Here is a 224,140-nt window from a genome sequence, read left to right as displayed (position 1 = left end):
ATTTTAGTTACCATTTAGTAGAGAGCTGTTACTCTCCATCTGGCCTTCCATTATAGCAGCAGAGGTTTCTTTGTGGTTCTTTAAAAAGATGGTTAGCATCCTATTCTAAAAGCCTCTTCACTGCATACTATGAAATGTGTTCTCCCTGCGAAGACACTGGATGTTCTGAAGTTTACCAGTTGATTGACATCATTCACTGTCTCTTAAACAACTACTTCTTCACCAGCTTCCTTTCAACACAACTGAATTTCCTCTCTGCCTAAGCACATTCACTTCTCATTCATTCATTCTTTGGGCTTTCCTGTGTTACCCACTAAAATGTATATATTGCTAACGAGTGAGTCAGGGCCTAGCACCAGTGCCTATTATATACCAATTAAATAAATAACCAGACTTGGTATTGTTTAATATATCTATTATATTATTCAGTCCTCAAAGCATCTATGTATGATAATTACTAATATTTGAAACTAACAGATGAGGCAGAAATGTCAAAGAGGTTAATTTTTCAAAATAATATCACATGAAAATATGTTTGGTTTGAGTTGCAGCATTATCTAAAACCAAAGCTGGGATATACTATGCTTATATTAAGAAAATCTATTACACAATGGTATAAATGAATAACATCTATAGTTAGAAAAATTCAGGTCGAGGAGAGTACTTCTCCTTTCCAAGGATTTATTAAAGGTTATTTTATAACTTAAAGATTATTTTGAATAATATGTATGCTTCTATTTTATTTAGGAAGTCTTTTCCCAAGAAAACGAAATTGTGCTCTACACTAAGTACATATTTGAAAATTATATCCTACCATTTAAAACATCACTTTTAAAGGAGATAATTTCAGAAGTTAGCAAGATGGCTCAGTTGGTAAAGGTACTTGCTAACAAGCCTGATGACCTGAGTTTAATCCCTGGGATCCACATAATGGAAGAAGACAACAGACTCCCACAGGTTGTCCTGTAATGCCCATGCATGCTCTGTGTCATGCATGCACCCATGCAATGCATATGTGCAAACATAAATAAATGTGATGGAAATTTTGCAACCTCTTTTAGATCTATTTAAGATCTAAATCTATTTTGGAATAGACTTCTCTCTGGAAATATAAAGATATTGCATATATAAGCAGATAGGATTATTAAAGTATATGTCTAAAAATGAACTAGTAGGACAGGTGATAGAAGATGAACAGATAAATGATAGAAAGATGAGTAAGGTAGAAAAATAGAGTGGTATGGACTCTGTGAAGAGAGGCAGAACTGGAGACTCCACAAAGTGAGGACCAAGCTAATGTGGGTGGCCTATGCTGCCACCAGAGGCCATGGTGATATCCATGTCTGTACGGCCCATGTCTAGGTCCAGGATCCTACTGCAGCCAGGGTCTGTGCTAATGTCCATGGCCGTATTGATGCCAAAAGCCAGCAGAAGTCCATGACCTTTGCTGCTGCCTGAAGCCATGTAGAAGTCTTTGGCCCAGGCTGCCTCCAAGGGCCTTGCCAGGGGCCGTGTTCATAGTCTGTGCTGTCACCAGAAATCATATGGGAGCCCATTATCCATGCTCCCATTGTCTATAAATAGCAAGGAAGCAACTTTTGCAGTGATTTCGATGATTACAGACACACAGTTGAAAAAGAGGGACATGGAGGGCTTCTGTGACAACCCCTACCTCATCAACCCTCTTCCCAATAAAAAAGTAACAGCCTAACAGGAAGCCATCATCAAAGAGAACTCTTAAAACATGTGATAAGGATGCTGAGTTTGGCTCTCCACAATTGACGGCTTCTGGTGGCGGTGAGGGAGAGGAAAAACTCAGTTCTGTTTAAGGGACGGGCCACGGAGAGTTTGACCATGCTCCAGTGAGTATATAGATAACACAAATTGGACTTGGATTTTTTTCTCTTTTTAAATTTTTATTCTTACTTTTTATGTGTGGGGAGGACATAGAAGACTGGGAACTGAGGGTGATAGGGTGCAAGATGAAATTCCCAAGGAATCAACAAAAATGTTAAAATACTTATTAGGAGTAGAGAAATTAGTAGTTATTTTTAAAATCATTTTTGTGTTTGGATTTCCTTAGAACCAAAAAGAAAACATCTAAAATTGAGTCCTAGATCTCTTCGTTATCTTAAGGATCAAACTGAGGTGAGTTTAATTTGCATATTTGTGACTACTTAAAAGAAATTTACACTAGTTCAAATAACTTTGTTTCTACATATCACAACTTAAGCGAAGTTTAGAATTCAAAAGTATAAGAATGTAAAGCAATTTCATCTGATGTGATATAAAGTCTTGCATGTGAAGACAACACAAAAATTATGTATAAGCAGGCAAATCTCTGTGAGTTGGAGGCCAGCCTAGTCTGCTCTCGTCGAATCTTCTCTCAAGAAGTAGAACGTGAACACGAAGCCTCCACTTCCTTCAGTGAAGCCCAAACGCCTGAAGGTCCACAGACCTCCTCCCAAACAACACCAGCAGCTGGGCTGTTACAGTGAGCATGCACAAATACTTCCTATTCAAACCACAACAGCTTGGCATGACAATTTTACTTCAAACAATTCTATTTTGTGCTCAGTGGACCATGACTTAAACTCAAACATACAAGTATGGGTCCTCACAGAGTTCAGAAGAGGCTGTCCTCTGGAGATGGATTACATACAGGCAGTTGTAACTCACCAACTATGGGTCTGGGAACTGAGGTCCCCTATAAGAACAGTAAGCATTCTTAATCACTGAGCCATCTCTCTATCCCCTGGAGGGCCTTTAATGTGGTTCAGTGTGGTGCTTAGAATGATAATTCCTTTGTATTTATTGTTTAGATAAATAATGGCATTGCTGAATAAAATTATGTTGATTTTGATTATTATATTTTCATTGTCATTCACATTGAAAAGACCATTTTATTTTACCCTAAGATTTCTTCATTGAGGTGTATTGTAGAATTTCCACATATTTAAAATTTTTCCAGATATATAGCAAAGGTTTGGGGGGGTTGTTTTGTTTTGTTTTTCGAGACAGGGTTCCTCTGTATTGCTTTGGAGCCTGTCCTGGAACTAGATCTGTAAACCAGGCTGGCCTCAAACTCACAGAGATCCACCTGTCTCTGCCTCCCAAGTGCTGGGATTAAAGGTATGTGCCACCAGTGCCCAGCAGCAGTGTCTGATAACTAATTTAATTCTACTTTTAATCAGAGAACATATTGTGTGGCATTTTAAACCTAAACTTCCATTAAGACTTGTTGAGGTTGTCTATTTAAGAATACTTAGATGTTTATAAAATTCAACTTCGTATAAATACTAAATATCTGAGGCTTTTCACATGTACATGGTACTTTCAATGTCAAACTATATATTAAGACTTTCAACAAGTTCCTACCCAGTATGATTTCCTGCCCTGCCTTGCCCCAGTGACAGCTGGACTGTGCTATGGAACTGTAAGCTGAAATATACCCTTTCTTCCCCAGGAGACTTTTGGTCATGGTGTTTTCAGAGAGAAATAAAAACCCTAACTGAGACAGAATTGCTTTTATTTACCTAATAGTTGCTTTTAGTTAGAATGATTCATTTACTAAAATTTAATGTAATTGTTGTAACAGGTAGTGGTTTAGCCTATTGTTTTATTTTGTAGTTAGTGGTCTCCTGATTGGTTACATTTCTTGTTTCCGAAAGAAGCAAAGTTAGGAAAAAAGATTGGTTTGAGTTTGTGGTTTAAGAGGATGTGGGCCACCACTACAAGGAAGGCTCAGATCTGGGCAAACCAGACGTCAGAGCCAGGGCTGGAAGCAGGGTCAGCCTCGGGACCTCATCCCACAATGACTCGGTTCTTTCAGCCAGGCCTCACCTCTTAAGCCAATGGTTTTCACTCTTTGGTGAGGGTCACATACCATATATACTGCATATCAGATATTTACATTACTACTCAACAGTAGCAAAATTACAATCATGAAGTAGCATTTGTGAAAGGGCCGCAGCATTAGGAAGGTTGAGAACTGTCTTGAGGGTTCCACAACCTCCCAAAGGAGCATCACCAGCTAGGGACCAAATTTTGAAACAAATGAACCTGCAGAGAACATTTTAAATCTAAACCATAAAAGTCCACTGCATTTGATCTAGCCTCAACTGTCCCCAGAGTTTTACAGTTCTAACGCTGCCCAAAAGTCTACAGTTTCTTCTGAGACTCAAAGTAATTCTTTAAATGTGGACCCTTGCTCACATCATACAATGGCATAGAGTAAAAACTTCTCATCCCAAATGCAACAGGAGGATGCAAAAAGTAACTGGATCAAAGTAATGACAGTTGAATGAACGCCAAACCTTATAGCTCTACATCTTCTATCTGGAGCTCTTCTAGTCTCCAGCATGCTTTTGGGGTAGCCTTGCCTTCAGCTCTATTGCCTGTGAACACATGTGGCCTCTCTCTTGGGCTACTCAGTGCCTGCAGATTTCCTCAGGAAATAGCTTGTGTGCCTGGTTTCTCCATTATTCCAGGGATATGACCAGCACACTTAGGAGCTCCATGAAGGGAATCCAACTCTGCTATGTATTACCTAGCCTCAGTGACTCTTTGGAGCCTTTGTGCAAGCTTCCATGATCACCCTACCATGCCACTCTTGCTTCCTTCATGACTGGAAAAACAGTGTCACATGGATGACATCATTTTCTGCTGCTCACTAAAGATGACTTCTTGCCTCTGTTTAAGGTTGCAGTGGCCTTTGAGTATATGCTTGGCTGAACTTGAGAAAATATTTTCCTAATAGGCTCTGCTGGAGTAGCATTCCTAACAATCTCTCTTGGTGTAGGTACTCTGATTTCAAGTGAAATAATTTCAAATGTGTCTGTTGCTACATATTGGAACTTTTGAGGACTTGAGTCTTATTCTTAAAACACTTACCCATTGTCTCTATGCAAAATGGGAATTTTATCCTTAATTGTGCTAATCTTTATTTAAAATTACAAATTTTAATTGGGTAATGATGGCAAATGCCTTTTAATCCCAGCACTGGGGAGGCAGAGGCAGGCGAATCTCTGTGGGTTCAAGGCCAGCCTGGTCTACAGATTGAGTTCCAGGACAGCCATGGCTACACAATGAAAGCCTGTCTTGAAAAACCTCCCAGAAAATTCAAACACTTGGTTTGTACACACTTTGTCCACAATATTTACAATGCCTATGTTCCATTCCTTATCAAATTAAATACTGTTCATATATATCTGCTATGGTTTTTATTTTGTGCAAATTTTATTCATATATGATATATACCCACACATTCACCCCCTCCAACTCTTCCCAGTTACCCCCAACATCTTTCCTTCCAACTTCATGTCCTCTTCTATTTCTTAAACCACTGAATCCAATTAGTTCTGCCCAGTTGTGCATGCTGCAGGGTCACTGACAAAAGTATGTGAAAGCAATAGTGGCCACAACCCCACAAAAGAATAATTCTCCTCCTGCCCCATACACACAACTATAAACTGCCAATAGCTCCTTGGTTAGCAGTAGAACCTTTTGTTCTGTGAATCTGTGAGTGTGATAGCCATGCCGTGTCCAGAAGCCAGCATTTCATAGCTCTCCTCTACATCCGACAGCCCTTACATTCTTTCCATCCTATCTCCCATGATTCACTGAACCTTGGTGGAAGAACTGATACAGATCCCTCATTTGGGCTCAGCACTCTGTCATTTATTCTCAGTTATGCATCTCTGCATTTGGCTGCTACACACTATAAAGAGAAACATCTCTGACCAAGGCTGAAAGCAGAATGGATCTATGAATATAATTATAAATATTTAGAGGGCTCTTTTACATGATTATTTAATTTCTGCTGTACTCTATTCTTTGAATATTCTTTCTAACCCTTAATAAGTGCAGTGAGCCGTAACTATGCCACATTTTAAATGCTATGGGATTTTGGAATCTGTTGTACAAAATAATGTAGTCCACTATTTTTTTTTTTAAAGTAGCTGTCCTAGTTAGCTTTCACTGTCAACTTGACCCAGGCTAGAGTCACTTAGAAGTCTCAATTGCATGTCTATAGGACATTCTCTTGATTGCTAGCTGATATAGAAGAGTCCACCCATTGTGGGTAGTACCATTCCTTGGGCAGACGGTTCTGTGCTATGTTTGAAAGCTATCTTAGTATGTCTGTGAGCTATCCAGCAAACAGCATTCATCTGTGCTATTCTGCTTTAAGTTCCTACTTGAATTCCTGCTTTGACTTTCCTCAATGATGTGCTAAGACCTATAAATTGAAATAAGCCTTTTCTTCCCCTAAGTTTTAGTTATCGTTATCTCAGTAATAGAATTCAAACTAGACAAATAGTTCCATTTGGCTGTTTAGTACAATGGGCAGGATAGAGCCAAATTAGTTGTCAGAATATAACATGAATTTCTTCTGTCCCAATTCCTAATGGAGTCTTTGTTCAATCCAGACTATACTGTCCATACTTCTATCAAGTTAATATTCATAGCTTTCAACATTCCCACCAGAATCAACAACTAAGCTTTTTTATTGTTATTATTCTCCAGTCTGAAGCTCCATACTTTCCCTTGTTCCTCCTATAAACCAATCCTCAATGCCTAAAAACTGTATAGTCAGGTTTAGTTTTGCAAAGACCCCAGCTCTCTGAACCAATTTTATGTTTTCATTCTTTTCTTGTTACTGTGACAGATTTCCTATCAAAAACAACTGTAGGGAGGAAAGACTTACTTGGGTCACAGTTTAAAAGGTACAATCCATTGTGGTAGGGATAGTGACAGCAACGTGGTGACAGCAGTATGCTTACCTCCTCATACCTCAGCAGAACAGGAAGCATAATGAGTACTGAAAATAGGGCCAAGCTGTGTAACCCTCAAGGCTTATCTGCCAGGAACCTGCATTCTCCACCTATGTCCCGTTTCCAAGACAACCACACATGCAAACACATGAGCCCGTGAAGAACGCTTCACACTCAGACCTAATATTCCTGCTGCTTATTGTTCCTCTGTTCCCTTTTTCCTGCCACCTTTGAGATTTTTTAAATCTATATTGTCTTAGTTGCTTTTCTATTGTTGTGAAGAGACACCATGGCCAAGGCAATGTACAAAAGCAAAGTATTTAATTGGGACTTGCTTACAGTTTCAGAGGGTTTGTCCATGACCACAGTGTGGGATCAGTAGCTGAGTTTACATCTGATCCACGAGAGAGAGAGAGAGAGAGAGAGAGAGAGAGAGAGAGAGAGAGAGAGAGTAGATAGAGGGGACAGAGAGGATAGAGAATGGAAAGAGAATGAGAGAGACAGAGAGAGGAGAGGGGACAGAAAAGACAGAGGATAGAGAGAAGGGGAGAGAGGGAGCTAGTCAGCAATGGCATAAGTTTTTGGGGTTTTTTGTTTTTGTATCTCAAAGACTGTTCCACTGACACAGCTTCTCAAACAAGGCCACACTTCCTAATCCTTCCCCAAACTGTCCATCAATTAGGGGGTCAAGCATTCAAATATATAAGCCTATGGGCGGGCATCCTCATTCAAAGCACCACATATATTAAAATTTTACCTTAATTTTTTATTTTATTTGCACATAGAACTTATTTGGGGGTTGGGTACTTTCTATGAATGTTAAAACACACATCACTAAACAGAGTGTGGCAGCGCATGTCTTTAATTCTAGCACTCAGGAAGCTGAAACAGGCATATCTTCATGAGTTCAAGGCCAGCCTGGTCTACAGAGTAAGTTCCAGGACAGCCAGGGATATACGGAGAAACCCTGCCTTGAAAAACAAAACCCAAAACAACAACAACAAAAAACCTCACATCACCATTTCCTCATTCATATTTGAATGATACAGGTCTCATCATTGCCCTGTCATTTGTGCTGTTACATATAGCCATATATTCCTTATAGGAAGGCAGTAGGGGTTTTTCTTATAGGAAAATATTGTATTTTCTGCCTTCGATGTTCTTTATATAACAAAGAAATGATCCTATATGTAAAAAGTAACTGAATACTTACCAGATATGATTTTTTTCTATCATCCCTATAATTTCTGATATTTTCTTTTTGCTTAGTGAATTTCTTTCAGAATACTTTGGAGTAAGGGTTTGAAGTCACCAAGTCCTTAAATATTTTTCTGTAGGAAATTCTCAGTTGACATAAAACTCTGTCTTAATAATACGTACATGCTATTATTTTTCCTTTTCCTGTGTTAATGTGCCAGCCAGTGTTCTTTGGCTCACGGTTTCTGACTCCCATGTTCTCTGCTGAGTAGTCACAGGGTTTGAGTTGTTGGTCCTGTATCTTATTTCTCAGGTTGCTTTCACGATCTGATCTTGCTGCCTGCCTGACTTTGGGCCTACTCATGGTCTTTTTCTCTTGATTTTTCATAGCATTGACCAAGGTTCTGCAACCCACTAATTATGTATTTTACCAAATTAAAGAAATATCTCAGCCTTATTTCTTCAAATATTTTCCTAGTCCATTCTCCCTCTTCTCTTCTTCTGTTAACTCAGTTATGTGTGTAGTTATTGTTCCAAGGCTCTCTGAGTCCTAGTTTTTGTTTATATGCATAAATGCTCCATTTTTTTAAATCTGTAAGTTCCTGGCATTTCCCTTTGATATCTCTGTTTAAGTTAGCCAGATGTTTTTTAATTTTTTTTGAAGATTTATTTATTTATTGTATATACAGTATTCTGTGTGTAAGCAGAAGGCACAAGATCTCATTATAGATGGTTGTGAGCCACCATGTGGTTACTGGGAATTGAACTCAGGACCACTGGAAGAACAGTCAGTACCTCTGAGCCATATCTCTAGCCCCCCAGAGATGTTTTTTAAATTAAAGTATTAGATTTTTTAGCTCTATAATTTCCATTTTTAAAAGATTTGGGTGAAGAGGATTAATGAAAGGGGAGAGATAAAGGCAAGGCAGGGTAACAGAGATATGAACCAATCAAAATACAATGTTATATAATACATTGTTATATATATACATATATAATATATACGATGTTATATACATATCAAAGTGTTGACATGAAACTCATTATTTTACACACAAGAAAAATAATTTTAAAAACCTATTTGACCATCTGGGTAACTTTAGGGCTGTATTCACTTGGTTGGGTTTTTTTGTTTTGTTTTGTTTTGTTTTTTTCTATTGAGACTTCATTTTCTTAGTCGTCTGTACGTCAACTTAGATTTACTTTGGATGTCATGACTGTTCTACTCATCCTTCAAAAAAGCATTGTCCTAGCAGTCCACTTGATGCACAAAACACAAAATTTGTCTTGGAGAATAGCTCATACTTTAGCTTAGCTGTGTCCATCTTAGCTGGCCACTTACAATCTTCCCTAAATTGCACAGATCTAGGGTCAACCAGAGATTTGACCAAAAAGCCTCCTGTTGGCACCTTTCTTCCGAGCCCTTTCTCCCTCGGCTGCCTGCAGCTCTGAACTTTGTCCTCTGTTGTGTTCTGGCCAGTGGCTTTATTCTGTTTTTTATGCCCCTGCAATGCCAGCCGCAGCCTGCAGTCAAGTTAAACCTCATATAAATAGCAACTTCACCCCCTGCAAATCAGCTATTCCAAATTTCAGTGGTTTCTCTTTGTCACTGATTTCTCTTACTCTGCTGGCCCTTTAAGTGTGTGTGTGTGTGTGTGTGTGTGTGTGTGTGTGTGTGTGTGTGTTATCTGAGGCAAGGTAGTTCTGATAAGAGACTGCTTACTCATGGTGAATCAGGATTGTCCAAATGTATTTTTGGTTTTTTTATTTCTTGTGGTGTGTGTGTGTGTGTGTGTGTGTGTGTGTGTGTTTACAGGTTTCATCATTACTCCTAGTTCATTACTCTGTGCTTCCTAAAAATTCAGGAATAATGGTGATGATTGTTGTTGTTTTTCCTTTTTTATTTCTTTTCTTTCTCTTTTCTTGGGGGTTAGGAATTAGATTTATGACCTTGCACATGCTAGACAGTGCCCTAACATTGGTCTACATATCCCCCAGGCCTTTTTTACTTTCTGTTTTGAGGCAAGGAAAATAAGTAAATTGCTGCACAAAGGTAGCTTCAAAGTTGTGATCCTCCAGCCTCAGTCTCTCAAGGAGCTGGTAGTACAGGTCTGTGCCATTAGCCCCAGCAAAGTGTCAGTCACTCTTACTAGTTCATAGACTAATGGACTGATTACCTTAGCTATGATTTTAGTTGTTGGTTTTATAGTTGTAAACTTTAAAATTATGCTGAAATAGCTATATTGTCTGGATTTATTATGATTTTATTCATCATAGCTGCTACACTCATCAATCTATTTATGCTATTGTTGCTATTAAGGCAACCGCTTTGGACCTGGCATGGTGGTACATGCCTGTCATCTTAGCACCAAAAAACAAAGAGGCAAGAAGATTGCAACATCAAGGCCAGCAAGGGCCACATAGGAAGACCCTTTCTCAAACATGCAAGCAAGAGCACACTGAAACAGTTACAAAAAAGGTTACATTGTATTCTGTCCATTTTAGCTCACTGGGGGATAAATTATAATAACATATTTCTTGGAGACCTTGCATTTCTAATACTTCATTTGAAGTACTAATTTGTTTAGTGCTAATTGGCATCTTATTTAGCATTTATATATAACATATTTATAAAAAAAAATCTTAACAGCCTGAGATTATCTAGAAGGCTCTTTTCGGGTTTTGATGTTAAGACTATGCCAGATGATTCAAACAGCTAAAAAAGTGTTTTTTTTTTTTTAATTGACATGAGTTCTTTTGAGATTTTGTTTTGTTTTTACTGCATGTAAGTTTGAAAGAACTTACCCATCTATCTATTTGGGCCTGGTTCTTTGAAAAAGTCTTAACTGGAACATAATAACTGCATCCAGTTATGCATGTATATTTTGATATACATATGTAATGCGTAATTATAAAACCAGGATAGTGAGTATATACATCATCTGAAACATTAACTTCTCTGTGTTGAGAAACCTTCCAAATGCTCTGGACTAGTTATTTTGAAATGTAGTCATCTCACTGTGTTGTAGAACAGAGCTTAAACCTTCCTTTTTGTGTATGCTGGGCACCTGGGCCTGGCTTCTGCTAAGTAGGCCTTCTATATGGACTTGTGCTACAGCTTTCATTTTCTTTAAAGACAAAAGCTCTTTGGGCAGCCCAGTCTAGGCTGAAGGTACTCCTATGTCAACCCCCAAAGTTGCTGCATTGCACATATGCTGACATAACATGCTTGGTGATATGTTTTGGACTTGGGTGTTTTACTTTATCCAGTCTTTTCTCTTCCTTTAGGAATCTTTGGGCCATTTGGAGCTTTGGTGATTCCATAAAATTTTGGGGTTTTTATATATAGCTATGGAGGACATGACTAGAAGCTAAATAAAGTGAATCTGTAGATTTTTCTGAACAAGATGTACAGTTTAACATTAGTAATTCTTCCAAACCATGTACATAGAATGCTTTCCCTTCCAGGGACATGTATGTGCATTCTTTACCTTCTTTTATTTCCTTGATTAAATTGCTAGGACATAGGTAAATAGATAGATAACATAAATACAATGGCTTTCTTGATTTCGCTCTCATCTTTATTGACTAATTTTTGTATGCATATTTTGCATCATCCACTTTATTGAATTTGTTAATCAGATATAATGGGTTTTTTATTTTATATTTTTCTATAAATGAGGTCTTGCTCTATATATACAGAAACAACCTGACTACCTCCCTTCCAGTTTGGATACTCTTTATTTCTTTCCATTGCCTGATAGCTCTGGCCTAGGATTTCTAGTTCTGTGCTGACTAAAACTGTTGAAAGTGGACATTAATGATCTTCTTAATGATCTTGAGAGAAAGTCTTCAACCATTCCCTACTGAATAGAATACAATGTTGGTTATGGGCTTGTCACATTCCATGTATCCCATCATTCTCTGTAATTTTATATATATTTTTTTCTTATAGTCTTCTGTGCTGGCCATTCTTATGTCAAACTGACACTAGCTAGAGTTATCTGATAGGACACTTAGTTGAGAAAATGCCTCCATAAGATCCTGTCCTAGGGCATTTTTGTAATTAGTGATTGACGAGGGAGGGCCCAGCACATGGCAGGTGTTTTCATCCCTGGGCTGGTGGTCCTGAGTTGTATTAGAAAGCAGACTGAGCAAGCCATGAAGAGCAAGCCAGTAAGCAGCACCACTGCATGCCTTCTGCATCAGCTCCTGCCTCCAGGTTCCTGCCCTGTTTGCGATTCTGCCTTGACTGTTTTCAATGATGAACAGCTATATGGAAGTACAAGCCAAATAAATCCTTTCCTCCCCAACTTGCTTTTTGGTCATGGTGTTCCATCATAGCAATAGTAACCCTAACTAAGACACATTCCCACCTTAAGATCTCTTCCTTTCTTCTCCTGGTCCTCTCAACTTTTATGATCCCCCCTTTGCCCAAACCCTTTGTGTGTGTATGTGTGTGTGTGTGAGTGTGTGTGTGTGTACACACAAACATGCACAACTTAAACCTAGAGTCTGAATGTGAGAAACACCATTAGCATTTTTTGTGAATCTTGCTTAGTTTGCTTAATATAAGCATTTCCTATTGCATTCATTTCCTGCAAATATCATGGCTTCCTTTTTCTTTGTGGATGAACAAAATTCCATTATGCTTATATAACACATTTTCTTTCTTCATTAATTTGTTGATGAGTATCTTGAATGATTCTGATTCATAGCTATTGTAAATGGTGTAGCAATAAGCATGGCTGTTCTAGTACCTCTGTGTGCCATGCTTAGCATCATTTGAGTCTATGCCAAGGAGTGGAAGAGCTCAGTCACACAGTCATTCTATTTTTAGTTTTTGGAGGAACCTCCACATTAATGTCCATCATGCCTGTAATAATTTACAATGCCACCAACAGTGTATAAGTGTTCCACTTTCCCCACATCATCAGCAGCAGTAGCATTTGTTAAAATATGTTTTATTGGTAGTTGATATTCTGACTACAGCAAGATGGAATCTCCCCCTACTCCCAAAAACTATAATCTATAAGCAAGAGATAAGAGACATTAAAAAAAAAAAGGCCAGACAAAGCATTATCAGACCAAAAAAAAAAAAAATCTCCCAAAATACCATTGAGTTTATTTTGAATTGGCCGTCTACTGCTGGACATGGGGTATGCTCTTAATGCGGTTTGGATGCCCAGTGAGACCCCATTGGAGTCAATTACCGTTTCCATTGTAAAGAGTTGTCCCTTGGATATAGCTTCTTGGTCAGGGATGGGTGGATGATCATGTTCACTTCTCCCCGTCTCAGCACTGGGTCACCATCATCTGGCTTGTACTTGTGCAGGTCCTGTGTATGCTCTATGGGTTCATGTGAGTGTCAGTCCTGTTGTGTCTGGAAGACATGGTTTCCTTGGAGTTCTCCATAGCCACTGGATCTTACACTCTTTCCACATCCTCTATGGCAAAGTCCCTTGAGCCCTGAGGGGAGGGATTTGATGGAGATAGACCATTTACGATTGGGTGTTCTAAAGTCTCTCAGTCTGTACATTGCCCAGTTGTGGATCTCTGTATTTGTTCTCACTTACTGCAGAAGGAAGCTTCTTTGATGGTGGTTGAGCAAGGTGCTGATCTATGAGTTTAGCAGTATGCCATTGAGAGTCATTTTATCACTACTTTTCTTTCTTTTTTTTTTAGTATTCTTTTTTTATTTATTTATTTTTCTTAATTTGCCTATCAATCCCAGGCCCCTCTCCCTCCTTCCCTCCTTCCCTCCCTCTCTTCCACCCTCACATGTGCCCCGGGTACCCTCCCATTCCACCCCCCTCTACAGGGAGGGTGATGCCTTCCAGGAGGGGTCAACAAAATCTGTCAAGTCATTTGGAGTAGGAACTAGGACCTCCCTCCTGCCTCTAGGTTAAGGGAGTATCCCTTCATGGGGAATGTGCTCCCATGTTGAACACAAGGGATACATCAGAGGTCCCTTAGACTGCCCAGGCCTTCTAACTGAGACCCATGTTCAGGAGTTCTGAGTCGGACCAATGCTGGTTTCCCAGCTATCAGTCTGAGGGCCCATTGGCGCCTCCTTGTTCAGGTGAGCTGTCTCTGTGGGTTTCTGTAGGTCTTGTCCTCCCTCTCTGTATCTGGATTCCAATTCAACTCAGTGTTTAGCTGCGGGTTTCTGCTTCTGTTTCCATCAGCTACTAGATGAGGGCTCTATGATGGTGGATAAGTTAGTCATCAATCTCATTATCAGGGAAGGCATTTATGGTAGCCTTTCCACTATTGCTCAAATTGTTAGTTGGGGTCAGTCTTGTAGGTCTCTGGACATTTCTGTAGTCAGTTTTCTCTTCAAACCTATAATGGCTCCCTCTTTTATGGTATAGAGCAAAGGATCACCAGCCTATAATTTACACCACCAGATAAACTAGGATACAAGGAAGAATCTAAGAGATTCATACAAGGTCCCTCACAGAAGGGGAAAGGAACAAGATCTCCTGAGCATATTGGGAGGTAGGGGGGCCAGTGAGTGGAGAGGGAGCTAGGAGAAAGAGAAAGGAAGGAGAGGAAAGCACGTGGGACTAGGAAGTTTGAGTCAGGGGAGGAAAAAAAAAGAGAGAGAGAGATCAATACTTTTCTTTAGCAGAATAGTAGTATTTGGCTTTCCCCTGGGTCCTCCTGGGTTATCTGATCTCAGGTTCTTGGCCACCCAAATGGCATTGGGTATGGATTCCATCTCATGGTATAGGCCTAAAATCCAATCAGATATTGGTTGGTTACTTCCACAACTTTTGTGTCACCATTGCACCAGTGTATCATGTAGGATATTACGAGCAGTTTGCCACCAGCCTGGTTCCTCAGCCGCATCAGCCCCAAATAACACACAGGGATGCTGTATTAGATATAAAACTGTTGGCCTGTCATTAGCATTTCCTATAGGGTAGCTTTGTCTTAAATAATAACCCATATCTATTAATCTAAGTGTTTCCATGTGGTCTTGGTTTACTGGAGAAAGGGTGTGGACCTCTTCTCCCAAGTCCCTACATCTTGACTCTCCTCTCCTACATCCTCCTTGTCTCATAGTCCCACCTCTCTTGCCTTCCTATTCGCCAATAGTACTTCATTCATTAACCAATAAGGGAAACATATTTACAGAATGACATCTCCCATCAGTAGGCAGGTCACTATTAAGGAGATGGAAGGATTTATAGCAAGGTAGTGTTTATGTTTCTCCTCTGAAAGCATGCAGAACAGCTTCCAGTATCATGAACATTATTCAATGGGGATGAAGGCTCTGGTTAGGTCCCAGCTCAACTTCTCCATGTTTAATGAAATATGTATGTTAAGTTCTATCTTTAGCAATAGGACTTTATCAGCAAGATGGAATATTAAAGAGATTTTAATTTTATTTAATTGATGGCTAAGGATATTGGATAATTTTTCAAGTGTTTATTAGTCATATGTATTTCTTCTTTTGAAAATTATTTAATTCATTCACCTATTTACTATTTGTGTGGTCTGTTTTCTTGGTTTTTATTACAGTTATTTATGAACTTTATACATTAATTCCCTGTCTGATATATGGTTAGCAAATATTCTTTTCATTCTGAAGATCACCTCTTCACTCTGAACAGTTTGCTGTGCATAAGCAAACTACCTCAGGCTGAAAGGGCTGATCCCGCTGCCTCTCCTCAGCATGGCTGGAGAATCCTGAGACTGAATGTCTTCCCATCCTCAATGTGGCTGGAGAATGAATGCCTGATACTGAGACCCTGCTCCTGTCTTATATATCTCATATATATCCCTAATGCTGGGCGCAATCCTGGGTGCTGAGATCATCTTTGGTTTTTGTTTTGGTTTTTGTTTGTTTGTTTTGGTTTTTTGAGACAGGGTTTCTCTGTGGCTGTGCTGGAACTAGCTCTTGTAGACCAGGCTGGCCTTGAACTCACAGAGATCCACCTGCCTCTGCCTCATGAGTGCTGGAACTAAAGGCGTGCGCCACTACCACCTGACTATTTTGTTTGTTTTGTTTTGTTTTTCTGAGATCATCTTCATATGAGTTGTTTCTCTTTAGAACTGGACCAATCTTGTGTATATCTGGGTGGGCTTAAACTCACAGAAATTCATCTACTGCTTAATCCTGAGTCCTAGATTTAAAGGTGTGTACCAATACCTCCTAGTTTCTGGATGCTTGGATTAAAGGTGAGTATCACCACTGCCTGATCTCTATAGCTTGAGTCTGACTTTGCTGTTCTGAATCCTCAGGCAAGCTCTAATAAATCATAAATAATATATCACTACAAAAGACACAATTTCTAAGAGGACTCCATTTTTCCTGTTGTTTAGGCAATATATGCAAATTCCTTGCATTTGCTACAGTCTCAGCCTAGAAACCAGTGTAAAAGATCACCAGAATCGCCAATCCTACATCCTACACCACCTGGACAAACCAATGCTAGTAAGAAGAAAGTCTCTACTCCATTTATAGGTACACAATTACATGTTTATACCAAAAAAGCTAAAAAGTAACAGCATGTAATTTACAGTATAAATGTTAAAAAAAAATAAGACCAAGGAATAGCACTGTTTAGTTGTATATACATATGTCATTATTTTGTAATGTCTATTACTATTATAAAAATGGTAAAGTCTGGATTCCTTAGTCCTCCGCTTATTTCAAATGCATTTACAAGTTATTTTATTAGGTCCAGTCTGGTGCTACTGGGATCCAACCAGGACAGAACCAAAGACTTCTGCTTCTGGCCAAAAACAAGAATTAAAACTGTTTGCTTTTAGGGTACTTGCTCCCAATATGCCTAATCTGTTTCTATTTCCTGTCTTCATCCCTGCTTGGAAATTAAAGTTTACAAAAGACTTGTCAGGCAAAATTCTCCCTAAGGAGCACAAAGATAGTATAAACTTAATTAAGCATTTTAATTACGCTTATACTGTGTGCTGGTTATATGCTTTTATGAATGTCCATGCAGAGTTTGGAGTTTGCCCTACTGGGTTTCGGTCTAGCTTTGGTCCAGTATTTTCTCACTATGCTCCCTTCCCTCCCTTTTGGAATGGTAATGTGTATTCTGTGCCATTGTATGTTGAAAGTACAACAGCTACTTGTTTTTGTTTTGTTTTGTTTTTCGAGACAGGGTTCCTCTGTATAGCTTTGGAACCTGTCCTGGTACTTACTCTGTGGACCAGGCTGGCTTCAAACTCACAGAGACCCACCTGCCTCTGCTTCCCAAGTGCTGGGACTAAAGGCATGTGCCACCAATACCTGTATCATGAGCTGCTTTTGTAATTTTACAGGAGGTTACAGTTAAGAGACTGCCATAAATCTCAAAGAGACTTTGGACTTTAAAGCAGTCTTGAGACTGAAAGAGCACAGGGGCTTTTGAAGTTGGACTGAATGCAGTTTACATTATGATATGGCCACAAGCCAGTGGGGGCCAGGGAGTGGAGTGTGGTGGTTTCATTGAGAATGGCCCAACAGGCTAATGTATTTGCATCCTTAGTCCGCAATTCAGGAACTGTTTGGAATAGATTAGGAGGCATGACTTTGTTGGAGTTGATGTGTCACTGAGGGTAGTGTTTGAAGTTTCAAAAGCCTATACCAGCACCAACCAGTACCACTGTCTTTGCCTGGTGCCTGCCAATCAGGATGTGAAGCTCTCAGCTTCAGCTACAGCACTATGCCTGTCTGCTTCCTGCCTTCATTATGGACTAAGCCTCTGAAACTGTAAGCAACCCTCCCCCACATGCTTTCTTTTATGAGCTGTCTTGGTCATGGTGTGTCTTCACAGCAGTAGAGCTGCTACTCAGACAGTATGTGTCTAGGATCATTTAAAAGAGCAATAAAATTCTGGAGTGGCCACTAGGTATACCTGGAAGAATTCAGCCTTGAAGACTTCTTCATGCCATCTGGTAAGATCTATTTGCTATCTGCTAAGTGACTTCTCTCCACACCAACATTTTTGACTATCCCAGGCTTCCTAATGGTTATGTGACTATATATAGTAGAAATCCTTAAAACACCCTTTTCTGGGCTGGAGACACGCTCACTTAGTAAAGCATTTGCCTAGCCTAGGTGAAGTCCTGGATTCCCCTGCACTGCATAAAACCAGGTATGCCAGTGCATGTCAGCGATCTCGTACTTGGGAAGTAGAGGCAAAACTATCAGAAGGAAGCTCAAGTCCATCCTCAACTACATAGTGAATTTAGGACCAACCTTGGCAACATGAGACCCTATATCAAAAACATAAAAACAACAAAAAACAAAAAACAAAAACAACTCTTTTCTTCATAAAAAACTCTCTCAAGACTACTTCTATGTTTACACTGTCTTAGCTGAACACTGAAGTATAGATCTGTCTTTTCTTTTATCTTGTCCACTCAAGAATTGTGGGTGGCACAAGAACTCAGTGGTAAGAGCACTTACTGATTTGATTTTGATTGCCAGCACCCACATCATGCAATTCACAGTTACCTGTATCTCCAGCTCCAAGGGGATCTAGTATTGCTGGCCTCCATGGTCACTAACATAACACACACACACACACACACACACACACATAAGGGTCAACAAGCTACTACAGATTTGCCACTACACTAAAAGTTTCTATGTTATTTTAAACAATAAGATACTTCATACAGACAATTTCTAGGTAACATAACACTTACGCACCTTTTACGAAAATCTGTAATTTCAGATCAAAATGAAAAGAGAGCTAAGAAGTCCATGTATTCTACAGACCACTCAGCAGATTCTATTGAAAAAGGGTAATTTATTTTTAAAATGTTAATATCTTTACACTGTTCAGTGATGACTCTAGTAGAACAAATTTTGCTTTGTGTAACACAGAAGAATGATTTTTTTTTTCCTGGCTTATTATTAACACTTATTCTCACAGTACCATCAATGGAGGAGTCCCAGGCTGGTCAGCTAATGGGCATCCCATCTAGACCAGGGCACAGTCAAGTGAAATCAGAGAAAATAACTGTTTTTTGCAGTGGGCACCAATTTAGTTATGCTTGCACATGGAGGTGAAAGAGTGATTTCTTTATTTTTTTGTATGACGTCTACATTCTTATCATCATCATCTGCGTAATGGACAGAAGTTCTACCTGCAACTTTGGAGCAATGATGGATGGGCTCTTTGGGCTTGACTCACCCTTCTGTTTCTTTCCAAGACAGTATCTGCTGAGTATGCATGAGTGAGACCCTTGATGAACTTTGGGAGAAGGAAATCAAGGTACTGGACCAGGATCAGAGCCAGATCTCTCATACTGCTGATTATCTGTGGCTCTTGAACTCATGATCAGTTCTCCATGAAGTTGGTCAGGGTCCACTCTGAGGTCTCACAGATAGGACAGGCATTCTGAGGCTCTGCCATCTCTTTCATCCCTGCCCTCTTGGAATAAGGCTATCTACCTCATCTTGGCCAGATCTGTGGTATGGGTTACCTCAAAAGCCTTAAATGGCAAGCCCGCTTCCCACATAAATCAAAGGACATCAGAGAGGAAAACTCTTTTGCTCTTTGTGCCTGTGCACCCTGTTGTTTCCTCTTAACTAACTTGTTAAAAAGCCAGGCCAGGCCTTTAATCCCAGCAATGGGGAGGCAGAGGCAGGCTGATCTCTGTGAGTTCAAGGTCAGCCTTTTCTACAAAGCTACACAGAGAAACCCTGTCTCGAAAAACAAAAACAAAACAAAAAACAACCAAAGGCTCTGTTAGATGCCTCTCTTCCCATAGTGCTCTACTCAGCCCACACAGCAAGCTCCCCACTCAAAATCCAGGCACCCAGACAACTGTTGGGCTTCCTCTGCTTCTGCTGTTTCTCCCATAAACCAGGCAGGGAGGAGGTGGCCTTTTGGGGTTGATTGATGTCTACTGGATCAGTGGGGCTGTTGGCTGTAACTTCTAGAGTGAGAGAACTGATTAGCTAAAATCACCCCCTATAAACTGATGCCTAAATTATATTCATTTTCAGAAAGAAACATCATCCATTGGTAAATGATTTGATTACAAAAGAAAATGAGTCAGCCAGCGATAACCAAGCAAGAACATCTTGTCCAGTAAAACAGAATGCCTTACTTCCCTTGCACTTTGAGGATGTACTGAAAAATCCCACAGTCAAGATAATTGACCTTGCTCCAAAAGAGACAGTGCTTTGTTTTATGGTAATATCTACTACTAAATCCCACAAGCCTCTGGGAAGGCTAGAGACATTGGGACTCGAAATCTATCTTTCAGGAGTCATCCAAATACAACCCACTCTTCTTTACTGAGTCTATGCTACAGTCACAGATTATAGCTAACAACTTTGATGCTGGAGAGAAGGAACACTTTTTAAGATCTCTATAGCTTTTGCAATCACAAACAGACTAGTTTCTACCCACAATCTCTACCTAGCTTTTCATGGTAACTCCTTCTAAAGTGTATAGGTGATCTGATTAGCAGAGCTTAAGTCCCATACTCTAATTCCAAGAAGGCTGAAGAAAATAGTTTCTATCTGACAATGTATGGATTTACAGCAGCGGTTCTCAAACTGTGGGTTTTGACTACTTTGGGGTCACTTGTCAGATATGCTGCATAACATATATTTACACTATCATTTATAACAATAAATGTTATGAAGCAGCAACAAAATAATTTTATGGTCATGAGTCATCACAACATGAGGAATGGTATTAAAGAGTTGCAAAGCATTCAGGAGGTTGAAAATTACTGACATATGGTGGGAATTGCCTACAGTGTTGAATAAACTGAAATGAATGCAAAGGCCACTATCGTGGCTAAGTTGGCATTTTTTTTTTTTTATCATCAAAGTATAGTAAAACTGGTTCTCTAGGCATCTTTTCAGGCAGCCATTGGGATACATTTCATGCTAAGAACACTTGTATACCATCAATCTAATTTTGAATTTTGTCCTGGGAAAGACCACCCCTGCCTCACGGCCTTTGGTTCCTGCTCTGCTCCTGTCTTAATTTAGTCTACAAAGAGACTTCCCAGCTGTAGCTAACACAAGACACCGACCTGCCCAATGTCTAGGGGACCTCAGGCTGAGGAACCAGACAGGCTCCACTCATTCAACTGAATGGAGCTGTAGGCCCAAGGCAGCAAATGTCAGAGTTTACTGTGGAAGAGAAAAGCTCTGTCTCAGTTGAGAGGTCCCTTACCAGTCCATCTCCCAGTCCAGACATCCTGTAATAGTGCCTAACCAACCCTTTGTGCCAGCTTCAACCACCCTGACTTCTTGTCCTAAGTCTTCCCCAGTAAGCACAGCCCCCTTTTTCAGTGGCCAGGAAGAGAGGCATAATGTTCCATCCCAGATATGGTTGCTGGGGTTTAAGTCCTAGTGAAATAAATAGTCATAAGAAAAGAGGCTTTTATGAGGTGATTACAGCATCTCTCAGGAAAAGGTCCACATGCTTACAAAGGACTCCAGGGAGCTGACTGGGCTGTTTTTGCCTTTATATTTCCTGTGCAAGGATATGGAGAAGTGCCAACTATAAAGTACAGACCAGACACCAAACCCATTCCATCTTTGAGTCTGAACTTCCTGGCCTTCAAAGCTGTGAGAAATAAGTCTCTATTTTTTATTTACTTATTTATTTTTTATGTAGAAATTATTGACTTGAGATTTGCAAAGCAAATACTGGCAATATGCCTATTTTACTAATTTCCATGGAATTGATTTTTTTAACCCCAAGAAAGAAGTATGGATTGGGAAAATTAATTATGCCAATGTGGGAGTAGTAATTAAAAATACTTTTATAGATTTTGCTATTACTATAGCAAGGCAAGTTCTATCATTATATCTATATCTATTACTTTGCCCACTTTATTCAAATATATATTAAACACTTTTACCAAGTATTGTAGTTAAGTCCTAAAGTACAATTCTAAACATCCCAATAATAGACATAATTCAAATTTTTAAAATTGGAACAGCCATACATGATCATTTGGGCTTATACTCATTATATCTCTTAGGATCTTTGACTCAACCCATTTTAGGGTTATGTTTCTTTTATTCCTAGAGTATGGGCATTTAATAAATTCCCACAGTGTTCCTTCTTACTAACCCTCTTCTCTCAATTCCTAATGCCCCACAAAATTAAGTACTCACTTCTGCGTACCTCACCTTATTTCAGAAAGGATATAAGAAGGCTAAGGCTTCAAATTTTGAAAAGGAAACGTGTCACAGAAAAGCACCTGCTTTTAATGTATTTGAATGTTATTCTTGTTGCTATCATGTACCTCTATATTTAAGATATTTTACAAATTTATTTTCATGCTTAAAATATATATATATATACACATATATATATCTTTGCCTCAACAAGCTTATGACTCAGTGTCCTTTGTCTTTTTTTTTTTTTAACTATATAGGAAGAAAGCCATACAAATCCGATAATTTTCCATGACACAGCATACATAGAAATGTTGTTCCTGGCAAAGAGGTTCACTCCCTATGTTATGACATATACAAGAAAGAACCTTGTCCTAGAAAAAAACTGGGAAATGTTGAAAGGTTTATTTTATGATCAACCCAGTATTGTTTCTAAACCTCAAAGACCTAAGCCTGTAGTGCAGTACAAGGAATTGACCTTGTTCTCTACTCAACGGGTGCAAAAGAGTATAAAGGAGAAACGGAAGAAGAAACACGACAGTCTGGCTTCCAAAAACACACCTCCGGACACATTTTATAATTTATCCCGAACTATTTCCAACATCACCAAAAGATTTGTGGGTTACTTTGAAATAGATGCTACTCAAGAAAAGAGTGCTATAACAGATGAATTTGAAAGGATATTTTCCAAAACAAAACCACCACCCACACGCAAATTCACTACCTTACCCATCAAGTATGAGTCAAAGCCTCTGAAAAATACAGTTGAAATACGTAAACTAAACAACATAACCCCACTAGATAATCTGCTAAGCTGGAAAGTCAATAACTGATAAAGACTCGTTTATGCAGCAATATTCAAAAACAAGAAGAACCAAATTCCAAGATCATAGATGACGATGGATGAAGTACACAGCCAGGAGTTGTCTGTTTAAGATCAACCAACGTTCTTAGTTAGCTTAAGGATGGAATTAGGGAATTAACAACGAGAGAGATTAATTTATGACTTAGTTTTGGTCGTGAGCCTAGCTTTTAATGGTTGAGCCATCTCTCTAGCCCATTCATGGCTTATCTCACTTAGAGTTATCAGACATCCCTGTTGGCTACAAGACATTCTCATTCAGTACCAGCTATGGTATACACTGATGAAAAAGTTGCTGTCAGAAAACATCAATAAATGATTGAATATCAAGACAGATGTACCATTGATTCACTGAATAATGAGTCAATAGTAGTCAGCATTTTAAAGGCTCTTGGGAAAACGGTGCCATGCAAGCAATGTATGTGATTAAAAAGGCTTCATAAAACCTATTAGAACTGTGTGCAACTTCATGACTGTATTGTGTTTTCCAGGCATTCTTTCTGGGTTGTAGAATAACTTAAATGAGTAAAGTCTGCAAGTGAGATGCTATCAACTGTGGAGTATTCTAAAATACATTGTTTCACATTACTTTTACCCTTTCTTGTTGACTCAAACAGTATGAAGACAGAACTCTCTTATGAACACCGTTAAGTTACTCCCAAGTTCATTTGGAATACACTTCTTTGAGGCCCCACATATTTTTCGCTTAAAAACCGTCTTTGAAGGCAAGTGGCTAGGCTCTCGACCTGCAACACATTTCTTGAATGCACGAAATCCTTGGTCCAATTCTCAGCATGCCAAAAGTAAATAAATAAATAAAAGCTGGTGGTGATAAATTCCAAGATTAACTCACAAACCCACAAAAGACTGTTTAACTTATAATTTTAGCACATAGAATTTAATGTGAAAATAAGTAATGGTTTATTAGTTCCAATAACTAAAAGGAAGCACTAGGTAAGAGAAGGGTCTTCCAGAGTTGACTAGGACTTGATGACAACCAGGTTGGATTAGAGGTACCCAGGTAATAGAAGTTGGAGGCCAGTGGCTCAGCTGCGACCAGGCGGGGCAGGAATCTATGGAGGTGACTGTGCTACAGCAGCCAAGACACTCAAGTCACCTTTCTCACACCCCACCCCCCAGTCTTTTCTCACTGTCTCCATTTTGCCCATTTTCTTTGTTTTCTGTTGGCTATAGAGCACAATACCCCCCCCCCCCCACCACCAACTCCCATACTAGGTCTGAAGCGAAAACAGACTCTTTGGAAGTGTCATCAAGAAAACCAAGAAATGGAACATACTTAGTAAGAGAACAAGGGGCAGGGATATGATTCCCATAATCAGCATTAAAAAAAAAAGAAAAAAAGATGTGTGGGTCTTAGAGAAGACAGGAATGAGTGTGTGAAAGCACCAAAGTCTCAGTTTACTGTATCCCCACTCAAGGTGGGGTTTAAGACAAGATTGCTTCAAGATTAAGTAAAGCATTATCTAGTATTTTGAGCATTATAGCATTAAATAAAATGTTCTTTCTATCCCACTCCCCCTTATGCTTGCTCATGATAGGACTTTTTCTCTGGAGATGGGATCTGAAGCAGAGACCATGGAGGAACAGGGCTTGTTCCTAATGGCCTGTTCAGCCTTCTTTTTTACACAACCCAGGACCACCTGCCCAGGAATGTCACCATTCACCATTGGCTGGGCCCTCCCATATCAATCATTAATAAAAAAAAATATGCCCCCACAGACTTGTCTATGGGCCAATCTAAGGGAGGCATTTCCTCAATTGAAGTTCCTCTTGCCCAGTGATGCTAGCTTGCGTATGGTTGACAAACATATCTAGCCATGACAATAACCATGGGCAAGTCATGGAAAAGTCTATTTGGGCTTATGACTCCAGAGAGAGAAGAGTCTTCATGGCAGGAAGCTATGACAGCAAGTGGCAGGCATAGAAAGCTAAAAACTCGGATCTTTAACCACCACAAGCTTGAAGCTGAGAGAGCACATTAAAAACAGGCAAGGCTCTTTACTGTCAAAGCCTACCTCAAGTGGCATATTTCCTCCAACAATGCCACAGCATCTAAGCCTCCTCAATCAGAGGCATTGACTTGGGACCAAGTGTTCAAATACCCAGGACCAAGGGAGGCACTTCTCATTCAAGTCACTATATATATAGTGAGTAGAAGGCCAGTCCAGAATACATCAGAAGAGCCTATCTTAACATCCATGCCCTACAAAGGAAAAAGGCTTTAAATATAAAAATGACATTTTTGCATGTGTGTGGATGAACTCCTTTAATCCTAGTCCTTGGCAGACTAAGGCAGTATGATCATGAGTTCAAGACTGGCTTGAGTTACAGAGTAAGATCAGAGCTCAAAAACTGTTGCAGAATATTTGTAAGATGTGTCTCTGCCTAGGGAACCTTTTGATTGATTTAAATAAAGAGATAAATGGCCAACAGCTAAGCAGGAAAGAATATGCTGGACTTTGGGCAGAGGGAGAGAAACTGGGAGGAGGAATCGATTTCCCCAACAGACTTGGAGCAAATTGGGTGTGCCATTCTAAGAGGCACCTGAGCCACATGGCAGAACGTAGATTGATTATATAGAGAGCTTGTTCCAAGACAGGCTCCAAAGCTACACAGAGAAACCCTGCCTTGAAAACAACAGCAACAACAAAAAACAAACCAAACAAACAAAAATGGGTTAATTAAATTACAAGAGCTAGCTGGGGAAAAGCCTAAGATAAGGTCAAGCTTTCATAATAAGTCTCTGGTCATTATTTGTGGGCTGGTGGTCCAAAGATAGTCCAACAAGAAAGCTTGCTACAAAAAAAAAAAAACAAACAAACAAACAAAAAAGCAAACATATTTGCTCAGGGACTCAGTTAAATCAGCTTCCTAGCACTGGGTACTGAGAAGGTAGAATGTAACTTCTACACCATTCTCTTTTGCTTCCATTTGAAACTTATCATCATTTAAATCGACAGCTGCAGGGGCTGTCAGTCAACACAGTCAAAGCCAGACTTGGCTTTTATTCTCATTCTAAGATCTGAGCATGGCCTGTAAGGGCAGCCTGCATTAAAGGTGATGGTATGGTCCATGCTGGTGAATGAGCCAACTGGTGGTGTGCTCTGTGAATCACTCCATTGGGAAGCTGCATTCTTTCTATAGAAATAATCCTGATCTCACTGTGTCCCAGGAGGACTTAAATGGAACACTAAACCTGTAAGAAAAATGTCCTTCAGATACCTCATCAATGAACTTCTTTTCTTTATTTTAAATTTATTACTATTATTATTATGTTTGTGTGTGTGTGTATGTGTGTGTGTGTGTGTGTGTACATGAGTGCCTGTGTGGTATATACATCCTGTGGAGCATGTATAGTGATCTCTTTCTACTTGAACTTGTGTTCTGGAGGTCAGTTGCAGATCAGTAGGCTTCTGTGACTAGTACTTTTACCTGCTCAACCATCTCACAAGTCCCTGCTTATTTCTTTTGATTAAACAAGCAAGAGACTGTTAGCCTCAGGCTCTCTTCATACTTTTAGTTCTACCTAATAAATGATAGGTTAGTTTAGTATATAAATAGATCACAGACTAATTGGGGGATATAATGTCGAATTTCAGCCAATCATAAGCAGCCAGGTTTAAGGAATCACATGTACACAACTTATGACATCATACCCAAATCAGACATAACACCATGGCCCCCAAAGTCAGATGCCTTGCTGTAGCCAACCATGTGGGTTCTCTACTCCACGACTGGTTTCATCCTATGAAAATCCCCTGCTTAACAGTGCCATGTAAAACTATCTGAGCCTTTTCTGAGTCTGGGTACTGCCAAATTAATGAGTTACCATATGGTCAAAGAAATCATGTTAAATCCAATTTCTCCACACTTTTTCTAACATTTCTATAGCACCAGCTAGCAGTAGACATGACTTACTTCACCTTATCCACCTATGGGTCTGTGGCCACTAAGGACCATGACAAGGAGATCTAGGTTCCCCTAAACCACCCAAGAAAAGAATACCCCATCTTGACACATCATGATCTTGGGTTAGTTTAAGTAAAATAATGACGAGGCTATGTTTTGAGTCTTCTGGATGCAAAATTTATACAGTCAACATAGCCTAGAAAAATGCAAAAGACAGAACTGACACAATCTCTTAAAGGTGGGAGGGGACTTTCCAGAGGACAGCCCTGACTAGCCATGTATTAATTAATTTGGCACAGCTGTGACAAAAATATCTGAGAGAACAGTTTGAAGAGGGGGAATTGATTTCTGCTCGTGGCCTCAGAGGACTCACTTTGTTCATGGTCACTTGGCCTCATGCTGTTAAGCAGGAGTGTGTGGCAAAGGAACCAGAAGTAGGAGCTTTGGATTAGATAAAACCCCAAGGACCCACCCCCATGGTCTAATTTCCCCAAGTAGGCTTCAACTCATAAAGTTTCTACAGCCTCCTTTCCAAGATAGTGACACCAGTTAGGGACCAAGTCTTTAAAACATTAACCTATTGGGGACATTTTATATTCAAACTGTAAGACAACATAAGCAAGTACAAAGGGTAATGAAATTTCCTCATTTCTTATTTGCCTGTGGAGACACTCTGTTGTTGCATCCGTGGTCTCCTTCCTGACCCAGACTTTTCTCTACTGAAGTGTAAAAGGTTGGAGATTGTAGCAAATAACTCCCTTTTCCCTTCCTTCCTTCCTTCCTTCCTTCCTTCCTTCCTTCCTTCCTTCCTTCCTTCTTCCTCCCCCACCCATCGTTTTCTTTCACCACAGTCTCATGTAGCTCAGGGTAGTCTGACACTTGCTGTGCAACTGAGGATAACCTTGAACTCTCTATCCTCCTGCATCCCACTTCTCAAGTGCTGAGATTACAGATATTTACCACCATGCCTTGCTTTAGCCTACATTTCCTGATTGGATGAAACTAATCTCATAGAAAATTAAAAGCAGAATCAGTTTGTGGTGGTGCACATGTCTGTAATCCCAGCACTTAGAGGTAGAGGCAAGGAGGATCAGGAGACTGAGGCAGCCTAGTTTCTAAAACAGGTTCAAATCCATCTTGGGATATGAGACCTGTCTCAGAAACAAACAAATCAAATCAAATCAAAAGACATTTAGAAGACAATAAGCATTAGGAAACATTCTTTTCTTTGTCCCTATTCAAAGGAAGCAGAACCAGTGCATTCTTTAGATTCAACTGTTCTGCAGATGTACAATCCAACATTTGGAAACATAGTGGCAGAACATACCCATTTCCCTCCCAAACCTACCTATGCCATGCTGCCCAAACAGCTCAAACTATTATCACTATCACCAATCTATTTCCTTCATCTTATTCTCTAGCCCCTTCAGGCTTCAAACTAGGGTCCTTGGGCAACAGTCAGTAGAATGTGTATAGTTATTAGGGAATGTATTAGCCAGTTTACATTATGAGAGCCTGAAGATCCCCAGTGACCACCCCCAACCTAGAGAGGTAAGAAATTTGGTGGCTGCTCATTCCAAGAAGCTGAAAGCCTCAAAAGAGAGACCAATAATGCAGTGCCAGCTTGAGGCCAAAGGCTCTATACCAGAGGCCCATTGGTACAGTTTTGTGTTAAAAGGCTGAAGAACCTGGTTTATGATGTCCCTATCATTAATAGCAACAACATAAATTATTCCTGCTCAAATAGAGTACCAAGTGTATGCACAAATGAACTTCTCTCTTCCATGTATTCATTCTGAGTTCCCAGAATTTTGAATGGTGATACCCATGCTCAGGGTGGGTTTTCCCACTCATCCTACTGATCCATGTGCCTATCAAATAGACACATCAGGAGGATATTTCACCAGCTTTCCAGTCATCATTACATTCAGTCAACAACCAGTATTAACTAACAATCATCACAAAGTGTAACACACAGCTTCTGATACATCTTCTTCAAAGGCGGCTTTTCAAAGGTTCTGACTCGTCCACATGACATTTAGATTTAAATGGTCATTCAGATACAGGGGGCTCTGGGTCGGAGGCTATTACCTCACTCAATTACCATGTTGGTAATGTCCTATTGCATAATACCAATGTGGTTTGGGGGTATTGGGCAAGTTGTTGAGCGGAACCCCCATGGCTGTAGAACTGCAGGAAATGCTCATTGTGTAGCGTGGAAGTCCCACGAGAGCAGACACAAGCCTTCGGTCTTTTCCCACCTTTTGAGCCCCACTCCCATGTAGCTCAGATCCCCTTATCACATGCCAGCCTTATCTATTTCTAAATCTACCCCAGTTACTAAAACACCAGAGCTGAGCCTGGATCCTCCTTGTTCCAGGATGGGTACTGGAAACTTAGCATGGGTAACTAGCCATAAAGAATGCCTTTCTTGAAAATATCACGTAGTAACACCTGAGGTGACATTTCACCATGTTTATTATGCTGCAAGCAAGAGACCTGGAAACATTTCTGCCAGTTGCATAGAGACCCTTAGCATTCGCAAAGTAAGTCTCCACTTGGACTTAATTTGTTCTTTTTCTTGGAGTCCATAATCATGCAGGTACATTGGTTTTTGTTAATATTTTTATGTATGTGTTTTGCTTGCAAACATGTATATATGTTCATCACATATGGAGATCAGAAGAGAGCAGTGACTGGCCTAGAAATGGAGTTATGGATGGCTGTGAACCACCCGGTGGGTGCTAGAAACTAAACCTGGGTCCTCTGCAAGAACAAGAGTGCTCTTCATCACCGAACTGTCTCTCCAGCCCAAGCAGGCACATTTTTCTAAAAAAGCAGTTTTATTGATTCTGACACATTTTATCTCAGCACACTATTCTAACATGGACATTCTTTCCAGTTAGCATTAACAACCTCCCTTCACTAAAAAAAGGAAGGCAATGCATTTCTCTCTCCTGATTTTTCTTTTTTCTCAACTCTCTCACTCCTTCACATACACATGTCCACACACTTGTGGACAGTGTAGCTTTTTGTGGAACTACATGGCCTCTGTATTTAGAAATAACGGTCAATCCAGCTTTTTCATGGAGTGGAGAGAACTGTACAGTGTGATTCATCCAGAAGAGACTTGAGCACATCTGGAATAGTGCAGCCACTGTGTTCAAAGCATCCTACTCTCACTTCCAAGGCCTTGCTTGTGTATCCGTTAGATACTTGACAGGAAACCGATAGTACAATCAGAGTGTCACTGGAGGCTACTGTACAGAGAAACTACATGGGAAAATATGCCCCAGAGCGTGCAACCAGGCCACCATAACAGACATACGGGACTGAAAGGAAGGGGACTTTGGGAAGAGCAAATGTAGATGAGCTTGTCGTGCCAGTCCATAGATATATAACAAGAAGGAAGCTAGGCTAGCAAGCAGCTGAGTCTCACTTTCCTCTTGCCTCTCTGACCCTATAGTGTTCTCCCAGTGACTGATGTCAGCTATCAATAGCAAGGTCAGAAGCAGTGCTGGGACTGCAGTTTGGCTAGAGCACCTCTGCACACAGTCTGAAGTGGGAGTTATTGTCAGGTCTGTCCATCTGTAGGATCAACCCTGGGAGAGGGAGAGAAGCCAAAGGGGGAGCAGAGAATCTTCCTCTTAAAAATGTATCTCGTGTGTGTGTGTGTGTGTGTGTGTGTGTGTGTGTGTGTGTGTGTGTGTGAGCGCGCGCTCAAAAGCCAAAAAAGGGAGTCAGATCCCCTGACGCTGGAGTTACAGGTAGTTGTGAACCACCAGATGTGGGTGCTGGGAATTGAACTGAGGTCTTCAGCAAGAGCAAGAAATGTTCTAACACTCTGGGCTATCTCTCCAGGAAAGGGGTAGAGGAAGGGAAAGGACAAGAGAAGGAGAAAGGAGAGAGAGGTCTTGAATTTTGTTTGGTGGGTGTCTATCTGTCTTCAAAGAAATCTCACTCCTGGGTTAAGAGGATTTGTGTGATCCAAGTAAATCCAGCTCCAGGGCACAGAACAGGCTCCTGTAGGGTTTAGATGTTCAGCACATACTTGGGAAGTTCCTCATTATCACATGGTAAAATTATCTCTCCCTCTAATCCTACTTGTTCCTCTGCAATTGTTCCAGAAAGCAAAACTTGACCAAGTTAGAGTTCTTCTAAGTACAGTGTTCACAAATCGTTAAACATGATTCTCTGGGGACTGAACTAGGCCCTATGAATGTGGGCGACAATTATGTGGCTTGATCTGTTGGGAGAGAGGGAGCTGGCATGTGGCACCAGGACTTATCCCAGGTGCGTAACTCGGCTTTTTTGAGCCCATTCCCTATGGTGGGATACCTTGCTCAGTCTTGATATAGGAGGGAGGGGCTTGGTCCTGCCTCATCTTGATATGCTAGACTTAATGTTGACTCCCCAAAGAAAGCCTTACCCCCTCTGAGGAGTGGGAGTGGGGGAGGTGGTGGGGGGACTGGGGTTTGTATACAAAATGAAAAATATTTTTTAATAAAACATAATTTTAAAAAACCATGATTCTCCAGGAAGCAGGTAGGCGATCTTCAGACCCTCACTCTCCCTCCTCTCCTCCAGATCCAATCCCCCAGTCTTATCCCCAGCTTTGCAGCAGAACACCTGATTCTGAATCCCCATTCTCTGGAGTCTCCAGATCTTCTACAGCCTTTCTCACCACCCCAGCCCTTTGTCTAAGACACCAACTCCCCAGTTATTCCCTGGAAACTCCCTGGCCAAGACAGTCAAGGAAGCAGGTAGGTGATCTTCAGATTTTTCCCTCTCCTCCCTCTCCTCCAAACCCAAAGCCCCAGTCTCACGCCCAGCTCTGTAGCAGATCACCTGCTGTAGCCTCTCTTCCCTTTGTACCCCCGTTTCTAGGCCACCAAGCAGATCCTGTAAGAGACCACAAATGCCAGCCCAGCCTAATATACCCATACTCATCAAGGGAAATATCCACCAAGAGGATATTACAGTTCCAAACATCTATATACCAAACACAAGGGCACCCAAGTTCATAAAAGAAACACTACTACAGCTAAAATCACATATTAACTCTCACACACTGATAGCAGAAGAGTTCAATACCCCATTCTTGTCAATAGACTGGCCACCAAGACAAAACACTAAACAGAGAAATGTGTTTTAAAAAAAACTTTAAGACATTGACAAGAGAAACTGAAGAAGACCAGACAATGGAAAGATCTCCTGTGTTCATGGGATTAATATAAAAATGGCCATCCTACCTGTGGTGGATTGAAAGAAAATGGCTCCCAAAGGGAGTGGCACTATTAGGAAGTATGGCATTGTTCAAGTAGGAATGGTCTTACTGGAGGAAGTGTGTCATTGTGGAGGCAGGTGCTGAGGTCTAATATATGCTCAAGATATCGCCCAGTATTTCAGTCCACTTCCTGTTGTCTTCCGATCAGGACATAGCCAGCACCATGTCTGCCTATACATCACTATGCTCCTTCCATAGTAACAGAGTAGACCTCTGAAACTAGGCTGATACCTCAGTTAAATGTTCCTTTGTAAGAGTTGTTGTGGCAGCTGACCTGAACAAGGGGAAGCTCATGGATCCCAGTCTGATAGCTGGAAAAATAGGATAGGACTGACCCAGACCCCCTGAACGTGGTTGCTAGTTAGGAGAACTGGGTAATCTATGTGGTCTCTAGTAGTGGATCAGTATTTATCCCTGGTATATGAATGGACTTTGGGAGCCCATTCCACATAGAGGGATACTCTCTCAGCCTAGACACATGGGGAAGGGCCTAGGCCCTGCTCCAAATGATATGATAGATTTTGAAGATTCCCCCATGGAAGAGTCACCCTCCCTGGGGAGCAGAAAGGGGGTGGGATGGGGGTTGGGAGGGAGACAGGGAAGGAGAGGAGGATAAGGGAACTGGGATTGACATGTAAAACAAGCTAGTTTCAAATTTAAATTATTATCATTAAAAAAAAGAAAAGAAAGTTGTCATGATCATAGTGTTTTTTCACAGCAATAGAAACCCTAAGACACTACCCAAAGTAATCTATAGATTCAATGCAATTCCTATCAAAATTCCAACATAATTCTTCACAGATCTTGAAAGAATAATTGTCAGCTTCATATGGAAATAGAAAAAAAAAAACAGAAAACAAACAAATAACCCCCCCAAAAAAAAACCAGGTTAGCTAAAACCATCCTGAATAATAAAAGAATTGCTAGAGCTATAATCATCCCCCATCTCAAATTGTACTACAAAGCTATAGTATAAAAAACAGCATGGTATTGTCACAAAAACAGACTAGCAAGTCAATGAAATAGAATTAAAGTCCTAGACATTAGTCTGCATACATATGGACACCTGACTTTTTTATAAAGAAGCCAGAAATGCACCCTGAAAAAAAGACAGCATCTTCAACAAATGGTGCTGGCCAAACTAAATGTCTGCTTGTAGAAGAATGCCAATACGTGCATATTTATCACCCTGTAGAAAACTCAACTCCAAAGGATCACAGAACTCACAGAAGTTCACATACACTGAATCTGAAGAAAAGAAATTGGGGGATATTCTTGAACTCACTGGGAAAGAATTTTTACCAAGTACTCATCTGATAAAGGGCTAATACCCAAAATATATAAAGTACAAAAATGGGACATCAAGAAAACGACCCAATTAAAATATGGGTACAGATCTAAACAAAAACCTCAAAAGAGGAAACTCAAATGACTAAGAAGCACTCAAAGAAATGTTCAACATCCTTAGTCATCAGGGAAATGCAAATCAAAACTGCTTTGAGATTTCATTTACACTAGTCTGAATGGGCAAGATCAGTGAAACAAATGACAGCTCATTCTGGCAAGAATATGGAGTAAGGGGAATAGTCATCCATTTCTGTGGGGCAGTACAAACTTAAACAGTCACTGGAAACCAGTGTGACAGTTCCTCAGGAAAACAGGAATGGATCTATCTCTCAAGAGCTAGTTATAACACTCTTGAGCATATACCCAAAGGAAGCTTATTCAACAACAGAAGACACTTGCTCAACTGTGTTTATTGCTGCTCAATTCATAGTAGCCAAAAAATGGAAACAACCTAAATGTCTGTCAACAGATGAATTGATAAAGAAAATGTGGTACATTTACACAATGGAATATTAGCTGTTTAAGAATGAATTCATGAAATTTGTAGGTAAATGGATGGAACTATATATATATATATATATATATATATATATATATATATATATATGTACACACACACACACACACACATATATATATCCTGAGTGAAGTAACCTAGACCCAGAAAGACAAATATGATAGGTATTTGCTTATGTGTGGATATTAGGTGTTAAGTCATTGACAAGCAATCTACAATTCTCATAACCACAAAGGTTAGGTATACAGCAAGGGACTAGAGAGGAGGGATAGAGTGCCTTAAGAAGGGGAAATAGAATAGATAGTTACTGATAGTTACTGATGGATGGAGGTGGGAGACTGGAATGGAGGATCAAATGGGTAGGGAATAGGGGGTTGAAGGAGGAAATATAGAGAGGGACAGCTAAAACTAAGGGTTATTTGAGGGAGTGTATGGAAATGTAATACAGTAGAAGCTTCCTAGGGTGTGTGTGTGTGTGTGTGTGTGTGTGTGTGTGTGTGTGTGATCCAGATGAAATTGTCAAATAATGGGGAATACAGAGCCCTCAACTGGACATCTCTCATCACTAAATGAAGCTTCTTCCTGTACCAGGAATAGGTACATCTAATAAAATTGTTGGCTAAAGGGTCCCATGGCAACCCCCAAACAACCCACGCCGATGCCAGGGATATTGGCATCTTATAGTACACTAATTTATAGTAAAGTCTTATTGCTGAAGACAACATCTATACAACTCACTAAACACAAAGATGTCACACTGGTGCCTAGCTTGAGCCTTCACCCCTGGAAGGTACTCTGCTGGCTACCAAAGGAGAAAAATAAACACTAACCCAACTACAAACCCGTCTATTTACAATGGTGACCTGCTTTCAAGATACGCAGGTGTAATAGTGGCACAGAGCTTATAGGAGTAACCAACATCTAATTTTACTTAAGGCTCATTCCATGAGATGGAACCCATTCCTAGTTCTGCTTGGGTGGCCAAGAACCTGAGACTAGATAGTTCACGAACCTAGGAGAAAACCTTTGCTGTTCTGCTGAGGGAATACATCAATAAAATTATTCCTAAGGACATTCTGCTATACTCAGATGAATGCCTTGCTCAGCCATCACCATGTAAGATTCTTCATGAAGCAAATGGGAACAAATAAAGAGTCCCACAGCCAGAAAATAAGAGGCATTGGAATACTGTGCCCTAAATAAAATGTATACATCAAATCTGTCCCCTTGGGGCTCAGGGGATTCTTCAGAAGAGGAGGATGAAAGTATAAGAGCCAGGAAGGATGGAGGACACCAAGGAAGCAAGGCCTTCTAAACATATATAAACAGAGACTGGTAGCATGCACAAGGCCTATAAGGATCTGCACCAGATAGGGTTTTAGAGTTGAAAAAGTGGACACACATTTCCAACCTATAAGCTATCTTCAATTGACTCCTACTTGCAAATGAAAAATTAGTTTTTTTCCAATGGAGTTTCACTTGGGAAACAAACCACTCTTAAGGGCAGGCTGCATGCCCAGAAGTAGATGGTCAACAGAAAACGCATTCAGTGGCATCTTTAGAAGTTCTTGTCTCATAATGTTGAATCCGGGCTTTTTCTTTCTTTCTTTCTTTCTTTCTTTCTTTTTTTTTTTTTTTTTTTTTTTTTTGTAAACTTTATAGGTCCTTTTTATTTATATTACGGCTTCTGGTTTTAGGGTTTTATGGGAATCTTGGTGTGTAAACATGTGTCTCTGCATCTATATGTGTTTCTTGTGCTTTTTCTTTGACTTTTCCTTTTGTTGGTTTGTTTTGTTTTATCTTATTTTATTATTATCCCTTAGGCGCCTATTTGTTTTCTAAGGCAAGACAGGATGGGCAAGGAGGTGGGGAGGAACTTGGTGGAGTGGGGGAAGGAGAAATTGCAATCAGAATATATTACATTTTTAAAAAAAAATCTATTTTCAATAAAAGAAAAAACATGATTCTTTTAGTTATATATTTTAAAAAAAATACTGTTTTGTCTAACCCACCATTGAATAAAGAGTAAAATGCCAGAATTAGTTTGAAAGAAAATATGAAGCCTGACTTATATACACAGTTCAAAGAACACTGAACTGAATATGCCAACATTCAGTTCATCAAGCTGATGAAGACTCTGGGTGAGACTCTGACGTTATGTTTTCTACACAGATAAATCAGTATCTCTATGTGAATTTTTTTTTTTTTTTTATGATTACTAGTTCTCTACAAGTTGAACTCTAAATGCCCCAGGGTGCACACATCTGCACTGGCTTAATATGTCAAGCCTTCATCTGGTAGTCAGTTACTCCATGGAAAGGACATACACTAATCATCTCTTGTTTCTTAGCCTTGGGAAAGTTTCATTTTTCTTTGTTATGTTTTTAACATCTCCCTTCTGCCTGGAGGCCCTTCAGATATTTAAAGTCTAGAGACAACTCATTTTTCTCTTGGAGTCAGGTGCCCAGATTGGCTGCAGGTGTGCTAGGAGCAGAAGGGTATTTTATTTCAGTAACAAAAGGGAGAATTAAGCTTGGGGATCCTTAAAGCCTGGAAGGGGGGGGGGCAATATTTACTGTAAATCCTATTTGCTGCCTATGTTACTCTGAAGAAAACCTTTATTGTGGATTTTCTCTGCTCAGAATAAAAGGTGAGGAGATATATATGGCTAGAGTGGAAAAAAAAAAAAAAAAAAAAAAAAAGGACTGTTCAGACAAGCAGTATGCAAGGGTAGGTTCTGATGCAGTACTGTGTCAACATTACTTTAGAGACAGCAAGTTCATTTGGCCCAAATATTACACTTTTTCATGATCATTATATTTATAATCAGAGTATGGGTAGAGATATTTCAGGCAGGAGCTCTATGCCTTTAGTGGCTCTAATTGGTATCTGGTGACTGCAGCCAGTCCTGCTTTGTTACCAGTACTGCTCAGCATATGAGCTCAAAGTATATGCTGGACAGACCTGGGCCAAACATCTGCACAGTTCCATCAGGCTCGGGAACCCAGGGCCCTCTTCAGTGCATGCTCTCCTGTCGATAGGAGGTTTTACCCTGCCTAATTCCAGGCCCCCATCAGAAGCCATTATGTTCAGTCCTTGCAGCCTAACTAGACAAGCACAAAGCACTGCACACAGAAGGGCCACACCTTTCCTATGCTCCGCAGTGCTCCGAATTCTAAAAGCATTGTCCAAATAGCAAATCTACACAAAGTTTGTCTCCTGACTCTAAGGCAGGCTGGCTGTTCGAGCAGGTCATTAAAGTGGGCTCATAGCAAAACAAGAAACTGGGATCATGAAAAAAGGCCCCAAAAGGGACTGGAGAGATGCCTCGGAGGCTTAGGAGCACTTGGTGCTCCTCTAGAAGATTTGAGTTTGAGTTCACAACCATCTGTAATTCCAGTCCCAGGAGATCCAGTGCCCTTTTCTGGTCTTCCGTGGCACTAGGCATGCACATGGTATACAGGCATACATGCAGTCAAAGACACTCACACATATAAGAAGACGAATACATTCTTTACAAAAGAGGTCTAAAGATAGGACGAACCAAGGAAAGGAGGAAGTGTGGGGGAAACAACTGAGTTACACTTATAAAAAATATGGAATTGGTTTTCTCTGATGGAAAAACAGCATGGCCCACAGCAATGTTCTCACTTTAAAAAGTGATTTAACTACCTAGATCTGGGGCTGGGGAGATGGCCCATCTGTTCAGAACACTTGTTGCTTCTACAGAGGATTAGATTTTGGTTTCCAGGATGCACATCAGAGAGTTCACAACTACTTGTAACTCCAACTCCATGGGTGCCTGCATACACAGGCTCATACACAAAAACACATGCATAAACATGAATAGAAATACATTTTAAATAACAATAGTTACAGAATTTTTTTTTTCTGGCAGTAATTCAACCCAGGAAGGTATAAACTTATCAATCCACAAACTGAGCTTTCAAAATGGAGCAGATTCATGACTCAATGAAAGTACTCAATGTAACCTTTACTATCCTAAATCCTAACATATTTCAGCGCTGAGCAATTACAGTATCAGATAATATACAAGTCCCCACACGTAATTCTGAGGTTAAGAAACAGGTCCGAGTACTTAAAAGATCCCAAATTACCCACATTCTAATTACACATGCTATAGGAGAGAAAGCTTCCCTGACTATGGCCACATTTTGTCTCCCTGACTAGCAAGTGAGATTGTCTCACCCCTTGGACAGTAGTGAAAAGACCCAGGTCAGACCTTGGGCTGTGAGAGGCCTTTGTAAATATTTTACAACTTTTGTAAGTATGATTAGGCAGAGAAAAACACTACTGTCTAGCTCCATACTTTTAGATTTATGTTCAAGTTGGGTAACGTAGTATATGGAAACAACTGCCAGTATGACTGAATCAGGAAGTCTGGCCTTCAGGATGATTAGTCATGAAGGTTCCATTCTCAGGAATGTGGCAATGCCATAGACAACGGCCTTCACTCGGTGTTCACTCCTCTTTGTCCTCTGTCTCCTGGGACAGAGTTCTTCACCTCATAAGGACAGTGATGTAAACACTGTCTTAGAATCAGAGAGGTCAGCTGACAGATCAGTGCTTTGATTTTAGATTTCTTATGCTCCAAACCTGTCAGGACTGTTTGTTCTCTATAAATGGCCCAGTCATGGGTAATATGTTATGGTAGCATGGACAGTGTAAGACAATCTTTAAAAACAATGTATGGGATGGGGAGGGCACAGAGGGAGAGGAAGGACATGAAGGGACCTTTGGAGACAGGCTACCCAGAAAACAGGTAACATGTTGCCCCAATAGAGAAGGAAAAGTATTTCAAGAGACAAGGGAGGGGCATTTAAAAATGGAAGTAAAGAAAGAGAAGGATGAACCACATGGTTGATTTGGTAGCAACTCAGGAAAGGGAAAAAGCTGGGCCTCTGGAGGTGTGGGCAGAAACTGTTGCCAACAGTTAAGAACACCATACCACCGGCTGCCAGCATTTCAGTCCCAGTGTGGATGCACCTTGAATGTATTATGTAACTGGCACGAGCCAGTCATGAAAGAGAAAAATACTGTGTCATTGCGCATCTATCAGTTACATAAACAGTCAAATTCATAGAGACAGAGAGCAGTACACAGGTTACATGGTTTTGCTGGGGAGGGTGGAGAATGGGAAATGATTATTTAAGTTTCCAAATGAGTTTCCATCTAAGGTGATGAATATTCCAGGGAGGGTGCCTGGTGATGGTTGCACACCCAAGGGTTAAAACAATAAACTGTTGTTTTTTAACACAGTTTAAAAAAGAAAGGAACTTAAAATGATAGAGAATTTGGAGAGATCATTCAAAAACTTTTCTTTCTATTCACTAAAGGAATGTAATTTCCTTGCTTAAACTGGTGTTCTTTGGTTCTGTGATGGCACTCTTCGATGAAAACAGTAAGGACTGACAGAACAGAAGCAGTGAGAGGAAGATGCAGAGAGATCATTGGTCATCTAATATGTGTAAAAGCACAGGGAATATGTTTCAAAGTGTCCTGGAACTGGAACAAATTTTTTAGGCTACAATCACCCTGCACTTTTTTTCTTTTAAGCCAGTTCACTATTGGCTTATTGAGATACTTTCCTTTTTACCCACCCACCCTCCCTTACCTCTTCTGGATATACCAACTCAAACAACAAAAAAGAATTCCCTCCTCTATCTGCCAAGAAGGGTTGTGGGAGAAGTCTCAGGTTTTGCAGAATGTGTCAGATGTGTGAGAAGTCTCAGGTTTTGCAGAATGAAATCTTTGTTTACTGTTGATCCACATTTGATATTTTTTGGTGAACTTTGACCCCCTGCAAGAGAAACCAAGAGGAGCATTCAAAATAACTGAGGATGCTACAGGGCATCACTTCACAAGACAGAGAGCAGAGAGGGCCTTCTGGGTTTGCAGCCAAGGCTCCCGCAAAGCCTCTAGCTCCCCGCGGGGGGGGGGGGGGGGGGGGGGGACCCAGCGCACAATCGTGCGCAGGCGCAGCCCTGTGCTCAGCCGCCCCGGCTCAGTGGTCCCCGGCTACTCCCGGAACCCCTGCCCGGTCCCCAGCTCCTCTCCAGCACCAGCCTGGCCAAGCCAAGCGCGGCCTTTCCCTGACCCCAGGAGGCAACATGCCAGGGCAAAGTCCCCGAGGGTGTGAACCCCAATGTCCCAACCCCTGGGCGGGGACGGGCTGCGGCAGTGCGGGGAGCGGTGGCCAGCACAACCCGCGCAGCCCTGCCGCGAGCCGCCGAGTCCCCCGGGAGCCTCCGCCGCCACGCTAGGTCCGCAGCGAGGAGCCCCCGCGCTCAGGGTCCGCGTCGCGCCCCGCCAGCCCCGCTCCCGCAGCCCGCGCTCCTCCGAGGCCCGCGCCCCGCACCGCCACGCCCGCGCGCGCGCCCCGCATCTCCAGGCCCGCGTCCTTCCGCGGCCCGCACCGCCAGGTCCAGACCCCCGCCGTCCAGCCGGCCCGGGAGCTGCTCGCAGGCCCGCGCCACCGCCGCTGCCGCCGCCACCCGCCGCCGCCGCCATGGCGGAAGTCCACAGACGTCAGCATGCTCCGGTTAAAGGAGAAGCCCCCGCGAAATCCTCCACACACAGAGATGAGGAGGAGCTGGGGATGGCGCCGGCCGAAACGCTGACGGTGTTCCTGAAGCTGCTGGCCGCCGGCTTCTACGGCGTGAGCTCCTTCCTCATCGTGGTGGTCAACAAGAGCGTGCTCACCAACTACAGGTGGCCGGGCTGGCGGGAGGCGGCTGGGGCGCGGCGGGCGGGGACCGGGGTTCGAGCCCACCCGGGGATGCTCTCGGCCGCGCTCCCCGCCGCGGCGGCGGGCGCGGGGAACGCAACGGGGCCCGTGTCCAGGGACTGGCGACCCGCGCGGCTGACAGCCTGGGACCAGCGCTGCCGCACACCCACGCGCCCGCCGTCCCCACTGTTACTGGGACTCTGGGGCAGAAGTTTGCGTGTGTGCGTGCGTGCGTGCGGGTGTGTGTGTGTGTGTGTGTGTGTGTGTGTGTGTGTGTTTCTCCCCCCCAGATTAAGTTAAGAGATTTAAAATCGGTGATGAGAAGTTCGTGTGTGTGTGAGCGCGCGCGTGTGCTTGTGTGTGTGTGTGTGTGTGTGTGTGTGTGTGTGTGTGTTTCTCCCCCAGATTAATTTAAGAGATTTAAAATCAGTGATGAGATCTCTGCCTTAACTTTCTGGGAAAATCCGTTGCATGAAGCCAAGGGAAATTATAAAACGGGACAAGATGAGACAAGTAGCCGCCCCAGGCTACAGAAAAAATTTTTTTTTCCTTTCTTTTTTTCTTTTTTTAATTTGGATGAGGGGCAGGCATTGGTGTGGATTGAATTAAAATGCATTTTAAGGTTGTCGGTGTGCAAGTTGAATTCACTGTACCTGGAGGGCTTTCTGGCTGTTTTTAACCCCGTTCCTTTTCTTTACCCTTTTTGTAGATTTCCATCCTCCCTATGTGTTGGACTTGGCCAGGTTAGTTGGAATCTTGGGCATTCCGTGGTCTGTGTTGTCAGAACTTCTGTGTGTATCTTTATATGCAGAACAGTGCATCTGTGTGTGTTCTCTGTTTGCAGATGGTGGCCACGGTAGCAGTTCTCTGGGTGGGAAAGGCACTCAGGGTAGTGAAGTTTCCTGACTTTGACAGAAATGTACCTCGAAAGGTAAAAGTGAGAAAGAAGGAATACTTTATTTTATATAAAAAAGGAGCCATTCTGTGGCTTAAGAAAAAAAAAAATCAGCGCCTTGCATATTTAAAACAGCAGTCTAGCCCCAACCCCAGTGCATATAGCAAACAGGTAACAGTACAAAATGAAGATAGAAAAGTCCTTGTGTTTTGATTAAGGAGTTTCTGGTAACAGATCTATCCACGTTAGCCATGATGCTCTTTATTATTCCCCCCCCCTTTTTTTTTTCTTTTGGAGGAGGGGTGTTTTCATATGGCTCTCTACACTTCTGTGAGACTCCCTGTGAAAACTAAATGCTTTCTTTCCTTCTGTGGAGTCTCAGACTCATGTGGTATCATGTTTTCAAGCAAGTGGTGCTTCTGCCTCGTGTGGTTGATCATGGTCATACTTCTATGTCCTTTCTTCCTGCCAGCCCCCTCCCCCATTTTGTCAGCAGTGTTATCTATCAAAGGATCGCTAATGTAATGTTTGTGTGTTCCGTGGGGGTCAATACTGTTTATGAGAACTAATCTTATGTTTCAAGTGGAAAGAATTTGACTGTATAAACAGAGCTGTTTCTTTCTGCAAGGACTTTGTTGCCAGCGCCTTTATTACTGAGATTGGTTACCCTTTTCACTTTTCCAGACCTTTCCACTACCTCTACTGTATTTTGGGAACCAAATCACCGGACTGTTCAGCACAAAGAAACTGAAGTATGGATAACTTTATTTTTCTATTGGGGTTGAAATAATGTAATCTTAAAGTTAAACACCAATGTCATATCAATATGTCGTGATTGGTGGGGGTTGGGGGTTTGACAACAACAATAACAACAATAAAAACACCAGGAACCCGAAATTTTGATTTCAATTTTGTTTTTTTGAAGCTAAGGTATGAGTTTTGTATTGTTCCCTTTCTTACTTTTATGCTAGAAATGTTCAGATATTGTCAGTGGTGCAGTAGATTTTCTTATTTTTTGCAGTATTGGAGAAAGATTTATGCCAGGCTGACTAATCTTGCCCTAGCCCCCAGAATGCTGCCCTCATGTGTGGTCTAGGATTTTACTTCTGTAATATAGTTCATAAACACTGTGTATTTTAGGTGTATTCCACATAGCAAATTAGATGATGGACATAAGAATTTCCACAGGTTTCCTTTCAACACGAAGTGGCTAAAGTCAGATGGAATCTTGACATAAACATGATTACTAAGTCAACCATAACTTTGTAACTGTAGAGCCATTCACTTTTAGAAAGAAGTAATAGCTCTACTCCCTGGCAAGGCTACATATTACCCTCTTCCCTCCTGTTTCTTGGCTTCTGACTTTGCGGTGGTGGGTGTGTGTAGAAAACACACAGGGAAAATATTTTAGCAGAAACCTACTTGAACTAAATGAAGCCCTGACATAGTAAATGATTATAAACAGTATGGAGGGGGCAGGACAGATGGATCAGTGGTTAGGAACACTGGCTGCTCCTCTAGAGGACCCAGCTTCAGTTCCCAGCATCCACACCAGGCAGCCCAATTGAGATCTGACACTCTTCTAGCCTTTTTGGACACTTTCATCGGCATCCACATATGCACACATATGTATGTCAAATTAGGAATAAAATCTTAACACAAAAACAGTATGGAGATCTATGAGGATTGGAGACAAAGACGTTTTTGTATTCTCCGTTTTGATTCTTTTAAAATCAAGAACCCTGAGAGGATGACCAGAATATCTCTGGGGAAAGTTCCTAGGAAGTCAGATTTGTCATGGAGAGGGAATCCTTTTCCATCTCATTACCCACTTGGAAGGAAATACAGGCCTACAGCAGAGTGTTGCTTATATAAAATTTGCTTTTTTTTTTTTTTTTTTTTTTTAAATCCATTGCCATGCATTCACGTTCTGCCTTTGATTGGCAGATAAGTAGAAAGTACTTTAGAGGGAGATATATTCAGAAATTCTTACATTATTGCAAGCAAACTGCTCTAAGAATTTAGAGGAACTTGTTTCATGGGTAAGATTTTCATAGACATTTTTGTAGTGGTCTAGAAAGTAAGAAGGGAAGTTAGGCCAGTGAAGAAGAAAGAAATGTTAAAGACTAATATGGCTGGAGTCAGGCTATTTGCATAATTATCAGTCTTTGATAATAGATGCATGGTTTTACCATTTTGTAATTAATGTTTTAAAGGCTTTTAAAGAAAACATTTCTCCAGACAAATAAAGTTAATCAGCACGAGACTTGCATATAGTCAGAAAGAAAATAGCGTTGTGGTTGTGTAAAATTACCGATTTTTAGAATTATGGTTTATGGTTGCACACTTTTAAGCTTTGTTTTATCTGCTTGTGTTTCTTTTGCAGCTTGCCCATGTTTACAGTTCTGAGAAGGTTCTCCATTCTGTTTACAATGTTTGCTGAAGGAGCTCTACTCAAGTGAGCTTTATTTGTAATACACTGTCCTTGTTTATAAGGCTAATAACATTGTTTGTGTGCTTGTGTTTGTGTGGACGTTTGCCTGTGTGTGGTTGTCTGAGGCCAGATGTAAGTGTTGAGTTCCCCCATAGCTGAAGTTATAGGCAGTTGTGAGCAGCCTAATGTGGGTGATAGGAATTTTGACTCATGAGCCATTGCTCCAGCCCCATATATTTATTCTTCAAATACTTTTAAACACATTGAAAAGATATCAAGCCTATATAAGATACTAAATTATCTGTCTCACTTCTACTTTAGGCTTTGAAAGCTTAAACAGGCTGATTATCTTGCTATCAGAATTAATGTAGTTGGGAAGGGAAGGTTACAGATCACAGAATACTACCCCAACATGGGATGTGCCGGTTGCTGCCATTGGGGCAAAGCCAGGTCAGAATCATAGGTATAGGTTTTAAATAGCGTTCATGTCTTGTCTACTTTTACTGCAAATGTGTGTGACCCTTTTCTACTTAAAGAAACTTTGACAAGAAAATTCCAACTCAAGAATAATAAACAAATGGTAAGAGAGAGCTGGTTATAGTTATTTCTATAGCAAAAAGAATTTATACACCACCTTTTAGATACCTAGTTCCTTGGAAATATTCAGAATGTGATTGTATTTACCTTTTTTGAAAAAAAAAAAAAAGCATTCCCTTTGTTTTGTCATTGATATAAAATGAGTCTACATGGATAAAGTCACATGTATGTATATTTTACATTATTTTGTAGGAAGACTTTCTCTTGGGGTATTAAGATGACTGTATTTGCAATGATTATTGGAGCCTTTGTAGCTGCCAGGTAAGATGTGGTCCTATGCAACCTGTATGTTAATTATCAATACTTATTAACATTATATCTTGAGCATCTTTGAAAACTACTCAGAAGATTTCCAGTTTTAAATCTTTTGGGCTATATTAGATCAAAGCTAGAGAAATGGAGATTTGGGGGATTCCTAAAGTCAATTTATGTAATTTAGGATTTGATACTGTCCTCTGCTTGCTAAGCACACACCACACGCCACACAGAATATTCAGCACTGACACATTTATGAATTCTTTTCAATCCCAACAGATAAGACTTTTCTGTTTTATAGTTGAAGGAACTCTTCTGTAACTCAAGGGTTACAGCTAGTAAGCAGCATGGCTAGAGACCAAGTCTGTCTGAAATCAAGTCTGCAATTTTATACCATGCTAATCCTTTCACTGTGCATGCTGTTAAAGGAAGTAGTACCTGCCCTTCTGTGAGATGAGGCGAAGGACGATGAATCTTTTCCCCTTGTGGAAAAGGAATAGAAGCATTGCTTCATTTGGCCAAGGACATATCACAAATGTCATGACGTGGATATTCTATTAAATTGTGAAGCTTTTTTCATTTTTTTTAAGTTTTAATTTTAGAATATGTGTAGGAAGACACAAAGCAATGATTTACATTTAAGGTGAGAAAAATATGATTGACCACCATTTGGTTATTGCAGACAGGCAGGAGGGAAGGCAGGCAGGCATGGTGAAAATACACACATACATACCCAAAGAGGGAAAATTGGAAGGGTGTCTGGGAGCCTTCTACATTTGGTACCAGACTTGGGATGTGTAGGTAGATTTGCTAGTGCTGCAAACTTGTTTTCCTTTGGGAGCCAACTGTGCTTCCTCAGCTTGTTATATTTTTCTCATATGCCTGTGGTGTAAGTATATGTAGTAGGGGTGTAGACATCAAACTATATTTTGCATTAAATCTCCAAACGCAATTCCACTCATTTTTAAAAAAAAAAAAAATACGCTTTTTTAATTGCATTTATTTATTTTGTGTGTGTGCACGTGTGCCACAGGGTACATATATTGAGGTCAGAGGACAACTTGTAGCAGTGTCTTCTTTCACCCTGTGGGTCCTGGTAATAGGACTCAGATTATCAGGGTTGGTGGCAAGTGCCTGTACCAGATGAGACATCTTGGGGCTCCTGACTTCCCATTCTTAGGAAAAATAAAAAATAAAAATAAATAAAAGGGCAGCATCATTGGTTACTAGAATTTGGAGCTGACTCCTTCCCCCCCTATGTTGCCTAGGCTCCTATGACAAAAGTTCAGTAATAACTTCTTAGAGGTGCCATACTAAAGTATGTACTAAAGATTTTCCCCAATGCCAGTGAGAGCCAGAATTGTACTAAACAGCAGGACCTCCTTGCATCTCCCTTTGGCCTGATGTTGCAGTGGCCTAGAGGGTTCCCTTTACCAGACCAGCCATAGTATGTATGTAGTGTCTTTACAGAGCCATAGAACTTGAGGGTATTAGAATACACTGCTGGTAGCCTCTGTCAAACTTTCACTTATGGTTTATATTTCCTGAGTTCTTATGATAACCACTCCACTAAATGGTAGGAACTTTGGTCTCTTGATCTCCTTAGTTATGCCTTCTCAATTCATTGAGCAATTATTTACACACTTAAGCTCTTAGAACTTGCTTATACGCTCTTGTGGCTTGATATCAGAACTGTCATCCATGTTTCAGAAATTCCACCCACTGACAACTTAGTCCTGTCTTTTATGTGAATCTTTGATAGAAAAAAAAAAAAAAAGACTTGTTCACAGCTCCAACCTTTGACTTCCCGTCTTCAAAACGAATGCCTTCTGCTTTTACAGATTAGGTAATAATGTTTGGTTGTTTGTTGGCTGCCTTTAAAGCAGTATACAATGAACCAAAATGATTACTACTTGTGTGGGTGTGAGGTTGATTTTTTTTTCTGAGGTAGGGTCTTAACTGTGTAGTGTAGGTTGTCCTGGAGCTTGATCTATAGCACACACTGGCCCTAGTTCACCATCCTTCTGCTGCAACCTTCTAAGTGCTGGTATGACAGATGTGTGCCACAATGGCTGGCTCCATGATTGACTCTTGGTGGTGATGTGTGTAAGCACGGATGCTTCTCATAAAATTGCCAAAAGCGGCCAGGTCTTAGGAAATGCTGGTAGCTGATAAGATGCATAGTGGTCTGTGTAGACAAGAACATGTTTTTGCAAGTACTGTAGCCCAGGCCTGTGTAAAATTAACTACACAGTTTTAAAGGTGATCTCAAAGTGTTGCTTATGTTCTGCAGCTCTGACTTGGCATTTGACCTGGAAGGATACGTTTTTATTTTGATCAATGATGTCCTGACAGCAGCAAATGGTGCATATGTGAAGCAGAAGTTAGACTCAAAAGTAAGTAGCACTCTATGACTTCTTCATCAGATGCTCAGGGAGAGACAAGTGTGGAGTAACGAAACGTACTGAGGAGGGTTGGGGAAGGACGCAGGAACTCTCTGAAGGTAACGTGTATACATGTTCATGTTAATATATTAAATTCATGTTTGCCAGGTGCTGTGGCACATGCCTGTAATCTCAGCATCCAGGAAACTGAGGCAGGTGGATAGCCCCATGTTCGGAGCCTGCCTAGGCTGCATAATGAGGCCTAGCCTGGGCTACAGAGCAAAACTATCTCAAAAAAGAAAAAAAAAAAAAAAAAAAGACGAAATCTCTTTAAATTAAATTAGGTTGTAATGCTGACTTTTCTAGAAGGGAGTGTGTGATTATTGATTTAGAATGAGGTAGGAGAAATAAGAAATGTCCATAGAGAAAAGTGTCTTCATGATTGTGGTTGTATTCTGGAAGAGTTAGTGAGGGGCCTGAAACAGGTACAGGAAAGTTTGGGCAGTTATGAAGGAAGTGAGTGCTGGAAAAGACTGTGGAACAAGGATGCTCGGGAGCTCTGGGCCTGCTCTCAGAGACCACTGCATCCCTGGGCCCAGACCGAGGGTGTCCTCAGCTTTTTGTCTTCCATTGGTAGTGTGCACACAGGGGCTTTCCGAAATACCATGTGCTTGGTCACTGTCTACTTTACATATAGACACATTCAGTTGTGATTTTACATGAACCCAGACCCTCAGAAAGCCAAGTATTTGGGCTCTATTTTGTGTGCCGCATTTCAGGGTTAGGTTACTGTAAGAAAACAGTTATCTGGGTTTCAGTCTTCTTTGTCTTACTGCTCTTAGTGAATGGGTTGTTCTTAATTTCCTAATGGGCCTTGTGAGGACTCACATCGATATTCATCTCAGATGTCACCCTCCCTTTTCCTGAGCAGCTGATTCGTGTTTATCTCCTAACGGAATCTTGTAACTTATGTGTGTTCCTGCTCATGTTTTATCTTAGTAAGATGGCCTCATGCACTTGCTTTCTTGTGTGCTCTCTTCTATATATAGTATTTCTGAAAATTACTTCAAGTACTTTTTGGAGCTCAGATGACAAACAAAAACAAATGTCCCACTCGATAATGGTGATCCCAGTGGATTCCTGGTAGTTCTGGTTTTGAGGTGGTTTCCCATTGGCCAGGATCTTGCCTCTGTGGATGCATGGCTGTCCCTGCAGGCTGTTCATGCAGGTTGAGTTGGTTTTTTCTCCTTCACTAAAAACACTACAGATTTGTGGCTAACACTTTCTTTAAAATACTTGCTTTTCATCCTCCACTTACCCACTTTGATGTCTGTATGTCTATGTGGTTGCAGTTTAGATAGTTACTAATAACAACTTTTCATCCTTTTTGAAAAGAGGAAAGAGAATCGCAGTTAGGCCTTACCCTGGTTCTACTGGTAGCTCATTTGCTGGTTTACAAAGAAGACACCAAAGCAATACTGCAGTGAGCCTACAACTTCAGCTCTCTGAAGCCACGCTGCCCAACAGTCTTCTGTGGTGATAGAAATCGTCTCTGTTCTCATTACAGACATGGCTTCTGAGAATGTGAAAAGTGGCTGGTATGGCTGAGAAATTAAATTGGTGGTTTTGTGTAATTATTAAATTAGCTACATATTGCTAGTGATTACTGTTTTGGACAGCATAATCTAGAACACATCCCAGGATATAGGAGAAAATAAAGGTTTCAAAGTATTTTTGTTCTAGAAGAAAGCGATTCATTTCTACATTTAGAAATAGCTTATAGCTTACTTTTATTAAAACTCCAAAGCTGCAAGGTGGTGGTGGTGATGTACACCTTTAATCCTAGCTCTTGGGAGGCAGAAGCAGGTAGATCTCTACAAAGTGAGTTCCAGGATAGTCAGGGATACAGAAAAACCATTTCTCAAAAAACAAAAAAAAACAACCCCCCCCCCCAAAAAAAAACCAACAGAAAACCCAAACAAACCACAAAACCAATCCAAAACAAAAAGAACTTCTGTGGGTCTGGGATATAACTAAGTTGATTTCTATAGAGATGTGTTTTTTAATTACTTAAGTCTAAGACATGGTCTCACTCTGTAACCATGGTTTTCTGGAACTTGGTGGTTTTGAACTCACAGAGATCTGCTGCCTTGACCTCCTGCATGCTGGAATTAGAGGTGTGTGCTATCATACCCCCTGTAGCTTTGTTGATGTATTGTTTGCATAATATGCATGAAACCCTTGGTTTAATCCCACATGAGCCAGGTGAGCCTCCTCTAGAACTGGAGGCAAAAGGATCAGATGTTCTATTTCATCCTTAGCTGTAAAGTGAGTTTGAAGCTTGAAGTGTTTATCTAATTATTCTTTATCAGTAAAAACTCGGAGTCAGATAACAGGGTAAGAAACTGAATGATAAGAGAAGTGGTGAGAATCTACTAATGACTTTCTCTCTCTCCTTCCTCAATCCAAAAGAACCAAGACCTTTCTAAGCCCCACCCTGTTACTTCCTGTGCCTCTATATATGTCCTCAGTCCTCCAAAACCTCTATGGCTAGTTTTGGTCAGCTAGTAGCTAGCTCTACCCTCTGATTCAAACTACATTTTATTGGCAGTCTCAGGAGTGTCGGAATGCGATCAAAATATCCTACAACAGAAACCAACCTGAGACATATGAGACTGTTTCAAACAAAGCAAAACCTTATGGAATCTGGGTGTGCTAGCAGCATTGTAGTCTGAGCACTCAGGAGGCTGATCCAAGACACTTGTGAGTTCAAGGCCAGCCTGTACTATGTAGTGCCATCTGATACACCTGCAGCGTCATAAGGAAGAATGACATTCAAAATCATTAGATTGTGAGGGGAACCATAAAGAGTATGGCGTTCGTGTTTGTCGCCTGTCAGTTATGTGTTTGGTGTATCCGTGTTTGTGCATCCTGCACACCCTCTGCTCCAGGCTGGTTCATGTTCTGGGTCATGGGCACCTGTTGTATAAGGTTGTGTAGTGTCACTGTTGATCTTTTCGTGGTATTACACAAAGAGGCACAGCTTTCCAATGATGCTTACAGTTATAACTTACCCATTATTTGGTTTAACCTAGGGCCAGTATGGTCACACTGGTTTTAGTAAATCAGAATTGTAACTTCAGGGCCGCCTATAATCATGGACCAGGCAGCCTGAGTCCTATGTCAGAAGGACCTGGGCCTGCATTTCAGACTTGAATGTGATTATTCAAATTAAGACACTTTTTAACTTTAAAAACCATCCAACATAATATCTATATGTAATTGGAATTGTAATCTATGTATGTTTAAATATACCTATCTGCTACAACCAACTGAAATAACTAATTGTTTACTATCTAGGAGCTGGGAAAGTATGGCCTGCTCTATTACAATGCACTGTTCATGATCCTTCCCACCCTGGCCATTGCTTATTTCACAGGAGATGCACAAAAGGTAGGATTCATAATTATGGGTTATTTACTTACTGTCTATGATCAAAAGATACACTTTTGGGTTTAGAAAGAGATGTGCTTATTAAGTGACCACAAACTGAGAATTTATCCTTTAGATCTTTAATCGGCTGATGTCATGCTAATCTGCCTTCTTGGCATAAACAATTTAAATATTAAAAAGGCTCAGAATAGGTCTCTGTGTCAGGACAGAAAAAGAAGAGTTTACATTAAAAACATTGTTGATTATTAATTTCTACATGTATAATGTGTTTTGATCCTATATACCTTCCTGTTACCCTCTATTAACTGCCTCCCACTCCTGCCTAATCCCTTCTTTTGACCAAGATCCCTTCCTGCATGTGCGTGCGTGCGTGTGTGTGCTTGTGTTTGTGTGTGTGTTCATGCTGCATTGAAAATGATTAGGTGTGCTGCAGGAGCATGGGTTAGGGGTTATTTATTGGGTAATCACCCTATAGCTGCACTTCTAAAGGAAATATGTCCTTCCTGTAGCTGTTAACTGCTAGTGGGTACTCAGGAAGAGGTGAGGCCTTTCAAACCCTTCCCGAGTCTGTGATGGACTGTTGAAGGGCCGATTATGTGCAGATTTGTATAGGTAACTACAGCTGCTGTGTGTTAGTGATCACAGTGGGCTATATATCTAGAAGTGCTCACTGCATTCCTCCACACCCTCTGGCTCTTAGACTGTATCCACCCCTCTTTCATGATATTCTCTGAGGCTTGAAGGGAGGAAATTTTACATTTTTATTAATCTGTAAAATAGGAATGGAAGCAGACTATCCCTGAAAAGTAAAAAATTCTGAAACTCTTTGAGCCTCAAGAGTTCTGTTTCTTTGTCAGATGTTTCCTTGCTAAAATCCCACCTTGGTTCCCCATCACCATCAGGACTTACTTGGTATTGCATGGTGCCTTGTCCAGATAAATAGCAACTCATATAGTAGTTTACCAATTGTATGCAAAATTTTACTTAAGTAAATCCAGAATAGAATAGAAAAATCAATCCTAGAGAATTTTTCCATAAAATAGCTCCATATTTATAGAAAAACTGGTATTATATTGTTAGAAATCACAAAATTTTGCAAACTCAATGGAAATGCAAAATTCTGCCAATGATATGTGTCCCAAGATTCTGTCTCTTGGTTAAATATCTTGGTTATGCTTTCTTAGGGCAGCAGACCATGTATTAGTGGGAACTTGAACAGAAGATTTTGAAACTAGACTACTCATAAATTCTTGAGGCTGAAACATAATTTTGGCAACTTATGAAGCTTTTTGTTCTGCTCAATTTTTTAGGACCAATCTTTTAAAGAGTTATCCCAGATTATTTTCAATGTATGAATAGATGTTTTAGTGAACTGTGCCTGGCTACCAGCAAGCCTAAATATGGCTCCAAACTAGAAACTGCTATTGCTCTTTGACTAATGGTGTTAAATAACTATTCTGTGGCTTTGAAGAAAATGGGATGAGAAAGTAACATTTCCTGAGTACTCAATATGCACTAGTCACTTATATGAAATATAATCTCTCTTTCTCAGTAGCTGTGGGAAGCTTGCATTATCCCTATTTTATTAATGTGGAAAGAGGTTCAAGTCATTAAATTTCATTTTGCCTAAGGTCATACTGTTGGGAGATAAAACTCCTTCCAAAAGCCATGGTCTGTAAAGGTCTGCTTCCTTCTAGGAGGCTCTGGCTGAAGAAACTTTTACTCTTGAGATTTAGAACAAAGGTATGATGGATGATAATCTGCCCCTCAGGACAGAACAGTGGCTCCAAGTCTCAAGGCCAGTGTGTGCTTGAGACAGTGTAAGAATTAACATGTTTGTATACTTTAAGGCCTTGGCAAAATGCTATTTCCATTCAGGTGTTGGCAAGTATTTTGTAGCTACTTGGAACTTTTAGCCAAAGGGGGTATGTCTTCATTTCAAAATGATGACAGTTTGTATAGAAGTTATAACATAATTTGTGCATATTTTGAAGTTCAGTAGCACTTTATTCCTGAAGGCTCAGGAAGCAGAGGCAGGCAAATCTCTGAGTTCGAGGCCAGCCTGGTCTATAGAGCCAGATCCAGGACAGCCAGTGCTATACAGAGAAACCCTGTTTCAAAAAGAAGAAGGAAAAAAAAAAAAAAAAAAGTCAAGAGAATATTTTTTTTAGAACAGTGCTTTTGATGAGTATCAGTTCACTTAAAGATTTTCAAATTGGGATGATGAAGTTGAGTATAAAAGTGGAACTCATGCCTCGTTGTGTTTTGCATGCCACATGTTTGTTTAGTATCATTCTTATTATTAATTAATACATGAATAAATGAAAAATTTATTGGGTACAAATAGACACTGACCATGCTCTCACCACTACTTGCCAGCCACATAATATAGGGATGTCCACATTTCCTTCAGCTATTTAAATAAAGAAACTCTGGAGAAATAGAAACCAATAAAGTAGCCAGAAACTTTCAATGCATGTGTGTGAGACCAGGGTAAGTATATTTTTTTCCTATTGTGGAACCATGTAAAAGAACTTAAAAACTATACCTTATAAATTGAACGGTAAGAAAAAGAAAGTATTCTGTAATACATCTTAAATTTAAAAATAACTGGGACAGGTGAAACAAACTAATTTATTCTTATTACTCAATAATAAGGGCCAGGAAGTAAACTGAAGCAATGTCTGATTTTCTCACTAAGAATCTAGGGAGAGGGCTCTGAAAAGTCAATTCCCAGAGAGTTGGGAGTGGACACAGCCGAATTTAAGTAGGAATTGAAGGCACAGACACCCTAAAGGTCCCTATAATTTACAAGACAAAATCTAACTGAAAGCTCATCCCAGGGTGTATATAGTGCAAGGGCTAAAATCAGGCCCCTTTGTGTGTGGCTCTGTTCCTCCTCTCCCTTCCTCTCTTATTCTCTCTTATTTGCAGAATCTGGGGACTACTAGGAAAAGAAAGGACCAATACACTTAGCACTTAGTTTTAGAAGAGATGCATCTTACAAAATATTCTTTAAAAAAAACAAAACAATAGCAACAAAAAGCAAAGTATAGCTGACTTGGTTTATACCTGTAATCTCAAAATTTGGGAGGCTAAGGCAGGAGGATGAGTCTGAGTTTAAGGCCAGCCTGGCCAACAGTGTAAGACTGTCTCAAAACCAGCTGGCCAACCAACCAACCAAATTCCCCAAAGACTAGCTACTGTGGAACCAGCAGGACCAGGAGTTCAAGACCGTCCTTGGCCACATACTGAATTTGAGACTAGCCTGGACTATATGAGACCCTGTGTGTTATACAGAAATCGTCTTCCCTTTATTAAAAAAGAAATCTAATAACATTAGTGGTTTTCTAAAGGGTCAGGATAGATGCTCTGAGCTGCTGCCTCCAAAAGGGAACGCTGCAGCACAAAGCCAGCATTCAGAGTGGCAAGTGTTGGGCTTGGCTTCCTGGCAGCATTTTCAGCTGGGTGTTCTCAGGTACCTATTGGAGAACAGACCCCTGCTGTGGACCTCACAAGGCCTCTGTTGCAACCTGGTACATTGTATGGTGGCTGGGTGCATTGATGGTGTCTCCTGCTGTAGCCGGGTGCATTGTTTATGCTGTCTTTATTATGTTGCTGCTTGAGTGGCCTAGCCCAGAGGAGTTCAAGGAAAAGTTACTGTCTAGGTCTAAGTAATTACTGACCATTACTTCATTACTAGGTAATGAAGCCTTTTAGGCTCCTCACTTATCCTGTTTGAGTTACTGAGTTTTTTCAGGATCTCTCTGTGGACCACACAGGTTGACTTTTTTGAAATCCTGTAGTTTTTCCTCCTCATACAGACAAATCTCTTATTTCTAGACTTTGGTGGTCTCCTTGTAATACACCTGTGTTGGATTAGAAATCCTTTATATCCATATGAGGGGGGTCTTTCTCAGCTTGCATGTTTGTTTGGTTGGTTGGTTATTCTTCTCTTTGAGGCCGTGCTTTTTAGAAATAGGAGCAGTGACTCAGTAGGTGAGGTGGGCCGCGTTTTGCTACCACACATAAGTGTATATAGGTGTTAGAGCCTGAGGGCAAAGAGGAAGTAGTGAACCAATTTGGGCTCTAATTTCCCATGTAAGCCAGGAGCAGGAGCAGAGGGAGAGAGGTTGTGGTAGGTGGGTAACCCTGGGCACTGCCCTTGGCCTAACTTTCCAGAGGTAGGGAGAGAACTGTGGAGGTGTTTGTACTGCCATTATCCTCATGTCTTGGCAAGTTTCCTGGCAGTTTACCTCTGGGTAAGGATTCAAGTCCTTTTATCTCAGGAACTTTCAATATTTGCTTAAATATATAATGCTTATTTATATATTTTATTTACTCTATGAGAGCTTTATAATGTATACAATGTATGTTGATCATATCTATCTCCTCCTCCCGCTCTCACTTCCCGTGGACACTCTCCTTAGCATGTGCCCTTTCCACTGCCCAAGTCCCCACCTCCCCTGCCCCCACCACGGTACACTCCAGCCTGACCCGCTTTAGGCTTGTTGATCTAGTAAGAGTTGCTGTATAGAGGCCTAAAAGGGAAGAAAAGGATATGTTGTTTTCTCAGTGGTATATGTTAGTACAGTGTGTGGGGGTAGTCAGCCCAACAAGTGGTCTGAGAAATTTCACCATTAGGGGCCTCCATTTAGGTAAAGACTGTGTAAACAAAAAAAAAAAAAAAAAAAAGAGAGAGAGAGAGAGAGAGAGAGAGAAAGGAAAAACGAATTTCAGAATGAGGATGGAGCAAAGTTAGCATTTGTTCCATACTGTCTGGAGAATATTATAGTAGTGCATTTAGTTTTGAATGAGTGAACTTATAAGGTATAGCAAGCAAAGGGAAAAGGATAAATAATGAGTAGCAAATAGAAGAGGCAACAGAAAGCAAAACATTGAATCAGATGCTTGAAATGTCCAGCAGAAAGGGTTGGAGCAGCCTCATTGGGTTCAGCCGAAACTGACTGGGGAAGTTAAGGCAGGCAGCTGGGACCCTGATTGAGCTTTTCTCCTGGGATGTGGTACTGACTAGGGGTCTTGGTCGTGTTCATTTTCTCTGCCAGCTGAAGAGTTAAAAGGCAGAAAAAACTCAAGTGTAGCAAGCAGCAGCAGTAGGAGAAATGTCAGCTTCAGCAGACAGCATCAGTGGGTGAAAGAAGGCTTTGTTAGAGGTGAGGAAACACACAGCAAAGCTCACAGAGAAAGACAAACCAAGGGAAGACTTGGACCCAGAAATCCAGTCTTTCTAGAGATGGAGTTTTAAGCTTTGAGTTTAGGGTTGGTCAGTTTGAACAAAGACAGGGTGGCTGGTAGGCTCATAGCTTTGTTGGAAGCATGGTCTGATCTAGACTTGAATGGTTCAATAGTCCATCACCAGAGGGCCAGCCTGGCGGGAAAAACAACCACACGGGGCTTTATGCTGCCAGGTCTGCCATCTTGGAGAGGAAAAAGCCAGCCATCTTGGGAGTTCACCACATTTATTACCTAATTAAGGCCCCTCTCCCCGTTGTCTTCATGTCAGGGACTCTGTCTAATAGCGCACTTTCTCCATGGTTGAGTTTCCCATTCCAATTGTAGATGTTTTGATATCAAGGGATAAACAATAGTGACCTCTGTGTGGGAAATGGCTCACCTCTTAGCTGTTCACAAGGACACAGTGTTTTTACTTTTTGGCTCGTTTGCTGTTCTCTCTCCCAGTTACAGAGCCAGAGGCCCAGCCTGCCTATCTCTGGACAGGAGACCACAGAGGACACTTGAAGTAAACATGCTTGAGCTGTTCTCAACCTTCCTAATGCTGTGACTTTTTAATACAGTTCCTCATGTTGTGGTGACCACCAACTATAAAATTATTTTAATTACTACTCCATAACTGTAACTTTGCTACTCTTACGAATCATAAATATCTGTGTTTTCTGATGGTCTTAGGCAACCCCTGTGAAGGGGTTATTCAACCTCCAAAGGGGTTGCAACTTACAGATTGAAAATTACCATGCTAGAGTCTGGACTGGGAGAGCCTCCCAGGCTTCCAGAGTCTACTTTTAATAAGCGAACACACACAGCACATGACAATTTAGCAGTATAATGTGCATTACAGTAAGTGGGTTTATGAAAAGAACTCAGGTGGGGGAGATAATAGCTACTAACAGCAGGCATCTATGTCATTTTGTGGCTCTTGAAGTTATATTTCTCAAAGGATGTAGTTTACCAGGTTAGATGATTGTTGGTACAAAAACAAGCTCTCACCTTAATGAGAATAAAAGGAACTTTATTCTAGAGCCAAATGTCAGTGACCTTGACCCAAACACACACACACACACACACACACACACACACACACACACACACACACACTACCCCAAATATAATGTTCCTTGTAGAAGCAGTGTCGTGAAGTTTTATGGTTTTATGGAATAAAGGAAACCATACATCAAGGCAAGTTTAAGGTATATTGATGGGTATTTCAGGGAGGCAGTTACAACAAGATGGACGAAGCTTGTCTGTAGTCCTCACGTTCTATCTGATAATACTCTTAGCTTTTGGGTTGGTAGACACTGGTGATCTGCTACATGAAATAGATTCCAAAATGTTTTTACTTAGTAGTCATGTAATGTTAGTTCCGACACAGAAGTGGACAAGGAATGGCTGGCTGATCAGGAACCTAAAGATAGCCTGAGAGAAGGCAATTAATAAGCCTCAGGACCTGCAACATTTCAGCCTCCCATGTCACTGCACTTTTAATCAGTGCATCAGACTTTGCAGCTTTCTTCCCTCCCCCAAGAATTTCCCTTGACACAATTAAGCAGTGTGTACAAATTACCACTGAGAGTGGTGGCACATGCCCTCTATCCCAACACTTAGGAAGCAGGGAAAAGCGGATCTCTGTGAGTTCTAGACCAGCCTAGTCTACATATCGTTCTGGGCCAACCAGGGTCTGGCAAGACCCTGTCGGCAAAAAGAAAAGAAAAGGAAAGAAAAATATATGAGCTGGCTTGCTTCTCTTAAAGAATCCTCTTTTGTGAAAAAAGTGTAAAGTGTTTTGGAGGGGCCGGGGCCTTGTTCAGGTTTGCTTGAGGGAAGAAAGCTGATATGGGCAAAGCCAATGTATTCTGGTCCAGAGCAAGCATGATCTACTTGGTGTGTTTACAACCTGTGTTTGAGATGAAAGGATTTTATCATCTTAGGTGTTGTGCTGAAAGCTTTGACTCCAAAACCAGCAGGAAATGAAGAGTAGACCTTCAGGGCTTCTCTCCCTTCCAGTCTCTTGTTCCCTGGCATGTGTTCTTGCTCCGCCTAGATGGGGTGACCAGGCTGTAGGGCAGCAGGAGGTTGTGTGCTTGACATTTCTGAGTTTGGTACATACTTAAGACACATAATAAGGGGTAGCTTTAATTGCTTTTCTTTTTTTAATGCCCTCTTGTGGCACAGGAGCAGACCCATGTATGTTGTAGGGACTGGTTGGGTCATATTTATCCTGCAGCTGTGTTTTCAAGTGGCTGCTGCTTGTGTAGTTACAGCCAAAGATCTATTCCTGGGCTAAAGCCAGAATACAGCAGGCTGACTAACTTTCTCCAGAGGCAAGGCAAATGGTGAGGGGAGGGGGCAGGGATCCCATGAGAATTATTTGTCTCCTTCTGAATATTCATTACTGGAATAAAATCTAGTGTTCCATATAAAGAGAGCCTTAAGGCTTAGCCTATTGCAAATTCAGACTTATATATTAGCTCTCTGACCTGCTGTTAGTCAAGTGTTGTCTTCTGGAGATAACAAGACCATGACTTTCCATCTCACACAGTTGTGGGAGCCAAATAGCTTGATTTGTGCAGAACCACTCCCCTCCCCCAATAAATACCAGGTGGTACTTTGACTGTTTTGGTTTGCTCTCATCAATGGAAAACATGAATAAACCATCCTTAACACAGTACCTCAAGGTGTCAGAACTGCACACCCACGTTACTAAAGAGAAGGAACTCAAAGGCATAATTCTAATTACTTTTCACTCACAGGTGGCTTGTGCTCCTATGTGTGTATAATTAAGGATATTTACTAAGAACATGCCTAAAATCCTGTAGAACTCAGTCACTGGAAGACAAGATTTTGGAGGGGTCAAAGAGATGGCTTAGAGGGTCAAGCCCAATGACCTGAGTTGGATCTTTGGAACCCACATGGTGGGAAAGTAGGGAACCAACTTTCCTAAATTTTCCCAACACATGGTATGTGTATTCTCTTCCCCCAAAATAAATAAATGTAACTTTTGGAAAAGTTGGGGAGATGGCTCAGTGGGTAAGAGTTCTTGTTCTGCAAGCATAAGAACCTGAGATTGGATTCCAAACATCCAGATTAAACAAAAGAAAAATCAAAGTTAAAAAAAGTATATATACAATAACCCCAACATTAGGGGGTGGATACAGGTGGAACTCACCGGGTAGGCAGCCCAACCAAAATAGTTCAGTGAGAGACCCCATCTCAAAGCAATAAGACAGGCTCCAATACAATACAGAGAAACCCTGTCTCAAAAAAAAAAAAAAAAAAAAAAAAAAAGCAATAAGATGGAGGGGATCTGATGTCTTGCTCTGGCCTCTGCATGGCAGCAAGCACACATACAGGCTTGTGCAGCTATACACTCAGGTAGGTATGCGTCTCTCACACACAGAGCAAACTATTTGGGCAGATGTTTCATAAAAGAAGAAATACTAATATTAAGTAAGCTCATTAAAGAAGTACTCACTTGTTAGTCAATAGAGTAATACAAGTTAAAATTACAGGAGACCACTTACTGTTTGGTAGACTGGCCCAAAACATTTCTAAGTGAGCCAGAGTGCAGAGCAACAAGAATCCTAAACAGTGCTGGTGAGAACCTAAAGTTGTGTCACTAATGTGGAAAATAATTTGGCAGTTTCTTGTAAAGATGAGTTCACTAAAAGAGCGGTCAGTCTCACAGACCAGGTTTTACAAAAGATAAATGAAAATGTGGCCACAGATGTTTCCCACAGATTCATTGCATCTTTATTTTTAAGAATAAATTATGTGGGAACCACACAAATGAAGTCCACCGAGTAGTGATTCAGCATAGTGTGGTGTATTCTCAGGGTGGAGTGCTGTTAGAATTGATGGTACAAGTTAGTGTATGGCAATGTCTGCAGGACCGGATGAATCAGTGTCAGGAAAGAGCAAAGAGGAAGACTCCGAAGAGTTTGCGCTATGTACTCGCTCTACCTGAAGTTGTTGGACAACAAAGCTGTCCTAGTCGTACTGAACTCCAGCCCGAAGATCACTGGGTCCTGGGGACTGGAGTTACAGATGGTTGTGAGCTGCCTTGTGGGTGCTGGGAATCGGACCCAGCATGAGATTCTTGGGGAAATTTACACTTCTTTGGGGCCCACTGTTTCAATGGTCTGATAGTCAGATTGAGAGACACATGTGTGTCTTTAGTATCTTCATCTCTGACAGGCCTGTTCTACGGCCAAAAGTACTTTAGAGGTGTCCAGGGCTAGAATAAGGGAGATATTTGATTGACTGAGCAGGCGATGTTTGGGTTGTGTGCAGTATCTTGCCTGTAATAATGATTATGCACTTAAAATTTGTCAATCATTGTTTTTATTATTACTTCAAATTGGTGGGTTTTTTAAATTTTGATATGATATACCTCAAAAAGAAAAAATCATGAACAAGCTGAATAACCACTATGCTAGAAATATGATTAGGTAAAAAGTGGGTCTTCCCATGGAGCTCACAGTCTGTGGGCATGGTGGAGAAAGACAGTTGAGAGGTAAGAGTCGTGGAGGAAAGTACTGAGGCACCACGGAAGGGTTTCATCAGCTGCTGCCCCATGAAGGAGCCTTGAGTTTAGCCTGATGGGTGAACAGGAGTGAGTCATTATGGACAGGGAGGGCTCTGTGAGCCAGGCCGAGGCTCACAGAGATGAAACTTCATCTCGTGTTTTGTGAACAGGAAGAGTATGATATCATAGGAACCATACACTGGGATTTAGGTAGATGCAGGAAGAGTTGCAGCTGGACAGGTTGGCACAGAGATACAAGGTGAAATGTTTTTCACATTTACTTCTCCATCCTCTGATGGAAGATGACCCTGTCTTCTTTTGGGGTTCTTTACATTTTGTCGTAAAAACAAACAAGCACCAAAAACAACAGGATAACAGCTTCCAAGGAGAAGACAATGTTTTGACTAATTTTCTCCAGATGGCTTCTGGTACACATGTAACTTAAGGCTGCACTTGGGCATCTGTGTACTACAGGAGGGTCAGAAAAGCCCTTGATTGATAGCCACCTGCAAAAATGGTGCACTTAGGCAGGTGTGACTTGGACCCATAGCGAGTTTCTTAATACCAAGTTGGGGAGGTTCAGTCTCCTCTACATTTCAGTTTTGAAAGTGCATACTGAAAACTGGTTCAAGTACACATATCTGCAGTTCTTTTTCATAATACGATATCTTAACTGGTTCTTTGAGAATTTCATATATATGTATATATATATATACATATATGATTTATTTTGATTATATTCATCCCATGCTTCCCCTAATTTTGTTTTAAATTTATTTAGTTCTACTTTGGGTATGTATGTGTGTTACATGTGTGGGGTGCTTACAGTGGCCAGAAGAGAGTGTGAGATTTCCTGCAGGGGTATTGGGAATTGAACTCCGGTCCTTAAGTGTTCTTAACCATTAAACCACCTCTCCAATCTACCTTCCAGCGTCATATTCCTTGCCCTTTTTAAAAATAACTGACCAAGTCCGGTTTGTCTTGCTCATGTACACATGGGAGTGGGACCATCTACCAGGGCCACACGCTTTAGAAAGAAAGTGCCTCTCCTTCCTCCAATATTTGAAACTCTTGAGTATCACACTTAGTCCTTGTACTGATGTAGCAGGGAAGTGACAGATGAACTAAAGGACTCCAGTTAGTGACAGAGCTGTCAGGACAGCCTGCTCAATAACCAGTGTTTTATTGTCTTTTGCAGGTGATGGAGTTTGAGGGCTGGACAGACACCCTGTTCCTTCTGCAGTTCACCCTCTCCTGTGTGATGGGGTAAGCCTTTATACATTCCTAGCCATTCATTTCCTAGAGAAGCAGGTTTCAGAAAGTTGTTTTAGAGTTTTTCTTCCTTGTTTCTGAATGTCTTGTTCAGTTTCCTGAATGTGTCACCTCCTGGTAGTTTCACATTCCCTGGGAATATGCTGAACTGATCCCAAGCCACACATAGATGGATGGAGAAATGAAATGTATATTTATCCACCATCCCAATGTCTGATATTAGCTATTATATTTCCATTTGCATTGTTTCATTTTCCTCAACATTGACATCTAGTGTATGTCATTGTTTCTCACTTATAAGAAAGAAGGGTCAGAGCTTAACTCATTAAGCTTGCATGGTTAGTGGTTGGCAGTAGTGGCATTTCAATTTGGGACTACTTGACCTCTGTGTAGGAGGGGAGAGGGTCTCTGCATTTCCCAGGTGTGTTTTCCTTATCTGGCCAATTTGGTTGTAGCTCATGACTGGACATGCACATAGTGAGACAGTGCTCAGAAGCCTCAGTGATCTGGGCATTACAGATGCTGTTGGGTAGCTGTTAAGTAGATCTTGAGTTCTCATTTGGTTTTCTTCCTTTATTGAGAATCTATCTTGCCTTCATCCTGGCCCTAGGGTTACTTTATCCTAATGGCAAGTGCCAAGATGACAGAGGCCTGTGAGCCTGTGCATCCTGTCTGGCTTGCATGAGTTAGCAGGAAGTATGTTTTCTAAGGAATCCTCATCCTTAGGAACGTCTCATTCACAAGGATAGTACCCAGTTAGAAAACAGACACGCGTTTCTCTCAAGTGCAGTTTCAAGGATATGAAGCTGTGGAGAGACACGGAGAGCTCTCAGTTGCTCCGGCCTGCATGGCTAGCACTGGTTGTTTCTCTTGGTGAAGGATTGTGGGAAAGCAAGCGCTAGCCTATAACGTACCCTTTCCTTCTGTGCCCTAGGTTTATCTTGATGTATGCCACAGTGCTGTGCACTCAGTATAATTCTGCTCTCACCACAACAATAGTTGGCTGCATTAAGGTGAGTTGAAATAACAATACTGTTTCCTTTTGGAATCCACTTAATTTAGAAAATGTTACTCTAACTTAAAAACATGGGGTCAGTGATGCTTGCTGCTGAGTCTGCCAACCTGAGTATAATGTCTAGAACCCACATGCTGGAAGGCAAGACTTGGACTCTTGCAATTGTCCTCTAACCTCTGTTTACATACTGTGGGAACCCACATGGTACTAGGTGAGAACTAACTCTTGCAAGTCGTCCTCTGACCTCCACTTATGCACCGTGGGATGAGTGCTTCCCAAAATCAATAAGTAAAAACTGTTTAAATGTTTTTAAAGATGGCTCAGCAGGTAAAAGCACTTTCTGTGTAAGCCTGATGACCTGAGTTTGACTCTTAGAATTCATGTCAGAGTGGAAGGAGAGACCTGACTCCACAAAACTTTTGTCCTCTAGCCAACTGCACGTGCAACCCTCTCCTATTATAGACACAATAATAATGAGACAATAAAATAGAATGTAAAAGAATCCGTCAGTAACCTTCAGTCGCATAGCCTTACTCCTGTGTGCCAGCTTACCAGCTTGGCACGTTGTGGTGGTAATTTCTAAACTAGCTTATAAGAACTTAGGAAGGACACAGCCTCTGCTCGAAGGTGGCTTAGCTCAGGAGAGTGGGAAAAAGTCCGACATGTTAGTTACTGTAGAGGAAGAAACAGAGGAGACTGCTTCCTGACAGTGATAGACCCATCCCTGCAGCCCCCAGTGAGAGTGCTTGTGCTTCGAGCACTGCCCTTTCTTTGGGAGGTGAAGCCTGCCAGAAGCTAATCAAGGGGAGTTTCCTAGGTCTGAGCCAACCCTCAAATGGCCTGCTTTTCAAAGCTGCACTTGGCATTTCCAGTGATGTCTTTCTTCCTGTCCCATTTTATTTAAGGAAGAATCATTCGTCTTCAGGCAGAAAAGCCAAGCTAACATGAGTACCAAGCTAATGCTCATCAAAACCTGAGACTTCTGTTATCTGACTTAGCAATCCTAGTTCTTCAGTTTTAAGACAGACCCAGATGCTCTATCCCTCAGCAATCAGCAAGGTGGGCTTGCTTTCTGAAAGAGCCCAGACCAAGATCTATGATCATGTTGGAAAAGGAAGGCAGTTGCCAGTCAGTGCCTTCGTTAGTCAGCAGTGAGGGAAGGGAATGCAGAAGGAAGGTCTTAACTATCTTTAGATTCTTCTCTGCAGCCCCAGAGGAATGGGCATTGACCTTATGATAAACTGCAGTGGGTCAAAACTCCTGGACGTCTGTAGCTTCCCATCATGAAATCAGAGTTTGACATGGTTAGTTCTGAATGCCCCCACCCCAAGGACATTTCATTATAAAGACAATTTTAAAGTTTGGCTCAGTGTGTTTTATGCCCACCCCATGCTGGGGATCAAACCCCAGGGGTCTGCACATGCCAGGGAAACGCTCTCCCATTAAGCTACACCACCCCACTCCCCCCATACCCTCCCATCCCCCCACCCCTGGTCCTAGCCTTGAACACACAGCCTCAATTTTTGACTCACAGGCATATCTTGGAGAATCCAGGTACTAAGAATGTGACATTCACAGCTCATGGCAGTTTACTAGCCAAGAAGGGGAGGAGGTGGAGTGGTAGGGATTGACTTACTACATGAAGGGAAGGAGAGTAATTAGGGAGGCATCAAATAATAGTTTAAGCTTTAGAAAGCTGTAGTCTGCTTTTGTACTCTGAGGATAATTAAAGACCCAAAATATATTTGTACTTGTGAATAAGAGAAGGGATCTCTTTTAATTGCCTTTTTATTTTTAAATTTATTTTTAATAGTTTTTAAATGAAAGTATGTCTCCCACCTTCTTTTCTTCTCTAGGTCCCTTCCTTCCACCTTGCACCCTCTCAAGCTAATAGACTACTTACAGTTTTATGTTTTGTTTTGCTTTGCTTTTTTGTTTTGTTTTGTTTTGAGACAGGGTTTCTCTGTGGCTTTGGAGGTTGTCCTGGAACTAGCTCTTGTAGACCAGGCTGGTCTCGGAACTCACAGAGATCCACCTGCCTCTGCCTCCCGAGTGCTGAGATTAAAGGTGTGCACCACCAATGCCTGGCTGGCCCTACTTCTTATTTATTTATTCATTTATTTACTTAAGATATCAAGGAAAAGTCCACAAAAGACATTCAGTGTTGGTCTAGTCTCCATCTCCCTTTTCATTTTTAAAAGAAGGAAAATGGTTGCAATTAAGCAACCTTCTTTTCTCTCCCCTCACAAGCCAACAGTTAGCCTAATGGGAGGAAAAAATCATGTTGGCCACACCAGGAGGCAGAGAAAGTGTGATGATATATAGTAGTCTTCATGTAGGTGAGTATTTATTCTTAGGAGAATCAGACCTGGGAAAGGTTCATGTCAGAGATCCCTTATTCCTGTTCTTGCTTTTGCTACACACAGATAGTAGACCTATGCTGGTACTGTGAGCTTATACATTTTGTACTTAAATCACGTGTATACTGCAAAAGCTTGGGTGGACTTAGGTAACAAAGTATCAATATTTTTCCTTTTAGAATATATTAATAACTTATATTGGAATGGTCTTTGGTGGAGACTATATTTTCACATGGACAAATTTTATTGGCCTAAATATCAGGTAAGTAAAAATATTGAATTAAATATAAGTACAGTGACAAGTGGGCAAGTAGTGTCAAATCTTGGGATTGGGCTGTTCATTCAGTTGTAAATATGTTCACTTATAAAATAAACTTACAGAGTATCAGCAATGTGGTAAGTATATTTTAATGTCTCTAGCTAACATTTTAAAGATACAGAAGGAAATGGTTCCATATTCAACGTGCAAGATTTGGAGTTGAACTTTCTTCCCTGAATAGTAATTTGCTTATTAAACTTGATCAGGTAATGCTCTCAAGAAATTCTATTACAGTTATGATTTCTGACTGTAGGTATGTCACTATTTTAAAATATTAATTTTGTGGGACTGAGGAGATAGCTCAGAAGTTCTGAGCACTGGCTACTCTTCTATAGGATCCAGGTTCAATTTCCAGCACCCACATGGCAGCTCATACCATCTATAACTTTACTTCCTGGGGATCTGCTGTCCTCTGCTGGACTCCACAGGCACCAGACAACTACATGATATATAAACGCAGGCAAAACATTTACACACATAAATAATAAAAGTGTTTTAAAACTGATTTTATTGTTTGACAATTCCATACACAAATACAATATATTCTGATTTCTCTGTGCTCATTTCCTCTCTTGTTAACTCCCTTTCCTATCAGTTCCCCCTTACCACTGCCATTCCTTTTCCCTGACTTCCCTTTAGTTTTGTGACCTCTTTAATTTAACCAGTGCCATTTCCATGTCACAGAAATGGAGCTATCCATAGGAGCCTGGTGGGTTGTCAACAGGTCCACAGGTGAAGGCAGTGGTTACCCGATCCCTGAGTCTATCAGTAGCAAATAGTTCAGCAGTAAAGGGTGGGGGCCCCTGAACTTCATCCTTGTTTGGTTATTGATGGGGCCCATTTGTTTGTTTTTAGAGACAGGGTTTCCTGTGTAGCTATAGAGCCTGTCCTGGAACTTTGTAGACCAGGCTGACCTGCCTCTGCCTCCCAAGTGCTGGGATTAAAGTCGTGCATCACCACCACCCTTCGGGCACCTTCATTTCAATGGATGTACCGACGAAAAGAAAAACGTGGGCCAGGTTTCTCCTTCTAGGACTGTGGAAGCTACTGAGCAGAGAGGAGTCTTCCTGCTTGGTTCCTGCTAGATTTATATGTGTATCTTGCATCCAGGGTATCTGGTGTCTTCAGCAACAGGATTTTATCACTTAGTTCTGGTGGACAACTAAGAGGGATAGGAAGGGCTTTTGCTGTTTTGGGGGCCTCTGGAGTCCCCATGTCCAACTGTTTTAAGGAGGTATCCCCTATCTAGCAGTAGGGTTTTTGTTTAATAACTCTTAGCTTTTTCCAGTCATGCAGAAAATCTTCCTTCAAACTCTCTCTTTCCATAAACATGTTTTTAAATTTGGCTACAAGATAGGAAGTTTCCATATAGCTTTTTTATACCCTTCATCTTGGTTTTTCCCACTCCCTCCCTGTTTAACTTTTTCCATATCCACGATTCCCACTCTCTATGATCACATTTCCTGTTGTCTAAACCCCTCACTGAAGGCACCTCCCTCCCAGCGGCCTCTTTCTACACATGCTCCATGTTGAACACAGAATTAAATTCAAAACTAAAACCCACATGTGAAAAAGAATGTTTTTTTTTTTTTTTGCCTGCCTAGTTCTATCACTTAATATATTTTTTTTTCATTTTCATCCATTTAGCTGCACATTTCATAGCATCACTCTTCTTTACAGCGGAATAAACTCCATTTCTGTTATTCCTTCATCAGCGGATAGACATCTAAGATGATTCCAGGCCCTAGCCATTGTGAATAGAGCAGCAATGAACATGAGTGAACAAGTATCTCTGTAATAGGATGTAGAGTCCTTCCAGTATTTGCCTTAAAAAGGCTGAGTCATGTGGTGGCTCCAGCTGTAGGTTGTGGAGAAATGTGCACACTGATTTCTGTAGCGGCTGCCTCAATTAGCTCTCTACCAACACCGACAGCTTTCTTTAACCTTTGTTTGCCACCATCAGTGAAGGGTTGATTGACACTGTCACAGCCTTCTTTCAGTTCCAGGGTTTGACTTTGTGGTCTTAAGTATTATTTATATGCCTATAAGTTACCCAGCTTATTTTTGGGGCTGACCTCTGCCCTGATGTTAGTCTTCTGTCCCTAGTAACCTACTTGCCACCTCTACCTGACTTATTCCAAACCCAGTTCCTTTCATTTTCTCCTAATCAACTCTACCTACAGTCCCGGCCATCTTAATTGCTGGAAACACTACCCTTCCAGGGGAAAAACCAGGCTCCATTGTGTGTAGGAATTATTTTAGAAGTTATTTTTACTTTTATTTATTTGTAAGTGCACGTATCCGTGAGTGTATGTGTGTACATCCTGATGCCCAGTCCTCTCTTTTCCATGGGTCTGGGGCTAGCTCTCTTACTGGCTGAGCCATCTCACCAGCCCCTCATCTTATTAGTTATCAGAAAGTGACATAACTTTCCTAACCTTTCACTTCAAGTGTAAAAAACAAATGACAGTACATATTTACCTTATTAATAAATATGAGATTAATAATAGTAATAGCTTCGTAATGTCCTTTGTCATTCTCCTAATGCCTATTGCCATCTACTTGGGGTGGAGTTGGCAGGGGGAATTGGTGAAGGATGTGTGTCTTAGTCACTGTTCGGTTGCTGTGAAGAGACACCCCTTAACCGGGGGGGGGGCTTGTTTAAAGTTTCACAGGTTTAATCCATTAACCGGGGATCCTGAAGGCATGCAGGCAGGCATGGTGCTGGAGAAGTAGCTGACAGCTTTACATTCTGATCCACAGGCAGGTGGGGTAGGATGGGGGTTGGGGGTAGACAGACAGACGCTCTGGACCTGGCATGGGCTTTGAAACCTCAAAACCTAACCCCAGTAACTTGCCTTCAATAACAAGGACACACCTATTCCAAGGAGAGCACATCTCCTAATCCTTCCCAGCAGTTCGCCAGCTAGGAACCAAGCATTCAAATTTCTGAATCTGTGGGGGCCATTTTCTCAAAGCAACACTATGTGGTTTCAGGAAGTTGCCTCTTGAAGGGGTGTGGAGTTGGGGGGGGGGTGATGGCTATTGTTTGTCTTTACTGATGCTTCTGCTGAGTTCCAGTGTTGTTATATGTTAGGGATGAAACTCTTACTGTTGAGTTAGAATGACAGAATCCAATAGCACTGAAATCCAGGCAGCCCAATTCCTGTTCCAGTGTTATTTTCATTATAGCTTTTGGCAAGGAAAGTATATTATTTAGTTTTTTCACTTCTTCTTTAAAACTGAAATTGCCTTTATAATTTCTAGGACTGTATTTTGGTTTCTGATCTCTTTGATTAATTAGTATGCAAAGATTAGCTTTTGAATGTAAAAGCCAAACTACAGGGACCATTGAATAGATTTCACTTGTTTAGAAATGATTCCAATTCCTATTAACAGTCTTCATGTTGAAAGAAACCACATTCTTGAAGAATATATGATTAAGCCTGAACAAGTCTGGCTTCTTTGTTGTATTAGGAAGGGCTGGCTTGAGAGTCAGTTGTGATGGCTCACATCTGTAATCTCAGCAATTTGGCAGTGGAGGCAGGAGGAATAAGCATTCATCCTCCGCTACATAGCAAATCGCCACCAGCCTTAGCCACAAGAGACCTATCTCAAATACCAACCCAAAAGAAAAGTTGAATGTCCCTCACTCTGGCCTGGCTCAAGTGCAGGGAGCATGGGTCATGCTTAGTAGTCTTCCAGGTGCCACTCAGCTTTAATTCTATGATTCAATGAGGCATTAATGTTTTCATTAGAGTACAGTTGAGAGCCTGTCTGAATCTTCCCTAAATGCTTTTTTCCAGTGTCCAATTCCTCAGTGTTTAGCCAAGGGCCCCTCCCCAAAAAGAAGCCACAGGAAGGGTAGGGAATGAATAGTGAAGACAGAACTTGCCTCTGTGCATCCATCCATCAGTCTGGGTTGTCGCCTGTGACTCAGGCCTGAAGAATGCTCTTCCTGAATAATGACACTGTAATCTTATAGCCAGGCAGGCTGCAATTCCTCAGCTCTCTGGAAGCCATCTTTTTCTGTCGTTAAAAAATGAACACATGATTAAATAATTAAATGTAATAATTTATTCTTCCCAGTGTAGAGTGCGATCAGTTTTGACAAGTGCATTTAGTCTCTGTTACCCTTTTGTGTGTGATCGCTTCTATTCCCTCAGATCCTGACAGAGCTTCCAGGATGTTACATGGATGATATGTGTTATGTTTCACTTTCAAGTCTGGCTCTTTCATATGTTTTCCAGCTGTTTTTGCATGTATGGATGTCTCATACACTTTTATTGCTGAGCACACTATGGGATGGATATGTTACATCTTTCAGCATTTGAAAGCAGTTGGGCCATTTTCAGTTTAAAGCTATAATGCCATTATGTATTATTGTCCATAAAAAATTGCTTAGAAGTTTGCATATGAGCATAAGTTTTCATTGCAGTGGGATAAATACTTAGAAGTAGATTTCCTGGGTTGTATAGTAACACATTTAATAAGAAATTGCAGGCTAGGGTGTCAATTGGTGCTAGAGTGCCAGGTATGGGAGGCCCCGGATTGGATTTCCTGGAGAGAGGGAGGGAAGGGGTGGGGGAGAGATTGAGAGAGAGAGAAGAAGTTGCCAGCCTGTTTTTTCCTTCCAAAATGTCGGGACCACTTTGCATGGACACCAGCAGTGTGTGAAGTTCTGGTGCTCTGCACCCTGGCCTTGGGAGCTGCCTGTCTCACTTTGCTTTTAACTCCTCTCCCAGCTCTGTCATGCAGTCTCACTGTGACCTTGTTTCTCCCAGGGTTAATTATGTGAGCATCTTTTCAATGCTGACATGCCATCAGCATATTTTCTTTAGTGAAGTGGTAAGTCAGGTATTTGCCCATCTGAAACACTAGGGTCATTTCTCCTCAATCTTTTAGAGTTTTGAAAGTATAGTGTATTCTGTTTTGGGGCTTGTGTTTTTATTAACATTGTGTTTTAGAGAAGAAAAATTTTAGATTCTGATAAAGAACAAGTTATCGATGTTTTCTTGTGTGTGTGGTGCTTTCATTATATCTGAGAAGTCTTTGCCTGACCCAAGTCCAGAAAGGTTTTCACTTGTGTCCAGATGTTTTTGTTTCAGGCTTCACAACTGTTCACAAAGCCTGTTTTCAATTCATTTTTATTTATAAGGAAGTGTAGATTAAGGTGCTTTTGAATATGTTATATAAACATACATGTTCAGTTGCTTTCATGCTTTTAATTAAAAATAAAGTCCTTTCTATCATTTGCCTACATTCTCATAACACTATTTTATATGTGGTTTGTTTGTTTGTTTGGTTGGTTTTTTCTTCTTTATTTCAGCTCTATAAAGGAGGCTGAGAACTAGAGAAAGGAACATGAATGCATTTTGAAGATAGGCACAGACCCTGTTTCTCTATGCCAGGAATTCTACTGTCTCACAGTGGGTCCCCTCATAGAAGAGGGGTCTAGAGTGAGCCAGTGTCACCCAAGTCATGGCTGGGGGACTCTAATCCAGAGGGCTAGATCTCAGAGTCTAAGGTACATGTTCTATAAGTGAGTGAATAAGTTAGTGTTCATAGCCTCTTAGATGACCAGCTTTTGAAGGCACAAAATTGCTTATCTTAATTATGCCAGTATGTATTGTTCCTCCCATGAGAGGCATCTAGCCATAGTGATAACAGCACAGTATTCCCAATGTTTTCATGCTTGATTTATGAAGTTGTGCAAGGAGCCATCCTTTGTAATGGCTTCTGCGAATATCCCATTTCACAGAGAGACTAAGGCACTTGCCCTAGTTGTCTAGCTGCTGAGTGGCTGATTCGCAGTTCATCTTCCATATCTGTATTCTTCTTCTTTTTTTAAGATTTATTTATATATTATGCATACAGTGTGCTGCCTGCATATACCCCTGCCGGCCAGAAGAGGACACCAGATCTCATTACAGATGGTTGTGAGTTACCATGTGGTTGCTGGGAATTGAACTCAGGACCTCTGGAAGGGCAGTCAGTGCTCTTAGCCACTGAGCTATCTCTCCAGGCTCCCATATCTATATTCTTAACATCAGTATTGTTTACTTAGTAGTAGTCAATAGATAAATATTAACTCTATTTCCATAGCTTTTCATAATATATGTCCTGGTAATGTAAGCCTGGAACCATTTTGGGGGGTAATAAAAAGCCATTTTACTGTGACCTGTGTGTGGCCAGATCAGACCATGATGTGGTGTGGTCCAGCTGTAGAATTGCTTCCTAGAACATTCCATCAACCTTGACCAGCACTTGGACCTGTCACACTCTCATTTGGATACTCTGCTTCTTTCCTTAAAATTGTATGTGGTGTTTTTAGTGCCAGGGTGTCTCTCCTCGGTGTTTCCCTTCTTAGAGACCCTTCTGGTCCAGTGCTCTGAAGTAGAAGCCTGAGCTTTTTTTTTTTTATTTGGTGGTTCTCATTTGGAGAAAGAGAAGGACATATTTGTATTCCTTTAGTGACTGCTGTGGTCACATCTGCCAGGCTGTTTATGGTTACATAATGGCTTCTCATTAGAGTAGCTTGGACTTTTGGACAAGCTGTAGGGAAGCCAGCTAGCTCTTTGATAATGTCTCTGTGGGAAGAGGAGAGACCTGAAATATAGCAAAATCCTATGTTCTGCTGCTGCCGCTGCCAGCTACCTACTGTTCCTTCTTCATGACCTTATCTTCTCATTTTTAAAATTGGGGGATTTCACTTCAAGTTGCCTGTCCTGTGCTTGCTTCTGCTCCTCAGTGGCTTGAATCAGCCTAGAGAGTCCAGTGACTGCGGTTACTTTATAGGAGACTTGGAGATTTGAAGAAATTTCATGAAGATGTGGAAAGCTCATAAAGTGTGCTTGCTCTCCTAGTTCTAGTGGGAATCTACTCATATTTAAATCTTCTTGAGGAGAGAAGAAAGGAGAGGTGAGTCAGATACAAGAGAGGAAGTGGCAGGGTGCTTTAGTCCTAAGCATCAAAGATGCTTAAGCAAACAACAGAACCGAACACTACTCCTCAGTGCCTTAGAAACCTCTTCCTGGGCAATAGTCAGGAGTGGTGGGAGGAGATGCCAAAGGCATTTAAGCTGGCCTCCTTTTTCCCTTAACTGTTCTCTTGAAAACCCACAGATGCACATGGGACCTCACCAGAATTCTGATCTGGAGCAGGCATTTGTCTGGCATTTTAATAAAGCAAGTGATACCCTTGTCAAGGCTATGGGTGCCACAAACATCTCAACAGGGTTTGGGAATCTTGTAGGTTTTTGTTCTTGTCTTTTTTTTTTTTTTTTTTTTCCTTCTAAATTTATTCCTGGGCAGTCTCCCAAAACTCCTAGGCAGCTGGAATGGTTCGTAGCCTGGCCAGACTTCTGTGACTAATACACTTCTATTTTTGAAGTGTGTGCAAAGACCAATACTTATTTTGGTATAGGTAGGGCATAAACAGATACCTGGGAGGCAGCAGCTCGCTTTGCATTCTGGTCTCTTTGCTTGCCTTCTGTCTTATTACTGTTTTGTCCTTGTTCTTCTAGCTCCCTTGGTAGGTGAAATAGAATCGGCCAGTGAATCCATTTGATCCTTAGACTAAAGCAAGTATCTACTTGAACAAGGCCAAACCAGAGAGGAATCTCCTCTTCAGGGGTTTCTAATCTGGCCAGGAAGACAGTCTATTTATAAACAAGTGTGTGCTCAGAGCCTGGCTGAGGCAGGTGAGGCAGTGCTTCTGGAATGAACCGGAAGCCTTTCTTTCTGGAGTTTTCCTTATTGCATAGATGCTTGCTCTGCTGGCTGGAGAGAAAGCCATAGAGAAACAAGGTGGAGAAAAGCTGGCTAGGAAGGGTTGTGGGCTGCAGTTCATGTTCAGACCAGGAATAGAGGGAGTGAGTCCCTTATTTCAGAGAGAAGATCAAGTGAATAGCTAGTGAATCTGGAATTTTCCAGAGCAGGGCCTGCATGGCAGGGTTGATCAGTGAAAGGAGATGCCATTCAGCTAGTCAGAGGAGTAGATTAAGGGGAAGCTTTATGGTCATTTCAAAATTTTTGTGGGGGAGAGGGAAGGATGTTGGCAGAGTTTGAGTGTAGTGTCATGTGACTTAGTTTTAGCAGGACCGTTTAGCCACTGTGTTGAGATTAGCCTGAAGGAAGGTGGTGTTATTGGCAGCCCTTCATGTGGAGATCCTTGTGCAGTTCAGGGGTGGCAGTGTGGAACACTTTAGTGGTATCCACAGCAATGACTAGGCACCTGTAGACCTTCCTGGGAAGAGTTTGCAGGATTGCTGTTGTGAAGAAACTGCCCAATTGGTCAGGAATGCAGGTGCTGTTCCCAGAAAACAAACCCTGCCAGGGTTTGTGTGGGAGGCTTCACAGAAGGGTATTTGAAAGGCCTCAGCATTTGACTTTTACTCCTACTAGTTGGCTACTGCATACTCTTAACCTTTTGAAATGGTTTTATTACCATTTCAATAAGCGTATAATTTATTGCATGGTTCTAAGGAACTAATTCCTTCACATGATTCTATAGCTTAATTCTGACTGTAGGAGTGGAGCCCTAGTTTCTGCTGCACAGACGAGGGAGCTAAAGTAAGGTGCTCTCTGTCACAGAGCTCACAGCTTTGTAGCTGCTGGAGTCCACGGTGGCCCTGTGGGGATAATGGCAATGCAGCTGTTTGTTTGACTGATGAAGCAAGGTGGGAAGGCGCTCTGCAGTGGCTTGCTCTGGGACAGTTGAGAGTAGCCGGCCTTACCTCTGGGAAGACTGCACCTGAAATCAATTATTTGGCGGGTATTATACCTGTTTGGAAATAGCAGATATCAAACGGTTGATTCATAGGTTTTAAGTAGATTGGCATGTTTGGCTTATAGAATGCAGAGCTGTCTGCCAAACTCACACACACTAACATGTCAGTGGCAAATAACATGGCAAATAGCAGGGGCTGTAGGATTCTTGTTCTCTGCCATGGGCTTGCTACACTGATGGATTTTATAGGCTGAGTATTTAATTATTGGAAGTTAGTGAACATGGCCATGACTGTGGGCCTTGGAGGTAACTTTTATTTTTAAAAAGTATGTATTATTTCTATGTGTGTATGTCTATGTCTGAGTGGATGTGTGTGCAGGAGCCTGTGAATGTCAGAAGAGGGCATTGGATCCCCTAGAATTGGAGTTGTAGGCAGTTATGAGCCACCATGTGGGTACTGGAAACAGAACTCAGCTCTTCAACAAGAGGAGTAAGTGCCCTTAACCACTGAAGCATCTCTCCAGCCCCCTTTGTTCTGTGACATTATGTATCTACCATCCATGTTAGAGTGCTCTGGGGATCAAGTCCTGTGACTCTGCTATGCTAGGCTGGCTGTCTACCCACTGAGCTCCACTCCCAGCATGCTGTGAATCTAGAAACCACAGGCTATCTGATCAGAGGTGGTATAGTTTCTGTAGAATTCATAGATTCAGACTTAGAAGAGGTGGGTGGTGCAATTTCAGGCTAGACTGTAGTAATCTAACTAGATTCCCCTGACCCTCCTTCTCTTCCTCCTCTTCCTCCTGCTCCTCCCTCATCCCCAGTGCCATTTTTATCCTCCAACTGTGTCTACCTCAGCAGGTCTCTGAATTAGTAATACTTGGGTCTCTAAGATTTATGCTCAAGTTTTTAGAAAGGCTTGTATGGTGATTAGTTCTCAGTTTTAACGTGCCTATACATGTAATTGGCTGGATACTCAGTTCTCACCAGGTGATTCATGAAATGGCATCTCTGTAAATGCTGTACTTGATGATAGTCAGGTCCAGGGGAAAGACCTGAAGTATTGGCTGCAGCTCTTCCCTTCATCCCTTGCTGTGGACTGAATGCTGTGTTGCTCCGATTGTGGTGCTCCCGTTCTGACTCCCAGGGTCAGAGTTTTAGGGAAAAAGCCCTGGGAAGGGGAATGGCATCAGGAGTTGAAGATTGGTGTCCTTAGCAAAGCAGGGAACCCTGCCCCCTCCTTCATTCAAGGGTCCAGTGAGAAGGCTCCCTATCACATGCACGCTCCACCTTCACTCTGCACTGCCCAGCCCCAGAACCAGGAGAAGCAGAAATCTGCTGTCCATGTGCTGTCTGGTGTGCAGTGTTTTATAGTGTCATGACTAGCTGTGCTGATGCTTCCCCTCTCCTCTGTATCGGGGTCAACAGGGAAAGGAGAATAGAAGAGGTATCCCCTCTTCACCACTGTGCTATAGTGCGCTTTCTCTCTCTCTCTCTCTCTCTCCCTTTCTCTCTCTCTCTCTCTCTCTCTCTGTGTGTGTGTGTGTGTGTGTGTGTGTGTGCGTGCATGAGCAAGCTCTCGTGCATTAACATGGGCTTTATTTTTATTCTTATTTTTGTAGTGGGATCAAACACAAACCCTTGCTTATGCTGGACAAGCACTCTGACACTGAGCTACAATCCTAGCCCACAGTTATATTCTCAGTGCATATAATCTCATTTAATCTAACAGATAAACCTAAATGCACAGTGGCTGACTCTTCCTTCTTATTTTTCTTTCTTTTCCTTTTTTTTTTTTTTTTTTTTTTTTTTTTTTTTTTTTTTTTTTGGAGGGGGGTGGTTCAAGACAGGGTTTCTCTCTGTTCTCTTGCTGTCCTGGAACTCACGGAGATCTGCCGCCTCTGCCTCCTGAGTGCTGGGACTAAAGGCGTGTACCAGCTGGGGCAGGGGTGGAGGGTAATGGTGGTGTACGCCTTTAATCCCAGCACTCAGGGGGCAGAGTCCAAGGCCAGCCTGGTCGCCAGAGTGAGTTCCAGGACAGCCAGGGCTACACAGAGAAGCCATCCCCTGTTCACAGTGGCATTCTTACTCAGTACAGAGATAATGCTTCAGAAAGATTAATTTTCCTATTTTAGAGCTAGTAGTACATTCAGGGTTTGAACCAAGACCCAACGCTGGTCCAGAATTATTTTATTACACCAGGGTAGAATAGCCTCTGGGGACATGCCTAAGCCCTGCCCTACTCTAAGCCTGTACTTCCTGGTGTTCCTGTCCAGGTGAAGGAACTCAGTGACAGGAAGAGTAAGTGTTGTTTTTAGGTCGTCATGGGGATGGAACAACCTAGAGGAAAATGGAACGACAGAAAGAAGGGGCAGTCCTTCTCCACTGTCCTGGGTTAGGGTAGGTTTGGAGGAAAGGGAGCTCTGTGATGGGGAGATGTGCACCTGGTCCTCAGGGAGTTTGTAACTTTAGCACAAAGGCTTGGTCCTAGCCAGCCTAGCAGGGAACTCGTGTGCCAGGACTAACACGCTGGAGGCAGATCAGATTCTACAGCAGCAGGATGGAAGAGCTGCCAGCTGAAGGCAAGGGGCAGCAAGAGCCCCTGGCTCGGAGTCAGTGATACAGGGCAGTGGACGGCGTTGTTATTCATTACTGCAGAGTGCAAGCGCCTTGCAGGGGACTTCAGCTGAAAGAATAAGACTCGGGGGGCTAGAGAGGTGGCTCAGCGGTTAAGAGCACTGGCTGCTCTTCCCAAGGAACAGACTTCACTTCCAGAGGACCAGGGTTCAATTCCCAGCACCCTGTCTGTAACTGACTCAGGGGATCCAGTGTCTGGTTTTCTTAGACACCAGGAATGCACATAGTGTGCACTCATGCGTGCAAAACACCTCCACACATAAAGTTAAATAAGTTTAAGAATAAGACTTGGCAAGTTCACAGGTTGATGACAGTGAAGGGCAGGGAGCTGCAGACTCAAGTACAGTGGGATCTGAGGGGAGGCAGTTGCTGCCGCAAGACAGCCTGGCCTGGAACCCCGATGCTGAGCAAGTTCCTTTATTGTTTTTGTGTATGAGTATTTTGCATGCATGTATATGTGCACCACATGTGTACTTGGTGCCATGGGTCCCCTAAAACTGGAATACAGACAGCTGTGAGCTGCCGTGTGGGTGCTAGGAATTGAATCCAGGTCCTCTAGAGGAACAGCCAGTGCTCTTAACCACTGAGCCATTTCTCAGAGCAAGTTTCCTACAGGTTGAGGACTCCCTTTCTTCTTCTGTAAAATGGGCAGCTTGCAGGGATGTAGCCACTTGGAGGGGTATTGAAGTGGCAGGAATGCATGAAAATGCAAACATACCATGCACGTCAACAAATGAGTCTGCGGAAATGGTGTCAGGAAGGTTAGAGTAAAGGAAGCTTTGTGTAGCATGGGCGGAGGGCGCAGAGAGTGGGTAGTGGTATAATAGCTCCTCGTTTCAGTCGCTTCCTCATGGGAGCCTGAGGTTGGCAGCTTTCACTCTTCCACAGCTGGCCCGGGGCTGGGTCATCAAAGCCCAGAGGAAAACAGAATGAGTTTTAAATCATGTGGATGAAGCTTGTGGCCAGGCCGAAGATGGGGCCTAGATCCAGGGCAGGACAATTTTTAAGGTCTCAGCTGGCTGGAGACCCAGTGGGATGGGTACTGGCAGTCTCAAGTGAAGAGTCGGACAGGGGTGCTGTTTCTGTGAACCCTTCCAGCTTCCAGCTCAGTTTGAGAGGCGGGAAGGTTTGAAGTCCCCCCCCCCAGAGAACAAACAGAGACCATTGTCTGCATGGATGCACTGTGGTGTGCAGTATAGGAACAGGTGAGGCATGCTGATAACCAGCTGCATAGGCCAAGAGCTCAGGGGAATGTTCACCGAGCTTACTTCTAACTGGAGAGGAACCACATGGCATCTTAGCAGCCAGCTGCACCCACAGCGCATTCTTGGTCTTGGTTTTGGTGTGTGCTCCAGATCTGTCTCTCTTCTAGTCCAAACTGAAGCACGTATTCATGTCTATGTGATTTATACAGAAGTGACCAACATTTAATGTTTTGTGTGGTTATTTTCTCATTTAAGATATCATTGCTTGTATCATTTATAGAATTTTAAATGGATGTATTAATTTATATAGTAATTTCCCACGAGGGGGGGCACTTAACTTTTATCAGGCTCTTCCCCATTACAAATGTCACAAGTCCTTCCTTCTTTTCCCTCCCTCACGGTGGCTTCCTGTCTTGCAGTATCGCTGGAAGCCTGGTGTATTCTTACATCACTTTCACTGAAGAGCAGCTGAGCAAACAGTCAGAGGCCAATAACAAGCTGGACACTAAGGGGAAAGGAGCGGTATGACCTGCTGGCCGCCGCTTGTGTGCCCTGAAGACACTGAAGGGTGCGGACTCGGGGAGTAATATTCCTTTGCAGTTGTATGACCCTAGGACTGATTGTTGCCTTTGAAAATTTATTGACTGTATGTTAACTATGTTTGAATTAATTTATGTCAGACTGGAAAATGTACTGGGTGGGTTTTAATTTATTTTTCTTCTCTATGACAGTGAAACTTCAGTGTTTTGAAATCTTCTACCCTGTAGCATGCTACCCAGGTGTTCCTGGTAGTATATACAATGTGTTCCAGCTGGAGCTGCCTTCTAGCGGGCTGTGTCCGGAGACGATTTAGCTGGAAACACAGTCTAGGATCTGAACTTTCTGTTCTAATTGCATTATCTTCATAGTATCACTACATTTGCCAAAGGTGACAACTTCGGCAATGAAAACCCCACGAGGCTCTGAAGTGTCCTGCTTCCCTGGATTGTGTGGGGCCAGCTGAGTGTGCCTTGGAAGGTCTGGTCCCTATTTTTTTCAGTAGGAGATAAGCAAAGGGTGGAGGAAGCTGGCCATTACTTTGTTAGTCACTCAACAGTAATGCATGGAACATACCTGTTGGACATTGTGCTGAGTGCGGGGGATGCAGAGATGAGCTGATGGTGGTTACAAAAGCTCCTTCCTGCCACAGACTGAATGTAAGATGGAGAATTTGGTTCTCTGTACAGCACAAGAACTGGGACTGTGTGCTGGTCCCTTCAGCCCTCTAGAACTGCAGGCCTGTGAGGTTAGAAGCACCTGGCCTGCCTACCGCTCTGAGAGTTCAGAGCCCACAGTGAGACCCTGGGGATCTGTGGTCTCCAGTACAGCACTCGGTGGCTCGGTGTCATGCTTCTTCTAGAGAGGCAGATAGTTGAGGTGGCTGCCATCTCCCTCCCCATGCCTTCGTTATGGGGGTGCAATTGCTACTCTTTATATTCCTGTCTGCAAGTCTCATGACAAGACCAGGGCTGGTGCTTGTGAACTGGTTGGTGGGAGGGAAGAGCTAACTGAGTGTCTTTGTACTGTTGGGACTTGATCTCTTCCTGGCAGGATCAAAGTCACCCCTTCAGGGCACACCCACCTGTACCCTCAGTCCTGGGATGCAACTGATGAGCATCTCAGGATGGTTTTCCCCATTCTGAGAGAGAGCTGCTGGGAGTAGACGGGCGTAATGGCCCCAGGGAGGAGCATTTGCCAGAGCTGGGTGGCATGGCACAGAGACCTCAGCTGCTGTGGAGGAGGGTGTGTTTGCTTGGGCCTCTGCTGCCTTTGTGGGCAGCAGGCTGGATGCTGCAGGCCTAAACAGTGTGAATTTTTATGTTTCATTGGGGAACAGGAGAGCTTTGATTTTTTTTTTTCCCCTATATTTTAAAATTTCATCTGTAGGCTCCATCTTGAATATAAATTATATATACATATATATGTATATATTATATATATAAGTTTTCTGCAATCTTATATCAGGAATCTGGAAAGTTTTGGTCAGTAAATCTGAGGCAGATTCTGCACAGAGTATTAGTGTCCCTTGGTCGGTTCACAGGCACACTGAGGGCTTTAGGCCTGGGCACCTTTGCTTTCATTATTAGGGCTCTTCTAGTGAGAGAAGACTTACTGACCTGCATGTGGACAAGTAAGTAGGGCATATTCTGGCATAGTGTACAATTGTTCAACCAGAGATCTGACTTTAGTTGGAAGGACACAAATGGAAGAACTCGGTGATTTTTAAATAAGGCCTGCCTGCAGTTTCAGCTGACACCGGTCTTAGGCCCACCCCAAAGAACAGTGTTTCCATTTCAGAGGACTTGGTCCTCAGATCATATTCTAGCTCAGACGAGCCGTGCTGCTCTCAGAACTGCCCGTCCTGAGCCCTCCCCTGACCTGGATGCTTTCTTCCCACATCTGTGTGATGCTGGTTTCTCCCATGAACAGACTGTACTGGAGTTTTCCTTCCCTGGGGAGAAATACTGAGAGTGAGTGAAGTTACATTACATAGGGCTCACATCAGGTGTGGGTCTGGCCTCCTTCCCTGGTTTGTTCAGCGCCATCGGTTTAGGGCAGCTTGTTTCCCGAGAAGCTCAAGCTTGTGCCTCCTTGCCTCCAGATACTTAGGCGACAGTCTCTGTCCTCTAACCCTTTGAAAGCACAAAACAAAAATACTGTCTGTATAATTATAGCCACTGTGATTCCGCTTTTTAAGAGGGAAATTATTTTCATATTATGATAGCAAATTTGAAAAAGTGAAAGCTATTTTCTGTCTCAGTGGGAGACAGTTGTGTTTCAGAATGGAGGTTCAGTGAAGACTTAGCTGTCACCCTAAGGTCGTTTCCAGGCCTTCCTCCCTCACCTCAGAACTCTACACACTGGACTGGCCTCCTCAACGTCTGGGCAGCTCTCTATAGTCAACGATGCCATCACTTTTCCAAGCCTGCCATCTCCTCCTTCTGTTCACCTTTCACCTTGTGGAATGATGAGAGCCGCTAGTGTTTTGTTTTTTGAAACTTCCTTTTGAAAGTATTTTTTAAAAAAGAAATCTACTGGTTAGATTTTAATTGTCTCACAGAAATGTTTTTAGAGATTATTTTGTTCACAGATGTTCCTTTCTCGGGCTAAGGACTGACTTTCCCACAGTTGTCCGCCTCTCATAATGTCTTCAAAATAGATTTTATTTACCAATTTACTTAGTGTTTTTACAAGGTACTGAGCATTGAGGTATGTAAATCAGGTGACATAAACATGAAAAAATCATGTGCCTAAATATTTTTTTAATGATGTCAAATAAATACTTTTTCTGGAAAATGAGTGTTAGAATTTCTTCCTGCATCGAGAGCAGTTGAGAGCTAGGGTTCTGCTCACACTTAAGAGGGTGGCATGTAGATGCATTCAATCCAGAGATGGGTACACGATTCAGTGTTAATGTTTTGCAAAAACAGTACCTGTGACTGCATAGTCAGTGTCTTTGATGTGCCTAAAATGACCTGGAAGGAGAAAAGTGCCAAGCTTTTTTCAGGATATTTGACCTGCTTGATGGGGTTTCTTAGTGTTGAGTATCTTTACTAGGTACTGAGTGAAATGCACACAGCAGGACAGCCACTTGGTACAGTACTCTCAATGGAGACAGAAGTACATTATAGTATGTAAAGGTAGGAGTGCATTGAGGTGTTTTTTAAGAAGTTACCTTCATGACTTACTGAAGGCCACAGAGCATGTCCACCTTGCCATGCTGTTGTCTCCAGGCCCCTTCACCAAAGCTATGGGCAGTGGACATTCGCCATTTCCCCTCCTCTAGTTGCTGATGGCCCCTGTCCTTTCTGTTTCTCCATGTTTGACTAGTCTACTACAAGTGGGATTGTGCAGTAGTTGTCTTTTGGGGACTGGTGTGTTTCACATGCTGTATCCTCTAGGTTCCTCTCTGCATCACACATCAGGCTTTCCTTGAAGGCTGTTGCTGTCCCCAGTGTGTATACAAGCACAGCCCATTGGTTGTCGTGTGGATGGGGTCCTTGGGAGCCATGCTACTGTGATTGTGGCTCTTCATGTGTCTTGTCAAGGTTCTGCTTCCCGTCCTGTTTGAATATTGTCCTAGTCGGCTTGCTACAGCTGAGAGTCACCTGAGGAAAGCCTTGATTGAGGGATTATCAGCATGTTTCAGGGTTCCCAAAGGTGGGACTCACTCCATCGATCCATCCATCCTCGATCTATGAAGCCATATCATCTTTTACAAAGTGTGGAAAGGTCTGTTTGCCTAGTACAGGACACATTCCAACTCTGGTACCTAAGGTCAGCATGAACCATGGTGAGTGCTGTCTGACCTAGAACTCCTTTGGTGGCCTGGATATTTGTAAGTGTCAACACTTACTCAATGAACCATGCTCTGCTGGTATAGGTGGTAGGAATTAAAACCAGGCTGAGTTGAAGGGGGTCTCAACAAGACTGAGTCTGAAACAAATTTATTGCAATCAGACTTTTTATACTCATATAATGGCAGTTGTCAGGATTGATACAATGGTAGTTGCTAGGATACAGTGTCGGCTGCAAGCTAGATAGGGTACACAGGATTAAGGTTTAAGACCAATTTTCCTGTCAAACTCCTATATACTTCGCTGACTTCTAGGAAACAGAGATACACAGGCGGCCTGAATACTTCCCTGCCTGAGGGAGTGCCTCTGTCTCTCAGAACTGAAAGGCACACAGTGCCCCAGAAGCCATGGACTCTAACCTGAAAAACCAAGACCCAGGCCTCTCAAGGTGGCTGGGCCTGGCCAAGGATTCCGAATGGCAGGTGGTATCATGCTCATCACCACTGTGTCTTGTCAAATGCTGTTTTTTGTTTGTTTGTTTCTTAAATCAGTGTTCATGTTCCACAGATTTAAAGCTGAAGACTAAACTAGTGGTGGTTTGGATTAGAGGTGACCAAAAAGTTTGCTAAGATGAAAAGGCAGTGTGGGCTGAGGGCTGACTATGTTCTTTTGCTGACTTAGCTCTAAAATATGCCTTTTGGTTGGTATTTGGTCAGTACTTATTTTCCTAGTGGACAAATGACTTACGCAAGGCTAAGGGACTTGTCCTGTTTCCATCAGCAGGGATGTTTAAATCAGGACTCTGATTCCAATTAAAACCCTTGTCTTTGCAGGGAATGCCTTGCAGGTTACACTGGACATTAAGAGGGTACAACATGAAGGTGAGGTGCCTCATGTCTCCTGCTCAGGTGTGTTTCAATGGTGACTAATGGGGACAGTGACAAAGGGTGACACACAAGTGTGTTGAAAAATCTTAAATGTATTTGGGCAAAGGAATTTTCTCTGGAGGAGGGCTCCTGTCCTAGCTTGCTTGCTAGTGCCGTGCTAACACCACAACCACAATCGGCTTGGGGAGAAGGTGTTTATTTCATCTCCCTCTTTTTAGTCTTCCATGGAGGGAAGTCAGTCTGGAAGCTGGAGGCAGGAACTGAAGCAGAGGCTATGGAAGAGCACTGCTGCCTGGCTTGTCGCCCAGGGCTTGCTCAGCCAGCTTCCTTACAGGACCCAGCACCATCTGCCAAAGGGTGGCACTACACACAGTGGGCTGGGCCCTCCCACATCAATCATTAATCAAGAAAGAGTTGCACAGACTGCCCAACAGGCCAATATGTTCAACCTATTTTCTCACTTGAGGGTCCCTGTTTCCAGAAGAGGTTAGTGTACGTCAAGTTGGCAAATAAATAGTTGTCGAATGAATGGTTCTTGATAGTGATCACTTTCACTTTTAACTTTCAGTTTAAAACAAATTAACTTTCAGTGCATGTTTTGGAAAGGCAACATCAGCTGTAGTGTTTATATCAGCTACAGGTATCAGTGTTTATATCAGCTACAGGTATCAGGGGACAAATTCCAGAGTCGTGAGAGGAAATGGTGGATGTAGTCACCCTGGTGGTGGCACTGTGCTCACCTGCTAACAGGCATCAAAATGGAAAAGCCATCTGCTAGTCAGACACAGCCCGATGTGACTAAGCTGGCCAAGCTACCCGAGGGCAGCTAGGCTGCAGCTTACTAGGATGGTAGACCTGTGTGGGGGCAGACGGACTTCAGAGGACAAGTTGAGAACTGACAGGATGAAGCCAGCGTGAGGCACCCAAGAGAGAAAAGGTAGGTTTTGGTGATTTCACAAGGTAGAATTAATAGGTGATGATGAAGTCTGCTTTAAAAAATATTGTGAAGTTATGGTAAAGGGGCCTCAAACAAATCATAACGTGCAATGTTTATGTAAATAAGATCCAGGGAATTTCCCTGTAGGAAATCACATCCTTTTTCTATTGCTCAGCTCTGAGTAACTGTGGAGAGTATTCTGGAAGACACAGCATCCGATTCTACATTCCAGCCTGGCTAATTGTGGTCAGGAGACAGAGGCAAATGGATCTCTGTGAGTTCAAGGACACCCTGGGCTACATGGAATCAGTCTAAAAGAGAAACAGAGCTCACACCTTTGATCCCAGCACTTGGAATGACATGCCTTTAATCCTGGCACTAGAGAGGAATACGAGGCAGGAGCTCAGGGCAGTCTGAGATCATTGCAGTCTGCAGTCACTGTGCTACAGCAAATAGTTTTACTACTTACATCCCACCACACGGTGTCCTGTCTTCTTTTATCCCAGATGGCCATTCCTGTTTTGCTAGATCAAGGTTTATATTCCTGCTACACCCAGAACCCACTGGCTTCCATTTTGGTTTTCCAGTTTGAGGGAATTTCTCTTTAAAAAAATTACTTAGAGATGGAGATAGATGGTCTGTAGACATCTATCCTATAATGCTTGTCTTCCTTGAAAACAAAGGTGTACCTTAGGAAACAAGTGACCAGAAAGAAAAGATTTAACAGCTCAAGGTGTCTGTTTCCCCATTTTGCAAACTGGAGGGAGATGTGAAACCTGGTTTATAGTAAGCAAGGCAGAATGGCCCTGGAAGCCATGGCTCAGAATGGCCAGGGTTATCTGCAGTAGACTTGTCTATTGGTGATTATTGCCTTGATAAGCATTATTTCTTTGGGTGAATGACACTCTTGTAAGCTAAAGGACTCAGAAGGAAGCCACCATCCTATGAAGATTAGCCTGTATATCCAGAACTGCAACTGGCCAAATGGTAGCCAACAGAAACCTGAGACTCTAGCCTTGGAGGTTTCTTAGCTCTCTCATGAGCTCATATAAACTGTTCAATGTTCTGAAGGAAAGAACAGAGGGCTCTGGTTCTAAGCCGTTTGATGTAAGGTCCTGTTTTTACATGGTGGGCTTTACATTTTCCCGTCCATAAAAGGATGGGGCCACAGATAAGGCTCTAGGACAGCAGTTCTCAACCTGTGGGTTGCAATTCCTTTGGGGTAGCATATCAGATATCCTGCATATCAGATATTTATTACTATTCATAACTAAAAAATTAGTTATGGAGTAGCAATGAAATAATTTTATGGTTGGGGTCACCAAAGGAGAAGTTATTAAAGGGTCATAGCATTAGGAAGGTTGAGAACTACTGATCTAGGGCATCTCATCTGGACCATGGCGAGCTCTCCTCACCCAGCACTTACATTTTGGCTTCCTGCTCACTATGGGAGGGTCAGAGAGTGCATGTCAAAGTCACTAGCTGTTTTCCTTTGCCTTTCTTAGAAAACATGGACAGTTAGGACCAATTGCCAGGTGAATGCTAACAATTTGGAATTAACTACAAAGTCTTAAATCTGAAATCCACAGGGCTCTAAAACTCCCAATTTTTTTTTTTTTTTTTTTGTTGCCAAACTGATTTGGTAACAAAATCTTTGGGTACATTTAAAAGTGAACCTAAGTGTTTTGACTATAGGCTCTGTTTTTGCAAATATGCTTCCAGTATTTTGAAAAACACCTTCTACCTCTCTGAAAGGCTGGAGGGTTTTTGGTAAGAATAGAAACCTGTCTTTATCCAGTGAGCTCACAGCCTTGTGACATCAGTCCCAGAACAAATCATCTTCATTTTACCTGAAGCCAGCCTAGGGATTCTGCTTTTCACAAGACACTCAAAGTGTCCAGATCAAGAAATACCTTGAAACATGGCTGAATTTGGATGGAAAAGGAATGGTGTTATAAAAACAGCTGTCTTTGGGATATGGTTCTAAATAAAATGTGACTATTCCCTGGTATGAAAATAAAATATGAGGTATGGTTAAAGATAGGGAATGCAAGGCCAGGCTTTGAGTAGTTTTTCTCGGAGGATTATTTGAAATCATGTTTTTGCTTTTGGTCTGCTCCATTATCTACTTGCTGAGCACATCAGCATGGATACCAGCTGACACTGGCTCAGAAACACTCCCCCAGGTTCTAGCTAGATGAGTCACTTCTCAACAAAAAACAGTATCTCAGAAGGAAATGGACACTGCCACTGGAATACTATTTTTCTATATTCAAGCCACAAATGGATCCAGACCCTCTGAGGAGCCCATATGGCTTTGGCTTGGTGACATTCACTTCATCTATTACATGTTTCTCCTCACCACACCTCATGGAAGCACACAAACAAGGTAGCATGATCTTAACTGGGAGCCAACTGGTTTCAAAACAGCTTTTCACTCATAGGCAATTTTGACAGAATTGAGCTGTTTCATTGTGCCTGGCATTTTCACAATTGGTAGAAAGTTTGCAGACACAGCCCAAGCACATATACATCCTGTCTTCTAAAATGCTCAAAGCCATCTTTTTAACACTGGAATTCATCTTTTAACACTGTAGGCAATGGAATGGATGCCACAGGGTAAACATCAAACTCCCCATTCAAGAGGTTGAAACCAAAACATTAGCCACCCCGGGAGGTCACCACCAACCACAATGTACATGTTCAAAAAGGAATTAAGCTATTACTGGTGCTCATGTTCATCTGGTCAAAACCCAGCTGGACCCAAGGGCAAGTCAAAGATACTGTCAAGTCTCTGGAATAAACCCAGCCCGTTCCCTGGAATCTGAAGCTGTTCAAGTCAGGGCCCAGAATCCTTTCCTTCCAAAGCCAAGCATACAGTCCTCGTGTAACTTCTAAGTCCATCTGCTTTCAAAAAGAGACACAAAAATCCCTTATCTTGGAATTAGTTGAACTCTACTGCCTTTCAATGTCCAGAATGTATTGAGTCAATTTAGCCAACCAATGTTAGTAATGATGAGGAAAAGGCTATGTTTAACCACCAGGCAAAACTTCCATTTGGCTACACTTTTCAGGCTAAGCCGCCGAGTGGTCCTCTGCATTATATAAAACTGGCCAAGACAGCCTGCTCAGTAGTAGTATTAAAAGTGAATGGTTCTAGGTGGTGTAATCCCAGCACTTGGGAGGCAGAGGCAGGTGGATCTCCTTTAAGTTCAAGGCCAGCCTTGACTACAGAATGAGTTCCAGGACAGCAGAGGCCACACAGAAATTGTCTCAAAACAAACAAAAAAGTAGGGCAATCATACATTTACTTCATGTTGGTCACTTTCTAACACATCTTAGACTGGAGAAAATACATTTTAGCTAGAGTGTTGTTGGATAATCTTTTTGTACACTGTGAAGATATGTTTCTGCTAAGGCACCTTCTGATTGGTTTAATAAAGTGCTGAATAGACAACAACTAAGTAAGAGGAGATAGGTGGGACTTCTGGGAAGGAATCAGAGGCGGGATTTCCCAGCAATGCCTGGAATTAGTCAGGCATACAGTATGGAGAAGAGGTAATGAGACATGTGGCAGGATCTAGATTAATATAAATGGGTTACTTTAAGTTTCAAGTGCTTGTTGGGAACAAGTGTAAGCTAAGGCCAACCTTTCATAATGAATAAAATGTCTCCGTATCATTATACAGAAGCTGGTGGTCCAAAAAGAAAGTCCTGATATACTAGAGTTCTATGGCAAAGTGGTGGGTACACTCATTTTCCCAACATCATCCCTGCTACTCCTACACAGCACTTACTTTGACCCTGACATTTGTCTGTTTGAAGATATACCGAATTTCTGAAGCAGAAGCGTGCCTGGCACAAGAGACTCAAACATCTGCTGGACTAGAGGACATATGGAAATTTAAAAACTAGCCAGTTCTTAAAATTTTGTGTATAGGTGTTTCACCTGCATATGTATCTATGTACCATGTACCTATAGTGCTTAAGAAAGCCAGAAGAGACTGCTAGATGTCTTGGTCCTACTAGAGTTACAGATGGCTCTGAGTTACCATGTTAATGCTGAGAATCAAACCTGCGGTCCTATGGAAAAACAGGCAGTGCTCATAATGGCTTAGTCATCTCGACAGTCTCAACTACTGACATTTAAATATAAAAAAAGTCTTCACTATCATTTTAGATAGAGAAAAATTGGAATGTGATTGGCTCTAGCTTACACAGCTTCAGTGTCCTTCACTAGATAAGTGTGTACATACATCCATGTATATAAAATTTAATAGTGCCTCAATTAGCCCAAGTTAGCCTCAAATTTGTATAGGCAGGCAAAGACTTTGAACTTTAATTGAATCCCTAGGCTTCTACCTCCCAGGAGCTAGAACTACAGGTCTAATAGAGAGCCTTTCAATCTGTCCTAATTATTTTTTACTCAAAACAAAAATTTAAAAACATCTTTTTATACATCCTAGAGTGGAAGCATGGCAGGAAGAAGTCAATTCAGATAATAAAATACATGAAATCAGCAGGTTAATTTGGATGGATGATCCTGTTTAAGGTGGATTTGGAAGAACATTGGATTTTTATGGTAAATTTGTTCAAGTAACTAGAATTACAATATAAAAAAGAGCCAGGCATTGATGGCACATGCCTTTAGTCCCAGCACTTGGAAGGCAGAGGTGGGCAGGTATCTGTGAGTTCAAGGCCAGCCAGATCTACAGAGCAAGTTCCAGGACAGGTTCCAAAGCAATATAAAGAAACCTTGTCTCAAAAAACCAAAACAAGATGTGAACTGATTATTTTTAATTACACAGTTCAGAGAAAGAAGATAATGGAAGTCTTGGGACTTAAGTCTCTCTGGAGAGAATAAAAGACAAAAATATACCCTTTCCAGGTATAGCGGTACACATTTTATACTCTATTACTTGAGACAATCAAAGTCAGTTTGGACTACATGTCTAAGTGGGCCTTGACCCCAGTGCTTGGGAGGCAGAGGCAGGCAGATCTCCAAATTTGAGGCCAGACTGGTCTACATATATAGTTCCAGGACAGCCAGGACTATATAATAGAGAGACCCTATCTCAAATACAAACAAACAAAAAACAAAAACGCCCAAAAACACAAAAATCAAACCTGGGCCTTTTATCCCAGCACTCAGGAGGCAGAGGCAGGCAGATTTCTGAGTTTAAGGCCAGCGTGGTTACAAATTGAGTTCTAGGACAGCCAGGGCTGTTAACACAGAGAAACCCTGTTTCAAAAAACCAAAACCAACAAACAAAAAAAGTTTTAAGGAGAGGCAGAAAATAATCATCCAATCTCAGGTAACTAAAGCCAGGAACCACCCGAGAAGTGTTCAGTGCACTGTGCACGGGTGTGGAGGTACCAGGGATGGTACCTATCTGCACTGTGTACCCTGTAACACAGATTAAAAACTGAGATTAAAGCACAGTGAAACTTAACACAAAACTTACACAAGTATGTTTACAAAAATATTTTAATGAGCATATCAGAACGGCAGAAGGAAATGGGAGAAGGGACATATTTTACAGTGCAAAATTATTATGCAGAAATTTAAAAACCTCTAATTCATAATTTTGAATGCCTACTTAAATATTACTTCAAATACATTTTAAAGCTCAACAGATTTTGTCGAACTGAGATACAGCTTCTGAACCTTATTGAGAATACATCATAAAACATTATATATTCCAAATGAAAATGACAGTGCTTTGCTAGGATCTAAATAACTACCAATAGAGACTTTTCTTTTTGAGACAGTGTCTCAGTTATTCCAGGCTGGCCTCAACCTCACTACATAGTTGAGGATGGCCTTGAACTTCTGATTCTCCTGCCTCCACCTCCCAAGTGCTGGGATTACGAGTGCATACCACCACAACCAGTTTTTATGGTACTGGGGATGGAGCCCAGGGCTTCATGCAAGTTGGTGCAAGCATTCAACCAAAGGAGCTACACTCCATGCTCATCATGAAGGCTTCTTTTCTCATCTCAACTTAGTAAGAGTTTGAGTTATAAAATGTACTAAATCTTAAGCAAATTAGATTCATGGTATTGTCAAGATGTTTAAATAGTGCAATGACTTCTCAAGTTACAGTGGTTGCATTGAAAAAACAAAGGGTGAGATCCCTGTAGAAACACAGAACACAATAAAGTTTTTGGGAAAAGCTGAACATCACGTATTAGTGGAATGTCTTTCACTATGCATACATTAAAAAGAAAAATAAAATTTATTAACATTTATACACCTGGCACATTTGCCATCATGCCTGAGAATTTTCTTAAAATGTTCCTGTTACGGATTTCAAGAACTACACAAACTTGCCACCAGATGGAACTTTTAAAACGGTGGACATGATGCCTCCAACATTGCAATGACTGAGAAGAACAACATCACTGTTCTTTTAAAATATTCTTATAGACCACCTGTGACAAAGAGCTGGGATGGCCTGCACTCACTTAATAAAATCTGCTTTAGAAAATAGATTACAGCTGGGTGTGGTGGGAAACACCTCCAATCTCAGTATCAGGGGGCCGAGGTAGGAGGATTATAAGTTCCAGGCCAGCCTGGGTTACACAGTGAGATTCTGTCCTTAAAAAAAAAGGGGAGAGAGAGAGAGAGAGATAGAGAGAGAGAGAGAAATGGATGGGGGTGGGCAGGAAGACAGGGGCCACGGCCATCTGCTAAAGCTACTTGAGTTACTGCCATTTTGGATAAATTAATTTTTAAGTAAAACCAACAAACAAAAAAACCCCTCATGCTTCTCAGCACTTCATCTGAAACTGACTTATTGGGATATTTATGCAAAAACAGTAAATGCTTATTATATGATGTATTGTCAAAGTGGCTTCCAATACTGATTGGGGAAAAGAAAAAGTTGTTCCCATTGGTCATGGGAAGCAGTCTGAACAAATATAAGAACACTCAGAGGGATGAGGCCTAGATGGTCATTCTCAGTGCAAACCTTTACCCAAGCTGCGTCAGATAACTGAGCTGGTAAAAGGACCACAGATCTGTCTTCAAAAGCGTCGGCTTTTGAACTGATGGCTGTGAACAAGCTGAAGCAGCATTTGGGGATGTGTCTGTGTAAGAAAAGAGAACTAGTAATCCTTTACTAAAAAAAAAAAAGTCTGGAGATAGATTGGTCTATCAGCTGTATAAAACTACATTTTATACGAAGAATTTTACACTAAAAATAAAATCCTTACAATGCTAGTGCACACAGATAACCCTTTTCAAAAATCACACAGAACAATTATTATTTTGTATCTGTTTCATTTTGGAAAACAGTATCAAATCTGACAAACTGGACTGTAACTGGAAAGGTCTGAAAATTCTTAAAACCATTATTTTCTCATAAAAATCAATATTGCTACCTGTCAACAGTTATTCTTGGATGTGACAATATCTCAACATCAACATCACCTGGCCTTTCCTGTTGACATAATGAAAACAATGGGAAATCTTATAGTGCATACAAGAGTAACTGAACAGAATTCTATTCAGCACGATACATTTACACACTAAAGGTGACAGTCTTTGTTTTGCTTCAAAAATAATTTTGATTATAGCAAATGCAAACAAGCTTGCAATCTGAGTATCATGCTGAACTCCAGAAGTCCCAAATTATTTGTCCTTAAGTAGAAGTTTGAAAGAACAAAAAAAAAAAAAAAAATGTTCATAATTCTTTATGAATGCTTTTACCACCTGGATAAGAAACATGACTTGGTTAACTATACACACTTAAAAATTCATTAGAAAAATCTTAGCAAAATAAAATGAAAGCTGACAGACTCGATTATCAGTTCCTCTCATAAAAGTTTACCAACTGTACAAGTTAAGAAAATTATACAAGCTTTTTGTATTAAGAAAGGACAGCTCAGTCAAGACATATGTACTGTAAAAATCTTTCAAAGGCTACAAAGAATCTGGAAAAATACAGAATGTATTTCTTAAGCCCAGATAAGAATATGGAAAGACATCATTGATGTCAACAATTTTACAAATACAAACCTGACTTGGTTTATTTTTAAACTTCTACATATAAAAATCATGCTAGCATAACCTTCAGGATTCATGAGGGTTTCCTTAGTGGCAATGTTCAATTTGTACGGAGAGAAAAATGTCTGCTGTAAAGACATTTCTAGATACTCCAAAAATTGGTGTTGAGCAGAAATACAAGCTTATTTTCCCCTCACTATTCTTCCTCATAAAAATAAGGAAAAATTAACTTTTAGTCAAATTTATGATTAGTATCTCAAATGAGAAGGTACAGATAAGTCTTTGGGTCATTCAAATTTACCAATGTTTTTATATCCTTAAAGAGTCTTCAACTATTTGAAGTAAATGAACTTGCAAAAGGTGGAATTATGAATCCCATTTCTTAAAATTAGGACTCAAATGTCAAGATTTAACCAACTGCTTCAAAGAAATCAGCTTTCTAAAGGTCACCCACCAACCCTGAAAATTGTAGTCACACCAGAATTTACTGCAAAGAAAGTAACATAGGCCTAGGACTTAGTCATTTGTGTTTTCATGTTCCTCAAATTTTCCATGCGAGACTGCTTCCTGGAAAAATTCAGACGAACCCGGACTTTCTTTCCCATTGCTATTTATCCGTCGCCTTTTGGCAGGTCTCTCATTTTTTTCATCAAAATCATTTTCATTTCTTGCAGTCATATGGGCAAGTTTTGGGTCAGTGGTCAGGTTATCGGCTTCATAACCATTGGTGTCCACATCTGTATGAAGTGGTTTTTTATTTCCACCTGTTGGTCCATTAACATGTAAGCCTTCAACTTTTACTTCTTCTTTGTTTAGTATTTCACCTGGTCCATTAGATGACACACCTACATTCAGAGAAAGATAGATAAAACTCAAAACAAAAAGCTTAACCCATCAACTATTCTAAAATAGCCGACACAACACGAGTTTTCATCAAGGGCATGGAAGTTATCAAATCTGAACATATTCAGGGCACGAAGTGTGGCTGTATTGTTTACCAGCTGATGATACTACCCAAGTCTTCATAGGCTAACACCTCAGTTTCCTTATATACCATGAGACACAAAGCAAGTGTATGTATGTTACACAGCTGATGTGAAGATCAACGAAAGCAATAGATTTTAAGAATACCAGGGGGCATTCTAGGGGGCTGGAAAGATGGCTTGATGCTCTTAGAGGAGAACCTGGGTTCAGTTCCCAGAATCCACATGGAGGCTCACACCACCTACAACTCTAGTCTCAGTGTATCTAACACCTTCTTCCAGCCTCCTCAGGTCTCACACACACGGTACAAAGACATACATGCATACAAACACACATACACATTAGATGAAATATTCAAAAATCCCATGTATTACTATGTAGGAACATATTGATTAACACTGTTCCCATGGGAGGTAGGATCTGAATGACGGAGAATCTGAGACCATTCTGGACTGTATGTAGCAAGACCCTATCCATCCACAACAGGCAGGAAAAGTAAAATTATTCTAGTTACAGCAAGTAGCAGAAAGACCATGCAAGAGCCAATTACAAAATGGAACGCAATTTTGGTAATAACAAAGCTTACATCACTGGAGATAATTAAATCTTAACTTTGTGAAAAATATTCAACATAAAGGATGGGTCTCAAAGATTACATTTTGGTAAAGGAACATACTCAATTTTCTTCATTTCAGTATATATCCAAATCTTGAATATATATAAGAACTATGTATCATATCATATAACACTAAAGAAATAATTCTGTGCTAGCTAGTCTAAAAAGCTAAGTTAAACTGATCAAGTAAAAAATTGCTCTAATACTATTTTGGTACATGTGTTAAAGTCCATTATACAAAAGAATAAAGCTCAAAAATCTAAAATAAATATATATATAAAAAGTTCTAACATTTCTTTGGATAATTGAAAATCTTGATCATACTTACCTGATGTTTTCTGAGCTAAACACCATCTTTTATTCATTTGTGAAAATTATCTTGCCCTAATAGTGCTTTCTCATCAAAAAGCTAAAAAGGAGAGGAGTTCCTTGGTGTTAAGGTAGATGTTAAGAACAGACAGAAAGGACTGACATTCTCAACTCCCTGAGCACCTACCTCAGTTCCATATCCCAGTCACACTGCTTTACATCTCTATAAAGGAAGGGGCAGCAGACTGTAGACCACAATCTAACAAGCGGTCTAAGACCCATGTATGGCTGCTGAGACCCACATCCTGTCTGACTGGCTTGTTCTTCAAAAGGACCATGAACTAAGTAATACATGTATGCAATTCAGTGAGAATTTGAGGTCAAGGCTTTGGCAGTTTCTCTTCTATGTTCTCCATGACTCTCCTCAGTTTTAAAGTTTTTAACTCTACTTTTCTCCCTACAGGGATGCACAATCATGCTTGCTATTTTCTTACTTGAGACAATTAAAGTAGAAATCAAAACAATTCTTGGAACAGCTCTTACAGACAGTCCTTCACACACTCTGAATGAAGAGCACAGTCTGTTTTCTCATGTGCACCTGTGTGTAATCGTGTGTGTGCGTGCATGCGTGTGTGAGAACAAATTGTCCCTCAGAACACCTATGCTCAGGCTGAGAGCTGCTTTACATGTGCTCATTTTTCAAGGTTATTAGACAATGTGAAATTTTCAAAATTCACTCATTACCCACCTTTTGTCTTTATTGTAGTTCATATTACAGGTTCTCAAACTATTTGAAAAATAATTATTTCTGTTGCAAAGTGTCTGGATTTGTCTAAAAGTTAAAGCAGTACTCACACCTAGGCATTCTCCCCCTCAGGTAAGGAGATGTTGTTAGTGAACACAAATTTACTGAAAGCAACGGTCCCTGTGTAGCTTGTTTCATGAATTTAAGCTTGTGATGTCACTAAGAACTCTTTCCAATTACTCTATGGTGTGTGTTTGGATGTATGTGTGGTGATGGTTCATGTTATTTACATTTTCAGCCTTCAGAGTTTAAAGTAAATTCCCTTGAGCCACTCCAAGTGTCCTTCACTACAAAGAACTAGGTGTATTTCCTGGTTGCTTACCATTTTGATTACTATTGCTGACACTGCCATCTTCTTTCTCCGACTGGCTGTTACTACTATTTGAGGCAGTAGGGGGAGGGGATGGTGCTCGGCTAGAAGCAGCACTTTCGCTCTCATCCAAAAGTCGATCCATGTAATCCCTGAAGATTAAGTTAAATAATACAATTAATTCCTTACATAAGATAGTGAAGTTAAATATACATTCCACTGTTAACACGTACATACTGACTGTCACTTAAACTTTCATGACAATGCCTTACTACTGTACCAGGTTCTGAACACTGACTTTGAATGAACGCTCTTTAGACTATGTATTTATAGGGAGATGTAAGAACATGCGAAGCTAAGGAAAATGTAAAGTCCAGGGCAAGCTTAAAGAATTTAAAATGTTCAGAGAAGGGATCAAAATGGCTCAACTAAAGCTAGAGTATATGTAAATAAAGAGGTGAGGATGATGTCAGCTACGGTACAGGGTGATTTCTGAACAAACACAGACTGGTTTTTGGATTCCTAAAGGCAAGACCTGAAGGTATAACTGAGACCTAACAGAAAGGGTGATCCCTGCCAGCCACTATATAATATAGTTCAGATTTCTGTCAGCTCTGTACCATAAAGGGTTAAGTCCTGGGCATATTTGCTGGTCACCTATAGACAGGTTTATTTATAACATCATTACTGCTTCCTGAGCTACAGTTGAGGATCATTGACACTGGGCCGAGGTTAGAAGATCTAGGCTAAATGTATATCTGAGGGTAGTTTTTTGGTTTTTTTGTTTGTTTGTTTATAATGAAATGCAGATAAATCCCATGTGTCCTATCTACACACATGGTTATCGTATTGAGCAGACTGTGGGTTGCCTGATGTTTCTGTCAAGTCCAACTGGAACATGGTCTTACACCTGTAACTCCAGGACTGGGCAGCCACGATGCTGAATCCCTGTAGCTCACTAGCCAAGCCAAAAGGTCATGGCAAGCCTTGGGTTCCGAGCAAAGACCCTGTGGGCACTTTCTGAAGAACACCCAAGGTTGTCCTTTGGTGCACACACAAAACAAACATGGATCACAGAAACATAGTGACCAGAAACTGATCAACATAATATTCTTTACATTATAAATGTAATGGCTTTTAGAATCTTCCAGCTTTATGCTCTACATGAAGTGTCAGTCTGAAGTACACAATAATAGAAAACAGGTAAGACTATCAAAGGGACTTCAGAAGCCAAGGCAAAAAAACAACAAACAAATGGGGGAGGGGCGGGGACCAAGACACAATAGGAATAGACAAAGCACAAAGAAATAAACAAAGCACAAAGCTTAGAGGGAATGAACACTGGAGGATGTTGAAAAGCCATTCAAAAGATAAGAAGACATTAAAATTAGCTCAATTTTTGAATATGGCAATGATACTGTGAAAATAATAACCACCATCTTTATTTTATATTAATGAAATCTCATATGCTTAGAACAAGTCAGAAAGTTAAGAGTGTTCTGGTTCAGGTAACTGGAGTTTTAAGTATTATTCAGAATAGAAAGATCTCCAATTTGAATATGGCTTTCAATCCCTCTAGGTGGTAACTAGGGGTCACCTGTCGTGGAGCTCTCAGAGGCTATGGGGAGAAGGGCAAATGTAATTCATTCTGGTGAACAATGGAAGGTAACAAAACAAAAACTTAACAAGGTCTCTTATGATGATGCACTTAATCTAACGTGAACCTAAAGACAAAGGAAAAGAAAAATCACAGTGTTTCTTTAAAGCAGTGGTTCTGAACCTGTGGGTTGAGACCCCTAGGGGTTGTTGAACAACTCTTTCATCACAGGGGCTGTTTAAGACCACTGGAAAAGACAGATATTTATGATTCCTAACCGGAGCAAAATCAAGTCATAAAGTAGCAACAAAATAATTTCATGGTTGTGGTCACCACAACATAAGGAACTGTATTAAAAGGTCACAAGCCATTAGGAAGGTAGAGAATCATTACTTTAAGGCATCATGCATGTTTTATGCAACAACTTAAAATAGAAATAGCAGAAAATGCAAATAGGTCAGAAATAGTTCTCACAGAAAATAAATATCTTACCACATGAATAACAATGTGTAGAATGGTCATTACTTCTTTTCAATTTTTTTTTTTTTAATTTTGTAAGATACCATCGTGTTACATAGCCTTTGTGTCCTGAGACTGTACAGCCCAGACTAGATTCAAACTCATGGAAATGCTTATATTTTAGCTCCCTGAACGCTGACACTACAGGTGTGAGATACCACACCCAGCTGGTCATATAGGTAATATACCTATAAAGAAAATGCTATAGTTCTTAAAAAAAAAAAAAAAAAAAAAAAAAAAAAAAGGAAGGAAGGAAGGAAGACAAGGCAGACCAGCAGGCAAACTTCAAGAAGGTGCAAAGGAATAAAAGTAAATTCCACAAAACTATGGTTATGGTACCCAAGGGGAAAACCAAACACATTTGTGATTTCATTCCATTCTGACACAAGACTGGTATTAACTAATACCTTAGAAAAAAAAGTGTGGGTCACTTTCACTACGGATTGTCTACCTACAGAAAACATAACCTTCAGAGAAATTAAATGCTGAACATCTTCACAGAGTCAACTAAGTCAAGCCTTCAGCACATTCCTCTGCTAAGGCTTTCTGAAAAAGAAAACCGTAAGAGCCAGGAGTCTGACCTAGCAAAGCACATGTTGTGTGTTCTTATGCTGATGATGACATTTCATCATGTCTACATTTTTCTGAAATAGGGAGGAGAGTGGAGTGGAAGAATACATATAGTCCTTTTTGTCCTTGAGTAGTATCTCTGAATAATTCAGAAGAAATAATAAATGTAGTAAGTGGTTAAACTTATGAATTAAATTACCAAATTAAATTCATTATTAATTACTTATCAAACAGTAATAGTTTGCAATGCTCTTTTTATAAGAAATTCCATTCTAATGACCACCAACTCTGAGTAAGCGGGGAACAGGAGAGTCTGACAATCATATCCCTCCGCCCTTCCCCCTCTTTTAAGAACATCTACATTCAAAGCTTGTTTTAGCTCCAAAGATCAAAATAGACTGCACAAGGGAAAATTTCACTTCCTTTCCTTTTTAATGGCCCTCTACTGGTTATGTAGTGTAATGGTTTTTAGAAGTTTGTCTTGATCCCAGTTTTACTGTTTTCAAAGGTGAAAATTCAGCCAAATGTGGTGGCAGTGGTGCACATATACAATCCCAGCACTTGGAAGGTTGACAAAATTGCTAAGAGGCCAGCCAGGACTAAACAGCAAGATTTTGACTCAAGAGAAAAAAAAAATATTAAAATTAAACATATTATTAACACACTGTCCTTTTCCATTTTAAGAAATCCTTGGCTTAATACTTGTCTTAACATGTATACTGCCTTACTATTTTTTTTTTTAAAAGAAAACAAAGTCTACATGCCTTACATGTCAAGAGATAATAAGTTTGGAACTAATAGAAACTGTACTTTGAAGGATTATAAAATGCATAATTCTTCTAAGACAAATCCAAGAAAGCTTAGAAAACAACTCACGTTACACCAGGATGAAGATTGTATTTCTTTTTTCCAAATCTTGTTTGCTGAGCAAAGAAATCATAACGCTCAGACTTTTTCCACATGTAATAGAATGCTACACATTCACCAACTGATCTTGTTCGGACCTGTAAGAAACAAACACTTGTTTTTAAGAATAATCTCCTTAACAGAGCCACTTCAAGAAAACCTCTCAAGTGTATGCTGGATGGCTTTACATCAACTTGACACAAGCTGCAGTCACCTGAAAGAGGGACTTACGTAAGAAAATGCCTCCATGAGATTGGCCTACCAGCAAGTCTGTGAATCATTTTCTTTACTGGTATAGGTACCAACCATGGGCATGTGGTTTCCAAGAAAGCAAATTGGGCATGAGGAACAAGAAGACAGCAGCAAGGTTTCAGCTGCAGTTCTTGCCTCTGATTCCTGTCTTGACTTCCTTCAATGACAATGAGGTTCTGTGATGTGAAAGTGTAAGCCAAATAAACCATGGAGTTTTACCACAGCAATAGAAACTAAGACAGATGTGAAAGAAAGAGAAAAAAAGCTACACCTTAATTTGTACATGACAAAAAAAGTGATACATTATGTACGAAATACTAAACTGCAGCGACTGTGATGAAAATTATTCTTTCTAAACAATACATTAATACATTACATTGAGAAAAACAATAAATTAATACCTATATAAGATTATTTAGCATTTTTTTAAATTCAAGAATACCACCATTCTTCTATTTTACAGTAAAATAAGTATTTCTCTACTGCAAATAGGAGTGACAATTAGGTTAAAATGAATCCAAAGAAATGGTTTTTACTCACAGACTATCTAGGGAATCTAAATTTAAATTCTATTATAAATAATTTCCCACAATGAAACATGAACTCAGATTTGAAGCTCAAACCTTGTAAAAAAATTAATTAAAAAATGAATCAAAGACCAAAAGTCCGAACCTCTGAAACTGCCAGAAGCAAAAAGAAAGCATTGGCAATTTTTGAGGTACAAGTGCAGGTAAAGACCTACAAAGGACTCTACCAACCCAAGAAACAAACCAAAGAATTGACAAATGATGGGATTGCTTGAAATGAAAAGCTTCTGCACTGCAAATGAAACAAAAGGAGGAGGAGTAAAGAAATCACCGACAGGAAGGGAGAAAACTTTTGCCCTCTACTTATGTGAAGTGGACTAATTATGTAGGATATATATATATATATATATATATATATATATATATATATATATATATATATATATATATATATTGAACTCAAAAAACTAAAACTGCTTTCAGGTCAGAATGGCTTATCACAAAAATAAGCAATAAAACCAAATGACAACAACAAATGTTTGCTAGATATGGGGAAACAAATGCCCCAGGATGTGGGAAAAAAGAACACTACACATTTCTTAATGGGGTGGTGGGATGTAAAATGATAAAACCAGTATGAAAATCAGTATGGAGGCTCCACATAAAACTCAAAATTGAGTTACAATATGATGCATCTCTGTCATCCCTAGATATATGTTCAAGTATTCTGCACATCACAGAGATAACTTGTACAGCCATGGTTATTGCTATACTACTCAACAGCCAATGATGGAATCAGCCTAGATGTCCACCAACATATGAATGAATATAAAAATATGTAGCTACACAATATAATTTATGTAGCTGTAAAGAATAAATAAAATTATGATGCTGACAAGAAAATTAATGGACTGATCTTATGTTAAACAAAATAAGCCAGAATCAGAAAGAAAACTATTTTCTATTATATAAAAATATACATGTAAATGTATATGTATAAACACACATGTATGTAGGATATGACAAAAAAAGGAGGAAGAGGTTAAGGGGCCAGGATGGAGACAGAATATGCATGCCATGAAAGCAGAGCAGGGGGACTACTTGGGAGGATGAAGAGAATAAGCAAATAGACTCGGAGGTGTCAAGGAAAAGGAACAAAGTGTAATGTATGTATAAAAATGTCACCAAAAATGAAACTCAAAAGTTAAAAAGAAAACAAACAAAAACCAACTCCAAATGAAGCATTATGAGAGAGATATTTGCAATCCCAGCACTTGGGAGGAAACAGGAAGATGAGTAGTTCAAGGTCATTCCTATCGAAGTTCATTCTTTACTATACAGCCCAGTTTACGTTAAATACGACTCATCTTAAACAAACCAAACCAAAGCCTGAAACTAAAACAGAGTAAATAAACAAACAAAACAAATATTAAAAAGGGCCTCCAAAAATTAACTATCAAAAGAAAAAGAAAAAAAAAAAAGAAACAAAAAGCTAGTGACAACAGAAAGATCATCTTACTAGTCAAAACAACAATCTAAATGCATTTCCTTCCCAAATATCTAAACTATGATAGGGAAGGTGAAGCTCCTGACCCAGTACTTATGCCTTGCTCGCTTAAGATACCAGAGTGGTTTATGTCTCTGCAACTAGTTATGCAAATGATTGCCTTCCCATATCTGAAATCCATGACCCATTTAAAAAAAAATGCTGAAAATCTCCTTCATTGCTACTGCCTTGGAGAGCTGGAGAAGTTGATGAGTAAGACTAAAACACTGCATGCTTCTAAGAGCATGCAATGGTGCTCTGGAAACAGGATGTTAACAAAGTATTTTTGGCACTGACTTCATCTACTGTTGAGGACACCCTTTCTCACTTAACAGTTTTTTTTTTTTTTTCTTTTCCTTTTCTTCCCCTCTGCTTGAACTTTATAAAAGTTGTAAAGCAATAAGGGTCTTAAAAGTCCTTTCAAGGGGCTAGAGAAATGGCATTTAGTGGTTTAGAGTGTCCAAAGGCCCTCCGTTCAATTGTCAGCATCCACATGGGAGCTCACAATCATCTAGTTTCAGGGGACCCGATGCCCTCTTTTTGCCTCCTAAGGCAACAGGCACACATATGCAGGTATACACCAATCATTTAAAAAAAAAAAAAAAAATCATGTCTTTTGCTTCCTAAAGAATGATTTCAAGCAAGCAGTTGTAATTTAGAGAAAGCAAAAACCAAGACATCTTGAGGCATGCCGTTAAGACAATCCAAAATCTTTATGAAATTAGCCCATAACAGGGCGAGGATATTTTCAGATTTGACCCTCAAAGAATCACCATCCTCCCTTTGTTCACTAGAGCAACTAAGTAGAGCATAGGCCAGACAACTCTTAAAGCATTAGAAGACCTCAAACAATTATAATAAAGAAATGAAACATCACACACACACACACACACACACACACACACACACTCACTCACTCACTCACTCACAATCTCTCACTCTTTTTCAAGACAGAGTTTCTCTGTGTAACAGCTCTGACTGCCCTGGAACTCACTTTGTAGACCAAGCTGGCCTCTGCCTCCTGAGTTCTGGGATTTAAGGCATGTACTACCATAGCCCAGGCAAAGTTATATTCTTAGTAAAGCACATGTTTTTGCTCATGGTTTAAGTCAACTAATGAGTTTTTTAAAGCCGTACAGGTGGCATTTTGCATCTTCACTTTTAGTAATACTCCAGAGATGCTCTTAAAAGGTAATGCACCAGTTTGGTTAGCAGTTATTCGCAAGCAAGGAATACTAGAAAAAAAAAAATGTACTTTTCAACCTGAAAATTGTGTTTTAAAACACAATTCGGACACAGTGGGCAATTGTTTAAATAAACACTCAAAGCTCCAAGTTTCTCTTCTATTATAAACGTTTTTCTTTTATAAAGATGTAATTATTTCTAACTATATGTGTCGTGTCTGGGTTGTGTGTGTGTGTGTGTGTATACAAGAGAGTGCAGGCTGAAGGTGTCAAGATCCTCTGGATAGAGTAGGGTTGTGAGCCACCCAACATGGATGCTGGGTACCAAATCTGGATTCTCTGCAAAAGCAGCATTTGTTCTTAACTGGTAGGCAATTCACTAGTAATGCCTGATGTCGGTTATAAAAGTACAGAAAGATTAAGAGGCAAGTAGTAAATGCATAACAAAATTAGTTTAAATGTATGAATTCACAGGATCTGTGTGAAATAGTGTGCTAAAACAAAGCAACCGTACTCCAGCAGTAGCTAGAAAAAAAAGGGCACATAAATGAATTAGACCTTCAAACATATGACCAATATTTTATACATAGTCCTGAACAAGGTCCCAATTTTTTAAAAAAGCTCTCTTCAAGGACTTTATGTAAGGCCCAGCTTATCACATTCATGAAAAGCAATGTTCATGAGTTTCTGTATTTGTACTGAGACTTTATCATAATCTCTCCACAAAAGCACCTCATTCTTTCCTATTATATAAAATGATGGAGTTACTATTAAAAATCAAATCCTAAGAGACTTTTATAGGACCAAGAGGGGGAAAAAAAGCCACTGGGTATGGTGGCACACATTGTTGGGAACCAGCAGTCTGCTAACCCTGCCCCCGACGATGGGCGGGACGCTCATGGCCATGTCATCACTGTATCAGGCTTTACCTGGCAGGGGACTCAGTTATGCATGCACAAGTCCCCCTTTTAAAGCAAACCCTCCAAGCGTGTCTTCCTCTCTTGCCCCCCTCCCCCGCTTTCGGTTGGCCACCAGCTACCCCCCTTTCTTTCCCCTCTCTCAATAAACTCCATGTGGGCCTTGAGTCTCTTGTTTGTGTTTCATAGGTAATAGCTGCAGCAAAAGAACAACACACACCTTAATTCTAGCACTTGGGAAGCAGAAGAGGCAGGCAGATCTATGAGTTAGAAGTCAGCCTGGTTTACAGAGTAAGTTCCAAGATAACCAGAGCTAGATATTGAGACTCTTGTCAAAACAAAAACCCAAAGGCTGGCAACATGTCTTGGCAGGTAAAGTTGCCTGCTGCTGATACTACCCACTACCCAAAATTGTCCTCTGACTAGATCATGAGCACTATGGTACTCATACAACCCCTCCCACACTCTGCAAGTTATTATTTAGTTCTTTAGGATACATACTATAAGACTGATATTTATGGGATATCAAAACACCATGTTAAGATTCCATAGATACCTCTGGAAAATATCATTGTAAGAAAATAATTCTCAGCCGGTCGTTGGTGGTGAAAGGCTTTAATCCCAGCACTCGGGAGGCAGAGGCAGGTGGATCTCTGTGAGTTCGAGGCCAGCCTGATCTACAGAACTAGTTCCAGGATAGATTCCAACGCAATACAGAGGAACCCTGTCTCAGAAAAACATTTTTTTTTATATTTTATAATTCATGGCTCAGTATAAGGCTCTTTCCACCAAGCCTGACAATCTGATTCAATCTCAAAGTTACATGGTGGAGTGGTGGAGGTCCCAAACTCCAGAAGGGGAAGGAGAGATGTGTCCTCTGACATGTATACACACACATGACACAATTATTTTCACTGTAAATTTAATGTTAAGAATATTTCACACAATTATTTTCACTGTAAATTTAATGTTAAGAATATTTTAAAATTTCAAAAATTAAAGAGGTATTTGCAATTGATAGCTGCTGGAAGAGAAAATTTGTTTTCTTCAATGGAGTGACAGGTTATATTAGCCACACTCAAAGGCAGGCCCCAAAATTAGAAGCAGGCAGCTAAGACACACTCAAGAGTCCATGTGTGTTGTGTCTGTGTGTGAGAGTGCGCCTGTGTGTGCACTTAAAAGAGGGAAAGAATATAAAACTGGTTGGGTAGGATCTTGGAGCAGTCTAAGGAAGGGATAGAATATGATAAAAATATATTGTATGAACTTTTTTGTTTTTGTGACAGCTTTCTCTGGATTATTTGAGCTTGTCTTGGAACTAGCTCTGTAGACCAGGCTGGCCCTGAATTCACAGAAATCCACCTGCCTCTGCCTCCCAAGTGCTGGGACTAAAGGAGTGCTGCACCAACACCCGGCTGTATGAAAGAATGAATAAAAACATTATTTAAAAAATGTAAATAAACCTCTTGTCACAGAAAATGGAAAGCAGCCTCAAGTAACTGCATTACATACACAATCTGAGAAGTTGACTGGCAGACAAATAAATGAGTTCAATTCTTAAACATCATGAAAACAGTCAGTCACCTGGCAAACCTGTCAGGCAGTCTAAGTATGCTTATTCTAATGAGTGTAAATCATTAGATTATAGTATTATAAAAACTTTAAATAAATCATTACTTACTTTATTAGCCTGGATAAGATGAAAATCTTTTCCATAGGCCTTCAGCCCTTGTTCAAAATTTCTACACTCTTCCTCTGTCCATACAGATAATTCCTCTGACAAAATGAGGGGATAAGAGCAAACTGTTAATATATAATAAAGAAACTGGAAGCAAAAATTAAGGGAGTATTTTACTTTGGGGAGGAGTGGGGAGTTGACAGGGTTTCTCTATGCAACAGTTCTGGCTGTCCTGGAACTTGCTCTGCAGACCAGGCTGGCCTCTAACTCACATAGATCTGCCTGCCTCTGTTGCCCGAGTGAGCCCAGCATATCTTACTCTTGAGTGCTAATACTGGTCATTGCAAAAGATACAGTGATAAAAATTCCTGACTTAATACAAATTGGAACAGTTTGGTCCCTAACTCTCCAATCTCAAATTTGGGTCACTTGTTCCTTCTTAGATGTGGAGACAAGGTCTTGCTATATATAGCTCCAGCCAGGCCTCCAACTTGTAATGGCTCTATTGTGGGTGACCTCTCAGAGCTTTCCTCAGTTCTTCTTAGCCCAACTATCATTAGCTACCTATCGTTCCATGCCTTCAACCTGGTAAATTCTTACTTTGGACTCTACCTGGGATTATGTTCTAACCTCTACTTCATCCTTGCAGTAACACAACCCTTTACTCACCAGTAAAACTATTGTATTCTCAAGTTTCTCCCTCAAATCCTCACCTTTACTAAATATATCTATTTTTATTGTTAAAGCTGTAACTGGCTTCAACAATATCCTCTCTTTTGAGGATCAGCAACTACTTGTCAACCTGCCTCCCAGGCTGCCAGGCACCCTAACGACTGAGACTCATATGGGTGCATGGTGATAAGGGATGAACTTTTGTATATATGTTTCTCTTATTGGTTGATGGATAAAATACTGATTGGTCAGTAGCTAGGCAGGCATACAGGATGGCTAAGAGATGAGAATGCTGGGAGACGCTGCAGACAGAGGCCACGAGAAGAAGCCATATAAACAAGGAAGCAGTAACAGATCCGGACCCTTCTCCAGTAAGACTAGACCACTTGGAAAGCTTAAATTAATAGAAATGGGTTAATAACTAAGAGAGAGCTATCCAGTAAGAAGCCTGAAGTCATCGATCAAACAGTCTATAATTAATAAGTCTCTGTGTGCTTATTTGGGGCTAATCAGCTGTGGGGCCAGGCAGGAAAGAAACTCTGGCTACAGCTCGGAGCTAAAGAGCCTTCAGACTGATGCCAAGTAAACAGATAATGTACCACTGTCATACCTATAAATACATAGTATTTTCTGTGTAGACGAGGAACCAAATTTAGAGTAAAAAAGGGATAACTGAGGTTTCAACTATAGTTTTATTGCTTATGAATTATATCTGCTTCAGCCACATTACTTTGGTTCAGAGGCCTAAATCTCCCAATTCTATTTAATAATTCTTTGTAATGATTTGTGTATGTTTGCAAGTGTGTCTGGGTAATGTGGGGGGAAAAGGTGAGGAACAACTTTATAGAACTGCTTCTTTCCTTCCACCTCTACTTGGTCTTCAGCTATCAAATTCAGGTTGATCGGCTTGAGTGACAACCACTTTACCCACTGAGCTACCTTACCAGCAGTCTCACAATTTTAAAGTTAAGCAGTCGGAGTTATTTTACATAGCTCATAGGACTTTTACAAAGCTCAAAGGAAAAAAAAAAAAATCTTTAACTGTTTTGAAACTATAAGGCATTATATATTTTAGTTTTTTTTTTTTTTTTTTTTTTTTTTTTTCCCTAGACAGGGTTTCTCTGTATTGCTTTGGAGCCTGGCCTGGGAACTAGCTCTTCAGACCAGGCTGGCCTCGAACTCAGAGATCTGTCTGCCTCTGCCTCCTTAGTGCTGGGACCAATAAAGGCATGCACCAGTAATGCCCGGCTATATTTTAGACTTTTACTTAAATACTCTTATTTTTCAGAATAGAAATCTTAATCCCACTCCCTGTAACAATTTGAGTGACACCTGCTCTCTCTGCACATACCTACTGAATTGAGGAAGACTAGAATTTAGGTTAAACTGAACAGCTTAAAGTTAAACTTTTGTCAAGTCATGCAACAGAAGTCTAGCATGTGCTTACCTCGAGCTGCTTTGACATTAAATCTCAATCTTCTCAAGGCTTCTTCTGTATCAAAACTGCACTTAACCAATTCATATAAAGCCTAGGAAAACAAAAGTTTCTATGTAAGACTCCCAGGTTGCCAACAGTTCAGCCTGATGCTCATTTTTAGGAGCACATTTTCTGAATTGTGAGTTTATTTCTATGTTTTCTGGTCCAATTTTTAGAGCACAAGGACAAAAAGACGAGTTAAATCCTAACCTTCCATGCCTCTCCCTACATACAAGGTAGGGCATGTAACCTGGTGACCATAGTGTCCCAGCAACTGAGACAGGAAAGGGAAGGGAAAGGAAAGAAAAAAGAAAAGGAAAAAGGAAAGGACAGAAAAAAGAAAGGAAATGGAAAAGGGAAAAAAAAAAAAAAAAGGAAAAGGGAGGGAAATGGAAAAAGGGGGAAAGAAAACCGGAAAAGGGAAAGGGAAAAGGAAAAAGCAAAAGGGGAAAGGAAAGGAAAAGGAAAGAGGAAAGGAAGGAACCAGTAGAAAACATTTTTAAAAATATACATGAGCAAAGTCAAGATTTGTTTACTGGAATGAAATTAAATCAATGGTGTTAAGCCTATCAACAGTAGGTCTTGTGATTATTCCAACCTTTACAGAAAGAGTTCAGGTAGACAGAACACCCACAGAAAAATGACAACTGTCATAAATGAGGAAAACCCAAACAACTGTTCCTTACTAATGTACCTGTTCGTTGTCTTTTATGTGAGATCCTTCAGGAATTGCTTCTACACCTTTCTCATCACCTGTTCTTCTGGATGCATCCTTAAGAAATACAATCACTTTATCTTCTGGTAAATATTCTGGGTCCCACAGAAGCTGATCGTCATTTTCGTATACTAAAGTCATAAACAAAATGTTAAACTGGTAAAAATTGACATACTCTGTATAGAGACATATCACTAAACATTTATTTTCTTTGTATATGCATGTGGAGGTCAGAGGACAACTACTTGTGGGAGTCAGCTCTTACTTACTTTATTTTTGAGAGAGGGTTTCTCTGTGTAGCCCTGGCTGTCCTGGAACTCACAGAGATCCACCTGCCTCTGCCTCTGCCTCCCCAATACTGGGATTAAAGGTATGTGCCACCACTGCTCAGCTCTCTTGTCTTTATTTTTTTTTCTTTTTTTTTTCTTATGTGCCTGCACATGCTATAGTCATTTTCTTATAAAAGTAACAACCTTTAAAAAAATTAAGTTTCATCATAATTTCCAATATAACAATATTCTAAACTTCATTGAAATTAACACACATATACATACATACATATATATATATATATATATATGAACATGACCTAAGACAGTGCCTTATGAGTTCAAATGACAATGAAAACAAAGAAAGCAACAGCCTAAAACTGAATTAGTGCCAGAAATGTGACACCTCAAGAGCCATGACAAATGTTCCCAAGAGCAATTTCCAAGCCTGTTTAAATCCCAGAGTTGACAGGCCTGCAGGATCTACTAAGAAGGATATAAGGATGCAAGGACTAAACATTAGAAGGGCTAGAAAAGTAAGTGGAAGATGAAATAAAGCAAAATCTTTTCAGAAGGATGGAAGGTAGAGATATCACAGGAGGCAGTGAGGAAATTGAGTTGAACAAAGTTTGTAAGGCCTTTGCTTTTAAAGACAAGAGACAAATACTTAAAATAGAAAGGAAATCACACTTGATAAAAATCTTTTGAGACATCAGACGACTTTCAAAATTCCTTGTGTTATGAAAAGGAGTAGGAGCTAATTAAGCATCTCATGTATACTAGGGAATGCATCAATGTCTTCACATAAATTACTTTCTTCCTCTATCCATACAAATGTACTTTAAAAAAAAAAAAAAAAAAAACTCCTACCTTCCCCCAGCTCTCTCAATATATAGTCTTCTCTGAAACAGAACTCAAAGCACACTATGTAGAAAAATTTCTTTCTGTCATTTACTGTTAGCATAATAAACACCAAAACTGAAATGCTGACCCTCTTACTAAGAGAATCTGGACACAGTACCAGTTTCTGTTTTCTGCTCAGCCTGTTCTGTGAAGGGAACGAATTCCTCCTCACTATTTATGTTAAACCTATGGAACAGCACAAATTACCTAGAAGACATTTCTGGAATCACTGACAATATTTTCCAAGTCCTCAAACCTGGTAGACTACCATCACCAGGTGGCGCCATATAACAAAGTTTGCCTCCTTTAAGGCTGAACAGTTGTGATAGTGTCAGGAACCTCAGATTAACAAGCTGCAGTTTAGACAATTACAATAAAGCAGTAAAGAGCACAGGATGATAGCAACAGGATTCTCTCTAGTTAACACTGGATAGGCCATAAGCACGCAAATGTCAATTAGCGAGTCCAGAGAGCAGTCCACTAGTGTGTGAGGTAGAGGAGGGAAGCTTAGGGCAGTTTACTAAAGACGACTCAGCAGCTAGGAAATGAGACCCTGGAATTGCTAATTCACAGATGAGTCTGATGAGGCCAAACTTAATTAGGTATTCACAATGCTCATTTCAGCTATTTTATTACCTACAATAAACTTAATCAAATTGAACGTGTTCTATAAACAAGATAAAACACCAAAACCATTTCACAAACTTCACTGTATATAGGTGACAAGGACTACAGCCTATGCATTCTAATTTGAGAAGAAAAAAAATATTTAACATGAGAGGCTGAGGGCTAACATTAATAAATCCACAAATATCTGTAATTTGGAAAAATAATTCCTAATGAATAAATGTATATTTATACATCATCAGTATTATTCCATTTTTAATGTCAAAGAAGGAATGTGATCTAATCAACGTTATCTTAGAATGAGAAAGCTACCATCAGCAGTCTCATACAACACTAGAGTATTTCCACATTCACATAGCCTTCTGACACACAGTCAAGTGAACAGATACAGTAATAAGCACTCCTAAGCAGAAAGTGTAAAGGCCAAAAGGATCTGAAATACAAAACATGGTTTCAAATACTCTAGATAAAGGCTATTCAATTTGTCCTAAGGGCAGACTACATTTTTCACTTCCACTTTAGTCACATCAGAACTAAAAATAGAGTCAGGTGTTGTAACAGTAGGTCTATAATCTTAGGCATTAGGAAACAGCAGGAATGCCTGAACTCAGGAGTTTGAGAATGTCTGGAAACACGGTAAGACTCTCTCAAAAAACAAAAACAAAACCCTAACACCAACCCAAAGCAGCTCCTTGTACTAGTGAACACTAACTGAGGGGGCCAGGGAATGCAAAGCCAAGTTGGGTTACGAAGTGAGAGACCCACTCTCAAAGTAAACACTAAATTAAACAAAAATAAATGTCCTGTGACCTAACAAAGGATGTCTTCGGCTGGACACTGGACTCAGCTGGTAGAGTACTTTCCTAGTATGCATGGAGCCCTGGGTTGGATCCTCAACAGTGCATAAAACGGAGGCAAAGCCTATAATCACTTCTAGAGAGTATGGTATGTGAACTACATCTCATTAAAATTGTTTATTGATAACCATTTACTGAAAACCAAAGCCAAAATTCTCATATGGTTTGAAGGGGACAGACACTAATATCACGAACAAATAAATTACGAGCCAAGGCAAAGGCAAGTTTTCACTTATCTCTCTAGCCAGGCATGTATGTGACGCAAGCTGAGTCAATAGGGACATACTCCAAAACTTGCAGGAGCTCCAAAGGACATTATGAGGTACTCACTTCTGCTAGTTTTCTAGTTAGAGTGTGTAAAGTTTAAGACATCTTAGGGAGGAACAGTCCCTGTGCTATGAGCTCCTGAGCCCAGTTCCACTCAAAGCAAGATCAGTGTAATCCCTAGCAAACCAGCCTTGCAAATTTTTTTCTTGCTGAAGGTAACTAAACTGGGTTTCTGTCACCTGTCAACTGTATTCCTTCTGAAAAATAAATTTGATTAATAAAAACTCAAATACAATGGCTAAGATTAATCATTCTGAATACCATATATGGAACACAGTGACAAGCAAAAGTGTTAGACAGAACCATCATATGAATTCTGTAAATAAATCCTACTGCTATATAATTCTCTAAATGAGCAAAATTAAGTAATGCATACAAGACCAAATGTCAAAGAATTGCTAACGTTTACTGGTTTCCTAGGGGGCTCTGGCTATACCGTATTCCTCAATTATTACCTAGGACACCACATATATGACAAAGATTGGCCAGGGGCATTAATAGTAAGCTGAAAAAGCAAATGATTGTAATATGAACCCTCTGTACTTACAAGTTCTACAACTGTGCACCTAATTAACAACAGGATGAAAACGTTGAGGAAGAAAAGTTTGTGTCTACACTGAATCTATAATAATCTTTTGTTATTTTTCTTCAGAAAGTCTAAAGATTCACATAGCATTAATACTGTACAATAAACAAGAGCCAACTTACAGCATATGAGATGATGTTCAGAGGCTATATTCAAATTCTACACCAAGTCACATAAAAGCCCTGAGTATGTGTATTTTGGTGTCTATGGGGCAAGACGTAATTTTAGAGTTAACTCCCATAGATAGCAAGAGATACATACTTTCTCAAGCACCAATTACAATTAATATACAAGACGTAAGCAAATATTAATGAAGGTGTAACCAAAGAGACTTCGTAACCAACATAAATTCAGGTTTCAAAAGAAAATGCCTGTAAGTTCTAAATCTGAAGTGTCTGCATCAGGGATGATAACCAGTGAGAGGAACCTAATGGGTGTGAGGCTAGGAAAGTCAAATCAGAGGGTATACACATATCAGTCAAGCGTCTGGAGCCAAGGTTAACTTCCATGGGAGGGTTTTCTTTCAATCTAAATGACTCCTACAATAAGGACATCTGAGCCAGGCATGGTGGCACACACCTGCAATCCCAGCTTCAAGCAGGAAGACACAAATTTTCATGGCAACCCAGATAACAGATGGAGATATGTTTAAAAAAAAAAAAAAAAAAGGCTGGGGATGTGGTTCAGCGGGTTTAATTGAACCCTAGCACCTACCCAGCAGCCCCTAAGCAAGAATCATTTCCACACTGTTAAGACATACTCTCTCTAACCCAGCTGGTGACAAACACCTTGGGGTTTTGCAATAGAACTTCACTAACTAGTAATTTTTTTTTTTTTACAAACTTTATTTTTAACAGTATGCTGTGTAATATTGGTATTTGCTTTATGTTCACAGGGTACACTACAGAGAAATGAATTTTGTGGGTTTTTTTTTTTTTTTTGAAAGCCAGAATTCCTCCTTCTATTATTAAACATTTCCCCCCACACAACAATAGTTTGCTCACATGACTTCTTCAGAGAAATGTTATTTTCCTACATCCTGTCTGGCCTCCCCATATCACCTAACACACTTAAGTCCTCAAATAAAAGCCAGGCATGGTAGCACATACCTTTAATCCCAGCACTTGGGGGCATAGGCAAAGGGATCTCAGAGTTCAAGGCCAGCCTGGTCTACAAAATGAGCCACTGACTCAAAAAAGAAAAATGCACAAATGAAACACCTTCATCTTCAAATTGCACTTCACTGCAAAATTATACACAACCCTCTTTCTAAAATCATGAAAACAATAAGGCAGAATAGGCAATATTTTTAAAATCGAGATTATAATTTATTTACTGTATTTGACAACAGATATGACAATAAAAGGTAAAGTACAAGATACAAAGACATAAACCTTTAATCATGACAGCAATGTACTACAAAACTATGATGTTTTCCTTCCACCTAATAATGAGACTCTTGGGGGCTGGGGAGTAAACCCAGGGCTTTGGGCATGCTATATAAATGCTTTACCACTAAGCCACATCCTCAGCCCTTTAATATAAAACTTTCAAATATAGGCATTACCTTATTCATAACCAAAACTTTTAAGATAACTAGGAAAATGGAACAAATATTTACCACTCAGTTCCCTACTGATAGGAAGTACGATGTATAAATATAGTACTTAAATTTCAATTAAAAACACAGAAGCCAACAGACTATATTTTTCTGAACACAATAAGGTATACATAAGAAAGTCACAGAATTCTAGCACAAAACAAAGTGAGTCCACTTTGGTATTACAGGAACTAAGCTGGGCAAACTTGCTAAAGGCAAAGTCAAGTGATAAGAAAACATTTGGCTATGAAATTTAATAGCTTGTGTTGCACCCTACTTCTCACCTCTTATATCCAGAAGAGCAGGTATATATTTAAAAGACTATCTGGAGAGAATGGCAAAACAAAACAAACAACAACAACAAAACAACAAAAGACTTCCCAATTTTAAGCTGAAATGTGAAGATACTGAAAAAGAAATTAACTTTTAGCTTCAAGCAATGGCACACTATATGGACTCAGTAAGGATACATATGCATTCTTTTAAAATCCACCAACATATATGTAAAATAGACTGACTCAAAAAACAAATCCTCATTTATTTTACATTATTAGACATATTACTGACCTTAGGACTTTTGATGTAAAATGATTTTAAAAAACTTGTAAAATTTAAATATACAAATACTATTCCCTAAGACTCAAATGACAAAACATTCTCTTTGTGTAGTATTGAGTTTTAGAAGCAAATAAGCAACCAGTTGTTTATCAGTTGTTTTTTAACCCTGTTATCTTGAAGTTGTCTTTTATTATAAAGGTTAGAAAGTATCAGCTGGGTGGTGGTGGCCAACACCCTTAACTCAGGAGGCAGAGGCAGATGGATCTCTGAGTTCAAGGCCAGGCCAGCCTGATCTACAGAGCTAGTTCCAGGACAGCAAGGGCTACACAGAGAAACCCTGTCTCATATTAAGTTTAGAGCACTGAAAATACAGGGAAAAAAAAAACAACAACAACAAAAAAAAAATCTTTTACTTAAGAGACACATAGCTGAACTATGTTAAGGACAAACCTTCAGACTCTCCTTCTAGAGTGACTAGCCCTAACAAATACGCTTCTTTTATGTATGTCATCAGGGTTATTTAGTAGACTACCATGTCCTTACTACTTCTGATTTGTAAATTAACGGGCCAGGGGTAGCAGATGGCTCAGTGGGTAAAGTGCCTGCTGTGTAAGCCAGAGAACACAGGTTTGTATCCCCAGCACCCTGTGTGAAATCCAGAGCAGCAGGGAGCATCTGTAATCCAGGCACTAGGGGTAGAAGACAGATGTCCACTGGCCTGCCAGTGTAGCCAAACAGACCCTATGTCTCAAAGTGAAGAGCCAACAGAGGAAGGAACCCATCAATGACCTCTGGCCTCCACAAGAGCATACCTAGACAAAAACACACGCCACCCCTCAAAATAAGTCCATCACATCAAAAGCTCAGATACACAACTTTCCTATAACTTACCTTTTTCATTTTCTTTGTATCTACAAACGCCAACTGGAATCTCAGCTTGAAACATGGAACCCACCATGATTTCCTATTTTAAACATAACAGAGATGTAGTGATACACATCTTAAGTTCATATTTAGTTTCACTATCTTCTGGTAAACTCAACTCTGGTCTCTGTCATAAAACCAATTACCTACCTCATGGTAGTATTGTGAGGGTGAATGAGTTAATAATAGCTAGGAGCTTACTAGTGAAGCTATGGGAAATAATTATGAGTGAAATATAATATAAACAATATATACAAGATAAGGAGAAAAATTAGTTACTGAGTTTTGATCAACTAAAATAATTTTTAAAAATACCCTGAAAAATAGAAAAAAAAAAAAAAAATCAACGTTGGATGTTTTTTAGAGTATTTATTTACAGTTAAGACTCTTTGTGAAGGCAGCATAAACTCCACTAGTGAAATTGTTAGAAACTGAAATCTTTAGGTCCCAACTTATACTTACTGAGTAGAAACTAATGATAGGGCTCAGTGTTTAACAAAGACAACTATAACTCATACTGAAGTCTGAGAAACAAAGGTTTGAGATGAGGGGACAAAACATAAAAGGTCTGTAAAAAGTTTCAAAGGAACTAAGTAGCCTCACTTCCAAATCAAGCCTGAAATTTCATTAATACAAAATGAAAAAGTACTCCTTCCCCAATAGGTTTGAAACTGTCTCTTGAGAAAGGCAACTGGAAATCACCACTGAGATCTCTCATGGAATGGGGATCTGTGGACATTAAAGGTGTGAACCTGCAGCTGAGCAGTGGTGGCCCTTGCCTTTAATCCCAGCTCTCTGGAGACACCCAGGCACATCTCTGAGTTCAAGGCCAGCCTGGGCTACACAGAGAAACCCTGTCTAGAAAAACAGTATTAACAAAAAGAACCTCATCCCCTCATCAACACCCCACACAAAGTATGAACATGCTGTAGGAAGTTTGGATGACTGTGGGTTTGAAAGCGTCCTTTCTGCTGCTGTTGTCACTTTCCTGTTAACAGCACCTACTCTACTTCAAGGACACGCTCAATTCAAGGAAGCCTCTGTTCCACCTCAGAGGAAAACTACACTTTCTCATGGTCAGGTCTCAAAATAACGACCATCACATATGACAAACCTCCTCCTTGCTGTTTGGCATTCTCTTAATGGTGTCCACTAGAGTCCCTCTGCTGTCAATCCCAATGCCTCTTTTTATTTTATTCACCAAAGGGTCGCACTCATTCTTTAACTTTCACTCCAGAATGGATAATCACTCCCTATAGATTCATGTATGGAACTCCCTCTTCAGTTAATCATCTACACTATATCCTGACACCTCCCCAGAAGGGAAAGCATTGCATACAATAGGGAAGAAGGTGCAGAAGGTAATGGCTCAATCTCTGTGATGACTCATCCCAGGCCCTCCTTCTACAAGGAAACATCAACAGTATAGCACAAATAATAAAAACCTAGACATAGATATTGGGGTTAAAGCTGAAGATAAGATAAGCAAAGCAGCCAGCCACTAGAAAGTTCTTACCTCCATCAATGCTCAGACTAATAGAGTGATCCACCAATCCTCAAACTGTTACCCACTATACTATTGCTCAGACTCACAGAGACTGCAATGCATTCCTATCTCTTCTAGTCTTACATTCCTTTCCTGGCTCCTGTTCCCACCTCCACAGGGCTGGGATTAAAGGTATGAGCTGTTCCTCTTTTAGACTCACTCACAGTCATGTAGCCCAGAGTGGCCTTGAACTCACAGGGATCCATCTGCCCCTGTCTCCCAAATGTTGGCATTAAAGGTGTGTGCCACCACTGCCTGGATTCTATGGCTAGCTATGCACTCTAATCTTCAGGCAAGTTTTGTTATAACATAAACAAAATATTACCACACAACATTCTCCTGTTGCTTTGTGATGGTTACTACGTTCTAACTGGAACAAATATACATGCAGGCAAAACACCCATACACATGAAATAAAACAAAACACAGGAAGAAAAAAAAAAAAAAAACAATAACAAAAATCCTCAAAGAGTATTACTTTTTAAAGGAGGACAGATCAGAAAATCATCTCCCACTATGGAAAATACTCTCCTTACAGAAATGATTTGCTTTAATCAATTATATATAATGTGTGCTATGATTTCCTATGAGGTTCAACTCCTATCCTATGCAATACCATTAAATTAAACCCTATAAAATTTAACTGTGTAGTTAATTAAATAATTTTAAGGAAAAAGAACCTAATGCCTCAAGTTTCCTTTAGAAACAAGTTGTATGTTTGTAGAGCAGCCCAACCTACAACACCAACATTTACTACTTTAGGACTAGATGTTGATAAATTTGGATTTCTAATATTGGTTTAATCAATACATTCAGCAAACACCACCCTACCCACACTATCATTTTATGGTGAATGTATTTCTCAGTTGGATATATTAATGGGGAGCTTGAACAAAACTTTACAAAATACTTAATGTCACAAAAAAGGCTAATACACTGATTTCATCAATATGCATTATTCATTAAAAATAATCTTGGCTTTTAGAATATTACTGTAAGTTTTGGAAAAAATACCTTTTTCCAGTCTTCTGATGGAATATAATCTTCATCTTCTTCAGATTCTTCTTCTATTTCACTATCTAGAATACATAAGAGAATGATACTATAAGATGGACATTTAACCTGTCCATAGCTACATATCTTTATATTTTTAACCCTACCATCAAATATTTAGACATGCTAAAAGGTCTGCTAAATCAGACTAAAATATTTAAAATCAAATTATGAACACCATATCTAAAATAAGAAAATAATAACAAAAATTTCCCCAAGTAGAAGAAAACCGTGAATCTCCTCAGGTACATAAGGAGTCCACCAGAGTTTGATTCTCAGAAACCATATTTAGGTGGGAGAAGTTAACTCCTGTTGTCCTCTGATCTCCACACATCATTTCCCCACAGTGGATAACTGGTGAACTATATTAGCATGTATCTCTAGCCCAAGAACCGACCACCTTTTTACATCCAGGAGCCACAAGATTAGAGAAGACAACACATCAAATACATAGGTATATTCTGCTTGATGTCATTTTTTTTGGTCAATAGACTATTTATGGTGGTGGTCCTGTGCCAAGATTATATTATCTTGAGGTCCTATGTCCGCATTAGTCACACGACCTAGAACTTGACAACATTATTTCTCAAAATATATCTCTGTTGCTGAATGACACATAAGCATACGTGAAAGATGGTTCACAATCAAACAATTTAGGCAGTATATGAAGCAGTAAATGTTGTGACATATGCAGTGAGAACAGAACCTTCATTTTGATACTCTAGTAACCCCTAACAAAATCCATTTACCTTTGAAAGCAATTTCATAATAAGTGAATTCAAGAATCAATAAAAGCACATTAGAATTTTAGTGAAAGTTACATTCTAACTAAGGCAATGATAATACACATACTTGTATCAAAATATTTACAACGACGTGGGCGGATTATTTCCTGAGCATCTTGGGAAGTAACAGACTGTGAGGGATCATCATTGGAAGACTGAGTTTCATCCTCCTGGCCCGATGAATCCTTTATATTCTCTTCCTATAAAATAAGAAAATGTACTTACAATATGAAGAATGCTGTTGTAGTCAAATTGTGTTTTAGAGGTACTGTAAGATCACAATAAACCTACCAATTGTAATGTGATTTCCTGAGTTACCTCTTGGAACCAGAGTGAAACCTTAGAGCTGAAGTCCCAGCCACTTACAGTTTAGCTAAGGGCACTTAGTAGTGCTAGTTTTGGTAAAGATATTAAGTTACATTGGGTGTCAATATTAGGAAAGCAGTGTGACCCTTTTGTATCTAAAATTATTTTAAAAACAAATACAGAACTGCCAAGCAGCCTATATTATTTAAAGTATTTTTTTAAGTTGGTACTATTTAGAAAAAGCAGAAAGAAATCTGGAATGACAGTACAAACTTATCTCACCGGAGTGAATTACAATGGATTTTCAATTTTTATATCACACATTTCTATAATTTTGTTTCTGAAATGTAATCTTACTGTGCAAATTATATTTATAGCTTAATACTATCTGAGGTTTCACAAAGACAACAGGAATTTTGGAACATAAATGTTCCACAAATAAGATAAAAAAAAAAAAAAAAAACACTGAACTAACTTACTTTATTTTCCCCACTACAGCCACTGTTATCATCATTATCAGCATCTTCATCATCTTCACCTTCCTCCTCTTCTTCCTCTTCCTCTTCCTCCTCTTCAGGTAACCGAACAGTGCCATCATAACCATAGAGGCTGAGAAGCTCGTGGATTGGCATGTCGCCTTCCTAAGTACACCAAAATAAGCCAATTTCTGAAATCAATGATTTCCTATTTCCATGTTATAATTTACAAATCTGTACAGTACTAAATTGACAGTTCTTTTTTCTTTACAACATGTATGTGTGTTTGTGTCTAGTATGTTCAATATTTTTGAATTATGGAAAGGAGAATGAAAACCCAACCTTTTACTCTTATAAAATGACCAATTTTAATTGGTCCATAGATTTGTCAATAGTTGAAATCAATTATGATTTTTACAATAATTCAGTCTATACACCAGTCAGTTAGCCCTTACATACAGATTATGATGTGCAGCACCCAAAATAATTTGGGACAAAGAGAGTAAATAGAGAATAGTGTATCATCTAATTCAATAAATCCAGAAAGGGAGATTAAATTCCCTACTCAGACAAAGCACACTGCAGAACAGCAGCAAGTACATACAAAATGGTACTAGATTAGAAAACTATTTTTCTAAAGTAATTTTCAATTTACATATAAAATCATGTCAGCATTGTCTACAGACCTATTTATTAATCTTATAACACAGATAAGGAAACATGAGCACATTAAAGAATTTCCTTTAAAAAATTTAAACAAGTTACATTATAATACAGTCAGATTTTCATTATTTGACTCCTTAGGTTAATCATTTTATTAGTGTATCTTAGGGTTTCAGTCAGGACCTTCATCAATCCATCCAAAAGTCATATCCATTGTGAATGAAGAAATAACTTTATTTGGGAAAATAAAACCGATTTTCTGCAAAACGCAATCACTAATCAAGTGATGTCAAGCATCAGAAAAAATAAAATCCTGATTATAAAAAAAAATCAAAGTTTAGCCCAATTTATCTGAACATATTATACACACACAAATATATATACACGTTCTAAAGAAAAATAAGTGTCAATTCAGAACCTAGAAAAAATGGTGCTCTTTAAGACAATATATTTTTTAGTTTCCCATTATTATGTGCCATAGCTCAGATGCCAAACATATTTCTGCAGGGGGGACATGCACTTTGGAATGTGTAACGTAAGTTGGTAACACGAAGTTTATCTCCCCTCACTCAATCTAAGTACACAGTGGGGGTGGGGTGCGAGGCTATTTAAGTCACTTACTGTTCTCAGCACCTAACCTGGGTAGCTCAAACTGCCTGCAACTCTTGTTCCAGGGGAATGTGACCTTCATGGGCACTTGCACACACACACACACACACACACACACACACACACACACACACACACACACACCAACAGACACACACATATATGCACACAATTTTTTTAAGGAAAAAAATCTAATAATAATCTGTAACTTTCTTATAGGAAGCGAGTAACATTTAACAGTTGTACTGCACTCTATATATCAATTTGTGACCCTATATTGGAAGAGAGTTTAGTTCTGAAGGGTCTAGTAATCTATAGACTCAATAGTTGGGTAAGCAATGGCTTGTATACAGCAAGGCATCACCATGCCAGATGAGATACTTAATTGGCAGCCATGCTGTGTTATTTTTAAAATATAACCAAAACCATAGTTGAGGTATTTAAAGAATTGGCTCTTGGGAATCTGAGCTATATCAAGGACACTGAAGTTTAAGACAAAAAAGAGTCAGTACTTAAAAAGAGCAGAACCCACAAACAGTAAGAAAAGGATAGAGAAAGGGACATATTTACACACAGTAAGAAACAGCCTCCTCACAGCATCTCACAGTGGTCAAACATCTGACCCAGGTGCTTTGATTTCACTCTAAGAAAGCAGTCAGAAGCACACAATCTCAGATCTAACAGTATCAGATGGTAATGTCTGCTATTTCTATTTTCTTATTAAGGAAACAATACAGAGACACAGCACATGCTGTTTGAAAGACTTTGACCCCTGGACCTAATTCCAGCTCACGTAATTTTCCTTTAACCCAATAGGCATCCCAAATAAGAGGCAGGTTTGGCAACTTAAGTTAATTAGTAAGGGCCTTTAATGGTATGAAAGTCAAACTGAAAGAAACATTAACATGGATGGGGTTTGTATCAGCTGTAATAATTCATTTTTAGTTCATTTTTAGGACAATAAACGTTACTATTAAAGTGAAAGTTAGTGTTAAGAGACAATTTAACAGAGTTCATTTAAATGACCATACTCTATTTTGAAATCATTTTCTGGCTAGATCACAGTACTTGGTCCACTCTACAACATCAATCAAACAAACCCTTTTGGGGTCTTGTTGATCTGTCTTAAAGAGCATTAAAGTCAGCTTTAAGAACAGATGCTAACCTCAGAATGTCTGGCCTAACTAATGTCTTAGATGAGGGGTCTCTAATCTGTATTTGTTTTGTTTTTCTCAGACAGGGTTTCTCTTTGTAGCCCTGGCTGTCCTAGAACTCACTAAAGACCAGGCTGGCCTCAAATTCAGATCAGCCTGCCTCTGCCTCCTGAGTGCTAGGATTAAAGGTGTGCACCACCATTGCCAGGCTTCTAATCTGCATTTTAAAGAATTTCCAAGTAAGGCTCTTTACATGAGTATGAGATCCATCTCAAAGGACACTAATTTCACAGGTATTGGGTAAGATACCATTAAATCAGCCTTTCTGGGAGGAAATAAAGCTTGGATGTTGTTTTTAAAATCTGTCACTAACATGACAAGAGGTTCAGCATTACAAAAGGTTAGAAAGGAATTTCACTCAGAAAAACAGATTGTTTTCCCTCCAGTAACAATGTATGAAGTGCATGTCACTTCGTAAGATATTACTTCTCAAATATCCAGAAACATCTCCTGTCTAAGAAAGGGCAGAGACAAAGTGGCCTCCTTAATACCTTACACACAGACTCCACTAGAACCAGTGATGGAACTAGCACACAGAGAAAGCCATTGATGTAAAGCAGAGGGGGGAAAAAAATTCAGGCAGGCGCTACTAAGCCTGCCTTTAATCCCACACTTGGGAAGCAGAGATCAAAACCAGGTTGGTCTAAAAATGAGTTCCATGACAGTAAAACAACAGAGAAATCTTTTCTCAAATTAATAAAAATCAGACCCTCTTGATAACAGCAGACCTAATTTCCATAGCAAGTGAAAACTATACCCTCCCTCAACATTATGTAGAAAGGATATAGGTTATAGAAAGATCAATAGCACTGGGGAAAAGGATTTCTATTTTTGTTTCCACAGAAAATGAAAAGCTATGGATTCCTTCCAGACTAATGTGGTTTGATCAAGCCAGACCGCCTGAAACAGAGTACCAGGTGATCCTACATTCAAAACAGCTGGACAAAGCAACCTGACAGACTACAGCCAGGATTTCTGCATCTTAGAATCCCCCATGACAGCGCCCCTTACCAGCAGGAATATTGTCTATAAATGTTTGTTTTCATTTAAATGGACTTGGTTACATAAAACAAACAAACAAACAAACAAATAAGGAAAGATCAATAGCAGATTAATCACAGATGTAGTGGGTTTTCTGTTTTTGTTTTTAAACTTAATTTATTACCTAAGTTTCTTAAATGACTACTTTTTGTCCAGGTCTAATCCTTTTTGTGGTCAATTTTACTCCTTGTCAGAATTACTCTTGGTTGTTCATTAGTATGCAAACTTAAATTCATACTGTTTCAAAACAAGCTGTATTTTCAGAATGACTGAAAAAAAAAATAAAAAGAGCACAACAGTCTGAAACACATGAAAGGAATGGCTGGGTTCAGAATCTAGCACTACCTAGAAGGGAGAAAAAAAAAGAACAGAAACGTTCACAGCCCTGGTTTACCAAACACAAAGTACCAGGTTGTCATATTATAGTTATAAAAATATACAAGGATCATGACTATAAAACGTTCAGATAAACAACCAGGTACAGTGGTGTAAGTCTGTTAATCCCAGGACCAAGGAGACTGAGGCAGTAAGATTTCAAACTCTAGGCCAGACTGTACTACACAAGGAGTAAAAGGCCAGGCTGGGGTGCAGAGTTGAGACCATGTTTCAAAAACAACAAACAGGAAAGCATAAATGCAAGCAGAATAGACAAATTCCTAATATTACTTTTTTTTTTTTTTTTTTTTTTTTTGGTCTTTTTGGGACAGGGTTTTACTACATCTACGCTGGCCAGGAATTTACTCTGTAGCCTAATCTGGTTTCCAACTCGTTGGTCTTTCTGCCCTAGTTTATGGATTCCTGAGTTAAAAGTATATGCCACCTGAAGGCCAATTTTATTTGTGACTAGAGTAGTCTTAGCAGCAGATCCTCCTGAGAGAACAGTCTACATCTTCCAGCAATCTATCCCTGATGGGCTTTATTGGATTCCTCCAGTCACTCAGCTAAAAGCTGAACACATGATATAGCTTCCTCCTAGTTCATCAGAACATTCGTCTCATAGGACCCATGGAAAAATAAACACTGAAGACACTAACTCTTGGATCAAAGTATACTGACTTTGACATTTTTTCTATGTTTGTGTGTGTGTCATTTCTAACAACAAATCGGCAGCTATCTGTGCGTGGGTACAGTGTGACAGTGGGGTATGGTATATGCAGCACTCAGAGGCCAGAGGACTTTGGGTGGTACTACTCTATCAGTACATTATTGAACTAGGGCCTATATGTCACCCATTTCAGAGAATATTATATTATCAAAGTATACATTCTATCAAGTATTAAGGGACCTCCTTCGACTTATTTCTCTGACACTTCAGCTAAGCAGTGGCTGGGAAGCCCAGCTTACCTAACTCACTGGCTTGTTACTTAGTTAAATATGCACACATACTTTCCTCCTTGAAATCTGGCCTCAGGTTAAATGTCCATAGTGCCGATGCAGTATGAGATAAGGGCTGAGTAGATGGGGCATGAGGGATAAAGACAGACACAAGCTGAATAAACACAAATGTACATTATAATGTGCTTTAGGAATTAAATTTTATAAACACTATAATAAAAAGTGGGGCAATCATATTTGTATGCTAACAAGACACTGGCTAAAGTTTACAAGCTATTTAAAAGACAAGCACAAAGAGCTCAGTGGTTAAGAGCACTTGCTGTTCTTGCAGAAGACCAAGATTTGGTTCCCAACACCCACATAGAGGCTCACAACTGTCTGTTAACTGTGGTTCCACAGGATCTGACACCCTTTTCTGGCCCCCTCCATAGACACAGGCACACACATTGTGTAAAGACATGCATGCAGGCAAAATACCCAAACATAAAAAAAAAAAAAAAAAAAAAACCAAAACACTGTCTTTGGATTGAAGTCAAGACAGGAAGATAAAGCCATCAAACACTGACACACTATAGCACTGTAAGATCAGGATAGCATCAACTTCCTGGCTGCAGAAGAGATGACTTTTATCTCATGCATGTGGCACAGATGCAAATTTTCACAGCAGGACCATCTGGTGGATGAGCACATTATTCTTCACATATTTACTATACCAAAATAGACTTAGCAATACAAGATTATGAAGAGAGGAGATAAATCCTAAGGGACCACATAAAGATTTGACTAAAACAGTTCCTAAGATAACCAATCACTTGAGGCTAGTAGCTGACTAGAAGACAAACTACAAAGATATAAAGTCGGTAAATTTCTTTCATAATTTTCATATTGGAGTTTCTTTAATATTTGTAATTCAGGACAAACAGCTAACTGTGGTACCTATTAGCATATAAAGTGCAGCAGAGGGCCTCAAGTTCCCTCAACATAACAAGTTCCTGGCACAGAGCCCTGGCACCTCTCAACCCCTATCCTACCCAAAACCTCTTCAAACTCCCGAGCTTCCACTTCCCTTCCCCCAGCTTCTGATTCCCAGATAACCCAGCCATTTCAGACAAGTACTATCTTGGTCCTCCTCCCCTCTTGTGCTTCTCTCTTCATCTCCATTCTCCCTCCTCTCATGGACAGTCTATTCCGCTGGCCAAGCTCATGTGCGGCCTGGACTCTTCCAGATACCTCTGGCTGTTCTCTTCTTCATAGCAACAATAAAGATCGTTCCCTCAACCACACCTAGAAGTAGTCATGGCCTCATTTTTATTCATGTTCACTGCAAGAAAATCTCAATCTTTCATACTTTTCTTCCCGGAAAGAGAATTCAGACACGTGACAAATTAAGAAATTGGGAGACAGCTTTTTCTACAAGGTGAAAATATGCACCCTAGGCTTTGGTGCTTTATTGGGAATGTGTCCAGTGCTTTAAGGTGCATTAAGAACAGATGTTATTAATATGTCTTTTTCTATTATAATGCATTTAAATATATAGATGTAGTTGACACTCATCTTTCTTCTGAATGCAGTGCTACAATTGAGCCCATGCTTAGTCTCTTGAATTTTAACAGCACTGGAAAAGGGTTAAATTTTGGAACAGGTAATCTACAGCAAACACAAAACTTCATGAATTGTGTGCAAAATTTTAACATTCCTATTAGTATCACTGTAAATTTTAATCAATTCATCTAATTGTATTAAAATATTTAAATGTAAGATTCATATGGGGGCGGAGGAAAGTGGCTCAGTGATTAAGAGCACTGGCTGTTCTTCCAGAAGACCCAGGTTCAAGCTTCAATTCCCAGGCCCAGTTGACAGCTCACAACTATAAACCAAGTTCCAAAAGATCTGACATCCTCACACCAATGAAAATTAAAAAACACAAAACAAAACACAAAAAAACAGCAACAACAAAAAGACTTATATAACACCGTTTATTGCTGGCATGATATATGTAGCTACAGCTGCACACACTAAAGCCTGTATCAACAGTAATCAATGAAAAGTTTAGAATTCAATTTGAGTGAAATTAAAACTACTTTTAAAGTATTCTAATAGTTAAGTATCTTTGAACTAATTTGGTTGATTTTGATCTGAAGGAACTTAAATAGAGGAGAGTGAAATGCATTTGTTAAATTTCTTTCTACTTTATGAACTGTGAAGTTTGCCCAAAATTACATAATAAACAAACAAAACAAATTTCATACAATGAAAGCTCTACATGTAAAACACCACCCCCTGAACTTCATTCACCACTGTCTTCCTTCCAAAAAAGCAGATGAGTAATCAATAAGACAAACTGGTTTAATCATTAAAGAAAAATCGGTTTGGTTCAGACCTATAAAGTTTATAACTACAGGAAATCTAATCATACCACTCGGTTTCAGATTATAAAAGTTGTAGACACAGAAAAGTTGTAGTTGCTCTATGTGGAAAGACAGAGGAGATTCTGAGAGAGTATAAAACTGCTTGAGATAAAAACATGCAGGATTAGATCCACTCTTCTTTCTCTTAACTCTATATTACCATTTCCTACAGAAAAAATAAGCTATGACTGTGTAGCTTCTTGCTTTTGAAGACCCCTACTACAGCATGAGCTTCTTTGGAAAGGCTCTGTGAAAACCAATACAAGTATTGCCACCAAAATAAACTCAGTTCTCTGGTCAAAGTTTAAAACATTTGCTTACACACAGTGGATAATGCTAGTTTTAGTAACTAAACAATCCCAAACAGGACCTGGCAAGACTTAAAACTAAATGGTATCAGGACTTCTTTTAAATCTCCACCTAAATTCTGAAATATAGATAATAACATTCATTTTCTCTATCTATAAACACCAGCACTGTCTGTTTTACATTTCTTTTATCAAAGGAACAAATTAAGTCATACACGTTAAGTTTTATTATGGAATACTAGATGCCCTTATAAAATTAATGAAGACTATAGGTATTATTATGTGTGTGTGTATATATATACACACACACATAAATGATAGGAAAAACAAAACTAAGCATACTGAATAGGATTTAGCATTTTGTTTATTTTTTTAAAAAAAACTAATTAGCATACACAAATAGCAACACGAAATCCAGAGAAGGCAGCAACAAATCCCAGATTGCCAAACACTCTTGAAAGCAGGGACAAACTAGCCAACCCAGGAAAAAAAAGCAGTTAGTAAGGTACAGTGTAACAGGGTTTTTGTGGTAAATAGAAAAAGTTCTATCAAGCAGCTGGCCTTGCAGCAAGATTAAGTAAATTAGATTTTCTCTAGGAGTTATAAGAGGTTGAAATAAAAGGGTTTGTATTTTAGAAAGGTTATTATATAGACTGCATGGAAATATATTGGAAGAAATACAGTAAAACAAAATAGGGAAACCTATGAGGAAGTGGTCATAATAGTCTAGGATAGAAAAAATACCTACTGGGGTAGATATGGAGCAAGAACTGGTTAGAGATATTTCAGTGGAGAGCAATGACAGATTTATTTAGAAACTCAATGTTGGTAAAGAAAGAAACATTCTCTCTGGTTTCAGTGTAAATAAATATATTTTTTAAAGTGACATTTTTACGGCTAGAGAAGGAACAGGTAAGGAGGGAATAGTAAGTGTCCACAATTTTAGAGGTAACTGCCAAAATATTTTAGGAAAAAGTCAAGTTAAGCCAGAAATACAAACTAAGAAAAACTGAGCAGAGATCATAAAATAGATTAGATCACATAGCTTGGCAGTTTTCAGATTTGGTATGCAGGTGGCTCAAGCTTGCTTAGTTAAGATGTAGACTGGGAGCCCACCTTTGGGAGATTTGTTGTATTTATTAAGTCTACAGCACGTTCTGATGCAGCTGACCTTTATAGTATGTACACTCTGAGCATTCACCTAATAGAGACAAGAACAGAAGAATAGGTCCACTAACCAAGCAGTAGAAACACTTACACTTTAGGTAAAGAACCAACAGGGGTACCAAAGGGAAAACAGAATACAGGAAAAAGCAGAGTGGAGAGAGAATGGTAAGCTGTGTTGAATACAAAAGAGAAAAGTTCCCAAGAATGAGAAGGAACAATGGGTGCAGAAAGGTCAAACCCTGATAGCAACAGGCAGGCACAATCAATAACTTCAATCAGAGAGAGGAAAATGATGACATTTGAGACATTTAGGCTTTGAAAAGGGTAAATAAAAGATGCAGTAACTGGGGATGGGGTGGGGTCCACAAGAGAAAACTTAAGACCCTTTCAGTATCCATTTCTGACAAATCTGACGTTTTACCAAAACTACTACTGAATTCCATTATTTTACACAATAATTCTTTTAGCCTCAGTTTCAAATGTTAAATACCCCACCTGTGGTTTTTAATTTAATACACCTATGAGAATTTAAATTTCCCAGCATTAACAGAGTACCAAAGTTTCCAGTGTCCCCCACTCCACATGCTACACCACTTTACTGCTAGTATAGGTCATTTACCCTTGCAAGATCCTCTATTTCAGAACTGAAGTTTGTCTCTCCTTCCATCATTTCTTCTTCTTCTAATGTTCGCTCATCATCAAAATCATGAACCAGCATGTCAGCTGATGGATCAAACTCATGGTCCTCTGATGTTGCTGAGCCTCCTATATATAAAGAACATTTCCAGATGTACAGTAAACCTTTTAAATAAAGTGCATCTTACCAATGTTACTTTAGTATATATGCCTTGTTTGAGGCTGGATATAAGTTTACAAAAACTAGGAAGGACACAGTAAATGCTTTTGCTTCAAAATATTATTATCTTTACTCATCCCTACTACCAAAAAGCTCTTGCAAGGAACTACTGTCTGTCATGGCTCACTCCTATGTGATCAATTTATACTGTAAAATGGGGGTAGAATATTTGTAACTTAAAAAAATTTACAGCAAAAAAAAAAAAATTACAGCAATCTTCTAAACAAAACGCAAGATATAAAAACAACTATCAAGAAAGAATGGTCTTTGTGTGTGTGTGTGTGTGTGTGTGTGTACAAAAACAATTTTTAACCACCCAATTAATGTTTTGAGAGTCTCTTTGATCCCTGAAAATCTCAAGTGACATATTGCAGAGTGATTTTTTTTTTTTAGATTGTGACAGGCTGTATATATTACAGTGGCTACACTTTATGTGTTAGGATTATAGAGGGCTGCACCATATAGTCTAGGTATGTGTTAGGCTTGTAGAGGTACGCTTTATGATACTCGAGTTTATCAGAATGTGAGCTTGCTGTTAAACAACACAGGACCACCAAGTAAAAATAATCAAGTCTTATCAGCACTACCTTGAAAACATTCTAATATTAAGTATTATCTTGAACTTATTCAGTTGATCTGAAATAACTCTGGGGTTATAGTAATAAAATGTATTAAGAGCATATATATAATTTTTATCAAAGGCAATACAAGTAACTCAAAGGAACTGATATATCCTAATCAACACTTAGCCTGGTTTGGGAGGATATTACTAGATTCAATAGGGTTATCCTCAAAGGCTAGGAATATGGGTGTTCTGTAGACATTTCCCACATTTTGATTACTGCTAAATCAAGACTTCAGTTTGCAAAAGCACTGCTTACTTATATAAGTATGTCAGTTAACATTGAAAACGTACGTTCTTATCAGCTCAAATTGTTAAGGATTGCATTAACCGATATGCCAATCACTTTAATTTCACTCTCTGTAAGAGAATCAGCAAGTAAAATGAAGAAACCAGGGCATACCAATGGACTAGAGTTCTTCAGGTAACTCTCACAATATTTAGAAGATGCCCCTTTTTACTATGTGCCAAATAGTAAGTTCAATCATTTGACCAACATTATCTCAATCCTCGAGCAGTGGTATAAAGTATTATCACAGCATTTAAAAGGGTGAGGGAGGAGCAAGATTCAGGCTTAAGAAATGTAAGAAGCACTTCTAAACACAGCAATCCTAGCTGTAACTTCAATCCCTCTGCTACAAACTTCCTGTAAGTCCCCTACATATTTTGTCTCCAAGTGTGAGGACAATGAATTATTAATCATTACGCAAGTTTCAGAATAATTTATATGAAAAATAGGCATTCAATCTTAATTTATTTCAGATTGTCTTAGTTTTATTGGTAGTACAGCAGTAGTTGAACTACTGGGAAGGAGGGTTCCTATGAGAGTACAAATAAGAACCATTAATTTGGAGTTTTGTTTTTATCATCCTTTTAGTTTCCTGAAACTTTTCTTCTCAGACACTTAGCAGTAGCAGTGATGAAGTCTCACAGATTATACTACACTTTTATTCATGTTTGTGGACAGAAAGATGCTTTAAAAATATTCTATTACTGGAGCTGGAGAGAGGGCTCAGTGGTTCAGTTTCTAGCAAACACCTGGTAGCTCACAACCATCCTTAACTCAAGTTCTAGTGGATTCTTCTTCTGAACTCCACAAGCTCCAGGCATATCCACAGTACATATACATACACATACAAGTAAAACACCCATACACACAAAAAGATTACATCACCATCCCTCTCTCTGGATACTATTAACTTAAACTTAACACAGTTCTTATTTAGCACAGATATTGCCAAAAAATAATTAGGCTAAATCATTACTACTGATCGTTACACTGTTATCCACTTAAACATTTACAAACTCACTAGTACACAACACCAAATTATGAAGTCTTATTACTTACTTGAAATCTCTTATCTTTTGTCATCATTTTCAGACAGTTCTACTTGAAGACCTGTCACCTTACTCCTCCACTACACTAAATGCCAACTTGTAAATGAGCTGCTTTTCTAATTTCAACTCCTTTCCCAGATATATATCACATATAAACTTGAAATTTTATCTATTTTCTTGTCTTAAACTGATGTTTATTTTATATGCGTTCTTACTATCTTATCTGCAAGTAGCAACTAACTATCCTATTATTGTCTGCCAGATGCTAGACCCATTATTAGGATAGTTTCCTGGAGGAGAAGCTCAATAACAAGAACATCTTTTGCTTTGTACAAGTACTTTGCTAGGGAGCTAAGATAATCACTGCTTTGTCGTCTACTTTTGGATCATCTTTTTAAAGGCACAAAGACAACTTTAGGTTAAAATATATTGTATATACCAGTTTAATCCCTTAAAACTTTCCCCTCTCCTAGAATTCTCACATATAATGGTTTTGTACTGTACCTGTACTCTAGATGATGCTCACTAGACTTTCAATAGACAAGTCATCTAGCATAGTTACTGAGACTATGACTGCTAGCACTGATTCCCAAGTACAGATGCTATGAAGAGTAGCTTTTGACAGTTACAGTGTTTTTACGTGAGGCCTCTATCCTTAATTCTATCAACTTTAGTAACTCTCTCTATAATTGTGCATAGCAACAAACATTCCTTCTGCCAAAGTCCCTGATGTTTATGTACTTATTGTTGAATGCCTTGAAAGACACTCTAAAGCTTAGTAAATCTGCAACCTTACATGAATAAACACAGGGAACCCATTTTCTTTTTTCAGCAAAACTCATTTTCTGGAGTTTTGAAAGAAAAAAAATACTGGAAATATTTCTATACCCTACAACCAATAAAGTGATATAACACTTTTGTGATTTCATTGTTTCTAACTCCTAACCATCCTGAACTCATTTATAAACCACAAAGTTTTTTTTAAAAAGTCACAATGACCAATATACTTTACTCTTTGGCATACAGAAATAATACCAAAGCTGTCTTTAGCTAAAATAAAGATAAAAGCAAGTATAAAGTCAACACTCAAGTTATTTAGAAGTAATTTAATCCTACCTCCAGAACATAACAATTTATGTCCATGGAAAGCATCCTTGATTATTAAAAAAGACTATTCATGTTAAGTACATAAAAGTTCTAAGACAGTCAGGGCTGCATAAAGAAACCCTGTCTGGGGAGAGAAAAAAATAAAACAAAACAAAACAAAAAACACTCCCAAAAAAGAATGAACCCCCCCAAATATAAAATTACAATACAAATGTCTACTGCTTCAATATGCAAAATGATGTTAAACTTTGCTAAATATTCAATGTGTGAGATACTTTCAAACAAAACACAACTAAGAGGACTCTTGAGTTTAAAAAAAAAAAAGTGTGCAGTATTGAAGGGAGAATATAAAAAGCCTAGATAGTTAAGAGTATATACAATCTAACCTACTCAAATCTATGAATAAATTCCTTATGTTTCCAATACAACTTTACTAATCCCTTCATGGTAAATACATTAACAACATTTTTAATCAAATATAACATTTTGAGTATCTTTAAGGTAACTAACTCCTTTTTAAAAGCATTATTTCACATACACTTTCAATTAAATAACAATTTCAAACTATAAGAAATGCACAAATCAACTGAGAAGAGTGGAGGAGAGGGAAGAGGAAAGAACAATAAAGAAAGGAGAGGGAAAGAGCCCAGAGTTAGGAGGAGGAACTCGTAGCAGCCTCACCTGCACTTTCAGGGGCAGTCAAACATTTCATCCATTTCTTTTTCCCCAGAAAAAAGAAGCATTCACAGAAGAAAAGCAAGTCAGATGACAGTCTAGCTCCTCTAGCCTTTATGTTAACTAACAGGACAAATAGTCGAACAGAATTATAAAAACACATAAAAATACTTACCTGGACTTGAAGACTCAACAGATGGCTGAAGAGAAAAGAAAACAAATTAGCATCTTTGTATAGTGTACCTTCACAAACATTATAAGAAGCACTTAATGATTAATGATACAAAAACTACAGTAAGTTTTAATGTCTAACACTAACAAAAATTTTCACATGATCTTTTCCTTCCATTATGCTTGAACCTAAAGAAAAACCTAAAACACTCATGGATTTAGAAGCAAAAATAGTAATATGAAAATAATTCTGATTTTAAAAGAAAATACAGTCCTCAAAAATACAGCTGAGCTAAGAGATTATGGTTTTAGATGTTACAATCTTCAGAAAAATGTTTTATTCATACACAAAGTTTGCTATCAGTGGTTTCTAAAGGAAAAAAAAAAAGGGGGAAACAAGAGGCAGAAATAACTGCATTCCCCTGACCATGGTACTAGGGACTGAATCCAGAGCTTCACACATGCACACACTAGGCAAATGTTCTACCAACAGCTAATCCCCACCTCACCCTCTAGAAGGACAGCATCTTTCTAAAATCCAGGATGGATTTGCTTTCACAATCTCCTGCCTCAGCATCCCAAGTGCAGAGCTTACAGGTATCACTGTACCATTCATTCATTAACAACCTTAAGTGGAAAACATAAAGAAAATTGGCAGCAACCACTTTTACTAATATTGCCACTTGACAGTGTGGTTATTTTATCTCAATTCAGTTAATTTACAATTATAAACAAGTCATCTTCAAACATAAGTTCCTTCTAGATAAATGCAGTAATTTCAGAGAATTTAAATGCCAGTTCAGCCAGAGCTACCCATTGATGTTGTGAGAAGGAAGTTGTCACTGGTAAAATAAAGAGCATGCTATTAAGAATATTTCTTCTGCTAAACACAACAGGCCTTAGAGTTAAGGTAATAAAACAGAGAAAAGTGTTCAGTTTTCAAGAGCCAGGGAATCTAAGACAGACCTCTACAAGGTATTTAAGTTCCATTTTGAAATCTGCCTACGTCATGGTACTGTTTGTTGTAAGTGTGGCATTCTAGATTCCAGTAGTGACCTATGCTGGCTTTGTTGGAGGCACACTTTACTTTAGTAAGAGAACAGTTCATCCCTTCCGCATGGTTTTTCTAACACCACTACCACCACCACCAAACAAACCAAAACATACAGATCGTATTATGTATTTCCTACACCACACCAGCATTATTTCAAAATTACCATGACAAAGTTGTTTACTTTTGTTTCTCTGATAAGAAGCTGGAGAGCAGAATGCTTTGGAAATAATACAATAACCATAAAAGCAGAACTACACAGTTTTGACGTGAAATGGGTGTGGGCACCACACATATTATCCAGCTAATTAACATCTTAAAATCTTAATCCCAACTATAAGCCTAACCTTTGGACAATTACATCATTCAATGACTTCATTTGGTGCCAAGTTGATCAGTGCTATAGAAAAGCTCCATCGCACTCCTTTTCCTTTTTAAGTACATCTGAAACAAATATACATGGCATAAACAACAACCACAATTTCTTATAGATTAGGACTCGAAAAACAGTTCCTAAACATAATTATTTTTAACATTACAATGTTTTATAGTCTTCTGATTAAAAAAAGGAAAAGCTTTCTGAAATCAAGTGTATTGGCACATATCTAATCCTAGCACTCAGCAGGCAGAGGCAGGCAGAGCTTATGGAGACTGAGGCAGGTCTGGTTTACATAATATGTTCCAGACGAGCCAGAAATAGGCAGTGAGACCCTGCCTTAAAAGGGGAAGTGGGATCTTTTGACTAAAAAGAACTACTGGACATGAAAAGGTTTAATGGCATTAGCTATTATCAATAATAGGATACTGGATATGGAAGTGATGTACTTCAGTTTAAGAGATCTTTCACCAGCAGTAAATAACAATAACACACTGATAACTATTATCAGCAAATAGTTTCCAGCTTCAAATTCTAAAAAGGCCCCAAATACTTTCTATTCCTTAAGAGGCCTGTGTTTAGAGGACTGGCAGCATTGTTAAGCACAGGGTACTCCAGTGAATACATCTCCTAATGTTCAAAGAGAGCAAATATTCTATCAGCCATACTAGGCTTGATGGAAGATTGCATTCACAAGCTGGAGAGGGACAGGACATGCTAAGTGTCTATATATTTTAGTTCTTTATGTCACAAATAAAATTTTACTAGTTTAGGAGGAAAGGGTGAGATTAGTTTATTGTAACTTAATTGCAACCAATTAAATCAAAGATACCTTGCAGAAAATAAGCATTTTAAAAGTTCATATTGTGAGCCCTACTTTTATTCAAAGGACAAAAATGATTCAAGATAAAGTTGTATTTAATATCACAGCACAGGGGTTTCAACCCAAAATAAGCATTTTTATAGATAAGCAAGAGAACAGAAGTCATACAGTGCTACACATTCTCAAATGGAGTTACTTTAATCATTTATGTAGCATCAATACCCATTCCATCCACTCACATCACACAATAGTAAACTCCGGCTATGCACTAAAAAGATGCACCACCACGGTAGTGATGGAGACAGAGATGAGGAAGCCAATCACTCTAGAACCCTCTACACTTCAAGCCAATGCCAAACCACTCTGCTCCCCTTTCCCATTACTATTTCTAAAATCTTTTATTTTAAGCAAGCTCAAAGCATGCTTAAAATATAAAATCAAATTGATTACTTATCTTGTTGAAGAGTTATGTTTCTTTAGGAACTAGTCAAGATTTAACAAAGTACTCCAAAAACAGCTTGGATCATTTACCTTTTAATATTACAGTAAGTTAGAAAGAGGAAAAAAGATAAAATGAAACTATAAGTAACTATTCATTTTTAACAATATCTATTTTTATGTACATATAGAGAAAAAAATTAAGAGGAAGACTCACATTATTGCTAAAAATATGAATGCAACCATTCAGGAGATCTTTTACCAACATCAATATAGCCTATCACACATGAAGTGTATAACATGTGTGTGTATTACTTATTACCATAGCTTGTTTAAAGTGATGAGTTGGGGTAGAAATTATAAATCCATTATTTATATAGTTTAAAATGATACACGGTTCTTCTAAGCAACAGAACACCATGATTTTGTAATATGATGATGAAACAGATTATGTGTTTCAGCTAAAAGAAGACTTAAAGTATTGGAAGTTTAATAAAATCAGTAATTATCTATATCCAGGAAATAAGTCAGGAAACAGGTTTTTCCATTTTATATTTTTCTGTATTGTTGGAATTTTCAATTGTCTTCATGTAATACTCTTTTTTTTTTTTTTAAAGAAAATGAGGATTACCTTGTGTAATTATAAGTCTTAATTTTTTTTTTTTTCAAAAAAACCCAAAACACTAGTACCTTTTAATCCTAGCACATGAGAGGAGGCAGGCAGATCTGAGTTCGAAGCAGCCTGGTCTACAGATTGAGTACCAGGACACACAAGGCTACACAGAGAAACCCTGTCTCAAAAACCTTAAAAAAAAAAAAAAAAAAAAAAAAAAAAACTAAAAAGCTAGTACTTTTTACTGTTTCTTAATTATAATTTTAAAAGTTACAGTTTTATTTTTGCTATATACATGTTTATGTGTGATAGAAAACTAAGCAGGTAAAAGTGGGAGCTCTGCTAAACAACTGCTGTATGCCACCCCACCCCACCCCACAGTTGGTGATTCCACAGATAAGGTCTGTTCTAACCCTTGTGTCTCAGCTGTGCTCAATTCTTTTTTGTACTTTTCTAAAACAGAAATCCCCAATTTGTGAGGCCAAGAGCAACTCTAGGAAAAAAAAGAAAGAAAGAAAAAAAAAAAACCTAGAATATTACTATTATTTTTACAAAAACTAATGTGTTCAAATGACTTTTCCCCCTCTCAAACCAATTCTATCACCGTTTCTTTAGGTGTTGCCATCACTTTCTTAGGAAGCTAGAAGCTAAGTCAGATTCGTGAAAGAATGGAGATACCAGGCTGAAACTTGAGTCAGGGAAGCCTATTCCAGGATGCATATTATAGACGTATATTGTGGCAAAGGCTTACCATTCCACTCTCTTCCACACAGATGTTTATTAGTTAAACTTGTCTACTCTCAGAAATGCTGTTACTCTCTGGACTACTTGAAGCTGAAATTAGGAAATTTACTACTGCAGCAATATTTCCTAAAGTAGAATGATATGGAAGACAAGCATTAGGAATACAGAAGTCTGGGTTTGGGACTTGACTGTGCTTGATCGTGTTATGTAGGACAGTGTGCATAAATGCTGAACAGTTTCATTTTCTCTACGGTGAAAAGCCTTACATTTAAGTTCTTCAATTAGGTTCACTTTCATTATGAACTAACTTAAAATGAGCTAAAAAGTGGGTAAGTTTAATATTGTCTTCTTACTTTACATTTTAAAACTATGACTACAGGAAAAGGCAATCTCAGTACAAAGCTATTATGTGGTGCTGCTTTAGAAACACACACACTCATGTGTACAAGCACACTTTAACAATCACATAGCCATAGAAAAGCCCAAGCAACAGTTTAGTCACTGCAATGGATTCTGAAGCCATTTGTTAATCCTTTGAAACCACACAATTTGATTTGAACATCAAGCAAGAAATCTTTATGTAGCTGTTTATTTCCACAGATGTACTTATGCTTCACTGGCAGTTTGCATCTAAATTATATGAGAAATTGATTAGTTTCATCAACATTACCTTAAACTAACTCACTTCTTTTATTTCTCCCACCTAGGTTATCAAGCATGTTGACTCTTAGTCCCATTAAATTATTTCAGAACTTACATGCAACATTAGAGTTTCTGACTAATCTGGATACCTTGGAGGAACAAATAATAAGCAAAGGAAATAAAATTCATCACCATTATAGAGAAATGTTTATAATTTAAATTCACTGCTGTGAAAGAGGGGAACTAACACTGAAGAGAAACAGAACACAATCCAATTTCCTTAAAAACAAGCAACAAACCAAAATCTAAGCAAACTAAAATAATGCTAACAAGGATTGTTCTTTAAAGAGAAATGGACAGATAAGACATACCAGTAAATAAATTTATCATTATTTAAAAAAATTTAGCTTAAACTAATACATTAAGCAAGTCCATTTAAATATTTTGTTACAGAAGTTAAGGTTCAGGTGAAAAAACAGATCTTAAATTGTATGAGGCTTTTTTTTTTTTCCTTTAAGAATTCCTGTATGTTTACATACTCTGAAATAAACAACAAAATTCTTTGTTCCCAACGGTACCTGTATCACATTCCTTATAAGCCCTAAGGATCAACTATTCATTCCCCTTATTTTTCTTCCCCTCTCTGACTTCGTATAAAACTGTGACTACTCTGTAATTTCCCCCCTTCTGGTGTAACTAGGAGAGCCTCCTTAAGTAAGCATATGGTAAGTAATTTTAAGGGGTAATAAGCACTGGGAAATATTACCAAAAAGAACTAAAAAGGGGAGCATATACTAATCATGTGCACACAAAATGTTTTAACGTGACCACAAGTGAAGAACCAGTAAATATATATTTCCTATTATAAACTAGCAAAGATGATCAGATCAACATAAAACAACAATAAAACTACTACATATTACAATTACATTTAATGCCACTTACAGTTACAAATCAAGTGTTTTTCTAGAATAATGTCCAGATCATTCTCTGAAGTAGGAAAGAATGTAAATCTACAGACAATACAATTGTGCTTCTTCAGAAAGCTTCAATTCTCCCCATATTTGCCAAACAAATGCATACTGTCCTCAGCTTTGCTTAATCAAAAGCACAGGATTTCAGAATGTGCATTCTTTACTGCATAAAGAATAACCCTATTAAATTTATACAGAGCTAAGTAGAAACATTTTTAATCAATCATCTCTCCACCAATTTTTTCACCTAAACTACCATTATTTTTTCTTTTTTTTTAAAATCCCTATTATTAAAGAACTGAGACAAAGAAAATTATAAGTTTACTTGCCACTTCACCCACTCTAGGATAGTTTCACTGACAAAAACGTTCCTTCACTCCTCTAAGTTCATGAGACCCTAGGGTTTTATCCCACACAGCAAAGAAGAGAACAACCTATAAACACTGGAAGAATATAAACTATATACCAGATCATTAAACAGATGCAACAAAAACAAAAGTCAAAGTCAAGGCCTTGAAATTAATCATCCATGTGTTTCTTCCAATTGTAAGAATTCAATCTCCACAGAATAAAATAGCCACGAAAAGTGGCTTAAACTAGATAACAAGAAGAAATGGCCAGTTTCAGCATACTTCTTTCCTATAATTTTTAAAACAAACAAAAATTGCTAAGGTAAAAAAGTAATGTTCTCACTATGCTAGAAGTCAACTTTTTGGGTGTGTTTTTTTTTAAACTTAAGTTTCAGTATTTTCATGCACAATGCTACTTTCAATAACCTGTTGTGGGGTATGGCTACACAACATAAACCTTGGGTCACAGTACGGCAGTGATCTATATATATCTAGTGAGTTTTCAGCAAATATAGCTGATAAGACACCTGAAAATCCAACTATACTTCCTCTTGTAGCACAGGAGTCAGACCTCACCAGGAATGAAGTCCAGGAACATACTCAGGCTAGTGAAATAAAAGTACCGTGTTCTCTAAACTCCTGTCTTGCCATCCTTTAACTATGAATAGGTAAAGAAATGAAAAAGGACATGATTTTACATTTTTGCTGTAATGGTATTTTCAATACTGTCAACAAGCACTAGCATAAAAGTCTCTTCTTTAATAGCAAAAAATTCAAGACATAAATATAAAGGCAATTCTATATTAGAATTAGAAGCTAACACCCTAAAACTACTTCAGGAAGCTTAACCATGCCATGTTTCTGTATTCCAAGATTTAAAAATATTATGCATAAACAAAAGTTGTCACTATCCACTTCATTTAGCAAATGAAGGAGTTGAAAACTCAGAGTTAAGTGGTAAATAAAATCACTTATTTCCTCAATCTATTTCTCGGTGCCTTTGACATAAAAATATGGAAATGTTTAGCAGTTCTTCTGCCTTATTAATCAAGTATTTACATGACTTGCCTCAAAGAAGATCCAAAAAAATATAACAATATGAACGGGGGGGGGAATTAAATAATAATGAAATTCACCGATAAAAATTAAACTACAGAACTAATGTTTAAACACTAAAAACCAAACACAATGTTAAATTTCCTATAGCACATTCTTAGGTCTAATTATTCCTAAACCAACTTGTTTGCCTACCAATCTGGGCGCTAACTAAAGGAACTTGTTTACTGGAAATGAAGTGAAGGCTGGGAAGGGATGTGGCTCAGTGGTAGAGTGCTTGCTTCCTTGCTTGTCTGTCTTGCACAAGACCCTTGGGTTCTATCCTATAGAAAAAAAAGCGGAGGGCCAAGAGAAACAAGTAAAGCTTCCTCCAAAGAAAAAAAAAGGGGGTCAATTATGGGCAGCTTTAATACTTTGATTTGGAAGTTGGTTTTTTTTGTTTGTTTTTAAGGAAAAAAGGGGGAAAAAAACAGTTTAAGTAGTAGAAGGTGGAAACTTGGAGGAGGTTCTGCCTGGGGAAGAATCCCGTTTGAAGCTGGATAGGGCCTACTGGGCTAATTTCTAAACTAATCAAAGCAGGGTCAGCTTGTTCTCCCCCGACCCAGACCCCAGGTCAGCAGCCGCGGGCAGGGGAGACGCGGGCAGACCGACGGGCGCAGCGCCGTCTGGGCTCGAGAGGGAAGAAAGTTCGCGGGAGCAAGCAGTGAGGAGTCCGCGGGCCGCGCGGGCGGGCGGGCGAAGTTGCGCCACGGGCGGCTTCCGGATGGGAGCCCTCGCCCGCTCCTCCCGCCGAAGCCGCCTCCCAAGTCCCTCAAGTCCCACGGAGCCTCTCCGCCCAACTAAGTTCCGCGGAGTCCTGCCGGGCGGCCCGGCTGGACAACAGGTGGGCAGCGGCGCCACAGGCCCGGCCCGGGCAGGCCCGCGCCTCCCGCCCGCAGCCCTCCGCCGAGGCCCCACCGGGGAGGGGCGCTCGTTCTTACCTCCGCCATGTTGGCCGCGCCACCGGGTCACATCGCCGCGGCGGGTCGCGGCCAGAACCCGGATGTGCGCCTGGACCGCGGGGCTCCCGCCGCCGTCTCCGCCGCCGCCTCGGCGGGAACGCGCAGGAGCCGCCCGAGCGCGGCACCACGCCCCGCTCCGCCCCCTCGCGGCGCCCCGCTCGGCGGGACGGGAGGGGAGAGGCCGGCGGGCGGGCGCGCGCGGAGCAGGGCGCGCGCGGCCCCGCGGCCGCCGTCCCCGGGGAGCGCGCGAGGGGCGGGCCCGAGAGCCTCTCCACTCAGCACCGGGGCAGTGCGCGCTCCAGGTCCGGAAGAGGACCCCGCCAGGCAAGCAAGCCACATGCCAAAAATACCTTCTATGCTACATGTCCCTCACTTCTCAAGTGTTTTAGCAAGAAAACAGACGTTGCTGGGACACAACAGCAATAAGAAGCGCGCTCTGACAAATACTTCCCCTGGTGATCCCCAGCAAGAAAATCCCAGCTTCCCAAACTGGCAGAATGCAAAGATGAAGAGCAGAGGATGTTAGGTAGTGAGCATCCTCAGATCTCACTTTCCCCCTCACTTTTTGGCGACACCACTAGCTCAACACAGCTCTGCATTGGATGAATTTTTGGACAAATACACGAAAGTTTCAAATGTAATGAAAAGCTGCTCTTTGATGAATATGTCTATTTGACTGCACGGAGACAGAACCTACTAACTTGCAATGCCTAAAATACCTGAAAGTAGAAAGTTTGTTTTAATGCACCGGTGTAGGGTTGCTAACTGGCCTTGAGGTCCATACTGATAATGGCCAGGAACAATGATTTATTCCAATTTCCTAAAGTAGATGCTGACTAAATTAGATTTAAGGCTGATAATAAAATGGGCAGTAAGTTATTTTACGAAACCAGAAGTTAAAAAAGCTTTTCTTAAAAGACTAGCTATTTTCCTACATAATTAAGGATTCTTCTTAATGAAGTTTCAAAATAACTACCGAAATCATCAGTTAAATGACACTCATTACTTATAAGTAATATACCATGATTAATAATACATTGTGCAAAAATGTACACAAGTAACTTTCTTAAACTTCACACTTACAATGCAATATGGGGGAATGTTGATTTCTTAAAATATTTCTTTTTTTTTTTTTTTTTTTTTTTTGCTTTTTCAAGGCATGGTTTCACTGTATTGCTTTGGAGGCTGTCCTGGAACTAGCTCTGTAGTCCAGGCTGGCCTCGAACATGATCACAGAGATCTATCTGCCTGCCTCTGCCTCCCGAGTGCTGGGATTAAAATCGTGAGCAGCCAATGCCCGGCTACCTTTTCCCATTTCTAAACACTGAACATGAAACCTGAAAGTCTCAAGCCCAATAACAATTTGTGCATGAATAAACTGCATTTACAGGTATATGAAGTAGCTGCTAAGTGAAAGGACATTACCTTGTAATTTGACAGGAAAAGAATCCAGAGACAGTCTGTAAACCAATTAAACATAAACATCTGATGCACATTTTCTACTGAAAGAAAAGCAAGGGAAAGAAGAGAAAGGAAAACTTTAAGGTTCCCAAATCTACAAACAATTCTTACCATTAACTGCACTGTACAGTATTTTCACTTTATATCTTAAAGATTATAAGCTACCCCCTCCCCCATTCCTGGAGGGGAATAAATATTTTAGCACAGATATATATAATGTATATATGGTTTTATTAAATTAAGGCATTACTTTGAACTTTTTAAAAATGTCAGTTCCTATCCAAATAGTTCTCACTAGATGAGAAAAGCTAAAGTCAAAGAACAATGAACATGAGTGGGCCAGAGGTGGGCACAGATAAAAATAATAAAGATAGCTATACCATTGTGATAAAGGAGAACTTTGCACTAAAACATGAGAGGCTAATATATATGGATTTTAGCTGGCCACTAAAAGGAAAACTGGAGTATTGTTGATATTTAATACTAAGGTATAATTTGCTTTAGTTCATTGAAATTTGGTTCTTCAGTTAAAACATCAATGGTAAAGAACAGACTCAGATTCCTTGAGCTATGGAGAGTTCTCAAAGTCAGACAATCAAGTCTGCAACATTTTGGACAGGCACTTCTTATTGTTAATCTTCCTTAAGTTAACTGATATTGCCAATCAATGTTAACTTTAAATGGCATTACCCTTTGTGGGGAAAATTCCCTTTATATATTTCCTCTTGGAAAGATAAACTGGGGTGCAGTGTCTTTAGACATAAGGAGAAAAGAATCTAATACTGTAGGAATACACAACACATTACTACTGAACTCAGCACACCTGCACTTTGTTCTATGAACAATCATATTGTTCAGAGCCTCAGAAACCACCTTCAGGAAAAGCTATGTCTTTCTGAGGATGCTTCCTTACTCCTTTGGTGTCAGATGTGTAAGAACTCACTACTCATATATTCCTGTTTCATAGAGCCTTGGGATCCTCTGTCAGAGATAGGATCTGCCAGGGAGTTCCACCTTCCAAGCTTTTCTGCCTGTGTTTACAGACTTGCCTAGACTCACTGTGCCTCTTGAAGAGGCTGCTCTTTTCAAAAACAGTTCAAATGCTTGGCTCATTATTCCCTGTCTTAAAAGTCAAAAGCTGCTCCCTCACTTTCACCCATCACCTCTATTTCTTCAACACTCTATACATTCAAGAGACATCTTTGTACTCAAATGCAAAGTGTCAAAATTTATACTTGGACTAACAAAAACCATGTATCTCAAAGCAGGACATGGTGGGGTAAAGTTCACCAATAACCTGATCAAAATCATTAGAATGTATTAATGAGACATCCAAAGTGGTAACTGTGTCAGAATTCTATATTAAACTGTTTAAGCTAACATTAAAAAAAAAAATGTAGCTGATTCCAATTCTTATGCAAGATTTTTGTTTTCTATCACAAAACAAACAAAAAATACTATATAAGGCCTAAATAAACCTAAAGAGCCTCCTTGTTTTGAGGAAAATTAACATTAACTTTTTTACCACATTAAGTTACTCACAACTACTCTATCTGGTAATGTGCTGTTTGTTTTTTTGTTTTTATGCCAATTACTGAATTCTTCATGCAAAAGTTAAATGAGGGCAGGGGGTATAACTCAGTGGTAAAATACTTCCCTAGCATGTAAGGCCCTTGGTTCATACTCCAACACTATAGGAAAAAGTTATTAAACAACTTATAGTAGCTGTAAGGGGCGTATGTATGAGTGCATGCATGTTGCACAGCATGCATGCATTCACGAACACACACACACACTCTCCAGAGATGTTTAGTTGCTAACAAATATACCTAGGTTCACAATTGCACTTCAATCAATACCTCAATCAACAAAAACTACTTTGATAACTTACATTTACCTAAGATGTATAACCTTTTATTCAGCACCAATACCTGATTCAAATACTAGTAATATATCTGCTATATAGGCCTATTTGTGCAAATCAACAGGCACCTCTCAAAGCACACCAAGAAAATATATGTAATTATTCTGACTGATACAGATGAAAACAGCATAACTAAGATCTTAAAATTCTCCCAGTCCATGAGTCCTCTTTGGAGACTATTTTCTGAACTATTTCCCAAGATTTTTATTTAGGAACGACAGCCTACACTGTATATGTAATGACAAATACCTACTATCAATATTTTTCTCGAATGACATCTGAGACAGATTGAATTTATCTCGGCTTTAGCAGGCAGAATGCAGGTTGCAAAGCACAGCAGCACATTACATCTGGAGGCTTCACAACTATTACTGTTGCATTTATTAATTTATTAATGCCATCCTAAAACACATAGAGAAATCTGGCTCTTCAAAGAACAGTACGGGTTCCTTTCATAATTTTTCCCTGCAATTTCATTCAGTGGCCCCATTTTATCATCATGTTGCAAACTTGTGTTTATAATTCTTAACGTTGCTGATGTTATTCTTATCTCACCCCAAGTCTTGGAAGGGTTGGCCATTAGCAGTTTTACAACACTAAAACAGACAGTAGTCATGTTTCTATTACACGAGGGAGCTTGCTTTTGCCCTCCCTTCATCTCCAATCGTGCCCCTGCCTACCAGCATCACATCCGTCTTGTCTGCATTGAACCTCAACCAGTTGGTTCTTAACCACGTCCGAAACTCAGCCAGGCACTGGGAGAATCGAGCCACCACACCATCTGGATTAAAGGAAAGAAAGCCTCAGTAGGGACTAGACAGAAACAGTGTTACAACAAGTTCACCCTGTCTCACATTTTCAAAAAGATGCCTGAGTACCAGGTCAACTGCCCCACAGCAATTTCAGCAAAAAGAAACACAAAAAATTGAGTCCTGCAATTTGTAAGCATGCTAAAGATTAAAAGGGAGCCCAATAATTTGTTTTCCGTATTTTACCCAAGATTTAAGAAAGGTTTAGCCAATTTCGGGTCATCTCAGTTAAGCGGCCTCAGAAGCCTAGCAAGTCTTAAAATTGCCTAAGGTCTTCTGCAAAATTACAAAGATTGAGGAGATTTAATGTAAGAACACTGAAACCCGGATGGGAAGAGGGGGAGTGACTTGCCCAAGGTCACACAGCATGCAAGGACCAGAGATGGGCACCAGGCCAGGAGCCTCAACATTACAAGCTAAAAGAATAAGGCCACTCGGGGGCAGAGAGGCACCAGGAGCGGCTCGTCCTCCGAAATGCCATCTATGAGTCTCTCGCCCCCTAGCTCCAAACGACAATGGCAGACAGACCAGGGGATTGAGCCCACCACCTCAAGAGATGCTCTGCCAGATAGACAGTCCACGACTGGCTGGGACAGCTGGAGAAAATCAGGGGCACAGAGGTGGAGCCACGGGGGAGTGGCCAGGAAGCCACACCCCTGCCGCGGAGCGAGGGCCGACCGAAAAGGGCAGAAGCTTGCCTGCCCGGCGAACTCACTCCGCAGCGTAGTCCCGGCGTGGCGCGGGAGTGGCGAAGATTTGCGCCTCCACCACCGCGAAGCCCGAAAGACCGGGCAGGGGCGGGGCGGTAGCGGCGCGTGCGCACGCGCACGGGACCGCAGCGCCTCCGAGAGGCCGGCCCACACAGCACATACTCGGGCAGCCCCGCCCCGGAAGTCAAGGGTCTTCCGGGCGGCGCTCTGCCGTGGGGGAGGGGAAGCGGGGAAAGAGGACTGCGGGCGCCTCTGCATCCTTGGTTCCCGACCGAAGGATGGGGAAGATGGTTTGTGGAGGCTGCACTTACAGCCACCGCCGCTGCCGCCGCCTCCGCTGCTGCCGCCGCCGCCTGGAGACGCCCCATCCATCCGCCTGCAGCCGGGACACTCGCAGCCTGGGAGGGGCCTAGGGCCTGGGCCGCCCGCCTCCTCCGAGTCGTCGCCCGAGCTTCCTCCAGCTCCACCAACCCTCTGCCCTCCCCTCCGCCTCCGCCCTCCTCCTCTACCTCGAGCGGCCAGCCAACCGCGCGGCCGCTTCTTGAAACCGGCTCCTCGGTCGCCATGACGCCCGGCAAACATTCCCAAGCCGCTGACGCGGGCGGTTGGGGTCCGGGTCCGGGCACCCCAGAGCCGCTAGGGAAGGGGCGCTGAGCCCTAGTCTGCGGGTCGCCACCATGTACGGTTCTCCGTCGAGCACCCGCAAGCAGACCATCTTTTCCGCGTAAGTTCCGCACTAGATCCGTGGTCCGTTCCTCTAGATCCCGGAGGCAGCCCCTTGGCTTGGAAGAGCTGCCCCCAAACCAGCGCATTCGATCTCATAGAACTCCCTCTGCGGTGCTCGACCCCTGCCTCCTGTTGCTTCCAAGTGCTTTTGCTTGTATTCTATCCTCTGGTCTTCAACAAGCCTTCTTGTGCTCGGCCCGGTTCCTTGGTTTCTCTGAGCAACTAAAGCTAATTTTAATATGTTCTCTAGCAGAGGATTTCCCCCCCCCCCCATCTCTTGCCAGCTTCCCTTAAGACTCTTAACTGTTTTCAACATTCTGCTAAGCCAGAAAAAAAAAAAAAAAAAAAAAAAACTCGAAGATATGTGGACTCCTGTGGCGTAGAACTTGAAAGTGGTTCCTTGTATGTCCTCTAAAATGTTCCCCAATTTATGCTCACACATTTTAGTCATTTTGCTGTCTTCTCAAACCAGCCACATCTTCAGTTCTCTGCTCAGATCTTGGCCATTTGAACTGAACGTTCTCGGAAAAGAACTTTGTATTCGCCCTTGATTGGAGTATACAGCCTTTAGGCCATCCTTCCACTTCACCAAAAAAGCTTTCCGGTAGCCAACAACAGTCCGTTTACACTTTTGTTGTTAACTAAGCCATCATAGCTTTGATCTAAGTGACCACTTACTGAGGTTTGAAATACTTCAATTCGCTCCCAGGACACCACTCATTCCCCAGTCTTCCTTAGGTTCATGAATAGTTTCTGCTTTTATTTTTAATGTATGTTTGTGTATATTTGGAGATAGGTTCTCACTGTGTAGCCCTGACTGACATAGAACTGGATTGAAAGTGTTTAAAAGTTTATTTAGTTTACCAATCTACCTATCTGTCCCTTACTTGAGTATATGTTGTGGGATCAGGTTGTTCCATTTGTTATTGCCCTGTCCCTTTCAAAGTCATGTATACTCATGATTCAAAAGGTTCCATCTCTATTCAAGATCTCTCTCAAGAAAACTGAAAAAAAAAAAAAGAAAGAAAGAAAATGAAGCAGCTACACTTGGAAATTAATTGACTTCTCAAAATTCATCTTCAGCTTGCACTTTACTACTTCCACTTTGTTTCCAGCATACATACAGTCATTCCCGTTTTGGGAGAGTGCGATCCTTGTAGTTCCTCATACCGCTATGTAATGAGGGCCAATTTTACTTTTTGAAGTAGCTGTGCTATCCAAACCTAACACTTTCACCCAAATCTTTTATACATTGCTATGGCTGGCTGAGTAGTCCACCGGTCAACAGCCTGCATGTGGCAGTCATTATAGATCTGCCCAGAAGTGTCCCTAAGCGTTTCCCTTTCCCTCTGAGTAAGTGTCCTGTTCTTCCATGCCCCCACAGGATCCGGCTTTGGATTCTGCCACTGCAATATTATAGGAACACCCCTCCACCACCGTTACCACCCACACACACACTAGGAACATTGCATTCCCATTTCTGGCCCTGAGAATTTGCTGTCCTTTGGAATAGTGTATGCCAGATAATCTCAGGCTTCACTCATTTCTGTCAAATGTCCCCATATGTGAAATATTACCATATTTCCCAGGATCAATCTCACCCTTGCTGTATGTTTCATAAAAAGTCTATCCCCATGGGTATAAAGATTTTTATTTTTGTACACTGCTGGAGTGAAGAATGTCTTTAATACACATTTGTTAACTGAACAAATGAGTAAAGACATATCAGTAACTGGTTACTGGCTTTTCTTGCCCATTTTCTTTTTTGACTTTATAGAAATGTTAAAGTGAAATTAAATTATGTAACTTAAAACAAAATGATATAACACTTGTTAATTTAAAAAAATCTAAAAATAACCATTTCAAAGGGGATAAGAAATGGTTTATTCTGGAACTTAATGTGAGTGACCATGGCTCAGGAACACACATTCAGGTTTTCCCAAATACCATGCTCTAATGTGGTAAATGTCTCATGAACTTTTATAGTAGCAACAAAATCATAAATCAATGCACTTTCCATGTATATTGGTGGACATGGCAGACAGTAGGTTTCAGTAAAGTGAGGAAGTATCTGTTATAGGCCTCGGATGCTATCTGATAACGTTCTTAAAGCCTTTTGGTTGGTGGAAATCAGTGGTCTTTTAATACATTCCAAAAGGTTTCACTTTGTAATCCAAAGGATATTAGGTCAGATACAGAGGTAGGCAAGAAAAGGCAATTCAGGGCTAATGGTAATCGTGGTAAATTGTAGTCAACCTCTGAACCTGCAACATTCCAGTCTCTCCACAGTCATTGAAGTTTAATCTGTTAATTAGCTTTTGTAGAATGTTCAGTGTAAGGTGTTAGTTTGTACTCTCAGAGTAGCTGAAAATGTTAAACCTTGGGAATTTAAGTAATGACATTCAGAATGAATGGTTAAGGACAATAAGATTTGAGATGTGAGCTGCTGTAACTTTTTGAGGTAGCCATGTTACCTGATTAAAACAAAGTTTCAAACTTAGTTATTGCTGTAACTCATTATTTCTCATCCTTTTTAGAATTTATTTTTGATTGTTTAAAATATCTCTTGAAGAATTTACCATTTTTTTCACTTTCTCACTTGATTTTCCCATTTTGCAATTTACCTATTCACATCACAGATCTGGACAAATCACCTGTGGTGCTAAAAACAACCCCTTTCTCTACCCAGTTGTTTTATTTTAATTCTTTCCATGTTCTCATTTTGTTTATAATTTATTCTTTGAATATTCCTCTGTTTACTGTTATAACTTAAAAAAAGAGAGGCAGGTGTGTGGCAAGGAACTGATGTGAGATTACCGTGCAGAATGAGTTGGTTTAGAGCCTCACTGCCATTGAGTTGGCTGGGCGTATGTGGAAGGGGGTATGATTGGGCCTTGAATTAGAGGACTTAGAACATTGGACCTTAGAACTTAGGACCTTGAAGGACAGGCGGGGAGAGTATTTGCTTCAGAATCCCAAAAAGGGACTTCAGAAGGGATGGTTGTCATGTATAACATGGCATGAATCCTGAAGAACTAGCTTTCAAATCCCCAAGGCAAAGGGGTTTGTGATTGCTACTGGTTTCCTTATGGGTAGACAGGCCCCATAAGGAGGGATCTAGCTTGGTGTGGCCTCTAAGATGCAGATGTAGCACTAGGTAGGACCATAAACTTACCCTACAGCAGCAAGGCCACAGTGCTTCAGGCCTTTATTATTCTACAGAGGGTCCCAGAGGGAGAACTGCCCTGGAGTGAGACTGTGCTCAGATGGTCACAACAGAGCCTGTCAGTTCTTTGTCCTAACCTCCAGACTGCTGAGAGACCTGTTCTCATTTCTGGCAGAGAGGAATAACTAGGGGTTATCTGATTAGCATGTTACTCATCTGTTCTTGCATATTATCCACTTGTTCCATTAGAACCCTGAGCATATTCATTATTTTAAATTCATAGTTTCGACCATTCCAAAATATCTGCCATATCTGAGTCTGATTCTGTTGTTTTATTTGCCTCTCAATATGCCCTACATATTTTCTACAGATTTTGTTGTTGAGAGTGAGATCTATGATTAGTAATTAAGCTGTATTTACTCTTTGCTAAAGGTGTTAAATGATTAAAGCTTGGGTGTCCTCTAGTGTTCTAGTTTAGGGTGGGTGGGTGTGTGTGTGTGTGTGTGTGTGTGTGTGTGTGTGTGTGTGTGTGTGTGTGTTTAGGTTTACCTTAGAGGCTTCCTAAATTTTGGGAGCCTTGAAGTTGTTTTATACTTCTTTTTGTATTACAGAAGCCCTACTGTTGTGTAAGATGTCCTGGGAAAGAGACTGCTGATAGTCTTGGTCTCTTGTCCCTGAAGTGTGATCTTCCCAGCTCCACTTCTCAAATGCAGGCATTGCAAGTTTATACCACCACGTTTGTTTCTCAGCCCTTTTTTCCTCTTGGATGAGACAAGATGACTAAGTGGCGTAGTAGTTAGGTTACTTCCTCTCCCTGTATCTATTAGGCCTTGGTAAACTCCAAGTTGCTTCAGCTCTGGTGAAATGGGATTCTGTAAGGATCCGTGCTAGCTAAGGAGAACAGAATGATTTTTCAGGTGTATTTCAGAACAGTTACTTTCCGTTTCTCTGGTGGGCTTATGGAGGTAAAATAAAAATGAGCTGGCTCCCAGAAGGTTTTATCTTTTAAGCCGAACCTATGCTTATTCTTTAGTAACCAGCTGTTTTTCATTTATGTTTTCTGACCCCTGATTGGATCCAGTGTCAGTTCTCTGTAAGCTGTGATCTCAGTTGTCTTACAGAACTGAAAAGAAATGTAGTTTCCATTCTTCCTGTAAGATGAGAAATGATGAATTTCAAGTTCTTTACATTACATGGTGGGATGGAAACCAGAAATAAGTCTGTTCATTCTTTAGTTCTTGCAACTGGTTGTCTTCACTGCTGTATAGAAACCACCAAAGGTTTTGCAATCACTGATCTAAGTACAGAAGGCACTGAAGAGTTGGGGAGGGTTGCTTAGTGTGCACAAGGTCCTGGGCTTGGTCCCCAGCATCACATAAACCAGGCATGGTGATGCATACTTGTAATCCCAGTACTTGAGAACTAGAGACAGGAAGCTTTGAAATTTAGTGCCATCCTTGTCTTCATGGGGAGATTTTGACTTTTTAAAAAGTTGATGAAATTTTAAAAATGAAGTTGTACTTGCCTGGGCATTGTGTGACACATAACTTTAATCCCAGCATTTGAGAGGCAAGTGGATCTCTGTGAGTTCAAGCCCAGCCTGGTCTACACAGTGAGTTCCAGGACAGCCAGAACAATATAATGAGACTGCCTCAAAATAAAAAATAAAATAAATAAAATCACAAATTTGGTGTGATTTCTTAACTTTTTTTACCCTGCACCTCACTGGGCACTTGGAATCTGTGTGTGTTTACCTCTGATGCCTTCTCTGTGCACTTGCTTCCCTGGTTACTTAACATCTCTGTTACTTTCCCCAGAAATCCACATTACTCCACATTCCTCGCTACTAGCAGATAACTCCACCAGGTTATCACCCATAAGAGCTAAACATGTCCACAGCAACTCCTTCTTATGCTTTAAAAGTAAAAGTATGCTTCAGACTACTCACACTAGTCCTGTGAAGGATATACCTTAACTCATTTCCACATAGGGAAAGACATGGCTCAGGTGACATGTATCTACAAGCTGTGAGATTAGTTTGGCATTTTTCTTATATGTCTTTAAATGTGTGTCTGGAGTTTTAGGAAGAATTGAATTACAAAGTAATAGATGCAAAGTCTTTGAGTTTATAAGCATCACTCAAGTCCTATCAGTTCTGTCAGTCATTTTGAGAGTAACCACATTTGTGTGTTTGTTTACATTTATGGTATGTATAAGAATACTTGAATATTTTTCAATAAATGTTTTTATTGAGAACTTGATGCAGTGTATTTTGATTATACTCAACTCTTCTCCTTCTTAGTTCAACCTCTCTGTTCCCTTCAACTTGATGTCCTTTTATTTTTTAATTTAATTTAATGGTTAACTCTAACCTATGTCCATATACTTCTGGATGTGGGGCCACACATAGATTATAGGTGATATGGAGCTACATACTTGAAGATAACTGATCTCCCCACACACATAACAAATGAAGTCGGCTGTCCATAGCATCTTAGCTGGAATGCTGACTAATTTGCTCTTTTCCAGGCAACTATAGCTGCTGTGAGTTGATGAGTACAGCCGTCCTGTGGTGTCCAGAAGACACCGTTGCTCCTGGCCTCTCCTCTCTGGCTCTTACAATCTCTTCACCTCATATAATAGGTGGTATGAGGAAACAGTCATAACAAAAACATGATTAATGAAAGGACATATCCTTACTGTAACTTCATTAAAACTGAAGTTAACATTTTTATCACTTAATACTGTCAAGCAACTGGTGGTGGCGGCACACTCCTTTAATCCCAGAACTCAGGAGGCATAAGGCAGGTGGGTCTCTGAGTTTGAGCCCAGCCTGATCTACAGAGTGTGTTCTAGGACAGCTAAGGCTACACAGAGAGAACCTGTCTCAAACAACCAAAGGGGTGGGGGGACAAACAAAATACTATCTTAAACACTTAATAAAAAGTTGATTTATATTATAAAAGAATTTTTTTTTAAATATAGAAACTGGGGCTGGAGAGATGACTCAGAAGAGTGCTTGTTACTCCTGAACCTAGGTTCAGTTCTCAGCACCTACATGGTGGCTCACAACCATCCATAACTCTAGTTTCAGAGGATCTGATAGGCTCTTGATCTCTCTTCTGAACTCTGTGGGGTACAAGGCACATATGAGTTACACATGTATACATGTAGCCCAGCACTCATAAATCATTTAGAGAGTTTTAAAATATGGACCTGTGAGAAGACCCAGAAGGTAAAGATGCTTGCACTAACCCTGATGGTCTGCTTTTATTCTCTGGGACCCTACAAAATAGAAGGAGAGAACCAACTCTGGTAGTTGTCCTCTGGTCTCTACAGGTGTGCCATGCTGTACATACACACACATACATAATTTTTTTTAATGAGGGAAATTGTCACTTACTTGAGATATGCATTTTCTTCCCCCTCATTTTATTAAAATGACATGCAAATATTAAAACAGTATACTGAGCAAGTTAGACTTCGTTTGGCAAGCCCTGGATGAGGTGCTGTGGAGTGGCCCGAGGGCTCCCTCTTGAAGGCTGAAGACTTATGTATTGAGGAATTCATGTTCTTGATCAGTTTTCCCAACAGCATTGGAATTTGATTAGGGATCCAGGTCAGTAAAGAGGCTGTTTCAGTGCAGATCTATTGCCGTTTGAATTGCTTGTCTTTAGTGCGACCATAGGGTATGAGGACTGTCATTGCTCTCTAACCAGCCTAATATCCAAACCCAAAGGACATTAGATCTAGCAAGAACAATTACAACACCCCACTGGCTGCTAGGCACATATATGGTTCTAACCCACTGTGGCCTCCAGAAAGAAGGCAGAGGATGGTGGGACAAGACCTTTCTTCATCCTCAGACTGGAAAATATTTGAGAGAACCAGAGAAGCATCAGATCATATCTAGCTGGGATACCTGGGAAATTAAGGAAAACAGTGGACTTTGAACAGGCACCAAGAAGCTGCTAGTATCAGAGCACTGTTTTGAATTTTTGTTTCATACCCATTTTCTTGCCGAGTAAGATGATATCATAACAACACTAAAAACCATTAGAAAATCAAGAGCCATGGTTTCCTGCCCCAAATAAGGAAAGCTTAAAATTGAGTGAACATAACAATAGAACTAGTATCCACACACACATCTCTACCAAGAAGGTCCTGTGCACCTATTTCCTGTACACTTGGGAAGTTGATTAATACAGTTAAATAAATAGCAGTCCATCCCAATGATGTGTGGGGAGAGTTTACATGTGCATTAACTTTATGCCATACATTACAATGCCAAGACATGCATTTGTTAATGCACCCAATAAATATCACCCTGTATAATCTGAGGTCCATGTGGATGTATGCCCAAAAGTCTGATATGAGAAGTACAAATTTATTTCCTGAATCATGGGGTACCTGATAGTTTTTTTTTCCCCAGGTAGAGTAAAATCTTTTATTTTCCCACTGATGAAATGAATTTGTTTTCCTTATCCTGGGAAAAATTCTACAGCCATTTTTGAATTTTTGGTTACCATATTTCCAAGTCTTTTAATAACATGTTATTCTTTTATAGGACTCGTTCATACAGTTTTTACTTAATTTTTCATAGGACATAAATACTTATAATGAGCTATGGGGAAAAAAATGGATGTTTTCCAAAATAGGTCTTGGATGAGAGTCAAAGCTTTAGTTAATTTGAAGAATTAATGTCATTTGTTTACTTAATAGACCCAGTTTTATAAATAGATTAAAATATTTGCCCATTGAATTGAGTTCCATGGTCACTATGTGATGTAGAAGAAATACCTCAAGAAGGAATAATTCTTTTAAATAGAATTGTATTTATTGTTAAGGCAATGCCTATCCAGCAAGTGAAAGCCTTACCCAATGGAAAACATAAAAATAAATCTAATCACAAACTTTAAATGTCTCTTTTAGTAAGAGGAAAATTTAAAAAAAAAAAAAGTCCTTTGTGTTCTAAATCAGTTTTTAAATATTTTGGAGATCATAACTAAGAGACAGTGCTTAAGAAAATGTTAATGTAACAGAACCAGTGGTGGTGTTATTTAATATCCTTTAACTATAATCAGCTTAGTTATAAGTATGATCATTTTTTACAAACCTTTCTGCAACACACTAGAGTTCTCGAGATACCACTTAGGAACCCAAGGTACATTTTAATACATAAAGTGATTTTGTGTCCTGTGATTTACATTACCCATGAATATTACACAAATCAAATCCTTTCTCCTTTAGAACCCGTTTTGGAAAGAAATCTATCAAAGTGTGTATCTTAACATTAAAATATGTAGGTTATGGGGGCATGGTAGGATGGAAGGGAGAGGGAGCTGGGAATAACATGTAAAATAAGATGGTTTCTAATCTAAATTAAAAAAAAGTAGCTTAATGAAACTTTTATCTTAACACTTTAATGAATACTGTTTTATATAAACAAATATGGTTTTAAAGTTTTTTGAAACACTTAATACACCCAAAGATACCCTCTTAATAGGTTTTAAGAAGTTCAGAGAACCCATGTTTATAAAGCAGTGTGTTTCTTATCAAGCTTTTTGATATATCACCAAAACACATTTACAAGCATACAGATGTAGATTTTACTTGTACATGCTAAAAAATAAATCCAGTGTGAGAAAAATGAAAATTTTGAAGTGTCAACAGGTTTGGTTACTTCTTTCTTGGAACATAAAATATATGGAAACAATTATAACCGCAAATGACAGAAGTACATGAAATCCAGGTGTGCCTAGTAAAAAGAGGAGTATAAAGTTATATTCCTAGCTCCTTGAGATGTAAGGAAGCTTAGTAGCACAAAAAATGGAAGACATTTTTTTGGGTAGCCTTAAGCCAATATCTTTTCCTAAAGTTGGGTGCCAAAAGCAGAAGGTGGAGCATATCCTTACCCAGGGAACCACCTTCCTTCCTCCGTGTAACTTTGGGCTAAAGCTGTTTAGTTTGAATTTATAGTGAGGCCAAACTATATTCCAGTGCTTGTTTAAATATCTAAAAGAAGGGGAAAGGAAAGAAATTCTTGGGTCAATTATTGTGCATCTGTCCAGTGCCCGTCTAGAACATTTTCTCTTGATAGGAGAGGCAAGTTGACATGAAAGCCTGAAACCCTTATGGTCATTTACCCAGAAGAAAAACATCTAACAACAGCAGCAAAAGTCAGGAGAGGAAAAAAAGAGATGAAACTGGTGGTCATAGTGGTAACAGTTGATGAACTGTTTGTTATCTGGGGCGCTGACCTAGAAGAGAAATCTAAAAAGGTTAATAGGTAGAAAAAACTGGAAGGGTCTGGTGATCAGGGGTCTGGAGGTTGAAGAATAGGAAATTGTGATGCCTCTGACACCTGTATGAACAGTTAACTTAAATTTTTTTAATTTGGATTTTTTGAGTCAGGGTTGCGGGTAGCTTAGTCAAATCTTGAACTTGCTAGCTAGCTGAAGATGGCCTTGAATTCCTGTTCCTCCTGCCTCCACTTCCCAGGTTCTGGTTATGTCATTTAACTGATTAGTCTTATGAGAGAAGATGGTCAACCAGTGGGTATTACAAAGACGTATACTAAGAAGACTCTTGGAAGCAATAATTTGAGAGGATATATTATTGTAATTTAGATTGTCTCTATGCAGTAGGGCATGAAGCTGAATTCTTGAGCATGTAAGAGGAAAAAAGAAGAGAACAGGGTTGGGAAAGGGACGTACTGGTAGGGTGATTGCTATAGGCGTGAGGCTCTGGTTTCAGTCCATAGCACTACAAAAAGTCTAACCCATCAGTGGTTTAGGAAACTGAGCTATAAAAGCAGGCAGAGGATGCCATAGTTAAAGGGAAAGATTTTACATATAGGAGAAACTACAGCAGAGTTATGTTAATGGTAGAATAAGATACGGGAGTCTTAAGAATTACTGAAAAACAGTCCCTGAAAAAAACAAAAACAAAACACTACTAGGTTCTAGAATATGGATAAAATTCAGTTTCAGATGAAATAGCAACAACTTTTCAAACATTTATTTTGCTCACGCAAAGTAATGTGTCTATGCATGCGCGTATGTGTGTGGTGCCTGTAGGCGTTAAAAGAGAACATTTGCTTTCCTGGAACTAGAGTTATAGGTGTTATGAACTGCCATGTGGGTGCTGGGAACTGAATTCTGGTCCTGCAAGAGCAGTGAGTGCTCTTAACCGACAAGGCATCTTCCCAGCCTCCATAGAATGGCAACTCTTGTAGACAGGGAAAATGTGGCAAGGATGAACTCAGAGGAGTCTGGGAAATGAGAAGAATTTAAAGGTAGCAGAGATACTATGAAGGAGTTTTGATAGGACTGATATTTGATTTCGGTGGTTAAGTCCTTCCTTCAGAGAAGAAAGGAAGGCATCCAGGGTAGGGCATTCAAAAGAATATAAATTCAAATATTTATTCATTGTGTCTAAAGGGCAGCATGCTAGGCACTGGGAAGAATATAATAGAGAAGATAAAATTTCCATGTCAAATATGCTTACACTCTGTAGAAGAGTGCAAAACAACGACGACCAAATAGTGTGAAAAAAAGTAAAGTAGGAAAGCTAGATAATTGTCCAGTTTTGCTAGAGAGAGAGAGAGAGAGAGAGAGAGGGAGGGAGGGAGGGAGGGAGGGAGGCAGGAGGGAGGGAGGGAGGCAGGAAGGAAGGCAGGCAGGAAGGGAGGGAGGGAGGGAGGGAGGGAGGGAGGGAGGGAGGGAGGGAGGGAGGGAGGGAGAACCAAATTGCTTTTTAGAGTCTAATTGAGCATCTTAGAAGTTTTTGATACAAAGAACTAGAGTGGTAAAAAAATGATAGAGGTCGGCTGTCCTGGGAATTTGTGAACTGAATACAATAGTACAATTATATAGTCCTTCCAGAATTTAAATATTTTACTATAATTTTCTAATTTAAAGTTTATCTAATTTGCTCAAAAGAAGTAGGGTACTTTCCTCCAGGTGTTATTGCTCATGTTTAAATTTGCCTGTTTTACTACACTGGACACTGATGGGTATTTATCATGTGGCAGGCACTTCCTAAATTAAATTTGTGAAATCCTCATAATCGCCTGTGAGTACTATTAGCCCTGTTTTATGAACAAGGAAACTAAGAGCCAGACTCTGCATCTTTATATAATTTTTAATATGTTTTCATTTTTTATTGCGTATGAGTGTGTGCTGGCACATATACGAGAGTGGCCGTGCATGTGGGGGTCAGAGGATGGCAGCTTCAGGGACTTGGTCCTCTTTTGTCTTGTTTTTTACGGGGTCTCTCTTACTGTCCCTGATGCACCACTTACTCTAGGCCAGATGACCTCTAGGTTCTGGATTGTACTTCTGTCTCCACATCTAGCTTCTCACATGGGCTTAGGGAATTGAACTCATGTCACCAGCCTTAAGCCACAGTCACCTTTACCTGCAGAACCACCTCAATGGCCCTGCATGGTATTTGTTTAGCTTATGTGCACTTCTAAATGAAAGTCTACTTTTGCTATAATTTGAATTTTCTTTTCAATTCTGGGTCTTCTGTGTTGTATTTTCCCTTGTATAGGAGTCCCAGCTCACAAACAAGGAAGTCCATTAGCTTTATTAACCCATCAAAATCAAGTTCAGGAAAAGGATATGTTGGTGCAAATCAAAGCAGACTGGGCATGTCGAGAACTATGGTTACTGTACCAGAGATGAAGCCTGCAGAAAAACTGAATATTTCTAGCATTAAGACAGTACAGGTAACATTCTTTTTTTCCAAGGCATTCTTGTTATGTTTAATTATTTAATACCATGCATGCATGAGTCTGAAAGCAACTTGGGAAAGTTGTTTCTCTTCTACAGTGTGGGTTCTTGAGAGCAAACTCAGATCATCAGGCTTGGTGGCAAGCACCTTTATCCCCTGAACCATCCTGCTGGCCTCACCAGTAACCTTTTTTAGAATTCTAAGTTTTGTGGGATTTTTTTTTAAAGATTTATTTAAAATTGTGTGTGTGCAGGTATGTACACATGAATGTAGGTACTTTGTAAAGGTACATTGTACATTCATGGGAACTAGAGTTAGGGGCAGTTGCGAGCTGCCTGATGCGGATTCTGGGACTAAACTCTGGTCTACTACAGGGACAGTAGTACATGCTCTTAACCCCACCAAGCCAGCTGTCCAGCCCCTGAGTGTATTTCTTAACTCTAACCTTCCCGCTCTTGGCAACTGTCAAGAGTTACCGCTTGACAGAACTCTTGTTTTTCTCTCAAACTCCAGTACAACTGTCCTGGAGTTTTAGTGTGTGCCAGGGTAAATATGTGATGGTCAGAGAATAACTTATTGGGGTACCCCCTTCCAGGAATAAAAAAAGCTGCCACACTGCTGCAACTACAAAAAACTTTCATGATCTTTGAAATGCTGTGGCTCAGCTGGTCCACATCTGCAGATGCCTGGGAATGTACCTGAAGACACTTCTATGCAAATGTTTATCGAAGCAATGTTCACTGAACCCCAAACATGGAAGCAATTCATCAAATCTATTAAAAGTAAAACTAATAAAATACTGTGTAATAGTTGAAGGCATTACTTTATAACCACAGTAAATGAATAAACAACTTTACATAGATATACTTGGGAAAATAGAAAAAAACATTGCTGAACAAAGAAAGGGTGTCAGCTATGATGCAATATATGACTGTAAAATTTCAAAACTAAAGAAGGTTTCCTTAACCCACATGGGAAGTACCACGTCTTGGCAATAATCTGGAGAAATCAGACCTTCCATCTCTGCTGATGGAACCATGTTAGCAGAATCCTGAAAGTGAGCATGCACATAATTTCTATCCAGAATTCCAACAAAACTTCAAAAGGTCAGCATATCACATGCATTGATATTTATAGCAGTACCATTTGATACATGTGTGTGTGCACATCGCAGGAGTCAGTTCTCCTTTTCTGCCATGTGAATCCTCAGGATCCACTTCAGCATCAGCATGACAAAGAGTACCTGTACCCACTGAACTGTTACACTCCCAGCAGCACCATTTGAAAGCCAAAATAGCTGGGAAGTGGTGGCACAAGCCTTTAGTCTCAGCACTTGGGAAGCAGGGACAAGGCAGAAAGAGCTCTTTGCGATCGAGGTCAGCCTGGTCTACAGAGTGGGTTCCAGGACAGCCAGCGCTACACAGAAAACCTGTCTCAAAAAACCAAAACCAAAACCAAAAAAAAAAAAAAAAAAAAAAAAAAAAAGGAAAATGCATGCTTGTCCATAGATAAATAGATAGATAAAACATGGTACATTAACACAGTGAAATACTATATAACAATGAAATGAATAATCTGTGGCTATAGTCAGTAATAAAAATGAATCTTACTTGCATAATAACAAACCAAAGAACCAAAGACTACATTTCATACAGCTTCGTCTAAATAAAGCTTACAGGCTAAACTAGTATGTAATGTTAGGGTAATTATTACTTTGGCTGGAAGAAAGTTCTGTTCTGGGGTGCTGGTAAACTTCTGTTCCTAACTAATTGTTGAGTACAGCAATGATATTTGGTTAGAGAATTCACTAGGTTGTAAGCTCCATGCATGGTTTTGTGTGTGTGTGTGTGTGTGTGTGTGTGTGTGTGTGTGTGTGTGTGTGGTGTGTGTGTGTGTGTGTGTGTGTGTGTGTGTTCTATGGAAATTTAAAAAAGTAAACTATTAAAGGTACTTAACAAAGTTATGGACAGGAAAAAGGAAGAGGATTGTGAATGTGAAGTAGTTACTAATTATTTCTGTGGGAGAAAGGTTTTGATCCATATGGACCAAGGTCAAGGAGTAGCTCTGGAGGTGGGGGGGCTACCAGTGTTTTAAAAAATAGTAAATATTTACATTTTTATATATTTGTATAACTATGAAATCAAACTTTGTAATTGAAGGGAATAAAACTGAGACCAAATATGTAATAAATAAATTAGGAAATATGAGTAGAAGGCTATTACAGCCTTTAAAGTATCTTTGATTTGACAATTTCAGTAAAGTGACAGGATGCATGCACACTTACACACAAAAATCATTAACCTTCTGCTATACAAGCAAACCGAACAATCTGGAAACTATCCCATTCACACTAGCTTCCCAAAAAGTGCCTTGCGATAAACCTAACCAGGGATGTAAAAGATCTCTATAATAAAAACTTTAAAACACTGAAGAAAAAAAATGAGGAAGACAGGAACAAGTACATGGAAAATTTGCCCATGCTCATGGATGGGGAGACTCCCTGTTGTGAAAATGCCTATCTATCTCCAACCCAATCCCCATGAAAAATTCCCATGCAGTTCTTCCCAGAAATAGGAAGAACAACCTTCAAATGGAGGTAAAAGAAGCGTCAAAGACCCCAGAGAGTCAGAGTGATCCTGAGCAAGCATAGCACCGCTGAAATACCCAATTTAAATCTATATCGCATATCCCTAGCGTTATAAACAGCAAGGCACCATCACAAAACAGACACATGGGTCACTGGAGTAGACTACAGACCCAAGTACAAGCTCATACCGCTGTAGCCACCTAATTTTGACAACAAGGGCAAAAATATGCACTGGAGAGAAGATAGCTCCTTCAAATGTACTGGGGGAACTGAATAGCTACATGTAAAAGAATGAAACCAAACCATGTTGGACAAAACTCAAATGGATTGATGAGCTCAACATAAGACCTGAAACTCTGAAACTGTAGGGAGAAATGTGTTTTTGTTTGTTTGTTTAAGATCTAATAACACTTGTCTCAAGGTCAGAATGCAAATCTAGCCACAGCCATAGAGGTCAGGCAGTGGTGGCACGCACCTCTAATCCCAGCAGCCACACTAAAGAGGTATATAAGACAGGAACTCAGAAAAGAGTAGGAAGTTTACTTCAAGATACAGACATAGGTAAGGATGTTCTGGATAGGGTTAAAATTACTCAAGAAATGAGGCCAATGATCAACAAATGGAATCTCATGATGCACATTAAAGAAAAACTGTCGAGTGAAGAGGCAGCTAGAAAATGGGAGAAAATCTTCGCCAACTCTACATCCAGTAGACGGTTAGTATTCAGCATATGTAAAGAACTCACAAAACTAATTATAAAGAAAACAAGACATTCAAAAAATTAGGACTGGGTATATGGAACTGAGGGACTTTTTTTTTCCCCAGTTAGGAGATTTGAATTACTGTTTCAATCTCACTAGTTTTCATTGATCTGTTTAACGCATTGGTCTCCTCTTGTTTTAATGGACCTGAAGACATATCTACTTCAGTCTAGTGGAGGATATATTGTCAAGATAAAATGTGATGCTGTTTTGATTTTTGTTGGCAACTCTTATAATTGTTCCCTTTTCATCTCTAATTTTGTTTGGTTTTTCTCTCTTTCTTTTGATTAGTTTAGCTAAGAATTAGACGAATGTTGTCTAAGAACCAGTACTTCCTGTGTTTATTTTTTGGGAGAACATCTGTCAGTTGGTGAGAGGGGGGTATTGAAGTCACCCACTATGCTTGTACCAGGACTAACTTGTGGCTTTGTGTGGACTAGTATTTGTTTTATGAAATTCGGTGCCCCTGCACTCAGAGTCTATGTTTAGAATTATAATGGCCTCCCAATGGATTGTCCCCTTAGTATACAGAGGCAGCCTTTATCTCCTCTCTTGAGTTTGGGTTTGAAGTCTTTCAGAACACCAATATCTGTTTCCTAGGTTTATTTTCTTTCAACACCTTTCTACCATCCCATCCTAAAGGTATATCTCTTTTGTGGTTAGGTGGGTTTCTGGGGGCAGCAAATAGACAGTTCCTGCTAGTTTGTTCCATCTGAATGGGGGAGTTAAAGCCATTAACTGTCACACTTACTATTGGAAGATGTGTGCTCTCCCTGTCGTTTTGTTGATTTTGGTTTTTCCCCCTGTGGCCTTGAGGATGGATTAGTTTGTTTTTGTTTTTGCTTTGTTTTTTCCTCAGTCCAAAGGATTTCTTCATATGTTGTTGTTGTTGTTATTATTATTATTTGGTTTTTTGAGATACAGTTTCTCTGTGTAGCTCTGGCTGTCCTGGAACCAGGCTAGCCTCGAACTCATAGAGATCAACCTGCTCCTGCCTCCCAAGTGCCAGGACTAAAGGCATGTGCCACCACCTCCCAGGACGGCATGTATTTTTGTGGAATTGTCATGGTGATCATAAATTCCTTTAATCTCCTTTTTTATCAGAAGTTTTTCTTTTTCTTTCATTTATGGTAGTCTCTGTTGCAGTGGTTCTTAACCGACCTTATGTTGCAATCCTTTAATACAGTTTCTCATGTTGGGGTGACCCCTATAAAATTATTTTGGTTCCTACTTCATAACTGTAATTTTTAACTGTTAAGAATCATAATGTAAATATCTGATATATGACCTCTATGAAAGGGTCATTTGACCCACAGGTTGAGAACTGCTGCTTTATTGGATTTCTTCTGTTTCAGAATTTGTAACAGTTCTGTCTCTGCACTTCTGGTCTCTAACTTTTAGCTGAAAGGCTTGCTGTCATTCTGATGACCCTGCCCTGGTGTGTGATTGAGAGTTTCTCTCTTGCTGCTTTTAAGACACTTTCCATACCTGCCTTCCATTTACTTCTGTGTATTTAGTGTTTCAATTCTGATATGATGAGAGGAGACTTTTCTGTTTTGTCTGTTAAGTTCAGACAAAACAGAACCAACAGCCAAAGGAAAAATGGGGGGAAATACACATACAATACCACCAATAACAAATCCAAACCAAACAAGAATTTACAATCAATGGTCATTAATATCCCTCAATATTTTTATGGGTCTTAACTGGCCCATAAAAAGACACAGGCTAACAGAATGGGTACAAAGAAAAAAATCCATCCTTCTGCTGCATACAAGAAACATATCTCAACATCAAAGACAGATGTTAACTCAGAGTTAAGGGCTGGGAAAAGACTTTCCAATCAAATGGCCCCAAGAAATAAGTAGGTCTAGCAATCCTAATATCTAACTTTAAACTAAAATCAATCCAAAGAAATGAAAAAGGTCATTTCTTATTCGTCACAGGAGAAATCTATCAACATGAAGTCTCAATTCTGAACATCTATGCCCCAAATACAAAGGCACCCACATTCGTAAAAGAAACATTACTAAAACTCAAATCACACATAAAACCTCACATACTTACAGTGTTCAACACCCCATTCTCAACTCTAGACAGGTCCACCAGACAGAAACTTAACAAAGAATCAAAGGAACTAACAGAAGTTATGACCCAATTAGGTTTAACAGACATTTATAGAATATTCCATCCAAACACAAAAGAATATACCTTCTTCTCAGCGCCACACAGAACCTGTCTAAAATTGACCACCTACTTGGCAATATAGCAAACCTCAATAGGTACAAAAAAGTTGGAATAATCCCCGGTGTCTAATCAGACAACCATGCTTTAAAGTTAGAATTCAACAACAACACAAATTGCAGAAACCCTACAAAAACATGGAAATTGAACAATGCACAATTGCAACATTCCTGGGTCAAGGAAGAGCTAAAGAAAGAAATTAAAGACCTAGAATTCAATGATAATGAAGACACAACATACCCAAACTTAGGGGACACTGTGAATGACAAAACTAAGAGGAAAGTTCCTAGCACTAAGTGCCCACATGAAGAAACTGGAGAATAGTCACACTAGATAATTAACAGCACAACTGAAAGCTCTAAAACAAAAAGAAAAGTGCAACTCTGGAGGGGAAATCAATAAAGTAGAAACTAGGAAAACAATACAAAGAATCAATGTAACAATGAGTTGATTGTTTGAGAAAATCAACAAGATAGACAAACCTTTATCCAAACTAACCAAAAGGTAGAATGATAACATGCAAAATAACAAAATCAGAAATGAAAAAGGGGACATAACAATGGACACTGAGGAAATTGAAAGAATCTTCAGGTCATACTTTGAAAACGGTACTCCACAAAATTTGAAAATTTAATGGAAATGAACAATTTTCTGTATAGATATCACTAACCAAAATTAAATCAAGAGGAGATAAGCAATTTAAGTAGACCTATAACCCCTAATGAAATAGAAGCAGTCATCAAAAGTCTCCCAACCAATTAAAGCCCACAGCAGATGGTTTCAGTGCAGAATTCTACGAGAAATTCAAAGAAGAGCTAATACCTATAATACTCCTCAAAATGTTCCACACAATAGAAGCAGAAGGTTCACTACCAAACTCTTTTTACAAGGCTACAATTACTTTGGTACCCAAGCCACACAAAGACAAAACTAAGAAAGATAACTACAGACCAATATCCCTCATGAACATTGATGTAAAATTCTCAATAAAAGAACACATCAGAGAAATCATCCTCCATGATCAAGTAGGCTTCAACACACAAAAATCCATCAATGTGACCCACCATATAAACAAACTAAAAAAGAAAAACCACATGATCATCTCCCTAGATGCTGAAAAATCCTTTGACACAATCCAACACCCTTTCATGACAAAGTTCTTGGAGAGATCAGGGATAACAGGAACATACCTAAACATAATAAAAGCAATATACAGCAAACCAACAGCTAACATCAAACTAAATGGAGAGAAATACAATACAATTCCTCTAAAATCAGGAGCAAGACAAGGCTGCCCACTCTCTCCATATATCTTCAATATTATACTTGAAGTTCTAGCTAGAACAATAAGAAAATAAAAGGAGATCAAGGGGATACAAATTGGAAAGGAAGAAGTCAAACTTTGACTATTTGCAGATGATTTGATAGTTTACATAAATGACCTGAAAAACTCTCCCAGGGAACTCCTACAACCAGTAAACACCTTCAGCAAAGTGGCTGGATACATGATTAACTAAAAAAAAAAAAAAAAATCAGTAGCACTATTATATACAGACGATAAAGGGGCTGAGAAAGAAATCAGAGAAATATCACCCTTTACAATAGCCATAAACAATATAAAATATCTTGGGGTAGCGCTAACCACAAAAGTGAAAGACCTATATATAATAAGAACTTTGAGTCTTTCAAGAAAGAAATTAACAAAGATAACAGAAAATGAAAAGATCTTCCCTGCTCTTGAATAGGTAGTATCAACATAGTAAAAATGGCATTTTTGCCAAAAGCAGTCTACAAATTCAATGCAATCCCCATCAAAATCCCAGCACAATTCTTCACCAACCTTGAAAGAACAATACTTAACTTTATGTGGAAAAACAAAAGAGCCAGGATAGCCAAAACAACCCTGTACAATAAGGAAGCTTCTGGAGGCATCACCATCCCTGACTTCAAGCTCTATTATAGAGTTATAGTCCTGAAAACAGCTTAGTATTGGCACAAAAATAGGCAGGTAGACCAATGGAATAGAATCAAAAACCCTGATATTAACCCACACATCTACAAACACCTGATTTTGACAAAGAAGCTAAAACTATACAATGAAAAAAAAAAAAGAAAGCATCTTCAAAAAATTGTGCTGGCATAACGATGCTGGTGTGTAGAAGACTGCAGGTAGATCCATATCTATCACCATGCACAAAACTTAAGTACAAATGGATCGAAGAGCTCAACGTAAATCCAGCCACACTGAACTTCTTAGAAGAGAAAGTGGGAGGTACCCTTGAACAAATTGGTACAGGAGACTGCTTCCTGAAAAAAACAATAGTAACATAGACACTGAGAACAACTATTAATAAATGAGATCTTCTGGAAATGAATAATTTCTGTAAGGCAAAGGACATAGTCAATAAGACAAAATGGCAGCCCACAGAATGGGAAAAGATATTCACCAACCCCACATCTGACAGAGGACTGATCTCCAAAATATAAAAAGAACTCAAGAAGCTAGTTACCAAAACACCAAACAATGCAATTAAAAAGTGGGGTACAGAACTAAATAGAGAATTCTCAATAGATGAATCTAAAACGACTGAAAGACACTTAAGATAATGGTCAACATCCTTAGCCATCAGGGAAATGCAAATCAAGGCAACTCTGAAATACCATCTTACTCCTGCCAGAATGGCTAAAATCAGAAACATCAAAGACCGTTCATGCTGGAGAGGATGTGGAGAAAGGATAATACTTTTCCACTGCTGGTGGGAGTGCAAACCCCTACAGCCACTTTGGAAATCAGTATGGCAGTTCCTCAGGAAAATGGGAATCAACCACAAGATCCAGCAATTCTACTCTTTGGTATGTGCCCAAAGGATGCACATTCATACAAGGATATCTGTTCAGCTCTGTTGATTGCAGCATTATTTGTAATATCAAGAGCCTGGAAGCAACCTAAATGCCCCTCAATAGAAAAATGGATGGAGAAAATGTGGTACATTTACACAATGGAGCACTACTCAGTGGAAAAAACAATGGAATCTTGAAATTCCCAGGCAAATGGACGAACTAGCAGAAACCACCCAAACTGAGGTAACCCAGTCACAAAAAAATGAACATGATATGTACTCACTCATATATGGATTTTAGACATAGAGCAAAGGATCACCAGCCTACAATCCATACCACCAGAAAAGCTAGGAAACAAGGAGGACCCTAAGAGAGACATACATGGTCCCTTTGGACAAGATCTCCTGAGTAAATTGGGAGCATGGGAGGATGGGAGAGGGAGTTAGGAGAAAGAGAAGGGGAGAGGAGGGCATGAGGGAGCAGGAAGATTGAGTCAGGGGAAGAATAGAGGAGAGCAAGAAAAGAGATACCACAATAGAGGGAGCCATTATAAGTTTAAAGAGAAATGTGGCACTAAGAAATGTCCAGAGATCTATAAGGATGACCCCAAACTAAGAATTTAAACAATAGTGGAGAGGCTACCTTAAATGCCCTGCCCCAATAATGAGATTGATGGCTACCTTATATGCCATCCTAGAGCCTTCATCCAGTGGCTGATGGAAGCAGGAGTCACCACAGCTAAACACCAGTAGAACTCTTGGAATCCAGTTGCTGAGAGCAAGGGATGATGAGCAAAGGGATCAAGACCAGGCTGGAGAAACCTGTAGAATCATCTGACCTGAACAAGGGGGAGCTCATGGACCCCAGTCTGATAACTGGGAAACTAGTAAAGGACCAACCCAGATCCCCTGAACATGGGTGTTAGTTAGGAGGACTGGGCAATCTATGGGGTGTCTGGTAGTGTTTCAGTATTTATCCCTAGTATACAAATGGATTTTGGGAGCCCATTCCACATGGAGGGATATTCTCTCAGTCTAGATACATGTGGGAGGACCTAGGTCCTACTCCAAATTATATGACAGACTTTGAAGATCCCCCATGGAAGCAGAACGGGGATGGGATGGGGGTTTGGAGGGGGACAGGGGAGGAGACAAGGGTGAGGGAACTGTGATTAACATGTAAAACAAACTTGTTTCAAATTTGAATAAAAATATATTGTCATTAAAAAAAGGAAAGTTTTCTGTAGCCAGACATGGTGGCACATGCCTTTAATCCCAGTACTCAAAAGGCAGAGACAGGGTGGTCCCTGAGTTCAAGGCTGGCCTAGTCTATAAAGCAAGTTCCAGGACAGCCAGAGAAACACAGAGAAAATCTCTCTCAAAAATAAACAAACAAACTAACTAATTAAATAATTAATTTAAAACTTTGTTGTCATGCCAGCCCCTTCTATATGTATCTTGTCTGTTGATTACATCAAGAGGCCATTTCAAATGATTGGCTATACCCTCCAGGTTTCTATAAGTGTACTGTATGATGATCACTGACAGAGATCAGCTAACACTTCCAGATCATATCTCTGTATTTATTACTTATATATAGGCACATGAGTAAGATTTATTTTCATTTTGCTTAATTAAACTGCATGAATAAAACTTTGTATTATTAAAGTTCTCATGTTTATTTTGTCCTAAGAACATTTCACTCAATATTTTAATGCTATGCATATTTCTGTTTTCTTGTCTGGCTATTCACTTTAAATGACCATTTTCTACAGGTGTTTGATGCAAGAGGCGTTGATGTCACTCCCCGACCTCTCTACCATCCAGATCCACTTGTTGGAACAGCAAAGCCAAATAAACTCTTGACGTCACAAGAAGGATCACTTGGATCAGATTTTATTTCTTCATATAGCCTGTATCAAAATACAATCAACCCTAGTATGTTAGGGCAGTTCACAAGGTGAAGTATACAGGCCCTTGTTCTTTTGATTGCATTTATATTGTATTGCATACATCTAGACACGTATGTTTCCAGTTTTCTAACTTCAATCTATCAATGCTAGTGTTCTAGCTTTTATGTTTTAATTACATTCATGTTCAGAACTTGAGTGAAGATTTCCCATAAATTCCAAAACATTGTGAAAAGTGTGTATATTTTACTCAAGATTGCCTAAGGGATCAAAAGAAAGAACTAACTTGACAGTCGGTTTTGGCCCGGTTTCTTTGGGGTTTTATTGCTGTAATTTAAAATACAGTGCAGTCACACAGTGTTCTAGAGCCTGCATTGAATTCGCACACAAAACATTTGGAAAGCCAGATGAGAAACAATGGATCTTCCAATAAGGTTAACCTCTTGGTAAACAATTGAAAGCATAAATGTAAGATGTTACAGGATAATATTATGATCATTGATTTAAAATTTACTTTTGAATTCATCTTCCATTTCCTATATATGCTTACATAGCTTACATAGCTTACATACATACATACATACACACATACCATGTGACAGCTTTTCCTGGGGACATGTAGCACACATCTACTCACCCCAGAAAGGGAACCCATGACTGACCAAACTAATGATTGCAATAAAGTCCAGTGTGGTGAGTTTTTATTGGCCTTACTAACAGGAGAGGGGGTGAAGGGTTGCTTACAGGAATTGGGATGACTTAGAAAAGCATCTGCGTCACAGCAAAGCAGACCCCACATGGTACCACAAGCCATAGCCCTAAGCTCTCTGCACAGCCTGTAGGCAGCTGCATAGCCCCAGAATCTTTCCCCTGGTAGCTCAGTTGCTCAGTCCTCCTCCCCAGCACTTGTTTACTCCTGTTAAGCCTGGGAGGGACCTTTGAGGCTCTTCCAAGTGACTGTTTCTTCCAGACAGGACCTTTTGTCACCTCAAGTCTCATGAACTTTCCCCCAGCCCCTCTCACAGGGAAGGTTTCCATTTGTGCAGTGTAGCTATGTCTACAGTTGCCTTTGGAGTGGAGGAAATATTTCACAGGGCAGCTGTGTCTTGTTACCTACCTATCCAGGGAACTTTGGTAAATTGAACTTTTGAGATGGGCTATGAAGAATGTGTAGAAGAGTGTTCTTGGCTGAGCCCCTAAACAAACTCCTGGGGTAGAGGTACTAAAGCACACCACAGCAAAATGATGAAAAGTGACAAAGAAAATGGAGGCTGACAGGGAGCTATATTTCAGATATTCATTCAACATATACATTGGGAATATAATGATGGCCTCTGGGTAGAGATTTGATACGCTATTCTAAAATAAACCTTCACTTTTTAAAAATTGTTAAAAATCAAGTGTAGAGTTAAAAGTTATTTTGATTTACGTTGCTTATATGATTAGTATATTTGGATTTTCTGTCTGTTGATGTAATCTAATGTACACTTTTAGTTTCTCATAAGGACATTGAACAAATGTGTTAATAACTTTCAAAGGTCAGTTCTGGGGAGCAGCACAGTGTCCAAGTCAAGTGTGTCCACAACTGAATCAATAACAGAGGACCTAGAAGAACCAGCTTACAAGAGGGAAAGACTGGCTAGTTTTACAGGTAATAAAAACATTTTTTAAATCTTACAGTTTAATGTATTTTCAGTAGTTTAATCCCCTACACTGAAACTGTCCTTGTTTGTAATGTTTGTAAAAACCTAGATTATTTTGTCACAGTTTGTATTCCATTTTAAGATTAATTTCTTAATTGTGCCTGAAAGTAGATATGAAGGAACTGAGGCCCTATCTTAGTGGGAGAACATTTTCCTACAAGGAAGGCCTTGAGTTTAGTCATTATCAATACCTCTCCTTGTGTGGAGTGTTTGTAGTGTGTGTGTGTGTGTGTGTGTGTGTGTGTGTGTGTGTGTGTGTGTGTGTGTGTGTGTGAGAGAGAGAGAGAGAGAGAGAGAGAGAGAGAGAGAGAGAGAGGCCTAGAGAGAAACTCCCATTTTCCTGTACATGTACATACAAGTCAACACTTGGAAATCATTATCATTCTTTTTAAGGGTATATTTTATGTGTATGGGTGTTTTGCCCGTGTATACATCTGAAGTATGTGCAGTGCCTGAGGAGGTCAGGGTAGGACATCAGATCCTCTGGAACTAGAACTACAGACCATCATGGGTCTCATGCATTTGCTAGGAACTGAACCTCAGTTCATCTGCTAATGGTAGTACCCATTGAGCATCTTTCCAGTCTCTCATTCTCCCCCCGCAATTGCCAAATAATCAACCATAGTCTTTATATAGATATAGATAAGGGTCTGTTTGTAAAATAATTGAGTGCTTTACTCAGCTTTGCATATTGTCCTTCAACAAAAGAAACTAGGGCCCTTTAAAGAAATAGCTGATTTCTGAGCCTTGGGCATATATAAGATGGACAAGAAAGTAAAAAGATACTTGAACAAAACCCTGCCTCTCCCTACCGCAAAAAAGAATGACAAGGACACAGCAGCCATTAGTGTTCCCATTAGCCAAAGGTAGATAAGTTCAACAACAAAAAAGTATAGCGCTGTGTTATAACTCATTGACAATATCCAGGAGCCCATACTTAGAAGTGTGATGAAGGGTAGAGTAGATAGACTCCTATAGGGAAGAATTCTAAATCCTCATGTAAATGTTTGTCCTTCAAGGTGGAGCTTTCCTATCCTCCTAAATATGGGCTTTGCATCATGACTTTCTCCAGATTATAGTGTATGAAAACAGAAACCAGATTCAGCTAAGTGTGGATGATGTCAGCAAGAAGTCGTGTTGATAACGTAAATGTACCATAAGATTAGACTCTGTTTCCTTCCACCTGTGTCCCGCATCAGGCAATCCTAAATGGAAGCCTGTTCCACATGCATGACCAATACTCCTTAGTCTTCTAACTCAGGAAACTGCCACAGTCTATGAAAACCTAAGGGGCAGGATGATCAAATGTGGTTTTTTGGATGGTATTTTGGAATAGATTCTGAGTTTTTAGATGCCATTAAAAATGAAGCAGACTATAATAAAAGCTGAGCTTCAGATGTTGAAGTATTCCTATTGGTTCATTAGCTGCTCTAAGTACACCAGAGGAATGTTTACTACTGAGTACAGAGTTCGTACACAAACTCTAATATTCTTACAAATTTCCTACACCTTGAACTGTTCTAAAGTGAAAAGAATCACTCAACCATCTTGAAATCTTTCCCAAGCCTTCTGGGTTTTCTGATGTATACACTTTTCAGAGCTGATGCCCGAAAATGCTTGGAGTTTGATTTGTATGATGGAGCAGCTTGTTAGGCACAGACTGTTGCTCGCTCAGCATGGAGATAAATGGGTAATAGGTATTTGTACATGAACTCATAGAGTACCTGTGGTTAGCACTTCTGCATTTGTGAGAGAAAGAAGCACCATTTTGTAACTCAATATGATTGATGATTGTAATTGCACTGGACTCATTGTAGCTAAACAACAGCTTAATCAAGGCTTCATGGAGTGTACCTCACTGAGCTTTCTTTTTCTTTCTTTCTTTCTTTCTTTGTTTCTTCCTTCCTTCCTTCCTTCCTTTCTTTCTTTCTTTCTTTTTTTTTTTTTTTTTTTTTTTTTTTTTTTTTTGACAAGATTTCTCTGAGTAGCTGCTCTGGCTGTCTTGGAACTCACTTTGTAGACCAAGTGGGCCTTGAACTCATAGAGATCTACCTGCCTCTGCCTTGCAAAAGTTCTTGGATTACCTGTATGTACCACCACCACCTGGCCTAAGATTTCTTAATGTGACCAGATAATATAACTTTTTCCTTACCCATTTCTGAGTTAGTTGAAAAACACAGGGTAAGGGCTGATACACTGGAAACAAAACAAGTTTATACTGTGAGTAAAAGTGTTTTTGAAGCCCCAAAGTTGACAGGGTCTCACCTTCTCATTAAATGATGTAGACCACTACAGAGTCCTTCCTGTCTCTCTGGAGGGGCTTTCTGTGTGAACATGTGGTCATAACATGATTGATGCACATAGCTGGAGATCTCTTGAAGAATATCACAGGTGGAGAAAAGTGTGCTTCCTCCATCTGAAAGCAAAAAGTACATTGATAGGTTTCTAGGTAGAGATGCAAGTGCAGTCTCCACCTACTGTAAGACTAGTCTGGAGCCGGTGATATGTAGATTCCATAGATACATACTGCTGCTGGAATTTTTTTTTCCTTTATTATGTATCAAATTCAGGTAACATTGAGGAGATGACAGACCTGCACAAAATTCATTTGCTGTTCTGTGGTTTAGTGTGTCCCTCTGCCATTAAAAAGACTCATTTTTGCTGGGTGATGGTGGCATAAACCTTTAATCCCAACACTCAGGAGGCAGAGACAGGCAGATCACTGTGAGTTCAAAGCCAGCCTGGTCTGCAGGGCAGGCTCCAAAGCTAAAAAAAAAAAAAAAAAATCCCCAACTCTAATATATAACTGATGCTGTCACATTAGATTCTGTATGTGCCATATCTCATGTGATGTTTTTTTTTTAGAACTACGTCTGTGCTGCAAGGCTACTTTATTTATAGCCGAGTCATTACCCGACATCTGATGGTCTAAAAGAGTAGGGAGAGGATCAAGAGCCTGTTCTTTTCAGTTTCAAACTTCCCTGTGTCCCTGTGGATCGTTACATCTTACTCCTATTTTCTCCATTGCTGCCGTAGGAAATCTGAACTAAATGCACCTCCAAGCTGCCCATGTAGATAATTCATTTGCTTCTCTTTGCTTATCCTATCTTAACCAGATTTACTATTGTAGAACAGGTTTTTTTAAAGAGTCATTAAGGCGGCTAGCAATTAAACACTTCATTTTTCCTGACCTTTATTTTATGTCATTGTAACTACTCTATAGACAGTGCTGTAGGCTATTCTTCATTTAGAATTGTAGCACAAGCGTTTCCATAGTATCTGAAAAATACATTTATTAGAATTTTGTGCATGGATGAGAATGTGTTACTATATTTAACCATTCCAGATGCTTTTTTTTTTTTTTTTTTTTTTTTAAGATTATTAGGAAGTTGTTTTTCTCAGATCCTGAGCATTAAGAGGGGACTGAGTCTTCACCTCTGGGAAGTGTTGAACTCTTGTTTTATTGTTCTAAAGCAAGTCAAACTTTACCCTTGAGAGTCTTTGCTTTCCCGCTTTCTCCTCTTTTGTTAAGAAAAGTACACTGAACCCTGGTATGATTCATGCCTCTAATGCCAGTACACTGGAGATGGAGACAGAGGGGCTTTGAGTTTGAATCCAGCCTGGGCTACATAGTGAGGTCCTGTTTCAAAATCCCAAACCTATTGAACCCTGACCAACATGCCACATCAAGGCTATTTCTTGCCAATAACCCATCCCAAACTTCCCCAGCTCTGAAATTCTACCCTTAGTAAAATTCTCCTGGGGTATTGGACCTCTCACTATTCTAAAGATTTTGACTAATCTCTTTTTTTTTTAAACATATCCCTTATTTGTGTGAAAGTTGAGACCATTTCAGACCTATAGTCAACCAGACCTGTTGAAGATTCCTCTATCTCTTGTCGAAGATGTTTGAAGGTGAACTATAAGAAACAAAACAAAACAAAACAAAAACAAACAAACAAAATAATGAGCCAGGTTGCTGAGGCCTCAAAGGGTCAGGTGCCTTTCACAATATACCTTCCCCCATATTGCTTCTCAGTGGCACCAACAGCTACCTTAAAATTCCTAGTAATAGAACAGGATAATTGTAACAGGATTGCCCTTGGGACTGTGACCAGAGATAGGAGACTAGACTAGGACTGATAGCTCTAACAGCAATACAGACTGTTACGGGCTTCTCCAGTTGCCTTCACGGAGGTTAACAGACTGCTGTTTAAAGACACTTACTGTGTGTGTGTGTGTCATTGTGTCTCAGTGACTAGACAGTATGCATACCATGTGTGTGTCATCACTGTGCCTAAGCAATTAGGAAGTGTGTACACTAGCCGCTCCAGGATGGTCTTACTGTGGTGTGTATTTTAGATGTTCGAGTTCTGAGGACTACACCTGAAACAGCTATAACAAAGGAAGAGCTGGAGAAGAACATAGAGATCATTCTCTCAGAGACGGAAACACTGAAATTTTTTGATCTGCCAACAGTCATATTCTCGATAGAATCTGAAGAAGCTGAGAAAATAATGTATGTGTGACTCAGTTGTCTATATTACTTCTATACAGCTAGGGTAATCAGAGGTTCTTGTTCTTGTGACGAGCCCTTGGAGATTTCTAGAAATGCGCCCTTAAATTTACATACATGCTCTGTGATCTTATGAGGACATGTTTACATCACATGACAATTTTCTATAGGAAAAGCTCTTCTCTTTTGCATAGCTTGTGTAACCATGTGAACTTCTGAAGAAGAAAGGACAGAGGTCAGCAGGTCCAAAGTTCTAGTCAGCAGGACCAAATCAAGTCCTAGTGTCCTGTCACAGCTGTGTGACCCTGTTAATATATGTTGCAAAATAGATAAAAGAGAGGATTTTTAGCTCACCACAATGAATAAATTTTTGAGGTAAAAGATATGTTCCTTCCTGTGACTTAATAAAAAAGTGATACATGAACATATCCAAAGCACGAGGGGGTAAGTTAGAGTCCCAAGTGCCCACGTAAGAAACATGTGCATGGTTGGTGTTGGAGGGGTGGAGACAGGAGGATTGCAGGAATTTGCTGGCTGCTGGCTCAACTCCAGGGTCAGTGAGACTTTATCTCAAGGGATTAAAAGAGTGACCAGATACCTGACATATGTGACAGTCATATGTGCATATACCACACATACATTTAAATAACTGACACATATACAGCAATAATAAATACTTTAAAAATGATTCCCTCAGATTGAATTTGATAAAAAAAAAATGCCAAACCAATAAAAGACAAGTCATTATTAAAAGATAAACAACAGATCCAAACTCTGAGAATGCTAGAGCTATGGGCTGATTGGATACAAAATACAAAACAGCTGTGAAATGTTTCAGCAATTAAGATGGTTAAACATTTACATTAAGAAGCTCCGAATGATGCTGCTGGATAAGAACTTTACGTAACTGTCAGAAAGCAAGCATGGGTCTGAAAATGAAACATAAAAAGAAAATGGATTATAAAAATAATAGTCTAGCATGTCAGTGTTTCACACATGTACAGTACAAATCCCAGAGTGGAGTAAGCTTTCCTGAGTTACTAACAGACTCTTGCATAGAAGTAAAAATGAAAGCAACAGAAATGACCTCAGTGCATTGTGCTGACGCGCCTCCTGAAAACCAAAGATAAAGAGGAACTTTTTTCAAAGTTTATTTTTATTTGTGTGTGTGTGTGCGCGCAAGTGTGTGCAAGTGTGTGTCTGAGAGAGAGGAGAGATGTCACACTCCGCTATGCTATGCTAAGAGACGGCATCATGTTTCCTAGAGCTGGAGTTACATGTGGTTTGGAGCTTCACAATACGGATCCTGGGAGCCAAACTCCAGACCCTCTGTAGGAACAGCAAATGTTCTTAACCACTTAGCCTACACCCTGAAAGAAGATATTTTTTATTGTGTTTTTAAAAATTTATTTATCTTTTATTTTATGTGCATTGGTATTTTGCATGCATGGAAGTATGTGTTAGGAGGTCAGATCTTGGAGATATAGACAGTCATGAGCTGCCATGTGGGTATTTGAAACCAGGTCCTCTGTAAGAGCAGCCAGTGTGCTGTTGAGTGCTGAGTCATTTCTCCAGCCCCAGAAGATTTTTTAAGTAGAAGAAAACAAAGGAGAAAACTACAGAGCCTTTAGAAATGCGTACGTGCAGTATACCTAGGGAAAGACCACTTCATGATGAAAGGGACATATAGTAAATTTAAATTAAAATCTCAGAGTAGACTTACACTAAATTCTTTGACCAAACTGAAATGAAAAATTAGTAAATCTCAATGAAGGCATTCACTTTCACACTGGATCGGGCGGGGGCAAGGGGGAGAGGGAGAGGTTAGAAAACATTTTCTAGATTAATGGAATTAAAATGTGAGTTTAAAAAATACTTATAACTAGGCCAGGCAGTGGTGGTGCACACTTTTAATCCCAGCACTGGGGAGGAAGAGGCAGGAGGATCTCTGTGAGATTGAGGCCAACCTGGTCTACAGAGTGCATTCCAGGACAACTAGGGCTACACCGAGAAAACCTGTCTCAGAAAATAAATAAATAAATAAAAATACCCATAACTAACCAATTTTGAAAACATCGTGCACACAATGCTGCAAAAGTAATACTTGGACTGAATTTGTGGCTTTGGATGTCCATATTAAATCTCGTGAATTCTCTGAACATAGTGCTGGTATATTATTGATAAACACTGAAAGCAGTATGGACATTGGGAAGCACAACATGAAGCATGAAACAGTCCTTTGTGGTAATGTAATGAAATATTTCCCTAAGGAGTTTTTAATGCTCACATTTTGTTACATTTTGTGTTAATGAAAGCACTTGACAACATGTAATGTAGAATGATGATGACATCATGTCCATAACAGTTTTTAATTAGTTATTTTTGGTTTTTTTACAGACTGAAAAATAAGAATTATGAAATCCTTTGTAGAAATAGGTTAGGCAATGACCTATATGTGGAAAGGATGATGCAAACATTTAATGGAGCACCAAAGAATAAAGAGGTTCAGTGTGAAAAAATCATAACGGAAGAAAAAGGTAATTTGTTTTATTCCTGTTGGCAAACTGTTGTTATATATTTTAGTATATGTTCCTGGACTCTGTCAGTCAACACATATAAATATATAAATAAAAAATAGAAATTGATTTGCCCAGGTCTCAGTACTAGTTACTGTAATTTATAATGTTCAGAATTTGACAAGGTAACAGGAAATAATAATATACAGTATTTGAGTAACATAATTGTTCAGACTGATTCTTATTCACCCTATATCGGAACTCTGCACTATTTAATTATTTATAAAAACTAAAAAAAAAAAAATGATTTTATGATGTAGTTTACTACCACCACATATATTTGTATATTCCACAAAATCTTTACATTCTTCCTATAGTAACTGTCTTAATGATCACCATAACACTATAAAGTGGGTCCAATTATTAGTCTCCGTTTCATAGATGAGGAAACAGCCATAGAGGAGTAACCCAGGTTGTTTTTGTCCTAGAACCTGTGCTCTCAAACACTATGTTTACTACCTCTGCATGTTTACAGATTAACATGTCTGAGGACACTGCATAAGCAAAAGCCAGTGGTGTATGGGCAGATGAAAAGCTAGGAGAAAAGAACATACATAATCGGATCTCTTATCGCAGCTCAACATAGCCAGGAGCTAATTTCTTTCTAAAGATTAAAAATACAAACTTTTAGTAAAAGAAGTGTTTTTTTTTTTTTTATAGGTGGGAATATTTATTGTTCACCCCTGTTACTCCCTTTTATGTGGAAGAAAAGAATGAATGCTCCAATCTCCTTTTAGTTCCCCCCCCCCATTCCCACCTCAGAGCAGAGGTGTTGCTTGCCTGGATGGTACATTTGGGAGTACAAATGAGGATGTATCTGGATATCCTACTGTTTTTCCTTCCCTGGTAGCAGAAAGTACAAATTCTTTCTAGTATGGAACCGTGGTTTTGATCCACAGCACTGCATAAGAGCAGTGTAATTCATTCCTGTAATGTCTCGGTTCTCCCGAGGGGAAAGCAGGAGGAACAAGAGTTCAAGGTCATCCTCGGTGTGTAGCAAGATCAAGGCCAACCTGAGATACCTAAGGGCTTGTCTTAAAGAAAATAAAAAGTGTGGCAATGGAAATGAGAATGTGCACTGGAGTTTGCAAGAGAACATTTAGGAAGAGAAAAACAAACAAACAAACGAACAAAAAACAAACAAAAAAAAAAACCCTGAAATGGAGACCTATGAGGCAGTAAGCACACATATGGGTGTAATGAGACTATGAGAAAGGGGCACAAAGAGTAGCTGGACAGGGAATAAGCCAAGTCTCTCTAAACTTGCTAAGGGTCTGATTCGAGGAGAATAGCTCCACAGTGACATTTAAAGTTCAGATGCAAAAGGAGCACTGTCAAATAGCAATACCAAATCCTTTAGAAATGGAGAAATCGAGATACTTCTGAGTATTCAAACGCTGAAGGAATTTATTGATGGTAGAATTGTTTTAAATGAATGAGTCCTTTAGGCAAACAGGAGGATAGTAGACAGTGGGGGGGGGGGAATCAGTAAAAAAGAACATGTAAGCAAGTGCCAAAGCCAGTTCCTTTTGTTTCCAATTTCCTGTTTTTGCAGTAGAGTTTAAAAGAGATGCAGAGGGGCTGGAGGAGAGGTGGCTCAGTGGACAAGAGCACTGGATGCTCTTCCAAGGATTTAGGTTCGGTTTCCAGCACCCACACAGTGGCTCACAACTATCTGTAACTCCAGTTCCAGGGGACCCAATGCCCTCTTTAGGCCTCTGTGGGCACTGCATGCATGCAGTACACATAGATAACTACACAGGCAAAACACTCATGAGATAAGTACAAATATTAAAAAACAAAATTAAAGAGATTGATAAAGCAATATTTAAGTTGTTAATAGGCTTACAATATGTAAAAAAAATATCATCTTACAAACAAGGTAGAGGGACAGAATTGTATAAAAAGGAAAGTTTTAATACGCTGTTGACAAAAACTTAACAATAGGTTTAAAATAAAATGTGTATGTCTGTGTATGTGAGTTCAGGTGCCCGTGAGAGTCAGAGGCATTGGACAGGAGTGACAGTTGTGGGCACTAATGTGGGTCCTGGGGACTTAACTTGGGTCCTCTGTGGGAACAGCACACATTCTTTGTTTGTTTGTTTGATTGTTTCTCTGTGCAGCTTTGGAGTCTGTCCTGGAACTTGCCCTGTACACCAGACTGGCCTCAAACTAACAGAGATCCACCTGCCTGTGCTGGAAGTAAAGGTGTGCACCACTGCCTGGCCCATCTCAATTTTTAAAGGAAAAGTTTGTTTTTATTAAACACTATCCTTAAAAAACTTCCACATCATTAACTAAAAGTTTAGTAGGGTCATCTGTAGGAATGTTGTACTCAGGGATAGTATATTGCTACAAAAACAGTAAATTGGTAGAAAAAGGGGATGGGGCTTCTAAATTATTATTTGATGATAAGTGATGTTTTCAGTTTGTGTTTGGTCCCCATTTCTATATTTGATGATTTGAATAAATGTAATTAAGGTTTTTGACAATGTCATTGTCCCATAAGGTACACTGTTTCTACCTACATAGTTGTAAGGGGAACTTTACTGAGTAGAAAAGGAATGGCATGCTTCCCACAAGCAGATCTGTAAAATATAAGGTGTTGCGTGCTAGCCACTAGCTAAAACACTGTCTCAGTGTTGTTCAAGTCTGTATCCCATGACAGCCTTGCGGTGACAAGCTGATGAGGTGACTCTTCTCTGGCCTGGATAGGAAGGATGGAGAAACAGAGTTCCATGAGAGTGAGGGTAACCTGGGCTGTCCCTAAAACACGAAGGTAGATCTAGATGCTAATATTGAGACGGCTCAGGATCTCCCCAGGTATCCTCATAAACTATTTCTTTGTTATTTTCCTGTCAATGCTGTTAAGATTAATGTGTTCTTTGTTTTGTTTTGTTTTGTTTTGTTTTTCAAGACAGGGTTTCTCTGTGTAACTTTGTAGACCAGGCTGGCCTTGAACTCACAGACATCTGCCTAAAGTGTTCTTAATAGAAAATAATTTTAGATTTCTCTATGACCAGTTATGTACAAAGCTGTAATATTAGAATTTACTTTGAAATCCTTTTGCCTTTTCTGTCTGTTTAGGCATAATGGCCACTTCCTGGGATTTGTATGATTCTTTCAACAGTCCCGAAGCTCTGCTATCAGCAAAACAATCTTTGGCTGGAAGTAAAGGAAATTTACTTGCTAAAGACCAGGACCCAAAACTAGACGGAAAGTATCATGGGCAAATTGAGGCTATGATCATCCATTCCAGGGTTTGCATGATGTCTCCACACAGCATTTTACATTCTTCTGCAGCAGTTAGTGTTCCTAGCCACAGGACATGTAAAGTACATTTTTTCTCGGGGATTCTGCCTGTACAGTTTCCTGCATTCCAAGCATGAAATTAAGTTTTTTTGTTTTGTTTTGTTTTGTTTTTCTTGGATGCTTGACAGGAGGGTGTTGTTGTTTGAGACCGGGCATGGAACTTGCTATGTGCCTCCAATTCACAGAGATCCTCCTACCTGACTATGAATGCTGGAATTAAAGGCATTTACCACCATGCCAGGCCTTGTTTTTGAGTTTTCCCCTAGGGCATTTTTGCTTTCTCTGTCTTTCTGAACTTCTTTTCACATATATGTATGTGTGTGCATGTGTATGTGTGCATGTGTGTGAGTGAGTGTGTGTGTGTGTGTGTGTGTGTGTGTGTGTGTACTACTCTAGTGTGAATGGAGGTCAGAGGACAAATCTGGGTGTGGGTCCTCACCTTCTAACCTGTTTGAATCAGTCTTGTTATTGTTTGCTACTGGGTATTCTGGGCTAGCTGCCTTTAAATTCGAGTATTTAGAAAATTACATCTGCCATTATGTTTTCTGATTTGTTTCATTTATTTGTTTTTTACTACCTTCTTGATAGTTAATATATTTTAGTTACCATTTAATTTACGTGTGTGTGTTCTTCAGTTTATCTTTGTATTCTTTGTCTGCATATTGCATTACATACACATAACTTACCCAAAGTCCACTGATGTCACCATGTTACCAGTTACCAGTTCAACTTCTATGTTTGATGGTTGTTTTTTTTTTTTTTTTTTGAGGCAAGATTTTGTTATGCAGCCTGGTCTGCCTGAAACCTGTGAGTGTGAGATGTAGACTGGCCTGGAACTTGCTATTATTTCTCTGCCTTAGCCTTCTGAATCCTGGGATTATAGGCTGGCACTCTTTTGTTTATAATGTTTGCCTTGTATATTTCTTCTAGATATCGAGGAAGACATTTATATTTAGAACTGCATTAGATGATACAATTAATTCTTCAGTCACAAATATCTCAGAAAAACTAAAGTGTATTTGTCATACACACTTTTATTTCATTGGTGTGTATAGGTGCAATATATATGTTTAATTGTGCATATACATCCTCCTGTGCACATGTAGGGTCAAAGGACAACTGAAGTTGTCATTCTTCAGGTGCTATCCACTTTATTTTTTGAGACAGAATTTCTTTCTGGTTTGGGACTCAGCAGTTTGGCTGGACTGTCTTGGCAGTAAGCTGCAGGAACCCATCTCTCCTGAGTTAGCAGTGAGAGCCACTATAGCCAGTGGCTGCTCCTGCTGCTGCTGCTTCCTTAGGCAAGGTGTCACTATGTAACCCTGGCTTGACTGGAACTCACTATATAGACTAGGCTGGTCTCGGAGACCCACCTACCTCTATGTCCCAAGTATAGGGGGTCTGTGTCTCATGACTTTGATTGGGGGGTAGAAGCCCTGATTTTAGATAGGAGCTCACTGTGTAAACCCATGTGTCCTCGACTTGACTTGTCTTCCTCAGCCTCCCAAGAGCTGGGATGACCTGCATGCACCAGACTCAGTAGAAGACCAGGGTGTGTTAGTCTGTTTACCTGACTTCCTGTGGCACTGAGGGGTGTGAGTGCTGAACTGGGCTGAGCACTCCAGCTTCCTTCATCCAGTATGGCTAGAACAGATAGATTAGCCTCATTACCTACTCAACCACATAGAGCATCACTGACATCACAGAATAAGCACAGTTTTTATTATTGCTAGAGAGTCATAAAATGTCTGATTCCCAACTCATGTCAGCGTCAGTGAGGAGAAGAGAAAACCAGTTAATGCCCAGTGTCTGAGAAATCCTGGGCTCCCCAGCTGTTCATGTGTGGCATTGCCATGTGTGGTAGGAGTGAATGTTCCTGTCCTCTACTGTAGCTTCTCTGACACCACACATGATGGCAAGGCCACGTGGTGAGGATGGAAGGCAGGCCATCACTTGGCCTTTGTGCTCCCTCCAGTTGCGCGGTACCTGCTACAGTTGATGGGCTGCCCTGTGCACAGGGGGAGCAGGCTTCCTGTGGGTGTTTCTCTTTGTGTTCTGTGTGTTACCAAGTTGCTGTCTTTGTTTGTGGTGTGTCTTGAATGTATGGATCACCGCTGTGGCTGTGCCTGTGGCTGTGCCTTTCCTTGGGTTTCAAGGACCCTAACTAATCTTACTTCTCTTCTTCTTTCAAGAGCTCTTTCAGTTTGTCTTCTGTATACTTTTCTCCCCACCCCCTTTTTTTAAAGTTGGGTTTAATGTAAGAAATAAAGAGAAGTATATGCCATCTCCACAGAGGTTTTCACTCTAGCAGTTTACTAGGCGGTGTGGTAAGGATTACCATGGTGTCCGTATTAGAATTCTGTAAAAGAACAGAACTGATAATTTATTACTTACTTTTCTGCTGCTGTGATAAAACACCATGACCAACATATACATATAAAGGAAAGCATTTAATTGAGTTTATGGTTTCAGAGGGTTAGAGTTCATGATGGCAGAGCAAAGTCATTGTGGTAGGAACAGCTGAGAGTTCACATCTTGATCTACAAGCAGGAGGCAGAGAGAGCACACTCATGTCACCATTCCTTTGAAACCTCAAAGCTCTCCCCCCCCCACTGACAAACTTCCTCCAACAAGGCCACAATGCATAATCCTTCCCAAGCAGTTCCACCAACTGGAGACCAAGTGTTCAAACATATGAACTCACTCTAATCATCACACTGTAGATGTGAAGATAGTGATATCATTTATGAGATTGTCTTACAGAGTGTGGTCCATCAATTGCTGTCATATACTGGAAAGGCTATGACTGCATTAGTCGTTCAGTCTATGAGGCTCAACAGTCCTAATCTGGTGCTGGACACCTAGAGGATTCCTTCCTGCTGATCCTTAGTTTATACATTGGGGTCACAATGAAGTTGGTGCTAATGTCATGAAGGAATTTCACAGCAGCAGGGTAGATGAGCATGTCAACAAGAATTAGGGCAAGCAGGAAAACAAACAAACAAACAAAAAACCCCAAAGTTTCCTTCTCTTATGTCCTTTTATCTGGGGTGCCAGCAGAAGGTGCCACTCACATTTAGGATGGGTCTCCCTGCTTCAGGTAATCTGACTGAGAAACTCATAGGAATGCCTTAGCAGTTTGTTTTACTTGCTCCAGATTCAGTCAGTTTAACAACCAAGATTGTTCACCACAGTGCCCCAAACTGATACACATTCCCCAAAATCTGTGACTACACTACCTTGCAATGAAGGAAAGAGGTTTTATGTTTTGTTTTGTTTTCAGACATGATTACAAATTTATCTTCATAATCTGGTTGTCCAATCTAAACATATAGTACTAAAAGGGTCAGAAACTTTGTCAGTTGTCAATTGAGAGCAGGTGAAATGACAGAAGAAGGTCTGAGAGGCACAATGTTGCTGTCCTTGAAAATTGACCAAATCTTTTGGGTAATTCTTAAAAAGGTTGAGAAGCCAAGAAAACAATTTCTGTAGTGCCTCTAAAAAACAAGTCTCATCAACTTGTTTTTAGTTCAATGACACTGCATTCTCTAACAAAAAGAATTTAAGATAATCAAATTGCATTATTCAAGCCATGTGATTTTTATAGCAGCCAGAAAAACAATAAAGCATTAGTACAGTATTCATACACACACACAAATAATCAAATCAGATCTTTTCTGAAGATGGATACTCACTTTATTTTAATGTGAACAGTAAAGTACAGAGAATTACTGCTATGATTTGAATGTGCCCCACCCCCAAGTTCATCCGCTAGAAATTTAATCCTGAAATTTATCTACAAGTGAGCTTCGGGGACAATATTGGACTTAGATGGCATCATGGAAATTGGGTTCCTACTTCAGATTACTACTTTTATAAGAAAACTCATCTGAGCGCTCACGTGTCATATTTCTGGTCACGTGATGCTTTCCATCATGCAGTGGTTGACCAGAAGGCCCTTACCAACTGTAGCTTCTTGGCTTTGACCTTTCAAGCCTTTGAAACTATAAGAAACACATTTCTTGTCTTCATAAATTACCTAACACATAGTGATTTTTGGATATGCTCATAAGTGTTCATGGATATGTTCATGTTCATGAGTACACATGTATATGTGCATACATGTCTGTAGATGTTAGAGGACAGCCTCTGGTGTCATTCCTCCTCAGACACCTTGTCTTTTAAGACAGTTTTTCACAAGGCCCTGAGGACTTAACCAATGGAAAAACTTTCCAGCCAGTGAGTCCCAGGAATCCACCTGTGTCTCCCTCTCTAGTGCCGGGATTCCAGCTGCCACACCCAGCTTTTTACATGGGTCCTGGGGACTGAACTCAGGTCTGCATGCTTGCACAGCAAGAACTTTATCAACTGAGCCATCTCTCCAGTTCCCTAAGCTGTAGTTTTCTGATAAACTACCAGGTAATGGACTAACATGTATGCATATTACCTCAAGATTAATACTGCCTTTTCTCTGAAAAACAATTATTTTCTGTTTTTGATGGTTAAGAGTTCCACAATTAGTTATATGTTTGCATTGCACTTTCTTTGGGCATGAAAGTTTCAATAAATGACTATTGAAGGTGTGGGAAATGGGAAGAAGACAGAAATTATAAAATATAATTATAAAAATATCTTTAAAATTCATGAACTACCTACTACTACTTGGCTCTTTTGTAAGTGAGTTGTGTTTTTATTTACAGATAGTGAAACTAGTTCCTTAATGGATATAGAAAATGTAATTCTTGCTAAAGTTCATGAAGATGAAGAAGACCATTCAGAGGCAATATTAAAATCTGAGAAGCTTCAACAAGACTTATTTTTCATGGAAAGGGTTTTAATGGAAAATGTATTTCAGCCAAAGCTTGCAGCCTACCGTCAACTCCCTGTTTTAAAAGGTATTTTTAAAAAATAATTATGCTTAGACAAATAATTAAAAAAAATAATTGTACTATCAAAAATTTTAAGTGTAATTTCCACACTAATTACCACTTATTAAAGAATATGTTTATGTAATTTAAATCACTTACTCACTACCTATCAAACATATGAGTAGCACTAGAGTCCAGACTAGGGAGCCCACAGAAGGATTGTCCCTCAAATTGAAAACTTCAAAAGCATTTTTGTCCTTATTTTCTCCTTGTTCCTGCATCAAATTAGGTACTTGTTTTTTATAGTGTTTTCGTGTTTAGTCTCCCTTTTCACTGCCTTTAACTCTCAGGTTCTGACTGTTTCAGCATTACTCCCTAATATTAGTGGCAAGGACATTCTTCCCATTCTCAGTACTATAGATTTCCTATTATCTGTTCACAGAGTATTTTATTTTAGCAATTTACAAATTTATTTTTCGTTTGATCCTTGTACAAGTTCTGCTGCTGAGCTATATATACCTCTGGCTATACTTCTTTCCTCAATACTTTTTGGTTTGTTTGTTTGTGTTTTGTTTTTTGGTTTTTTTTTTTTTTTTGGTTCAGTTTTGTTTTTTTTAGAAATTAATTCAGCCTTTTAACTCATGGATGAAATGAACTTTCTAAAGGTAATATTGTGAGTCATTTTATTCCAAGTTTAATTCTTTCTGCTAACTTACCCTACCTTGCAGATTACTCCTAAACCCCTTATGGCCACTGAATGCTCTGACTATTCAGAGCTTTTCCTTTGCTTAGGGTCAGCTACATGTCTTAGAGTATGTTGTTCTGTGTTGTTCCAGACATCTATCTGGAATAGATCTGGCCAGAGGCTGTCATTGTATTATTTGGAAGTTTTTGGAATTCTGAGACCAATGATATCTATCTATCTGTCTGTCCATTCCTTTCTCTGTAATGTCTTTTCCTATTGTAGTCCCAATTTTCATGAACTCTTCTTGGATCCTCAAATCAAAGTTAATCTCCTATGTGAGTACATCAACAATTAGATTACAAAGTTATATATGTGGCAAATAGTTATAAACTTTTTGCTGGAGAAAGCTAGAATAATGTTTTAAAACCGTGGTCCTTTTTCATGTAAGGTTGCTATTTTACAATGTATATCACGTACACTGTTCCATTCTACATCTAAAGAGTTGTATAGTTGCAATTTAAATTACTGTAAATATTGACATTTACAAAGCTAAACTGTTAGTATAATACTTGTTTACTAATTAAAATAACAGCACAAATATTTTAATGGGTACACTTTATATAAATGGCATGTTTATATTTAAACTGTTTTTTTTTAACATGTTTAGAACATTAAGGAAGTTACATAACTACTACCCTGACCAACACAGAGAATATATCCATGAACCATGAAGATTATCTTGTGCTGGTTGCATGCAAACATCACCCACCCCCTAGCAGCAGTTGACTTTATCTGTGACCACAAGTTATCTTTCCCGGTTGCGGTACATCATTCAAGTGTATTCCCATGATAAGTACTGTTGTTTGAGACAGTGAGATGACTAATCGGGTAAAGGCACTTGCCACCAAACCTGAGTTTTATTCCTCAGAACACACAGGGTAGAGAAAACTGACTCTTGTGTGTCACCTGGTTCCCATACACAGGCATACACACACATGTGCACATGCACACACACACACACACACAGAGAGAGAGAGAGAGAGAGAGAGAGAGAGAGAGACATAATAATAGAAAAATGAAAACAAACAAGTTTAGATTCTCTCACCATTCCCGATGTTGAGATCCACCTAGATTGGTGTGTGCATAAATGGTTGATTTCTTTCTCAGTGAAGTGCTTCAGTGCATGAAAATACTATAATTTGTTTACTCAACAGTTGATGGGTCTACATTGTGTCCCATTTGAGGTTTCTGACTGAGTCTTTTGGCAGGTATATTTCAGTTTCTTTTGTGAAGGTGCCTAGCACTGGGAAGCATCTACCCAATTTGGGTGGATGTGGGTTTAGCTTCATTTTAGGGACTGTGAAATATTTTCCCAAGGAGTCATATTGTCTTACATTTCCATAACCAGTATGTAAGAGTCCTGGTTTCTCCAAATGCTCACTGTTGATACTGGCTATACTTTAAAAAAAACTGTATAATCATATATTATAAACAACAAGTTTCATTACATCTTATGTATGTATATTATGTATTTGTGTCATATTTACCCCCACTACCCTCTCATGTCACACACCCATTGATCACTTTCCTCTTCCCAAATAGCAGTTGCCTGTTACAAGGAAGGAGGAATCATGAAGTCCTACTCCTTCATGAGGATCTATATGATATTAATAGTTTCTAGGGAGACAGAGATTTTCATTAATATAGCCACTGGTAAACATACTCCTGTATACAATACATTGCCTATGTAAGTAACTTTAATTAAATCCATTGGTATTCACACACACACACACACACACACACACACACACACACACACACACAAATTGGGGAGTGGGGAATGACAGTGCTTTTAATGTTGTCCTAATGATTTGAATGCCGCATGCTTGTAGTTAATTTTGGAATTTGTGTACTTTTCATTTAGTATTCCACTAGGTCTTTTGCATATACTAAAATTTTGTTATCTTATTCAAGATATTTGTGTGAGTGTGTGTGTGTGTGTGTGTGTGTGTGTGTGTGTGTGTGGTGTGTACATGCTGTGACATGGCAGGGGACTGTGACAAGGCACACATGTGAAGGTCAGAGGATAGCTTTGTGGGGTCAGTTCTCTCATTGGTCTTGGGAATCAAACTTAGGTTTTTTGGCTTAGTGGCAATTGCCTTAGCCTTTAAGCCATCTTGCTGCCCCCAATGATGGTATGTGTTAAATACTTGTTAGGTACAAAAGAACAATTTTAAAGAGGAATGTTATGTTGGAATCGAGTAAAAGGAAGATAGTATGCAGTTGTAACCACTGACTATCAACGATGTCAAAAGAATAAAGGAAATACATAGGAAAGTAATTGGTAAGGAAAGAGGTGAAGCAAGGCTTTTTAAATAATCATAAAGCCTAGAATATTCACTATATCATTGAAGGAGCAGAACAAAGTTGAAGAACTGAGACTTTACACTTTACTATTACGCCATAGTAGTTAAGACAATGCAGTGTTGGTGATAAGATAAACAAATAGGTGAATTAACAATCTAGAGATCTTAGAAGCAGACCTCTAGTCAAATGATCTTGGGGAAGACAATACAACAGGGGGGAAAAGGCAGTCTTTTCAACAAGCAGAGTTAGAACAAAAGAGAAATCTAGCCACAGACCTTAGAAAAATAGCTGAAATATATTATAGACTCCAACATAAAATGCAAAAATTCTTAGAAAATATCACAGGTGGAACAATAACCTTGGGGGTTAAATGTTGTTTGAAGTAAAACTACCCAAACACAATGCCTCAAAAAATAATTGATGAACCAGACTTCCTTAACATGTGCTCTCTGCAGTCTGAAATTCCTTATATACCTCTCTAGCCTATGCCACCATCACCTAGTCTCTATGGCTTGTGGCTAGCTTTGCATTCTGATTCCCAGTCAAGCTTTATTAAATCATAAAAAATATATCACCACACAAAAAAGAAGGCTACAACTAACATAAGAAAAACAATATACAGTAAGTATAATAATTATGTACAATATATACAGGTAATAAGTATATCAACATTATCTAGTCCAGTTGCGTTTGACAAATTTGGAAAAAATACTCCATTATCTATTCTACCTTGGTGGGTCCAAAGTCTTATACCTAATTTATTCTCTATTGTAATTCAGATTATCAAATTATCTTTTAATGTCTCTCCACTTTTTTACTTTACACCTCTTTAGTGAGGTTTTGTTTTGTTTTGCTTTTTGAGTCTGGTCAACAAGGAAAATTATAAGTATAACTATATAGTCTTCAACTCCCTCAGAGACCAGAGAAGGAAATAATATTAGCTGAGTAAAGAGGAAGTATGAGCAAATGACTTCCAAAAAGAAAAAAAAAATGTGGAAATGACAGAAACAGCTGGCTGTCCACATTGGTTTTCTGATCTTCAGCTTGAACTCCAATATCAGTCTCTGGGTTTTTTTATTTTTATTTTTATTATTCCTCTTACAATGAGGCTTGGTTTGCATTTTCAAGGCAGCAGCATTCTGATGCACTACTCTGGTGCATTCTCCTACTGACCAGAATCTCTGCTGTCAGAAGGCTTCAGTAGGTCTTGGTTACCATTCAGGTGCCCTGTCACTTTGACTGTGTATTTCAGTAGGCCTAGAGGTGTTGTGTCAGCGACAGAGAACCTAGTCAGATTCTTTGGTGTGGAGAGCAGTACCTGTGTTCGATTTAACTGCAGAGCATGAGCCTGGAGAGCCTGAAGAAGTTTTGGAAGAAGAAAGTCATGAGGAAATGGAGGAAGAGGTCAAGAAGGATGACGAAGAAGAAACGGAACTGGAACTAGAGATAACCACAGAGCAGTCGACAATACCAGCCAACCTGGAACGGCTCTGGTCCTTCACCTGTGACTTAACCAAGGGCCTCAATGTGAGCAGCCTTGCCTGGAATAAAGCAAATCCAGTAAGTCACCAAACACCCTAACAATTCCATCCTAGCATTTAAAAAACAGTTCTTTTGCCAAATTTCATTTATTATTTTGTGTGTATGGTGTGTGTGTGTGTGTGTGTGTGTGTGTGTGTACAGGCTAGCTGGCCAGTGAATGTCCAGATGATTCTCCACCTCTGGAATTACTAATGTGATCCATCACTTCAGTCTTTTTCTTTGGGGGGGGGGGTTCTGAACACTGAACTCGGGTCATCAGGCATGTGCAGAAAAAGCTTCTACTTACTGAGTCATCTTGCTGGCCTCACTGGCAAATTCTAACATGAAGGGTTTTTGTTTGTTTCTTTGTTTTTATTCAGCCATGGCCAAAGGCTTTAACCTGCCTACAGAGGAGGCCCAACTTAACATCAGGGCAGCCATGACAGGCTAACAATACTGGGTCTAGGACTCACCCTTGCAATAACCAGGAAAAGCCACAGACTGTATCCTGCCGGGGACTGATTAGAATTGAGACAAATACTAGATGCTGCAGAACATTAAGATTGGGTACCTAACTTGTATATAGTTTGCCAGCTTCCTGGCAGCAACCCCAGCACCAACCTCTGTTTGACAAGACTCCTGCTGCCCCACTCCTGTCCAATCAGGAGTTCAATCCCTGTCTGAATCCTTAAAAACCTTCACTCCTTAAAAACCCTTCCATAGCTGAGCTCAGTGCTCTCCCGGATCCACCCTGATGTGTCAGAGCAGAAGGAGAGCCCAAGCTGGAGCTTGCAATAAAGGCTCTTTGCTTTGCATATGAACTTGGGTTCCTGGTGGTCTGTGGGGGGCTCATGACATAGGCATAACAGCTATAACAGCTAGCTTTAAAATGCCTCTGATTTGTGATCTAAGTTGATCTTGTCTCTTTTCCCTTCTCCGGTGGGGGTAGAGGGGGCTTGTATTGGGAGCACGGGGTGGGGGTGGGGGGGAAGGGAGTTAGGAGAAAGCGAAGGCTAGAGGAGGGGGGGAGTCATGAGGGATCAGGAAGATTGAGTCAGGGGAAGAATAGAGGAGAGCAAGAAAAGAGATACCATAATAGACGGAGCCATTATAGGTTTAAAGAGAAATCTGGAAATGTCCAGAGATCTACAAGGATGACCCCAAGTAAGATCCTAAGCAATAGTGAAGAGGCTACCTTAAATGCCCTTCCTCTATAAGGAAATGGATGGCTACCTTATATGCCATCCTAGAGCCTTCATCCAGTAACTGATGGAAACAAAAGCAGACACCCACAGCTAAGCACTGAGCTGAACTCCTGAAATCCAGTTGCAGAGAACAAGGAGTGATGAGCAAAGGGGTTAAGACCAGGCTGGGGAAACCCACAGAAACAGCTGACCTGAACAAGGGGGAGCTCATGGACCCAGTCTGATAACTGGGAAACTAGTAAAGGACCGACCCCGATCCCCTGAACGTGGGTGTTAGTTAGGAGGACTGGGCAGTCTATAGGGCCCCTAGTAAGGGAATAGCATTTATATCTAGTGTACGAATGGCCATTGGAAGCCCATTCTTCATAGAGGGATACTCTCTCAGCCTAGACACATGGGGAGGACCTAGGCCCTGTCACAAATGATGTGACAGACTTTGATGATCCCCATGGAAGGCCTCTATGGAGCAGGAGAGGAATGTGGTGGGGGCCAGAAGGGGGCATGGGAGGATAGAAGGTAGAGGGAACTAGGGTTGATAAATAAAATTTTTCTAATTTAAATTAAAAAAGGAAAAAATTACTCTGAATGAAGTTTATGTTTGAAAAAGCAGAAGAGGCAATAGTTATTTTTTTTCACCTCACATATAAAAACACATTAGCATCTTTAAGAGTGTGCTTGGCACATGGTACCACCCATGTCTTCATCAGATGATGTGATATGTACTAGAAAATATGAGTACCAAAATTTATGTATCTACATTTTTCTTCCCCTCCAAGCAGTCATATTTGAAAGGGTGTGCTTAAAGCAGTGATTGCGCCAATGTGCAAAACGTTTATGGAATTCCTCAGTAATACTATTTGTGGTACTATTAAATGCAGAGGCAGCACTTTGTATGTGTCAGAAACTAAAGATTTTAGGAAAATATTTTATTTTTATTCTTTTAAGGTGCGCGTGTGTGTGTGTGTGTGTGTGTGTGTGTGTGTGTGTGTGTGTGTGTGAATGTGTGTACTTGAGTGCAATGTCCTAGAAAACTGCTCCCCTGGAGCTGGAGTTAGAGGTGTTTGTGAGCACAGTTTGGGGCCTGGGAACTGAACTCAGGTCTTCTGGAAGAACACTACATGCTCGTAAGTGCTGATCCATCTCTCTAGCCTCGTGCTAACTCACCTGTATGAGTCGGATCCACCAGAAAGCACGTATTTATATTAAGATTCTTAACAGTAGCAGAACTATAGTTATGAAGTATCACAGAAAAAAATTGTGTTTGGGGGTCACTACAACATGAGGAACTAAATGTATTAAAGGGTTTCAGCATTAGGAAGGTTAAGAACCACTTAGAACTAGGAACTGATTTATTTGCTTTTAAAGGGAAATAGTTATAGAGTAACAAAACTGACTGATGTCCTCTTGGGTTTTATGAAATGTTCCTGAAAATATTCCCCAACTATCAACTCCAAATATCATTTCAGGAGTGACTATCTCTGTAGTTGGTTGTTTTCTAACTCTTTTGGCTCTTTGCTTTCTTGTTCTTTGGGAGGCCCTCCACCCAGCTCCCTAATAAATCACACATGGAGCCTTATTCTTTACCAATGTCCAACTGTGGCTTGGCTTGTTTCTAGCCAGCTTTCCTTATTTTAACTTATCCCATCTACCTTTTGCCTCTGGGCTTTTTCCTTCTGTGTATCTTATTTTCACTCTTATTCCATGACTGGATGGGTAGTTGGGTGGCTGGCCCCTTCTTTTCTCTCTCCTTGATTTTCTCTTGCTTTCCAATCTCTCTTTTTATCCCTCTATTTATTCTCTCTGCCTGCCATCCCCAACCATCTTTTCTCCTGCCTTGCTATTGGCTGTTCTGCTCTTTTTAGACCAATCGGGTGTTTTAGACAGGCAAAGTAACACAGCTTCACAGAGTTAAACAAATGCAACATAAAAGAATGCAATACATCTTTGCATCATTAAACCAGTATTCCACAGCATAAAAAAGTAACACATCTTAAAATAATATTCCACAACATGTATCTTTGGAATAGATACTTAGTGTAGTTTGAACTCAAAGCATTGTACATACTAATCAAGCACTTTACCACTGAGCTGCAGCCCCAGCCCTCGCCCTCTGTTTTACCAGTATTTTTAATAGTTCATTAGTAGATATCTTTATGCATTTGCTACTATTTCCTGCCATCCTTTCAAGTGTCTTTTTCTGGTTTTCAGGATCTTTTGGCTGTTGGCTATGGAAATTTTGGATTTAAAGAGCAAAAAAGAGGAATGGCTTGCTGCTGGTCAATAAAGAACCCTATGGTAACCCAAACAGGAATAAGAATATTTTTGTCTCATTAAATGTTGACAGGGTTTTTGCTCAATGTGTAGTTGTATATAGTGATTCAGCAAAGTCCAAACTATTTTGCCAGTCAAGACTTTCCACTTACTTATGTGTGTTCACATGTCTAAATGCCTACGTGTGCAGGTACACATGCACTTGTGTGTGCATGTGTGTATGTGTGAATGTATGTAAGTGTGTGTGTGTGTTGTGAGTGTATGTGTGTGTGAGTGTATGAGTGTGTTCAAGTGTGTATGTGTGGTGTGTGTGTGTAGGTCAGAGCACACTGTCCTGAGATTGTTGACCCAGTGCCATTCACCTTCTGTTTTTGAGTCAGGGTCTCTCACTGTCTTGGATCCCCTTGTCTCTGCCTACCAATGCCAGTATTAAAAATACATGCCACTGGAACCCAGCGTTTCCCCATGGCTTCTGGGGATTGAATTCAGGTCTTCTTACTTGAAAAGACAAGATCTTTAGCAACAGAACCATCTCCCTCATCCTCACTGTTTTCTTTAGTTTAAATTCATAATAGTTACAGATTGTTCTTGTTTTACACGGGGTGAAGGGAAATCACTCATGACTTCACACAGTGCATCCCAAGCATCTTTTATTTACTGGGTCATCACAGCTAAGTATAAAGGAACCTGTAACTGAAGACCCTTTGGGGGAAAAAAAAACCACATGTAATCAAGGGGATCAGTAATAGGAATAGAGCACTCTATTCAGCCAGTAGAAAAAGAGTTAATAATCTGAGAAATAATCATATATTTTTAATTTAAAAAGAGAAGGTATTTATTAAAAAACATTTAAACAAATATTTGAGCAAACATCTAGAGGAAGAGACTCAGGCTAAGATAAGACACCCAGGTACAGTGTGGCCTTCTCATGGGAGAGCAGTCATTACATGTCTTAGCATCAGCCATAAATACCATTTAATAATCATATTTTTCAGAAAAATATATTAAATCAAAGAATCAAGCCAGTAGGTAACCCTATCAATAAATCTAGATATCTAGCTACCCATAATTCTAGCCTAATAACAGTATGAAATGTGTAAGGAGAAAGGTTAAGGATGACAAATGGGCTTTTAACTAAATAGCCCTGCTCCATCCATCTACTGCTGTGTAGCTTTACATTTAATTTAACTCAGAAGTGAAATGTGGAGCTGAAAACATGGAGGGTTAAAGAGCATATGCAGTGAGTAGCCACAGTCCGTCAGGCCATGTGGTTAACACACAGAAGAGTAGGCTAGTTAAACAGCGGGAGGGGTGGCAGAACCCATCATTGGTAACATGTCTCCTTTTCCACACAGGGATTAGACAGAGGAAAGGATTTAGTCCAGCCAGGACAGAGTGGTCAAAAAGGAACAGATTGGAGAGTATGGGAGGATTTTTTTTTCTATTTGCTTTGTAGAAATAACGAAACAATCCAGGTTTCTAAAGCAAATGGCAGAAGACGAGTGATCTGCTTGTAGCTCATTATGTACTTCTATCAGGAGGGAACTATGTGCTGGCCACATTGGACCCTGCTAGACGATTACCAAGTGTGACAGCTTATACTGAAATCTGTGATGTATTTATAAAGCCATTGAGGACTAATGCTTTATAGTAAGTCAAGGAAATGACTGTTTGAAGATTTGTTTTCACGTTTGCTAGAAGCTATGGCCAGGAGTAACTGAAGGCAGGCAGACTAACTTTTCAGGTTCCCCACCCCAACCTACCCCACCCTCGGCTCAAGACAGCCTCAGCTGCCATCATAGGCTGCCTTACTCTGATCTGTAAAAAAAGGCTTAGAACATTTCCCCCCACAGTGGCCAGAGCGCATTTATCAGAGTGCATATGGAGTTACCTCTGTGGACTTTTCAATCGGCACACCTAACCTGCTAGCAGTTGGCTACCACAATGGCACGGTTGCCATTTACAACGTACAGAGCAGCAATAACACTCCAGTTCTGGACAGTAGGTGAGAACCCACCGAATAGAAGAACAAACAAGCAATGCATGCTTGCTTGTTTTTCCAGGAACATTTATAAGAGCGAATGCTTTTACTTTAAGTGAATACTCTGTTCTTACTGAGAATATAGTGCCATTGTTTTCAAAATGTTGAATGCTTCTTCCTGATGCCTCCAGCTGGAGGATTTCATACTCCTTACCTCCTTCGTACTCTTCTCTGCCTACCTTACTAACAAACTTGTTTTAGTGGCTTATGGATATTCTTAAACTATTGCTTTGATATAATTTCCTCTTAAGAAACTTCATTGTTTTCTTTTGTGTACCCCATGCACCTTAATCTTAATGCTAACCATACTACACAGACTGTTTGTTGGTGAGTAGACAGTCTGGCAGATCTTTCTGAGGTCCTGTATAATCTCAGTGAGAGAGCAAAGAGGAGGCTTTCTTCTGTATCCTCATTATGCCATAAAATATTTAGCTTGCACCAGCATTGCATGTTTGAGAAGGAATGAATTAATGAGTAAGTTATAAGGAGAATACAGGCAGGGAAAAAGAAAAGATAGTTAAATGAGTTAAGTGTTTGTTTGTTTGTTAGATTTCAGAGGGGCTAGGATGTGGTGGTATATTTGTAGCAGTGTTTGGATAAGCTTAGTGGAGACTGGCTATAATCATTAAAGCAGAGGTTCTTAATACTGAAGTTATTTGCATAGGTTTGCCAGCGTGGGCCCTGGTGCTTTTTGCTAGGAAAAGGGTCCATATTTGTTTTAACCGAATATTCAAAGCTAACCTTTACTGTAAGTTCAAAACTATTTGTGGTCTTGGAAAGTTTATGTAAAATAATCAATGGAATGAAAAATAGGAATAGAGGACTCTATTCATCAGATAGAAAAAAATCAATAATCTGAGAGAGAATTTTATTTATTTTTTTTTTTTAAAAAGTTAAATCTCAGAAGCAAGCCAGTGGGTAATCCTAAAAGTATAGGGGGAAGAAGGAAATGCGGCAGGGGTTGTTTATTTGAATAATAGTCCAAAGACTAATGGATCTGAACAATGAGAAAGAAACTATAAAAATAAAGTGACTTATTAAACATGTGTAAAGAGTGGGTATACAAAGCAAAATATATAGATTCTAAGAAGAAAATGTTTTCTTTTGTGCTCCTTTTTTTTTTTAAAGGTAATAGGATTATGGGTCAGTAAAAATTCCTTTTGAAAGAAATAAGAAACACCATAATAAATATTAAAGTGATTAACTATTTAGATGTATTGCTCTTGAGCACACAGATAAATAAGGAAATAACTAAATAAACATTTTTTTTTTAAAAAAAAAAAAAAAAGGCGCCAGTGAGATGGCTCAGTAAAGGCACATTCCACTGAGCCTGAGGACCTGAGATGGACTTTGTCCCTGGGACTCCCAGCATGAAAGAGACAATGAACTCCAGCACTGTTGTCAGACGCTCTGTACATGTGCCCTGGGATACATGCACATCCCAGGCACACAGAGTAAATGCAAAAAACAAAAACAAACAAAAAAACCAACCATATCGATTTGAACAATAAAAGCACCATAGTATGAGTAGAAAAATGATTCTTTAGCAAGTTATTCTTAAGGTCTTCCAAATCTTTTTAAAATCATTTTTATTGGCATTTTCATCTGTTTTAGTGAGTCACCTCAAAAACATCTGGGCCCTGTTTGGCAAGTGCAGTGGATAGAGCAAGACAGAGGAACTACAGGGGACGACAAAAGAGAAATCTTGGTGTCTATATCAGCTGACGGAAGGATCTCCAAGTGGATTATCCGCAAAGGGCTGGATTGTCATGGTAAAAACCAGAGGAAACGCCCATTCTCTCAGATTTGAACTAAGCTGCCGGGTGAGAAACACATCTGGGTGGATGCTGACAGAATTTGGCTTGGTCTGTAGGTGAAAAATCTGAAGTTGGTCCTTGCTTTCTGAGTATCCAGATTTGTTTTGCCCCAATTTTAATCTAATCATATGCATACAGTTAATTTGCAAAAGAGACAGATGTAATGCTAAGTGTACTTTTTCATGCAATGTATGCATATGTTTACATACATATGTATTAGATGCACACATATATACGTACACATTTCTTTCCTTAAAGATCTGATGCGACTGAGGCGAACTACAACTACCAGCAGCAAAAAGGGAGGGGAAAAGGAAAAGAAAGGCGAGGCTTTGATATCTCGACAGGCTCCTGGAATGTGCTTTGCTTTTCACCCCAAGGTAAGTTTGTTTCAACCCATTATCTACCATTACCTGTTATACTTTCCAAAAATTGAGTGCAGTTTGTGCGCGCGCGCGCACACACACATACACACACACACACACACACACACACACACACACACACACACACACACAGACTAATGTAGATATGGCTGCCAGTATGAGGCAGAGGGGTAGAGAAGACCTGTAGCAGAGTTGATTCTCTTTACAACTACATGCCTATTACGCATGTCTCTCCTCGCCCTCATAGCCACTCTGCTACTCTATTGCACTTAGGTGAATCACCTCTAGAATGTACTGCTCTATATTTTAATTTGGGAGGTAGCCCTCAGGATTGGTATTATGAAGACCACTTGAGTTCAGATTCCCAAGACCTTGATGACATGGGAGCAGTTAATGACTCTTCTAGAGCAGTTTGGCTCTTCTGGAGGAACTTGGGAATCAGGAGACTCAAACACTATGGCAGACTTGTAAGGAAACAAGTTCCATATGCTCACTGTCTTTTTAGTGATACGACTACCTGCCTCATTTGAATGAAACCTTGTGGGACAGAGAGATGGCTCAGGAGGTGAAAGCACTTATCCAACTCCTAACCCTGAGCCCCTGTAAAAAGCTGTAGACAGTGGCATGAATCTGTAAGCTAATACTCCTACAGCAAAACGGGAAGTAGAGACAGTCCAATTCACCAAGGTAACCTTGCCTCAACAAGGTGGAACAAAAAGTTGTCCTCTGACCTCCATGCACGATTTTGATGTAATTTACATTAGTAACATTTTTCTGTTTCCTGTGTGATTGGTTCCCACTTCGATCTTAGTGGCTTCCCTTCTTCCATTTGTATTGGTTTTTAAATTTCTCTTGCCCCTTATTGACTTTTAAAAATGTAAACCGTGGCAATTGATGTGAGTGTCCTTCCTTACCACAGTTTTAAATAAAGGTTTTCAAGGATCATGAAATAAGCTTTGACATTTTCTGACATGTATATTTCCCTCATATCCATCCCTACTGTGTCCCCAGCACTTTTCTCCTTTCATTGGTCTGCTTCCTTCCCAAATCATCACACTTCTACTTTCCTGTCATGCACATTTTTTATAGTAGGGGAGGAGGGGTGGAGACAGAGTCTTGGGTAGCTCAGGCTGGTCTTCATCAGCTTCTTACAGGTTTTATGGTTTTCTTTGGAATATGTTTTCTATTACCTGACCATCCTCTGGATTTAAATGGAATCTGCTGGAGGTCTCCCTTTTCATCTCCAATTTTATTTACATCTCTGTCTTTTGGTTAATTTTATATGGAATTTGTCATTGTTTTTCAAGGAACCAACCCTTTGAGTGACATTGTTCCCCCAACTTCTTCCTAAGTGTCTTTGTTACTGATGTGTAGGAAGGCTACTAAGTTTTCTGTTACCATTCTTCCCTGATCAACTTCACACCCCAACAGATCACTTATAAATCTTCTACCCCCTGTCCAGCCGTCTCATAACGCAAATTGCATTCAGTCCAACTCTAAAAATTACCCTTAGTCTTTAACAGCCTTATTCAAAACTATCAATATACTCTGAGATGTAGACCATCTTTCTTCACCATTAGCCCCCATGACATAAACAAACAAACAAACAAACAAACAAAATAAAGCCTTGCTAGGCTCTTCAAACACATGGCACAGAGAACACATGCACTTTCCAAACAGGATATTTGAGGACACAAAAACGAAACATTAGACCAAAACTCAGCAAGGTAAATGTCAAACTCTGCAAGTCCATGTCCAGTACCTGGGTCTCATGATGCAATCTTTTGTGCTCCAAAGAGCTTGGATAGCGCCCCTCCCCCAACTCCCACTGGTATCAGCCACATTCAGCAACCTCAGCCTTTCTGTGTCCCAGCTTCACTCCATGTCTGCAGCTTCCCTTGGTGAATATCTCATGATCAGCATCTCCACCATCCTGAGATCTGTTACAACTTAGCCTTCATCTCACAGCTTCATGGATTTCTGAATCTCTTTCTCCCTATATTCAGAGTATATTTTCCCCCCTTATCCTGCCTTTCTTCTTCACTGGGTCACAAAGGAGTCACAGCTTCTATCTCACTATTATATCCAACAAGGAAAGTGTAACACACACACACACACACACACACACATGCACACACACACACATCTTAATTTATAGGTAGTCATTTATTCCTTCTGAGTAATTTTGGTTTGAGTCTATTAGATAGGAATGCAACTGCTGGTTGTCTTTGGCTTCTACTTGCTTAAACTATTGGTTTTTACCCTTCTTATTCACTATGTGTTTTTGCTAAGGAGGTGTATTTCTGGATCTTACCATTAGAAAGTTAAGACCATTTACATTTAGTGCTGTTATTGAGAGGGATTCCTAATTCCTGTATTTTCTTCACTTCTTTTCTTATTGATTTAATGATTTTTGCCACCCCCTCATTCATATAGAAGGGTTTGATGTTTAACAGAGCTGTACAAAACCAGCGCACACCTTTAATCCCAGCACTCAGGAGTCAGAGGCAGGTGGGTCTCTGAGTTCAAAACCACCCTGATCTACAAAGTGTATTCCAGGACAGCCAAGACTACACAGAAAAACCATATCTTGAAAAGAAAAGAAAGAAAAAACCAAAACAATCCAACAAACAAAAAACCAGAACTGCACATGATTTCTTCTTTCCATTGTATGTTTATTTCTGTTTATTTTCTCTCCTGTACTCTCATGATTGAGATGGTTTTTCTTCTTCTTTTTTTTTCTTCTTCTCCTTCTTCTTTTCTCCTCCTCCTCCTCTTCTTCTTCTTTGTTGAGGATTCTTTCACACAACTTCAGAATTGCAGGTTTAGTTAGGGTCATGAGTTGCTTTAGTTTGTGCTCATTTTAGAAAGCCTTTATTTTTCCATCCACTTTAAAAGATAGCTTTGATGGCTTATTATTTAAGTCTCCTCATCACCATGACCCAATACCTCACATAAGCAACTTAAGTGAAGACAGACTTAGTTCTGCTCACAGTTTCATAGTAGGGAAGGCATGACATCATCCAGGCTAGCAGAAGTTCTTTCTATCACGGCTGTGGGGCATGCAACAGCTTTCTCACTTCTCGGTGGATCATGATCTTTGGCCTGACATGGGTGCGTAATTACACCTCAAAGCCCAACCTCCATGACTTCCTCCTTCCATCAAAGCTTTTATCATAAAGCTCCCACAGCCCCCCCAAACCATCATCACCAGCTAGGGAACCAAATGTTCCACCATAAGAACCCTAGGAGGTCATTTTGTATTCAGTCCACAACAGCTGCTTATAGTAGTCTTGTTCTACAGTTACCCATTTCTGGCCTTGAAATACATCAACATGTTTTTCTCGGCCTTTACAGTTTCTGCTGAGAAGTGTGATGTTACTATGATCTGTTGTCATTTACATGCATTTGGCATTTTTCTTTTGCAGCCTTTAAAGTCCTGTGAAAACAATGCTTACTGGTCATGTCTATTTAGGGTTTTAAATACCCTTTGTACTTGGATGCCCATTTTCCATCTTGGGAAACTGTCTTTGGAGAGAGAGAGAGAGAGAGAGAGAGAGAGAGAGAGAGAGAGAGAGAGAGAGAGAGAGAGAGAGAGGATGTGTGTGTGTGTGTGTGTGTGTTTAGTGTTTTTTGTTTTTGGTTTATTTGTTTTACCATCTTCTGCCCCATGGACTCACAAGTTTGCTTTCTTTGTGGCAATATATTATGTATGGTTTACTAAAGGTTGCCTGAGGGTACAGAAAGCAAAGCTAGTCCCAAGCCACAGAGCAAGACAATGGTGATACACACCTTTAATCCCAGCAGCCGTATTAGCTGGCCGTAGAGCCAGGCAGTGGTGGCACATACCTTTAATCCTAGGAATCAAGAGAGAAGCTGATGAATCTCTGTTAGTTCAAGACCACAATGAACTACATGAAATTAATCCAAACTTAAAGAGAAACAGCTCACACAAAGATGATCTCAGCACTTGGGATCATATGCCTTTAATCCCAGCACTAGGGAGGTATAAAAAGAAGAAAACAAAAGACCTCATGTGGAGATTTATTCTCCAGCCAAGCTGAGGCTGAGGAGAGGACAGTCCTTTCAGCCTGAGGTAGAGGTAAGAGCTAGTGGCTTGGGCTGTTTTGCCTCTCTGATCTTCAGCTTGAAGCTTGAACCCCAATATATGTCTCTGAGTTTTTAATTTTTCATGTTGCATATATTACTACTGAAGTTCACAGGAGTTGCAGTCATACTGTTTATTTACTTTTTTACATGTTGTTTATTTTTGATTGATGCCTGATTTGTGGAATTTTCTCTTCATTGTGGGCTTTCATCCTTAACAGCTGTAGCTGACTTTCTCATCCATGCTGCTGACCTCTGTCAGCAGCTCCTGAATTGACTTTCATAAGTTCTCCATCTGCTTTTTTGTACCCATATTGGCATCATTATCATTTTTTCAAGTAGATTTGAATTCTTGGTTCAGCATCTTAGCCATTTTAGTGCCTTTGTATTTGACAACTGAGGTTTTTATTATTTTCTGGTTGAATCTCATCTTAATTTTTGTTTCTTATGTGTCTGTTTTTCAATTTATGAATATGTTGGAATGGATGTTTCTTCTGGTTTTATTCAGGAATCTTCTTGATAAATGGGGTTCTTTTCAGAGTGAGTCCACAGCACCATTCAGAGTGGAACAAATCAGCCACATAACACCACACTAACTCAAATACGTTAACACAATTATCATCTCTTTAAATGCACTTAAAAATCTCTTTATGATCATCTGTTCTAAAGTTAAAGTGAATTACTGAATCGTCAAATGCCATGGGATAGGAAGTGATGAAAATGTTATTTATGATTTTTAAAATTAGAGTAAAATTTAAAATGCTAAATTAATAAGGAAATTCATAGAGCAGGAAATGAGGGAAGGAAGCAAGTTTAAGTAAAGGGAGGAAAGAAGAGCAGGGATGAAGCAGAGAAAAAACCAAGAGGGTGATGTGGGAAAATAGCTCTGTGACCTCAGAGTATGGGGATTTTGTAAAAGCACAAAAATGCTAACTTATAAGGTGGGCTCAGCTACCTGAGTCCTACACCACTGAGGTTGGTTACAACAGAAATCTTACATGTTGTCATTCAAATGGCTTTAAAATTTGCATGGTTTTAAGCCTCATGGATGACTGGGATATTTATGCTTATTGGCCACCTATGTTTCCTCTATCATTTCTCTTACCATTTTATTTAAAGATCTTTTTCATATCAACACATGTAAACTCTAGTACATTTTAGAACCTGTTGCATATGTTACAAATATATTGTCCTGTTATGTGGCTTTTCTTTTCACCTCATAAAGACTATTTTACAAGCACATGTTCTCTCATCTCATAAGTTAACATGTTTGTGCTGTTACAAAAATCTCCCTACTTTGAGGTGGTCATTGTAAAAAAAAAAATCATAAGACAAGGACAAAAATTACATCTAAGATAGTATTTCTTTTGGTTATCGAATGGGTTTGTTATATGTTAAATTGGCTGATCTTGTCTTTAATGCCTGATATGCCCTATGTTCTAGGACACCAATATCTATCTGGTTGGCACAGAAGAAGGCCTTATTCACAAGTGTTCCTGTTCTTACAATGAGCAATACCTAGAGACCTATAGAGGACACAAGGTCAGCTTAATTCTAGGAGACTTGGAAACTGTATCTCATGGTATTTTTGAAAGGCATATACAATGTGTTTAACAGATGCAATTTGTACAACAGTGAAATAGTAGCCTCTTGAATAAGTATATGTACTGATCCCAGAGAAACATTGTTTCTTGCTCATATTAATTCTTTGTCTCTTTATGATCATCTCTTCCAAATTTCTTTGTTATTTTGTAACATCTGATATCCTTTCAGGAGGCTGTAATACGTGTTAATAGTTACTGGCTATTTTCTCAAGTATATTTTTATATAGAATAATTAAAGGAAGATTAAATTTACAGTCTTTCTGTCAACTAAAGCAGTAATGCTCAGCGATGTGTGCAGTAAAAGTTACTAGTAATCTTAGTAACTTTTAACTTAGTAACTGGCCAAGTTTAAAATATAGATGCTAAATATTCTTTACCTATGCATGACAATTTTGCATTCCCAGGGTCCAGTGTATAAAGTCACGTGGAACCCATTTTGTCCTGATGTCTTCTTGAGCTGCTCTGCAGATTGGGGTGTCATGGTCTGGCGTCAGGAGACTCTCAAGCCGTTTTTGAGTTTTTACCCAACTACTTTCGTTGTTTATGATGTCGCCTGGTCTCCAAAATCTGCCTATATTTTTGCTGCTGCAAATGAGAGCAGAGTAGAGATTTGGGACCTTCAGATCAGCACGTACGTATCGAATGGTAATGTTTTGAATGATGTCGCCAGCAGAAAGAGTTCAAAATAGCACTCTTATAGCTTCGTCATCAGGTAGGGAGTGCTGGGGCTCCAACAGTGCCAGCCACAACTCAAGTACGACATTATAGGATGGATTTACTTTTGAATACATGACCTATATAATAGAATGGCTATTTAAATAACCCATGCCTTGGTTTTAACTTTCCTAGTAAAACTATAGTTTCCAGGGCAACACTTCTCTGGAAACAGAAGAATGAAGCTGCCTTTCCTTTTTTTAAGACCACAAGTAGTTGTTTTCATGACCAAGACTAAGGCCGTGGTCTCAGTTGAAGGCAGACTTACACTCCAGCAGTTCATGTAGATTCAAACTTTCTTCTATGAGGACATAATTATGGTGGCCTGTGGTAGGGCCTTGCCTGCTATACACAAGGAGGGGCATTTCCCAGGCAGAATTGTATTGCCGCAGTCTTTTCTCATTCAGGCCTTCAATTTGATTAAGCATACTCACGTTGTGGAAGGGAGGGAGCTTTGTTTAAATTGTAATAGTAATGTTAGTCACAGCTGAGAGCACATACACATACAGAGAGAGACAGAGACACACACAGAGATAAGCAGAGACAGAAAGAACAAAAACTTTGAGTGATGGCAGATAGGTGTTTGACTGAAGAACTCTATTTGGTCTATAGTATTACCAAGTTGACACACAAAATTAAGCAGCACAAAACTAAGTTTATGTGTTCACATTTAGGTTAGGAATTAAATTTGCCTGGATACAATTGGCTTGTTGGAGAAATGAAGCTTTTGATGATGAGAAAAAGTTATTCTGAATTTGGAAACACTTTAGGGGCATTTTTGTTTGTTACATCAATGTTTTTAAAAATCAAACCTTTTCTTCAGTTTGTATCTTTTAAAAGATCACGTTAATGTGACATCTAAATTTACAGATAAACTATTTCATTACAGTTTGGACCCTCTGATTGTGAATGTTGCTAACCCTGGAATCAAGTTCACAACTATTCTCTTTGCCAAACAGACAGATTGCCTTCTAGTAGGAGATAGCGATGGGCAGGTTGCAGTCTATGAACTGAGAAATATGCCTACTGCTTCAGAGAGTGGCCGGGTAAGACTCGGATGCAAAATTTTTGTAAATCTGTTGGAGTGTGATTTTTGTAGCGTGTCATGGATGTACATTTAGTAAGTGGAGGGCTTGAGGTGTGTGGCAATTCCAAGAGTCGCTCCTTGTACTACTATACATGGTGTCCACCAAAGCCCGTTTTCATTCAGCCTAAGTTCCTTAGTTATAGAAGATAAATAATGGAGAATATGATGGCACCATATAAGGGCCTTAGACACTGGGGAGGAACTGTGTAACCCAGGTTTGGACAGTAGGTGTAGCTGAAGTAAATGTCTTCAGAGATTGTTCTTGAAATGAGAATCGGTCTCTGGTGTTGTACCCTATGCAGATACTCAAATGTGAGTGTTATGTTGCCCAACTTTGACAAAAAGCTCAGTATCATCAATGCACATTGTTTTTATGATAGATTTTTTTTTCAGTTTTTCTTCGTTTTTGTTGTTATTGCAAATAATAATCTGGTAAATATCCTGATATGAAAAATGTTAAAACAGTAAAAACCACATAAATAACAGTCTACAAAACACTGAGTCCAATAGAAGAGTGGGCACAGGTGAAGAACAGCCATTTACAAAAATGTGATTTAATATACCTTTAAAAGTTTCTAAACTAAAATTCAGTATGATCTCGCAATCGAATCGACAGGTTTGTTTAGAATGTGTACTCGACAGGTTTATTTGGAATGGGTATGGGCCTACTAAGTAGCAGATAACATCTGCCAAGCCAAGTCCTTTAATATCACGGTTGGGCTGGAAACTGGTGTACTGTTTTGGAAACAATTTGACAGTGTGAAACTAACAGTGAGAACTCTTCAGGGGAGGGCGGATCGCCTTGAACTAGTAATTCCATTCTTGGAACATTTTACTTACCATCTTTCTGCCTAAACCCCTCAGGGCTTGTTCCTTCACCTACCTGGGATCTTTGCTAAAATGACCTTCTCAGTTAAGATTTCCTTATTGTCTTATTTAATTAAAACTGTAATCTCTGTTCTCGCCACACTCTCTATTTAACCCTTGCCATCACTATTTTCCCTTGATAGCTCTCACCTTTCAATATTCTATACTCTTATTTATTTATCTAAAAAGTTATTTGTATATGCCTCCAAACTAGAATGCAAACTCCATGAAAACAAGGATTTTGCCTATTTTGGGCTAGGCTATATTTCCATTACTCAGTTTAGCAACAGGAGTATACGGCGAATGTTTGCTGAATAAATGCGCTTTGAAAAACTCTAAGAAATCAGAATATATTGCAAATATCATTTCTTAAAGGGAAAGAACATGAATGAATTTTAGGTTTTCAGTTCAGTCATTTGTTTTCTTTTCTAGTATATGTAAAGAACTCTAACAACCAGAAAACGTAAGCCCAATGTTTTTTTAAATGAATAGATATATAAAATATTAATTCACAGAAGAGGAATCTACACTATCAAAACATATTCATCCTCACTAGCATTTATGAAATACACAGCTAAAGTTATGTAAAATAGTAGTTAACATTGATTGAATGGTTATAATCTTACCAACATCAAATGTTAGCAAGGGTTGTGAGAATATACATGTACGTATGTATTCATGTTAGCCTCTTTGGAGAGCATTTCAATAAAACAGAAAGCTAACATACCACAGAAGTCCTGATAACTAGGCGATAGGTTCTCATTAATGTTAACTAGCCAGCAAGGATACTGATGTGAAGTTATTTTTCTTTCTTAGGTGTTCTTGAGGCAACCTTTATGTGTAGAAGGATGGCTTAGTCTAACCCTCAAATAGCAGAGGTTCAAGTGCTATATAACATGGAAATCCCAGTAGACTGTACACTTTCGCTGTGTTTTTCAGTATATGAGCATCAGTCTAGATTGCCCAGTTATACAATTACACAACAAATGGCAGGAGACCTGATATGAAAAAATTCTTTTATATATAATAGTAAATATTAAATACCTAGTACGTAAAGAATTGTTCATGCAGAAAATGTTAAAATTATGTTTGACTTTGTACATGATACTTTTTATCAGCATAAAAAGAGTAACATTATAAGTACATTTAGATCCTACTTATTTGGCTGAGATGCGTATAAAATAGTGTTGGCTAGGAGTGATGAGGCAGCTTCTCACGGAAGAGACACCACCTTGGTGCCTCACTTGGCAGACTCTGGTTCATTTATTTATCATGGCACTTTTACTATCTGGTCAGGCTCCAACATTTAGACATTTATTTGCTGCCTCCCTAGGTTCTGTGTATCTGCCAGGGTTTTATTTCATTGGTAATGGTGTGAAATATACACTGCTGAGGGCTGCAGATGTGTCTCAGGGGTTAAGAGTGCACACTGCTCCTACAGAGGATCCATGGTAGCCAACTCAGAACTGCCTATGACTCCAGCTCCAGGGTATAGGATATATCCAAGGGTACCCCCATGCACACACATCATACAGAGAGAGACACAAGAATAAAAAATGAAAAGAAACAATTGAAGACACATGAATAAGGAAACAATGAATCTGTTTATAGACATCATGGGTCTATATTGATAGGATAGGAAGGTACACAAAGAAAACTTCAGAGCTGCTAAGGTAGCTCATCAGATAAAGATGCTTACTGTGCAAGCCTGGCAACCTGAGTACAATTCCTTGAATCCATGTAAAGATAGATGGGGAGGAGAGACTGACTCCACAGAGTTGTACTCTCATTTCCACACAGTCAACACGTGCACCTACACATACTTTTACTTTAATAGGAAAGTTCTTGTATATTAAAAAAAAAATGTGCAAGGAAAAGTGACCTTTGTTGACTAGGGGTGTGTGTGTGCGCGCGCGTGTGTGCGCGCGCGTGTGTGTGCGCGTGTGTGTGTGTGTGTGTGTGTGTGAGATGTATGTGTCTGCATGCATGCCTGTGTTTGTGCTCTGTTACTGCCTTGTTCACCTGAGACCGACTGACTCACACTGAAGCTGGGGCTAGATTGGCAGTCAGCAGCTCCTACTGATCCTCCCGTTTCCACTCACCCACAGTGCTATGCCCAGCTTTTTATGTAGGTTCTGGAGATTGGACCAGGGTCCCCATGCGTGCACAGCAAGTGCCCCTCCCCTCTGAGCCATCTCTGCAGTCCATGTTTGTTGATTTGGATGGATATGTACTCTGTAATCAAACAATGCTACCATGTAGCCCTTGTGGTACCCGGTGTGATAGAGAAGTGTCCAGTGGATTGGTATGGGGTTTTTGGGCCACATGTTCTTTCTCTCATTGCAATTATAACTCTGTAGTATAGGTAACTGTTGATAGGATGTGCCACCCCTTCATCTTTCATGATGGCAGAAGCACCAGCCCTCTTGATATGATGAAAGTCAATCACTAGACATCTAAGTTTTGCTTTAAAGAGTTATGGTTTAGGAATTCAGTGGACGTCAATTTTGTGGGCCTTTTAGGAAGAAACCTTTTCCATGATTAATCTCTAGAGATTGCTCTTGTATTGCTCATCATTGACTACTATGACTCAGTGTGTAGATAATTGCCTTATTTTCCTCTGTTTGGGGTATATATACTTTATCTTAACTAAAGGAGAATATTTAAAAGATGGGGTGTTTAAAAACATAGCCATGTAATAGAATAGGCTACAGTTGAAAGATACTGAAGGCACTCTTTGATGTGATACCTACTGAGTGTGCACCATGTGACAGGGCCTGATCCATTCCCTTAGCCCAAGTGAGAGACAGAGCAGAAGTGGACAGCACACATGAAGTGAGGCACACATGAAGGTTAGAAATAGCCAGGCATTACATTGTTACACTGGACGCTGTAGGCTGAGGACACATTGAAGGCGGCAAGTACAGTACAGGCCAGAGGGTGGCAACTGACTTCTGAGGCATGGGGGCTGCTTGGTCTATAGAGTTTAGATACAGTCGGTTGGCATCTCCACCTCCCATAGCCTTCTGATGCCGATTTTCTGGGTATCCCTTTTGCCTGGTGGTAGAGGGAATGCGGCTCTTTGGTCTTGCCATCTTTCACTATAAATTCTTGTGCTCTTCCCCTGCATCTTTGGTTTCCTTCCCCTTGTGTGTGATCATCTTGTGAGTTTCAGTACAGACCCACATGAACATCAAGAAGCCAGTTTCTAAGTCAACCATCGACAGGTCAGGAAGCAACTGGCAATGCAGGTGAGCCAGCTCAGGCTCAGAGGCGCGAAGGTAAACAGGAGGCGCTAAAACTGACCTCCCTTCCATCAGATCCTTGTAAAATTGTTTGTCAAGCTTCATTAAAAGAGACTTTCCTAGGAAAGCAGCTAGCTGTATGCCAGGAAGCAAGTGTCATTATTTAGACCTTCCCCTGCTTGTTTCCTCTTTTACAATCTCACTGGATGTGAACATCTAACTTACAAAATTCAAATGGCATTTTAAAGACAGCTTTACTGTTCAGATTGAATTTTATTGTCTTGTAATTATGTTTTTTTTTTCTTTTTAGGGAGATGTAATAAGCATTCTGCTTGGGCCCAAGACAAGCCAACCAGAGTAATCCATCATTCTTGTTACATTTTGTTCTTGTTTAAGGAAAAAGGAATAACATTATATACTGTAAGATTTTAGTTTTAAGACAGAAATATGTGGCCTATACCTTCCATTTAAATTAAATTAGCTTTTATTTCAGAAACATGATTAGTTTATAACCTAAAATACTAAAGATTTTTGTTGGAATTTTCTTAATTTTTTAAAGACATTTCTGTTATATGTCTTGGTCATATTTGAAGTTAAGCTAGCAAATACTTATGAAATGTCCAAATAGCTTGGGAAATGCTTTCTTTAAAAATGTACCTAACTGCAGTCATTAGACGATAAAATCCCAGCAATTGTCAAACCTGCTTCCCAATCCCCGCTTTTGGATAAGAACAGTGAGTTCTCACACCTGACTTGGAATATCAGTGCTGTCCTCCTAAATCCTAGCCCTGACACTAGAGAACTTTATTAGACTGCTTGGCAAGCTATGGGAGGGAGCAGCAATTATCAGCATCACATAGTCTCGCTAGCCAGTATCCCATCCCCTTGTCAGATGGGAACACTAATCAAAATACTTTGCAACCTTCCTCTGAAAGCCTGGAGTCATCCGCAAGGAAGTTTCAGCCCAGACTTAGAGTTGTCTCAGCAAGAAAACAGGGTCTCTGACCTTTTCAACTGGTTGAGGAGTTTTCTGAAGAGGTCTAGAGAGAGATTGAGCAGGAAGGGTGGAGTACCTCCCCACCCACTGACATAGGCTGCAAGGAGGTGGTCCATGTGGGAGGAGTTAAAGGAGGCCACAGGGCATAGCAGCCTCTTCTGTACTCCATCACAATGATAACTACCAAAGACAAGCAACCATTTCCTCACCATCTTCATCTCGGGGGGGGGGGGGGGGGATCTATCCATTAAACGAAAGTAAGACATTTTTAGGTGGCTCTTTGGGTTTATGTCAGGTCCTAAATTTAGATACTTTTGTGCTGGTCTAAGTCATTGTGGTTGTCATTCTGAAAGATTGAACTAACTGTGTTACTTTGAGTAAGGTAAAAAATAAATAAATAAATAAATAAAAATGAAAATTTGATTTAGTTGAAAATGTATTCCTTTTTATTTTAGTGATTTAAATATATATATATATATATATATATATATATATATATATATATATATATATTTCCTCCTGTTTTCATTAAACCTGGTTGAAAACTAAAGGCATCATTTTGGACACTGGGCAATGGATCTAAGGAACTGAATCTACTCTACTTTGTCTCCTCCTCTAGATCATATGCAGGGTGAAATGATATTCTCACATGCGTAGATTAGGGGTGAATTTTACTTTCCTTTGTATTAGGGAACTTCAGAGGGAATTTCCTTGCCTGCTTTCTAGGCTAACTTCAGTTCCGTATAGTACACTCCATCACGTGAGAATTCTACCCATCCACTAGTCATGCCATCTTTAATGCATGTGTGTACACAGTTGGGAACATAGAGGGTGATGGCCATGCGGAGCTTAGCACTGGGTAGTCATCACTTAGGTTGGTCATTTTCCAGGGGGCAGCTCTCATACAGAACTTGAAGCTATTTGAAGCTATCTGTACTTCCCACTGCTCTAGGAAAGGATAATGGTATCCCCAGCTGTGTAATTGTGCATCATATTTAATGTTCATTTGGTTTACTTCTAAGCACTTACTTAGAGTTACAAATGAGAAATTAGAACACTCAGTATTTGCCACTTTGTCTAAAGAGTTTATCCAAAAGAAAAATCTTGAATTTTACTGTAAATCGGCTTGGCTATCAATATGCTAGTAATTATACATATTGAAGCTCTTTTTAGTTTATAAAACACATTCATACCCATTATCTCAGCTTATTTATCTTAACAGTTTTGAAACAAGTAGAGAAAATTGTTATAACAATATCTGTTTCCCAGAAGACTGTTTACAGCTTGAAGAAGTAAGACAAAACACCAGACCATTCACTGGCAACTTAAACACATTGGCTTTGCTTTGGTTTGGTTTAGTTTGTTGTTCTGAGCAGCCATTATGGTGAGCAAATATATGGTGAGGCATAGAAGAGAGAGAGAGAGAGAGAGAGAGAGAGAGAGAGAGAGAGAGAGAGAGAGAGAGAGAGAATGGTTCATGTCCTTTGGAGAGAGGCAGATTTGAAGAGGTGAAGGCAGTGAGGAACAGCCTGCTTGCCACCTGGGACCATGGTGACATCTGATCCTGGACTGCTGCCAAGGGCCGTGTCTGGGTCTGTGGCCCTCCTGTAGCCAGGGTCTCTTCATCAATGGACAATGTGCAGGCTCCAGTTACCACCGAATGCAGAGCAGATGCCCAGAGTGTGACCCAAGGCTGTGTTGGTGCCTGAGGGTCATGCTGCCTCCAGGGCCATACTGATCCGGGTGGCCTACACTGCCGCCTGGGGCTAGAGGCCATGTCTGTGGCTCCTGGTACCATAGAAGGCTCTGCGATTGCACAGGGGCTGGGAGACCATCTGGATCCATGTTGAAGTCTGTAACTGGGGCTGTAACCACACTGTAACTGGGACCACACTGATCTGAGAGGCCTGCACTGCTTCCTGGAGCCAGGGTGACACCCAGGCTCAAGCTACTGCTGCTAGCCATGTTTATGTCAGTGGTCAAGCTGCAGCTGAGGTCTGTTGCCCGAGTTACCACAGGGACCCGCGTGAACTATGTGTTGAAGTACAAGGGCTGTGCTGAGCTGACACCAACTGGCCCTAGGATAATGATGACCCCAGCACAAGAAAGCTGGTTCCACCCCTCACCATGAGCATGGGAGACCTGGCTCTGTTCCTCACCTGAGCAGGGTGCTTTCAGCAGCCCAGTCAGACCAACTCAGTTACCACCCAGACATGCAGGGCTTTGATGTTGGCATTCCCCAACATCTACCGCATCTATGACATGATGGAGCACGTGAAAGAACTAACTGGTCCTGCTGAACCATAGCCACAGGATCTCCATGACCAGGGCGACATCAGGATAGCAGAGAGGAGATTCAGTGAAGGGACCAGGATTGATGGTGTTCCAGAAGCCAGAGACCTTGCACCTGACCACCAACACATAATGTAATAAATATTTGCAAATAAAGCTGTTTGGACAGAAGAGTTAGTGTATGATACACAGCAACTTCCAACACCACCAAGATGAATAAAGAGCTGATGGAGAGCTGGAAAAGATGGAGGAGTAAAGTGGTTTGTTGTTGTTGTTTGCTTTTTTGTTAGTTTGTTTTGGGTTTTGCTTGTTTTTAACTTCATATTTTATTTGTATTTTTATTGTTACCTTATTTTTAAGCTTTCCTTTCCAAGTGTGAAGGGTGGATATAGAGGGGCTGGGAAATGAGTGGGATTGGGGTGCATGATGTGGAATTCTCAGACAATAAAAAAAAAAAGAGAGAGAGAGAGACGAAAACCATTCCCTGCCTGGAAGCATCCAGGGCCATTGGAGCGGAGGAGGACTGTACTGATGACAGATGGATCTTGGCACAGCAAGACATTACAGTCATATCTAGGGAAGGGCAAGCAACTTGTGCTGACATTGACTTGTTTAATACATATTTAGAGTGACCTGGAATCAGAAAATATTTGAGGTATTGTCGTAGGATATTATTTGACCTATGTAAAGTTGGGTTATTTGTCTATGCTGCATTTGTTTAACCGCGGAAGCACCTGTGTTCAATTATGTAAAGGTGTGTTGCATCTGTTTCACCTTACCTGCCTAAAGCAGCTGATTGTTCTAATAAAGAGCTGGGCAGGAGGAGGTGAGTCTAGGCTGGGAAGAAAGAATGGAAGAAGGAGAAGGGAAAGAGGGACATGCCCAGGGCAAGAAGCCAGGTATTCACCAAACAGACAGACAGAGAAGCATGAAAGGAAGAAAGAGAAGTAAAAAGACCCGAGGCAAAACATATGTAAAGAAAAATAGGTTAACATAAGTTAAAAAGAGCTAGCCAGAAAAGAGCTAAGCTGAGGCCAAGCATTCAAGACTAATAATAAACCTGTGTCATGACTGGGAGCTGCTTGGTGGCCCAAAAGAAATAGCCTGCTACAAGGTATAGAAAATATAGGTCTTTTTTTTTTAACAACCTTTTTTTGTTTTACATTTTTCCCTCTGTAGTATGGGGCATGTAGGACAGCTTACCCAATTAGCTCTATGTGTACATAACAGTATTTCAAAACACGATTCATACCTGCTATGGTAAAAGTTGGTGAGGTCAGTTGCTTAGTCCCTCCATCCCTTCTAGGCTGTAAGCTTCTTGAAGAGAGGGACCATGTGCTGGGCTCACCACACTGCCTCACCAATTGAGAACACAAGAGATACCTTTTGAATGCCAGGATCAGGGAACTATAGCTTCCTTATTGCAGATCCTTATCACAATGTGGTTCAATATCTTAAATTGCTTCGGAGCCCTAAGAAAACATTTTAGCATCAGAGTAGATAAAACATTTAAACTGTAAAAATTATTAGAGAACATGGAATCAGCTCGGAAAGTTCGTGAGCATAGGTGCAGCTTTCTTCCATTTTGTTACAATACATTCTGTTCTTTCAATATAAAAATAATAACAAACCCATGGTTTTTTGGTTTTTGTTTTGTGTGTGTGTGTGTGTGTGTGTGTGTGTGTGTGTGTGTGTGTGTGTGTAGATTGCTATTACCTTGTGTGATTGTGCTCCCACCAGCAATTTGGGAAACAAGGCTATCTAATGTAAAGCATCCAAGGAAAGGGCACAGGGCTCATTCTGATCACCCAGAGCCCTGTCCCCAGAGCCTGGTCTCCAGAAAACATGTTTAGCCTTTGTGCCCTGCTATTTTTGTTCCTTTTTCGTGCAGGAGACCCATGCTGTCCTGGTGACCCCATTGACTTCTCTGTGCAACATTTGGGCTTTGCAATCTGTTTGTTCAGGACTTTGTTTCAAATTTCCTCGAAACTTGTAGACCATTTACTAGCATATTAGCTTTTATGTGGCAAACTCATTGCGTAGTAAAACTAACAAGCTGACTTTTACATGAGACCAATTCCTAGATTGAGCGGAAAATGCAATATGCCCACTAAATCCGACATATAAAACATTGTTATGAGTCTTATAAAAGTGAGCATTCATTTTTTAAGATTGCCCAAAATTTATGCAACCCCCCCAACAACTCGTGAAAACCTGTATTTTTACCAAGTATATATTGTAAATAGGTACATTCAACTACAAGAAAATATGGTATTTTATCCCAAGAAGAGTCCCAAGGTGAATCCTTGGGAGACCTATATCTGAACTCTGATGGTAGATAGAGGGATAGAGACAAAGATTAATGCACAGGCTTGGGGGTTTTGTTGTTTTCCTGCTCTTGTTTGAGTAAGACAATAAGGCAAGCACACTATCAATGAGCTATTCCTTAGTTCTTCATTTTGTTTTGTTTTTTTGTTTTTTTTTTTTTTTTTTTTAATGTTATAACAGAGTCTCACTAGGTACCCAGCTGACCTTGAACTCACTTGAACAGTAGCCCAGAGTGGCCTGGATCATGATCCTCCAATCTCAGATTTCTGAATAGCAGGGATAGTATACCTACCCACACCACCAGGACAAGCTCAATTTTATTACATTTCCCAAACTGTAACATGCTTTGTTTATCGTCTGTATTTCTAAGCACTCAAAATGATAACAAAACACAAAATTGATGTGTATATATAAAGCTTTAAGTATCAATTACTGTTTTCTGAGTATATCTGAAACCATACACACATGTGTGTGTTTACAAACGCCAGATTAGCCAATTATTGGAAGACATGTAAACTGATCCCATTTTTCCTTTTCTTTTCTTTTCTTAAACAGGGGCTTACAGAGCCCAGCCTAGTCTCAGTAGGTAGCCAAGGAAGCCCTTGGTTTCCTGATCTTTCTTCCTTCCACTTCCCTACAGCTAGGATCCAGCAAGTACCACCCATGCCCAGTCTTGCTTCTATGTATTTATTGTGAATAAACCACAGTGAACATGGAGTGCAGGTGCCTCGCAACATACGGATTTCATTTCTTTTGGATGTACACCCAGCAGCAGAATTTCTGAATCACACGACACATTTAATTTTGGGGAGGAAGTTCTAAAATTTTCCCCATAACGGTACCAAATTTGCATTTCTCTGTGAGCAGTGATGCTGACCACATTTTCATATGCTTTTTGACTGTTGTGTACCTTCTTTGAAAAAAATATCAAAACTGTTGTAGTACATGTGTGTGGTGTGGGTTTGTGCATGCTAGAGCATACATGTGAGATCAGAGGACAACTTTTGAGAGTTCTCTATTTCTACCACGCTGATTCCTATGATCAAACTCAGGTAACCAGGCTTAGTAGCAGGCATGTTTACTAACTAAGTCATCTTCCTTGGCCCTCTTTTGACCATTTTAAAATCAGATTTTTTTGTTATTGTTTATTATTTAATACTGGTTTTGTCCTTGTGATATCGTGTTACATATTATTTGCTTATTTTGATTCCTTCTAATAATGCAGTGGTTCTCAATCTGTGGGTCACAACCCCTATGGTAACTTCTGTCTCCAAAAACTATTTACATTATGATTCATAACTGTAGCAAAATTACAGTTATGAAGTGGCAACAGAAACAATTTTATGGTTGGGATCATCACAACATAAGCAACTGTATTAAAGAGTCACAGCATTAGGAAGATTGAGGACCGCTGTAATAGGTTCTCGATAAGTGAGTTGTAGGAAAGTTTATAACACCTGTGCGAAATGTTATCCATATATACTTGCTTCAAAATCCTCCCTGTAGATATTTGTAAGGAGAAAGAATTAACCACATTTGAAGGAGGAAGGAAGTTTCAGCATGAGGAAAGTATGGAAAGGGAAAGTTCACAGTCTGTGAAGTGTTTGTTTTATCCGAGACAACTGGACCTCACCTGGTTGGTAGACAGAAGCCAGACCTTGAACCTGCCTCCCTCTTGTGTGTATATATCCATGTATGTCTGTATGTGTCTAGGTTTGCCCATGACACAGCATACATACATGCGGAAGTCAGAAGAAAATATGGAGTGTCAGTCCAAGCCTTCCACCTTGAAATACACCGAGTAGGGACTTGGAGATTTGATGTTTGAGTACAAAGAATATTTCAGTCATTAGATACTAAGAATGAGGAGTTTGAAATGACTTCCAGGTGTCAGTAGTTTTATCATGAGAGTTCCCACTAGAATTCGCCGAGTCATATTAGAGGACAGAGAACTGTCAAGTTCTGGCATTATTTGGGTGGTCTCTGGAATTCCCCTTGACCAAAACTCTGGTGGAGTAGCCCATACCTCTCACTGGGCATTTTCTTTGTTAGCTTGTAGCTTCTGAGAGGAGCATTATACGGCCCCTCTCCCATAGGGCAATTCCAATTAAACATTTTTATATTTCTGAAACTTAAAAAATAGTAGCTTCCCATGGCTTTTTTTTCAAACATCCTTTGTATTAGTTCCTTTCCCCTACCTCCTAACCCCCTCCCCATTTAAACATCCCCTCCTATTCCATTCCCCCCTTCATATCACTAGTATTCTACCATCTCTCCTACTTTAAGATCTCCCTCCACTCAATGGTAAAGGATTTTGAGGTAGGAGCAACCTAATTAGATAATTACAGCAAGACTTAGAATTTCAAGGTCAGAAGAGTCCTTAAGTAATCCAACCCAAACTTCCCAATTTACAAATGAGAGAAATAAAGCAGCCAGGTGTGAGAGGGAACACTAGTGACATACTGGGGCTCACATTATCCTCATGGGCTTTGTCAGTCTGAACATGGCCAGGACAACTGGATTGTACCCATATAGCCACACACAGAATTCAGATCCTTGTGCCCTCTCATCCACACCCCAAATTAGGGTGATCCCTGGAGAGACCCTAGGAATTGCAGGAAAAAAAAAATGGAGGCAGAGAGAATATTTAGAATCTAGTGGAGCAGCGAGGGGGTGAGGTAACTAGCTATTTTTAGTTTCCAGAGTATATTTATATTCGGGCTGCATAGCTGTTCTGGCCTGTTTTTCTGCTGCTGTGATAGAATAGTCTAACCAAAAGCAAGTTGGGGTGAGAGGGGTTTATTTCAGCTCACATTTCAACATCTCAGTCCACCACTGAGGAAGTTGGGGCAGAAACCACTTCAACTGACTTATGAAAAGAAATGTTTCGTTATTTAGCTGTTTGGGAATACAAATTTGACTTTATTATAATAGAAATGTATGCTGTGATAGGCATACCCAACTCACTGGGTAAGGATATGAAGGAGCATTCTAGTCACGGTAATTCTGAGTTCTGAGGAGAAGTTATCTTTCCTAGTCCATTCTGATGCTGAGGTAAGATGGAAACCAAGAAATTAACAACCGTTAGTGTGTAAAGTGGGGCATCCATTGTCTTATCACCTCTGGAATGTAAGAACATCGCCACCAGCAGTTTTTAAAAAGAGGGTGCTTTAAATTCTAGATCGAGTGAGAGGAAAGCCAGGAATAAAACCCAGAGCCTGACAGGCTGCATCACTGTTGATTACCCACTACATTGATGGAGAAGCCACGTTCATTCCCTGGAAGCCTTCATCAGATGGGATCTCCCCTGCTAGAGAGACACCGCTATTGACTTTCAGAGTTTAAAGCTTGCTCTCTGTCAGTTAGTAAAATGAAAAGTGGGCTTTGAAACAAATACCTTCCTGCTTCTCAAAGTCTTGCATTTCCACAGCAACCCCGGAGAAGATGCAGCAATACTAAGTGAGGTGCGTGGATGACTGAGTACCCAGCAATAACCATAAAAGCACATCGATAGCCCTCCATACTGCTGCCTGCGTGCTTAGTAAATACTGTTAAAATAAGGTCTGAGCAATAGGGCGTCAAGGGGATTAGTATAAATGGCCCAAGGAGGCGAGGTAACTTCAAAAATTCACCGGGTACTGCTGATTGCATCCATTCTCATTTGCTCTCTGGCACCATGAAGGGCCCCACTCTCGCTCTCTTTCTCTTCTCTGTCCTGTTGGCTGTGGTGCAAGTGAGAGGGGGGGAGACTGTGAAGCTCTGTGGGCTCGACTACGTGAGAACCGTGGTCTACATCTGCGCCAGCTCTCGGTGGAGGAGATCCCTGGAGGAGGCAGGCCAAGCTCAGCGAGGTAATTGAACTCATGCACATCACTTTCTTTTTTCCCCAGACTTAACCTTTTATTCCCCCATCCCCAGTTATGTTAGTAGCTATTTCTCTAAGAGACATTGATTTACTTTTATATCAATGTAAGGGCTTAATCATCAAAATACACTACTGAATTTGGCCTGGTAAGAGGCGAACATGCTACAGTTTGAAAAGTAATGCACTCTTATTCTTTAGTCTTCTGCTTGCAATCATTTTGTTGTATCAGACTTCATTCAGCAAGGTTAGTTTGCATCTATGGGAGGAGCAGTGAAGGCTATGAAGAAGCCAGGTATCTGCATGCGGATGGTTACAGAGTGTATTATGTTAGAATTCAGATAAGTGGCAAACAAATGTGAAAGGAAAGACCCAACTCAACAGACCGCTTATAAAGTAGCAGCCAATTTCAGAGGCAACATTTCACTCAGCTTTCCGGAAAAGATGTGAAGTAAGTAACACGGCCACTGTTTATCGTTTATCAATAAGAAAACTGTTTACCCAGCTCTTAAGCAGCGAGGCCAGGAAACTAGCCAGGTCTATGTACTTCAAGAGCTGAAGTCATTGCTGTTATATTCTGCGTCCAAAAGTGAAGAGAAGGCTTCAATAGATACTGACATCATGGAGAAGGCGAGGCAGGTGGAGTTGGTGGCATTGTGAGTAATAGGAAATGTGTGCTCAGAATTCCCAGAGTGCCCATCAATCTGTTATCACAGCAGTGATGTGCGGAACCTCTGTTTTAAATTCAAGTGACTTAGAAGATTGACTGGAATTCTTTCTGCCAATCTTGTAATGAATTATGAGGTAAGGGGCTGGAGACATGACTCAGTGGTCCATGTCAGGCAGCTTACAACTGTCTGTAGCTCCAGCTCTGGGGGTTTTGACTCCTTGGTCCATTGGGCACCTACATTCATCTGCGAGCACGCATGCATGCACGCACGCGCGCATGTGCTCGCGCGCGCGCACACACACACACATAATAAAAATAAAAAAACTATGAGTTAGCATTTACTTAAGGTTCTATTACTCTATTTTTAATGGACAAAAATTGACTTACCATGTATGATGTTGCACAATGGCTAAATCAGGCTAATTCACATACATATTACCTACACACTTATTTTCTGGTGGTGAAACACTGAAAATGTATGCTCTTAGTAACTTCTGGAATGCACATGCTGCTGTTCATCAGAGCTGCCACATTGCACAGGCCATCTCTTGGGCTCATTCCTCCTGGACACCCAAGTCATCCTCAGACAACCACCATTTTCCTTTTGTTCCCGTGGCCTTGACTTTCCAGATCTCTCTTATAAGTGAGACCACGCAACATTGCTCTTTCTGTGCCCACCTCTGCTTGAATAATGGATTTCATTGCCTTTGTTTTCTAATAAAGATTTAGGGTATGAATGTCATGTAAATGCCAATGGTTTCAGTGTGGCTTAAAATGACTTTGCTTAACAGAAGACTTTAGTAAAGGGTCAACAGTGTTCATATGTTAGTGGGATGATGCCTTGAGATGTGATAAACTTGTTCTTACCACTTTAATATGGAGGCTCATACAGACCTTATCAGAAATGTAAGTATTTTTTCAACTTGGAAAGAGAAAGAGTTGTCACTGATTTTTGAATCAGCACATCAAGTTATAGTAGAAAAACTCTTTGAATATTCAGAGCAGTAGAATGAATACATTTCTCCTTTTATATTTTATATTTTAGTGTCATTGTTGTGGTGGTGGTGGTGGTATGTGTGTGTGAGAGAGAGGGGGGAGAGGGAGATGGAAAGGGAGGGAGGGAGGGAGGGAGGGAGGGAGAGAGAATGTTTATATACAGGCACATATGCCACAGTGCACATGTGGTGGTCAGAGGACATGTTTGTGGAGTCAGTTTCTCCTTCCATCTTTGTGTATATTCTGGGGATCAAATGCAGCTCCAGGCTTCCATTGTCGGGCTGCAAGTACCCTTAGTCCCCCGAGCCATCTCACTGAGCCATCTGATATCATAACACTCAAACCTTCCACAGGTCTCCATCCAGTTTTCCTTCACATTATTTATCTGATCAATTACTAGTTGGCCAACTAGCATTCATTCATATGATTTTTTTCCTTTAGTGCTTGCCAAGGTTGATACAAGAATCTGAACTAAATTAAAAATCAGTGGGGCTTGAATACAGACATTGGGAACAACATTTAGATTAAATAACATGGCTCATGTTTCACTTTCAGATACGGAGTGGAAATCCCATTGATGAGCTCTGCGAGGCATACCCAGGGTTTTTGTTACTGTTGTTGTTCTGCCTCTAGCTAATTAATTACATCTCTTATGGCTAATTACATAGCGTATTGCTAATCATAAGTAATATCTTTGGAAACTGCTGCTCATGGAGCAGAGGTGGCCGGCAGCAGTTTCTGCTAGCCAACTGACACTGATGTCTTTCAACCTCTGTCTCTCAACCTCTGTAAAATGAAAAGCGTGCACAAGCCCGCTCTTCCTGAATTGTGGGTCTCTGTTGCTTTCCTTGTCAGGGTTCTTTAAGGTAGTCTGGTGCCTTTCCTCTCTTATAGCTGAGCCAAGAAACTATTTCCCGCTCCCAGACAGACAGGAGACATCCAAGGAAACTCTTGAGCACAACCTTCCCAAGATGGATACCTCAGGACAGGAGCTTGTTCAAAATCCGCAGGCACCCACGGAAAGGCTTTGGCAGTGGAAGAAGTACTCGGTGGTGTCCAAACGAGATCTGCAAGCTCTGTGCTGCACGGAAGGCTGCTCCATGACTGAGCTCAGTACACTCTGTTAGGAAGAGTCCACACCCATGGGCGAGCTTTTGCATGTTTCTAATTGGCATTCTACCACTGAGTTTCATGTTCAGCTTCTATCATTGCAACCGTAGTCTTTGGGTAGACAGTCCTTTCCTAAAAGGGCTGTCTATTATGGCTTAAAGCCAAGAGAAGTCTCTCTTCTCCTTTTGCCAAGGTCAATCCACTCTTCTTTCTTTCTGAATTCTATTGCTTTGAAATTTCAAGTGCTGTGCAAAACTGCAATAAAATGCCTGAATTCAAGTTCCCTGTGATTCTTTTAATTAATTCATTTATTTTATTTCCTTTTTTATTAATTTATTTTTTACATTCCAAACCCAGTTGCCCCTCCCTCTTCTCCTGATCCCCCTCCACCCCACCCCTCTCTTCCCATCTGTTCCTCAGAGAGGGTAAGGCCTTCCCTAGGAAGTCTTCTAAGTCTGTTCCATCATCTAGTTGACACAGGACCAAGTCACCCCTCCACCCCCCACACCCCTGTGTCTAGGCTGGACAAGGTATCTCTCCATATAGAATGGGCTCCACTAAGTCAGTCTGTGCATTAGTGTTAGATCTTGGACCCACTGCCAGTGGCCTCATATATTGTCCCAGTCTCACCATTGTCACTTATATTAAGGGAGTCTAGCTCTGTCTTATGCAGGTTCCCCATTTGTCAGACCTGAGTCAGTGATCTCTCACTAGCTCGGGTCAGCTGATTGTGTGGGTTTCCCCATCATGGTCTTGGCTCCTTTGTTCATATTATCACATCTATATTTGTCTTTCTGGTTTGGGTTACCTCACTCAAGATGGTTTTTTCTAGTTCTGTCCATTTGCCTGCAAATTTTAGGATATCATTGTTTCTTACCACTGGGTAAATATACCACATTTTCTTTATCCATTCTTCAGTTGGGGGGCATCTAGGTTGTTTCCAAGATCTGGCTATTACAAATAATGCTGCTATGAACATAGTTGAGCAAATGTCCTCGTGGTGTGAATGTGCCTCCTTCAGGTATATGCCCAAGAGTGATATTGCAGGGTCTTGAGGTAGGTTGGTCCCTAATTTTCTGAGAAATCACCACACTGATTTCCACAGTGGCTGTACAAGTTTGCAGTCCCGTAAACAATGGAGGCGTGTTCCACTTTCTACACATCCTTTCCAGCATAAGCTGTCATTGGTGTTTTTGATCTTAGTCATCCTGATAGGTGTAAGATGGAATCTCGGAGTGGTTTTGGTTTGCATTTCCCTGACGACTAAGGATGTTGAACATTTCTGTGTCTTTCTGCCATTTGAGTTTGTTCTGCTGAGAATTCTCTGTTCAGATCTGTACCCCATTTTTAGTTGGGTTATTTGGTGATTCTTTTTCCTTACAAAATTGTTATAGCCACCCACCCTGCCCATTGACATCTGAGGCAGGTGAGAGAGCTGGCCCTGAGGCAATAAAAGCAGGAGCTGCCCCTGCCTACCACCAGCTGCAACACTCAGGAGAGCAGGCCCTGCATTTCACCTGGGCAGCGCAATAGAGCCAGTCCCATTGGTGGAGGTATGGGTGAACCAGCACTGAAGTAGTGAGCAAGGGAGAGCTGTCCCCATGACCCATCTGTCATGTGGCACCATGGGTGCAGGAGAGATGCCCTCTCCACCCTGCTCATCAAAGCCTAAGGCAGGTGAGACAGCTGGCCCTGAGGCCATATGAGCAGGAGATCTGGCCCTGCCCCTCATCAGCAGCACCACTCCAGAGAATGGCCCCAATGTCATGCCTGGGCTGACCCTGAAGGTGTAGGTGTGGGAGATCTGACCCTGAGGGCATGGAAGGGGAACTGGCCCTGCTAGTCACTGCAAGGGGTGAACTCTGCATTGCAGAGAGCTCACCCTGGTGGTGAGGACAGGGGACAGCTGGCAGACTGACCAACCCTGCAACCACCCAGACCCGGGACCACCCTGACATCCAACCCATCTGCGATCTGCTGGAGCACATGAAGGAACCAGTCCTGCAGATCTGAAGGGATCTCCAAGACATAGGGCAATAGCAGGATAACCAAGAGGAGTTCCAGCGAGGGACCAGCATCAGTAGTGTAGCAGATACCAGAGGCCTTGAACCAGACCAACGACTCTTCACAATGAACATTTGCAAGTAAAGATGTATGGATAAAAGGGTAAACTATGACGCACTATGTCACACTACAGCTTCCATGATGACACTGATTTTTTTCCTCTTCTCTTTTTCTCTTAAATTTTATTTTATATTATTTTGAGGGGGAGGTTACAGAGGCAGAGGGTGGGTACAAAGAGATGGGGAAATAAATAGAATGGAGATGCATGATGTGAAAGACACAAAGAATCCATAAAAAGAAGGACTGGGGAGATGTCTCAGGGGTTAAGAGTGCTTGCACCACACAATTGTCATACTATTGTCTATAACTCCAGTTTTAGGGCATCTGATACCCTCTTCCAGTCTCTATTGGCACTCAGTCTGAATGTGGTATACAGACATGTATTCAGACAAAACATTGATCATGTAAAATACATTGTATGTATAAATCTAAAAAAGAATATTGTTAAAGTCAATGATTGAAGATGCTCCAGCAAAAAAAACATATACCAGGAATGGTAGAGATAGGCGAGCATTTAACAGCCTTGGCTTTTCCAGAGGTTTCTAGTTGAATTCCCAGCACTCACATGAGAGGTTACAAATATCCATACCTGCAATTCCAGGGGATTTGATGCCCTTTTCTGGCTTCCTCAGTCACCAGGCAAGCCTGTATTGGACAGATATATATGCAGGAAGAACATCCATACACACAAACACATATTTCAAACAAAATAATAAT

General features: G+C 39.9%; 5 protein-coding genes across 21 annotated transcripts in view; 4 read left to right on the top strand and 1 right to left on the bottom strand.

The window, feature by feature from the left end:
- CUNH1orf141 (chromosome unknown C1orf141 homolog) overlaps positions 1-23,001 on the top strand; it is a 35,143-nt gene extending 12,142 nt beyond the window's left edge. The window contains exons 5-7 of the mRNA XM_051187984.1: positions 18,668-18,737; positions 19,948-20,137; positions 22,353-23,001. Coding sequence (XP_051043941.1) covers positions 18,668-18,737; positions 19,948-20,137; positions 22,353-22,925 — 833 coding nt within the window. The 3' untranslated portion in view covers positions 22,926-23,001. The remainder of the gene's footprint in view (positions 1-18,667; positions 18,738-19,947; positions 20,138-22,352) is intronic.
- Positions 23,002-40,107: 17,106 nt separating this feature from the next.
- On the top strand, positions 40,108-78,809 carry Slc35d1 (solute carrier family 35 member D1). Its single transcript, XM_051188282.1, has 12 exons — positions 40,108-40,767; positions 41,493-41,526; positions 41,628-41,714; positions 42,363-42,430; positions 44,065-44,136; positions 44,902-44,970; positions 47,258-47,360; positions 50,709-50,801; positions 61,781-61,848; positions 62,789-62,867; positions 65,409-65,491; positions 78,540-78,809. Exons 1-12 carry the CDS (start codon positions 40,202-40,204, stop codon positions 78,646-78,648), a joined length of 1,431 nt encoding a protein of 476 aa, XP_051044239.1. The 5' UTR covers positions 40,108-40,201; the 3' UTR covers positions 78,649-78,809.
- Positions 78,810-89,751: 10,942 nt separating this feature from the next.
- On the bottom strand, positions 89,752-145,654 carry Mier1 (MIER1 transcriptional regulator). 17 transcript variants are annotated; one of them, XM_051188263.1, is made up of 16 exons: positions 145,491-145,654; positions 144,341-144,441; positions 141,701-141,774; positions 132,212-132,236; positions 132,043-132,079; positions 128,058-128,203; positions 118,697-118,858; positions 117,979-118,111; positions 117,088-117,152; positions 114,495-114,567; positions 107,856-108,007; positions 107,132-107,213; positions 105,016-105,110; positions 98,879-99,006; positions 95,329-95,468; positions 89,752-93,137 (listed from the first exon to the last, which is right to left on the bottom strand). In XM_051188263.1, exons 1-16 carry the CDS (start codon positions 145,549-145,551, stop codon positions 92,809-92,811), a joined length of 1,803 nt encoding a protein of 600 aa, XP_051044220.1. In that variant the 5' UTR covers positions 145,552-145,654; the 3' UTR covers positions 89,752-92,808. The 17 variants fall into 17 exon arrangements, with proteins under 17 accessions (XP_051044220.1, XP_051044221.1, XP_051044227.1 ...); XM_051188264.1 differs by having other exon boundaries at positions 141,701-141,735; XM_051188270.1 differs by having other exon boundaries at positions 141,701-141,777; positions 145,491-145,507.
- Positions 145,647-209,405, top strand: Dnai4 (dynein axonemal intermediate chain 4). The gene is made up of 17 exons (XM_051188281.1): positions 145,647-145,903; positions 157,628-157,805; positions 168,018-168,202; positions 169,691-169,803; positions 174,218-174,374; positions 176,769-176,908; positions 180,035-180,167; positions 184,964-185,154; positions 189,519-189,739; positions 193,114-193,200; positions 195,030-195,181; positions 196,832-196,989; positions 197,293-197,414; positions 202,971-203,069; positions 203,536-203,762; positions 204,735-204,891; positions 209,355-209,405. Exons 1-17 carry the CDS (start codon positions 145,857-145,859, stop codon positions 209,403-209,405), a joined length of 2,418 nt encoding a protein of 805 aa, XP_051044238.1. The 5' UTR covers positions 145,647-145,856.
- An 8,694-nt stretch (positions 209,406-218,099) lies between these two features.
- Positions 218,100-221,492, top strand: Insl5 (insulin like 5). The gene is made up of 2 exons (XM_051188012.1): positions 218,100-218,512; positions 221,084-221,492. The coding sequence occupies exons 1-2, from the start codon at positions 218,338-218,340 to the stop codon at positions 221,314-221,316; spliced, it is 408 nt and encodes a 135-aa protein (XP_051043969.1). The 5' UTR covers positions 218,100-218,337; the 3' UTR covers positions 221,317-221,492.
- Positions 221,493-224,140: the final 2,648 nt, after the last annotated feature.

Source organism: Phodopus roborovskii, unplaced genomic scaffold (assembly GCF_943737965.1).
Source record: "Phodopus roborovskii unplaced genomic scaffold, PHOROB, whole genome shotgun sequence".
NCBI classification, from domain to species: domain Eukaryota; kingdom Metazoa; phylum Chordata; class Mammalia; order Rodentia; family Cricetidae; genus Phodopus; species Phodopus roborovskii.
This window is presented reverse-complemented; position numbering and strand designations above follow the sequence as displayed.

Excerpts from the sequence above, each read along its gene's own strand:
- Insl5 (XM_051188012.1), top strand. The coding sequence starts at position 218,338 with ATGAAGGGCCCCACTCTCGCTCTCTTTCTCTTCTCTGTCCTGTTGGCT. Across the intron at positions 218,513-221,083 it reads GGCAGGCCAAGCTCAGCGAG|CTGAGCCAAGAAACTATTTC; the intron begins GTAATTGAACTC and ends CCTCTCTTATAG.
- Dnai4 (XM_051188281.1), top strand. The coding sequence starts at position 145,857 with ATGTACGGTTCTCCGTCGAGCACCCGCAAGCAGACCATCTTTTCCGC. Across the intron at positions 169,804-174,217 it reads AAGACTGGCTAGTTTTACAG|ATGTTCGAGTTCTGAGGACT; the intron begins GTAATAAAAACA and ends TGTGTATTTTAG. Across the intron at positions 174,375-176,768 it reads GAAGAAGCTGAGAAAATAAT|ACTGAAAAATAAGAATTATG; the intron begins GTATGTGTGACT and ends GTTTTTTTACAG.
- Slc35d1 (XM_051188282.1), top strand. The coding sequence starts at position 40,202 with ATGTCCCAACCCCTGGGCGGGGACGGGCTGCGGCAGTGCGGGGAGCGG. Across the intron at positions 47,361-50,708 it reads AGCAGAAGTTAGACTCAAAA|GAGCTGGGAAAGTATGGCCT; the intron begins GTAAGTAGCACT and ends TTTACTATCTAG. Across the intron at positions 65,492-78,539 it reads TTTATTGGCCTAAATATCAG|TATCGCTGGAAGCCTGGTGT; the intron begins GTAAGTAAAAAT and ends CCTGTCTTGCAG.
- Mier1 (XM_051188263.1), bottom strand. The coding sequence starts at position 145,551 with ATGGATGGGGCGTCTCCAGGCGGCGGCGGCAGCAGCGGAGGCGGCGGC. Across the intron at positions 132,237-141,700 it reads TTTTCCTGTCAAATTACAAG|CCATCTGTTGAGTCTTCAAG; the intron begins GTAATGTCCTTT and ends TTTTCTCTTCAG. Across the intron at positions 118,112-118,696 it reads GCTGTAGTGGGGAAAATAAA|GAAGAGAATATAAAGGATTC; the intron begins GTAAGTTAGTTC and ends CTTATTTTATAG.